A 239,992-nucleotide genomic window follows, 5' to 3' on the forward strand; every position below is an offset into this window, starting at 1 on the left:
GTGGATAATCAGGTTGGATACAGCCCCTCCCCCACATGAGGCTCACTGTCTAAGTAGGAGGAAGGTGGGTTTAATCCCTGCTTTACAGATGAGGAAATGGAGACACAGAGGAAGTGAAATGACTTGCCCGAGGTCACACAGCAGACATGTGACAAAGCTGGGATTAGAACCTAGTTCCTCTGACTCCCAGGCCTGTCTTTTTCTATTAGGTCATAATTATTCTCAGATCACAAGTTTACTGTGAGTTTCCTGTGCTGTTCAAATACTCTACTCCTCTTGCCATCCCTTAGATACCTCCAAACCGATATATTCAGGAGGTGGAAATTCTTAGAAATTCTTAAAGTGTCCAGCCAACCTGAGTTCCTGGAATAAAGGGGAGCAGGAAAACAACACCCAGTGAGTGTCCTTTTCTTTGAGTTTTATTGGGCTGAATCTGAAACGTGTGTCTTGATGGTGAATAGAGCAACACAGCTTACCTTGAAGATGCCAAGCGGCATCCAGCCTGCTCCCTGCTTCCAGCTGAGGCGTCAAGCCCATCCCAGCCCCTTTCTGGACATGCATCTCTCATTTTTTAATTTTGTATGGCATTCGTTAAGTGCTTACTACATGCTGGGCACTGTACTAAGCTCCAGACACCGTACTAAGTGCTGGCTTTGAATCTCCTAAAAATTTTGCAGCTAGGGCAAATTGTGAATCGCACAGCCCTGCACAGCTCCTGTGCGTTACTTCCTCTGTAAAATGGGTTTTATGACTGGGCCCCATGTGTCCAAACTAATTAGCTTATATCTACCCCAGCTCATAGAACAGTGCTTGACACATAGTAAGCACTTAATAAATACCATTATCATTATTAGTTTTATTATTATCTCACAACCCAATCATCCAGGATGGATGCTTCTTTTTAACATTGCTGAAAATCATGACTCGTTTTTCCCTAGGAGAGCACTCTGGGTGTTGCCTCTACATTCAGGAGGAAAGGAGCTTTATATTTTATTTATCTATTTTAAGATAAAGGTTTTTATTTTGTACGTCCCAGGTGGCTTCTGGGACATGGGTCATCTTCACCCCAGTCTCACATGTGTCAAAAGTGAAACACAGTATTGCTTCCTGGACCTTGCTTTAAGAAATATGGGGCTAGATACAGGTATAGAGATATAAGTATAGCTTTTATTTTTTAATTTTTTTAATCAACCCAACATTTCAAATAGCAACCGCTGATGTAGCTTATGACGTAAAACCCTTTTCTTTTTTTCTTAAAAAATGCATTTAAAATTAAGTGGGTGCTTTGATTTCTTTCTTTTTTTTTAATGTACTTACGTCAATGTGGAAAGCCTGAAGTTTGGTGGTGGTTTTATGGTGGCGATCTTGCAAAGATCTTCTCTCACATTCTTGCCAAGCCAGGACCTCCGGGGAATTGGGGAGGCAGAGGAGGGACGCAGCTGGAAATGGGATAAAGCTCCCACAGACTTGGGTTCCCTGCAGGATGTAGGGAGTTGGGTGACTCTGGGAAATCCAAGCACACCTGGCCTAGATGTGGACAAGGTCACCAGAGAGAGACACATCCCTTTAGCGGTGCAGAAAAACTAAACCGGAGGAAAGAGATGGGAGGCAAGAGGGAGATAAAGGGGCTTTCTTGTGGACCCTCAAGCCTGTAGGGCTGGTGGCCAAGAAATACAAGGATGTTTCTTTTGATAAGAGTCCCTCAAATAAGCATGGCAGAGAAGGCATGTTCCTTTGGAGCACCAAGCAGTGAGAACACCAAATTACTGGTATGGACTTGTCTTCCCTTGAAAAAATAGATATCCATATGCCATGAACATTAAGTAATTGACACACAGAACAATGACATATTGAAAATGTACAGGCTAGGTAATCTTTTCAAAGTGGTTTTTTGTTTGGTTTTCTTTTTTTTGGCTTAGGCAGGTGAAGAGAAGAAGATTGCTTTCCAGGAATCTTCCGAAGTTTATTTTCCGGGTCTGTGTGAGAGTGCATTTGTATTTGGGTATGTGTTTTGTGTCTGCCTGAAACATGATCCTCTCTGTACTGGGCTCAGACAGAAAGGAAACGGGGAAAAGAGCCAATGGGCGGATACGATTCTGTTTCCGTGCAAGTACAGGTGACAACTCAAACCTTGCTTTGCTGTCAACCCAGCTTTAGTTTCTCCACTTCTGGGTGATTTCAAAAGAAAAAAAAGGGGGGGTGGGGGGGAAGAGGCCAACTCCTCAAAAGAAAAGAAAAAGAACAAAAAACAGGAAGAAGACTTTATAATAATGATTAAAACACCTCTGCAAGCCAACCGCCCCTAAAGTTAACTCATTTCCCCACTATGCCAGCTGGGTCTGAACCAGTCAAGGCCCATGAGCTCCCCTGAACCCAGAGGGAGAAGGGGCCAGGCCGAAAGGGCCGGGAGTTGGGTGTCGATGAGGGGGCTGTGCTGGCTGTGTGGGAGGAGGGCCTGGAGATCGAGTCCGTCGCTACGGTCGGTTTATTTTTAAATATGTTTAGACCGTGGAGTCGTCATGGTCCCCGTTTCACCGACCACGTCCTTGACTTCCAGCCCCCAAGCAGGCCTGATGGCTGGGCCGGCCCAAGCTCTGAGCCGAAGCCGGGCCCCTGGGAGTCGGAAGTTTGATGTCCTCTCCGGTGGGACCCCAGGAGAGCACACTCCGGAAGCATCACCGGTGGGCTCACCGGCCCCTGGCCCTCTCCGCCCGCCCTGCCCCTGATGCTCAGAAGCCTTTGATGTAGCAATAGGCCTCCAGGGTGGCAAAGAGAATGTACAGGAGCCACAGGCTGATGAAGAGGGCGGTTGTGGCCAGCCGGCAGCCCCGGGGGCCACCCAGCTCCCCACCCAGCTGGGGCCTCCGCCGATACAGGAGCACGCTGATGCAGACGAATGCGAAGATGGTGAACAGGGTGACCGAGAAGGCCAGGGTCCCGGCTGAGACGCGGAACTCCTGCCCCCGGAGGGCCCAGTAGATGGCGGCCACGGACCAGGCCAGCCCGATGCCCAGGAAGACGTTGACCGCGTTGCTGCCCGTCACGTTGCCTATGGAAGCGTCCGCATAGATGTCTTGGATGGCCGCTGCCTTGCTGGCGAACGTATCTGCAAGGGAGAGACAGAGGTCGCAGCTGCAGGGGAGGACCGACCGAGCAGCAGGGCCTACTGGAAAGAGCACTGCATTGGGAGACAGGAAACCTGGGTCCTCCGTCCGCCACTGCCACCACTCTCTTTTTTTTATGGTATTTGTTCAGAGCTTACTATGTACCACATCTTGTACTAAGGGGTAGATACAAGCTAATCAGGTTGGACATGGGTCCATGTCCCACGTGGGGCTCACACTCTTCACCCCCATTTTACAGATGAGGAAGTGAAATAACTTGCCTAAGTTCACCCAGCAGACAAGTGGTGGAGCCGGGATTAGAACCCAGGTCCTTCTGACTCCCACCCTATCCACTAGGCATTGCTGCTTCTCTGTTTGACCTTGGTCGAGTCCCATAACATCTCTGGCCTCAGTTTCCACATCTACCAAATGTGGAAGATCAAGTGTACCTCTCTTTTCAGTTGTACTTGGTAAGTGCTTACTATGTGCAGAGCACCATACTAAGCCCTGGGGTAGTTACAAGACAATCTGATCGGAGCCAGCCCCTATCGCATAAATTCGCACAGTCTAAATTGGAGGGGGTAGGATTTAATCTCCATTTTACAGATAAGGGAACTGAGACCCAAAGAAGTGAAGTGACCTACCCAAGGTCACACAGCAGACAATTGGCAGAGCCACTTCTAGGCCCAGACTCTTTCCAATATGTCACACTGCTTCTCCCCTTTAGACGATGAGCCCTAGGTAGGACAGGAACTGTATCTGTTTGTTAATGATATGTATCTAGCTTTATTTTTATTTATTCTGGTGACTTGACACCTGTCCACATGTTTTGTTTTGTTGTCTGTCTCCCCCTTCTAGACTGTGAGCCCGTTGCTGGGTAGGGACCGTCTCTATATGTTGCCAACTTGCACTTCCCAAGCGCTTAGTACGGTGCTCTGCACACAGTAAGCGCTCAATAAATACGATTGAATGAATGAATGAATTGCATCACATCCACCCCAATGCTTAGCCCAGTGCAGGGCCCAACATTAAGTGCCTAACAGAGACCACAGTGATTATTCTTAAGGGGAGGAGTTGAAGGAATTAGAAAGATGCCCGAGGAGGTAGGAAAACCCTTCTCCACTCAGGTTGTTCCTGTGAAATGAAGAGTTCAATCAATGGCATTTACTGAACACTTACTGTGTGTAGAGCACCGGACTAAGCGCTTTGGAGAGTGCAATATAGAGCTGTTAGCTACTGAAGTTGGGGCTTGAGAACCCAAAGGAACCCCATTGCCTCATATGAAGACGAGGGTTTGGGGAGCTGGAGGGAGATATGGGTGCAATTCTCTGGAAGGCAGGACAAGGCTACAAGGCAAGACTGAGAAGCAGTGTGGCCAATGGAAACAGCCTGGGCCTGGGAGTCAGAGGACCTGGGTTCTAATCCCGGCTCTACCCCTTGCCTACCGAGTGACTTCGGGCAGGTCAATTCACTTCTCTGGGCCTCAGTTACCACACCTGTAAAACGAGGATTAAGACTGTGGGTCCCTTGTGGGACATGGACTGTGTTCAACCTGATTAGCTTGTCTCTACCCCAGTGCTTAAGTGCTTTAGAAATGCCATTAAAAAATAAGTTAGTTACTCGGTGCCTCATTTGTAAAATGGGGATTCAATACTTGTTTTCTCCCTTATTAAAACTGCGAACCCCATGTGGGACAGGAATTGTATCCAGCCTGATTAACCTGAATCTACTCCACCACTAAGAACGAGGTTTGACACACAGTAAGCACTGAAGAAACATCATCAGAAAACACCAAAACAAAGGACATTAAAAGTTGCACTTCTCTAGCTCCCAGCCCATTCCCCCATAATAATTATTTTCATGTTAAGCACTTATCATGTGCCAGGCCCTGTACTAAGTGCTGCGCTGGAAGCAAGCAAATCAAGTTGGACACAGTCCCTGTCACACGGGGGGGGACTCGCAGTCTCAGTCCTCATTTTACAGATGAGTTAACTGAGGCCCTTAGAAGTGGCGTGACTCGCTCAAGGTCACAAAGCAGACAGGTGACAGAGGGGGGATTAGAACCTTTGACCTCCTGACTCCCAGGCCCATGCTCTATCCACGACCCCATCTGGCCCCAGGCCCTCTTAAAGGCCACAAAGACAACGGTTGCGTGACCGAATCCCTGCCTTCCAGCCTATCCCCCACCTGCCCCCAGAACCTCTCACCGGGTACGGAGGTGCCGAAGGCCACGAAGACAACGGCCGTGACTGAATCTTTGAGGCCGATGGTGCAGCCGAAGTGGGAGGCCAGGTCGCCGATGATGGCAGTGAGCATGCCGATGATGAGGATGGAGACGACGAAGCAGGCCCAGCCGTGGCAGTATTCGGTGGGTGGCACACAGGCAAACAGCACCTTCCAGAAGACCGTCAGGAAGTGCATGACATAGTCAAAACAGGACGGGAGCCTCTCCTCCCCTGACTCATCTTCATCCTCGTCGCCTGCTGACAGAGAGAAGCACAGGGGTGGGAGGGCTCGAACAGTGCTTTGCACATAGTAAGCGCTTAACAAATGCCATCATTATTATTATTAAATGTTCAACAATAGATCGGAGTAGATTTTTCAGTGTGAGTCCCATGTGGGACAAGGACTGTGTCCAACCTAATTAACTTGTCTCTACCCCAGTGCTTAAGTGCTTCATAAATGTCATTAAAATATGTTACATATTCTGTGCCTCATTTGTAAAAAGGGGATTCAATACTTGTTTTCTCCCCTATTAAAACTGCGAACCCCATTGGGACAGGAATTGTATCCCGCCTGATGAACTTATATCTCCCCTAGCACTAAGAATGAGGTTTGACACATAGACACACAGTCCAACCTGATTGACTTCATAATAATAAGAGGTTTGACACAGAGACCAACCTAACTGACTTCATCATAATAATAATTATGGTATTTGTTAAGCGCTTACTATGTGCCATGTTCTAAGGGCTGGGGTAAATACAAGGTCATCAGGGTGTCCCACTTGGGGCTCACAGTCTTAATCCCCATTTTACAGATGAAGGAACTGAGGCCCAGAGAAGTGAAGTGACTTGCCCTAGGTCACACAGCAGACAAGTGGTGGAGCCAGGATTAGAACCCATGACCTTCTGACTCCCAGGCCCGTGCTCTATCCATTAGGCCATGCTGCTTCTCATGTATCAGTGCCTCAAATCTATGCCAGTGCTTAGAACAGTGCTTGGCACACAGTAAGCACTTAGCAAGTACCATAATAATATCCACTCTTTGCACCTTCACATTCAGGTCTGTCTCCCCCTCTAGACTGTCAGCTTGTTGTGGGCAGGGAACGCATCTACCAACTCTGTTGTAGTGTACTCTTCCAAGCACTCAGTATGGTGCTCTGCACATAGTAAGCACTCAAAAAATCAATCAACCCATGGTATTTACTGAGCCCTTACTATGTGTAGAGTACTGTAGTAAGTGTTTTTTGGACTGTAAGGTCACTTAAGCTCTTTGGGGGCAGAGAATGTTTCTGTTATATTGTTGTGTTGTACTCTCCCAAGTGCTTAGTAAAGTGCCCTGCACAACACAACATGTCTAAGACGGAGCTCCTTATCTTTCCCCCCAAAACCCGTCCTCAGCCTGACTTTCCTGTCACTGTGGATGGCACGACCATCCTTTCCCATCTCAAAAGCCCGCAATTTTGGTGTCATCATTCATTCACTCAATTGTATTTATTGAGTGCTTACAGTGTGCAGAGCTCTGTACTAAGTGCTAGGGACGTACAAGTCGGCAACATATAGAGATGGTCCCTACCCAACAAAGGGCTCACAGTCTAGAAGGGGGAAGGAGACAGACAACAAAACAAAAGACCATCCTTGACTCCGCTCTCATTCACCCCAAACATCCAATCTGTCACCAAAAACCGCCGGTCTTCCCTTCAGAACATCGCCAAGATCTGCCCTTTCCTCTCCATTCAAACTGCTACCTTGTTAGTACAATCACTCATCCTATCCCGACTGGATGACTGCTTCAGCCTCCTTTCTGATCTCCCAAGCTCCTGTCTCTCCCCACTTCAGTACACACCTCACTCTGCTGCCTAGATTATCTTTCTACAGAAATGCTCTGGGCATGTTACTCCCCTCCTCAAAAATCTCCAGTGGTTGCCTATCAACCTTCGTATGAAGCAAAAAATCCTCACTATTGGCTTCAAAGATCTCCATCCCCTTGCCCCCTCCTACCTCACCTCACTTCTCTCCTTCTCCAGCCCAACCCACACACTCTGCTCCTATGCCCAACCTCCTCATTGTGCCTTGTTCTCGCCTGTCCCACCGTCAACCCTCGGCCCATGTCCTCCCTCTGACCTGGAATGCCCTCCCTCCCCACATCTGCCAAACTAGCTCACTGCCCCCCTTCAAAGCCCTGCTGGAAGCTCACCTCCTCCAGGAGGCCTTCTCAGACTGAGGCCCCCCACTTTTCTTCTGCTCCTCCTCCCCCTCTCCATCGCCCCTACTCCCTCCCTCTGCTCCACCCTCCTCCCCACTACACAGCATTTGTGTATATATGTACATATTCATTATTCTATTTTATTAATGATGTGCATATATTTATAATTCTGTTAATCTATTTTGATGCTATGGATGCCTCTTTACTTGTTTTGTTGTCTGTCTAGACTCCCTTCTAGACTGGGAGCCTGTTGTTGGGTAGGGACTGTCTCTATCTGTGGCCAACTTGTATTTCCCAAGCGCTTAGTACAGTGCTCTGCACACAGTAAGCGCTCAATAAATATGATTGAATGAATGAATAAATAAGATCAAATGAATGAATGACTGAATGAATCTTTCCCTACTCTTGCAATAACCATACTCCAGCAGGCCTGGGGGCAGGCTACATCACAGCAGCATAGTGGTCCTGATAACCAATCAATCAATCAATCAATCATATTTACCGAGAATTTACTCTGGGTGCTGAGCACTGCACTTAGCGCTTGAGAGAATACAATCAAACCACAAGACTTCAAGATGCCACTGGGGAAGGTCACGGGGAGAATGCCCTCTTCCAGACTGGAAGCTGGTCCTCTGGATTGTAAGCTTGTTGTGGGCAGGGGATGTGTCTACCAATTCTGTTATATTGTACTCCCCCAAGTGCTTAGTTCAGTTATCTGCACATAGTAAGTGCTCAATAAATACCATTGATTGATTAACTGATTATTTGATGGAGAGGGGAGAGAATGGTGAGAGAGACAGAGAGGTTGAGAGAGAAAGAGAAAGAGACAGAAAAAACACAGGATGAAAGAGTGGAATGCCCTCCTTCCTCTTATCCCACAGACAGTTATTCTCCCCACCTTCAAAACCTTACTGAGGGCACATTTCTTCCAGGTGGCCTTCCCTGACTAATCCCTCTTTTCCTTTTCTTCAACTCCCTTCTGCATCACCCTGACTTGCTCCATTTATTCATTACCCCCTCCCACCCCTACAGCACTTTGTATATATCTGTAATTTATTTATATTAATGTCTGTCTCCCCATCTACACTATAAGCTCATTGTGCGCTGGGAACATGTCTGTTATATTGTTATATTGTACTCTAAATGCCTAGTACAGTGCTCTGCACACAGTAAGTGCTCAATAAATATGATTGATTGACTATTTACCCACTCTAGGCTCAGCTCTGAGATCCAGGAGACCTGTGTTCTAATCCCAGCTCTGCAACACAGAGACTACCTCCTGGTGTTCTGCCATTAGTGGGTTTTTATGGTATTTGGTAAGTGCTTGTCTTGTCTTATTCCATCGAGTTGTCTCCGACCCATAGCAATGCCATGAACCCAGAACGCCCCATCTCCAAGCATGCTCCCATCCCACTGGCGGGAGCGTAAATCCACTTGCTTCAAAAGTGCCTGCTGCGATCTCTGATGTTCAGGAGTTTCACGAACTCCAGTATTCTCCCAGGAAGATCTCTTCTTCTGCTCATCCATTCATTCATTCATTTAATCGATTGTATTTACTGAGTGCTTACTGTAAGCAAAGCACTGTACTAAATGCTTAGGAGAGTGCAATATAACAGACACATTCCCTGTCCACAAAGAGCTTGCATCCCTGGTCATCCCCTGTTTTGTCGAAGAGTAAAGGGGTCAAATCTATCAGCAGGGGGAGAGTTCGAGCACTGAGGTGTGAGAAAGTGGGCCAGCACAGCAGTCCTGTCTCTCTCCATAACTTTCCTTTTTTATGGTATTTGTTATTAATATTAATAATTATAATGATGGTATTTGTTAAGGGCTTACTATGTGCCAAGCACTGTTCTAAGCGCTGGGGGGGATACAAGGTAATCAGGTTTTCCAACGAAGGACTCACAGTCTTAATCCCCATTTTCCAGATGAGGTAACTGAGGCACAGAAAAGTTAAGTGACTTGACTAAAGTCACACTGCTGACAAGTGGTGGATCCAGGATTAGAACCCATTACCTCTAACTCCCAAGCCTGTGCTGCTTCTTGAAGTTAAGAAGCACTTGCTGTAAGTGCTTGAAGTTAAGCACTTACTGTGTTGTCAAACACTGTTCCAAGTGCTGGAATAGTTACAAGTTAATTAGGTCAGACACAGTCCCTGCCCTTCATGGGGTTCACAGCCTAAGTAGGAGGGAGAATAGATATTTAAGCCCCATTTTACAGTTGAGGAAACTGAGGTCCAGGGAAGTCAAGTCGCATGCCCAAGGTCCCCGGCAAGCAATTGGCAGAGCCGGTATTAGAACTCTAACTCCCAGGCCTGTGTTCTTTCCACTAGGCCATGCTGCTTCTAACTTAGTTAATAATAATAATAATAATGATGGCATTTATTAAGCAATCACTATGTGCGAAGCACTGTTCTAAGCGCTGGGACGATATAAGGTGATCAAGTTGTCCCACATGGGGCTCACAGTCTTAATCCCCATTTTACAGATGGGTAACTGAGGCTCAGAGAAGTTAAGTAACTTGCCCAAAGTCACACAGCTGACAAGTGGCAGAGCTGGGATTAAAACCCATTACCTCTGACTCCCAAGCCCGGGCTCTTTCCACAGAGCCATGTTGCTTCTCTAGTTCTAGTGCTAGTCCTTGGGGGCCATGACTGGCTGGGTTGCTATAGCAATGAAGTATCACAATGTTTGCTGAGCGGCATCATCCTCGCTGCTGTTGAGCACAAGTGTTGTGCTTCTTCCTCTTTTAAGCCCTGCATTTCTCTAAGCCATAGCGTTTGTTGCTTGGAAGCAGGGTAGCAACAAGAGGGTTGGCTCTGTCACCTTTATCGAGGAAGAATGTGTACAAGGGGCTTGAGTGAGTCGGTGGTTGAACCCAGAATTCCTTACGCCCCGCTCGTCCCACAAATAGCACATCTCCCACTTGTCCTCCCCACTCTCTAAGGTGATCAGACATCCAGCTTTCTGTGAGATCATCTTGCTTTTGTGCTGGAGGGCCTTCTGACCCCCGCCCCACCACCCCCAATAAAAAGTTAATGGCTTCAAAAATATCCTGCTTTCCAAAATAGTGAACAGACATGTCTTGAATTTTCAATTACACTATCTATGGTGAGTCCACAGTCACCCATTTCCAGACGCATAGCAGGGTGCTTAAAGCTCAGGGTTCAAAAACCCAACTCAAGCCACTCTGATTTGCTCGGTCACCAGTGCATAATATAGTTTTAGTTTTCAAATGAAGGGGAGTTGACCAGTAATCAAATAGAGGACTGTCCTGCTTTGAACTCCAGAAAATCCAATCATCTTCTTTTTGTTGCCTTTTTTTTTTTTTGGTTTCCAAGCTTCTCCCTGCTTCTGTCCAGCTCTGCCCCTTTCCTCCCCCCCCCCTAGAAATTGTTCCCCACCTCCTTACCTGCACTGACGGTAATGGCTTCCATGAACTGGTCTCGCCAAGAATGGGTCCCTACCACCAGAGCCAAGTTTGTCTTCTTAATCAACTTGTCAACTGTACTCTGTTAAAGACGAAGAAACATGAACCCATGGTGAGGGGTTGGATAGTGGGGGAGGACGAACCAACTCCCAAGGGCCTGCTGGGTAATCTCTGTGTTTGACCCATGGAACCCAGGGGTATTGAGGTGGACATTCCTGAATTTCCAGGGCTTGGATCAAATGTCCATTGAAGGTCTTGAGGTGGCACATCTGGGTTGCTCTAAGCCTGGGAGTCTAGGGAAAAACCTACCCTAAACTTCCCACTGGTCTACTCAGCCTCAACCACCACCAGGGAGTGCCAAGTCACAAATCACTGAAAATGAAGCTCAAAGTTCGGAAGTCAACCAATTCTGATCAACCAAGTGAAAAATAACTTTTCAGTACTTGGCAAGCTCACATTGGTAGGACCCTGCCCTAGCCTTCTAATCAAACCCACCCTCCACTTCTGGTCTCTCTGGCATAGACCCAAATCACTGGAGTCTCCTCTCAGTGATCAGAGTCTTTCTGCAATCATGGATATTGGAGACACATCCCTTTTCTTCACTGCACCAGGGCCCACCATGGGTGTGCAGAACCAGGATTTCTGCCTGATCAAATTTCATCTCTTATTTGCCCTGCAGGGCATAAAGCCCTTCACCCTCAAACGTTGGGAGCCTGGGCAAGACCCAGTACCCAGCCCTCCTGACTCCCCTCCTGTGATCCACCCTCTAGACCCTGATGATGCCCTGACCTTGAACTCATAGGACTCTTCAATGATAACTTCTAGCTTGGGGTGCTCGCCCAGCACTGGCTTCCCCATCTCTGCTATCCTCTTCGCCTCCTCCTCTTCTGTGGTCAGCTTCCTGTCGGCCATGTCTGCAACAAAACAAAGCCAGGCTGAGCCTCAAGACCCTGCAGCCCGACATGCTAAGGGAGGGGAGAGGGATTTGAGAGGAGAGTCGAACCCCGCACATAAGATGATAGCTTGCAGTTACGTGGCAACTCTCTCCAAAGGTCACGATGATCACAATGTGACAATAGGCTAAGGGGCATCACAGACGTGGAATACTGTCTCCATTTTACTAGTGGGGAAACTAAGTAATTTAGAGGTTAAGTGATCTGCCCCAAATCCCTCAGTGAATCAGGGAGAAAATGAGAAACAAATCTCCAAATCTCTTGACTACTGGTCCTTGTAGTCATCTGGCCTCCTCGTTTAGGGTTTTTTACAGCTTCCAAGTTTCAGAGCATCCTGGGATATTCAGCACTTTCCAGGTAGAAGAGTGCAGTGCTCTGCACACAGTGAGTGTTTAATAAATGCAATTACCAGTATTACTACTACTACTACCAGCAAGAAATAATGGTTCAAAACCTCTAAAATATTACAATTCTTCCTCGAGTAACACTCTTGCAAAAAAAAGACCTCTAGAAGCTGTGTGGGATTCCCATGAGAAACAAGCAAAAATTCCTGGAAGCACTTTTGGTAGTCAAATGCAAACCTGGCCCTTTCATCCACCCTGGATCTGTCCCCAGTACTCTGCCTCTGGGGTCTCTACTGCCTTCCTGAGGTTCAACTGTATTATTTGCATTTTAGCTGAAGAGTCCTTTATCATGGAATTTGTTAAGCACTTACTATATACCAGGCACTGTACTAATTGCTGGGGTAGATATTAGGTAATCAGGTTAATACAGTGCTCTGCACACAGTAAGCGCTCAATAAACACGATTGAATGATTGAATATGGGGTTTACAGTCTTCATCCCCATTTTACAGATGAGGCAACTGATTCACAGAGAAGTTAAGAGACTTGTCCGAGGTCACAGCAGAAAAGAGGTCCTGTTAAAGGTTCCATCATGTTTTCAGACTTGAAGTGAAATAGATAAGGAATTGTTTTATTCCTCTTTGATTACCTTATATCCCCCCAGTGCTTAGAACAGTGTTTGGCACATAGTAAGCGCTAAACAAATACCATTATTATTATTATCATCATTAATAATTGCTCTCAGCAGCCTGCTCTTTCAGAGCTAGTTTAACTCTTACACACACACACACACACACACACACACACACACACACACACACACACACACACACACAACTCCCTCAGAACCTTAACTATTTCCATACTGGATGCCGAGCTTCCTAAGGAATTTCTATTCCTGGAGTAATAGCAAGGAGAGAAATGGGTCAGAAGTCACGAAGATTTTCATTTTATCTTAGCTTTATGATGTGTTGAGGGAGGCAGGAAAAATGGTTCTCCTTGGAGTGGTGAGGTGTCAGAACCCTCTACCGAAAGGATCAGAGAGTCAGTTCCCCTTCATGCTTCTGATGCTGGCGGCAGGGGGAAAAGGGAGTGAAACCAGACTCAAAGTAGGATTGAGAAGCCGTGTGGCCTAGTGAAAAAAGCATGGGTCTGGGAGTCAGAAGAATCTGGGTTCTAATCCTGGCTCCACCATATGTCTGTGACTGAGCCCCCTTTTTCCTCTCCTCCTCCCCATCCCACAGCCCTACCTCCTTCCCCTCCCCACAGCACCTGTATATATGTTTGTACAGATTTATCACTCTATTTTACTTGTACATATTTACTATTCTATTTATTTTGTTAATGATGTGCATTTAGCTTTAATTCTATTTGTTTTGACGACTTGACACCTGTCCACATGTTTTGTTTTGTTGTCTGTCTCCCCCTTCTAGACTGTGAGCCCGTTGTTGGGTAGGGACTGTCTCTATATGTTGCCAACTTGTACTTCCCAAGGTCTTAGTACAGTGCTCTGCACACAGTAAGTACTAAATAAATACGATTGAATGAATGAATGAATGAATGAATGACCATAGGCAAGTCGCTTAAATTCTCTGTGCCTCAGTTCCCTCATTTGTAAAATGGGGATTAAGACTGTGAGTCCCAAGTGAGACAGGGACTATGTCCAATGTGGTTAACTTGAATCTACCCAAGGGCTCAGTACAGAGCCTGGTACATAGTAAGCACTTAATAAATACTATTTAAAATAATAATCCTGTGGGAGTTAACGGTTAGACTGTCCCCGGAGAATTGAAAGTGAGGTGGGTCAGAGGTAAGTCTGAGTCCTGACCACCTCAGTCCTGGGGTGCGGCCATCCCTGGCAGCGAGGAGCTGTTTGTGGTGCTGGGCGTCCTGGCTCTACCCACAATCCATTGGTCTTAGTAAATTGTATTTATTGAGCACTTACTGGGGGCAGTACACTGTACTAAGCGCTTGGGAAAATACAGTATAACAACATTACAACACATTCCCTGCCCACAATGAGCAGGGAGTCTACAGAGAAAGACAGACTTTAATATAAATAACTGAATTACAGATAGGTATGTAAGTGCTGTGGGGCTGGGATAATAATAATAATGGCATTTGTTAAAGTGCTTACTATGTGCAAAGACTGTTCTAAGTGCTGGGGGGATACAAGGCGATCAGGCTGTCCCATGTGGGGCTCACAGTTTTAATTCCCATTTTACAGATGAGGTAACTGAGGCCCAGAGAAGTTAAGTGACTTGCCCAAAGTCACACAGCTGACAAGTGGTGGAGTGGGGATTAGAACCCATGACCTCTGGCTCCCGAGCCCTTGCTCTCTCCACTGAGCCATGCTGCTTCTCTGGTGGGATGAATAAAGGGAGCAAGTCAGGGAGACGCAGAAGGGAGTTGAAGAAAAGGAAAAGAGAGCTTAGTCAGGGCAGGCCTCTTGGAGGAGATGTGCCTTCAGTAAAGTTATGAAGGGGGTCTTCTGGTCGAGTGGAAGTACATCTCCATTACTGAGAAAGGGGAGAAGGGATGGGCTTTGCTCATGGGAAGTGCTTTTCTGTGTTTCCAAGCTAGCTGACCAACTCCAGCTGACCATTTCATGATGTATGAATTGGAAGTAGAAATCAGGTCTGCCCTAGCAGTGGGATGGGGCAGGAGGCAAGTGACCCTAAAGGTTGGCCCTCCAGACTCCCTGCCCCTCCAATCCTGGATAAGGAGCAACTGACAGTAACAACAGAGATGGCAGGCTCTGGGTTAATCTTTGAGTTGTACCTTTTCCTGGCGGCCTCATCCCTCTCGGTCACTAATATAATTTGTTCCTTTGTGTCCTATCAATAACCATCACTTGGGCCCCTCACGAATCTACTACTATAGATTTTGGTCTAACCCTGACTTATCGATCCATTCAACTCTCCTAACCATCTCTTGCCCCCTCCTCCCCTCCCCAGCCTCACACCAATCTATTATACATTTTGGTCTAACACTGGTCTATTGACCCATTCAACTCTCCATTTGGAAGGCCATCAATACTTCAGTCCCTCATTTACTTTAGAATCCATGTCTCTCCATGGCTACCTAAGCCCATTGATCTAAAAAAGCTCCTTCTATCACGTGTCTTTAGTTTCTGATGTACCAAGACCAAATTTAATTGCACCCAGAGGAGGGAAAACTGGCTAAGTTTTAGAGTGTGTTTTCAGGAAGATCATTTGTATGTGATTCCTCAAGGATTCGGGAATTGCTGGAATCCCAGGTCCCTGGACCAATCTGAAAGTACTTCTACTACTATTATTACTACTACTAGTATTGTTACTACCATTACTACTAGTAGTAGTATTGCTACTACTACTACTACTTCTACTACTACTAGCATTACTACTACTACTACTACTACAACTATGAATCTTCATCCAGCCCCACAGAACTAATGTCCCATATCCATAATTTATTTATTTATATTAATTCCCATCTCCCCCTTTAGACTGTAAGCTCATTGTAGGCAAGGAATGAGTCTGCCAACTCAGTACAGTGTTCTGCACAACTTAGCACTCAATAAATACAATTACTTGATTGATTGATCCAGACATGCAGTGATCTCCAGGGAATTTCACTGGCAGGTCATTCATTCATTCATTCAATTGCATTTATTGAGCACTGTGTGCAGAGCACTGTACTAAGGGCTTGGGAAGTACAAGTTTGCAACATATAGAGACGGTCCCTACCCAACAGCGGACTTACAGTCTAGAAATAGACGGACACCAGAACCCAGGGAAATTTTTCCAAATGTTCAATTTCTCTAGGTCTCAGCTTGTGACAATGATAGACTGTGAGCCCACTGCTGGGTAGGGACTGTCTCTATAAGTTGCCAATTTGTACTTCCCAAGTGCTTAGTACAGTGCTCTGCACATAGTAAGCGCTCAATAAATACAATTGATGATGATAGAAGGCCACAGAATCACCAAAGGCTCTGGAAGCTTCCAGACATTGATTTTTAAAAAATGGTATTTGTTAAGTGCTTACCATATGCCAAGCACTGGACTAAGCACTGGGATAGATTCAAACTAATCAGGTTGGACACAGTCCATGTTCCACATGGGACTCACAGTTTGAATCCCCGTTTTACAGATTGAAAGAACTGAGGCACAGAGAAGTTATGTGACTTGCCTAAGGTCACCCAGCAGACAAGTGGCAGAGATGGGATCAGAAACTACATTCTTCGGCCTCTCAGGCATGTGCTATATCCACTAGGCAACACTGCTTCTCCCACCTATTTCCCACCTATTTCTATATCTGGACAAGACTAGTCACACCAACCTCTTTTGAGGATCTGTATGCAGACGCACAACATAAGGTTGGACTTCATTAGGTGTCTCTAAACTTCCATCCCATCAGGGTAATTGTTTTTTCGCTCCTGATCCTGAAGGTTCCACAAACCCTAAAAACTATGCAATGTGTAGGTTTTAACCTGGACTGTGAAGGGTTGAGAGCATCTTCATTTGGGGAAATGAATCGCCATCCCAGAGAGAGCACTTGACTGATATAACTGAGGACAAAAAAAAACTAGTCTGGATGGGCCTAGTGGATCTGACTCAGCAAGGGTCTTGTTCAAAGTCTTAGGGAATATTGTTGACCAGGGTCCCAACCCCTGACTTCCAAACACCATATAAAGAATCGATTCACTTTTTCCACAGTGCATGGCTTCACTAAATGCTCTGACTGGAACATTACTGGGGAAATACGGAATGGTCTTCTGAAAACATGCATCTGTCTGGATAGAATATAATTATGTCAAAAGAAATGGATGGACACATGGTCAACTATCTGTGAAGGCCCATTTATTATAACATGAGTTTTCCATTTCTTTTTAATGGTATTGGTTCAGCACTTACTATGTGCCAGGCACTATTCTAAGCACTGGGGTAGGTACTCAGGTTGGGCATAGTCCATGTCCCACATGGGGATCGCAGTCTAAATCCCCACTTTATAGGCAAGGTAACTGAAGCATATAGAGATGAAGTGACTTGCCCAAGGTCACACAGCAGACAAGCGGTGGAGCCAGGATTAGAACCCAGGTCCTTCTGATTGCCAGACCTGTGTTCTGCCCACTAGGTCACGGAGTTTCTCTAAGAACATGATTCCTGTGGTAGCAGAGAATCAACTGTAACTACCCCAGAATCATCAAGAACCCAAGGGCAAGTAGCCTTGACTGGCCATTGCCTGAAACCACGAAGGACACCTGGCAAGGAGGAGAGGGGAAGGAAAGGGAATCAGCCTCTTACCTGGAGACAACAGGAGCGCTGTTTGCAAATGGAAATAGAACCAGGGGGAGAGAAAAAGGTAGAAAATTAATGTCCCATCTGGAAAGGTTTCCCCAGGCTCTTAGCAGGGGACAGCGTCTGGAAAGTCATGAGCTAGGTTCTAATGCAGTAGGAGGCAACAATGCAGTCACATGCAAAATGCAGGGGCTTGAATGTGCTCAGTAGCAGCAGGATGAGCATGTGCCGAGGAAGGGTTGGTGTAAACACACACCCCCGGGGGCTTGGAGTTCACGGATGTACCCCTCTCCTCTTTTCTTGATCTTTTATATGCAGAGATAGGAGGGCAGAGCTGGACTTGAAGGAAGAGAGCTGGGCTATGTGGAATGATAAGGCTTGACTTTAAGGGAGCTGGAGGAAGGAGGAAAGGAGGAAGTGGGGTTTGGATGTGAGTACAAGACCAAAGCTAGTGGAAGGATACTAGAAACTATGCCATAGATGGCTTATCCACCTTTCAAGGATAGCAATCAATCAATGGTATTTATTGAGCACTCACTGAGGGTGGTACAACCCAACAGAATTGGAAGACACATCCTGTGTCCAATTCTCTCGTTGACCCCCTCCTATCTGGCTTCTGTCCCCGTCACTCCACAGAAACTGCCCTCTCAAATGATCTCCTTCTTGCCAAATCCAATGGCCTCTACTACATCCTAATCTTCCTCGACCTTTCAGCTGTCTTCGATTCCGTGGACCACCTCCTACTCCTGGAAATGTTATCCGACTTTGGCTTCACTGATTCTGTCCTCTCCTGGTTCTCCTCTTGTCTCTCTGGCCATTCGTTCTCAGTATCCTTCATGAGCTCCTCCTCTGCCACCCACACCCTAACTGAGGGGGGTCTTCTATTCTCCATAACACCCAGTTCACCCCCATCCTTCCCATCTCACAAGCTCGTAACCTTGGCGCTACCCTTGACTCCTCTCATTCAACCCACATAACCAATCCATCCCTAAATCCTGTCAGTCCCACCTTCACAAAATTGCTAAAATCCCCCCTTTCCTCTCCATTCAAACTGCTACCACATTAATTCAAGCACTCATCCTATCCTGCCTGGATTACTGCATCAGCCTCCTTGCTGAGCTACCAGCCTCTTGCTTCTCCCCATTCCAGTCTATACTTCACTCTGCTGCCTGGATTATTTTTCTACAAAAACGTTCAGGACACATCATCTCACTCCTCAAAAAGCTCCAGTAGTTGCCCGTCCACCCCCACATCAGACAAAAACTCCTCACGATTGGCTTTAAAGCATTCCATCACCTTGCCCCCTCCTAGGTCACCTTGCTACTCTCCTACTACGAGCAAATCTTCACACTTTGCTCCTCTAATGCTAACCTTCTCACTGTGCCTCCTGTCCTGCCTCGCCACTCACTCCTCGCCCACATCCTCCCTCCTCAAATCCGACAGACAATGACTCTCCCCAGCTTCAAAGCCTTATTGAAGGCACATCTCCTCCAGGATGCCTTCCCTAACTAAGCCCCCACCCCCACCCCATTTCCTCTTCTCCTACTTCCTTCTGCATCACTTTGACTAGCTCCCTTTTGTTCTTCCCCCCTCCTAGCCCCACAGCATTTATGTACATATCTGTAATGTATCTATTTACATTAATATCTGTCTCCCCCTCTTTAATAATAATAATAATGATGGCATTTATTAAGCACTATGTGCAAAGCACTGTTCTAAGCGCTGGGGAGGTTACAAGGTGATCAGGTTGTCCCACAGGGGGCTCACAGTCTTAATCCCCATTTTAGAGATGAGGTAACTGAGGCCAGAGAAGTTAAGTGACTTGCCCAAAGTCACACAGCTGACAATTGGCAGAGCCAGGATTTGAACCCATGACCTCTGACTCCAAAGCCCGTGCACTTGCCACTGAGCCACTGCTGCTTCTCTTTAGACTGTAAGCTCATTGTGGGTAGGGAATGTGTCTGTTTTTTGTTGTATTGTACTCTCCAAAGTGCTTAGTACAGTGCTCTGCACACAGTAAGTGTTCAGTAAATGTGAATGAATGAATGAATGAAAGACCTTACAGTCTGGAGCAGAGATTATAGTCCAGGAACCCCAACCTTCCCATCTTCTAGTCTCAACTCTAAAGGTAAAATACAGGTCTCCCAGGCAGAGTCAGTCTGCAGAGTGCTTAGGAAAGGACAAATAGCCACAAAAGATTACATAGCTTCTGGGTGGCCCAGACCCTGGAGACATCACTAACAGAGAGGTTTATGGGGAGGGAAAAATCAAGCTAGGCAGGTGGTCTCTGAAGCCCCAGATCCCACTATGAAAAGTCAGTACAATTGACACCCTCTCTTGACCCCACTTCAACTTCTAGTTATTGCCCCATCTCCCTCCTACCATTCCTTTCCAAACTCCTTGAACGAGTCGACTACACACGCTGCCTCGAATTCCTCAACACCAACTCTCTCCTCGACCCCCTCCAGTCTGGCTACTGTCCCCTACATTCCACGGAAACTGCCCTCTCAAAGGTCACCAATGACCTCCTGCTTGCCAAATCCAACGGCTCATACTCTATCCTAATCCTCCTTGACCGCTCAGCTGCCTTCGACACTGTGGACCACCCCCTTCTCCTCAATACACTATCCAACCTTGGCTTCACAGACTCTGTCCTCTCCTGGTTCTCCTCTTAACTCTCCGGTCGTTCATTCTCAGTCTCTTTTGCAGGCTCCTCCTCCCCCTCCCATCCCCTTACTGTGGGGGCTCCTCAAGGTTCAATTCTTGGTCCCCTTCTGTTCTCTATCTACACTCACTCCGTTGGTGACCTCATTCGCTCCCACGGCTTCAATTATCATCTCCATGCTGATGACACCCAAATCTACATCTCTGCCCCTCCTCTCTCCCCTTCCCTCCAGGCTTGCATCTCCTCCTGCCTTCAGGACATCTCCATCTGGATGTCTGCCTGCCACCTAAAACTCAACATGTCCAAGACTGAACTCCTTGTCTTCCCTCCCAAACCCTGCCCTCTCCCTGACTTTCCCATCACTGTTGACGGCACTACCATCCTTCCCGTCTCACAAGCCCGCAACCTTGGTGTCATCCTCTACTCCGCTCTCTCGTTCACCCCTCACATCCAAGCCGTCACCAAAACCTGCCGGTCTCAAATCTGCAACATTGCCAAGATCTGGCCTTTCCTCTCCATCCAAACCGTTACCCTGCTCGTTCAAGCTCTCATCCTATCCCGTCTGGACTACCGCACCAGCCTTCTCTCTGATCTTCCATCCTCATGTCTCTCCCCACTTCAATCCATACTTCATGCCGCTGCCCGGACTGTCTCTGTCCAGAAACGCTCTGGGCGTGTTACTCCCCTCCTCAAAAATCTCCAGTGGCTACCAATCAATCTGCACATCAGGTAGAAACTCCTCACCCTCGGCTTCAAGGCTCTCCATCACCTCGCCCCCTCCTACCTCACCTCCCTTCTCTCCTTCTACAGCCCAGCCTGCACTCTCCGCTCCTCTGCTGCTAATCTCCTCACCGTGCCTCGTTCTCACCTGTCCCGCCATCGACCCCCGGCCCACGTCATCCCCCGGGCCTGGAATGCCTTCCCTCTGCCCATCCGCCAAGCTAGCTCTCTTCCTCCCTTCAAGGCCCTACTGAGAGCTCACCTACTCCAGGAGTCGTTCCCAGACTGAGCCCCCTCCTTCCTCTCCCCCTCCTCCCCCTCTCCATCCCCCTGCCTTACCTCCTTCCCTACCCCACAGCACCTGTATATATGTATATATGTTTGTACATATTTATTACTCTATTTATTTATTTATTTTACTTGTACATATCTATTCTATTTATCTTATTTTGTTAATATGTTTTGTTCTCTGTCTCATCCTTCTAGACTGTGAGCCCACTGTTGGGTAGGGACCATCTCTATATGTTGTCAACTTGTACTTCCCAAGCACTTAGTACAGTGCTCTGCACACAGTAAGCGCTCAATAAATATGATTGATTGATCTTTGACCATTGACCATGGAAGCAGTATGGCTTAGTGGCAAGAACATGGGCTTGGGAGTCAGAGGTAGTGAATTCTAATCCCAGCTCTGCCACTTGTCTGCTGTGTGACCTTGGGCATGTCACTTCACTTCTCTGGGTATCAGTTACCTCATCTGTAAAATGGGGATTAAGACTGTGAGACCCATGTTGGGCCGGGACTATGTCTGACCTGCTTCTACCCTAGGGCTCAGTACAGTGCTTGGTACATAGTAAGCACTTAACTAAGGCACAGAGAAATTGGGTGACTTGTCCAAGGTCACTCAGCACTCCCAGGCCTGTGCACTTTCTACTAGGCCAAGCTACTTCTCCTGTAGGGCACACGCCCCAACTGAAGGTGGGCAGTTTTGAGGAGACACCAATAAGGCAGGCTTGAATAATAATAACAATGATAATGATGGCATTTGTTAAGCACTTACTATGTGCAAAGCACTGTTCTAAGCCCTAGGGGGGATAAAAGGTGATCAGGTTGTCCCACGTGGGGCTCACAGTCTTAATCCCCATTTTACAGTTACCTAACTGAGGCTCAGAGAAGTTAAGTGACTTGCCCAAGGTCACACAGCAGACATGTGGTGGAGCCAGGATTAGAACCCATGACCTCTGACTACCAAGCCCATGTTCTTTCCACTGAGCCATGCTGCTTTGTAATTAAAGAGGAATTAATTTTGATTCTGCATGAAAATTGAAGTGGGCTTTGCCCAGTGCATGCCATTAGCTTGGCCCAAAGCTTTTTTTTGTGTTTTGTGTATGGTTTTTGTTAAGGGCTTACTTTGTTCCAGGCATGCACTAAGTGCTGGGGTACATAAGAGCCAATCAGATTGGATACAGTCCATGTCCCACATGGGGCTCACAGTCTGAGTTCCCATTTTACAGATGAGGGAACTGAGGCCCAGAAAAGTTAAGTGATTTGCCCAAGGTCACACAGCAGACAAGGGACAGATTCAGGATTAGAATCCAGGTCCTCCTGACTCTCAGTTCCATGCTCATTTCATGGCCAGGCCACACCGCTTCCATCCTGTCCTGGCTTCTGACAGTTCTGGCTGCTGTTTCTCTTCTGAATCCCAGGAGCAAGTTGCCTACCTCTCCCCCTCCAGGCCATTGCAGCCCTAGTTTCCTTCCCTACTTCTCCTTCTCAGAAGCTTTTTTAATCCTTCTCTGAAACCCTGTTCTGCTGTCCGCCTTCCAGGTATGATAGAACATCTTCCTCCAGGTGCGATTGTTGTCGTCTTTGCTGGGTGGGAAAACAGCATTCAGAACTGATGAACTGCCAGGAGGAATGTTTGAGCCTCCTGATGTGACTCCGGTAGTGAAAAATGACTTCTCTTGTTTGGGCCAAAACTCCTGAAGCAGCAGAGCACTTAGGAAATTGGACTATGTTGTTCTTATTTCCTTCTTTGCCTAAAATGTAGTATTTTTATTTACCCCCCTTTTACTGATTGGATGAGCAAGGATTTCAAAAATCCAGAAAAGGTGGAAATAAAACATTGAGACAATGGAACCTGGACTGAGGTATCTGCCCGATTGAAACACTGTGGCCTAGTGGACAGAACACTGTTGTGTGACTCTGGACAAGTCTCTGTGCCCCACTTTCCTCATCTGTAAAATGTGGATTCAATATCCTGTTCTCCCCAGTACTTAGAATGTGAACCCTAGTTGGGGTAGGGACTGTGTCAGACCTGAATACTTTGCATCTACCCAATGCTTAGTGCAGTGCTTGCCACATTGTAAGGGCTGAACAAATACCACAATTATTATTATTATCAATCAATCAATAGCATTTATTGAGTGCTTACTATGTGCAGAGCACTGTACTAAGCACTCGGGAGAGTAGAATACAACAGAATTAGTGGACATGATCCCTGCCCATAATGAGTGACATGGGCCTGGGAGTCAGAAGGATCTGGGTTCTAATCCCAGCTCTGCCACATGTCTGCTGTTGTGTCCAACCCAATTTGCTTATATCCACCTCAGGGCTTTGGACTGGCACATAGTAATTGCTTAATAAATACCACAATTATTGCTATTATTATTATTACTAGTAGTAGTAATAGTAGTACTTCCTGTGCTCCTCCTGATTAAAGGGAAACCATCTTAACAACAGAGAAAGAGCCAGGACTGATCAGATGATCAAGGACAGTCCTCAGGTACAATGAGAACAGGCCCAAACCAAACACAGACATGCAGCCTAACAATATGGAACGTCAGATGGTTCAAGAACAGAACGTTGTGGGTATTTGGAGTACTTTAGTCACCTTCACCAGGAATTGGGTTTCCATCCCTCCACCATCTGACTTGTCTTACCCGTAACCCACTGCAGGAGTCCCTTGAGGAATCCATCCCCACGGGCAGCCAGTACTGGACATCCAAATGGAGCCCTGGGTCTGGTACATGCCCACCTTGGGGGATCAAGGGCCAGGAATGTCATGGGCATTCCCAAGCAAACCAACCGATTGGGTCTACCTATCAGAGACCCAGATCCCAAGGACAGTCCAGGATTGATGCTCTTGGGGTTCTTTGTCCCGGGCATCTTCCCAAACCAGTCTGGACTTCAACATGGAGGGACATGTTGAATCATTAACTTCCTGACTTGCTGCTTCCAATTCCCTGTGAGACAAGCAAATAAGAGACTCCCCTGCCCAACCAAACAATGGTTGGTCCCAACACAAAGCTCTGGCCAACCATTCACATGCCATTTCTTCTTCCATCAAGATGGCACATTGCAGCAGAGCATCGTTCTTCAGGAAAGGTTCATTTTCCTGAGGGCTCACTGGAGAAGGCAAGCTGCAGAACTGGATTCTTGGTAGGGAAACCCCATTTATGAGAGAGGAAAATCCATCCCTGTGACTCTCAAGGACCCAAAAGGGAGAAAATGAATCAACATGACTTTTTCTTAGTTGGCGAGGGGCAGGAGAGCCAAAGATTGAAGCTCCGATGGAGACATCCCAAGAGCTTAGTACAGTGTTCTGCACATAGTATAAATGCTCAATAAATACAACTGAATGAATGAATGACAGGTTTAAAAGGGCTGACTTGATTCCTAAGTGATATGCTCTAATTTCACTACAATAAATCTCTCTGGTATCCCAGTCCCATTACCTCTGCCATGACAATCCTATGGAAAAGTCCACCAACTCAAAGGCCGGGCAAACTCAGTGGGCAATTGACTCAAACTTTGTTGGAAGTCTGGCAGAAGAACTGGGCATTGGGTCATTACAATTTCTTTGGTATTCTTGGGCCCTGATTTTTAGGACTCCTAACAACAATACCCCTCAAATCCCTTTTCTCTCTTCTCCCTTCACTCCTTCCCAGCACTTGCTTCTCCTCCCAAGCCAAATGTCCATCTTTCCCTCCTTTGTGACTCTACTCTCTAACTCATGACACACCATTTCCCTTACAGAAAACTCCCTTACCCCTACAATTTGCCAAATTCTGCCATTCCTCCTTTTTTTTAAACTTTTCTTCTCAGGTTTTTTTTTTTCTCATTTTTCTTTTTCACTGCCTCCAGAAGGCATTACCCAACAAATTTTCACCTTCCTGGTCATCTCACCTCATCAGACACTCTTAGCAATCATGTTTATACTGCTCTAGCCATCTATCTACCTATGTACTTCCTTTTTATCATTAATATCTCTGTCTTTCTCTTTTACCTATTGTCTGTCTAGTACTTTGGATCATTTTTCATCCCTAGTGGATTTGAAACTGCTTGAGAGCACTAGGCCTTTTACTTTGACTTTTCCCCAGTGCAGTGCTTGGCACATAGTAGAGTCCAAATAAATGCTGTGAATGAAGATGGTCTTCAACTCACTGTGACAAACTGAACATTTTTCATTCACCGCTAACAGGAAAGGGATGGGGAGATACAGGGCTCAGCCACCAACCTGCGCAGTGATCTTTACGCAGGGCGGGTGACCGCTCTGTGCCTCAGTTTCCCCAAGGGTGAAACAGGGAGGAAGAATGACACTTACCTCCAGGAAGGGCCCAGGGGCAAGTGGGCAGCTTGGCCAGTGAACCCCTTAACAGAATGTTACGAACCTCAAATGAACGAGTGAAATGCGGCATCAAACCAGAGGTGGGGAGACCAAGGCCAGGCATTTTGTGCAAGAGGAACTCAAGAATTTCATTCAATCCAGGCTGAGGGAGAGGGGAGGGAGGGAGGAGAATGGTGAGAGAGAAATAACTGGAACGAGCAAGGAAGGAGGGAATACAGCCATGCAAAACATTCTTCTCTTTTCCCTTCCCATTCCACCCATCAAGGGTTTGCACCAGGGAGGAAAAGGGGGTGGGAACCCAAGGAATCATCCCAAAGAAACAAGGAAAGAAAACTGGAGAGGATATCAAGATAAGTGCAGGGATGGAGTGCTACCCCCAAGGTGGGTAAGGAGGATCAGAAATCAGCTAAGGCTACAAAGGCAGAGATGACACCGAAACAGGGTGAGAGCGAGAATACAGGAGGGAAAAGAATAAAAAAGTTCATTGCTCGGAAGGAGGAAAGAGGAGGCGGAGGAGGAGGGAGGAGGAGAAAAGGTGGGGGGGTGGAATCGAGTAACTTTCTCTTTTCTCTTTTTGATTTTGTTTCTTTTCAGTTCTTTTTAGTTTTTTTCTTTTTCGAAAGCATCTCACACCTGATATTCCACGTTCCATCCATTTCGGTTCACCAAGGGCAATGAAGAAATTCTCTTGCCTTTCGTATTCCTCCTCATCTACTATTTTAACCCTTACGGTCTTCCTGTAGGGACAATAAGAGAGACAGTGTGTACAGTAGGTTGGCAAGAGGTTTCTGGAGGGCATAATTTCTACACACCAATCCCTCTTGCCGCCCGCAGCTAAGCCCCACCCCCGCTGCCTTGGGCAGAGCCGTCCTGGAGAGGTGGAGCACTGGAAACTGGCTTTAGCTGTTCGTGGTACCCTGGTTCGTCGTGGAGAGCGGGAGGAGATGGGGACAGGGAGAGAAGAGGGATGGGAGTGGGAACAGGGGATTAGATTTAGAGCTTGCTCAGGGTTAGTGGAATGACTTCTGCAGCACATTCCATGGGCTGTCACATGGTATTCATGGCATCCTCTCAGCTGACTAAAGGCTGGTCAATAAAGAATAACTCAGATGAGCACAGAGCCGTAGGACGGTCAAACATATGGAAGGCACACATATATTCCTTCCTTGTGCCATTTTCCCCCTCTCTGATGTAATTGTAGGTGAGGACAGGTCTGAGAGAAAGAGGGAACCCAGAAAGAGAGAGAGAGATGGGAGACTGAATGGGGGTAGAGGCTTCCTATTTGGCATTTTTTCGTTGTTGATGGGATCTGTTAAATGTTTACTATGTGCCAGGCACTGTACTAGGTGCTGGAATAGATACAAACTAATCAGTTTGGCCACAGTCCCTGTCCCACAGGGGGCTCACAGTCTTAATCCCCATTTTACAGATGAGGAAACTGAGGCCCAGATAATTTAAATGACTTGCGCAAGGTGACACAGCAGACAAGTGACAGAGCCGAGATTTGAACCCAGGTCCTTCTGACACTCAGGCCCTCGCTCTATCCACTAGGCAACACTGGTATTTGTTAAGCCCTTACTCCACGTCAAGAGCTGGGGGAAGATACAGGGTAATTCTATTGGATGCAGCCCCTGTTGTACATGGGGCTCATACTCTATGGGGGAGAGAGAATAATCACTGAATACCCATTTTATAGATGAGGAAACTGAGGCACAGAGAAGTTAAGTGAATTTCCCAAGGTCACCCAGAAGATGAGTGGCAGAGCTGAGATTAGAACCCAGGTCCTCTGATTCCCAGGGCTGGGCTCTTTCTACTAGGCCACACTGCTTCTCAATAAAATTGAGATTTTGTGGGATTATAAGGTGGACACTGGACCACCATTATGTCTCACAGGAAAATCAATCAATCAATCAATCAATCAATTGTATTTATTGAGCGCTTACTGTGTGCAGAGCACTGTACTAAGCGCTTGGGAAGTACAAGTTGGCAACATATAGAGACAGTCCCTACCCAACAGTGGGCTCACAGTCTAAAAGGAAAATACCATAACTCTATTGCATTGTACTCTCCCAAGAGTTCAATAAAGTGTGGCTTAGTGGAAAGAGCACAGGTTTGGGAGTCAGAGGTCATGGGTCCTAATCCCGGCTCTGCCACTCGTCTGCTATGTGACTTTGGGCAAGTCACTTAACTTCTCTGGGCCTCAGTTACCTCATCTGTAAAATGGGGATGAAGCCTGGAAGTCCCACATGGGACACCCTCACTACCTTGTATCTACCGCAGTGCTTAGAACAGTGTACGTGCTTAACAAATACCATTATTATTATTATTATTACAATAAGTGCTCAATAAATACATAAGCATTCACTACAGTGCCCTGCACACAATAAGTGAGTCGCCTAATGGATAGAGTTAGAAGGTCCTAGATTCCAATTCCAGCTCTTCCATGTGTCTGCTGAGTGATATTGGGCAAGTCACTTAACTTCTCTGGTCCTCAATTACCTCATCAGTAAATTGGGGATTAAGATTGTGAGCCCCGTGTGGGGGACAGACTGTATTCAACCTGATTATCCTGTATCTACCCCAGGGCTTAGTTCAGTGCCCAGCAAATAGTATGAGCTTAACAAATACCATTTAAAAAAGTGCTCAATAAATATGATTGATTAACTTTGAATGATTGACTGATTGTTCTGATAGGTCACAGGGAAGCTTTTCCCAGCCCTTCTTGGGCTCACTGAGAAATGGAAAAAAATGCATGTGCCTGGGACCCTACTCAATTGGGACCTTTTTTGTCTCTTCTCTCCATCACTTCCTATGACCACTTACAACCGCATGAGCAAGGGAAGATTAGCCACTGTGGAGCTGGCCTCCCTGAGGAGAGAGGCAACTCAGTCAAAGAAGGGCCTCTCAGACCCTTCCCAAAGCCAGGCAGACAAAGAGAGGGCTAGTGAAGGGAAATGACCAATTGACAGAAGGGACCACTTTAGAGAGGCAGTATTTGCTAATGGATAGAGTACAGGCCCAGGAGTCAGAAGAATCTGGATTCTAATCCCGGCTCTGCCATATGTTTGCTCTGTGACCTTGGGTAAGTCACTTCACTTCTCTATGCCTCAGTTACATCATCTATAAAATAGGGATTAAGACCATGAGTCCCATGTGGGACAGGGACTGTGTTCAAATTGATTAGCTTGTACCAGCACTTAGTAGAGTGCCTGGCACATAGTTAAGCATTTACCAAACACTGAGACGGACCTTGTCAAGGTGAAAAATTGTTGACCTACACCATGGAGGCAGGAGATTCCCTCACATCTGCCTCAAATCAAAAAGATATGGAGGGCCCTGAGAGAGACATGATTCCCGAGTTTGGAAGGGACTGACATTCTTTTAAATTTTTTTAGATCCTCCAGGAGAAAGCCCTGGATACTGTCTACAGACCTGCCTCTCCTGTCCCCTCCCCGCCCGCCGGTATACATGGATTTGGAAAGGTCCTATCTCTAGGTCTAATCACCTGATCATCCTCCTCTTCTTCCATGACCTCCAGGGTCCTATCTCCTGAGGGGGAAAGGCAGCCTACAGGGGCTGTTCCACTTGGCCTTTCCACTCCAGCTACAGGGTATGGTTCTGGAGGCTGGACGGATGTAATCCAGACCATGGCTAATGGCAGGGTAAATCCACAATTGATTAATCAATCAATGGTATTTATTGAGCGCTTACCATGTGCAGAGCACTGTACTAAGCACTCAGGAGAGCACAATACAACAGATTGGTAGGCCTATTCTCTGCCATGAGGAGCTTGCATTCCAGATGGAGAGGTAGACATTAAAATAAATTATGGTTATGGGGCAAAAATGCAAAAATGCATCTCTCTCAGGGCTGGGTGAAGTGCTGAATGGGTCCCTCTTCACAAAGGAACTGAAAGGGAAGAGGAGCCATTTCAGCCTTGGGGTTGATGACTGGTGAGGAGAGAAAGGCATGGGGGAATATTTTCATGCCAACACACCGTGAGGGTTTAAATGTTCCATTAGTGTTGCAAAACTCATGTGATTCTATCGGGAAGGACTTCAGGCTCTCAGAGATACCTTTACTTTCCACTTCTCTCCTTATCCCCTGCCTCATTTCCTGAGAGGAGGAGAAGCATGGCTTAGTGGAGTTAGTGGAGTTACAATATAACTCTGTCTTATTGTACTCTCCCAAGCACTTAGTATGGTGCTCTGCACACCGTAAGCATTCAATACATACCATTGATTGATCAATTGATTGAAAGAGCCCGGGTCTGGAAGTCAGAGCACATGGGTTCTAATCCTGGTTCTGCCACTGGCCTGCTGTGTGACTTTGGGTAAGTCACTTCACTTTTCCGTGCCTCAATTAGTTTTTTCATTTGTAAAACAGGGATTCAATATCTGTACTCTCCCTCCTTTAGACTGTAAGTCCCTTCTGGGACAGGGACTGGGTGTAACCTGATTATCTTATATCTACCCCAGCATTTAGTATAGTGCTTGGCATGGAGTAAGTACTTAACAAATACCCTTATTATCAACCTGAGTGAAAACAGTATTTCATGTGTAGTAGCCAAAGAAGAAGAAAGCTGATATACAAGGCCCAATGGGAAAGCTCTAAGACACCACTATAATAATAATGGCATTTATTAAGCACTTACTATGTGCAAAGCACTGTTCTAAGCACTGGGGAGGTTACAAGGTGATCAGGTTGTCCCACGTGGGGCTCACAGTCTTAATCCCCATTTTACAGATGAGGTAACTGAGGCACAGAGAAGTGATTTGCCCAAAGTCACACAGCTGACAATTGGCAGAGCCGGGATTTGAACTCATTCATTTCATTCATTCAAATGTATTTATTGAGCACTTACTATGTGCAGAGCACTGTACTAAGCGCTTGGGAAGTCCAAGTCAGCAACAGAGACGGTCCCTACCCAGCAACGGGCTCACAGGCTAGAAGGGGAAAATAATAATGATGTTTTTTGTTCATTCATTCATTCAATCGCATTTATTGAGCGCTTCCTGTGTGCAAGAGCAGTGTACTAAGCGCTTGGGAAGTACAAGTAGGCAACATATAGAGATGGTCCCTACCCAACAACGGGCTGACAGGCTAGAAGGGGGAAATAATAATGATGGTATTTGTTCATTCCTGACCTCTGTCTCCAAAGCCCGTGCTTTTTCCAGTGAGCCACGCTGCTTCTCCTATGAGTTTAGACTCCTTTCCCAAGCTCTTTGTTGACCAGGATGTGAGAATGAAACAATCAATCAATCAGTGCTATGTACTGAGCACTTTCTATGTGCAGAGCACTGTCCTAAGCACTAGGGAGAGCACAACATAACAGAGAAGAAGCAGGGTTTAGTGTCAGGATCACGGGCCTGGGAGTCAGAGGATGTGGGTTCTAATCCCAGCTCTGCCACGTGTCTGCTCTGTGACCTTGGACAAGTCACTTAACTTCTCGGTGCCTCAGTTACCTCATTTGTAAAATGGGGATTAATCTTACTCCCTCTTACTTTGACTGTGAGCCCTTGTGGGACAGGGACCGTGTCCAACCTGATTAACTTGTATTTATCCTAGCACTTAGAACAGTGTTTGGCACAGAGTAAGTGCTTTAAAAGTACGGAATTATTATTATTATTATTAGGGTTGTCCACAATGAGCTTCCATTCTGGAGGCTTCAAGAAGAACCCCCAAACAAGGCATTTAGACTGTTCTCTCTCTCTTTCTTCCCACCAATTTCCCTAATCTTCCCCTCAACTCCACCCTCCAGGATTTGTAAACATGAATACTTCCTTCTCACCTTCTCTTGTATACCATGTGACAGTCATGTTTGTGTACAGCACTGTTAAGGCCAGAGCAGGGAGGGATGAAAGACAGACAGAAGAGAGAGAGTGAGAGAGAGAAGAGAGAGGAGGGAGAGAATGATTATAACAAAGGTAAAGGGGAGAAGGGAAAGGGGGGGAGAAGGAGGGGATGAGGAGGAAGAAAGAAGAAAGGAAAGAAGAGTGTTAAGGTTAGTGAGGAGGACAGGGTACTACACCTTTCTGTAAACTCATATCCACCATGCGTGGGCCCATCAGCTCAATGAAGTAATTCTTGTTTTTCTCATACTCCTCATCATCAATTACCTGGATGTGAATTGTTTTGCTGTGGACGGAAACATAATAAGTATCATAAGCAGGGAGCAAGGGGCGAAGAGCCAGCAGAGGAGAAAGCCAGAGGAAAAATCACAAGCTCAGAAGGTCAAAGTTTACTCAACCCATTAGGGGGGCATTGAATACACTGCTGCATACCTTGAACAAGCATTGCTGTGCCTAAACTTTAGGTATCATTAGGCACTTTGGGAGGAGCTTAGAACATTGTTTACAAATGGCTGCATACTTTGCCCACCCACTGGAGTGACACCCAATCAATGGTATTTATTGAGCGCTTTCTGTGTGCACAGCACCGTACTAAGTGCTTGAGAGATTCCACTGTAACAGAGTTGGCAGACACGTTCCCTGCCCACAGTGAGCTTACAGTCTAGAGGTGGTGGCGGACATTAATATAAATAAATAAATACGGCTTATGGACACAAGGGGCTGTCGATAGGTTGCAAATCCAAGCGCAAGAGTGACACAGAAGGGAGTGGGAGAAGAGGAAAGGTCAGAAGAGATCCAGAATGGTCCCTTAATAATTCGAAAGAGTTAGAGCCACACCAAAAGTACCTTACTGACACAATAATAATCATCATCATCGTCGTCATTGTAGAATTTGTTAAGTGCTTACTATATGTCAGACACCACACTAAACACTCAGACAATCAGATTGGACACAGTCCCTGAATCACACAGGACTCATGGTCTAAGAGGACGGGAGAACAGGGATTTTAGCCACACATTTCACAGATGAGGAAACTGAGGCCCAGAGAAGTTAAGTGCCTTGCCCATGGTCATGCAGTAGGTAAGTGGCCGAGCCAGGATTAGAACCAGGGTTTCCAGACACAGTCAAACTGCTTCTCTACTGTTCTGCTGAACTTTATCAAGTAATTTGCTGCATATTGATACTGATCTATGGAATGATGATGAGGTGCGCTCTTAGTCTAACACTGAAGCAGTGATCTCGGCCATTCAAAATTCAAAAGCCAGTGGCAGTTTCTTCATAATTTGGTTTCTGAGACCAAACTTACGTACACCTGCCAACTACCAAATAATGAACTGAATAGAGTGTAAGCTCTCTAGACTGTAAGCTCGTTGTGGGCAGGAAATGCATCTACCAATTCTGTAATAGTGTACTCTCCCCAGCACTTAGTACAGTGCTTGGCACATAGTAGGAGATGCGGCGTGTCCTAGTGGGTAGAGCATGGGCCTGGGTGTCAGAAGGACCTGTGTTCTAATCCCTGTTCTGCCACTTTTCTATTGTGTGACCTTGGGCAAGTCACTTTGCTTCTCTGGGCCTCAATTACCTCATCTGTAAAATGGGGATTGTAACTGGAGCCCTGTGTGGGACATGGACTGTGTCCAACCTAATTAGCTTATACAATGCCTGGCACATAGTAAGTGCTTAACAAATACAGTAGGTGCTCAATAAATTCTATTGATTGATCGACTGACTGAATATGAGTACTTGTATCTCAATATGGAGGGGTATGCCAGCAGAAAATAATAATAATAATGATAGCATTTATTAAGCACTATGTGCAAAGCACCATTCAAAGTACTGGAGAGGTTACAGAGTGATGAGGTTGTCACATGGGGAGTTCACAGTCTTCCTCCCCATTTTACAGATGAGGGAACTGAGGTCCAGAGAAGTTAAGTAACTTGCCCAAAGTCACACAGCTGACCAGTGGTGGAGTCGGGATTTGAACCATGACCTCTGACTCCAAAGCCCGGGCTCTTTCCACTGAGCCACGCTGCTGGCAAGAGACCCATCATAGACCATGTCAACTTGATTGGCAACACCCACAGCTCAGCTTCGAGTCCAATAGCCGGTGATTTTCTCTCCACCTCCCTTCTCTTCCTTTCTTCCTCCCTTCTTCCCTCCTTCATTTCTCTCTGCTTTCCTTCTTCATAGCCGTTGGATCTCTCAACCTCTTTTGGTTAGGCTGGTTAGGAAGTTTTACAGGAAATCCACTAACAGCTGTAGCACTGAGAGCAGGAGCCTTTCACACCGCTGGTGGCAGATGAAGAGAAACAACGAGAAATATTTATGCTAGATGGCAGGAAGCTCCCGAGAGACCCTGGAAATGGATTCATCTGGAAGAACAGAGACTCTTTAACTAGCTCAGGGGTAGGTAGCCATCTGGCTGGTGTGACTCAGGGGTGAAACTGTCCAGGGTTCAGTTGGCTACTTCCCTTCTAACTTTCGAACTCTACAGCTGGTTTCGGCTTCTTCCAGACAGTGATAAAATCAGCAAGGTCTCCCTGAGTCTGGACGGGAAGTCACTGGAAAATTCTGGAGCTTTGGGTTCTTCACTGGAGTTCAGAGGGACCCGGCCTGGGTCTTAGGAGAATCAGGGTCAGAAATCAATAAGGGCCAGGATACAAAATAACTGGATGGGCCCCACAGAAACTCTCTCAATCAATGAATGGTATTTACTGAGTACTTGGCGTATACAGAGCACTACTGAATTACTGCACACTGAGCACTGTACTCAGTGCTTGGAAGAGTACAGTACAAATTGGTAGGTATAATCCCTGCTGTTAACAGAGCACCAGTTAGAGCAGGTATGAACAAAACAAAAATGGAGTGGGAGACATTATCAGGATTTTATGCCCTCTCCACCTGGGAGGGCTTAACGTGAATATTACAAACCACATTTAACTGGATTTTTGAAAAAGAAACAATAGTGCAGGGTTTTTTTTTAATTAGAAAAAAACCTAACCCAAATGCTAGGCCCAGTGGATAGAGCACAGGCCTGGGAGTCAGAAGGACATGGGTTCTAATCCCAGCTTTTTGACTTTGCTGTGTGAACTTCAGCAAATCACTTAACTTTTCTGTGCCTCAGTTACCTCATCTGTAAAATGGGAAATTAAGGCTATGGGTCTATGTGGGACATGGACTGTGTCCAACCTGATGGGCTTGTATCTACTCCAGTGCTTATAACAGTGCGTGGTGCATAGTAAGCACTTAATAGCAATAAAACAAAACAAAACAAAAAAACCCTCTAGAATGGGAAAGTAGGGAACCTGCACTAGTGGATCTCTTTAAGGATAAGATAGGTGTACGCTGCCTGAAACATTTAAGGTGTGTTTCAGCTCTATCTTTAAATTATACATTACAAATTACAAACTTATATTAATGTCTGTCTCTCCCTCTAGACTGTAAGCTCACTGTGGGCAGGAAATTTGTGTTTACATTTTACATTGTTATATTCTAATCTTCCAAGTGCTTACTCTGCACACAGTAAGCCCTCAATAAATACGATTGACTGACTTACCGACTGTAAGCTTGTTATGGGCAGGGAAAATATCTGCTCATTCTGTTGTATTGTACTCTTCCCTGCGCTTAGTGAAGTCCTCTGCATATAGTAAGCACTCAATAAATTCTATGGATTGATTGATTGACAGTGTCTTCTGGATCTTTGCTTCCCCTCTGAGCCAGTGCCCAAACTGTACAGTGCAGTTCAGGGCCTCCACTGGCTGTTCCAGAACTAAATCTGGTGGGTTCGATCTATGACCTTCTCAATCCCCTCCCTCTCCTTCCACCCTTTGTGGGCCTTAGATTGGAGTTCCCTGAGGTCGAAAAATGATGGAAATAAGAACGATGGTATTCGTGAAGTCCTTACTAGGTTCCAAGTCGGGGTACATACAATTAGATCGGACGCAGTGGTCCCTGACCCACACTGGGCTCAGAGTTCCTTGAGAGGGAGGGGCTTCCTTCTGCTCCACTGGAACTAGCTCCTTCAGGCTCAAGGTGGTGAATCATACTAAAGGTGGGTGAGAGATTAATAGGGAAGCAGCTTGGTCTAGTGGAAAGAGCACGGGCCCGGGAATCAGAGGACCTGGGCTCTAGTCTCGGCTCTGCCACTTGCCAGCTGGGTGACCTTGGGAAAGTCACTTCACTTCTCTGTGAACCAGTTTCCTCATCTGTAGAGTAGGGATGAAATAACTGTTGTCTCTGCCCCTGAGACTGTGAGCCACATGTGGGACAGGGACTGTGTCCAACATGATTCTATTGCATCAACTGGTGCTTAGTATTCATTCAATCATATTTATTGAGTGCTTACTGTGTGCAGAGCACTGTACTAAGAGCTTGGGAAGTACAAGTTGGCAACATATAGAGATGGCCCCTACCCAACAGTGGGCTCACAGTCACGGTGCCTGGGACATAGTAAATATGGGACACATATCATTACTAGTAATCAATCAATCAATCAATCAATCATATTTATTGAGTGTTTACTGTGTGCAGAGCACTTAATAAGCTCTTGGTAGAGTCCAGTAGAGCAGAACCAGTGTGGCTTAGTGGAAAGAGCAAGGGCCTGGAAGTCAGAAGACATGGGTTCTAAACCCGTTCCACCACAGGTCTGCTGTGTGATCTTGAGCAAGTCACCTCACTTCTCTGGGCCTCAGCTGGCTCATCTGTAAAATGGGGATTAAGACTGTGAGCCCCATGTGCGAAAGGGACTGTGTCCAACCTGATTACCTTGTATCTACTCCAGTGCTTCAGCTTAGAACAGTGCTTGGCACATAGTAAGCACTTAACAAATGCCATATAAAAATAAAAAAATAAAATACAGAGTTGGTAGACATGCTCCCTGCCCACCAGGAGCTTCCAGTCTAGAGGAATGGTATTTTTGAGCACATTCCTGACTGACCCATTTCTGTCAGTCAGGAATGTGCTCAAAAATACCAACCCTCTAGACTGGAAGCTCCTGGTGGGCAGGGAGCATGTTTACCAACTCTGTATTTTATTTTATTTTATTTTTATGACACTCATTTTCCTGGGGATCAGAACAAGTCAACCAGCTTCTCAACTTGGGGGAGCCAAACACCAGAATCCCTGCCACCCTGTGGTCTGGAAATAGACGTCAAAGACAGTCCCGCCTCTTGCCTCGGTGACCTCGGCCCTCCTGCTGATCCCCCTCCGTCTGACTCGGCGGGATCTGGAAATGTTTCCTTTCAGCGGCTCTAAATTTATCGCTCTGTCCCTGCCAGCCAGTCTTCTTGCCCTGGCTGTACATGCTGAGTAAGGAGAGTGAGCCATTCAGCTTTTCCCTGGGCATTTCTGAACCCCTGCCTCCTCCTCTTTCCTGTTCTGGATGGAGACCAGGCCCCCTCAAGCCACCCCCAACACAGCACACCTCGAGGTTTGCTCCCTTTCTTGGGGATCTGGAGGGTCTGGGATGAAAACCAGCACCTCTCTGACAGAACCGCTGATGGAGAAAGACAGGGCGGGGGGGGGCCTCCAAGCTTCTGCAGATTGAGTGATCTCTGCCTCCCCATCTCTTTCCCTTGCCTGAGGAAAAGTTGGCAACTTGGGGAAGACTTAGGCAGGAAACATCTCTCAGGGACCCCTTGCCCCCTCTGAAGACAATCTGATGGTCAGCCAGAAGTGAGTATCCTAATAAACATTGTGGTATTTGTTCAGCACTTATTATGTGCCAAGCGCTGGGGCAGATTTACCCTACAATCAGATTGGGCACAGTCCCCGGACCAAATGGGGCTCACAGTCTAAGGGGGAGGGAAGACAGGTGTTCCAATGAAGAAAGGGAGGCATAGACAAGTTAAGTGACTTGCCCAAGGTCACCCAGCAGGCTAGTGGAGGAACAGGGATTAGAACCCAGGTCCTTGGACTCCCAGGCCCCTACTCTTTCCACTAGACCACACTACTATGAGAAGTAGCACGGTTCAGTGGAAAGATCACGGGCTTTGGAGTCAGAGCCCGAAGGGCTCAAATCCCGGCTCCGCCAATTGTCAGCTGTGTGACTTTGGGCAAGTCACTTAACTTCTCTGGGCCTCAGTTACCTCATCTGTAAAATGGGGATTAAGACTGTGAGCCCCCCCATAGGACAACCTGATCACCTTGTAACCTTCCCAGCGCTTAGAACAGTGCTTTGCACATAGTAAGCGCTTAATACATGCCATTATTATTATTATTATTACTTCCTTGTATGGTGAAGCTTTGACCCTCCACCTCTCTACTTATCTAGTCTAACCTTGGCTCCTGTTGCCCTCTGATCACACTCTTCTGCCCAGGGGAAAGAGGCAATCCTATATTCGGGGCAACTGCTTGGATGAATTGGCAGGATGGTGGGATAGGGACTGTGTCTGACCTGATTATCTTACAGTGCTGGGCACTTAACACACACCTCTTATTATTATGTAGCAATAGCCTCATCCCCTTCCCCCTCCTGCATCTCTGACCCACTCATTTTTTAGAACTCCCTTTCCCAAATCCAATAGCTCCCATCCCTTTCTCCAAACAGCCCATCATTTCTTCCTCTTTCTCAGACTGGCCTGTCAGTGGAGTCTTTGGGTTACAGGCTCATGGTTTAAGTAAGCTCTTTACTCTCTGGAAGGAGGTACCTTTCCCTAAAGATTTGAGCACGCAGCAGGTAGAGCTTATAGTGAGGAGATTTTAGATCCTTTGAACTGATTGTAACCCTCTTCTCATCTCCCTTCTAATCCTCACTGCCTGATTGACAGAAAACCAGAACCTTTCTCTACAAGGATGATGACTCTTCAGAGAGGTCAGCCTTCTGGATAATAATAATAATAATAATAATGGCATTTATTAAGCGCTTACTATGTACAAAGCACTGTTCTAAGTGCTGGGGAGGTTACAAGGTGATCAGGTTGTCCCACGTGGGGCTCACAGTCTTCATCCCCATTTTCCAGATGAGGTAACCGAGGCACTGAGAAGTTAAGTGACTTGCCCAAAGTCACACAGCTGACATTAGGTGGGGCCGGGATTTAAACCCATGACCACTGACTCCAAAGCCCGGGCTCTTTTCACTGAGCCACGCTCCTTCTCCTGCTTCTCTGGATACCGGAGCCAACTGGATTTGGTGACATGTCCAGCCATCATTGAACCCTCAGGCCCTTCAGTTGGGAATAATGATGGCATTTGTTAAATGCTTACTATATGCAAAACACTGTTCTAAGCACTGGGGAGGATATAAGGTGATCAGGTTGTCCCACGTGGGGCTCACAGTCTTAATCCCCATTTAACAGATGAGGTAACTGAGGCCCAGAGAAGTTAAGTGACTTGCCCAAAGTCACACAGCTAAAAGTGGCAGAGCAGGGATTCGAACCCATGACCTCTGACTCCCAAGTCCATGCCCTGTCCCGCCCCACCCACGCTGTCAATCAATCAATCAATCAGTGGTATTTATTGAGTACTTACTTTGTGCAGAACACTTGCCGCCTCTCCAAAAACGAAGAAAAACATCTATTTCATTTGTAACAAGTCCCATTTATGGACTCTGCAGAGAAGAACTTAAGTGAGCACTTAGTACAGTACAAAGTAAGCGCTCAATAAATATGACTGATTGAATGCAATTGATTGAAGGCACTTCAAATTAAGTTCTGAAGTTAAAGGCTTTCGACTACTGAGACAAATTCCATGGTGATCGTGACCCAGGGGTGATGGTCTTCAGAGGATGACTTTCAGAGGCCTGAAACTGGAGAAATCTAATTGCCCAGGGATGAACAATCCTGGAATGTGGTTGCACCCAATCCTGAAAGCTCTGGTAGAAATCTATTATTACTCTGATTATTGTTATTAGGAAATGGAGATACAGAGAAGTGATTTGTCTAAGGTCACACAGCAGGCAACTGGTGGATACAGGATTAGAGCACAGGTCCTCTAACGCCCAGGTCTGGGCTCTTCCCACTAGGCCACTCTGCTCCTGACTGAAGGCATCCAAGGATCGAGGATCAGACAAGACTTCAGAGGCCTGAGCCCCAACATTAAAGGCGCACTGTTGCTTGCTGCGTTGAGCCCTGGGGTTGCCCCTACTACCAGCCCCACAGAATCTGCCAGTGTCCAAGGAGAAATCCATAATGGCCAGGCCTGTAGAAGCCCCTGGCTCTCCATGATAATCTTACATGGAGCTTAGTGGCTTCACTCCAGTGATTCTAAAATGGCTGCCACCACAAGGAGTTTGGCGACTAGGTTTGAGGACCTTGCCACATTCCTTGTCTCGGCTTCTCAATGACCACTCTCCATCTTCTTGGGTTTTGGAAACACTTGGAAGGGGTGTGGCCTCCTGGAAGGAGCCTAGGTCTGAGAGACAAGAGACCCAGCTACTAGCCTTGGCTCCACTACTTGTCTGCTGTGTAATCTTGGGCAAGACGCACTGTGTGAGCTTGCGTAAGACTCATTTTCCTCATCTGTAAAATGGGGATTCAATACCTGTCCTCCCTCCTATTTAGACTATTAGCCCCATGTGGAACAGGGATTGTGCCCAATCTAACATGTAGCAACCCCAGTGCTTAGAACAGTGCTTAACATAGAGTAAATGATCATAGTAATACCATCATAATAATAATTAAATACCTATTCTCCCTCCCCCTTAGACTATGAAACAGTGACTGCCCGATTCTATTGTGCTTGGCACATATTGAGAGCTTAACAAAGACCACAATTATTATTACTATTCCTGCCACAAGCTTGATACGTGCAGAATCCTTTGGTTCATAAAAGCTGAATTTTTTTATTGTGTTTGTTAAATGCTTACTATGTAATAATAATAATAATGGCACTTATTAAGCACTTACTATGTGCAAAGCACTGTTCTTAGGCCCTGGGTGCCAGGCATTGAGCTAAGAGCTGGGCCAGGCACAAGATAATCAGGTTGGACACAGTTCCTGTCCCACATGGAGCTCCCAGAGGAGGAAACTGAGGCACAGAGAAGTTAACTTGCCCAGGGTCACACGGCAGTAAGCGGCAGAGTCAGGATTAGAACCCAGTGCTATTGTCTCCCTGGGCAGATCTGAACAAATGGCAGCCTCTAGCCTAATCAGTTTAGACCTGTAGAGGCAGTGACCCCAAGATGAAAAGACAGAGTTACAAACTGTAGCAGGCTCTACAGCTGCAGAATTAGATGCCAGAAAAAGAAGACTTCAGTGTCAACGGGACTCCTGACCTTTCTTTCATCTGCCTGCCTGGGTCTATCCAAAGGGCAGGGAGGGCCCAAGGTCATCATCATCATCCATGGTATTTACTGAGTGCTACCGGGTGCACAGCACTGTACTAAGCACTTGGGAAAGGACAATACAACAGAGTTGGTAGACACGGTCCCTACCCCCAACGAGCTTACAGTCTAGTGGGTGGAGACAGATATTGCTAGATATATGTGCCTAAGTGCTGTGGGGGGGTGGGGAATATCAAATGCCCAAAGGTTACAGATCCAAGTGAATAGATGACACAGAAGGTAGGGGGGCAGGAGAAAAGAGAGATTAATCAAGGAAGGCCTCTTGGAGGAGATGGGATGTTATAAAGAGGTTTTCTTTCAGACGTGCAGTTTGTAAACACCCTGAAGCAAAAAGCTTGGATTTAGGCTAGTGAAAGCCAGTTTGAACAAGTTAAGCCGTTGGCTATCCTTCTGCTTATGCTTAGAGTTCATTTGCTGGTGTCATGAAGTAAGGCTTAGTATTCATTATGCAACTCGCAACTGAGCACCAAAAATAGAAGAGTTGTTCTTCATCTTGGACTACCCTCCTCCTGGAAAAGCACACTGTCAGGTCAGACAATCAGTGATATTTTCTGATCACTTATTATGTACTATGTGCTTCGGAGAGTTCACTACAACAGAATTAGTAGACACTTTCCCTGCCCAGGACAAGCTTACATTTTTGAGGGAAAGACACTAATATATATAATTTATAATATAGAATTTAAAAGTATGTACATAAGCACTGTGGGGTTGAGGGTGGGGTGAATGTCAAATGACCAAAGTTCACAGATCCAAGTCCATAAATGTCATTTTGTATTTGGTGCTTTTTATTGCCAAATCACGTTACGTTAGTTATTTTTGAAGCAAGATGGCCTAATGGATAGAGACTGGCCTGGGAGCCAGAAGGACCTCAGTTCTAATTGCAGATCTGCCACTTGTCTGCTGTGTGATCTTGGACAAGTCACTTAAATTCTTTTTGCCTCAGTTATTTCATCTGGAAAAATGGGGATTAAGACAGTGAGCCCTAAGGGGCACAAGGACTGTGTCCAACTCAATTTGCTTGTATCCTCTATGGTGTTTAGTACAGTGCTTGGCACAAAGTAAGCACTCAACAAATGCCATTATTATCATTATTTAATTTGCTTCCCACAACACCTCTGAGAGGTAGGGTTCAGGTATTATTCTCCTCATTTTACTGATGGGGAAACTGAGGCATGGGGCATTTAAGTGATTTGCCCAAAGCCACACTGTAGACGGATGTTCTTGGTACTGTTGCTGCTTGAAAAGAGCAGGGATTTCCATTGCAAGTGACACCTTCACCCTTTGGCACATTATAAATCAAGGATCAAATAGAATAGCACTTGCTCTTATTTATACTGAACTCAGTTGGCTAATTCGGATTGAGCACCTGTTGGGCTTCAAATTCCACCGCTCTCGCCTCAATTAAAGATTGTGTGACACTGGAGCATCAGGTTATCTTCCCTGGATTAGGAGTCTGTTCTCAGATTGGATCTATGACCTCTCAGGTATGAACCAATGACCTTGAAAAATTCATCAGCAAATCCCAGCCTCCCTGGAGATGCTGACACTTTGATACAGTAAATAGAAGGGGCTAAGGATTTCAAAGCAGTTTACACGCCTGATCCGTCAGTGAGCCCCATCGTTCCCTTTTGGCAGGAGACTAATAATTGTGAAATTTGTTAAGTGCTTACTATATGCCACACACTGTTCTAAATGCTGGGGTGATAAAAGTCAATCAGGTTGGACACAGTCCCTGTTCCACATGGAGCTCACAGTCCCAATCCTCATTTTACAGATGAGGTAACTGAAGCCCAGAGAAGTGAAGTGATTTGCCCAAGGTCACTCAGCAGACATACGACAGAGCTGGGATTAGAACCCAGGTCCTCTGACTCCCAGGCCTGTGCTCTATCTACTAGGCCAGGCTGCTTCTTTTGGAAGTGGTTCGGCCTTATGGGCAGGGAACGCTAATTCTGTGGCACTGTACTCTCCCAAGTGCTTAGTATCGTGCTCTGCATATAGTAAGCACTCAATAAATACCACTGATTGATTGATTGATGAAATAGCAATCGGCAGAGGACTCTTGGTTCCAGATCCTAGACTGAATCCATGAGCGTGACTATGGCTATTTCAGGCTCATGCTCCCTCACCTGAATAGGTGATGCAGAAGGGAAGGCAAATAGGTAGAATGACAGCTTAATCGAAGAAGGCCTCTAGTAGGAGATTGACTGATTGACAGATGTGATTTTCCTTCTACCAGTAAAGTGTTTTACTGATTTAGTGTGTAAACTCCCTGACTTTAGGAACCAGATCTACTTATTGTATTGTATTCTTGCTTAGTAGAGTGCTCTGGACACAGTAGGTGCTCAATGAATACTCCTGGCTGATTAACAAATGGAGCCCTCTAGTTCAAACCTCTAAGCCTGGATTTGACTCATGGCATCTGTCTCTTGTTCCCACTCAGTTCATCCCAGGGGTTGTCTGGTAGACCACACCAAGAAGTGACACTATGAGCTTTGGGATTAGATGGTGGCCAGATCCACAAAGTCAATAAATGTCCTCATGGAAAGATTTGTATGGCTAATCTGTAAAACTGAACAATCTAGCATCTCCCCTTCTTCTAGTACAGAACAAACAATTTGCCAGAGGCAAACACTGGCCAATAGAAATTGGCACTCCAAGGGTCTGGACAACCTCCCCACCCCGACTTGATACCAGTCGGGGTGGGGATGGGGCGAAAGAAAGCCCCCGCTCTCAGAGTAAAAGGTGGGCATTTAGTGGGGACCACTCCCATTCAGAATCAAAGACTGCTTGCAGAGGTGAGGGGTCTGACTCAATCAATTAGTGGTATGTATCAAGCACATACTGACACCTAGCCCATATCCTGCCTCTGGTCTGGAATGCCCTTCCTCCTCAAATCCTACAGACAATTACTCTCCTCCCCTTCAAAGTATCATTGAAGGCATACCTCCTCCAAAAGGTCTTCTGAGACTAAGCCACACTTTTCCTAACCTCCCACTCCCTTCTGCAACACCCTGATTTGCTCCCTTTTTTCTTCTCCCCTCCCAGCCCCACAGCACTTATGAACATATCTGTAATTTTATTTATTTGTATTGATGTCTGTCCTCCAATACCCCCAGATGGTAACCTTGTCGTGGGCAGGGAATGTCACTGTTTATTGTAGTATTGTACTTTCCCAAGTGTTTAGTATAGTGCTCTGCACACACGAAGTGCTCAATAAATACAATTGAACGAGTGAATGAATATGCGCAGAGCACTGAACTAAGTGCTTGGGAGAGGACGACAGAGCAGGTAGACACAATCCCAGCCCTCAAGGAGCTAACAATTTAGCGAAGGCTAACCGGAACTATGCCCCTTCCAAATACTGTTTCAGCTACTGATTTTCACATGCTAATTTTTGACAGTCGAAGTCTACATCTGTTCCAGTTGTTTGTAATTTGTTTTGGGTTGCGATTCCTAATGTCTATGCATCTGATCTCCCTTACTTAGAATGTGAGCCCTCTAAGGGACAAAGATTGAGTCTGATTTGATGATTTAGTATTTACCCCAGTTCCTTACACAGGACTCTGCATAAAGTAAGGCCCATATAAACAATAACAACAAAGATAATAATAATGATCTGTGCTCTGGTCAGTGTTTCGGGAGATGTTGGGTGTCTCTGACTCGCTTTCTATCTCTCTACAGGAGCTCATGTTGTGGAATAATTTGGCCACTCCTGGGCAGGAGGAAGGAAAAGCAGTGTGGCATAGTGGCAAGAAGACAGGAGGACAAGAGCAAGAGGACGTGTCACTTGCTTGCTTGTGTGACCTTGGGTAAGTCACAAGCAGAAAGGGCTGGAGGGGTAATACCAGGTCATTAACCCAACAACCTATAACACCTGTCCCATCCATCCCCAAAATACGATACAGGTTAATAATGTGATAACTGTGGTATTTGTAAAGTGCTTACTATGTGTCAAGTACTATATGAAGCACTGGGCTAGATACAAGATAATCAGGCTGGACACAATCCATGGCTCCCAAGCTAAGGAGGAAATATTTATTGAGAGCTTACTATGTGCAGAGCACTGTACTAAGCTCTTGGGACAGTACAATACAAAAGAATTGGCAAATACATTCCCTGCCCACAATGAACTTACAGTCTAGAGGACAAGCTTACAGTCTAGAGGTACAAGTACTGAATGCCCCTTTTAAATGAGGATACTGAGGCACAGAAAATTTAAGTGAGTTGCTCAGGGTCAAATAGCAAGAGGAATAGCTGGGATTAGAACCCAGATCCTCTGACTCCAAGGTCTGTGCTTTATTTCAGGATGAAAGGACTGAGAGGGTCATAAAACATAAAAGCCAAGAATGCGTTTTGCTCTGTGAGGGGGAACAAACAGAAATTATCTGGGATGAAGGAACCAGCTAGAGTTAACTTGAAAAAAATGAAAGTTGTCCTTTCAACTTTTAACTGAGCAGCATGGCTCAGTGGAAAGAGCTCGGGCTTTGGAGTCAGAGGTCATGGGTTCAAATCCCAGCTCCACCAATTGTCAGCTGTGTGACTTTGGGCAAGTCACTTCACTTCTCTGTGCCTCAGTTACCTCATCTGTAAAATGGGGATGAAGACTGTGAGCCCCCCATGGGACAACTTGATCACCTTGTAACCTCCCCAGTGCTTAGAACAGGGCTTTGCACATAGTAAGTGCTTAATAAATGCCATAATAATAATAATAATAATAATAATTATTATTATTATTATTATTACCAGAACCTCTTTCCAGACATGAGACAAGAAATGGTGACATATAAAATACATTTTATGTAAATTAAAAAAAAAGAAGCAGTGTGGCCTAATGGAAAAGAACCCAGGACTGGAAATCAAGAGATACTAATCTAATTCCAATCTAAAATGGGGATTAAATATCTGTACAGCCTCTCTTTTAGACTGTGAACCCCATGTAAAGCAGAGACTGTGTCTGACCTGATTATCATTATCTACCCCAGGGTTTTTACAGTGTTTGATTAGAGAAAGTGCTTAACAAATAATAAAGTGATTATAATAAAATAGATATCAATAAGTCAAACTGATGTCACCAGAAATCACGGTTTGGTTAAGCAATAACTACTATGTGCCCCTTATTCAAGGGGAACTTTAGCTATGTGCCAGGCACTGTACTAAGTGCTGGGGTAGACACAAGTTAACCAGTTTGGACATAGTACATGTCTCACAAGAGGCTCACATCGTAATTCCCATTTTACAGATGGGGGAATGAGCGCCAGAGAAATGAAGTGACTTGCCAAAGGCCACATTCCCACCTCAGAGCAGCCTATACATCAGATGGGCCAGATGGAATTATCAACAAGCAGCCCACCAGTCCAAGCATGGAAGTCACTTATGCTGGGCTGAAATCAGCTCCTCTGCCTGGAGCCTGGATTTCTGATGTTTAACCTATACCAGTCACCTCTCCAGGTGGTCACACTCTCTCCCAGTGGCAGCCTCAGACTGTGCCAACACAGCGAAGCAGCATGGCTTAATGGTTAGAGCTTGGGCCTGGGAGTCAGAAAGACCTGGGTTTTAATCCTGGCTCCGCCACTTGTCTGCTGTGTGACCTTGGTAAAGTCACTTCTCTTCCCCTGTGCCTCAGTTACCTCATCTGTAAAATGGGGATTAAAATTGTGAGCCCCATGTGGAACATGGACTGTATTCAGTCTCATTATCTTGTATCTACCCCAAAGCTTAAAACAGTGCCTGGCACTCAGTCAGTGTTTTAACAAATACCATCGATTGATTGATTAAAAAAAAGAGAGATATCATCTAGACTGTAAGCTCCTTTTGGGCAGGGTTCATGCCTTCCAGCTCTATCTTATTGTAGGATGCTTAATAAATACCATTGATTTATGGACTGATTGATTGCTCTGCCCAAGTACTCAAGAAACACCACTGATTGCTTGACATTGATTCCCTACCCACTCAATCCTACGCTAGCGTACTCTTGTCTTCAGGTTTTCTCCCTCTCTCCAAAAGTAGAATCCCAATTTCCTTTTCAGTGGTCATCTCCCAACTGCTTTATCTTCTCTTCCTCCTAGAGTACCCAGGTGTTTCTCCTGAACCTCAAACTTCTTCCGATCAGCCTCAAAAATGGACCTGTTTATGCTGCCCATTTGGACGTTTCCAAATGACACTAGGTTAAGAGAGAAGATCATGGAGGAGCCACGTACTACAAATTCGCTAGTGTGATATGGCGTAGAAATCTAACAGCAGATCACAATAAAGTACAGTTAAACCCCAAATAACCCACTACAGCCTATGCACACAGTAAGCAGTTAATTAAAACTATCATTACTATTACTACTACTATTATTTCCTTTTCTTCATTTTTGAGTATATTTTAAAATAATGGTATTTGTCAAGCACTTACTATGTGCCAGCCACTGTACTAAGCACTGGGGTAGATACAGGTTAATCAGCTTGTACACAGTCCATGTCCCTCATGGGGCTCACAGTCTTAATCCCAATTGTACAGATAAAGGAACTGAATCCTAGAGAAGTGAAGTGACTTGCCCAATGTCACACAGCAGACGAGTGGCAGAGCTGGGATTAGAACCCAGGTCCTTCTGACTCCCAGGCTTCTGCTCTATCCAATGGGCCCAGCTGCTTCTCAATGAGTCAATGAGAAGAGGTTTGGCCTAGTGGAAAGAGCACAGGCCTGGGAGTCAGATGGCCTGTGCTCTAATCCTAGGCTCAGCCACTTGCCTTCTTTGTGACCTTAGATGAGTCACTTAATTCCTCTGCATCTTTGTCTTCTTTTCTGTAAACCGGGAATGAACTATCTTTTAAATCTCCTACTTAGACTATAAGATAGATTATCTTGTAACTACTCAAGTGCTTAGCACAGTACATGTCACAAAGCAAGCTCTTTAGTAGTAGTAGTAGTAGTACTACTACTAATATTTGGTAAGTACTTACTATATGCCAAGTACTGTACTAAGTGCTAGGGCAGATACAAGATAATCAGGTCCCACATGGGGCTCACAGTCTATTTTGGAGGGAGAACAGGTATTGAATCCCCATTTTGTAGATAAGGTAACTGAGGCACAGAGAAATTAAGTAACTTGTCCAAGGCCAAACAGCAGGCATGTAGTGGAGCCAGAATTATCTATAATTCTAATTATAATAGCTACAATTCTATTTATATAGCTATAATTCTATTTATTCTAACGGTTTTGACACCTGTCTACATGTTTTGTTCTGTTCATTGTCTCCCCCTTCTAGACTGTGAGCCCGTTGTTGGGTAGGGACTGTCTCTATATGTTGCCAACTTGTACTTCCCAAGCACGCAGTACAGTGCTCTGCACACAGTAAGCGTTCAATAAATACGATTGAATGAATGAATGAATGAATGAATTAGAACCCAGGCCCTCTGACTCCCAGGCCTAGGCTCTTTCCACTAGGCCATGCTGCTTCCCAAATGCCACTATGACTAGTATCATGGACATATCATTTGCTTATTACAATTTTAAAGAAATATTTGAAGACTGAAACCGAAACAAAACTGAAGGTAGAAAAGAAGAGCTTCTTCTCTTTCCCAATAACTGTTTCTTATTCCTGTATCCTTTCTGCCATGATTTATCCCAATCTTCTTCCCCTGATTCCCTGATTCCTGCCCACCCTTCCCAATCCTTCTGTTGCTGCTGGGATGTTCCTAAAGTTGTGCGGCCTGGGAAAGACCCTGCTCCTCATTTCCAAGTCTCCGGTTGAAGGTGGTGTTCCCAACCTGATCAATCTTTACCCACCCCAATGCGTAGAACAATGTTTTACACAGAAGAAGTGCTTAACAATTACATGGGGAAGAAGCATGGCCTTGTGGATAGAGCACAGGCCCGGGAGTCAGAAGGACCTGGTTTCTAATCACATCTCCTCCACTTGCCAACTCTGTGACCTTGGGCAAGTCACTTCACTTTCTCTGGGCCTCAGTTACCTCATCTGTAAAATGTGAATTAAGACTGTGAGCTCCATGTGGTACAGGGGCTGGGTCCAACCTAATTTGCTTGTATATATCCTAGTGCTTAGAGCAGTGCTTGACACATAGTAAGCACTTAACAAATACCATCATTATTATTAATAATAATGGGTAAAAGTTTCCCAGCACCTCCCTACACCTCCAAGAGCTGGAGGAAAATTGTTTCAAGGGATAGCATAGCAAGGGAAAATGCAATAGTCAAGCTCCAGGACACAGAACACTGGAAGCCCCTGGTCAAATTTTTATTTTATTTTTTAATGGTATTCAGATTATGATTATGTGCCAATCACTGTACTAACTGCTGATAAGCTAATCAAGTTGGACAAAATCCATGTGCCACATAAGGCTCACGGTCTTAATCCCCATTTTACAGATCAGGTAATTGAGGCCCAGAGAAGTGAAGTGACTTGCCTAAGGTCACATAGTAGACGAGCGGCAGAGCAGGGATTAGAACCCAGGTCTTCTGACTCCCAGGCTCATGCTCTATCCACTACGCCATGCCATTCTTATGATCCTTTGATGACAGAATCGGTCCCTATAAACAAAATAATCTTCCGCCACTCCCCTCACTTCCAGATTTTTCTCAAATTTTAAAAAATATTTGTTAAGCGCTTACCTTATGCCAATCACTGTACTAAGTGCTGGGGTAGATACAAGCTAATCAAGTTTGACAAAGTCTGTGTCCCACGTGGGGTTCACAGTTTAATCCCCATTTTACAGATGAGGTAGCTGAGGAACAGAGAAGTTAAGTGACTTGTCCAAGGTCGCACAACAGACAATTGGAGGTGTAGGGATTAGAACCCAGGTCTAACCTGAGGTGTTATAGCCCATGGCAACTTGACTATTACAGAAGCTCTTTCCCATTAAAGCTTTCAAACTCCTGAAAAGGGATCTAGTTCTTGATTTCCATCATCATCATCATCATCAATTGTATTGAGTGCTCACTATGTGCAGAGCACTGTACTAAGCGCTTGGGAAGTACAAATTGGCAACATATAGAGACAGTCCCTACCCAACAGTGGGCTCACAGTTTAAAAGGGAGAGACAGAGAACAAAACCAAACATACCAACAAAATAAAATAAATAGAATAGCTATGTACAAGTAAAATAAATAAATAAATAAATAAATAAATAAATAAATAAATAAATAAATAAATAAATAAATAAATAGAGTAATAAATATGTACAAACATATATACATATATACAGGTGCTGTGGGGAAGGGAAGGAGGTAAGATGGGGGGGGATGGAGTGGGGACGAGGGGGAGAGGAAGGAAGGGGCTCAGTCTGGGAAGGCCTCCTGGAGGAGGTGAGCTCTCAGTAGGGCCTTGAAGGGAGGAAGAGAGCTAGCTTGGCGGATGGGCAGAGGGATGGTATTCCAGGCCCGGGGGATGACGTGGGCCGGGGGTCGATGGCGGGACAGGCGAGAACAAGGTACGGTGAGGAGATTAGCGGCGGAGGAGCGGAGGGTGCGGGCTGGGCTGTAGAAGGAGAGAAGGGAGGTGAGGTAGGAGGGGGCGAGGTGATGGAGAGCCTTGAAGCCCAGGGTGAGGAGTTTCTGCCTGATGCACATCTGTGCCTTTTGCTCAAATTAACCTCATGCTGAGTCTGGTTTAAATTTGGGTTGTCAAACTGTGTCTTATTGAGTCAGATCGACTTGTCTCCTGGGGCTTTAGCTGTATGAGAGCCCCATTTATTGGTAAACTGTGTCTTCTGAAGTCACAGAGTCTATATATAGAATGGCTAATGGTCCTTTTCACTTAGGATCTCAGAGGTTTGTCCCACCTTAGAATATTCTCAGAATATCCCTTTATATGAGCAGACAGGCATGTTGCATGGGTATAAAGAGTCTCACATTACCATCAGAAAATGCAGACACCTTATAATGATGATATTTGTATCTAGTGACATGGTCACTAGACTATAAACCCATAGTGGGCAGGGAATGTTTCCACTAATTCTGTTTTATTGGGCTCTCCAGAGTGCTTAGTACAGTGCTCTGCACACAGTCAATGCTCAATAAATGTCACTGATGATGATGATGATATTAGCTAAGCATTGACTGTGTGCCAAATACTGTGCTGTCCTCTGGGGTAGAGGGAAGGTAATCAGATTGGACAGAATCTCTGTCCTAAATGGGGATTGGAACTAGTTCCTGTCCCAAATGGGGCTCACAATCTGAGGGTAGGAAGAATGGGTTTTTATCAGTAGTAGTAGTAGTAATAATAGCAATAATAATAACTGTGGTATTTGTTTAAGAGCTTAATGGTAATGCCAACCTACTCACTGACCTTCTTCTCATCTCTCTCACCGCCAACCTCTCGCCCACATCCCCCCTCTTCATATCTGAGAGAATATCACTCTCCCTACATCTCCTCCATGAGGTCTGTCATCCTAAACCTTCGTTTCCTCTTCTTCCACACCCTTCTGTGTCATCCTGATTTGCACCCTTTATTCACTCCTCCCTCAGCCCCATAGCACTTATGGACATAGCTATAATTTATTTATAGTAATGCCTGGTTCCCCCTGTAGACTGTAAGCTTCTTGTGGGCAGAAAATATGCCTACCAATCCTGTTCTAGTGTACTCTCCCGAGCGCTAAGTTCAGTGCTCTATAGACATCAAGGTCCAAGGTGCCACATCATGCTGACTTGTACTTCCCAAGCGCTTCGTACAGTGCTCTGCACACAGTAAGTGCTCAATAAATATGATTGAATGAATGAATGAACATCAAGTAAAATGCAAGAGCCAGGATTAGAATCTAGTTCTCCTGATTCCTCATCCTGTGTTCTATCCATTAGGCCATGCTGTTCTTTACATGTTCACAGAAGTTCCTTTTACCAATCTCTCCATGGCCTTGCAAACAGATACATACAGCTTCAGCCCAGATTTTGAACTGCCCCATCAATTGACACCCTTCCCATTCTTATTCTCCCTCCTCTTTTGAACCCTGGATGGAATAGAATCCGTGACCGATCTGATTACCTTGTCACTACCCCAGCGCTTAGTACAGTGCTTGGCACATAGTAAGCTCTCAGGAACTACCACAGATATAATTATTATTACGGCTCACCCCTTCTTCTGTACCCCATTCTTCTCATCTAACAGAACTCAAGTATCTGTCTGCAGTAGACACTCCCTCCTCTTGCCTTCACCATTAGGGCTAGGATGTAGATAGATCTAATTTGCCATCAGGATTCAATTTGTTCTGATGACTCGACACCTGTCCAGATGTTTTGTTTTGTTGTCTGTCTCCCCCTTCTAGACTGTGAGCCCGCTGTTGGGTAGGGACCATCTGTAGATGTTGCCAACCTGTACTTCCCAAGCACTCAGTACACTACTCTGCACACAGTAAGCGCTCAATAAATATGACTGACTGAATGAATGAATGGAAGTCAGTTGGTCAATTGTTTACTAAGCACTTACCGTCTGCAGGTACTAAGTGCTTGGGGGAGCACAATATAACAATATAACAGACACATTCCTTGCCCACAATGAGCTTACAGTCCAGAGAGGGAAACAGACATTACTGACCATAAATGACAGGTATGCACATAATCCTTGGGGACTTGAATATTCATATAGATGTTCCTGATGACCCTTCTGCTGCCCACCTTCTGTCACTCCTCAACTCTGCCAACCTCCTGCTCCACCCCACCTCGCCCACTCACCAACCTGGACACACACTCAGTCTCTTCATCTCTAACCACTGCACATCTCTACTCTCACCAACTCTGAAATCCTTCTATTAATTCCACAACCTCCTCACTTGCTTCCTCTCCCACATACCTCCTTCCCGTAAATCGGTACAAATCTGCCACAGAGACCTCCAATCCCCGGACCTCATCCTGTTTTCTCAACTCATCACGCCCCACTTAGCCTCCGTACCCAAACTACCCACTCTGGATGACCAAATAGACGTTCTCAACACTGCCCTCTCTACTGAACTTAACTCCCTTGCTCCCCTATCCCTTCACCGATCTCATACACGGCCCCGGATCACCTGCCCGGTCCACCTCCTTTCCACTTGCACTTGAGCCGCAGAGCACTGCTGGTGGAAATCTAAATATCAGGCCGACTTTGTCCACTTCAAGTTTATCTTTGCATGCTTTAACTCTGCCCTCTCCTCTGCCCGGGAAAACTATTTCTCTACCCTTATTGACAACTATGCCCATCACCCTCGCCAGTTGTTCCAGATGTTTAACTCCCTCCTCAGGCCTCCTGCCCCCCAGCCTCCCCCATCCCTTGTCCCCAGTGAACTAGCCACCTATTTTATGAAGAAAATTGACACCATCAGGTGGGAGCGCCCTAAAATCCCCAGTCCCTCCAGCTTCTGGTCCCCTCTTCAACGCTCCCATTCTTCTCAGCAATATCTCTAGAGTAGATTTCCTGCCTCCTCTCAAAAGCCACCCTTTCCGCATGTGCATCAGACCCCATTCCTTTGTACCTTTTCAAAACTCTCTTCCCCTTTCTTATTCCCTCCCTACAACTATCTTCAACTGTTCACTCTCCAATGGCTTCTTCCCCACTGTTTTCAAAAATGCCCATGACCTCCCTTGATCCCACAGCCCACTCCAGTTATTGCTCCATTTTCCTCCTACCATTCCTCTACAAACTCCTTGAGCGAGTTGTTTACACCCGCTGTCTCAAATTCCTCTCCTCCAATTCTCTCCATGACCCCATCCAATCTGGCTTCCATCCCCTTCACTCCCCAGAAACCATGCTCTCAAAGGTCACCGATCACCTTCTCACCAAATCCAATGGCCTCTATGCCATCCTAATCCTCCTCGACCTCTCAGCTGCCTTCGACACTGTGGGCCACCCCCTACTACTGGAAACGTTATCCAACCTTGGCTTCACTGCTTCCGTCTTCTGGTTCATTTCATCTCTGCCATTCATTCTCAATCTCCTTTGTAAGCTCCTTCTCTGCCTCTCACTCCAAAACTGTTGGGGGTGGGTGTCCCTCAAAGTTCAGTTTTGAGTCCCTTTCTATTCTCCACCAACTCCTTTGAAGAACTCATTCACTCCCATGGCTCCAATTACCATTTTTATGCAGATGATACCCAAATCTATATCTCCAGGGCTGATCGCTCTCCCTCTCTCCAGTCTTGCCTCTCCTCCTGCCTTTAAGACATCTCTACTTGGCTGTCCCCCGATTACCCCAAACTTAACATGTCCAAAACAGAGCTCTTATCTTCCCACCCAAACCCTGTCCTCCCCGACTTTCCCATCACTGTAAATGGCACCAGCATCCTTCCTAACAAGCCCATAACGTTGGTGTTATTCTTGACTCCTCTCTCTCATTCAACCCACATATTCAATCTATCACCAAATCCTGTCGATCCTCCTTCACAACATCACTAAAATCCACCCTTTCCCCTCCATCCAAACTGCTACCACGTTTAATACCATCACTCATCCTATCCCACCTGGATTACTGCATCAGCCTCCTCGCTGACCTCCCAGCCTCCTGTCTCCCCCGACTCCAGTCCATACTTCACTCTGCTGACCGGGTCATTTTCCTACAAAAACATTCAGGACATATCACCCCCTCCTCAAAAAATTCCAGTGGCTGCCAATCCATCTCCATATCAAACAAAAACTCCTAAGCATTGGCTTGAAAGCACTCCATCACCTTGCCCCCTCCTATCTCACCTTGCTTTTCTCCTTCTATAACCCAGCCTGCACATTTCACTTCTCTAGTGCTACCCTTCTCACTGTGCCTCCATCTCGCCTGTCTCGCTGCCGACCCATAGCCCACATCCCGCCTCTGGCCTGGAGTGCCCTCCCTCCTCAAATCCAACAGACAATGACTCTCCCCTCCTTCAAAGACTTACTGAAGGTACATCTCTTCCAAGAGGTCTTCCCAGACTAAGCCCCACTTTTCCCCTTCTCCCATTCCCTTCTGCTTCACCCTTTCTCCCTCTGCTCTTCCCCTTACAGCACTTACATACATATCTGTAACTTTATTTGTACTGATGTCCGTCTCCCCATCTCTAGACTATAAGCTCATTGTAGGCAGGGAATGTCACTGTTAATTGTAGCACTTTCCCAAGTGCTTAGTACAGTGCTGTTTACACAGTAAGTGCTCAATAAATATGACTGAATAATGAATGAAAGTACTCTGGGGCTTGGTGGGACGGGGTGGATGAATAAAGGGAGAAAGTCAGGAAGATGCAGAAAGGAGTGGGAGAAGAGGAAAGGAGGGCTTAGTTAGGCAAGGCCCCTTGGAGGAGATGTGCCTTCAATAAGGCTCTGAAAGAACAGAGAGTCATTGTCTGTTGGATTTGAGGAGGGAGGGCATTCCAGGAGCAGGACATGGGCGAGGGGTTAGCCAAGAGACAGGAGACTGAGGGTTCCAGCAGGGATCTAGCAGGGTGGCCAGCCCGGAAGCACCCGTGATGTCACAATCTCACTACAGTGACGTGATGGAGCCATATGGTCTCCACTGTTGCAGAAATCATCTTCCCTCATTGGCTGCCCGTCCTTCCACCTCTGAAGAGCTTCTGACCTCTCCTACCTGCTGCCTGACTGATTTTAGGCTGGGTACTCGAGGCCCAGAGACTTGGCTATATTTGGATGCTTTGCCTTTTCTTGCGGGGGTGGAGGGGGAGGGGGTTAGCACTGTTAGCACACATAGCACTGTGTTGCTATGGCGATGCCAGCATGGGGAAGAGGAGATGGGAAGGGACTAGGGAACTGAGCCATAATCATCTGTCTGCCTCGCTGGTTGACACCAGGCCATTTCAGTTTCCACACCCTATCTCACTGACTCACCAGGCAGAGAGGAGACAGAGTGTGATAGCACATGGAGATGGAAGAGTCTCACACTTAGCATCCCACTTCAGCAAGGGGATAGGAGCTACTAGCATCTTAACCTCCTTCTTCCCCGCCTCCTGGAGAGTCTTTATTTTACTTCTACTATTATTACAGAAAAGCAGTATGGCATAGTGGGTAGAGCAGGGACCTGAGAGTCAGAAGGACCTGATTTCTAATCCCGAATCTGCCACTTGTCTGCTGTGTGACCTTGGACAAGTCACTTCACTTCTCTGGACCTCAGTTCCCTCATCTGGAAAATCAATCAATCATATTTATTGAGCACTTACTGTGTGCAGAGCACTGTGCTAATGGGGATTAAGACTGCGAGCTCCATGTGGGACACGGACTGTGACCAACCTGATTAGCTAGTGTCTACCCCAACACTTAGTACAGGGCCCGGCACATAGTAAGTGCTTAATCAAACACCACAACTATTATTATGATTATTATTCCAAGAACAGTTTTTCCTTTAGGAGCTTGGTTCAAATAGCATTAGGGCCACAGTGTCACACCAGGAGTTTCGATGGTTGAAGGAGGCGCTGAATCTGACCACCATGGAAGTTAAGAGGGAGCTCGCCCAGCTTCCTATTGGGCTTTGGAGACAGAGACCTTGCTCAGGTAGAAGCTTTGGAATTATCTCAGTGCCTGAACTCTGAATAGCAGCTCTGGGATCTAGAGCCCAGCGCCCTCTAGCTCTGCTAAAAACAAGAGACAGATGGAGCTAGGAACTGACAGAGGAACACCAATACTTGTGTCAACACTTCCATGTCACCTGAACAGTTGAGGTCTCACTGCCCCTCCCCAGCTAGACTGTAAGCTTGGAACTCTCCCAAGTGCTTAGTATGGTGCTCTGCACGCAGTACACATGCAATAAATAGTACCGGCTTAATAGAAATAGGGATCTAATGTAGCCAAAAGGTTTAAAACTCAGACCATCAATAACCAGCTTGAACTGCCGTGGGGCAATGAATTGGAAAGGTTTTAGTATTTGCTATGGAACTTGGGAGCATCAAATCTAGGCTGATTGAAGCTGCTAAGGTAATCAATCAATACGTTTTATTGAGCAACTACTGGGAGAGCACACTAAAATCAGTAGACATGATTCCTGCACTGAAGGAGTTTATAATTTAGTGGGGGGGGGGGGGGGGGGGGGGGGGGGGACAGACAAGAATATAATTTACCAATAGGAGGAAATACTACACTGAAAAGATATGTGAGTATTTAACTACTTAGGTGGAACGGAAATTGGAGGTATATGATTGTAGTTTTTGTTAAGCGCTCACTATGTACCTCTACAAAGTGCTGGAGTAGATAAAAGATTATCAGGTCCCATATAGTACTCACAGTCCAAATACGAGGGAGAACAGGTACTGAATCCCTATTTTGCACATAAAGGAAATGAGGCAGAGAAGTGAAGTTTCTTGCCCAAAGTCACACAACAGGCCTGTGCTCTTTCCACTAAGCCACACTGCTTCTGTGTAAAGTGGGGAGATTAGAAATTGATCAGGGAGGGCTTCCTGGAGGAAATGTTATTTCAGAAAGGCTTTGAACATGGGGAGGGCAATGGTCTGCTTGGATGTGAAGGGGTAGAAAATTTCTGGCTGAAGGGAGGATGTGGCAGTGGGAGAGGTGAGAATGAGGCACAGTGAGTAAGTTGGCTAGAGAGAACCTACTCTCAAAGAGTGTGTATCCGAAAATTATAATTATAAATTATATCCATCTGTCTTTCCCTCTAGATTGTAAGCTCGTTGTGGGCAGAGAATGTGTCTACCAACTCCACTGTATCGTAAGCTCTCCCAAGCACTTAGTACAGTGCTCTGCACACAGTAAGTGCTCAATAAATACTATTGATTGCTTGCTTGATTGATTGTGAGCTGGGGTACAGTGAGAAAAGAGCTTTGATTGATTGATTGGATAAGAAGGGGGAGTGCTGATTGAGTGCCTTAAACCAATACTCAGGAATTTCTGCTTGATGTGACGAGAAATAGGTAACAACTGGAGATTCTTGAGGAGTGGGGAAACATACAGAAGGAGATTATAGAAAAACGATCCTCTCAGTACAGTGAAGTCTGGCCTGAAGAGGAGAAAACCTGGAGGCAGGGAAGTCTGGGAGAAGGCTGCTACGTTAGCAAGTCGGCATATGGAAACCATGCTGACACAGTGTGGAGACTCTTTGGATGGAGAGGAAGAAGAGGATTCTGAAAACTTTGTGGAGAAAATCCATACTTTGTTCTGAAGTCTGCAGGTTTGCATCTCCAGTTCTAGGACACAAACAGTTTCTGAGATAAATAGAATAAGTCAGGGCTTTCCTTTGACCCAGAAGAAAAAGGCTCTGGGATAAGAGAATGATGCTCTTTAAATTCTGGACTGGCTCTGACAAGACCAATGAAGAGCTGTTGCCTTCCATATTCTGAGGAGACAAAAAAAGATGGAATGGAAACATTTCCGTCTTTCAGCGTGATTGATGACTGCCCTGGGTGGTTTAAAAACACTCCCTTGTCAGGAGGCATACTGGCTCTCCATCAAGGTCCTTTCCAACTCCCAAGCCTCTCATCTCCAAGGAAACCATTCTGTGACCTGAGTGCAAACTGTTCTGTAGCACACAGGTAATTTTTTAGCCACAGTCGGGGTTTTCAGGACAAACTCTTTCTCTAGCCATCGTTAATTATCACCCCAAAATGATTTCTTGATTTCTCCTTTCTGAAGGAGGCATGTTACCTGGTAGAAGGAACTTGAGGCAGGGACTCAGGACTCCTTGTCTTAAATCTGCCACTGGTTTCTGTGTGACCTTGGATAAATCACCTAACTTCTCTGGGATTCAGTTTCTTCATCTGTGAAACGGGGATTAGATTCATCCTTTCCTTACCTCCTAGGTTGTGAGACAGGGACTGGGTCACCTCTGATTAGAGAAGCAGTATGGTTTTGTGGATAGAGCACGTGCCTGGGAGTCAGAAGGTCATGGATTCTAATCCCGGCTCCACCACTTATCTTCTGTGACCTTGGGCAAGTCACTTCACTTCTCCAAGCCTCAGTTCCCTCATCTGTAAAATGGGGATTGAGAATGGGAGCCCCATGTGGGACAGGGACTGGGTCCAACTTAATTGGCTGGTATCCACCCCGGGGCTTAGTACAGTGCCTTGCACATAGTAAGTGCCTAACAAATACCATTATTATTATTATTATATTATTATTATTGTTATTATTATCTTTTATCTGATCCAGGGCTTGGAACATACTTTCTTTTTTGTTTGTTTGTTTTTATGGTATTTGTTAAGTGCTTAATATGTGCCAAACTCATATTAAGGGCCAAGGTAGATACAAGTTGATCAGGATGGACCCATAGGGGGCTCATAGTCTAGAGGAGTATTGAATCCCCATTTGACAGACTGTGAGCTTGTTGTGGGCAGGGATTGTCACTCTTTATTGCTGTATTGTAATAATAATGATGGCATTTGTAAAGTGCTATGTGCCAAGCACTGTTCTAAGCGCTGGGGGGATACAAGGTAACCAGGTTGTCCCATATGGGGCTCACAGTCTTAATCCCCATTTTACAGATGAGGTCACTGAGGCACAGAGAAGTTGTGTGACTTGCCCAAAGTCACACAGCTGACAAGTGGAAGAGTTGGGATTAGAACCTCTGACTCCCAAGCCCGTGCTCTTTCCACTGAGCCACGCACTTAGTACAGTGCTCTGCACACAGTAAGTGCTTAATAAATACGATTAAATGAATGAATGAATGAAGATGAGGAAAGTGAGCCAAAGAGAAGGGAAGTACTTTCCCAAGGTCAAGCAGCAGACAATGGCAGAGTCAGGATTAGAACCCAGATCCTTCGACTCCCAGGTCCCTGCTCTTTCTACAGGCCACATTGCTTCTCATTATTTCCAGTGAATACTTTCATTTTGGGTTATTTTTGCCAAAGTGCTGGAGAAAAGTACGCCCCACCTCACTACTGTCATTGGGCAATTCTCCTGCAGCCAGATTCCCCCCATTCATGGGATCTTCCTTAAACTAAATGAGGAGCCAATGGAACCAGCCTGAGATCAGAAACTGAACAGTGACTTGAGAAGTTTGCAGGAGGAGGGGGTGGGGGGAACTCGATAATTGGCTCTGAGGGTGGTCTCAGAACCAACTCACCAGCACAGTACCTGTGAACCCTGGACTGCTTCAGATCTTCTCTTCTGGGGGAGACAGAACATCCAAAATGTGGGCTTCTTGCAAAAGAAAGACATTCTCTAATCCCTACCCTCCCAGCTCCAGATGTCTTGGACAAAGTCCAGAGTAGAAAATTGCAAGGATAATTGATTTTAGAATGGAAAAGGAGTCCAGGAAGATAGCCCTACCTCCTTCTCCCCTAATAATAATATTAATAATAACAATGATAATACTAACAAGTACTTACTATGTCCCAGGAACTGTACTAACAGCTGGGGTGGATACAAGCAAATCAGACTGGACACAGTCCCTGTCCCACATGGGACTCAGAGTCTTAATCCCCATTTTACTGATGAGGCAACCGAGGCCCAGAGAAGTGACTTGCCCAAGGTCACACAGCAGAAAAGTGGCAAAGCCGGGATTAGAAAGCAGGTCCTTCTGGCTCCCAGGCTTGTGCTCTACCCAATAGGCCAAACTGTTTATCATCATCATTATCATCATCAACAGTGTCTATTGTGCACTTACTGTGTGCAGAGCACTGTACTAAGCACTTGGGAGATTATAACACAACAGAGTTGACAGACACGGTCCCTAGCCACAGTGATCTTAGAGTGTATCCTGTTAAACTAGCAGGGATCAGGACTGGCCTCTGTAAGCAAACCTCAGCTAAGCAGCAGTAACACTCTGCAGGTAGGGAATGTGTCTGTTTATTGTTATACAAACTTTCCCAAGCACTTAGTACAGTGCTCTGCACACAGTAAGCACTCAATAAATATGACTGAATGGCTGAATGAACCAGCTCCTCTCCACCCCCAACCTTGGCTCTATCTCTACATGTACCATTGGGACGGGTGAGGAGGAAGGACAGAGCCGGAGAGCAGAGCCAGAGGAGTTGGGGGCGGAGGCTTGATGGGGAAGAGACAGCCAATGAGGAGAGGGGCAGGGATGGAGAGGGGGATGAGGACCAAGAGGAGGATGGGGCAGGAGGAAGGGGACAATGGCCAAAGCCCCCAGGGTGTAATGATTAGCACTCTGGATTCTAAATCCAGCAATCCCAGTTCCAGTCCTGGTGGGACCTCATTTTGAAACAGGGCTGGGAAACTGGGGATCTGGCTTCCAAGCCTGTTTCTACCCCTGGCCTGCTGGGGGAATAGGGGCATGTCGCTTAACTGCTCTGTGCCTCAGTTTCCTCACCTGTAAAATGGGGATTCAATCTCTGTTCTCTCCCCCCTTAGACTGTGGGCCCTGTGTGGAACAGGGACTGCATCTGGATTGATTTCCTAAATGGGAAACAGTATGGCTTAGTGGAAAGAGCATAGTCTGGAAGGTAATAATAATAATAATGATGGCATTTATTAAGCACTTACTATGTGCAAAACACTGTTTTAAGCGCTGGATGACCTGCTTTCTCTTTTTAAAAAATAGTACTGAATGTTTGTTAAATGCTTACTATATGTTAAGCACAGTATTAACACAGGGGTAGATACAAGACAATCAGGTTAGGCACAGCTCCTGTCTGACATAGGGCTCACACTCATAATCCCCATTTTACTAATGAGGTAATTGAGACACAGAAAAGTTAAGTGACTCAGCCAAGGTCACCCAGCAGACAAGTGGCAGAGCTGGGATTAGAACCTAAGTCCTTCGACTCGCAGACCCGTTCTCTTTCCTTTAGACTCTGCCACGGACCTGCTGTGTGACCTTGGGTAAGTCACTTAACTGCTCTGTGCCTCAGTTACCCCAACTGTAAAATGGGGATTCAATATCTGTTCACTCTCTTACTTACACTAAGTGCCCCACATGGGACCTGCCGATTTTGCCTCTACCCCAGTGCTCAGTACAGTGCTTGGCTCACAGGAAGCACTTAAAAAAAGCTACAATGATTACTGTTACCCCAAGACTTAGCAAAGTGCTTGGAACAAAATAATACCACTACTACTACCAGGAGTTGTAGTAGTTGTAGTAGAGAAGTAGTGTGGCTCAGGGGTAAGAGCACAGGCTTCGGAGTCAGAGGTCATGGTTTCAAATTCCGGCTCTGCCAATTGTCAGCTGTGTGACTTTGGGCAAGTCACTTAACTTCTCTGTGCCTCAGTTCCCTCATGTGTAAAATGGGGATAAAAACTGTGAGCCCCATGTGGGACAACCTGATCACCATGTATCCTCCCAGCGCTTAGAACAGTGCTTTGCACATAGTAAGTGCTTAACAAATACCATCATTAGTAGTAGTAGTAGTAGCAGCAGTCATTACCTGGGGTTGGACAGCAAGGGAGACAAGCTAAGGCCAGGAAGAACCCCTGCAGTGGGGCCCATTTTTGCTGGCCAGAGGCATCAAGGTCCAAAGGCAGGCTGAGCTCCAGGACTGCAGGCAAAGTGAAACCATTGTGGGTTGGGCAGAGGAAATATTTGGGAAAGCCAAATACTGAGAGGGAAACTGTGAATCTGTAACTGACAGAATGGAGAAATTCACTGCTTTTTCATGGCATTTGTTGAACACTTGCTATGGGCAGGGCACTGGGGTAGAGACAAGATAATCAAGTAGGATCCAGTTCCTGTGTGGGTTTGACCTTAACAACATTACTAAAATCTGCCTTTTCTTCTCCATCCAAACTGCTACCATGTTAATCAAGCACTTATCCTATCTCTCCTGGATTATCAGCCTCCTTGGAGGCCTCCCAGCCTCCTGTCTCTCTCCACTTCAGTCCATACTTCACTCTGCTGCCTGGATCGCTTTTCTACAACAATGTTCAGGACATGCTTCCTCCCTCCTCAAGAACCTCCCGTGGTTGCCCATCCACCTCTGCATCAAACAGAAACTCTTCACCAATGGCTTTAAAGCAGTCCATCACCTTACCCCCTCTTACCTCACATCTACTTTCCTACTAAAACCCAGCCTGCAAACTCTGCTCCTTTGACGCTAAGCTTCTCACTGAACTTTGATCTTGTCTATCTCACTACTGACCTCTCACCCAGGTCCTGCCTCTGGCCTGGAATGCCCTCCCCATCATATCTAACAGGCAACTACTCTCCCCCGCTTCAAACCCTTAATGAAGGCACGTCACATTTCTAGACTGTGAGCCCACTGTTGGGTAGGGACTGTCTCTATATGTTGCCAACTTGTACTTCCCAAGCGCTTAGTACAGTGCTCTGCACACAGTAAGCGCTCAATAAATACGTTTGATTGATTGATCTCTTCCAAGTGACCTTCCCTGAATAGGCCCTCCTTTTCTCTTCTCCCACTCCCTTTTGCGTCACCCTGATTTGCTCCCTTTATTCATCCCCCTTCCCAGCCCCACAGCACTTATGTACATATCTGTTATTCTTTTCTATTAATGTCTGTCTTCCCCTCTAGACTGTAAGCTTGCTGTGGGCAGGGAGTATGTCTGTTCATTGTTCTACTGTACCTAGTACCAAGTGCCTAGTACAGTGCACTGCATACAGTAAGTGCTCAATAGATCTGATTGACTGACTGACTCCCACATGGGGCTAACAGTCTTAATCCCCATTTTACAGATGAGGGAACTGAGGCATAGAGAAGTTAAGTGACTGGCTCAGGGTTGCACAGCAGACAAGTGGTGGAGCCGGGATTAGAACTTAGATCCTTCTGACCCCCAACCCAAGCTCTAGTCACTATGCCATGCTGGTTCTTAGCAGAGCAAAGTAGTAGTAGTAGTAACAGCAGTAGTAGCAACAGCAGCCTTATACTACTTTCCCAGCCCCAGTACTTATGTGCATACTCATCTGCAATATATTTTAATGTCTGTATCCCCCTCAAGTCTGTAATCTCCTTGTGGGTAGAGGTAATCTATATCCACTGTGGTATGGTACTTTCCCAAGTGCTTAGTATAATGCTCTGCACTCAGTAAGCACTTAAAATATACCACTGGATGACTGATTGATTGATCAGTTGAATAGTATTTCTTCAGCACCTTGCAACCATCAGGAAGGGCAGCTACTGCATCCAAGCTAAGACACCATGACCAACTTGCTTCTCCCTGATGTGAAATTCGCCACTGTTGTGGAACAAATCACTTAATCCATCAATTGCTTATACTGTGCTGAGAACTGAGCTCAGCTCTTGGGAGAGCACAAGAGAATTCCGGAAAGGATTCTTGCCCTCCAGGAGCTTACAATCTAGCAGGAGAGACAATCACTAATATAAATTGCTTAAAGGAGGAAGCAATAGAGCTTGAAGATATTGATAGAGGGGCTAATAGTGCCGGGGGCAGGGGGGGCAAGGGGCAGAGGTGAGTCACCAAGTGTTTAGGTGACCAGAAATTCTGAAGTGGTAGTTCATCATCATCATCATCAATCGTATTTATTGAGCGCTTACTGTGTGCAGAGCACTGTACTAAGCGCTTGGGAAGTACAAGTTGGCAACATATAGTAGTTGAAGGGTAGTTGAAGGGGAAAGAATATAGGGTAATGAAAAGTTAATCAGGGAAGGCCTCCTGTTGGATTTTTGGTTTTAGAAGGAGCTAGGGATTACTGTCTGCTCAGCTCCTCTGTGGATAAGTCAACCACAAATTTTCTTTTGGTGTTTTTTTGGTGTTTTTTTTAATGGTATTTGTTAAGTCCGTACTATGTGCCAAACACTATTCTCAGTGCTGGGGTAGATACAAGTTAAACAGGACAGATAGATAGAATCCCTTTTCCACATGGAACTCACAGTCTAAGTAGGAGGAAGGATGGGGCAGAATCCCCATTTTGCAGCTGAGGAAACGGAGGCACAGAGAAGTTAAGTGACTTGCCCTAGGTCACCCAGCAGGCCAGTGGTGGAGCCATGATTAGAACCTAGGCTTTCTCTGGCTACCACTGTTCCCTGGTCATCACCCAATCTACAGTCTTTCTGGAGAACCCCAGCCACAACCAATCAATCAATAATATTTATTGAGCCCCTAATATCTGTTACAGCATTATTCTAAGTTCTTAAAAGAGTACCATAAAATCAGTAGACATGATTGCTGCCTGCTTGGCACATAGTAAGTGCTTAACAAATACCATTATTATTATTATTATTATTCAAGGAACTTACTATCTAATGGGAGACAGACACTAAAATAATACTACCTTCTCTATCAAAAGCCACTGGTTCCCATGCTCTTTTCTTTTAGAAACTTAGGTTGGATTTCTCTTATGGTTCAAGAGAGATTCTTCAGCCACCTAACTAGCCCCACCTCCTTGCCCAAATCCTCATCTGCAATTGTCTATGCTTCAGCAGGAATCGGTGATTGACAAACAACATATACAAAACAAGTTTTCCTCAGAGAAGAAGACCAGAGGAATGATCAGTTCTTTGCTCTAGAAACTCCTGGGACATTCCCACTTACTTATGCATTCAGTTGTATTTATTGAGTACTTACTGTGTGCAAAACACTGTACTAAGGGCTTAGGAGAGTACCATAGAACACTATACAGATATATTATGTAGACTAACGGATCCTTTTCCAGGTGACCATACACTAAGTTCTGAGGAATCCTACCGTGACCCCTTCTTCTCGCATTCCATTCATAGAAGCTATGCTGAGGTGAATGTGAGATGCCCAGGATTTCTTCAAAGCCCACCACCAGGCCACCAACCAAAGCAGCGTGGCTCAGTGGAAAAGAGCCTGGGCTTTAGAGTCAGAGGTCATTGGTTCAAATCCCAGCTCTGCCAATTGTCAGCTGTGTGACTTTGGGAAAGTCACTTAACTTCTCTGGGCCTCAGTTCCCTCATCTGTAAAGTGGGGATGAAGACTGTGAACCCCCGTGGAACAACCTGATCACCTTGTAACCTCCCCAGCACTTAGAACAGTGCTTTGCACATAGTAAGCACTTAATAAATGCCAGTATTATTATTATATGTCCATTAATTGTCCCTTTCCAGAATCCAAACTAGGTGACCAGCCAGGACCCATTGTTTGTGATCCTATTCCTCCTTGACTATTGCATCAGCCTCCGCGCTGACATCCCTGCCTCCTGTCTCTCCTCACTCCAGTCTACTTCACTCTGCCGCCTGGATCATTTTTCTAAAAAAATGTTCAGTCCATGTTTCCCCACTGTTCAAGAACCTCCATCTTGCCCATCCACCTCTGCATCAAAAAGAAACTCATCACCGCCAGCTTTAAATCACTCAATCACCTCACCCTCTCCTATCTTACCTTGCTGATTTCCTACTACACTCCAGCACGTTCCCTTCTCTCTTCTAACACCAACTACTCTCTGTAGCTCAATTTTACCTATCTCATCCACGACCCCTTGCCCACATCCTGCCTCTGGTTGGGAATTTCTGGTCATGGGTTCAAATCCCAGCTCTTCCAAATGTCAGCTGCATGACCTTGGGCAAGTCACTTAACTTCTCTGGGCCTCAGTTACCTCATCTGTAAAATGGGGATTAAAACTGTGAGCCCCACATGGGACATCCTGATCACCTCGTATCCTCCCCAGAGCTGAAAACAGTGCTTTGCACATTGTAATTGCTTAACAAATGCCATTATTATTATTATTTCCCCTCCTTTCTATATCTGACAGAGGATCACTCTCCCCACCTTCAAAGACTTATTCAAATCACATCTCCTTCAAGAAGCCTTCCCCAACTCAGCCCTCGATTCCCCTACTTCCTCTCCCTTCTGAGACACCCTTGCACTTGGTTTGGAGCTTTTATTAAACCCCACCCCCCCTCAGCCCCAGACCACTCCTGTACTAATCAGTAATTGAAGAAGCAGCGTGGTGTAGTGGAAAGAGCATGGTACTAGGAGTCAGAAGGATCTGGGTTCTCATCCCAGCTCTGCCACGTGTCTGCTGTGTGACTGGGGCAAGTCACTTCACTTCTCTGGGCCTCAGTTACCTCATCTGTAAAATGGGGACTGGGATCATAAGCCCCATATAGGACATGGACTGAATTCAACCTCATTACCTTGTATCTACCCCAGCACTTAGAACAGTGCCTGACCGATAGTAAGCACTTAACAAATATCATCATCATTATTATTTATTTTCATGACTGTCTCCCCTGCAGACTGTAAAACTCATTGTGGGCAGGGGGTGTTTATAGCAACTCTGTTGTACTCTCCCAAGAGCTTCGTGCAGTGCTCTGCACACAGTAAGTATTCAATACTCATCCACTTGTCTGCTTTGTGACCTTGAGCAAGCCACTTAATTTCTATGCCTCAGTTCCCTCTTCAGTAAAATGGGGATTCAGACTGTGAGCCCCATGTGGGATGTGGATTGTGCCCAACCTGATTATCTTGTGCTTACCCCAGAACTTCATACAGTGCCTGGCACATAGTAAGCACTTAACAAAGACCATTAAAAAAGTGATAGATTGATTGATAGATCCTGTCCTGCCATTTGATGTTGAGTATGGTCTTCGACAGTGGTGGGACTGCTCAAGAAAGAACAGTACTACAGAAAGCACTGTAGACATTCATTTTGGCTCAGTATCCGTTAGACTCCCAAGAGTTATAGAGGCCTTCTGAACTTATTTTTATTGCATTATTGGCCAAAGTGTTGCCTAGGTAACAAGAATTTTGCCAACTGCTCCCAACATGTTCCTACAGCTCTCAGACTCCTCCATCCCCATTGAGATTTTGAGCCAACTCTATGTATTTGTTTGTGTTGTGTTGTAATGTTTCATCACTCCTAAAGTGTCCGTCTCCAAACCCTTCTCCCCATTTGAACTCTTAGATTGTTAGTTCCCCAAGGGACAGGGACCGTGTCTAATTCCCACCTGCATATTCTCTCCCAGCACTCAGTACAGTGTTCTGAATAGAGTACGCGCTTATTAAATGCTAGCGCTACTACTGGATCTTTTGTTCTGTGTAAGGTTTCCCCGGTGCAGCCGATAGATCACTTCCCTTCCTTCAGAGGAATCATCAGTCAGAGCACCTGGCTGATTCAGCAATCTCGATGAACTTATCAAGTCAGTCAAATCCCCTTTGTGGTTTCCAGAGTACGAATCTCATGATGATCAATCAATCAATCATATTTATGGAGCACTTACTGGGCACAAAGCACTGTACTAAGCACTTAATAACGATGATGATGATTCCTTTTAAACACTTTCTATATTGTCAAGTACTGTTTAAGCATTGGGGGAGGGACCAGTTATTCAGGTCGAATACACAGTCAAAGTTGGAGGGAAAACAGGCACTGATTCCCCATTTTACAGATGAGGAAACCGAGGCCCAGAGAACAATAATAATGATTACGGTACTTGCTAAGTGCTTACTATGTGCCAAGCACTGTTCTAAGCCCTGGAGTGGATACAAGGTAATCAGGTTGGACACAGTGACTTGTCCAAGGTCATTCAGCAGGCAACTGGCAGAGCCAGGATTAAAACCAAGGTCACCTGGCTCTCAGGCCCATCCTCTTTTCATGAAACCATGCTGCTACTGATGCTGTTAAATACTTTTGTAATCAATCAACGGTATTCATTAAGTATTCACTGTGTGCAGAGCACTTGCTAAGCATTTTGGAGAGTACAACAGAGTTAAAAAGAAAACACATTCCAAGCCCACGAGGGGATAAGAAAACTTCCAAAGACTTGGAACCACTTCCTGAACTTCTCCAGTGTCTGACTCTCCACAGAGATTATTTTCTCAGGGCAAGCTGCGGTCCAGTGCTATGCTGGGATTCTGGGAACATGTGGCTCTTATTACTATCATCATTATGATTATACTTATTATTCACTTACTTTGTGCTGGGCACTGGGTAGATATAAGTTAATCAGGTTGGACACAGACCCTATTCCCCCTGGGGCTCACAGTCTAAGGAAGAGGGAGTAGGATTTAATTCCATTTTTCAGATGAGGTAAATGGGCAGCAGTGGCACGGGAGAGAGTCGAGGGCGAAGACTCGAGTTTACTGCACGGAAGGCGGCAATGGTAAACCACTTCTATATTTTTACCAAGAAAACTCTATGTATCCCCTACCGGAACGACTGCAGATGGAGAGTGAGGCATTCTGGGAGAGATGTGTCCGTGGTGTCGTTATGGGTCAGAAACGACTTGACGGCATAAGACAAGACAACTGGGGCCCGGAGAAGTCAAATGACTTGACCAAAGACACACAGAAGGCAAGGGGCAGGGAACCCAAATCCTCTGACTCCCAGACCCGTGTTCTTTCACTAAGCCATGCAGCTTCTCATGTGGCCAATGATCCTCCTTAGTAATAAGTCTTTCTTGCTACTCTGACAAGATCCTAGACTTTGGCTAGGATCTTGCCAGCAATTGAAAGTAATGTGATGCATGCCTCAAAAGTTACTCCACTTTAATCCTCCTTTCTTCTTGAAGATGATGATGAGGGTAACATCTTTGAGACCCCACCATTTCTCCTCAGTGTTCTGCATGGTGACAGGAAACATCTGGGTATGGAATGTGCCTACCAACTGTTACGTTGTTATACTGTCCTCTCCCAAGAGCTTAGTATAATGCTCTGCACACAGTAAGCTCTCAATTAATATGATTGACTAACTGATTTAGGAAATGCTTGCCCTCCATTTGCAGATCTCAGCAGGCATATACCACTGGAGTCCATGTGTTGTGACTCTGATCAGGATACTGACTGCTGTGGTGGCTTACTCGGTAGTTGGGATAAGTGGTGATGCCTTTATGTGTTGATAACTTTTCTGTTTTGACAATCTTCTTTTGAATACTGTGTTGAGGAGATCATTTGTGCCATTGCTTCAGAATTCCATCCCTATCTGTGCAGAGACTGGAGGCAGCCTCGCTGTTCTCAGTTGCTCTGATAATGTCCAAATGGGCCACTTAACTACTTTAGCAGTTGCAGAAATTAACCATTCCTTTGCTTCATTGATTTCCACCAGAAACTTCTGGTTGTAAGCCTCTTTCTTGCAACTCTCGTTAGTTTTCATAAGAACATTCTTCGTGAGTTATGAGTCCATGAGGACTGGCCCTCCAGCTTCACAGCAGTGGGGATAGCAAGTATCACCTGGAAAGGACCTGTCCATTTTGGCTCTAAATCTGCCTTCACCCACATCTGCCAAGTTTTCAAGAGAACAAGTAAGCCTGGTGTTATGGTGGTGCCCACTGGAGCACTCTCCCACTCTCCCCCTTTTAGACTGTGAGCCCACTGTTGGGTAGGGACTGTCTCTATATGTTGCCAACTTGTACTTCCCAAGCGCTTAGTACAGTGCTCTGCACACAGTAAGCGCTCAATAAATACGATTGATGATGATGATGCTGACTCATCCTCAGCCTGATCTCACACTTCTTGGGGAGTTAATAAGAACATAAGAAATGCCCTACTGAGGCAGACCAGAGGTCAGATCATCCCAGATTTCTGTCTGTGCCCGGGGCATGAAAGGATACTGGAGTAGTAATGGGATTTAATCCATCCTTGTGATTCAAGAGGGACCTTCTAATATCCAGATTTTTTCCCCCAGCAACCCGTTACAGACCAATATTCTCCAACCTATCTACCAATCTTCCCTGGATTTTAAAATTCTATAGGATTCCTTAAATTTAACTCCTTAAATTCAATTCTCTTGAATTTTATTCCATAATTTTAATTTGATATGTCAAAGATCTTTCTATCAATCAATGGTATTTACTGAACACTTTGTGCAGAACACTGGCACATAGTAAGCACTTAACAAATGCCATCATTATTATTAACAGCTTGTGGGAGGGTACAATACAACAGAATTGGTAGACAGTTCCTGCTCACAGTCTAGCAAGGAGCTTACAGTCTAGAGAGAATTTTTTCCTTCCCATCTCCCATCTTAATCTCATAAATCCATGTCAACTCCTTTTCTTAATCTTCCTCATATTATCCTCCTGCAACAATTTCCTCTGTTGAGTAAAAACATCCCAGGAGCTTTCTCCCAATTGTTTATTTCCTGGAATTTATGAAAACTGAACAAAAAAGTAACATCCCTTCCTTCTCTGAGGCTCTCACGGGCCTTTGAGTCATCCATAGTATTCTTCCTTATTATTCTGTTTAACATGAATGCCAAGATTGCCTTTTCATATCATTTATTTGAAAATAAGTTGATAAAAGTGATTTGATAGTGCAGTCATTCCTGCAGTGGTTCTTTAACTAAAGATACATTATTTGCTACTCTTTTGTAGCTCTTGGTTTTACCAGTAGATCTGTCTCTTTTTCTTATTACTACTGTGGTATTTGTTAAGTGCTTAACTATATGCCACTAGGTACTGGGGTAGATACAGGAAAATCAGGTCCCACATGGGCTCACTGTCCAAGTAGGAGAGGGAACAGCTATTCAATTCCCATTCTGCAGGGGATGGAACTGAGGCAGAGAGAAGGGAAGTGACTTTCCCAAGGGCACATGGCAGACAAGTTACAGAGCCAGGATTAGAACCCAGGTCCTTCTGATTCCCAGACCAGTGCTCTATCCATTAGGCCACACTGCTTTTCTTCTCATGTTGCTTTTCTTCTTCAGATAATTGGATTTAAAGGGCACCCCCCGCACACACACCCTCCATCACATTCTACTTTCTTCCCTTTATAGTGTTAAAAAAGAAGGAAATAGTTCTGGCAGTGTGTATGGGTTGAGAGTGAGTCCTTTCTTCTTATCCACCAGTTTCGAGAAGAAGCCTGGCTTAATGGAAAGTACACGGGCCCAGGAATCAGAAGGACCTGGGTTCTAATCCCGGTTCTGTCACTTTCATACTGGGTGATCTTGACCAAATCACTTTTCAGTGTCGCCAAATCCTCATCTGCTAAAATGGGGATTAAATACCTGTCTTTATTTACTATTATTATTTATTATGATATTTATTAAGCATTTATTATGCACCAAGCATTGTACCAAGTGCTGGAGTAGAAACAAGATAATTAGGTTGGACTTTGTCCCTGTTCCACATAGAGTTCATGGTCGAAATAGAAGGGAGTGTTAAGTTAACTAAGTCCCAGATGGGGCTTACAGCCTAAGAAGGAGGGGAAACAGCTATTTAATCCCCATTTTGCATATGAGGGAACTGAGGTACAGGAAAGTGAAGTGGCTTGCCCAAGGTCAAACAGCAGACATGTGGCAGAGCCAGGATTAGAACCCAAGTCCTCTGCCTCCCAGACCCATGCTCTTTCCATTAGATCACACTGCTTCTCTGTCTTCCCTTCTGCTTAGGCTGTGAACCCCATGTGGAACAGAGGCTGTGTCTGACCTGTGTACACCAATGTTTAGCACACAACAAGTGCTTAACAAACACAATACTCAGTATTATTTTTGCTATAATTCTGCCTTCCTTCTCCCATCTCAGACATCTTTACTAAATATAATCATTAGGCTGCCCTGGCTTCTCTTCCTTTTTTTCTCACCAAATTCTGGTTCTTTTTGAAAACATCTACTCCCCTAATTCTTACACATTTCAGACAACTCCTTACCTGCTACCTTTCCTTACCTGGGGCAACTACAGTTCTGTACTTTTAAAGGGAGGAGGAGGAGGAGAAGGGGGAGGGGAAGGGGGAGGGGGAGGGGGAGGAGGAGGAGGAGAAGGAGGCGGAGATGATAAAGGAAGAGTAGGATGAAGAAGAGGAGGAGGAGGAGAAAAAAAATAGTATTGGTTAACTGCTTACCATGTGCCTAGCACTGTACTAAGCACTTGGGTAGATACAACAGCTTGGCCTAGTGAAAAGAACTCAGGCTTGGGAGTCAGAAGGACCCGTGTTCTAATTCTGACTCTGCCACTTGTCTGCTGACTTTGGGCAAGTGACTTCACTTCTCTGAGCCTCAGTTCCCTCATCTGTAAAATAGTGATTAACACATGGGGATTAAGAGCCCCATGTGGGACTGGGATTGTGTCCAACCCAGTTTGCTTGTATCCACCCCAGACCTTGGCACACAGTAAGCACTTAACAAATGCCACAATTATTATTACAAGATCATCAGGTCCCATGTGGGGCTCCCAGTCTAAGTAGGAGAGTGAACAGGTATTGAACCCTCATTTTCCAGATGTCACAGAAAAGTGAAGTGATTTGCCCAAGGTCACACAGCAGACAAGTGACAGAGCCATGGTTAGAACCCAGGTCCTCTGACTCCCAGAACCGTGCTCTTTCCAACAGATCACAACTTGTACTTCCCAAGTGCTTAGTACAGTGCTCTGCACACAGTAAGCACTCAATAAATGTGACTGACTGAATGAATGAAATCACACTGCCTCTCAGTCACCTTGCCCCCTCCTACCTCACCTCGCTACTCTTCTACTACATCCCAGCCTGCGTGCTTTACTCCTCTAATGCCAATCTACTCACTGGACCTTGATCTCGTCTATTTGTCACCGACCTCTAGCCCACATTCTGCCTCTGGCCTGGAATGCCCTCCCTCTTCATATTAGACAGGCAATTACTCTCCTCACCTTCAAGGTCTTATTATAATAATAATAATAATAATAATGGCATTTATTAAGTGCTTACTATGTGCAAAGCACTGTTCTAAGCACTGGGAAGGTTACAAGGTGATCAGGTTGTCCCACAGGGGTCTCACAGTCTTAATCCCCATTTTACAGATGAGGTAACTGAGGCCCAGAGAAGTTAAGTGACTTGCCCCAAGTCACACAGCTGACAAGTGGCAGAGCCGGAATTTGAACCCACAACCTCTGACTCCAAAGCCTGGGCTCTTTCCACTGAGCCACGCTGCTTCTCTGAATTGAAGGCCCATCTCTTCCAAGAGGTCTTCCCTGACTAAGCCCCCCTTTCCTCTTCTCCCACTCCCTTCTGTGTTTCTTTGACTTGCATCCTTCAGTCATTTCCCCCTTCTAGACTGTGAGCCCATTGTTGGGTAGGGACTGTCTCTATATGTTGCCAACTTGTACTTCCCAAGCGCTTAGTACAGTGCTTTGCACACAGTAAGCCCTCAATAAATACGATTGAATGAATGAATGAATCCACCCGCCCACCCCCAGCCCCACAGCACTTACGTAAATATCTGCAATTTCACGTGTTTCTATTAATGTCTGTCTCCCGCTCTAGGCTGTAAGCTCATTGTGGGCAGGGAATGAGTCTATTATATTGTCATTTTGTAGTCTCCCAAGCACTTAGTATAGTGCTCTACACATGGTGAGTGCTCAATGAATTCACTGGGCAGGGACTGTCTCTATATGTTGCCAATTTGTACTTCCCAAGCGCTTAGTACAGTGCTCTGCACACAGTAAGCGCTCAATAGATACGATTGATGATGATGATGATTCATTCAATCATATTTATTGAGTGCTTACTGTGTGCAGGGCACTGTACTAAGCGCTTGGGAAGGAGAAGTTGGGACAACAACTGACTGACTGACAAAAACCCCCGATATAGGTCTGATGTTCCAAATGTCTTCCATTTCCCTACTGCACATGCTCTCCACATGTCTGATTTTCAGTCCTCTCCCCAACTCTCTGTGCAGCTATCTCTGTGGTCAATTTAGACCACCTCCTCTATCAATCAGTCAATCAACTGTATTTATTGAGTGCTTACTGAGAGCAGAGGACTGTATTAAACACTTGGTAGAGTACAATATAACAGAGTTGGTAAACACATTCCCTGCCCACAGGGATCTGAGGTCCCTTCATGCTTGAGCAAAAAAACCTTCCTAGTCTAAACCCTTCCCAGACTTAGTTGACCTTAAAGATAATCAAAGCCATTTGAAATACGATAATCCAGAAGACTCCTTAGAAAATGGATGAGAAACTAAAGATTCATGATTCCCAATCTCCAGGCTACCCTTATTACTGAACCAAGACTGAATGAATATTCTGACAGACCTCAGTTCTTTCCTTCCAAAGATAACAAGACAAATCCATTCTATGGTATTAGTGGAGTGATCCAGTCGACAGAAATGGCCTCATTTTTTCTATGGTATTTGTTAGGTGCTTAACTATGTGCCAGACACTAAACTAAACACTGAGGGTAGATACAAGCTAATCAGGGTGGACACAGTCTCTGTAAGGCTCACAGTCTTATTCACCATTTTACAATGGAGGAAACTGAGGTATGGAGAAGTGAGGTGACTTGCCCAAGGTCACACAGCATACGAGGGCCAGAGCTGGGACTGGCTCCCAGGCCTGTGCTCTATTACTAAGCCAGGCTGTTTCTCAGTAGCAAAACAAGGGGTTCCTGCCAAAACAGTGACACATGGTATCACTTTCTCTTCCTTTCAGACCAGGTGTAATGACTGGAAAGTCTGAATGTTTCCTGAACTTCTAAACAAAGAAAAAGAATATCCAGACATATCTACGTTCATTATTCAGGTTGTCAGCTTTCACAGCCCCAGTCCTTGAATTTCCAACTCTCCCCTACACATTGAGCATTCAGGTTTTTCACCCATTCCCCAGGATTTAATCCTGATTTTACAGATGAGGAAACTGAGGCCCAGAGAAGTGAAATGACTTGCCCAAAGTCACACAGCACATAAGTGGCAGAGCTGGGTTTAGAACCCAGGTCCTCTGACTCCCAGGTCCATGTTCTTGCCATTAGGCCATGCTGCTGCCCTAGTAAGCACTTAACTAATACCATAATTATTACCGATTGATAGATTACATGCCTGTCACCCTGGCTAGATTGTAAATTTCTTGAAGGCAGGAATCTATCTACCTATCCTAGTGTACACTCCCAAGTGTTTAGCCTGTGTTTTGCACAAGGAGCTCAGTATTGACTGATTGATGGGTTGGTTGTGGGCAGCACTGAGGCCCAGTGAACAGATTTCTAGCCCATAAGAGCTTTTACTGCTCAATCTCTGGGCTTCCTTCCAACAGGCTGCCCAGCCTGGGCCTGGCTAATGAAAATAATAATGATGGTATTTGTTAAGTGCTTACTACGTGTCAAGCACTGTTCTAGGCACCGGGTAGATGCAAGATAATCAGGTTGGACACAGTCCCTATCCCACATGGGGAACCCAGTCTTAATCCCCATTTTACAGGTGAGGAAACTGAGGCCCAGAGAAGTGAAGTGACTTTCCCAAGGTCACACAGCGGACAAGTGTCAAAGCTGGGATTAGAACCCAGGTCCTTCTGACTTCCTAGTCCATGCTCTATCTGCTAGGCCACACTGCTTTCCACTGACGCTCCACTGAGCTCTGCGCTCTCTTTCTGGGGTCACCCCAGAGCCCTTCCCACTCGAGACTACCACAGTGGAAAGTGGACGGACTGCCATCATCCCGCCCCACCCCCCACTCTTTGGGCTACCACTGGCAGGAGGCCACGGATGGTGACATGTGGAGGGGATAGGCAGCTGGTATTCTATGGGTAGGAGTTCTGAGGACTGCCAGCCCATCAAAGGTCACCCTAGGGGGCATGTGGGGAGGCATTAGAGGAACATCAATGGCCTCCTGGACAGAGCATGGGCTTGGGAGTCAGAAGACCTGGGTTCTAATCCCAGACCTACCCCTTAATAGTAATAATAAGGATGGTATTTTCTATGTGACAAGCACTGCTGTAAGCGCTGAGGTAGATACAAGGTAATCAGGTTGTCCCACGTGGGGCTCACAGTCTTAATCCCCATTTTACAGATGAGGTAACTGAGGTACAGAGAAGTTAAGTGACTTGCCCAAGGACACACATCTGATAAGTGGCAGAGCCAGGATTAGCACCAACTACCTCTGACTTCCAGGCCCATGTGGCTACTGTGGGACCTTGGGCAAGTTACTTCACTTCTCCAGGCCTCAGGTTCCTCAACTGCAAAATGGGGGTTAAATACTCATCCTCCCACCTACCTGGATTGTGAACCCCATGTGGGACTGTATCTGATTAAATTGTATCAACCCCAGTGCTTAGAACAGTACTTGACATACAGTAAGCACTTAACAAATACAATAATAATAATAGTAATGATAATCAACCAAAGGTATTTATTGAATGCTTAGCACTGTACTACTACTATTAATAATTATTATTACTAATAATTATTATTGTTCTCACAGGGCTCCCTTGGCCCATGAGCAACCATTCACATGCTCTCCCTCTCCCTTCTTCTCCCCCTCCCCATCCTTCCTCTCTCTCTCTCTCTTCTGTCTCTGTCTCTCTCTCTGTCTCTCTCTCTCTCCCTTTCCCCATCCCCTCTATCCCCATCTCCTTATATAACGGCCATGAGCTAAAAATACAACTGGCAGCAGTGATAAAGCCCAGGCTGAGCAAGATGCAGATTTAATGATGCTACCATGGTAACGAGGTTCCCTATGCCAGGCAGAAGAGATTGTGATTGTGTGTGGGGGGGGGCGGGGGGGGCACACGCGTGCGCCTGGGGGCTGGGGTGGGGGACATTGGAAGGGAAGACTCGACAGGGGAGGAGGAGGGAGATGAATGGGGAGTGAAGAGAAGGAAGGAGGGAGGAGTTGTTTCTGGGGCAGGAAACAGGGAAGGAAGCCTTGTCTCTGGTGAAAGCAGCATTCGTGGAAAATCTCTAGATCCGAAAGCCATTGCTCATGTCAGGCTGGACCATTCCGAGCTCCCGGAAGCGGAGGCTGAGCAGCCTCGCTGTGTGGGCTCAGCGCCGGAAAAAGCCTCAGTCCTTTTCAGGCCCCGGGAGAAATATTTACTAGGCAGCGCCGCTCAGACACTCAAACACAGGGCGTGGGTGCGGAGGGAGGCGGGGAGGCGGATGCTGATCTGGGGATTGGGTTCCGGCGTGGTTCTAGCCTGCCTCAGCTGCTCCGGCTCAGGGGGACCGGTAGTTCCTCGCAGGGGTTGGGGGGAAAGGGCAGGTCGAGTGGGCAGGGCCCTGGTTCTGCTCGGGCCTGACACTGATTCTGAGGCAGCATCCCCCCTACCCACATCCCCTGTGGATGCCAGTGTTGCATCCTTCTCCCTTGGACATGCCACTATCAGCCTAAATGACAGATACCCAGGTTTTCTCTAACCCAAACTCATATACGGTTTGTTCATATTCGAAGACTACACCTCTGATGGGTAGTCACAGGACCAGGGTTCTAATCCCTCTCGGCCACTCATCTGTTCTGTGGCCTTGGGCAACTTTTTTCATTTGATTAAGAGTGCGAGCCCATTGTGGGACAAGGAATCTGTCCAACCTAATAAACTTGTATCTACCCTAGTGCTTAGAACAGTGTTTGACACATAGTAAGCACCTAAAAAGTAATAATAATAATGGCATTTATTAAGTGCTTACTATGTGCAAAGCACTGTTCTAAGCACTGCGGAGGTTATAAGGTGATGAGGTTGTCCCGCGGGGGGCTCACAGTCTTAATCCCCATTTTACAGGTGAGGTAACTGAGGCACAGAGAAGTGAAGTGACATGCCCAAAGTCACACAGCTGACAATTGGTGGAGCCAGGATTGGAACCCATGACCTCTGACTCCAAAGCCCGTGCTCTTTCCACTGAGCCACACTGCTTCTCTAGTACCGTAATTATTATTATTATTCTCCATGCCTCGGTTCCCTCATCTCCCTCCTACTTAGACTGTGAGCCCCATGTGGGATCTGATTACCTTGTGACTACCCCAGCGCTTGACACACAGAAGGTGCTTAACAAATACCACAACTATTTATTACTGTTATTCAACCCTAAGTGCATGTGTGGCTAAAAAGGTCAATGAATGAACTGTAGTCCCGGCCACATTGGACACACAAAAGGACCGTTCCTTGTCGTGTTGTTGTGGTCAATATTTGTAGTGTTGGGCTCAGTATTATTCTGTTTTGTCTCCTTGACTCTCTTCCTAGTGAAGCTTTTGATCAAAGAGCTACTTTCTTGATGACAGGAGGCCATGCTGGTCTGTCCTTAGCAACTGACTCTCAGTTTTCAGCCAGAATGCAGTACCATCTAAGGCTTTGTTTACTGTATCTGTAAAACAATTCTTTTGCCCTCCTCATTTTGGTTTCCTGGTTTCAGCTCTCCATACATTCATTGTTTGGGGTTTCCTCCTGTTACTCAGTTTCTTCGCGTTCTACCCAGCATAGCTGTGTTAAAGTAAGTGTGGCTTCGACATTAGGTGGTGGACTATGTTCTGGATTTCATTATTCTCCCGAGCACTTGGCGCAGTGCTCTGCACACACTAAGCACTCAATAAATACGATTGATTGATTCATCCATTCAGTCATTGATCAAGATCTTGACATTTGATAAAGAACGTGGCCTGTAAGTGAGGCTGGCAGAACGGATCGAGGAGACCTCAACCCGTAGTTGGGACGAGGGAAATGAAACTTGGGGTCTCGCCTTAAGTGCTTCTGTCTGGGACACGAGGGGGGACCCCAGGCAACAACCACAACTTGTACCCACCTCAGCACTTAGTACAGTGCCTGGTGCATAGTAAGTGCTTAACAAAAACCATAATTATTATTATCATTACCACAGCCACTGACACCTGTATAGCCCTCCTTCAGTGTTGTAAGGTCAGCTCCCTTCCTCCCTCATCCCAGCTGGGGCTCCACACAGCTACTAGTGGACACTGTGACGAGGTGGGAGGAGGGAGGAACTCTGCCAATACTGTCCAACCAGAGCAGTGTGAAGGAAAAGGGGGCTCTGTGACCTTGGGCAAATCGCTTAAGTTCACCATGTCTCAGTTTCCTCACCTGAGAAGCAGCATGACTTAGTGGAAGGAGTGTGGAGAACAGAGAACATGTCTATCAACTCTCCCAAGCACTTAATACAGTGCTCAATAAGGATTAAGGGTGAGGGAAAGATAAGAGGATCAAGTCTAAGCAGGGCTGAGTTTAAAATCGTAGCAGGACATCGATGGGGAGGTACCCCAGAGGAAATGGGAGGATGGAATTAATGAGGTAAGTGTGGGAGCCACCTACAGAGACCTGGTATTTGAAGCCAAGTTAAACGGTCAATCGTATTTATTGAGGGCATACTGTGTGCAAAGCACTGGACTAAGCACTTGGGAGAGTAAAATATAACAACATAACAGACACATTCCCTGTCCACAGTGAGCTTACAGTCTAGACCCTAGGGTGTACCAGGAAACCCACAGTTAGGGAATTCATTCATTCATTCAATAGTATTTATTGAGCGCTTACTGTGTGCAGAGCACTGTAGTAAACACTGGAAAGTACAATTGGGCAACAGATAGAGACAATCCCTACCCAACAACAGGCTCACAGTCTAGAAGGGGGAGACAGACAACAAAGCAAACCAAGTCGACAGGCATCACTAGCATCAAAATGGTCAGTCAGAGATGGGAAGTTCGGCTTCTACTTTGGATTCTTCAAACACAATGAGATGGGCAAGCCATTGAACAGGGCCAGGGAGGCAGGGGAACCATCTGAAACTAAGATCCAGGAGCACAGACTATAAGCTCATTGTAGGCAGAGAATGTGTCTGTTTATTGTTGTAATTGTACTCTCCGAAGTGCTTTGTACAGTGTTCTGCACACAATAAGCACCCAATAAATACAACGGAATGAATGAATTTCCAGGGGAAGGGCGAGGTCAACAGATGCGATCAGGGAGGGGTAGAGCCCGTTGACCCTCGCTATAAGGATGTTATTGGCGGCTTTGGAGAGGGTGGAGTCAGGAAGATGTAATATCCCCTTCTGTTCTCGATCTACACTCACTCCCTTGGTGACCTCATTCGCTCCCACGGCTTCAACTATCATCTCTACGCTGATGACACCCAGGTCTACATCTCCACCCCTGCTCTCTCCCCCTCTCTCCAGGCTCGCATCTCCTCCTGCCTTCAGGACAGCTCCATCTGGATGTCTGCCCGCCACCTAAAACTCAACATGTCCAAGACTGAACTCCTTGTCTTCCCTCCCAAACCCTGCCCTCACCCTGACTTTCCCATCTCTGTTGACGGCACTACCATCCTTCCCCTCTCACAAGCCCGCAAACTTGGTGTCATCCTCGACTCCGCTCTCTCATTCACCACTCACATCCAAGCCGTCACCAAAACTTGCCGGTCTCAGCTCCGCAACATTGCCAAGATCCGCCCTTTCCTCTCCATCCAAACCGCTACCCTGCTCGTTCAAGCTCTCATCCTATCCCGTCTGGACTACTGTACCAGCCTTCTCTCTGATCTCCCATCCTCATGTCTCTCCCCACTTCAATCCATACTTCATGCTGCTGCCCAGATTGTCTTTGTCCAGAAACGCTCTGGGCATGTTACTCTCCTTCTCAAAAATCTCCAGTGGCTACCAATCAATCTGCGCATCAGGCAGAAACTCCTCACCCTCGGCTTCAAGGCTCTCCATCACCTCGCCCCCTCCTACCTCACCTCCCTTCTCTCCTTCTACAGCCAACCCCGCACCCTCCACTTCTCTGCCGCTAATCTCCTCACCGTGCCTCGTTCTTGCCTGTCCCACCATCGACCCCCGGCCCACGTCATTCCCCGGGCCTGGAATGCCCTCCCTCTGCCCATCCGCCAAGCTAGCTCTCTTCCTCCCTTCAAGGCCCTACTGAGAGCTCACCTCCTCCAGGAGGCCTTCCCAGACTGAGCCCCTTCCTTCCTCTCCCTCTCGTCCCCCTTTCCATCCCCCCATCTTACCTCCCTCCCTTCCCCACAGCACCTGTATATATGCATATATGTCTGTACATATTTATTACTCTATTTATTTATTTATTTTACTTGTACATATCTATTCTATTTATTTTATTTTGTTAGTATGTTTGGTTTTGTTCTCTGTCTCCCCCTTTTGGACTGTAAGCCCACTGTTGGGTAGGGACTGTCTCTATATGTTGCCATCTTGTACTTCCCAAGCGCTTAGTAAAGTGCTCTGCAAATAGTAAGCGCTCAATAATACGATTGATTGATTGATTGAATAAATACGATTGATTGATTGAATAAATACGATTGATTGATTGATTGATTGATTGATTCTCTGCAGCGGTTCCTCCAGGACCATTAATGAGCCACAATCCCTTGGGAGAGGCAATATTGCAGCCCAGTACGTTTAACCATCTGAGCGTGAATCGAATTCTCACCCCAAATTCCTTCCCTACCCTGACCCAAACGTAGACTCTCCTTCCCTTTTTCCACCTGCTGTTTGAAGACTAACATTCCACCCGATGAGCGGTGCTGAAAGATTTTTTTCTTGGAGGGCCTCTCACCAAACAAAGCAGAGGGAGGCCATGTGCAAAGAGCGTGAGACTGGGAATCTCTTCCTGACCTGCTGCGTGACCTTGGACAAGTCACTTAACCTCTCTGAGCCTCAGTTTCCTCCTCTACTAAGAGTCTTGTTCTCCTCAGCCCCCTTAGATTGGGAGCCCCATGTTTGACAAGGGCTGAGTCGGTTCTGATCATTTCATATCTAACCCAGAACTAGAGCCTAACACCATTATTGATAACTGATTGCAAGACAAAGTAAGGTCGGATAATTGGAAGCAGTTCACCAGGATTGATGGCAAAGGGGCTCAATTCAACCTTTAGTTGAAGCGGTGTGGCCCAGTGGAAAGAGCACAGGCCTGGGAGTCAGAAGGGTCTGGGTTCTAATGCCGGCACTGCCACTTAGCTGCTGTGTGACTTTGGACAAGTCACTTCACTTCTCAGGGCCTCACTCTCCTGCAAGATGTGGATTTAATAATAATAATAATAATAATGGTACTTGTTAAGTGCTTACTATGTGCAAAGCACTGCTCTAAGTGCTGGGGGGATACAAGGTGATCAGGTTGTCCCACGTGGGGCTTACAGTCTTAATCCTCATTTTACAGATGAGGTAGCTGAGGCACAAAGAAGTTAAGTGACTTGCCCAAAGTCACACAGCTGGCAAATGGCGGAGCCAGAGTTAAAACCCAGGACCTCTGACTCCCAAGCCCAGGCTCTTTCCACTGAGCCACGCTGCTTCTATAATAAATAGAATTATAGTTATATATGCATCATTAATAAGACTTGCCCAAAGTCACAAAGATCAGTGGCAGAGCAGGGATTAGAACCCATGACCTCTGACTCCCAAGCCCGTGCTCTTTCCACTACTTGCTATCAATCAATCGACCAATCAATTGCATTTATTGAGCAGTTACTGTGTGCAGAGCACTATACTTAGTCCTTGGGTGAATATAACAGAGTTGGTAGACAGGTTCCCTTGGGACTACTTATTCTCCCTCCTGCTTAGACTGTGAACTCCACGTGGGACTTGATGATTGTGTATCTTCCCCAGTTCTTAGTGTGCTTACTGCAATGCTTGGTTTAATATATAAAACCACCACCATCATCATCATCAATGTTGATGCACCTACTGTGTGTAGAAAACTATACCAGGCACGTACTGCGGGCAGAAAGCTAAACAGAGTGTCTTATGAGCCCAAAGCACTGTACTGAGCACTGTACTGCTACTTGGGAGAGTACAATAAAAGTAAACACTCTTAGTCCCCGACCTTGAGGTGTTTGCACTCTATGAGAAGCAGCATGGTGTGGTGGATAGGGCCCGGGCCTGGGAGTCAGAAGGTCATGGGTTCTAATTCCCACTCTGCCACTTTGGGCAAGTCACTTAACTTCTCTGTGCCTCAGTTACCTCATCTGAAAGATGGGGATCAAAACTGTGAGCCCCATGTGGGACAGGGACTGTGTCCAACCCGATTTGCTTGTATCCACCCCAGCGCTTAGTACAGTGCCTGGCACACAGTAAGCACTTAACAAATACCATAATTATTAACCTTCTAGATTGTACAATGCAACTGAATTAGCAGACACATTTCCTGCCATAACGAGCTTACAGACTAGAGGATTAGTCAGTCAGTTGTATTTATTGAGCACTCACGGTGTGCAGAGGACTGAACTAAGCGCTTGGGAGAGAGCAATCTAACAGAGTTGGTAGACATGTTTCTAACCACCAAGAGTCCAGAGGAAGGGGGACATCAGCTTAGAACAGTGCTTGGCACATAGTAAGTGCTTAACAAATACCATCATTTTTATTATCAGGAACAGAGAGCCTGGAGTCCAGCCACTCTGAGGCCTAGCTCCAGTCTCTATACCAACCAAGGACCGACCCCCAGCCTAACATGTATCTAACATGTATGTCCTCAGCTGAATGTAGGAGAAGGAGCACGTCTTAGTGTCTTAGCAGGGCTGATTAGTGGCAACATAGTCTAGTGGCAAGAGTGAAAGCCCTAGAGTCAGAAGACTTGGGTTCTAATCCCAGCTCTGCCACTTGTCTGCTGTGCGACCTTGGGCATCTCTGTGCCTCGGTTACCTCAGTAGTAAAATGGGGATGGAGACTGTGAGTCTCATGTGGGACATGGACTGGGTCCAACCTGATTAACTTGTTTATAACCCAGCACCTAGCACAGTGACTGGCGCAGAGTAAATACTTAACAAATACCATTAAAAAACAACCCCTGAGGCGAAAATTGCCTTTCAATCAATCAGTGGTATTTACTGAGTGCTTACTGTGTGCAGACTACTATATCCATCCATCAATCAATCAGTGGTATTTACTGAGCGTTTACTGTATGCAGAGAACTGTACTAAGTATGTGGGAGTGTACAATATTACAATATAACAGCAGTTCCCTGCCCACAACAAGCTTTCAGTCTAGAGGGGGAGCCTGGAGATACCACAGTTCTTGGAGAGAGTCACCTAAATGATCTGGAGTTGGCTAGAAGAGACACTCCTCAAGGAGCAAGGGTGATGCCGGAATCCAGGAGGGTGTTTCCTGCTTGGGCTTTCTGTACAGAAAAAGGGTGGTCTCATGGAAAGAGCCTGGGGCCTGGGAGCCATAGGACCTAAATTCTAATCCCGGCCCTTCCACTTGCCTGCTAAATCAACATGGTCTACTGGAAAGAGCAAGGGCCTGCGAGTCAGAGGATCTGGGTTCTAGTCTCAACTCCATCACTCACCTACTCTGTGTCCTTCGGCCAGTCACTTAACTTCTCTGTGCCTCAGTTCCCTCATCTGTAAAATGGGGATTAAGACTGTGAGCCCCATGTGGGACAACCTGATCACCTTGTATCCCCCCAGTGCTTAGAACAATGCTTTGCACATAGTAAGCGCTTAACAAATACCATCATTATTGTTCTGTGTGGCTCAGTTTCCTCATCCATACAATGGGGATTAACTGTTTTCCCAGCCCTTAGACTGTGAGCTCCATGTAGGATAAAGTCTGTGTCTGATCTGCATATACTGTATTTACACCAGTGCTTAGAACATGTGACACATAGTAAGTGCTTAATAAATACCACAATTATTCTTCTTATTAATATAATGATATATAATACAGTAACAATAATAATAATGAGAAACATCAAGGCCTACTGGATAGGTCATGGTTCCTGGGAGTCAGAAGGACCTGGGTTCTAATCCTCGTTCTACTAATGGCTTGCTGTGTGACCTTGGCCAAGTCACTTAACTTCTCTGTGCCTCAGTTTTCCCAGCTGTAAAATGAGGATTAAATATCAGTTCTCCCCCCTACTTAGACTGTAAAATCCATGCAGGACTGTGACTGTGTCTGTACCCCAGTCCTTAGAGCAGTGTTTGACACATAGTAAGCACTTTACAAATATTATAAAAAAATGAAAGGCCTGGGTTCTAATACTGACCTGTTGGCTGTGTGACCTTGGTCAAGTCACTTAACTTTTTTTTTTACGGTATTTGTCAAGTACTTACTATATGCCAGGGACTACACTAAACACTCGGGTAGATACAAGGTAGTCAGGTTGGACTCAGTCCAGGTCCTACATGGGCTCACAATATTAATCCCCATTTTACAGATGAGAAGCTGCCTTGCCTAGTGGATAGAACATGGACCTGAGTGTCAGAAGAACCTGGGTTCTAGTCCTGGCACTGTCGCTTGTCTGCTGTGTGGCCTTGGGTAAATCACTTAACTTCTCTGGGCCTCAGTTGCCTCATCTGTAAAATGGGGATTAAGGCTGTGAGCCCCATGTGGGACATAGAATGTGTCCAACCTGATTAACTGGTATCTACCCCATGCCTAGTACAGTACCTGGCTCATAGTAAGTGCTTAACCAATACCATAACAGATATCATATTATTAATGTGAGTCTATCACTGAGGTGGGCAACTCCTGGGTGACCACAATACTCAGTACATATTCCTGGGTCAGCAGGAGCACTCTCATTTCATCAACCACTCATTCAGGGATGATAATGGGAAATTTGGATTATCATATTATTATTATTCTATTTGTAAGCAATTACTATGTGCTAGACAAAGTTCTTCGCACTGGAGTAGATATAAGTTAATCAGTTTGGATTCATTCGTTCATTCATTCAATCGTATTTACTGAGCGCTTACTTTGTGCAGAGCACTGTACTAAGCGCTTGGGAAGTACAAGTCGGCAACATATAGCGACAGTCCCTACCCAACAACGGGCTCACAGTCTAGAAGGGGGAGATGTGCTCCCTGTCCCACTAAGGGCTCACAGTCTAAAGAGGAGGGAGGAGGATTGAATCCCCATTTCAGAGTTGAGGAAACTGAGGCCCAGAGAAGTGAAGTGACTTGCTCAAGGTAACCCAGTAGACAGATGACGGAGCTGGGATTAGAACCCAGGTCCTCTGACTCCCTGGCTTGTGCTCCTTCCGCTAGGCTATGCTGCCACTAACCAGACCGCCTAAGACTCAACAAACTACCTTTATCTCAAGTTTACAAGTGGGCGTGCTATCTATTGAGGACTCTAACAGCTACCAGAGTCCTGGGAGCTCAAGCCAAGCTTAAAGTGGATTCCCCAGGCTGCTCACCCTTCCCGCCAAAAAGGACAGTGACACAACGATTCCACTAATATCCCTCCCCGACCCTCCGTCCCAGGGCCACAGGGAATCTATTGGAAATCTTGGGAGAACCTCTGTCATTGCCAAGCCTTTTCCGACGGGCAGGGACCCAAACCCATGGTTTTCCATTGACGTTTTAATCAGCTAGCATGTTCCCCCTCACTTCCCTCTGACAGCATGGATTTCAGTCTAGACTCTTTGGTCTCCTGAATTCTGCCAGTAATTAGCGGCCTAGATCAACTCTGCTCTCCCCAAAGAGGGAGAGAAGCAAACTCACAGTCTGCCAAAATGTTTATACAGAATCTGGGCCAGGAGGTGGGAGACAAACTGCTTCAATCGTGGATCAGCTGCAGAAGAATTGGATACCAGTGGGTTCTGAGAGGTGTGAAGTCAGGAACGTCTCTGATTATAATAATAATGATAATAATAATACTTGTTAAGCACTTTCTATGTGCCAAGCAAAGTGCTGAGGTAGATACAAGTTAATCAGGCTGGAGACAGTCCCTATCCCACACTGGGCTCATACTCTTTATCTTTATTTTACAGAAGGGGGAACTGAGGCCCAATGAAGTGAAGTCAGCCAAGGTCAGCCAGAAGACAAGTGGTGGAGCCGGGATTAGAACCCAGGTCCTTCTGACTTCCAGGCCCATGCTCTATCCACTAAGCCACGTTGCTTATCCCTCTCAGCCTCAGTTTGCCCATAAACAAAATGGAGAGACCGAGAAGGTCCTTGAGGATAAGGGGCTCTAGGGGCTGCAGTAATCGCAATGTTTGTAAAACCCCTTTCTTCTAAAGGCTGTAGGCTTTAGATGGTAAGTGCCTCTAGACTGCAATCTCACTGTGGGCAGGGCAGGTCTGCCAAGACAGTTATACTGTACTCTCCCAAGCACTTAATATACACGGTAAACACTCAATAAATGCCACTGATGGACTTATTAAAGGCACAGAAACGTAGTTAACCTTCACAATAACCCTGCAGGCCCACAGGCCCACAAAATAACATTATTCTCTTTTTAAATGGGTGAAAGGGAATTCTGGAATGCTCAGGGATGACTCCGATAATGAATCCAAAGTAAGGTAGAGGAACAACTTGGATCTTGGCTTTCAATTCAGTGCTTTCTCCTATTTTGCTAATCCAAATCTTTCCCAGGGTTCTTTCCTGCCATTCCTAGCAGGTCCTGCTGCTAGGCTGGTCAGACAGGGCCACTGAGACAATCTTGGGCCTGAAAGACCATTATTTGAGCCCCTTTCCTCCTGGGAGCTTCGGTCCTCACTCAATGGCCAGTCCCTCTTGGTCACTCATCCTTGCAGCATGCCACTTGTCTGCCGTGTGAGCTTGGGCAAGTCATTTCACTTCTCTGGGCTTCAGTTCTCCTATCTATAAAATGGGGATTAAGACTAGGAGCCCCCTGTGGGACAGGGATTGTGTCCAACCTGATTACCTTGTATCTATCCATACTTCATGCTGCTGTCTGGATTATCTTTGTCCAGAAACGCTCTGGGCATATTACTCCCCTCCTCAAAAATCTCCAGTGGCTACCAATCAATCTGCGCATCAGGCAGAAACTCCTCACCCTCAGCTTCAAGGCTCTCCATCACCTCGCCCCCTCCTACCTCACCTCCCTTCTCTCCTTCTACTGCCCAGCCCGCACCCTCCGCTCCTCCACCGCTAATCTCCTCACTGTACCTCGTTCTCGCCTGTCCCACCATCGACCCCCGGCCCACGTCATCCCCCGGGCCTGGAATGCCCTCCCTCTGCCCATCCGCCAAGCTAGCTCTCTTCCTCCCTTCAAGGCCCTGCTGAGAGCTCACCTCCTACAGGAGGCCTTCCCAGACTGAGCCCCTTCCTTCCTCTCCCCCTCGTCCCCCTCTCCGTCCCCCCATCTTACCTCCTTCCCTTCCCCACTGCACCTGTATATATGTATATATGGTTGTACATATTTATTACTCTATTTATTTATTTATTTATTTCACTTGTACATTTCTATCCTATTTTATTTTGTTGGTATGTTTGGTTCTGTTCTCTGTCTCCCCCTTTTAGACTGTGAGCCCATTGTTGGGTAGGGACTGTCTCTATGTGTTGCCAATTTGTACTTCCCAAGCGCTTAGTACAGTGCTCTGCACATAGTAAGCGCTCAATAAATACGATTGATTGATTACCCCAGCGCTTAGCACAGTGCCTGGCATACAGTAAGCCCTTAACAGATATCACAGAAATGAAAGATAACTATGTCATTTGTTTATAGATTTTCCCCATTGTAACATAACCTAGTGGTCCAATGGGGAAGAAAAGCCAACAGCCACCTTCTGGTTAAAACGATTCAGCTTTCTGAGCAAAAAACACTTGGTTACCATGGGAATGGCTCAGCTGATATCACTATGGTCCTCTGCCTGGGATCAGCCTGGAGCAGGGCCCAGAAGACAACTTTCTCCCAGGAGGCAGGCAGGCAGGCAACATCCTTCTTGCTTGCTGCAGGTCTGGGGAAGGGTTTGCCAGGCTTAAATCAATCAGTCGCATTTATCGAGCACTTACTGTGTGCAGAGCAATCAATCAATCAATCGTATTTATTGAGCGCTTACTGTGTGCAGAGCACTATACTAAGCACTTGGGAAGTACAAGTTGGCAATATATAGAGACAGTCCCTACCCAACAGTGGGCTCACAGTCTAAAAGGGGGAGACAGAGAACAAAACCAAACATACTAACAAAATAAAATAAATAGAATAGATATGTACAAGTAAAATAAATAAATAAATAGAGTAATAAATATGTACAGACATATATGCATATATACAGGTGCTGTGGGGAAGGGAAGGAGGTAAGATGGGGGGATGGAAAGGGGGACGAGGGGGAGAGGAAGGAAGGGGCTCAGTCTGGGAAGGCCTCCTGGAGGAGGTGAGCTCTCAGTAGGGCCTTGAAGGGAGGAAGAGAGCTAGCTTGGCGGATGGGCAGAGGGAGGGCATTCCAGGCCCAGGGGATGACGTGGGCCGGGGGTCGATGACGGAACAGGCGAGAACGAGGTACGGTGAGGAGATTAGCGGTGGAGGAGCGGAGGGTGCGGGCTGGGCTGTAGAAGGAGAGAAGGGAGGTGAGGTAGGAGGGGGCGAGGTGATGGAGTGCCTTGAAGCTGAGGGTGAGGAGTTTCTGCCTGATGCGCAGATTGATTGGTAGCCACTGGAGATTTTTGAGGAGGGGAGTAACATGGCCAGAGCGTTTCTGGACAAAGACAATCCGGGCAGCAGCATGAAGGATGGATTGAAGTGGGGAGAGATACGAGGATGGGAGATCAGAGAGAAGGCTGATGCAGTAGTCCAGACGGGATAGGATGCGAGCTTGAACGAGCAGGGTAGCGGTTTGGATGGAGAGGGAAGGGCGGATCTTGGCAATGTTGCGGAGCTGAGACCGGCAGGTTTTGGTGACGGCTTGGATGTGAGGGGTGAATGAGAGAGAGGAGTCGAGGATGACACCAAGGTTGCGGGCTTCTGAGACGGGAAGGATGGTAGTGCTGTCAACAGAGATGGGAAAGTCAGGGAGAGGGCAGGGTTTGGGAGGGAAGACAAGAAGTTCAGTCTCGGACATGTTGAGTTTTAGGTGGCGGGCAGACATCTAGATGGAGCTGTCCTGAAGGCAGGAGGAGACGCGAGCCTGGAGAGAGGGGGAGAGAGCAGGGGCAGAGATGTAGATCTGGGTGTCATCAGCGTAGAGATGATAGTTGAAGCCGTGGGAGCGAATGAGGTCACCAAGGGAGTGTGTATAGATCGAGAACTGAAGGGGACCAAGCACTGAACCTTGAGGAACCCCCACAGTAAGGGGATGGGAGGGGGAGGAGAAGCCTGCAAAACAGACTGAGAATGAACGACCGGAGAGATAAGAGGAGAACCAGGAGAGGACGGAGTCTGTGAAGCCAAGGTCGGAAAGCGTGTTGAGGAGAAGGGGGTGGTCCACCATGTCGAAGGCAGCTGAGAGGTCGAGGAGGATTAGGATGGAAAGAGCTCAGAGCACTGTTCTGAGCTCTTGAGAGAGTACAATATAATCAAGTTACTAGATGCGTTCCCTGCTCACAGCGAACTTACAGTCTAGAGGGGGAAACAGACATTAATATAAATGAATAAATTATGGAAATGGACAAAAGTGCTATAGGTTTGAGGGAGGGGTAAATAAAGGATGCAAATCCAAGAGCAAGGGTGACCTGGAAGAGAGTGGGAGAAAAGGAAATGACAGCCTTGTCTGGGAAGGCCTCTTGGAGAGATGTGTCTCCCATAACACTTTCAGCCCCTGAGCAAATCTGCTTTTCAGAGGCCTCTGAACCAGTTGAAGCCCAGCCCAGAATTCCTATCAGATAGGTCCCAAGGCCAGTAGCCAAACAATGAAGACGGAGTTCCTGCAAGCCCAGCAGGCTGCAGGCTGTGACAGACGATGTCCACGATCAAGAGTCCCATTATCACACGACACTTCCCGGGACTGAGAGACAGATAACGGCCTCCAGTCTTGGCGAGGGCTGTGGATTTCATTCCATCCACACCACTAACCCCTTCTCACATTCGTGTGCCCTCACACACATAATGGTGGCATTTATTAAGCGCTTAATATGTGCGAAGCACTCTTCTAAGCGCTGGGGAGGTTACAAGGTGATCAGGTTGTCCCACGTGGGGCTCACAGTCTTAATCCCCATTTTACAGATGAGGTAACTGAGGCACAGAGAAGTTAAGTGACTTGCCCAAAGTCACACAGCTGACAATCAGTGGAGCCAGGATTTGAACCCCTGACCTCTGACTCTAAAGCCTGTGCTCTTTCCACTGAGCCACGCTCGAGAACCTTGAAAATATCCATTTTCTCCTGCCTTGAATGATTTTTTTCCCATTCTTCTAAAGACTCATTTCCCCCACCCACCTGTCCCCTGCTGTTTCTCAGTTGTACCCAGGCATCAACGTTCCACCTCCGAGTCTGGGTGACCCGGATGGGGGCTGGGGAGGGAGTGTGATCTCATCTAATGGGGGTGGGGCAGGGAGGAAGCTTGACTATTTCTAAGGCAGAGACTGTGGGGGTATTTGTCTCCCTTGATAGATTCTCAGCTCTTTGAGGGCAGAGATACCCTACTGACTTCTCTCCAGGGCTTAGCACACATGATGGAACAACTCAGAGTTTTCCAAGTACAGGCTGTCCATAACTTCGGGTTTCTGGAGATTAATTGTTGGTCCAGAGCACTGGCCAATTCTAGAAAGCAACTCAAAAAAATGTACTTGTCGTCTTGTGAAAGGGACGAGAGCACTGTATAAAGCAGGCCCTGAACAATGGTCACAAACCTCTTTTATAATGCTCACAGCCTACTGACCTGACCAGAGACTTCTGGTGGTGTAGATTCCAGTTTCCAGATCTCCCATCACATCCACAAGGACGGCAACAATCAGTGGTATTTATTGAGCACTTACTGCATGCAGAACCCTGTACTAAGCACTTGGGAATGTACAATTCAACAGAGCGATAGAAAAGTTCCCTGCTCTAGTCACCCTCTTCCAATGAGGAGAGGGGAACATCCAAAGCAATTTATTTCCACTTACTGAGAGTTTCTCCTCATGAAGCCTAGCCTTTCCTGGAAGTCAGCAAGAGGCCAGGAAGTGCAAACAACACTTCCCCAACTCATTGAAAGACCTCCAGGCTTACCTTCAGAGATAAGACACACAGTCATTTTCATGGAAGATCACACTCAGGAGGAGATTCAGAGAAGCTGGGGTGAGGTTTGATGCTGCCACTTCCCCAGTGATGTCTTGTTCTCCCCCCTGCCACCCCCTCCCCCCCCCCCACCCCGACTGCCCCACTTCTGAAACATGACTCTTTAGGACTGTATCTTTTCCTGACTTATCTCAGCCTGAAGGAGAGTTGGAGGGTCAGAGGTGTCGGGCAATGGTGAAAGGAAATTGGTGCTGTGGAAAGGGTCATGCTGTGGGAAGGGTCAGTTTGAGCTGTTTGAACCATTCAGGGTCCAGAAATCATTCTTTCTCATGGGTCCTGGAGGAACAGTAAGGCTCTACCACTTGTCTTCTGTGTGACCTTAGGCAAGTCACTTCACTTCTCTGGGCCTCAGTTCCCTCGTCTGCAAAATGGGGATTCAATACCTGTTCCCCCTCCTACTTAGACTAAAAGCCTCATGTAGAACCTGATTATCTTGTATTTACCCCAGTGCTTAGTATAGTATAGACAGGCTTGGGAGTCAGAGGTTGTGGGTTCTAATCTCTGCTCCGCCACTTATCAGATGCATGACTTTGGGCAAGTCACCTAACTTCTCTGTGCCTCAGTTACCTCATCTGTAAAATGGGGACTAAGACTGTGAGCCCCACGTGGGACAACCTGATTACCTTGTATCTACCCCAGTGCTTAGAACAGTGCTTGGCACATGGTAAGCACTTAACAAATACCATAATTATTATTACTATTATAATTATTATAGTGCTGTGTACCATAGTAAGCATTTAACAAATACAATTACAATTATTATATTTATTACTTGAAGCAATTAAAAAGTTTTTCCCTGAGACAGATCTACTTGTAATCAAACTGACTCTCTACCCAGTTAATTAATTAAGTATAGAATTTGTTAAGCACTTACTGTATGTCAAGCACAGTTCTAAGTGCTGAGGTAGATTTAACATTTAGATACCAAAGTTAGATAAAAAGACTAAAACTACTTCTTAGTCTTTTCCACTGGTTCTTTCTCCACCTCTCATTCCCTAATGGTGGGGGCCATGAAGGGTGCTTTCTGGGTCCCCTTCTCTTCTCTAGACTGTAAGCTCATTATGGACAGAATGTATGTCTGCTCGTTCCGTTATATTGTACTTTCCCAAGTGCTCAGTACAGTGCTCTGCACATGGTAAGCGCTCAATAAATACCATTGATTGATTGACTGATTGATTCTTGCTTTAAATTGCTTCCTTTGAAGGGGAGGAAGAGGCATGTAAACAAGCCCTGGTGATCTCCCACAAGGATCCATTGATAATCAGCTGCCAAACCTGAAGTGGACAGGAACGAACTGAGTTGGAGGAGCATGCCAGGGCTATCGTGGGGCACTAGAACTGAACAGTATCAGGAGAGGGGACTTGTGAGGCAGGGGGACTTTGAATCAGCCACCCTGGACTGCAGCAGCTGGGGATTAAGCCTCTCACAATCCCCAGGCCAGACTGAAGAGTCTAGATCTCAGCTGGTAATGCCCTGTGTGAATAATAATAATGATGATGATGGTATTTGTTAAGTGGTTACTATGTGCCAGGCACTGTACTAAGTACTGGGGTGGATACAAGCAAATCGGGTTGAACACAATCTGTCCCATTTGGGGCTCACAGTCTCAAATGAGGTAACTGAGGCCCAGAGAACTGAAGTGACCAGCCCAAGGTCACTCAGCGGGCAAGTGGTGGAGTTGGGATTAGAACCCATGACTTTCTGACTCCCAGGCTCATGTTCTATCCACTACTCCATGCTGCTTCTCTATTGCTAGGCCCGGTTCAGCCAGACGGCAGGGAAAGCTAGGAGCAGGGGAGAAGCTTGTGAGGTGGCTGCTTCCCTGAGCCCACCCACCATCTTGGGCATGCTCAGGAACCACCTGGATGTAGTCTATTTGGGGTAGCGGCGGCGGCCATGCCAGTAGCATCACGAGGAGCACTCCTCACCCTGGGCTTCAAGGCTCTCCATCACCTCGCCCCCTCCTACCTCACCTCCCTTCTCTCCTTCTACAGCCCAGCCCGCACCCTCCGCTCCTCCGCCGCTAATCTCCTCACCGTACCTCGCTCTCACCTGTCCCTCCATCGACCCCCGGCCCACGTCATCCCCCGGGCCTGGAATGCCCTCCCTCTGCCCATCCGCCAAGCTAGCTCTCTTCCTCCCTTCAAGGCCCTGCTGAGAGCTCACCTCCTCCAGGAGGCCTTCCCAGACTGAGCCCCTTCCTTCCTCTCCCCCTCGTCCCCCTCTCCATCCCCCACTTCTTACCTCCTTCCCTTCCCCACAGCACCTGTATATATGTATATATGTTTGTACATATTTATTACTCTATTTATTTATTTTATTTGTACATATCTATTCTATTTATTTTATTTTGTTAGTATGTTTGGTTTTGTTCTCTGTCTCCCCCTTTTAGACTGTGAGCCCACTGTTGGGTAGGGACTGTATCTATATGTTGCCAATTTGTACTTCCCAAGCGCTTAGTACAGTGCTCTGCACATAGTAAGCGCTCAATAAATACCATTGATGATGATGATGATGATTGCCTTCCTGGGGTCAAGGGGGACCTCCGTAGCTAAGTCAAGGGGCTCCTGCTGTCATGGGGTGGCCTTGCTTTTGTTATCTCATGGTCCCTGCACGTAGTGTGGGGGATTCTCCAGGGATGCGGTGGGGGGGGGGGGGGGGGGGAGGAGGAAAGGGTCACAGGTCACTGCAGCAGCCTCAACTTCGTTGGGGCCTGGGGGAAGGGGATGCATCCGTGCGCACTTCATCACCTTGCAGCCCAGCAAGCAGCAATGGATTGTGGGGATTGCTACAGACCACACAGCTTAGCTGCCTGGTGATCCAAACCCCGACTCATCCCCTAGGACCCCTGGGCCCCCTGGGGGCATGTGAGCTTGTGATTCATTCTCACGGCTCTGGGCCTCTGACCCCACCCCAGAATCTAAGGAGAACAAGAAAAACAGTTGGAAAAGTGAGGGGGGTGAGAGAGGGGTGAATGAGGGGCAGAGAGGGAGAAAACTTTTTTCCACCCTATCCTTTCATTCTCTTCTCCCTCTCCCTCTCCTCCTTCCCCTCTTTCTTCTCCTTCCTCCATATGGCCAACTTGTACTTCCCAAGTGCTTAGTACAGTGCTCTGCACACAGTAAATAAATAATAAATACGATTGAATGATTGAATGAATCTCTCCTACCCCTCTCTTTTCCTCCCTCATTCCCTTTCCCTGTCCTGTTTCATCATTGCCCAGTCCCCTGTTTGTTCCCCTGTTCAAAATGAAATAATAATAATGATCATACCCATCATATTTGTGAGATGCATACTATGTGCCGAGCACTTTACTAAGCCCTGGGGTAGATACAAGTAATCAGGGCAGACACAATCCCTGTCCCACTTGGGGCTCACAGTCTAAGTATGAGGGAGGCCAGGTAACAAATCCCTATTTTACCTCTACAGAAACTGAGGCACACAGAAGTGAAATGACATGCACAAGGTCACCCAGCAGACCAGCAGGGGAGCCAGGGTGAGAACCCAGGTCCTCAGACTCCCAGGGGCCTGCTCTATCCATAGAGTCTCTGCAGAAGGTTTCTTTTCACCGGTTCTAAAAGCAGTGGCGTTCAGCCTGTGGCCCTGCAGAGAGTCATGCGGACGCCCGAGAATGAGCCCTGTGGGACAATAGCTCATATCTGCCTTTTCCTCTCATTCCATACTGCTATGACATTAATACAATCACTCATCCTATCCAGCCTGGATTAATGTATCAGTCTCCATTTTTAACCTCCCAGCCTCCTGCCTCTCCCCACTCCAGTCCTTACATCACTCTGCTGCCTGGGACATTTTCTTACAAAAATATTCAGGACATATCACCTCAAAAACCTCCAGTTGTTGTCCATCCATCTCCATATCAAACAAAAACTCCTCAGCATTGGCTTTAAAGCCCTCCATCACCTTGCCCCTTCCTTCCTCACCTTGCTTCTCTCCTTCTACAACCCAGCCCGCACACTTCACTCCTCTAGTGCTAACCTCCTCATTATGCCCCGATCTCGCCTGTCTCACTGCCGACCCTTCACCTACATCCTGCCTCTGGCCTGGAACGCCCTCCCTCCCCTAATCCAATGGACAACCACTCTCCCCCACTTCAAAACCTTACTGAAGGCCCATCTCCTTCAGGAAGCCTTACCAGACTAAGCCCAAATTTTCCTCATCTCCCACTCTGCTCTGCGTCACTCTGACTTGCTCCCTTTGATCTTTCGTCCCTCAGTCCCAAAGCACTTGTATTCATATCTGTCATTTTATTTATTTGTATTCATGTCTATCTACCCAACTCTAGACTGTGAGCTCGTTGGGGGCAGGGAACGACACCGTTTATTGTTGTATTGTACTCCTCCAAGTGCTCTGCACACAGTAAGCGCTCATTAAATACAATTGAATGAATGAATGAATTAAGAGTATTTGACACATACAGAGATTCTTCAAGGGTTTGTTCCCTTTGCTGCAGAAAAGTTCCCATTTGCACTGTACCAAGCACGGGGGTAGATACAAGATCGTTGGGTTGAACACACTCAATACCCCACATGGGGCTCACAGCCTTAATCCCCATTTTACAGATGAGGTCCAGAGAAGTGAAGTGACTTGCCCAAGGCCACACAGCAGACAAGTGGCACAGCCAGGGATTAGAACCCAAGGCCTCCCCCTGGCCTGGAATGCCCTCTCTCCGCACATCAATCAATCAATCGTGTTTATTGAGCGCTTACTGTGTGCAGAGCACTGTACTGAGCACTTGGGAAGTACAAGTCGGCAACACATAGAGACAGTCCCTACCCGACAGCGGGCTCACAGTCTAGAAGGGGGAGACGGAGAACAAAACCAAACATACTAACAAAATAAAATAAGTAGAATAGATATGTACAAGATAAATAGAGTAATAAATATGTACAAACATATATACATATAAACAGGTGCTGTGGGGAAGGGAAGGAGGAAAGATTGGGGAGATGGAGAGGGGGACGAGGGGGAGAGGAAGGAAGGGGTTCAGTCTGGAAAGGCCTCCTAGAGGAGGTGAGCTCTCAGTAGGGCCTTGAAGGGAGGAAGAGAGCTAGCTTGGCGGATGGGCAGAGGGAGGGCATTCCAGGCCCGGGGGATGACGTGGGCCAGGGGTCGATGGCGGGACAGGCGAGAGTGAGGTACGGTGAGGAGATCAGCGGTGGAGGAGCGGAGGGTGCGGACTGGGCTGTAGAAGGAGAGAAGGGAGGTGAGGTAGGAGGGGGCGAGGTGATGGAGAGCCTTGAAGCCAAGGGTGAGGAGTTTCTGCCTGATGCGCAGATTGATTGGTAGCCACTGGAGATTTTGCTCCTTTGCTCTACCCCGCCACCCCACATCACTTGTGTATATCTGTACATATCTATAATTCTATTTATATTGATGCCTGCTTAGTTGTCAGCTGTGTGACTTTGGGCAAGTCACTTAACTTCTCTGTGCCTCAGTTACCTCATCTGGAAAATGGGGATTAAGACTGTGAGCCCCATGTGGGACAACCTGATTACCTTGTATCTACCCCAGCACTTAGAACAGTGCCTGGCATGTAGTAAGCGCTTAACAAATACCAAAATTATTATTATTATTACTGTTTTGATGTGTATACAACTATAATTCTATTTATATTAATGCCTTCTAGACTGTAAGCCCGACGTGGGCAAGGATCGTCTCTCTTTATTGCTGAATTGGATTTTCCAAGTGCGTACTACAGTGTTCTGCACACAGTAAGTGCTCAATAAATACGATTGAATGAATGAATGAATGATCATAGGGGAGGTCACTGTCCCAGGGTTCAAGGACTGAGGGCCGAAGAATGGTACCGAAGCCATTATGAGGGTGAAGGGGAGAGCTGGAACCTTAGCTCCAACCTTATGGTTTTTTAGAATCCTAAAAAAAGGATGCTTTTTTATGGTATTCATTAAGTGCTTACTAAGTGTCAAGCATTGTTCAAGGAGGGACAGCAAGTACTGAATCCCCATTTTACAGTTGGGGAAACTGAGGCACCAAGAAATTAAGTGGCTTGGCCAAGGTCACACAGCAAGCAAGCGGCAGAGCCCGGATTAGAATCTGAGTCTTCTGAAGCAGCAGAGAAGCAGTGTGGCTCAGTGGAAAGAGCATGGGCTTTGGAGTCAGAGGTCATGGGTTCAAATTCCGGCTCCGCCAATTTTCAGCTGTGTGACTTTGGGCAAGTTACTTAACTTCTCTGTGCCTCAGTTACCTCATCTGTAAAATGGGGATTAATACTGTGAGCCCTACGTGGGACAACCTGATCACCTTGTAACCTCCCCAGCGCTTAGAACAGTGCTTTGCACATAGTAAGCGCTTAATAAATGCCATTATTATTTATTTATTATTCTGACTCTCGGGCCCTTCCTGTTTCCACTAGGCCATGCTGCTTCCCCAACTTACGGCTTTAGACCAACCCACTCTTTGTGTCCATCCCAAGGAAAACCGGGGGCTGGGGTTTTCACCAATTGCATTCCCATCCCCGTTTATCACAGCCTGAATAGGCCCAGATCTGTGACCAGCTGAGCTAGGGATTTTGGAGGAGACCATGCACTCAGCAGGCTGGGATGTGGAACTGACTAGAAAAACATGGCTTACAGTTTGTGTAGAGACATGTCACATCCTCTCTGGAACCTGGACTGTAATTACAGCCCCCAGAGTCCCACTGGTGACTGATTTCACATGCAATTATCTGTGGGAAGACAGACCTGTGCCTCACCCCCTTCGGGCCCCTCTCCCTCACCTTCTTTCCTCTCCTTCTTCCCCCTTCCCAGCAGGATAGGATCCACACTGGGATTCACCCAAGGACTCCCCATTGTCCTTGGGGAGTTGGGGGGTCCTCCCCAGGATTTAGCTTCCCCTGCTCCTTGGCCCTCTGAGGGGACAGAGCAGGGTTGCAGCCAAGAATAAAGATGAAGTTCCTTGACTCCTAATTTGAGAAGCACTCCCTGGGGAAAAGGGAAGAGGGTAAGTGTTGACTGTTCAAGGAAGGAATGGGAGGGCCAAGGAAGAAAATCAGATATAAATTATTCTGTGGAATTGAAAGTTTGAACATTTGTGCCCAGTCCCATACTGGCACACATATACATTTATACAGACACACACATATATTTCCACACATTTACACATTTACACAGGTGCACATACACATTTACACACACATTTACACAGACATAAATGTATACATTTACACTCACACATTAAGATCTTTTGATCTTATAGTTTTTCCACAAACCTTCAACCTTAAAATGTGTGAATGAGATTCCTTCTTCTGTGGCTCTATTTCCTCAGTACGGGTGATTCCCAAATCTACTTCTCTAGTCCCCACCATCCTATTAAACAGGGAGTCAATTTGGCCCAAACGATCATCTTGGCAGCTGCATTAACTATGTAGACTGATATATCAGTTTGTCAGGAGGCTCCTCAGCGGGACGTTGACGCTGAACAACAGCCGGTGTTTGTTCAAAGAATTCACTCCAGTAAATTAACAGTGAACAGAAATGATGTCAAGAATTCTGCTAGGGATGGCCAGGATGATAATATAGAAATTTGTACTGAAACACTTCTGTCCTGGTGGCCTCTTTGAGGCATCGGTCCTCTTTGCCCATTGATATTTTTCTCTGAGTTGAAGGCTACTGTAATAAGATTTTCCCATAGCATCAGGCTCTTCAAGAATACAAATTTGGCGTGATAGTAGAAATGATGATATTCTCATTATTTATCCTCAGCCCTTATGCACAACAATGTCACATAATAGCGCTCTTCTTTTATCACTTTATCAAAACAGCACTATTGAATTTTCACACCAGGATTCCTCATGGCACTCTCCCACTTCCAACAGACATTTCCCCTCCCACCCTTCAAAGCCTTATTGAAAGTACAATTCCTCCAAGAGGCCTTCCTTGACTAAGCCCTCTTTTCCCTTTCTTCCTTTCCACTCTGCGTCACCCTGACTTGGTCCTTTTACTCATCCCCCTTCCCAGCCCCACAGCACTTATGTCCATATTTGTAATTTTATTTATTTATACTAATGTACACCTCCCCCTCTAGACTTGTAAACCTATTGTGGGCAGGGAATATGCCTGCTATATTGTTATATTGTCCTCTCCCAAGTGCTTAGTATAATATTCTCCATGCACTGGTCCTCAATAAATACAATTGATTTTGCTCTGGTTTTTCTGTGTGGGCACTGGGAGCAAAATATGGACATAGTGTGTGTTGGGCACTGCAATGTACCACACCGCGGCCAGATTTTATATTAAAGTGAGTTACCCTACAAGTTTATTCAACCCACATAATCAAGCCATCACTGAATCCTGTCAGTTCTACCTTCACAACATCGCTAAAATCCAATCTTTCCTCTCCATCCAAACTGCTACCAAGTTAATACAATCATCCTATCCTGCCTGGATTAATGCATCAGCCTCCTAGCTGACCTCCCAGCATCCTGTCTCTCCTCACTCCAGTCCATACTTCACTCTGCTGCCCGGATCATGTTTCTACAGAAACATTCAGGCCATGTCATCCCCTGTTGCTCCTCCATCTCCTTATCAAACAAAAACTCCTCACCACTGGCTTTAAAGCATTCCATCACTTTGCCCCCTCCGACCTCACCTCGCTTCTCTCCTCCTTCAACCCAGCCCTCACATTTTGCTCCTGTAGTGCTAACCTTCTCACTTTGCCTCAGTCTTGCCTGTCTCACTGCTGACCTCTCACCCATGTCCTGCCTCTGGCCTGGAACGCCCTCCCTCCTCTAATCCAACTGATAACACTCTCCCCCACTTCAAACCCTTATTGAAGGCCCATCTCCTCCAAGAGGCCTTTCCAGACTAAGCACCACTTTTCCTCATCTCCCGCTCCCTTCTGCATTGCCCTGACTTGCTCCCTTTGCTCTTCCCCTCTCCCAGCCCTACAGCACTTATGTACAGATCTGTAATTTTATTTATTTGTATTGATGTCTGTCTCCACCCATCTAGACTATAAGCTCATTCTGGGAAGGGAATTTCACTGTTTATTGCTGTACAGTATTTTCCCACGACCTTAGTGTAGTGCTTTGCACTACAGTAACCTCTCAATAAACACGACTGAATGAATTAATTAATGAATAAAATCTACCCCTTCCTCCCCATCCAAGATGCTACCACATTAATGCCAGCAATTATTCTATTCCGCCTTGATTACTGTATCAGCCTCCTTGCTAACCTCCCTGCCTCCTGCCTCTCCTTACTCCAGTCCATACTTCCTTCTGCTGCCCAAATCATTTTCCTTAAAAAATGTTCAGACCACGTTTCTCCATTGCTCAAGAAAGTCCAGTGGTTGCCCATCCACCCCTGCATCAAACAAAAACTCCTCATCACTGGCTTTAAAGCACTCCATCATCTTGCCCACTGCTACCTCACCTCGCTACTCTCCTACTACAACCCAGTCCACACGTTTCATTCCTCTAATGCTAACCTTCTCACTGTACCTCTATCTCGTCTACCTTGGCCACTGACCTCTCGCCCACATCCTGCCTCTGTCTCGGGACACCCTCCCTCCTCATATCAGACAAATAACTTCTCTACCCACCTTTAAAGCCTTATTGAAGGCACATTTCCTCCAAGAAGCCTTCCCTAAGCCTTCTTCTTCTCATCTCCTGCTCCCTTCCGCATCACCCTGACTTGCTCCCTTCATTCATCCTCCCTCCCAGCCCCACAGCACATATGTATATATCTGTTATTTATCTATTTATCTATTTATGTATATTAATGTCTGTCTCACCCTCTAGACTGTGAGTTCATTGTGGGCAGGGAATATGTGTTTGTTATTGTACTGTACTCTCCCAAGTGCTTAGTACAGTGCTTTGCGCAGAGTAAGTGCTCAACAAATACAACTGCATACGAATATGAATAAATTAGGTTCATTAGGATACTTCATGACAATCAGTCAATCAATTGTATTTATTGAGAGCTTACTGTGTGCACAGCACTGTACTAAGCACTTGGGAAGTACAAGTTGGCAACATATAGAGACGGTCCCTACCCAACAGTGGGCTCACAGTCTAGAAGGGGAAGACAGTACACCAGAGAAAGCCTCCTATAATGCCAGCGGTGTGTGTCAGAAATGGCCCTTGCACATACAGAGAAGCAGCATGGCTCAGCGGAAACAGCAAGGCTTTGGAGTCAAAGGTCATGGGTTCAAATCTCGGCTCCTCCAACTGTCAGCTGTGTGACTTTAGGCAAGTCACTTCACTTCTCTGTGCCTCTGCTATCTCAACTGTAAAATGGGGATTAAAACTGTGAGCCCCCTGTGGGACAACCTGATCACCTTGTAACCTCCCCAGAGCTTAGAACAGTGCTTTGCACATAGTAAGCGCTTAACAAATACCATTATTATTATTATATAGGACAGGCAATTGAGCCTGATACCCCACGTCTCAGACCCCATTCGGTGGAAGGCAGCCCAGGGATATCCCAACCTACAAAGCTTTACCGGGGGTGCGGCAGCAGAGGGAGGGAGGGGGGGAGGGGGATGGGGACAGTTGTCCCCATTACTTGGTCCACAACCAGTGTGTTCCCTTACAAGGACTCCTCTTCTAAGGTCTCTAGACTGTAAACTCATTTTTTTTTTATGATATTTGTTTAGCGTATAATATGTGACAGGAACTGTACTAAGCACTGGGGCAGATATAAACTAATCAGGTTGGACGCAGTCAAGGTCCCATAAGCAGCTCACAGTCTTAATCCCCATTTTGCAGATTAGATGAACGAGACACAGAGAAAAGGTTTTTTTTTTGTTTTGGTTTGGTTTTTTATGGTATTTGTGAAGCACTTACTACTTGTCAGACACTGTACTAAGCTCTGGGGTAGATACAAGCTAATCAGGTGGGATGTTGTCCACATCCCACAGGGGGCTCACAGTCTTAATCTCCATTTTACAGATGAGGTTATGAGGCACAGTTTGCCCAAGATCACAAAGCAGACGAGTGGCAGAGCCAGGATCTGAGCAGCAGAGCCATTGTGGGCAGGGAACATTTCTACCAACTCTGTTGTATCGTACATTCCCAAGCGCTGAGTGTTCAATAAGTAACATTGACTGACTGATTCCAAGTCATGGAACCTGGTGGCAGGTGGGAGCCTGGGACCTGAAGAGTAAAATACCAGGTGTGAAGGAGCCTGGGGCCTTATATAGATAGGCTGAAAACAGGAGCCTTCCTATTCCATGTGACAATAGCTCTCTCCTCGGGGAAGTCACAGGATTACAGAGTCTGGCTTTGACCAATCAGATGCCACTTTGAGCAGAGGGCCTACACCAATAATAATTGTGATATCTGTTAAGCACTTACTTTGTGTCAAGTATTATACTAAGTGCTGGAATAGATACAATTCAATGAGGTCAGACCCAATCCCTGTCCTATACAGGGCTCACGGTCTAAGGAAGTGGGAGACCAGGTACTGAATCCCCCATTTTGCAGATGAGGGAACTGAGACACAGAGAAGTTAAGTGACTTCCTTAAGGTCACACAGCAGGCAGAGGTGGAATTAGAACCCAGGTCCTCTTAATCCCAGGCCCATGCTCCTTCCATTAGGCCATTCTGCTTCTTCAGTGAGCATTAAATCAATGCATGGAAAGTTTTTCTAGAAGATGTTTTTGTGCTGACACATGTCAGCATTTAATTGTTCAAATAAATTGTGTTTTATTTGGGGGCCATATTTATATCACAATTTAATCATGCAGACTAATAATATTTATTGTATTTTTATTCAGTATAAAACATTTTTATTATTTGGGAACATTTTTTGGATCTCAGGTACACATGGATGTATTTTATATTTTTTATGGGAAACTATACCTGGTTTACCGCTCTTGGGATTAATGCTCTAATACTACTGTGACTTGACACCTGTCCACATGTTTTGTTTTGTTGTCTGTCTCCCCATTCTAGACTGTGAGCCCGTTGCTGGGTAAGGACCACCTCTATATGCTGCCAACTTGTACTTCCAAGGTGCTTAGTACAGTGCTCTGCACACAGTAAGTGCTCAATAAATATGATTGAATGAATGAATGAATAGTAACAGTAGTAGTAGTAGTAGTAGTAGAAATATTTATTAAGTGCTTCTTGTGTGCAGACCACTGTACTAAGTGCTGGGAAAGAATACACAGTTAGAAATTAAATATGGTCCCTGTCCCTCAGGGGATTCACAATCTAAAAATCTATTGTCATGGAACTAAATAATAGCAAAAACCAGGAGAGAGAGGTATAGATGTAAATTCAGCTGGACATTCAATTATTTATGCAGCTGTTTCATCCTAACTTAGGCTGCTACCTGCTTTTATTTCTTCTTTCCTTCGCTGTTTAAAAATAATCATAGTAATTGTATTTATTATAGGGCCTCCCATATGATAAGCATTGGGAGCAGATACGAGATAATCAAATCGGACATAATACTTTTCCCACATGCGGCTCAATTTATGGCTTCCTGCTCTCATGTGGAAGCTCCTTGAGGGTAGGGATCGTGACCATTGTAATTGGTGTTCTCTGCCAAGTGTTTAGTATAGTAGGCTCTCAGGAAGGTCCGTCATTTGATTAAGGTTTCTTATACACCATTCAGTGGTATTTATTGAGAGACTACTATGTGCTTACACTTGGGAGAGTATGATATAAAGAAAGTGGTAGGTACACTCCCTGCCCGCAGCAAGCTTACAGTCTAGAGGGGGAGACAGGCAGTAGTAGGCATAAATTCCAGATATGTAAATACGTGCTGTGGGCATGAGGATGGGGTGAATAAAGGGTCCAAATCCAAGTGTAAGGGCAACACAGAAAGGAGTAGGAGAAGTGGAAATGAGGGCCTAGTCAGGGAAGGCCTCCTGGAGGAGATGAGCCTTCGATAAGGCTTTGAAGAAGGGGAGAGTGATCATCTGTCGGATAAGATGAGAGAGGACGATCCAGGCCAGAGGCAGGACGTGGGCGAGTGGTTGGTGGGGAGACAGTCGAGATAGAGGTGCAGTGAGTTGGTTGCCATTAGAAGAGTGATGTGTGGGGGCTGGATCGGAGTAGGAGAGCAGTAAGGTGAGGTAGGAGAAAGGAGGTGATTGACTACTTAAAAGTCGATAGTAAGGAGTTTCTTTTTGATGATGATGATGCAGAGGTGGACAGGCAAATACAATGGAGGTTCTTGAGGACTGGGGAGACGTGAAGTGAACATTTTTGTTGATAAATGATCAGGGCAACAGAGTGAAGTATGCACTGGAGTGGGGAAAGGCAGGAGGCTAGGAAGTCAGCAAGTTGGCCGATGCAGTAATCAAGGCAGGATAGTATAAGTGTTCAGATTAACGTAGCAGCAGTTTGGATGAAGAGGAAAGGGTGGATTTTAGCGATGTTGTGAAGGTTGAACTGACAGGAGTCAGTGATAGATTGAATATGTGGGTGGAATGAGAGAGATGAGTCACGGATAATGCCAAGTAGGGACTTGTGAGATGCAGGAAGGGTGGTAGTGCTGTCTACAGTGACAGGAAAGGTAACGGGAGGACAGGGTTTGGATGGGAAGACAAGGAGTTTTCTTTTGGATATGTTAAGCTTGAGGTGTCAGCGAGCCATCCAAGTAGAGATTATCCTAAAGGCAGGAGGAATTGTGAGACTGTAGAGAGGGAGAGAGGTCAGAGATAGCTTTGGGAATCCTCCTTTATAAAAGATGGTAGTTGAAGCCATGGGAGTGAGTGAGTTCTTCAAGGGAGTGAGTGTACGTGGAGACTAAAAGAGGACTCAGAACTGATTCTTGAGGGACCCCCATAGTTATGGGGTGGGAGGTGAGGAGGAGCCCATGAAAGAGTCTGAGAATAAGCGGCCAGAGAGATGGGGGGAGAACCAGGAGAGGACAGTGTCAGTAAAGCCAAGGTTGGATAATGTTTCCAGAAGGGGGTGGTCACTGGTGTCAAAGGCACCTGAGAGGTCAAGGAAGATTAGGATGGAGTAGAGGTTGTTGGATTTAGCAAGAATGAGATCATCTATGACCTTTGAGAAGGCAGTTTCTATGAAGTGAAGGGGGCGGAAGACAGACTAGAGGGGGTCAAGGAGAGAAATTCTGGAGAGGAACTTGAGACTGAGTGTAGACAATTTGCTCAAGGAGTTTGGAGAGGAACGGTAGACGGGGTGATAATTGGAGGGAGCTGTGGGTTCAAGGGAAGGGCTTTTTTAGGATAAGGGAGACTTGACCATGTTTGAAAACAGTGGGGGAAAGGGCACTGGAGAGTAAACAGCCGCAGATAGTAGTCAGTGAGGGAAGAAGGGAGGCGGCAAGTGCTTAGTTAAGATGTGAAGGAATGGGGTTGAAGATGTGGGTGGATTTTGAGAGAAGGCAGGAAATTTCCTCTGGGGATACTACTTGGAAAAATGGAAGAGTTGATGAAGGGGCAAGAGGAAGGAGGGACTAGAGAGGTATAAGATCACACCCAGTGTTTTCTGTGCAGCCCTTTCTTATTGTATTTGTTAAGTACTACAGGGTGTCAAGCACTGTACTAACCACTGGGGTAAATACAATTTCATCAGGTCAGACACAGTTTCTGTCCCAAATGGAACTCACAGTCTCAGCAGGAGAGGGAACCGGCATTGGCTCCCCATTTTACAGTTGAGGAAACTGAGGCAAAGAGAAGTTAAGTGACTTGCCTAAGGTCATACAGCAGGCAAGTGGCAGAGCCGGGATTAGAACCCAGGTCTGTGCTCTTTCCACTAGGCCATGCTCTTCACCAGCAATCAGTCAGTGGTATATATTGAGCATTTATTATATGAAGAGCACTGTTCTAAGCACTTGGGAGAGTACTGTACAATAGAGTAAATAGAGAAGATCCCTGCCCATATGGAAACCAGAAGAAGGAGACTGCCAGATTCTCTTTTCTACCCAATACTCAACACTTCCTGGGTACCAGTCTCCACAAACAGAGCCTGGTAAAGATTTGAAGCAATTATCTCCACAATTCAGGGAAACATAAACTTTTTATACTACATATTCAAATAATTTCAGTTTCCTCATCTGCAAAATGGGAATAATAATCCTTGCCTTTCTCTACTTCACGGGGATGTTGAGAGGGCAAAAATAAACTAAGTGATGTAAAAATAAACGAACTACATAAAAATCCAGGTAGCAGTGTGGCTTACTGGATAAAGCATAGACCCAAGAGTCAAAAACAGCTGGATTCAAATCCCCACTCAGCCACTTGTCTGCTGTGTGACCTTGGACAGGTCCTTTCCCTTCTCTGGGCCTCAGTTACCTCATCTGTAAGCTAGGGATTGAGACTGTGAACCCCAGAGGGGGACAGGTACTGGGTCCAACCTGATTTGCCTGAATCCACCCCAGCGCCTAATACGGTGTCTGACACACGGTAAGTGCTTAACAAATACCACAATTACTATCATTATTATTATTAGAGGGATCTTGATCCCTGAGGGGTCAGGCAACCCTGACCCCCCAAGGGCAACTGAGGGGACTGTTGCAGGTCCAGCCCCACCGGGGTTCAAGATGGAGTTCTCAATATAGCCAGAAATCCACTATGGACACAGATGTATCCAGTTCTGAGGCCAGAGCCAGGCTGGATCTCTTCTCAGGACCACCGCTCCTCTGCGTAGGAGCAGAGAAGTTCAGGTCAGTCAGACTCCAGGCCCAGGAGGCTCAGCAAAACACAACCGGCGATTGTAGGGGGATGGGTGAGGGATCCCGGCTTCTCCGGTAAGGGCCGCCTGACCGCATGTCATCTGATGGACCACCTCATGGTGAGAATCCCCTGGCTTCCCCCGCCATTCCTAGAAAGTCATCAGGTTACAACTCCCCGGGGAAGAGAGGGGGTGCCTGCCTGCCTGCCAACCCCAGCTCCACCCCCACCCCAGTAAACAGTTGTCCCGCAGGGGAGGGGCAGAGGGAGGCCAGGGGGACATTCCATCATGGCTTTGGCACAGTCAGAGGGAGAGTTTCTGCTTTGCTATGGGAGCGCAGCCCGGACACAGACTTTCCAAAGGAGATGGGACCATGGCAGGCTACGTGAGTACGGAGGCAGCTGTCTTTTCTGATCTCAGTCTCCCATTACAGGGGGGACGCGGAAGCCAAAGTGGGGCAGCCCCCGGGAGCTCTTTCCGCCCACCCAAGCGGAGGCTGACCTGACCCTGGCCCAGAGTTGACCCTGATCTGGGCACGTTCTTCCAGAGCTAGAAGGGTCACTTTGTTTTCCCCACTTTCTAAAGGTAAGGAATCCCCAAAGGTGCTAGGGATCCTAAACAACCCTTAAACATCCAGCAGTTTAGGGGCTCCTCTCAGATCCCTGGAACTCACTTCACTAATCCATTTGATTTTGAGCTCCACTGGGAGTGGGAGCATTTACTGAGTGCCCACTTGGTAGTGTGCACTGTACTACTCACCTGAGAAGTTTCAGAATAAAGTGATCTGTTCCCTGTCCATGAGAAGCTTACAATCTAAAATCTTGTATGCCAGTCCTCTGCATAAATGTCAATAATCAAGCAAGCCTCTAGAAGAGGAAAAGATAAGGGAGACTTTATGAAGCGCCTCCCTGTCAGTCCCCACCCCAACAGCTGATCAAAATCCACCTGATCTAATCTTCAGAAATATTTTTGTTATGGTATTTATTATGGTATTTATTAAGCACTTACTACGTGCCATGCACCACACTAAGAGCTGGGGTGGATACAAGCAAATCAGGTTGGACACAGTCCCTCCCCAACGTGGGGCTCACAGCCTCAATCCCCATTTTACAGATGAGGGAAGTGAAGTGACTTGCCCGAGGTCACACAGCAGACAAGTGGCAGAGCCAGGCTTAGAACACATGACCTGACCTTCTGAATCCCAGGCCCAGGCTCTATCCACTATGCCATACAGTTTCTCTATCTTTGTTATGGTATTTTTAAGGGCTTATGATAAAAATAATAATAATAGTAATTAGGGTATTTATTAAGCACTTACTATGTGCCAGGCACTGTACTGAGTATACTGAGTGTACTGAGTGTTGGGGTAGATTGAAGCTTATCAGGCTGGACACAGTCCTCTTTCCACACAGCGCTCATAGACTTCATCCTTGTCTCACAGATGAGTGAACTGAGGCCCAGAAAAGTGAAGTGACTTGTTCAAGGTCACACAGAAAGCAAGTGGCAGAGCCAGGATTAGAGCCCAGGTCCTTCTGAATCCCAGGCCTGTGCCTTATCCATTAGGAGAGCCCTCTTCCAGACGAATCAATCAGTCAATCAACGGTACTTACTGACCACTTACTATGTGCAGGACACTGTACTAAGCACTTGGACAACTGCAATATCACAAAATTAGCAGATACACTTCCTCCTGGTATTTCATTCCCAGGCTAAGGTCCAAATTTCAACAGTTTTTTGGTTTATTAATGGTATTTATTAAGCACTTCCTATGGGCCAGGCACTGCGGTAGATACAAGCTAATCAGGATGAACATCCCCTGTCCCACACGGGGGTCACAGTTTTAATCCCCATTTTACCGATGAGGAAACTGAGGCCCACAGAAGTGAAGTGCCTTGCCCAAGATAACTCAGCAGACAAGTCACAGAGTCAGCATTAGAACCCAGGTCCTTCTGATTCAAGGCCCATCCTCTATCCACTACGCCACACTGCTTCTCTGGGATCTATTTTGATTGACAAAAAGGCCAGTGGAATTATTCAAATTGCTAACAAAGAGGGCTCGGTTCTCAGTAATCCCTGTCCTAAAGATGGGATCACACCACGTGATATTACCGTGGTGTAATGGATAGAGCACGGGCCTGGGAGTCAGAAGGTCATGGGTTATAATTCAGGCTCCTCCATGTGTAGCTGTGTGACCTTGGGCAAGTAAGTGACTTCACTTCTTTGGATCTCACTTACCTCATCTGTAAATTGGGGACTGAGACTGTGAGTCTCACGTGGGACAGGGATTGTGTCCAACCCGATTTGCTTGTATATACCTCAACACTTAGTTCAGTGCCTGGCACACAGTAAGCGCTTAACAAATACTACAATAATAATAATATTATTATTACCATTAGTCTTCAACAAAGCTCAACAGATGTGGCACCTTCCATCCCCACAGAGTGTTGCCCTATAATTGGGTTGCACCAGGATTTACAGGGGCCAAACTCTTTATCTCCACAAGGTAGGTATTGACCCAGATGCTCTTTCTGAGTGGTTTCTAGGCCTCCAAAACTCTTTATGGGCATGAAATGTGTCTACCAACTCTGTTATATCATACTCACCCAAACGGTTAGTACAGTGTTGTGCACATAGTAAGTGCTCAATAAGTACAATTGATTGATTGAACAAAGATGCCTTCAATGAATGCAACACACACAATGGATCCAGAAATCGCGAAAGATTTTTCCCAAAAAAACAATTTTCTAAATTTAATAATGATAATCAATCAATCAATCGTACTTACTGAGCGCTTATTGTGTGCAGAACACTGTACTAAGTGCTTGGGAAGTACAAGTTGGCAACATATAGAGATGGTCCCTACCCAACAGTGGGCTCACAGTCTAGAAGGCTCACAGTCTAGAAGATAATAATAATAGTTACAATAATTTTGGTATGTATTAGGAACTCACTTTATGCAAAACACTGGGGCAGATGCAAGATGATCAGATTGGACACAGTCCCTGTCCCACTTGGGGCTCACATTACAGGAAGGAGGGAGGATGGGTGTTTAATTCCCATTTTACAGAGGAAGAAACAAGGCCCAGTGAAGTGAAGTGACTTGCCCAAGGTCACACAGCAGGCAGGTGCATGCTGAGGAGAAGCTGAACCTGGTGGAAAGAGCATGGGGCTGGGAGTCTGAGGACCTGAGTTCTAATCTTGTCTGCCATGTGACCTGGAGCAAGTCACTTCACTTCTCCATGCCTCAGTTACCTCATTTGGAAAATGGGGATTCCATCCTACTCCCTCCTACATTGTACATTGCTCTTGAAGTGATCCAAGTCCTGTTGTAAATGGGCAGGCACTTTCAGACTCTTCCTAGGGCGCATCCCGTCTTATGCCTTTTTACCTCCATCACCAGCTGACCGCCCTGGTCAAGATCTCTGCAGGATGATTCACAACTCGGATCTGGTCAGGCCCGACTCCCTTTTTTCAGAGCTAACCCTGAGTCCCTTCCCCCTTCCCTCCCTGCTCCCCATGCTTTGTTCTCCAGTTGCAGTTGGGACGAATCCAGAGAGGGAAGGGGGAGGGAGGAAGTGGTCCCTGGCCATGCCAGCCTACAGGAGCCCCCACCCATCTCCCCCACCTACTCATCAACCCTGGTCTCCCCAGAGCCTCACCCTAATTCTCAAGCAAGGAAACTTTGACCTCAGGAGCCAAGAGAGGAAACCATCCAAAATGAAGAAGCTCCACGGCAGGGTCTCTCTCAGCAACTCAGTAGGAGGGGCGGTTTCTAGCATCCCCTCAGGATCTCCAGAGATAGGGAAAAAACGTTTTCGCCTCGACTCCCCTTTGAACCCCAAACTCTTCATTAGGTGAAGAGGCAGCAGCAATGAGAATTTTCTGGCTCTCTCATGTCATCTGGTTTCGTTTTCCGGGACTCAGGCCATGAGCAACCGACTCCAAGCACAGTGCTTCCATCTCCTAGGGGCTCAATCTCAGCAGTCTGTTGGGATGACCTGCCTTTCTCTCTGACCAGGGCTCCCTGCCACCCCACAGAAGCCTACAGCTTCCGGACCCAGCCGGCAGGGACCCTAGAAGGCCTCGATAGACAGGGTGGGTCTCTTTTTTCTGGAGCTTTGTGGGTGATCCTGCTTGGGGGAAAGAGACTAAACAAGATGGTGCCTCAGATCACTGGACTGAGGGGCTCTCTGAAGGGCGTGATACAGGTGTCCCCAGAATCCCCCTGGGTTTTGGGTGTCTGTTCTTGCCCATGTGACTGCAGACCCGGGTAGCGGCATCGCAGACTAATAATAGCAATGATAGTACTTGTTAAGCACTTACTATGTACCAAGCATTGGTCTCAATGCTGGGGTAGATACAAGTTAATCAGATTGGACACGGTCCCTGTCCCACATGGAGCTCCCAGTCTTAACCCCCATTTTACAGGTGAGGGACCCGCGGCCCAGAGGAGTTAAGTGACTCACCTAAGGTCACACAGCAAACACGTAGAGGAGCTGCAATTAGAACCCACGTCCTTCTGACTCCCAGGTCCATGCTCTATCCACTAAGCCACGTGGCAACCAACACTTGGACTGGACCCTGGCCAATTAGGTCTGGGGAGTTGATAGTCCTGTTTCTAATCTGCCCTCTGGGGAAACCGTGGTATTCAGAGTTCATCCTTTTTACTAAAACACAAAGGCTCTAACCTCCTGTCAGGCTCAGATGGGAGTGAGCTGGTCGGGGAGTAAAGCCTACCAGCTCAGGGATCAGGGAACAAGCTCAGGGCTACTGCTTTTTCTAGTAATAATAATGATTATTATTATAATGGTAGCCAAGCACTGCGTTAAGTGCTGAGATAGATGGAATACGACTGGACCCAGTCCCTGAACCAAATAGGGCTCGTATTCCAGAAGGGAGGGAGAACAGGTATTCCCCATTGTACAGATGAGGAAACTGAAGGCCAGAGCAGGTAAGTGACTTGCCCAAGGTAATACGGCAGGCAGTGACAAAGCCACTCCTGACTCTCAGTGTTTTGCTCTTTCCAATCAATTAATCAATGGTATTTTTTGAGCACTTTCTGTATGGAGAGCACCATACTGAGTGCTTAACACTGTACTACATGTGTCCAATTGGACCAAAATTCAGGCAAAATCTGGATTCTTTTTTTTTTGGTGTTTATTAAGCGCTTACTATGTGCCAGGCACTGAACTAAGCAGTGGGGTAGATACTTGGACACAGTCCATGTTCCACATGGGGCTCAAAGTCAGTCCCCATTTTACACCTGAGCTTCACTTCACTTCAAGTGGCAAGTGGAAGACAAGTGGAGGAGCCAGAATTAGAACCCAGGTCCTTCTGACTCTCAGACCCTTGCTCTCTCCACTGGGCCACAAAATTCCCTGAGGCAAATGAAAGGACAGGGAGGCATGGGCTGTCATGGGAGCACATAAGGACATTTGAGCATTCTTCTCCCCCAAGGCAGAGGGATGAGGGAAGAGTAAAGTTACCTAGTGGCAGTTCGTGTCCCAACTCTGACCCTGACCTGCTATGAGATTGGGGGACAGTCCTTAAATCTCTTTGCACCTCAGTTGCCTCATCTGTAAAATGGAGAGATCGGTAATACTCCTGGTATTTGCAAAGTGCTTACTCGGTGCCAAGCACAGAATTAAGCAATGAGGTAGATACAATATAAGCAGATTGGATAGAGTCCCACATGAAGCTCACCCTCTTAAGGGGGAGTGAGATGAGGTATTTCACCCCCATTTCCCAGGTGGGGAAACTGAGGCCCAGACAAGTTAAGTAAGTGACTTGCCCACGGTCACCCAGTGGGCAAGCAGGAGAGGACCCAGGCCTCCTGACTCCCAGGACTGTAATCTTTCCACTAGGCCACACTTCACAGGAATATCGTGATGCTGGAAATGGGTAATTAATTGGAAGGCACTCTGGGAAAACAATGGGGAGATCCAGCATGGCCTAATGGATACAGAACAAGCCTAGGAGTCAGAGGACCTGGGTTCTAATCCTGACTGTGCCACTTGTCTGCTGGGTGAACTTGGGAAAGTCATTTCACTTCTCTGAGCCTCAGTTACCTCATCTGTAAAATGAGGACTAAGACTGAGAGCCCCATGTGGAACATGGACTGTGTCCAACCTGATTAGCTCGTAACTACCCCAGTGCTTAGTACAGTTTCCTGGCACATAGTAAGCACTTAACAAATACCTTAAAAAAAACTGTCTGACAAAACTGGGATTAATCAAGGAAAATGTCAAGTCATGCTGGGAAAACATAGCTTTTCTCTTTTTTCTCTTGGTGGCCGCTGCCGAAAAGAGGGGAGAGTACACAGGCCTGATGGGCAAGTTGCGTGAAGCAGTGTTGAGGTTCTCTCTGTCACTACCAGGGAAGCTAGGTCTATCAAGGACACCTTGACAAGCCACCATTAAAGTTGGCTTTACTACGGGAGGATGAGGGGTAACATCTGCTTCAGTCAACCTGCCGGGTCCCTAAAATGTCATTGTTTAGGAGAGTTTGTTTCCTGGTTCTCTCTCTTGGCTCATTCTGTTCTTTAGGTCTACCATCTATTCCTTTCAACACTTCTCATTGGTCTTCCCCACCCACTTGTGATGGAACGAGGCCAGGGGCCTGAGGGTGGAAAGCTCAGAGCAAAGTTTGGAAGGCATCAAGAGAAGCAGTGTGGCCTGGCGGAGAGGGCCCGGGCCGGGGAGTCAGAAGCACCGGGGTTCTGATCCCAGCTCCACCACTTGTCTCTTGTGTGACCCTGGGCAAGTCACTTCACTTCTCGGGGCCTCAGTTATCTCATCTGTAAAATGGGGATGAAGACCGTGAGTCCCATGAGGGACACGGATGGGCTTGTATCTGACCCAGCCGCTTAGTACGATGTCTGGCACATGGTAAGCGCTTAGCAAAATACCATGAAAAAAGAACAAAAATCAAGTCCTCTTTCCCAGGGGTGTTTTGCCTGGAGGAAAGGCCCTGAGGGAAAGGTGACTTTAAAGGGAGGACTCTTGGACTGTGGGAGGAGATGGTCTCAATAGAAGAAGGCCGATCCTGGGATTTCTCAGAAGCCTCTCCGGAGCCAAGACCAGAGTCCCTGAGAGGTATACTCAAGCAGTGCCTACCCTGAGCCCTGAACTCCACGCCCCTAGGCCCGCTGTGCCAGACACAAAACAAAGGGGCCCGGTGGCAACCGGAAAGACCTGGAACTAGCCTGGGTCTCCTCTGGTCACTGTCCTGGCGGGGGCCTCAATCTACAACGGAGCCCCCCACTCTTACAGGGGCGCTTGAACTCGGCTGTCTCTGGGGCGTCCTTCCATTTGGCCTGAGGGCACTCCCAAAGTCTGCCTCTCTCCCACCCCGACACACCCTTCCCCTCTTCCGCCCCCTGAATTTGGCCTGGGCTGGAGATGCTGACTCCGGTAGACCCTGCTGTGGGGTTTCCTGCTTAGGAGGAGGCTTAGATGGGGGAGACGGACAGACAGACAGACGGATAGACAGACGGAAAGTGAGCCGGGAGGCGGAACCGGGAGGCGGAATTGGCCCAGAGCTGGTGGACCACTCCCCACGGAATGTCGGAAGTCCACTGGGGCCCGGGGAATGGGCGGAGGAGAGGGGAAAGGTCACTTACACGGTTTCATCATTCTTGAACTCCAGCTCTCCATAGGTGTCTTCGAAGTCCTGGCCGCCGCCCTTGGCCGAGCCCTCCAGCGTCCTAAAGGGGACTAGGACCGTTCCCCGGGCACCTGAGGTGCGGAGGACCTGGACGTCCATGATGCCGACGCTCTCGCTGACGCGGACTAGGTCGCGCTCGAAGGTGAAGATGCCGGCATGGTCATCATCCAGGATGGTGACGGTGGCCATGCAGGGGGAGGCCAGGGCGGCCCGCGGAGCCGGGGGTGGGCCATCCCCCAGGGGCTCCTCGGCCAGGCGGACGTTGCTGAGCCTGACGAAGAAGTGCTCATCCTCCTCGAAGATGTCGTCGTCGATGATGCCCACAGAGAACTCCTTGCGCGTCTCCCCGGGCTTCAGGACCACTGTGCCTTCGGTGAACTCGTAGTCGGCCCCGGCATTGGCCGAGCCATCCTCGGTCTTGTAGTCCACGTACAGGGTCTCAGAGGGGTCGCCCCCGCGCCGGACGACAGTCAGGAGCACGGCTCCGCAGTTCTCCAGGCACTGGTAGGAGCACGGGTCGAAGAAGACCTTGGAGACCTTGGGGTCCTCGGGCTCCTCGGGGCGCACCTCACTCAGCCCGGAGGCCTTCTTGGCCTGCTCGGCTGCGTGCTTCTTCAGGACGTTCCCAGCCCCGGTCATCAGCCGGGTGGCCTGGATGCGGTAGAAGGCCCGGCTCTTCTGCTGGTGGGACAAGGCATGGTAGTTGGCCAGCTCCACCAGCTGGTCTAGGTCCTTGTCCGGGTGCTTCTGCTTCAGGTCCTTGAGGATGTGGATCATCTCCCGGCGAGACCGGTCCGCCTCCCGGCCGTCAATGGGGCCCGGGCTCCCGCCCGGGAAGTGAGCATCATTGGCCACCTTGCCGTCCATCTCGATACCCTTGGGGGGGCCGCCCTCCGTCTCAATGACGATGCCCCGGTGCTTGTCCGCCCGGTACCTCTTGGGTGCGTACTTGGGGAAGAGGAGCCGGCGGTCGGCCGCCCAGGCCAGCAGGACGCAGACAGGGAAGAAGAACAGGGTGAGCAGGCCCTCCCACACCTGGACCACCCCCGGCGAGAAGACGGCCAGGATCATGTAGAGCCACACGTAGGCGAAGACGCTCCAGGCGGCCGTAACAAAGAAGACCCGCAGGTGCTTGATCCTCCGGGCCTCCCCCTCAGGGATCACGTAGACGCAGATGCCCACGATGACGAACATGTTGAAGGCGGCGCTGCCCACGATGGTGGACGGGCCCAGGTCACCGGCCGCGAACCCGTGGCCGCACACCTCGATCAGGGAAAGGAGGATCTCTGGGGCCGAGGAACCCAGGGCCATCAGGGTCAGGTTGGAGACCGTCTCGTTCCACACGCGGATGGTGGCCGTGCCGGTCTCCCCGTTGGGCTTCCGGACGGTCACCTCCCTCTCCTGGGATGTGATGACCTCGATGGAGGCCATGAAGCGGTCCGCAATGATGGAGACCCCAAGGAACATGTAGATCAGGGCCACGAAGTACACGATGACCCGGGCGATTTTGTCGCCCAGGGACGGGTTCTCCGGGTACCAGATGGGCAGGATGACGCCCTCCTTGCAGTCCGAGGTCCCCGAGCAGGACTCATTGGCTGGCCCCGGGCGGGCCCCAGCCGCGGGGGCCCCGGCCTCCGCCCACAGCCCGTCCGAGAAGAGCGCCGCCGTGAGCAGGCCGCAGCGGAGCAGGGCGGAGGCGAGGGGCCGCAGCCCGGACCGCGCCATGCACGAAGCTGAGCGGCCGGCTCCCGCCGTGCCTGGGGCGGGTCCTCCAGCCGGCCAGGCACCTGCAACAGATGGGACACGAATAAGACAGGGAGACGGGTCAGACGGGCCAGGGAATGCCCCGCCCCACCGACCAAGCGCGCGAACCCACGGGGGGACCGCCTCCCTCGGACGCTGGGAGCGATGGCCAGTTGGGGGGGTGGGGAGCGATGGCAGTCGCCCCGCGGCTGGGAGAGGGCCCCAAGTCTTCCCTGGCAGTGAAGTTCCACCCCCAACTTCCCTCAGGACCCTCACCACCGCCCCAACCCCCCCAACCCGGTCCTGCCCCCAACTCCATGTTAGGCCAGGCCTGTCTTCCAGTACCCTCTGCTCTCGGACCCTTGGGAATCCTGAGAAGCAGCCAGAGCAGAGGCCCGGCCCATCCACGCCCACTCCGGAGTGGCCGGTGGAAAGAGCACAGGGCAGGATGGCAGGTCTAGAGAAGCAGCATAGCCTAATGGACAGAGCACGGGCCTGGGAGTCAGAAGGACCTGGGTTCCTATCCAGGCTCTGCTACTTGCCTCCTGTAAGATCCAGTGCTTAGAACAATGCTTGGCACATAGTAAGCGCTTAACAAGTACCATCATTATTATCATTATCATTGAGGACAAGGAATGTGTCTGTTATATTGTTATACTATATTCTCCCAAGCGCATAGTACAGTGCTCTGCACACAGTAAGCGCTCAATAAAAATGATTCAATAAATGAATGAAGTGGGACCTTGGACAAGTTACTTCACTTCACTGAGCCTCAGTTCCTCATCTGTAAAATGGGGGGACAAAGACTGTGAGCCCCATGTGGAAAAGGGACTATGCGGCACATAGTAAGCACTTAATACCAATAAATAAATAAATAAATAAATATTATATATATATGTATGTATGTATATATATATATATATGTATATATATGTATATATGTAAATATATGTGGGATTATGACCTGTGAGCCCTATGTGCGACCGGGACTATGTTCAACCCAATTATGTTGTATCTACCCCAGCGCTTAGAACAGTGTCTGACACATAATGAGTGCTTAACAAATATTATTATTAGTACTATTACGGCAGAGGACCTGGCTTCTAATCCCTGCTCAGTTGCTTCCCTGCTGTGTGACCTGGGGTCAGTCACCTTGCTTCTTTGTGCCATAGATTCATCACCTGTAAAATGGGGATTCTATACTTGATCTCCCCCACTACTCCTCAGACTATGAGCCCTTTTTCTTTTATCGACCCTAGTCCATGACAAATGGTAAGCTTTTAATATTTTCCATTATTATTATACGATGAGACGGGACCTCTTTCTGACCTGATTCAGAAGCAGCAAGCTCTAAACAATTTCCATGATCATTATAGTAATAATTGTGGTATTTGTTGAGCACTTATTATAGGCCAAGCACCTTACTAAGTGCTAGGGTCCATATAATAATAATAATAATAATAATAATGGTATTTGTTAAGCGCTTACTACGTGCCAAGCACTGTTCTATGACCTGGGGTAGATACAAGGTAATCAGATTGTTCCATTTGGGGCTCACAATCTTAATCCCCATTTTACAGATGAAGTAAATGAGGCACAGGGAAGTTAAGTGACTTGCCCAAAGTCATACTGCTGACAAGTGGCGAAGCCAGGATTAGAACCTACGATCTCTGACTCCCAAGCCTGTGCTCTTTCCACTAAGCCACAAAGGTCTCATCCGGGACTTACAAGTAGGAGGGAGAACAGTTACTGAATCTCCATTTTGCAGATGAGGTAACTGAGGCACAGAGGAGTGAAGTGACTTACCCAAGGTCACAAAGAAGTAAGTGGCAGAGCCAACATTAGAACCCAGGTCCTCCTAACTCCTAGGCCCATGCTCTTTCCACTGAACCAAACTGCTTTCTACATATAGCAGGGAAGCAGCACGGTCTAGTGGCTCAAACATGGGTCTGGGAGCTAGAATGATGGTGATGATGATGTTGATGATGATGATGATGATGGTATTTGTTAAGCACTTACTATGTGCCAAGCACTGCTCTAAGGACTGGGGGAGATGCAAGGTAATCAGGTTGTCCCATGTAGGGCTCACAGTCTTTAATCCCCATTTTACAAATGAGGTAACTGAGGCACAGAGAAGTTAAGTAATTTGCCCAGAGTCACACAGCTGAGAAGTGGTGGAGCCGGGATTAGAACTCACAACCTCTGACCCCTATGCCTGTGCTCTTTCTACTGAGCCACGCTGCTTCTCAAAGGACATGGGTTCTAATTCCGGCTCCACCTCACCTCATGTCTGTTGTGTGAACTTGGGCAAGCCACTTAACTTCTCTGGGCCTCAATTAGTTCATCTGTAAAATGGGGATTAAGAGTGTGAGCCCTGTGTGGGAAAGGGGCTGTGTCCCACATGATCAGCTTGATCTACCCCAGCACTTGGATCAGTACTTGGCACATACAAATTCCATAATTATTCATTATTATTATTATTGCCGCAGGGGCCCTGGTTTTAGTATCCCACCGCCCTCCCTCTCTGTTTAGTTCTCCAGGTTTCCTGGGGCTCAGCAGCTGAAAATCCACCTCTGCCATCCCCTCCCTGCCTCCACTCTTGCCCGCTGACCACCAGGGAAGCAATAAGCTAAGTCAATCGTCTCTGGTGTCCCGAACTTCTTCGGCTGGCCAGCCGGGCTTCCCAGACACCCCATTTCATGGATGGGCAAACTGTGGCCTCAAAAGAGATGGAAGAGTCATGGGTCAAAGCAGCTGGAAAAGCTGGGATTCCAAGTCTCCAGCCCCAACCTCTCTTCCCACTGCCCAGCTTGCTCTGCTTCTCCCAACTGGAGCCTGGCTTAGTGGCAGATCAGACATTTTAGCCAGCAAATTCCCAGGAAGAAATGACTCTAGTAGCCAAATACTCAATAGCTCTTGGCCTCCTGGATCCCCAAACCCTCATTAAATACCTAAGGCAGCAATCAACAAACAATAAAACCTTCCTAACATATTTCTCGTTATCACATCTCAGAGAAGCAGCATGGCTCAGTGGCTAGAGCCCAGGCTTCGGACTCAGAGGTCATGGGTTCTAATCCCGGCTCTTCCACTTGTCTGCTGTGTGACCTTGGGCAAGCCACTTCATTTCTCTGTGTCTCAGTTACCTCATCTGTAAAATGGGGGTGAAGCCTGTGAGCCCCACATGAGACACCCTGATTACCTTGTATCAACCCAAGCACTTAGAACAGTGCTTGACACATAGTAAGCACTTAACAAATGCCATCATCACTGTTATTATTATCTCCCCAAGTGCCAGAGTTCTATTCTCTTAGCTGTCTGAAAGATAGGATAATGTGGGGCGCCCTGATGTGTCCCAAGCACAGAAACTGAGGTTCCTTTTTCTTCTCTTTTCTTTTCTTTCTTTCTATGGTATCGGTTAAGAGGTTTCTTGGGACTAAGCATTGCACCAAGAATCTGGGTAGACACAGTCCCTGTCGCCCCGTGGGGCTCGCTGTCTAAGTAGGAGGAGGGAGAACAGGTACTGAATCCCCATTTTACAGATGCGGTAACTGAGGCCTGGGTCCTCAGTGTTCAGACCCGAACCCCCTCCCCCAAGGAGCTCAAACTGCCCTGCTCTCTGTATTTCCTATCCTTCTGCCCCCGCTCCCCTACAATAATAATGATAATAATGATGGTATTTGTTAAGCGCTTACTATGTGCAAAGCACTGTTCTAAGCGCTGGGAGGATACAAGGTGATCAGGTTGTCCCATGTGGGGCTCACAGTCTTAATCCCCATTTTACAGATGAGGGAACTGAGGCCCAGAAAAGTTAACTGACTTGCCCAAAGTCACACAGCTGACAATTTGCAGAGCGGGGATTTGAACCCATGACCTCTGACTCCAAAGCCCGGGCTCTTTCCACTGAGCCACGCTGCTTTTCTAAAACTGTCCAGTGGCCCAATGTACCTCCCTAAGGAAAGCTAAGGTGTCTCAAAAGGGGACCAACCTCTCATCTGCCCCCACCCAAAGGCAAATTGAGCTGATGGGGCCAGTTTCTCCTCAGCTCAGCTGGCACCCAGAGGCCTGTGCTCATTCCGGGATCACTGGAGACCAGAGCACAGCCTTCCATGCCCCCAGGGTTAAGGCTTAGGAGGGTTCTGCCTCCGGCCAAGCTTCTGTGCCTGGCTCAGCACCCTGCTGGGACTAAAAATAGTAATCATGAGGATTATGGTACTTGTTAAGTGCTTACTATATGCCAAGCACTGTTCTAAGCACTGGGGTAGATACAAGTTAAGCAGGTTGGACCCAGTCCCTGTCCCACATGGAGCTCCCACTGTTATCCCCATTTTACAGACGAAGTAACTGAGGCACAGTTTAGTGAAGTGACTTGCCCAAGGTCACATGGAAGGCATGTGGCAGAGTCAAGATTAGAACACAGGTCCTTCTGATTCCTGAACCCGTGGTCTATCCACTAAGCCGTGCTACTTCTCCATACTATTGCTTCTGCTTCTCAGATTAGCTCTGAGCAGGTCACCTCACCCAATGTCTGGGTCTTCTTCCTCTCCTATACACTTACTGACTGCAGAACACTGCACTGGCTGCATATAACGTGCAGAGCACTGTACTGGACACTTACTGAGTATAGAACATTGCACTGGCTGCATACTAGGTGCAGAGTACTACACTGAACACCTATTGGGTGCAGAATATTTCATTGGCTGTGTACTAGGTGCAGAGCACTGTACTGGACATCTATTAATAATAATACTAATGGCATTTATTAAGTGTTTACTATGTGCAAAGCACTGTTCTAAGCGCTGGGGAGGTTACAAGGTGATCAGGTTGTCCCACAGGGGGCTCACAGTCTTAATCCTTATTTTACAGATGAGGTAACTGAGGCACAGAGAAGTTATGTGACTTGCCCAAAGTAATACAGCTGACAATTGGCAGAGCCAGGATTTGAACCCATGACCTCTGACTCCAAAGCCCGTGCTCTTTCCACTGGGCCACACTACTTCTCTAATTTATTGGATGCAGATTCTTTCACTGGCTGCATATTAGGTGCAGGGCACTATACTGGACACCTACTGGGTGTAAGGCATTGTGCTGGCTGCAGACTAGGTGCAGACCACTGTATTGGACACCTACTGGGTGCAGAACATTGCACTGGCTGCATATTAAGGGCAGAGCACTGTATTGTGCAACCTCAGAGAACTGTTTCAGGTGCTTGGGAATGTCCAATAGACACAAAAGTCCCTGCCCTCAAGGAGCTGAACAATCAATCATATTTATTGAGGGCTTACTGGGTGCAGAGCACTGTACTTGGAAGAGTAATAATAATAATAATGGCATTTGTTAAGCACTTACAATGTGCAAAGCACTGTTTTAAGTGCTGGGGAGGATACAAGGTGATCAGGTTGTCCCATGTGGGGCTCACAGTCTTAATCCCCATTTTACAGATGAGGTAACTGAGGCACAGAGAAGTTAAGTGACTTGCCCAAGGTCACACAGCTGACAGTTGGCAGAGCCGGGATTTGAACCCATGACCAGTACAGAGTACAACAGAACAGCCTTGGTAGACATGTTTCCTGCCCACAACAAACTTACACTCTAGAGGGGGAGACAGATATTAACATATATAAATAATTGTAGATATATAGCTTATGATCTAAAGCAGGACAGACAGATATAAATTGTAGGCATGAGACAGGAGGAGGCAGATAAAACAACTCAAACTGGAAAAAGCAAGAGTATGAAGAAAAGAACAAAGGAATGAAAGAAGTGCATAAATTCTTCTTATATTTATAAATTATTATATATAGGTTAAATGCAAAGGGTGGCTTTTGGGCTGTCTGACCTAGGATGATGGAGATTAGCAGGGTAGTGTCTCCTGGGGGAAGGTTTTCAGTATGGCTTTCAAGATTGTTAAGTAATGTGACCTGGCAGATCTAAACAGGGAGGGAGCGCCAGGGTAAAGGCAAGGGGTTGGCAGTCAGGGTGTGGAGAGCCAAGGGCAGTGAGTAGGCTTTTGTCAGAGGAGCAAAGTGTGTGGGCTGGGTTTTTGTGGGAGACAAGTGAAGTTGGGGAGGAGGAGGAGAGCTGAAATGGACACAAAACACAATCCAGGAGGCCCAGGCTAGGGAATAGGTTCATTCATTCATTCAACTGTATTTATTGAGCGCTTACTGTGTGCAGAGCACTGTACTAAGTGCTTGGGAAGTACAAGTTGGCAATAAATAGAGATGGCCCCTACCCAACAAAGGACTCACAGTCTAGAAGGGGGAGACAGACAACAAAACAGAACATGTGGACAGGTGTCATCAGAATAAATAGAAGTAAAGCTAGATGCACATCATTAACAAAGATAGAATAATAAATATGTACAAGGTTGATGAGTAGCCCACATTTGTAGCAAAATCCTTATTAATAATAATAATAATAATAAGTTAACCACTTCCTCTGCATCAAGCCCTACACTAAGCATTCTTGTAAACTCCTTGTGGGCAGAGAATGTATTTATCAACTCTGTTGCATCATACTCTCCCAAGCACTTAGTACAGTACTATGCTCACAGTTAGCACTCAATACCATTGATGGATTATCAGGTCAGATTCAGTCCCTGTCCCACAAGGGGCACACAGTCTAATGGGGAGGAAGAACTGGTATTCTATTTACATTTTACAGAAGAGGAAACTGAGGCACAATGAAGTGACTTGTCCAAGGTCACACAGCAGGGAAGTGGTGTATTCGAACCCAGGTCCCCTGACACCTAGGTCTGTGTACAAAAGGCCGGGAAGAGAAGGAGGCCCCTCCCTGGCTTGGAGATCTGTGGGTCGGATAGAGAAAGATTTCTTCTGACCAGTTCTCAAAAAGACACACAGAAAGAGATACGGCTTCTCCTCCTGATCACCCTCCCGTTGCCTAAATCCAGTTAGTAAACTGTTGTTGAGTGAGAATCTCACTACTGATAACTAACATGTTGGCCCTGGGAAGGAATTCAGTAATTAGAGGTGCTTAGATGCAGAGAAGAAAAGAGTGGGAAACAATTAAAATCTGTACTGTCAGCACACACCATAGAACATGGAACTTCACTCTTTTTTTTTATAGCGTTGATTAAACACTTACTGTGTGCCAGATACTGTATTCTGGGACAGATACAAAATAATCAGTTTGGACATACTCCTTATCCCAGGAAGGGCTCACAACCTGAATCCCCATTTTACAGTTGAGGTGCCTGAAGCACAAAGAATCTAAGTGACTTGCCCACAGTCACACAGAAGATATGATTCATGTTCGTCAGGGGGCAGAGATGCATCCCCCAACACCCAAGTCCCCTTTTCTGGGCTGAGACAGTGGATGGACTTGGTGGTTTTGGGTCACAAAAGTGTGGCCAAGCGTGGAAAAAGCACACACATGCCTGGAAATCAAGAGGACCAGTATTCTAATCCCAGCTCTGACATCTTCCCGCTGTGGGGCCTTCCCACTTGCTATGTGCCAAGCATGGTTGTAAACACTGGGGTAGATTATAATAATAACAATAATAATAATAATAGTATTTGTTAAGTGCTTACTATGTGCCAAGCACTGTTCTTAGAGCTGGGGTTGATACAAGGTAATCAGGTTGTCCCAAGTTGGGTTCACAGTCTTAATCCCCATTTTGGAGATGAGGTAACTGAGGCAAAGAGAAGTTAAGTGACTTGCCCAAAGTCACATAGCTGACAAGCGGCAGAGCCGGGATTAGATCCCATGATCTCTGACTCCCAAATCTATACTCTTTCCACTAAGCCACACAGCTTCTTAAGCTCTTACTATGCTCCAAGCACTGGGATAGATAATAATAATAATTATGGTATTCATTAAGTGCTTATTATGTGCCAAGTACAGTTCTAAGCTATGGAGTAGATAAAAGGCAATCAGGTTGTCCCACGTAGGACTCACAGTCTTAATCCCCATTTTACCGGTGAGGTAGCTGAAGCACAGAGAAGTTAAGTGGCTTGCCCAAGGTCACACAGCAGACTAGTGGTGGAGCTGGGATTAGAACCCATATCTTCTGACTTCCAAGCCCATGCTCTTTCCACTAAGCCAACACAGATACAAGTTAAGCAGGGAGGACACAGTCCCTGTCCTACATGGGGCTCACAGTTTTAAACCCTGTTTTACAGATGAAGGAACTGAGGTCCACAGAAGTGAGGTGACTTGCCCAAGGTCACATGGCAGACTAGTGGCAGAGTTGAGATTAGAATCCAGGTCCTTCTGACTCCTAGGCCCATGCTCTATCCACTCAGCCATGCTGTTAAAATATAATATCAGAGTGCACAGATGTCTGCGCCGACTGATCCTCACCCTGTTCCCATGGTCCCTCCTGTACCTCCCCAGGGTCCCATGGTCCCATCTTTTATTTTAGTCTCGTCACTCTTGGGTTGTGCTTGTCCCGGATGCTGCAGTGGATTTTGTGCCCTCCTAGTGGCATTAGACACGCCCACCTGACAGGCCTCTGGCACCACCCCATCAGTGTTTCTCTGAGGGGGAAACATTTGATAATTTTGCAAGATGCTCCGAGTACCAAACTTGGATTTTCACATCCCGCTCCTGATTCCAGCTCCTGTCACAGCCACAGGGGCTACTTTCCATGCTTACCAGGAAGGCTAGAATGCATAAAAGCCTAGATATGCGCTCCATGGGGGTGACAGGGGTAATCGTCCCCAGAGTTTTCTGAGCTGGAGTACTAGATTTGTAAATCCTAGATCTCTGACAAGACTTGAGAGAGTTTCCAGTCAGGGTTGAAAAAGAGCTCAAAATGGTGGCTTTCTGGCTTTTCAGTCCATCCCCTCCAGTCCCCACTACAATCTCTGCCCCCTCTTTCCCCGTGCTCAATATAAAATATGGATACCTGTGCATTGAACCTCTGCCCAAGGCTGGGAAACTTAGCAGTATCGGGCATTGGACACACACACAATCGTTTGTTCCATCATCAAATCCTATTTAGTGTTTACAGCAGTGCCTGACACCACATTTATCCAAGCTTTCATCCTACCCTGCCTTGATCATTTTATAGGCCTCCTTGCTGACCTCCCTGCCTCCTGTTTCTCCCCACTTCACTCTGCTGCCCAGATCGTTTTTCTCCAAAAATGTTTAGGCCATGTTTCCCCTCTTCTCAAGAACCTCCAGTGGTTGCCCATCCACCTCCACATCAAACAGAAACTCCTCTCCATTGGCTTTAAAGCAGTCCATCACCTTGCCACCCACATCCTGCCTCTGCCCTGAAATGCCCTCCCTCCTCATATCCAACTATTTTTCTCCCCCTCTTCAAAGCCTTATTGAAGGCACACCTCTTCCAAGAGGCCTACCCTGACTAAGCCCTCCTTTCCTCTTATTCCACTCCCCTCTGTGCCACCTTGACTTGCTCCCTTTATTCATCTCCCTTCCCAGCCTCATAGCATTTATGTACATATCTGTAATTTTATTTATTTGTATTAATGTCTGTCTCCCCTTCTAGACTGTAAGCTCATTGTGGGCAGGGAATGTACCTATTATATTGTTATATTGTACTCTCCTAAGCACTTAGTACAGTGCTGTGCACCCAGAAAGTATTCAATAAATATGACTGACTTAGTAAATGCTTAACAAACACCATAATTATCAATTATTACCTAATCTACCTGTATCAGCTTGTGATCTGCATTTGACACATAAATGACTGTCTAGGTTTTCAGGAGGATGCCCCCTCGCTCTCCCAAATAACATCCTGAAAGTACACTGACTAAACACCCTTGGGGAGGAAACAGCCAGGACTGCTAGTGAAACATGAGGCTGAAGGCAGGGAAGAAAGAAAAGGGGCAAAGATCTCAGTTTTCCTAAGTGTGTGCTGGTCCAAAGACTACTCGAGAAAAATGGAATTGAGAAGTACCATGGCCTAGTGCCTAACGTAGGGGCCTGGGTGTCAGAAGGACCTGGGTTCTCATCCCAGCTCTGACACTTGCCTGCTGTGTGACTTTGGGCAAGTCACATCACTTCTCTGGACCTCATTTACCTCATCTGTAAAATGGGGATTAATACTGTGAGACACGGACTGTCTGACCTGATTGGCTTGCATCTACCCCACATTTAGTTCAGTGGACAAAGTAAGCCCTTAACAAATACCATTTAAAAAAAGGACTGTATGTAGGAAATATTGATGGAGTTTAAGAAGCTTTGAGGGGTAGTTAATAATTGATATTAATTAATCAATTAATCCATTGCATTTATAGAGTGGGTACTCTGTGCAGAGCACTAGGAGACTACTTAGGAGTGTTTGGGAGAATACAATAAGCAGCGAGAAGCAGCGTGGCTCAATGGAAAGAGCACGGGCTTGGGAGTCAGAGGTCATGGGTTCAAATCCCGCCTCTGCCAATTGTCAGCTGTATGACTGAGCAAGTCACTTAACTTCTCTGTGCCTCAGTTACCTCATCTGTAATATGGGGATTAAGACTGCAAGCCCCATGTGGGACAACCTGATCACCTTGTATCCTCCCCGGTGCTTAGAACAATGCTTTGCACATAGTAAGCACTCAACAAATGCCATCATTATTATTATTTCCCCCTTCTAGACTGTAAGCCCATTGTTGGGTAGGGACCGTCTCTATATGTTGTCAACTTGTACTTCCCAAGCGCTTAGCACAGTGCTCTGCACACAGTAAGCGCTCAATAAATACGATTGAATGAATGAATACAGTAAGTAGGCACTCTCCCTGCCTTCAAAGAACTGCTTCGGCAGGCATTAAAATAAATTACAGGGAGGGGAAGCAATGGAGTATAAAGCTATGTATAGAAGTTCTGTGAGTCTATATGCTACTATTTCCCTTATGCTAGTTCCCCTAAATCTGTGACTGATTTTAATGCCTGTCACCTTCTGGAGACTGTAAGCTCCTTGTAGGAAGAGATCACATCTACTGACTGACTCTGTTGTTTTGTACTAACTTCTCTGTGTTTCAGGTCCTTCAGCTGAAAAATGGGGATTAAGACTGTGAACTCATGGGGGACAGGGACTGTGTCCAACAAGACTGACTCGTATCTAGCCCAGTGTTTGGAACAGCACTTGGCACATAGTAAGCGCTTAACAAGTACCATTATAATGATTATCAACGGGCAGTTCGGCCTCCTTTGGAGGCACAAAGGACATCACCCAGGTACCAAGCTGCCAGCCCACCCACCCTCTTTGTTCTTCCCCGCTTCCAGTCCCCATAGCACTTAAGTCCATATCTGTTATTTATTTATTTGTATTAATGTCTGTCTCCCTGCCTTTAGGCTGTAGGCTCATTGTGGGCAGGGACTGTGTCTATTTATTGTTGTATTGTCCTCTCCCAAACACTTAGTACGGTGCTCTGCACATGGTAAGTGCTCAATAAGAACAATTGAATGAATGAATGAATGAATGAATATTGTACTGTACTTTCCCAACCACTTAAGTGCTCAATAAATACCACTAATTGATTTTGTGGGGTGGGGGGCGGGATAAGTAGCAGGGAGGGAAGTTAGAGTTGGGGGATGAGACCCTTAATTAGGGAAGGCTTCCTGGAGGAGACTTGATTTTAGTAGGACTTTGAAGATGAGGGGGAGTTGTGAGGAGGGAGGGCATGAGAGAGGGGTCGGCAATAAGAGACGTGAGATGGAGGGATAATAAACAAGGTTCCAATCACCTCTCGTTAAACCAGACCTTTTACAGGTAGAGAAGCGGAAGGAATTTCCTCCGTAGTTCACATCGCGGGATAAAACCCAAGCATCCTGACCCTGGATTCTCCCTGTGTGGAATGAACTCAGAGATCCGTCACTCTTATATTCCGTTGCTCATTTTTGGGGTGAGCAAGAAAAGAGAAAACCCCTTCATAAGAGTTCGCTTTGAAAGGGACTTTGGGCACTTGCATTTCTCTTTTCCTGTTAAAGCATGCGCACCCCTGACTTGGAAAGAAGCCCTCAGCACATGTGTTCCTTGGAGGTGTGGTGCTCTGAATTATGGGACTGCTCGGGAGGCCACTGAAACTATTCATTCATTCAATCACATTTATTGAGCACTTACTGTGTGTAGAGCACTGTACTAAGTGCTTGGGAAGTACAAATTGGCAACATATAGAAACGGTCCCTACCAACAACGGGATGACAGTCTAGAAGGAGGAGACAGACAACAAAACAAAACAAGTAGACAAGTGTCAATACCATCAAATAGAATTGTAGCTATATACACATCATTAATAAAATAGAGTAATACATATGTACAAATATACACAAGTGCTGCGGGAAGGCCAGAGTTATGCAACACGGCTTGCCTGAGCTGCAGTTAAACTGCCTGAAGCTCAACTGTGTTTCAGATTAAGGCAGGCACTGGGATCCAACCTGACACAGCTGTGTGATTAAAAAAATAAAAACGAAAACCTGCACATCATACTTTTCTATCCAGGGGTCACAATTTTGTGATACAAACGGCTTTCACATGCTGGGCTTGGAATTTAGAAATGTTAGCAATTAAATTATTGGTTTGAGTCGGTTTGCTTGACTGAAGACACAAAACCCATGGAAAATGTAACCGGGAAACTCAATCGATCATCCACAGATAATTTTTTATAGTATTTGTTAAGTGCTTACTATGTGCCAGACACAGTTCTCAGTGCCAGAGTAGATACAAAGTAATCAGGTTGAACACAGTCCATCTCACGCATGGGGCTCACCATCTTAAGGACTCCACTGGAATTTCGTATTAATGTCTGTCACCCCCCTCTAGACTGTAAACTCTTAGAACAGAGCCCGTTGTTGGGTAGGAATTGTCTCTATTTGTTGCTGAATTGTACTTTCCAAGCACTTAGTACAGTGCTCTGTACACAGTAAGCACTCAATAACTACGACTGAATTAATGAATGAATTATGGGCAGGGAACATGTCTCCTAATTTCTCTTAAACTGTACTCTCCCAAACACTTAAAACAGCATTCAGCACATAGCAAGTGCTTAATAAATGCCACCGATTGGTTGATTACCAATCTACATCTCTGCCCCTGCTCTCTCCCCATCTCTCCAGGCTCACATCTCCTCCTGCCTTCAGGACATCTCCATCTGGATGTCTGCCCGCCACCTAAAACTCAACACGTCCTAGACTGAACTCCTTGTCTTCCCTCTCAAACCCTGCCCTCTCCCTGACTTTCCCATCTCTGTTTACGGCACTACCATCTTTCCCGTCTCACAAGCCCGCAACCTTGGTGTCATCCTCGACTCCGCTCTCTCATTCACCCCTCACATCCAAGCCGTCACCAAAACCTGCCGGTCTCAGCTCCGAAACATTGCCAAGATCTGCCCTTTCCTCTCCATCCAAACCGCTACCCTGCTCGTTCAAGCTCTCATCCTATCCCGTCTGGACTACTGTATCAGCCTTCTCTCTGATCTCCCATCCTCATGTCTCTCCCCACTTCAATCCATACTTCATGCTGCTGCCCGGATTGTCTTTGTCCAGAAATGCTCTGGGCATGTTATTCCCCTTCTCAAAAATCTCCAGTGGCTACCAATCAATCTGCGCATCAGGCAGAAACTCCTCACTCTCGGCTTCAAGGCTCTCCATCACCTCGCCCCCTCCTACCTCACCTCCCTTCTCTCCTTCTACAGCCCACCCTGCACCCTCTGCTGCTAATCTCCTCACCGTGCCTCGTTCTCACCTGTCCCGCCATCGACCCCCGGCCCACGTCATCCCCCGGGCCTGGAATGCCCTCCCTCTGCCCATCCGCCAAGTTAGCTCTCTTCCTCCCTTCAAGGCCCTACTGAGAGCTCACCTCCTCCAGGAGGCCTTCCCAGACTGAGCCCCTTCCTTCCTCTCCCCCTCGTCCCCCTCTCCATCCCCCCCATCTTACCTCCTTCCCTTCCCCACAGCACCTGTATATACGTATGTTTGTACATATTTATTACTCTATTTATTTATTTTACTTGTACATATCTATTCTGTTTATTTTATTGTGTTAGTATGTTTGGTTTTGTTCTCTGTCTCCTCCTTTTAGACTGTGAGCCCACTGTTGGGTAGGGACTGTCTCTATATGTTGCCAACTTGTACTTCCCAAGCGCTTAGTACAGTGCTCTGCACACAGTAAGCGCTCAATAAATACGATTGATTGATTTATTGATTAATCCCCATTTTACAGATGAGTACCTGAGGCCCAGACAAGCAAAGTGACTTGCCCAAGGTCACCTAGCTGACAAGTGTCAGAGCTGTGGCTAGAACCTCCTGATTCCCAGGCCTATAATAATAATAATGGCATTTGTTAAGTGCTTACTATGTGCAAAGCACTGTTCTAAGCACTGGGGAGATTACAAGGTGATCAGATTGTCCCACAGGGGGCTCACAGTCTTAATCCCCATTTTACAGATGAGGTAACTGAGGCCCAGAGAAGTTAAGTGACTTGTCCAAAGCCACACAGCTGACAATTGGCAGAGCCGGGATTTGAACCCATGACCTCTGACTCCCAAGCCCATGCTCTTTCCACTGAGCCATGCTGCTTCTCTATCGATTAGGGCAGGCTGCCTCCTGGTCTGCTTTCCAAGACCCAGGAAGCAAAATGCTGCATTAGCAACTGAACACTTTGGGGCCTGTGGACAGTTAGCAGTTAGCAGACACCATGTTTAATTCCCACCTGTATATTCTGTCCCTCAGAAAAGTGCTCTGAGCAGTGTAAGGGCTTAATAAATACTATTACTACTGTCACTCAAGTAGGCATTATGTCACTTTGGGCAGGCTCTCTGTGCCTCAATTTCTTCATCTGCAAGATGGGGATGCAATATCCATTCGCCCTCTGCCTTAGACTGTGAACCCCATGAAGGATAGGGACTGTGTCCCACCTAACTACCTTGTATCTACTTCAGCACTGAGTACGGTGCTCGGCCCAAAACAAGTGTTTAACAAATACCACACACACTCACATAAACACGCAAACATGGAACAGTTAATGTGTTCCTTCCCACTAGATGCAGCCAAGAATACAGAACACAGCATCAACTACATAAACGATAATTACAAATATTGGGAGAGCTCCAGTGCTACCCATTAGCGTGATTTCAGGTCGGATGAAGGTTCAGGAAACATTGAAAACCCAATTGTTTCCTCAGTTGCTGGAGAGGAACAGAGAAGATAAGTTCCTGGGCTACTTCTGATAGCAATCCAATTATCCAAATGTTGGTCACTGGACTGGTGAGGTAACTGAACCACAGCCAACTGTGATAATGAAAAGAAAGTTTAGATAACTGTCCCAAATTGGGCGAGGGCCCTGCCCAGAACCTTTGATTATCTGGGCAAATCCAGCTTTAATGCTTGCAGGTAATTGGCTTTTCCCTGTAATCTTGAGGAAAACAGACATGAGTTTTGGGAGTTTAGGCTGCCTCTGGAGGGGTTTGAAAACTGAGAGCAAGCATCAGCCTAAATCACTGGACTCTGCAGAGCAGCAGGAGCTATATTTAATAATAATAATAATAGTATTTGTTAAGCACTTACTATGTGCCAAGCACTGTTCTAAGCACTGGGATGGATACAAGGTTATCAGGTTGTCCCATGTGGGGCTCACAGTCTTAATCCCCATTTTACAGATAAGGTAACTGAAGCACAGAGAATTGTTAAGTGAATTGCCCAAGGAAACACAGCTGACAAGTGGCGGAGCCAGAATTAGAACCCATGACCTCTGACTCCCAAGCCCATGTTCTTTCCCACTAAGCCACACTGCTTCTCGAGTAAGTCCAACAGCCCCTGGACTCACTATGCCCTAGGCTGGCCCAGTCTTGGTCAAACCTCAGGCTTTACAAGCAGACCATCTTTTTTTTTTTTCTTTTTTGCTTGGTATTTGTTAAGCTCTTACTGTGTGCCCAGCAATGTACTGATTGCTAGGGTAGATACAAGTTCATCAGGTCCCACATGGGGCTCACAGTTTTATGTAGGAGGGAGAACAGGGATTAAATCTCTATTTTTCAGATGAGGGAACTGACATACAGAGAAGGTGGAGGCTCACAGAGGATCTGAGTTCTAATCCCAGCTCCACTACTTGTCTTCTGTGTGACCTTGGGCAAATCACTTACCTTCACCGGGCCTTGGTGTCCTCAAATGAAAAATGGGGATTCAATGCCTGTTTTCTCTTCTACTTGGACACTCCCACATATGGGACAGGGACTGTGTCTGACCTGGTTATTTTGTATCTACCTCAGTACTTAGTACAGTGCCTGGCACATAGTAAGCACTTAACAAATATGATTACACTATTATTATTATTATTATTATTATTATTATTATTATTATTATTGCCTCTCTTGAGCCCTTATTAGAGTGTGTGGCACAGAGTAGGTGTCCAATAAATACTACTTCTATTACTAATATTGGGCTTTTCAAATATGCCCAGAGATATAATTGACCATCTGATGTTCCTCTGCCTGCCTCTGAAGCAAAAGTACAATCTTCCTGACTGCATAAACTCCCACAATGACATACGGAAATGAACGAAAAAGAATGTTTCAACAAACATTTAGACAAACTCATCACACTGCACATAGTAAGCTCTCAATCAATCAATCAATAAAAATTATTGATGTATCAATCAATAAAAATTGATTGGTTCTCCGCTCTTTGACCTCAGGCAAGTCATTTCATGTCTCTGGGCTTCAGTTCCCTCATCTGTAAAATGGGGACTAAGACTGTGAGCCCCATGTGGGACACAGACTGTGTCCAACCCGATTAGCTTGGATTTACCCCAGTGGTTAGGACAGTGCCCGGCATTTAGTATGCGCTTAACAGCATTGAATAAATGAGGGAAGTAGTGTTGCCTAGTGAAAAGAGCAAGGGCCTGGGTGCCAGAGGACCTGGGTCCTAATCCCAGCTCCACCACTTATCCGCTATGTGAATCTGGGCAAGTCACTTCACTTCTCTGTTGCCTCAGATACTTCATCTGTAAAATGGGGATTAAGACTGAGCACCATGTAGGACAGGGACTTTGTCCAACCTGATTTCCTTGTATCCGCCCCAGGGCTTAGTACACTGCCTGGCACATAGTAAGCGCTTAACAAATATCATAAGAAAATGAGTCACATTAGGCAGATTAAACCCTAGAGTTGATAGTGATGCCTGTGCATGGAAGAAAGTCATTGGGTTGGATGGGAATGGGAGACTCACAGGAAAAGTGTAAACCTGATGAGTGATATCTCATACTCACCCAAGCCATTTTCTCCTGCCAGAACAAGGAAAAATATCCTTGATGCCTTCATGATCAAAACATGGGTATCTCAATCAATTGTGAGATTCCCAAGCACTTAGTACAGTGTTCTGCATACAGTAAGTGCTCAACACCTATGACTGATTTACTGCCTGGCTGCTGGAAGAACCTCTACTACTTTCCAGAAAAGCAGCATGGCCTAGTTGGGAGAGCCCGGGCCTGGGAGTCAAAGGACCTAGGTTCTAATCCTGGCTGCGCCACTTGTCTGCTGTGACCCTGAGCGAGTCACTTCTCAGCACCTCAGTTCCCTCAACCGCAAAATGGGGATTCAATATCTGCTCTCCCTTCAACTTGGATTGTGAACCCCATGTACAACCTGATTATCTTGTATCTACCCTAGAGCACGGTACATAGTAAGTACCTGTCAAATTCCATAATTACTATTATTGTTCGGCTCACAGTGACTATTCATTCATTCATTCATTCAATCGTATTTATTGAGTGCTTACTGTGTGCACAGCACTGTACTAAGCACTTGGGCAGTACAAGTTGGCAACATATAGAGACGGTCCCTACTCAACAGTGGGCTCACAGTCTAGATGGAGAACAAAACAAAACATATTAACAAAATAAAATAGAATAAATATGTACAAATAAAATAAATAAATAGAGTAATAAATACGTAAAAACATATATACATATATACAGGTGCTGTGAGGAGGGGAAGGAGGTAAGGGGGTGGGGGTGGGGAGAGGATGCAGTCACAGACTCAAAATGTGGTCTCCCTCCTGACCCAACAACTAAGTGCTAAGTTCCTGGAGAACAAAGTCATTTACAAGGATGCCTGACTCAGTAATACTGTAGACCAGTTGGGAAAGGAAATATAAACAAAAATGGGAATTCCTCTATTGACTATCAGGTAGCCATCTAGATGAGAGATAAGGGCAGGGAAGTGGCTGAGATTGGTTTGATGTAAATTCTTCAGTCTTTAGATCCTTTGAGTGTCCATTTGCATCCCAATGGTTAGTACAACAAACAAATCGTTATGGGCAGGGAATGTGTCTGCTGATTCTATTGTATTATACTCTCCCAAGTGCTTAGTACAGTGCTCTGCACATAGTAAGTGCTCAAATAAATACCGCTGATTGATTAATTGAAATCATGGTGAGAGAGCTAAGGCCATGCAGACCACCACTAAATCAAGAACTTCTCTGTATTATTATTATTATTATTATTATTATTGTTATTGTTATTATTATATTTAAGAGCTTACTCTGATTCAAGCACTGCTCTAAGCTTAATCGGATTGGACTCAGTCCAGGGCTCACAGTCCAAGTCGACATTATTAATAGACATAAGTGACCCCTGTCACCATCATGACCTTACTAAGCAGGAACCTGGTACAGTGTTCTGCTCATAGTAAGCGCTCAATAAATACGATTGAATGAATGAGTGAATGAATGAATGAATGAATGAATCATGGCACCTCCAAAGACAGAAGTTGGCTCCAACCTCATCAGCAATCATGATAGTAGTGGAATTTGTCAAGCACTTAGTATGTGCCAAGCTCTCTACTAAGGACTAAGGTAGAAACAATGATAATGATGGCATAAGTTAAGTGCTAACTATGTGTCACTGTACTAAGTGCTGGGGTGCATACAAGCAAATAGAATTGGACACAGTCCCTGTCTCGTGTGGGGCTCACAGTCTCAATTCCCATTTTATCAATGAGGTTACTGAGGCACAGAGAAATGAAGTGATGTACCCAAGGTCACACAGCAGACGAGTGGTGGAGCCGGGAGTAGAACCCATAACCTTCTGACTCCCGAAGGAGTCTGAAGAGTTGGCCAGGGCATTTCAATATTCTCAACACATCTTTTACTACACAAGATTTCAACTCACAGAAAGCCAGCATGCCAAGGCAAGGCCCTCATTTTGACTAAGGGAGTCACCAAAGCACTCAGAGTCATGAAAAATGGACAAACAAGTGGACTCTTTGGCAGATCTGCTGAATCATTGGACTCTCAAGTGCTTAGCACAGTGTTCCTCACACAGTAAGTTGTCAATAAATATCACTGATCAATTCATTGATTAATGGGCACCCTGCTTGAACCCTGAAGAGATGACCCAGGATTTCAAAGATACCCCATCCACACCATCTTCCAAAAGGTGAAAGATCAGATTAGGGTAATTCCTGAGGCATCTCATTCCCCTTAGCCAAAGTACTCCTGGATTGGCTACTGGGTAGGGATTGTCTCTATATGTTGCCAACTTGTACTTCCCAAGCGCTTAGTACAGTGCTCTGCACACAGTAAGCGCTCAATAAATACGATTGATTGATTGATTACTGAATAAGATGACTGGCCACATGCTCCCAGAATTACAATATGGCTTCAGAGGACACAATCTTTGCAGCATGTCAGATATGGGAAAGATGTGGTGAACATCACCAAGACCTCTATCTCGTTTTCATAGATCTTGAGAAGCAGCATGACCTAGTGGAAAGAGCACTGGCCTGGGCATCAGAGGACCGAGTTCTAATTCTACCTCTGCTATTTGCCTAGTGCGTGTCCTTGGACAAGTCACTTCGCTTCTCTGTACCTCAATTCCCTTATCTGTAAAATGGGGATTTAATATCTGTTCTCCCTCCTACTTGCAATGGGTGTCCAATGTGGGACACGATAACCTTATATCTACTCCAGCGCATAGAACAGTGCTTGGTACAGAGTAAGTGCTTAGCACAGTAACTACTATTGAAAATGCATTTCAATTAGAGAAGCAGTGTGGCTCAACGCAAAGAGCACAGGCTTTGGAGTCAGAGGTCATGGGTTCAAATTTTGGCTCCACCAACTGTCAGTTGTGACTTTGGGCAAGTCACTTGACTTCTCTGGGCCTCAGTTACCTCATCTGTAAACTGGGGATTAAGACTGTGAGCCCCCTGCGGGACAACCTGATCACCTTGTAACCTCCCCAGCACTTAGAACAGTGCTTTGCATATAGTAAGCGCTTAATAAATGCCATCATTATTATTATTATGATTATTATGATTATTTGGCATTATCAATAAATCTGGATTCTGGAAACTAATCCATCAATTTGCCTGCCCTGAATAGGTCATTAAGATTCTGAGCCGTCTTATTCATTGAGCACTTACTGTGTGCAGAACATTGTACTAACTGCTTTGGAGCGTAAAATATACTAGAAGATCCTTGCCCACAAGGGGGGCACTCAAGCAGTTCCATCAGGATCCCTCACAGACTACAAGTCTACACCAAATGTCAAGACAGGATGTCGGACAATGACACTCTGGAATAAAGTCATTCTAGCATTGAAATTATGCCCTCCTCAACATTGAGTGGGCTATGGTTTTTTTCTAACTTTTTAAAGGTATTTCTGAAGAGTTTACTATGTGCTAAGCACTGTATTAAGCACTGGGGGTAGATACAAGCTAATCAGGATGGATACAGTCCATGTCCCACATGGGGCTCACAATCATTATCCCCATTTTAAAAATGAGGTAACCGAGGCATAGAGAAGATAAGTGTCTTACCCAAGGTCACAAAGCAGACAAGAAGCGGAGTCAGGATTAGAACCCATGTCCTTTGGAATCCCAGGCCTGTGCTTTATTCACTAGGCCACGCTGCTTCTCACTAGGCCACAATACTTCTCGTGAGGAAAATGAACAGCAAGATACCCAAACAGTCTATGTATGGTGAGCTGAAATTGGGAAAGAAAGCAAGGACAGAGGAAATATTTTAAGGATACAATAATATAAACCCGTAAATAATGTTGCAGCTCAGCTGAAAACTAACAGTCAATCCATCAATGGTATTTATTGGGCACTTACTGTGTACAGGGCACTGTACTGAGTGCTTGGGAGAGTACAATACTAAACTAGGAGAAATGTCACATAAACAGGAGCAGAAAGATGGAGTGGAAAGTTCCCAGGCCTGGGAGTCAGAGGATGTGGGTTCTGTCTCCACTTGTCTGCTGTGTGACCTTGAGCAAGTCACTTAATTTCTCTATGCCTTGATTTCCTCAACTGTAAAGTGGGGATTCAATACTTGTTCTCCCTCCTACTTAGACTGTGAGCCTCATGTGGGACAGGGACTGTGTCTGACCTAATTAATTTGTATCTACCTAGCACTTAGAACTGTGCTTGACACATGATAAGCGCTTAAAACGTAATAATAAATAATGATGATGATGATGATGATGATCAAACATGGTGCACTGGAGATCAAAACTGGAATGAATCCTTCCAACCAAAAACTTTGTGAGGATCACGCAGAGGTAGCAAAACTGAAAGCAGAGCCAGGCATCCTGACTGAGAAACATGACAGTTCGGCAAGGACTAATGTTGGCAAGGGTATTCAGGGCTGTGGATCTGAAAGTCCACAGAATCCCTCATCTTTTACTTGTACATATTTACTATTCTATTTATTTTGTCAATGATGTGCATCTAGCTTTACTTCTATTTATTCTGATGACGACACCTGACCACATGTTTTGTTTTGTTGTCTGTCTCCCCCTTCTAGACTGTGAACCCGTTGTTGGGTAGGGACCATCTCTATATGTTGCCAACTTGTACTTCCCAAGCGCTTAGTACAGTGCTCTGCACACAGTAAGCACTCAATAAATACGATTGAATGAATGAATGAATCTTCCCACCCAAACCCTGTCCTCCCCCCTTACTTTCCCATCACTGTAGATGGCACTGCCATCCACCCTGTTTTACGAGCCCATAACTTTGGCATTACCTTCGACTCATCTCTCTCATTCAACCCACATATTTAATCTGTTACTAAATCCTGTTGGTTCCACCTTCACAACATCGCTAAAACCCACCCTTTCATCTCCATCCAAACTGCTACCACTTTAATAATAATAATAACAACGGCATTTATAAAGCACTTACTATGTACAAAGCACTGTTCTAAGCGCTGGGGAGGTTACAAGGTGATCAGGTTGTCCCATGGGGGGCTCACAGTCTTAATCCCCATTTTACAGATGAGGTAACTGAGGCACAGAGACGTTAAGTGACTTGCCCAAAGTCACACAGCTGACAATTGGCGGAGCCGGGATTTGAACCCATGACCTCCGACTCCAAGGCCTGTGCTCTTTCCACTAAGCCACACTGCTTCTCTTAATCCAAGCACTTTTCCTATCCCTCCTTGACTAACATCAGACTCCTTGCTAACCTCCCAGCCTCCTGTCTCTCCCCACTTCGGTCCATACTTCACTCTGCTGCCTGGATCATTTTTCCACAAAGGTACTCAGTCTATGGTTTTGGACTGAACTTTCCAACTCCTCAAGAACCTCCAGTGGTTGCCCATCTACCTCCGTATTAAACAGAAACCTCTTCCCATTGGCTTCCCATCACCTTGCCCCCTTTTTCCCTACCTCCCTGATTACCTACTATGACCCAGCCTGCACACTCCTCCTCTAACACCAATTTACCCACTGTATCTCGATTTCGTCTATCTCACCTCTGATCCCTCTCGCACATCCTGGAACACCCTCCCCCTTCATATCCGACAGACGATACCTCTCCCCACCTTCAATGTTTTATTAAAAGCACATTTCCTTTAAGAGGCCTTCCCTAACTAAACCCTCATTTCCTCTTCTCCCACTCCCTCATGTATTACCTTTGTGCTTGGATTTTCACCCTTTATTCACCCTTCCCTCAGACCCACAGCACTTACGTACATATCCATGATTAATTTATTTCTATTAATGTCCATCTTCCCCTCTAGACTGTAACTTCCTTGTGGGCAGGGATTGCTTCTACCAACTTTGTTGTAATGTACTCTTCTAAACTCTTAGTACAGTGTTCTGGACACATAAGCACTCAATAAATGTGATTGATTGATAGAGCCAGCACATGCCCACTAGTGAATTTCACAGTTATTAACAATAATAGTAGTAATGGTATTAAGCATTTACTATGTGCCAGGCACTGTTCAATAATAGCAATTATAGTATTTGTTAAGTGCTCGCTATGTGCCAAGCACTTTACTAAGCACTGGGATAAATAAGATAAATGAGGCTGGACACAGTCCCTGTTGCTGCATGAGACTCAAAGTTTGGAGCTGAATTGTACTTTCCAAGTGCTTAGTACAGTGCTCTGCACACAGTAAACGTTCAATATGAATGAATGAATAAACGAATGAATGAGAAGGCAGAGTTTCTACAAGTATGAAGGACAACTCTGCCTCTCTCTCCCCCATCCCTTTTTTCTTTTTCTCTCCCTTCTGTCTCTCTCTCCCTCTCTTCCCCCTCCCTATTTCTCCTTCTCCCTCTCTCCCTTTTTCTCTCTCTACTCTTTCTCACTCTCTCTCCTACTTTCTCTACCCCCTTCACTCTTCCTCCTCTACCTATTTCTCTCCCTCTCTCTTTCTTTCTTTCTCAATCTATATATCTGTACAGTTACATATGATCTGAGGTTCAGCATTTCTGATCATGGCCAAGGTGAGCAGTGGAGAAGGAAGGGTGTAGAGGGGAACTGCCAGCAGATATTCTCAGTTGCAAAACATTTATTTTCACAGCACTCCACTGGTCAGGAGGAGCCATCAGGGTTCCGCTGTCAGGTTTGGGGCCGTGACGATGTGTTGCTCTCCCAAACCAATTCAGACCAATCGTGTTACCATCTCACGGTTCATAAGCAGCTTTAATCCTGCTCTGATAACGCAAATATTGCCATGGTAATCTTCTTGTTTGTCATCCAGCTGAGATGAAGAAATAGATTGGTCATGGCAACCTGAACAGTTTTGACGGAAAGAGCCCTAACCTTGGCTCTTCACCATTTCGGGATGAGAAGTGATCTTACTTCAGGTGAATATACGTAGTGGCACTTGAGAGATTTGGGTACCAAATATCTTTGCCACTGTTTGATGTCTGTTTATTGTCATATTGCACTCTCCCAAGCAATTGGTACAGTGTTCTGCACACAGTAAGTGCTCAATAAATGATTGATTGAATGAATGAATGAACGGAGTCTCAGGACTTTGGGACTGAAAACCAGGGCTAAGAAGTTGATTGTAGTGATAGCGGTTTGTTCATGATAGCCCATCTCTCTAGAGGAGCAGCATGGCCTAGTGGAAAGAGCCCAGGACTGGGAATCAGAGGACCTGGGTTCCAATCTTAGCTCTGCCACTTGTCTGCTGTGTAACCCTGGATAAGTCATTTGGCTTTTCTGTGCCTCAGTTTCCTCATCTGTAAATTGGGGATTCAATCTCTGTTCTCCCTCCCTCTTAGACTGTGAGCCCTGGGTGGGAAAGGGACTATGTCTGCTGTGATTATCTCATATCTTCCATAGCCTTTGGCAGATGGTAAGCACTTAACCAATACCACCCCACAGCTAAAACTGCTTTGCCTTCTCTAGCCAAATAGCATCTGACTCCTTGAGAGCCACAGTTCTGTACATTTCCAACAATCCTCTCTCTTCTTCCAATCCCTGTAGTTGGATATTCTCTATAGCTCATTGTGGGCATGGACCGTGTCAGCCAACTCTGTTGTACTGTACTCATCCTAACGCTTAGTACAGTGCTCTGAACATAGTAAGCACTCAATCAATAACCTTGATATAGATGATTTCCCTTGGTGATCCTCTGCTAAATGGAATTTCCCCATGTTGGACCCTCTCTTATTTCCTGCCTTTGTTCCTAGCCTCTCAGGACCATTTTCGAGCCAAGTCTGCCCCCTCCTCTATGGTGTTCCTAACACTTCCATTTGCAAATTTAATAAAAACTCATAGTTCCTCCACCACATTCTGAAATCATAACTAGACTGTAAGCCCCCCATGGGCAGGGACCGTATCTATCAACTCTGTTGTATCGTACTCTCCCAAGAGGTCTGAACATTGCTCTACATACAGTAAGCACTCAGCGAATATTGACTGATATTTGCCCTATCTGTAATTTATTATAATGCTTGTCTCCCACTCTAGACTGTAAGCTCCTAATGGGGAGGTATCTTTTCATTCAGTCGTACTTATTGAGCGCTTACTCTGTGCAGAGCACTGTACTAAGCGATTGGAAAGTACAATTCAGCAACTACAATTCTTTTCAACTATCTCTATTGCATTGTGCTCTCCCAAGCACTTAGTACAATGCTTTGCACACCGTAAGCACTCAATAAATAGGACTGATTGATGGACAAAATTTTCAAGTTACCGTACGGAGGGAACCCTGGAGATGGTGACACATCTAAGCCAGCATTTCACCCAGTCAAACCTCCTAAAAATTCAGCGCACTTTTGGGTGAGACAAAATTGTGAGTATTTTGGCTTTCAAACCTGCTAGGTGGTGGAGATTGGGATCAGTTTTACCTAACCAGTCAATCGATAACTGGTTAGTAGCCTTCTCTCTTAACCTTCGGTTTGCAAGGACTCCTGCTGGAATCACCAGTCACAATGGTTTGGCCCAGAACAAAAACATCTTTGCTGAAAGTAGGCTGCCTTTACTCTGGCATCTACAATGGCAGGAGGAGGCACAAACCATCTGAGGTCAGACCTGAACTGGGAGTTGCAATATTCCTCATTCCCAAATGCTCTCTCAGAGGGATGCTCCCTATCACAGCATGAGCTTGGGAGTCAGAGGTCATGAGTTCTAATTCCAGCTTCCCCACGTCTGCTGTGTGATCTTGGGCAAGTCACTTAACTTCTCTGAGCCTCAGTTACCTCATCTGTAAAATGGGTATTAAGACTGTGAGCCCCATGCGGGACAACGTCATCACCTTATATCCCCCCAGCACTTAGAACAGTGCTTTGCACATAGTAAGCACTTAACAAATGCCATTACTATTATTATTATCAGAGCTTGTGTCTAGATGGCTGGTATTCCACTGTCTGGCTAATTCCCCATTTTACAGATGAGGAAACTGAGGCAAGGAGAAGTAAAATGTTCTTTATGGGCAGAGAACATGTCTACTAATTCCAATGCATCGTACGAGTGCTTAGCACTGTGCCCTGCACATAGTAAGCACTTAATAAATATCACTGATTGATTAAGTGACTTTAGGTGCTTACTATTACATGCCAAGCACTGGAGTGGATACAATCCAATCTAATCATTCATTCATTCATTCAATTGTATTTATTGAGCGCTTACTGTGTGCAGAGCACTGTACTAAGCGCTTGGGAAGTACAAGTTGGCAACACATAGAGACGGTCCCTACCCAACAGCAGGCTCACAGTCTAGGAGTGGGAGACAGTCAACAAAACAGAACATATTAACAAAATAAAATAAATAGAATAGTAAATATGTACAAGTAAAATAGAGTAACAAATATGTACAAACATATATACAGGTGCTGTGGGGAGGGGAAAGAGGTAAGGCGGGGGGGATGGGGAGGGGGAGGAAGGGGAGAGGAAGGAGGGGGCTCAGTCTGGGAAGGCATCTTGGAGGAGGTGAGCTCTCAGTAGGGCTTTGAAAGGAGGAAGAGAGGTAGCTTGGCGGATGTGCGGAGGGAGGGCATTCCAGGCCAGGGGTAGGACGTGGGCCGGGGGTCGACGGCGGGACAGGCGATAACGAGGCACAGTGAGGAGACACAGTCCCTCTGTCTCTTGGGACTCGCAGGCTGAGGGGGAGGGAGAACAAGGTCTTTTACCCCCACTTTACAGATGAGGAAACTGGAACTCAGAGAAGTTAAGCAACTTGCCCAACATCACACAGCAGGCAAGAGTTGGAGCTGAGATTAGAAGCAGAATTAGAGCAGAGGATGGTAGCCAGCACGAGGAGAAGCAGTGTGGCCTACTGGTTAGAGCATGGGTCTGGGAGTCAGAAGGACCTAATTCTAAGGACCTAAGTTTCATTCAGTCAGTCAGTCATATTTACTGAGCGCTTACTGTGTGCAGAGCACTGTACTAAGTGCTTGAGAAGTACCAGTCAGCAACATATAGAGACGGTCCCTACCCAACAATGGGCTTACAGTCTAGAAGGGAGAGACAGACAACAAGAAAATTATAGGGCTAGGTTCCTGTCTTCCCAAGATGGATCCTGGTTCTCTTACAGGAATCCCCTTCAGCCCTCAGACCTCCAGGTTGCATGATGGAAACATGACCCGAAGGGCCCAGACTCTGAACTTTGTGCTCTTTGTGGCAGGGAACATGTCTACCAACTCTGGTGTGGTGTATTCTTCCAAGTGTGCTCTGCACCCAAAATACACTCAATACCATTGATTGATTGATTGATTGATTGATTGAACTTCACTGGAAAAATGGCTGATGGGAACATGTCTGGTGCAGGAGTCTGGGCTTGTAGTAATAATAATAATAATAATGGCATTTATTAAGCACTTACTATGTGCAAAGCACTATTCTAAGTGCTGGGGAGGTTACAGGGTGATCAGGTTGTCCCAAGGGGGGACTCACAGTCTTAATCCCCATTTTACAGGTGAGGTAACTGAGGCACAGAGAAGTTAAGTGACTTGTTCTAATTCCAGCTCTACCACTTGTCTATTGTGTGACCTTAGATAGGTCACTTCACTTCTCTGTGCCTCAGGTGCCTCATCTATAAAATGGGAATTGAGACTGTGAGCTCCACATGGGACAGAGACTGTCTGATCAGATTTGCTTGTATTCACCCCACTGTTTAGTACAGTGCTTGGCACAAAGTAAGCACTTAACAAATGCCCTAAGAATTAAATACCACAATTAGAGAAGCAGCATGGCCTGGTGGAAACAGCACAGGCCTGGGAGTCGGAGGACTTGAGTTCTAATCCTAGCTCTACCACTTACATACCGTATCACCTTAGGCATACCAGTTTCCTCCTACAGAATGGTGATTAAATACTTGTTCTCCCTCCTAATTAGACTGTGAGGCAGGAACTGTGTCTGCCCTGATTATCTTGCAACTACCTCAATGCTTCTTACATAGTAACACTGAAGAAATACCACAGTTACGATTACATCTTGGAAGATTCTTCTTCAACTGGGGCCACCTCAGAGCTCAGACTCCATCTGGCCACTAAACACCCATTCCCCACTCCCGAACCCCCTTCTCTCCAGAGCTCCTCCCCTGCTGGAGGCTTCAACTGGTTTATCAATCAACCAACCAATCAATCAATCAATGGTAGTCACTGAGCACTTCCTGTGTGCAGAGCACTGGATTAAGCGCCTGGGAGAGTACAGTACAACTGAGTTGGTAAGGACATTCCCTGCCCACAGTGCCCTACAGTCTAGAAGGGGGAAACAATTCTCCTGCCTGCCTCTCTCCCTCCTCCCCCTGCTTCAATCAATCAATCAATCAATCAATGGCATTTTTTATGGTATTTGTTAAGCACTTACTATATGCCAGGCACTGTTTAAGTACTGGGGTAGAAACAACAGAATAAGATTGAACACAGTCCCTGTCCCACATAAGCCTCACAGTCTTAATCCCCATTTTCCAGATAAGGTAACCGAGGCCCAGAGAAATGAAGTGACTTGCCCAAGGACACACAGCAGACAAGTGGTGGATCCCGGATTAGAACCCAGGTCCTTCTGACTCCCAAGCCCATGCTGTAAACACTAGCCCATACTGAGTGCTTTCTTTGTGCAAAGCATACGCTTGGGAGAGTAGAGAACAATAGAGTTGGCAGACACATTCCCTGCCCACAAGGAGTTTACAGTCTCTTTTCCTCCTGTCACTCACCAACCTTCCCGGCCTTTAGGGAGCCAGAACCTCAGCTGTGCTATCTGTGCTTTCAGCCCCCCCTTATCTTTATGCCCCACTATTTTCCCTGTCTGTAATTTATTCTAATGACCATCTCCCCTACAGACCATAAGTTTCTTGTAGGCAAGGATCGTATCTACCAACTGTATTGTATTGTACTTTCCCAAGCCCTTAGTAATCGATCAATTGATCTAATCAATCAATAATATTTTTCGATACTTATTTTGTGAAGAGTGCTGAATTAAGCACTTGGAAGAGTTCAATACAACAATATAACAGAATCGGAGATACATTCTCTGCCCACGAACTTACAGCCTGGATGGGGAGATAGGCATTAATAGAAATAAATAAATAGTACAGTGCTTTGCACACAGTAAGCACTTAATGAATAGCATTGATGGATTGACTGATTGATTGATGCATCATCGCTGATTTCCTTGTTCATTGGTGAAGGATTCTACATTTCTATTTCTCCACTCCTGCTCTTTTCCCTTTCTTTCCTTTTACCCTTACAGTGGAGAAGGTAAAAAAAAAAATATGTTTTTGAAAGAGTTGCTTCCAGCTTGTCTGACCCCCCCCTCCAATAAAAGTAATCATGTCATTTATTAAGCATCTACTGTATGCCAAGCACTGGGATACATACAAGATCATCAGATCTGACACAATCCTTTTTTTTTAAATGGTATTTCATTCACTCATTCAATCGTATTCATTGAGCGCGTACTGTGTGCAGAGCACTGTTACTAGGCACTTAGGAGAGAACAGTACAACAATAGACAGACATATTACCTGCCCACAAGGAGCACATTTGTTAAGCACTTACTATGCGTCCAGCACTGCTGTAAGCACTGGAGTAGACACAAGTTAATCAGGCTCACGGTCTAAGTGGGGAACAGGTATTTAATCTCCATTTTACAGTTAAGGAAACTGAGACAGAGGAAAGTTAAGTGACTTCCCCAGATTACAGAGTAGGTACGTGGTGGAGCTGGGATTAGAACCCAGGTCTTCTGTCTCCCAGACCCATGCTTTATCCCCTAGGCCACGGTGCTTCCCTGTCACTGACGAGGCTCACAATCCGTCCCCTTCGCTCCACTGAAACTGCCCTCTCAAAGGTCACCAATGATCTCCTTCTTGCCAAATCCAAAGGCTCCTACTCCATCCTAATGCTCCTCAACCTCTCGGCTGCCTTTGACACTGTGGACCACCCCCTTCTCCTGGAAATGTTTTCCGACCTTGGCTTCACTGACTGTCTTCTCCTGGTTCTCCTCATCTCTCTGGTCATTCATTCTCAGTCTCCTTCATGGGCTCCTCCTCTGTCTCCCACCCCTTAACTGTGTGGTTCCCTCAAGGTTCAGTTCTCTGTCCCCTTCTATTCTCCATCTACACTCATTCTCTTGGAGAATTCATTCACTCCCAAGGCTTCAGCTACCATCTCTATGCAAGTGATACCCAAATCTACCTCTCAACCCCTGATTGCTCTCCCTCTCTCCAGGCTCGAATCTCCTCCAGTCTTCAAGACAACTCTACTTGGATGTCCTCCCATCACCTCAAACTTAACACGTCCAAAACAGAACTTAACATGTCCAAAACAGAGCTCCTTATCTTCCCACCCAAACTCTGTCCTCTCCCAGACTTTCCCGTCACTGTAGATGGCGCCATCATCCTTCCTGCTTCACAAGCCCATAAACTTGGCGTTATCCTTGGCTCCTCTCTCTCATTCAACCCACATATTCAATCCATCACCAAATTCCGTCAGTCCCACCTTCACAACATTGCTAAAATCTGCCCTTCCCTCTCCATCCAAACTATCATGTTAATACTCATTCTATCCCACCTAGATTACTGCATCAGCCTCCTTGCTGACCTCCAAACCTTCTGCCTCTCCCCACTCCAATTCACATTTCACTCCGCTACCTGGATCATCTTTCTACAGAAACGTTCAGGACATGTCACCTCCCTCCTCAAAAATCTCCAGTGGTTGTCCATCCACCTCTGCATTAAACAAAAATGACTATTGGCTTTAAAGCACTCCATCAACTCGTACCCTCCTACCTCACCTCGCTTCTCTCCTTCTACGACCCAGCCTGCATACTTTGCTCCTCTGGTGCTAACCTTCTCACTGTGTCTCGATCTCACCTGTCTTGCCGCTGACCCTTGGCCCACATCCTACCTCTGGCCTGGAATGTCCTTCCTCCTCAAATCTGCCCTACAATTATTCTCCCCCACTTCAAAGCCTTACTGAAGGCCCATCCCCTCCAAGAGACCTTCCCAGATTAAACCCCATTTTTCCTCATCTCCCACTTCCTTCTGTATCACCCTGACTCTCTTTGCTCTTCCCCCTCCTTCCCAGCCCCACAGCAGTTATGTATATATCTGTAATTTTATTTATTTATATTGCTGTCTATTTGTGTCGATGTCTGCCCCCCCCCACCCCCGTCTAGACTGTGAGCTCATTGTGGGCAGGGATAGTTACTCTTTATTACTGTATCATCCTTTCCCAAGTACAGTACAGTGTTCTGGACACAGTAAATGCTTAATAAATATGACTGAATGAATTAGTACAAGAGGGAGGGAGAGCAGGTACTCAATCCCCATTTTGCAGATGAGGAAACGGAGGCCCAGAAAGTGATTTGCCCCAGGCCACGCAGCTGGCCAACAGCAGAGACAGGATTGGAACTCAGGTCCTCCAACTCCAGTTCCGTGCTCTTTCCACCATGTCACAATGCTCCTCCCAGGAGCTCCTTTAATAGTAACAATTATGGTATTTGTTAAGCACCTACTAAGAAGCAGTGTGGCTCAGAGGAAAAAGCCCAGGCTTGGGAGTCAGAGGTCATGGGTTCTCCGCCACTTCTCAGCTGTGTGACTTTGGGCAAGTCACTGAACTTCTCTGTGCCTCAGTTACCTCATCTGTAAAATGGGGATGAAGACTGTGAGCCCCACGTGGGACAACCTGATCACCTTGTATACCCCCACCAGAGCTTAGAAAGTGCCTTGCACATAGTAAGTGCTTACCAAATGCCATCATTATTATTATTATTAGGTGCCAAGAACTGTACTAAGTAGTGGGGTGGATAAAGCAATCATAAAACAAATCTCTACCTTGCTACAGGGCTGTTATTGAACAGCTGCCCTAGTCCATCCAGGAGATGGCTGCAACTCAGCAGGGCAGGGCAGGGCAGGGAGACTCCATTTCCCTGAGCTGAGGCCTCTGGGATTGAGCATGCTAGCTATGTGAGCCGATGCTGTGTGATTATTTATGACAGCTCTGATCTCACTCCCCAGCCATGCCCTGGCTTGGCCCACACACTAAATCCCTGCATGCCAGCCACAAGGGAGGGGGCAGGCCTGGCTCTGATGCCCCCCTACCTCCAGGCCCCGATCGACAGGTGGGAAGCAGAGGGAGCCCCTCTATTAAACGGCCTGCCCGAGATTTCAGCCTCCAGGAATCCCCTGGGCACAGCAGAGGTGTTGGAACATTCCCGGGAGGTGACAGGGTAGAGGCGGAGGCTGGGACTCCTGACCTGGGGAGCCAGGGCGGACTAGAAACTCATCACAGGAGACTTACCACTTATCTGCTGTGTGACCTTGGGCAAGTGGATTTACTTCTCTGGGCCTGAGTTACCTCTGTAAAATGGAGATTGAGAATGTGAGTCCCACTTGGGACAGGGACTGTGTCCAACCCAATTTGCCTGTATACACCCCAGCACTTAGTACAGTGCCCGGCGCATAGTAAACGTTGAACAAATACCATCATTATTAATTATTATTATTAAAGCCACCGAGGCCCAGGGATTGAGGGCTGGGTGGGGGAGAAAATTGGCCCCGAAGCAGGAGGTTGGATAATAATAATAATAATAATGATAATAATAATAATAATAATAATAGCATTTATTAAGCACTTACTATGTGCAAAGCACTGTTCTAAGTGCTGTGGATGGGCCCCAGCTTCCAGACAAGTGGCCAAAGAGCCTTTATCAGGCCTCCAGACAGGGAGCTGATGTCCATCTTGACCTTGGTGGCTGTGGGGAACTAGGACTAGCCCACGGGAGAGGCCTGGGGGCATTTTGTTGCTATGAGAGCGGGGATCAGAGAAGAGAGGCCCTGGGTTTTAATTCCAGCTACCCCATTTGCTGCGTGACCCTGGGCAAGTCACTAAAATTTCCAAGTCTCATCAGTAAAATGAGGATTAAGTAATTGCTCTCCCTCTCAGACTGTGAGCTCTCTGTAGGCCAGGAACTGTGTCTGATCTGATTCTCTTGCATCTACCACAGTGTTTGGCATATAATAAGTATTAAGAAAGACCACAGATATCATTATTAACACTATTACTTAAACACAGGCTTTTCTGATAGTAACAATCCAACTTCCAGCTTGCTGTTCCTCCTCTGGGAGCATGATGTCATCTCCCTCTATCCCCATCCGGATAAATAGTAATTGTAATTGTGGTATTCGTTAAGTACTTACTATGTGCCAAGTACAGTACTAAGCCCTGGGGTGGATATAAGGAAATCAGGTTGAACAGAGTCCCTGTCCCACACAGCGCTCAAAGTCATAATCCCCATTTTACAGATGAGGTAACTGAGGCACAGATAAGCTAAGTGACCTGTCCAGAGTCACACAACAGACCTTCACAATCCATCCACCAGTGATATTTAATAAGCATTTACTCTGGGCAGAGGTGTGAGCCCGTTGTTGGGTAGGGACCATCTCTATATGTTGCCAACTTGTACTTCCCAAGCGCTTAGTACAGTGCTCTGTACACAGTAAGCACTCAATAAATATGATTGATTGAATGAATGAATGAACTGTACTAAGCACTTGAGAGAATTTAATACAGTTGGGAGACAAGACCCCGGTCCTTGAGGAGCATGCAATCCAAAGGAGGAACTTCCAATCATCAGCCTAGACTCCCCTCTCCCCAATCCGACCTCTCTCTCCCACCTTCCTGGCCATGTCCAAATGCCCTCTTGCACACTGGGGAAAATCACCTCATTCTGTTCATCATCCATATTCTCCACTTAATCAATCAATCGATAGCATTTACTGAGTGCTAGTGGTTGCAGAGCATTGTACTAAGTGCTTCATTCATTCAATCGTATTTATTAAGCGCTTACCGTGAGAAGAGCACTGTACTAAGCGGTTGGGAGAGCACAATACAACAGCACTGGTAGATCTATTCCCTGCCCACAATTGAGCTTACAGTCTAGAGGGGAGACAGGGAAGGGTTCTTGGAGGAAATGTGAACTTTATAATGTTTTGAAGGGAGAAGAATTGTGGTCTGGTGTGTAGGGAGGGAAGGGCTTTCCAGGGCAGAGGGAGGATGTGGGGAGGGGGTCGGAGGTGACATAAATGAGATGGAGCCAGAGAAAACAAGCAATCCACCCTCTTAAACTGCAGCTCTATGCCTCCTTCCCCAGTAACTCACCCATTCTACCACCCACTTCAATCATCGTGTTCCCATCTAACAGACTCTTAGAATTCCAAGCTGTCTATAGAGGCAGATTTCAATCAATCAATCAAATCGTACTTATTGAGCGCTTACTGTGTGCGGAGCACTGTACTAAGCGCTTGGGAAGTACAAGTTGGCAACATACAGAGACAGTCCCTACCCACAATTGTACTTATTGAGTGCTTACTATGTGCAGAGCACTGCATTAAGCACTTGGGAGAGAACAATATAACAGAGTTGGTAGACCCAATCCCTGCCCACCACATGCTGATAGTCTAGGACTACGAGATTAATTGTTCATTAATTTCTGCCTTATTTAATTTCTGCCTCCTCTCTCTCTAGCCGAAAGTTTCTCTGTTTTCTGTCTGAACTCCCTCCACTTCACATCTGGCCAACCCGCTGCTCTTCCCTTCTTCAAAGCCCTGCAGAAAGCACAGTTCCTCCAGGAGGCCTTCCTTGATTCCTTCCTTTCTCTCATGTCTCTTCCATATTTCCCCACCTAGTGAGCCTGAGCACTTCCCAATTACCTAACCACTTGGGGACTCACGCCCATCACTCCACGTCCAAGCATGCTTCCCTTCCCCTGCCAATGACCTTATCATCGGGGTATTTGTTAAGCACTTAGTTTGTGCCAGACACTGTACTAAGTACCGGGGTAGATCCAAGCTAACCAGTTTGGACACAGTCCCTGTCCCACCTGGGGCTCAAAGTCTCAATCCCCGTTTTACGAATGATGTCACTGAGGCCCAGAGAAGTTGTGGCTCAGTGGAAAGAGCATGGGCTTTGGAGTCAGGGGTCATGGGTTCAAATCCCGGCTCCGCCAACTGTCAGCTGTGTAACTTTGGGCAAGTCACTTCACTTCTCTGTGCCTCAGTTACCTCATCTGTAAAATGGAGATTAAGACTGTGAGCCCCACATGGGACAACCTGATCACCTTGTAACCTCCCCAGCGCTTAAAACAGTCCTTTGCACATAGTGAGCACTTAATAAATGCCATCATCATCATCATCATCATCATCAAGTGAAGTGACTTGGCCAAGGTCACACAACAGACAAGTGGTGGAGCTGGGATTAAAGCCCAGGTCCCTCTGACTCCCAGGCCGGGGTTCTGTCCCCTAGACCATGCTGCTTCTCACGTCTTATGTACATTCCACTGTTTTCCCCTACCCGCAGTTGACTTTTAATGTCTTTCTTCCCCACTAGAATGTAAGCTCCTTGACGGCAAGGCTAATGTCTACTAATTCTACTGCATTCTCCCAAGCACTTGATATGGTTTTCGGTACACGGTAGCACTCAACAAATACACAACTGATTGATTGATGGAGACCACAGCTAGCTTTTAAAGTGACCTCTGGCATCCAGAACAGTCATATATTCCATGATGGTGCTCAATTAATTCATCAATCACTTTAAATTTATCCTTTCCTACCTTAACTCTGCCCTCTCCTCTGCCAGGCAAAATTATTTTGCCTTCCTTATTGACACCCATGCCCATCATCCCCGTCAGCAGTTCCATACATTTAACTCCCTCCTCAGGCCCCCTGTTCCTCCCCAACCTCCATCCCTCACCCCCAACAATCTGGCCTCCTACTTCATGAGTAAAATTAACCCCATCAGGTCTGAGCTCCCCAAAGTCACCCCTCCCGCTTCCCCATCCCCCTGGCTCTCAACCTTCTCTATTACTCTCCCATCCTTCCTGGCAGTATCTTCAGATGAGATCTCCTTCCTCTTCTCAAATGCTACTCCATCCACCTGGGCTTCGGACCCCATTCCCTCTCATCTTATGAAAACTCTCGCCCCTTCCCTCCTCCCCTCCTTAACTTCCATCTTCAACCGCTCACTCTCCATGGGTTCCTTCCCCTCTGCCTTCAAACAGGCCCACGTCTTCCCCATCCTAAAAAAACCCTCTCTTGACCCCACTGCCCCTTCTAGTGATCACCCTGTCTCCCTCCTACCATTCCTTTCCAAACTCCTAGAACGAGTCATCTATACGCGCTGCCTCAAATGCCTCAACTCCAACTCTCTCCTAGACCCTCTCCAATCTGTCCCCTCCACTCCACCAAAACTGCCCTCTCAAAGGTGACCCATGACCTCCTTCTGGCCAAATCCAATAACTTCTACTCTATCCTAATCCTCCTTGACCTCTCCAGCTGCCTTCGACACTGTGGACCCCCCCACTCCCTTCTCCTCAACACGCTATCCAACCTTGGCTTCACAGACTCCGTCCTCTCCCGGTTCTCCTCTTATCTCTCCAGCCATTCATTCTCAATCTCCTTTGCGGGCTCCTCCTCCCCCTCCCATCTCCTTACTGTAGGGGTTCCTCAACGGTCAGTTCTTGGTCCCCTTCTGTTCTCTATCTACACTCACGCCCTTGGTGAACTCATTCACTCCCATGGCTTCAGCTATCATCTCTATGCTGATGACACTCAAATCTACATTTCCGCCCCTGCTCTCTCTCCCTCCCTCCAGGCTCATATCTCCTCCTGCCTTCGGGACATCTCCATCTGGATGTCTGCCCATCATCTAAAGCTCAATATGTCCAAGACTGAGCTCCTTATCTTCCCTCCCAAATGCAGTCCTCTCCCTGACTTTCCCGTCACTGTAGACAACACTACCATCCTTCCCATCTCACAAGCCCGCAACCCTGGTGTCATCCTCAACTCCCCTTTCTCATTCACCCCACACATCCAATCCGTCACCAAAACCTGCTGGTCTCACCTCCACAACATTGCCAAGATCCAACCTTTCCTCTCCATCCAAACTGCTACCTTGCTGGTTCAATCTCTCATCCTATCCCGACTGGATTACTGTATTAGCCTCCTTTCTGAACGCCCAACCTCCTGTCTCCCCCCGATTCAGTCTATACTTCACTCTGCTGCCCGGATTATCTTTGTACAGAAACGCTCTGGGCATGTCCCTCCCCTCCTCAAAAATCTCCAGTGATTGCCTGTCAACCTAGGAATCAAGCAAAAACTCCTTGCTCTCAGCTTCAAGGCTCTCCATTGCCTCGCCCCTCCTACCTCACCTCCCTTCTCTCCTTCTACAGCCCAGCCCGCACCCTCCGCTCCTCTGCTGCTAACCTACTCACTGTGCCTCGTTCACACCTGTCCCACTGTCAACCTCTGGCCCATGTCCTTCCCCTGGCCTGGAATGCCCTCCCTCCACACATTCGCCAAGCTAGCTCTCTTCCTCCCTTCAAAGCCCTACTGAGAGCTCACCTCCTCCAGGAGGCCTTCCCAAACTGAGCCCCCTTTTTCCTCTCCTCCTCCCCATCCCACCCCCCTCTGCCCTACCTCCTTCCCTTTCCCAAAGCACTTGTATATATTTGTACAGATTTATTACTCTATTTTACTTGTATATATTTACTATTCTATTTATTTTGTTAATGATGTGCATATAGCTATAATTAATTATGATGATAATGATGGCATTTGTTAAGCGCTTACTATGTGCAAAGCACTGTTCTAAGCACTGGGGAGGTTACAAGGTGATCAGGTTGTCTCACGGGGGGCTCACAGTTTTAATCCCCATTTTACAGTTAAGGTAACTGAGGCCCAGAGAAATTAAGTGACTTGCTCAAAGTCACACAGCTGACAGTCGGAGGAGCCAGGATTTGAACCCATGACCTCTGACTCCAAAGCCCAGGCTCTTTCCACTGAGCCACACTGCTTCTCCAATTCTTCTCCAATTCTTCTCCTTTCTATAATTCTATTCATTCTGAGGTTTTGACATCTGTCAACATGTTTTGTTTTGTTGTCTGACTCCCTCTTCTAGACTGTAAGCCCATTGTTGGGTAGGGACTGTCTCTATGTTACCGACCTGTACTTCCCAAGCGCTTAGTACAGTGCTTAGTAAGCGCTCAATAAATACAATTGAATGAATCAATCAATCAGTGGTATTTATTAAGCATTAACTGCGTGCAGAGCACTGAATTAAGTGCTTGGGAGAGTACAGTACAATTCATTCAATCATATTTATTGAGCGCTTACTGTGTGCAGAGTACTGTACACAATCACTGCGAATACAATCACAATACAATCACTTCTTGTTGACTGATTGCTGATCCTCCCACCTGCAGGATCAGACACAGCATGGCCTAGTAGCAAGAGCACGGGCTTGGGAGTCAGAGGACATGGGTTCAAATCCTGCCTCCACAACTTGTCTGCTGTGTGACCTTGGGCAAATCACTTAACTTCTCTTTGCCTCAGTTCCCTCATCTGTATAAGGGGAATAAGACTCTGACCCCTACATGGGAGAGGGACTGTGTCCAACCTGATTCCCCTGTCTGTACCCTGGCACTTAGAACAGTGCTTGGCACATAGTAATGCTTAATGAATACCATAATCATCATCATCCCCTGCAGGATCTACCAGGCACAGTTGGAAACCCAATCCTTGAGGTTTATTTGGAAAACGCATAATAATATTAATAATGATTATGGTACTCATTAAGATCTTACTCTATGCCAAGCACTGTACTAAGCACAGGGGTAGAAACGAGATAATCAGGGTGGACACACTCCCTGTCCCACATGGAACTCCCAATCTAAGTATGAGGGAGTAGGATTTAATCCCTATTTTAATCCCCTTAAACTCTCATGATTCCTTTTGGTACCTAAGCACTTAGTACAGTGCTCAGTTCTCAGTAAGCCCCCAGTAAATACCCTTGATTGATGAGACACAGCCTCACGCTCAACCCAATAACAGGGTTGAATTTGTTCTTTCCATCATATTTTTGGGGGATTGGCAGAAAATTGTCTGTTTGAGGCCCCACGATAATGGACATTTTGGGTAACTGAAAGTTTGGCTCCAATTCTGCAGGTTGACTGCAATTTTCCAGGAGACCCTCCGGTTTGGGTCTTGGACACTATCTCAAGGTGTCCAAGAGGCAAGGGGACAAGGCAGAAAAATAATTTTCAAATAGGTAAATGGAATGATGTCATATCTCCTGCAGTGGGCACTGGAGTGGATCGATCAATCAGTCAGTCAATGGTATTTATTTTTTTGGTATTTGACAAGCACTTACTATGCGCTAGGCACTGAACTAAGCACTGGGGTAGATCTAAGCTCATCAGGTTGGACACATGGGGCTCTGTCCCATCTCTGCCCCACATGGGGCTCACCGTCTTAATCTCCCCAGGCCAGAAGACTAGGAAGACCAGACCGGTGTGAAAATCTAACAGAAGCAGAAGGAAAGAAGTGTCCTTTTATCAAAATGGGTTTGGTATCAGAAGCCATCTGTGAAAGGTATGAGGTTGAGTCAGACCCAGCCTGTAGCTGCCAGGGTGAAGGTGGGTGTTGGGGGGCAATAGTGTGGGTGAGACTGGCAAGAGGCTTTGATTGGGGCATTTATCCTCTCCTGCCTCGACTAAGGTTTCAGCCGCCTTGCTCAACTCCTTGCCTCCTGTCTCTCCCCACTCGAGTCCATACTTCACTCGGCTGCCTGGATCACTTGTCTTAAAAGACGTTCAGTTCATGTTTCCCTGCTCCTCAAGAACGTCCAGTGGTTGCCTACCCACCTCGGCATCAAACAGAAACTCCTCACCATTGGCTTTAAAGCACTCAACCACTTTGCCCCTCCCTGATGTCTTACTACAACCCAGCCCACATACCTCACTCCTCTAACACCAACCTTCTCACTGAACCTCAATCTCATCTATCTCCCTGTCCTTCCCCACATCCTGCCTCTGGCCTGGTTTGCCCTCCACCTTCATATTCGACAGTCCGCCACTCTCCCCACCTTCAATGCCTTATTGAAGGCACATCTCCTCCAGAAGCCTTCCCTGACTAAGCCCTCGTTTCCTCTTCTCCCATTCCCTTCCGTGGCACCTTTGTACTTAAAACAGTGCCTGGAACTTAGAACAGTGCTTGGCAAATAGTAAGTGCTTAACAAGTACCATAAATATCACTATTATTATTACCCTTTCTTCACCCCACTGTCAGCCCCACAGCACTTAAGTACATATCCTCAATTTATTTATATTATTTGTACATTCCCTGCCTACAAAGAGCATACAGTATAAGGGGGGAGGCAAACATTAGGATAAATAATTACGAATTCTTGGCGCTCGAATCACAAATTCATAAGTATATGCCCAAAAGGGGCAACTGACATGCTCAGTGTCTTCACCCAAGTGTTTTCCTTCGTTAGTGAAACTGGAGCCGGGCACCGCTAAGGCTCTGAACACACTCTTCACGGAACCAGGGGAGAAGGGGGAGTCGCCCTTGATCTATGTGGGCAGGGAACGTGTCCGTTAATTCTATAGTACTGTACTCTCCCAAGGGCTTAGTACAGTGTTCTGCACACAGTAAGCGCTCCATCAATCTATTGACAGATGTCAGTAGAGAGCAGCATGGCCTTGTGGATAGAGTACAGGCCTGGGAGTCAGAAGGATCTGGGCTCTGTCACCTGTCTGTCTTGTGACCCTGGACAAGTCACTTAACTTCTCTTTGCCTCAGTTACCTCATCTGTAAAAGGAGGATGAAGACTCTGAGTCCCATATGGGACAGGAACTGTGTCCAACTTGATTATCTAGTATCTACTCCAGCGCTTAGAACAGTGTTTGACATAGAGTAAGTGCTTAACAAATACCATCATCATTATTATTATTATTCTGTCACTGAAGCTGCTTGGACCTTGGCTGAGAATCCAGTTTGGATTCCCCACTTTCCCCATGGCACTCTAGGGTATCCTTCCCTATCCTCTGCTACTCAGCTCCCAAAAAAACAGACCACATCTGATTGAGAAGCAGCGTGGCTCAGTGGAAAGAGCACGGGCTTTGGAGTCAGAGGTCATGGGTTCAAATCCCGGCTCCACCAATTGTCCGCTGTGTGACTTCGGGCAAGTCACTTCACTTCTCTGTGCCCCAGTTACCTCATCTGTAAAATGGGGATGAAGACTGTGAGCCCCACGTGGGACTACCTGATCACCTTGTAACCTCCCCAGCGCTTAGAACAGTGCTTTGCACATAGTAAGTGCTTAATAAATGCCATTATTGCCCTTGATCTGAGACCAGTTTATCTACCCCTGCATATGTGTGTGTGTGTGTGTTTTAATGGCATTTGTTAAGTGATTATTATGTGCCACGCACTGTACTGAGTGCTGAGGAGGATACAAGTTACCAGTTGGACACAGTCCATGTCCCACATGGGGCTCACAGCCTTAATCCCCGTTTTCCAGATGAGAGAACTGAGGCCCCTGAGCAGTAAAGTGACTTGCCTAAAGGCACAGAGCAGAAGAGTGTGATTAGAACCAGGTCTTTCTGACTCCCAGACCTGGGCTTTATCCACTAGACTAATTCCAACTTCTCACTACTTCCTTCACTTCTCTGCTCCTGCCGAGATACAAACCGGAGTTAGATTAGTGCTGGGCTGTAGGGAACAACAGGCAACCTCTCACCCAAGTAAATGCATAATTATACTCCTGGAAAATAGAGATACGCATGGTTTGGGGTAGAACAAATTTATTTTTCCAGCATATCTTATTAAAACAACTTCCTGATCGTAATTATCATAAGGAAGCAGCAAGGCCTATTGGTGAAAAGAGCACCGGGAATCAGAAGACCTGGGTTCTAATCCTGCTCCACCACATATCTGTTCCTTGACCTTAGGCAAGCTACTTCACTTCTCTATATCTCAGTTAACTCACTATAAAATGGGGATTAAGACTGTAAACCCCAGGAGGGCTATAGACTGTGTCCAACCTGATTAGTTTGGATCTATTCCAGGGCTTAGTACAGTTGTGGCACTTAGTAAGCGCTTGTCAAGTATCATAAAAAAATGATTAAATCCAATCTCATGACATTTCTTATCACTTCCATTGGGTCTGTGGCTTAGTCTAGGCTGCACTGAATTAAAATTATATTCTTCTTGTTGTAAGACTGAAATGGAACCACAGAATGTTCTTATATTAATTTAAAGGCATAGCGTTAATAGTCTTGAGACAAAACTGTGATCGTTTGCTTTAGATTAGAAAGACAATAACTGTGGTATTTGTTCAGCTCTTATTATGTGCCAAGCACTGTACTAAGTACTGGATAGACAGAAGATAATCAAACTGGTCACGAGCCATGTTCCACAAAAGGCTAACAGTAAAAGGGAAAAGGAGACTAGGAACTGAAACCCCCATTTTACAGATGAGAAAACTGAGGCCCAGAGAATGAAGTGATTTGCCCAAGGTTTCACAGCAGGTCTGTGGAGGAGCCGGGATTATAGAACCCAGGTCTCCAGGCTCCAAGGCCTGGGCTCTTTGCACTAGGCCACGCTGCTGGGTCATACAGCAGACAAGCGGTGGAGCCGGGATTAGAACCCAGGTCCTCAGACTCCCAGGCCTGGGATCATTCCCCTAGGACAGGCTGCTTCTCAACAAAGACTTGAATACAGGTGGATCCCAAAAAAATCTACCGGGCCAACAGGAGGGTGTTCATCTGACTTCCTGGCACAAATTCCCTCATCTCGGCGGGAAGGAAAGGAATTAGGCAAGGCTGTTCTGGCTGTTCTAAACCACTCTCCCTGTGAGTGACACTGCCAGGCTCCCGGTCTACCAGCAGCCCAGATTGGAGGCTCCATGCCAGATCTTGGGTCCAGCTTGGGAATACAGAGCAGCGTGTAGGCCCAGGAGACTCAGAGCAACGTAGCCTAGTGGAAAGAGCCTAGGCCTGGGAGTCGGAAGGACCTGGGTTCTCATCCCAGCTCCATCACTTGCCTGCTGTGTGACCTTGGGCAAGCCACTTCACTTCTCAGGGCCTCAGTTTCCTAACTGTAAAATGGGGTATCCGTTCTCCCTCCTGCTTAGACTGAGAGCCCCATGTGGGATAGGGCCTGTGTCCGACCTAACTTGTATCTACCCCAGAGTTTAGAACGGTATTTGACACATAGCAAGCACGAACCAAATACCACATTAAAGGTGATGTGAACAGGTTTGGCCTTTGGGGAAAAAAGGGGGTCTTTGAGGCTGGGACAAGAACCGGTGTCAGTTCATGGTTTTATGTCCCAGTATGAGGTGAAGTGTGTAGAGAGTCGAGATCAGAACAGCAGGTATCCCTGGAAGACTCTGGGCCTTTCCCGGCATTGTCAAGTGCTTAGTACAGTGCTCTAGACACAAATACTCCAAAAATGCCATTGATTAACTGAATGATTGATTTGCCAAGAATTGGGAAGTCCGCCCAAATCAGGGAGAGCATTCAGGCAGTGGGGTTTAGTGGAAAGAGCACAGGACTGGGAAACAGGAGGCCTGGGGTCTAATCCCAACTCCATGATGTGCCTGCTGGGTGACCTTGGACGAGTCACTTAACTTCTCTGTGCTTCAGTTTTCACATCTGTAAAATGGGGACTAAATACCTGTCCAATCAATCAGTAGTATTTATTGAGCGCTTACTATTTGAGCACGGTACTGTTTGGGAGAGTACAGTACAACAGAATTAGCGGAAACGTTCCCTACCCGTAACAAGTTTACAGTCTACGGGGGGGGTCGGGGGGAGAGACGGACATTAATATAAATAAATAATTCATCAAATATAATTTAGTGATATATACAGCGCTTAGCACAGTGCTTTGCACACAGTAAGCGCTCAATATGATTGAATATGCAGATAAGTGGGAAAGGGAAGCAGCGTGGCTCAGTGGAAAGAGCATGGGCTTTGGAGTCAGAGGTCAGGGGTTCAAATCCCAGCTCCGCCAATTGTCAGCTGTGTGACTTTGGGCAAGTCACTTAACTTCTCTGGGCCTCAGTTACCTCATATGTAAAATGGGGATTAAGACTGTAAGCCCCCCATGGGACAACCTGATCACCTTGTAACCTCCCCTGTGCTTAGAACAGTGCTTTGAACATAGTAAGCACTTAATAAATGCCATCATTATTACTATTATTATAAGTGCTGTGGGGTAGGGGTCAGGGCGAATATCAAATGTCCAAAGGCCATAGATCCAAGGGCATAGATGATAGAGAAGAGACAGCGACCTGGGAAAAAAAGAGGGCATCAACGGGAAAGGCTTCTTGGAGGAGATGCATTCATTCATTTACTCATTCATTCATTCATTCATTCATTCAATCAGTCGTATTTATTTAGCGCTTACTGTGGGCAGAGCACTGCACTAAGCACTTGGAAAGTGCAATTCAGCAACAAAGAGAGACAATTCCTACCCAACAACGGACTCTGTTCTTTCCCCTTAGGCCGTGAGCCCAGTATGGGACAAGGACTGTGTCTGATCTGATTTTATCGTGTCAACCCCAATGCTTAGCACCTAGTAAGTCCTTAACAATTACTTCATTGATGATTATTATCGTGGAAGGTGGAAGGTGACAGTCCTGACTGAGACTAAGCCGAGTTTATTCCTCATTCTCGTAGCCAGGATGAGCTCCCCAAACCAATTAGGGCCTCTCTCTCTCCCTGAAGGCCACCAGAGAACAGATGTCTGGTCCCAAGGGCTCTATGCTTTCCCCGACAATGAAGCTGAATTACTTTAATGTACTTTAATTTCCTTTCATTTTCTTAAGGTTGAACCGTGGAATCGGATCAGTTCGTGTCGCCTGAGGAGCAACTGACATCTGGCAAGGCACTGGGGCCTCCCAAGGCCTCCTCCCCACCCAGTTCAGTCCTTTATTAATTTTTTTGGTACCTGCTACAGGCTTACTGTATGCCAAGCACTGTTCTAAGCGCTGGGGTAGATACAAGCTAATCATGTTGGATACAGTCCATGTCCCACATGGGGCTTACAGACAATCCATTTTACAGATGAGTAACTGAGTAACAGAGAATCAATCACCAGTATTTACTGAGTGCTTACTCTGGGTAGAGCACTTTACTGAGTGCTTGGAAGAGTACAATACAACAAAATTAGCAGACATGTTCCCTGCCATACAGTCTAGAGGACGAGTTTACAGTCTAGAGAAGTGAAGTGACTTGCTCAAGGTCACATAGCCGATCAGCGACGGAGCCGGGATTAGAACCCTGGTCCTCTGACTCCCAGGCCCGGGCTCTTTCCATTTGGTCATGCTGCTTCTGAAGTCCCCCTCTAGACTGTATGCTCATCGTGGGCAGGGCAGTTACATTGTTATATTGTACTCTCCCAAGATTAAGACTCCCAAGATTTAGATTAGCATATTTTGGACACATCAACAGGAGGACTAATTCTCTGGAGAAGACACTAATGCTAGGAAAAGTCCAGGGAAAACATGGAAGAGGCAGACCGGAAGCCAGAAGGACAGAGACCATAACAACGATAACGGAAGAACTGTTAGGTTGCGGATTATGGCAGAGGACAGGACCTTCTGCAGAAACAGTCCATCCATGGAGACACTATGAATCGGAAATGACTCGATGGCACTTAATAATAAATTCTCCCAAGTGTTTAGTACAGTGTTCTGAACACAGTAAGTGCTCAATAAATACGATTGACTGATTGACAGAGTGAGACCTTGAGCCCCATTTTCAGGGAGGCGGACGTGAAATGGGCTCTCAGTCTTCCCCGTCAAAAGCCAACTGAACCTACTTGTGGATCCAATCTTTTCCCAGGGAATTTCCAAAGCAAATCTCCCCCACTTGGCAAAGGTCCAAGCTGGCTCCCCTCACCATGCTGAGGGACTCTCTGAAGCGGGGTCTTTCATTCATTCATTCAATCATATTTATTGAGCGCTTACTATGTGCAGAGCACTGTACTAAGCACTTGGGAAGTACAAGTTGGCAACATATAGAGATGGTCCCTACCCAACAGCGGGCTCACAGTCTAGAAGGGGGAGACAGACAACAAAACAAAACATATTAACAAAATAAATAGAATAAATATGTACAAATAAAATAAAGAGTAATAAATACGTACAAACATATATACATATATACAGGTGCTGTGGGAGGGGAAGGAGGTAAGGCGGGGGGATGGGGAGGGGGAGGAAGGGGAGGAGGGGGACAAGAAGGATCAATCAATCAATCAATCAATTGTATTTATTGAGTGCTTACTGTGTGCAGAGCACTGCACTAAGCACTTGGGAAGTACAAGTTGGCAACATATAGAGACAGTCCCTACCCAACAGTGGGCTCATAGTCTAGAAGGGGGAGACAAAGAACAAAACCAAACATACTAACAAAATAAAATAAATAGAATAGATATGTACAAGTAAAATAAATAAATAAAGAGAGTAATAAATATGTACAAACATATATACATATATACAGGTGCTGTGGGGAAGGGAAGGAGGTAAGATGGGGGTGATGGAGAGGGGGACGAGGGGGAGAGGAAGGAAGGGGCTCAGTCTGGGTAGGCCTCCTGGAGGAGGTGAGCTCTCAGTAGGGCCTTGAAGGGAGGAAGAGAGCTAGCTTGGCGGATGGGCAGAGGGAGGGCATTCCAGGCCCGGAGGATGACGTGGGCCGGGGGTCGATGGCGGGACAGGCGAGAACGAGGCACGGTGAGGAGATTAGCGGCAGAGGAGCGGAGGGTGCAGGGTGGGCTGTAGAAGGAGAGAAGGGAGGTGAGGTAGGAGGGGGCGAGGTGATGCAGAGCCTTGAAGCCGAGGGTGAGGAGTTTCTGCCTGATGCGCAGATTGATTGGTAGCCACTGGAGATTTTTGAGGAGCCACACCTATGACATGGCATTCTCCCAAGTGCTCAGTACAGTGCTCTGCACACAGTAAGCACTCAATAAATACCACTAATCAGTTGACTGAGGCACAGACTAAGCTGAGTTCCTCAGCAAGCAAGAGAAGGGAAAGGGGACCAACAAGGTAGGGCCTGGACAAGCATTGGGAACCCCAAACTCAGCAACACCCCAATCAGTGTAATCTTGTGGATAGAGCCCCGGCCTGGAGATCACAGGACCTGGATTCTAATCCCAGCTCCTCCACTTGTCTGCTGCTGTGCGACCTCGGGTGTCACGTAACTTTTCTAGGCCTCGGTTAACTCATCTGTAAAGTGGGGAGTGACGCTGTGAGCCTCATGTGGGAGAAGGGACCGTGACTGACTTGATTAGCTTGTATCTACCCCAGCACTTAGTACAGTGCCTGGCACCTAGTAAGTGGTTAACAAACATCATCAAAACAAATATCATCAAGCAGCTCTCCTCGACTCTGGAGAACAGAAGAGGAAGCAGCCCCGTTCTAGTCCCAGGGACAGCAGAGATGTTGCTCTAACTTGTGGCATTTCGTGGCCAAGTAGGACGGGGCAGTAGTAGTAATAGGGTTATTTTCCTTATACACTACAATTTCCCCTACCTATAAGCAATTTTAATGTCTGTCTCCCCTTCTAGTCTGCAATCTTCTTGCAGGCAGAAATCGCTTCTATCAACTTTATTACATTGTACTTTTCTCACTGCTAAATACAGTACTCTGCACAGAATAAGTGCTTGATAAATAATCATCGATTGATGGTAGTAGTAGCTGAGTAATGGTAGTAGTTAGTAGTAGAATAATAATAATAACGTTGGTATTTGTTAAGCGCTTACTATGTGCCAAGCACTGTTCTAAGCACTGGGGTAGATACAAGGGAATCAGGTTGTCCCACGTGGGGCTCACAGTCTTCATCCCCATTTTTCAGATGAGGTAACTGAAGCACAGAGAAGTTAGGTGACATTTCCAAGGTCACACAGCTGACAAGTGGCAGAGCCAGGATTAGGACCCATGACCTCTGACTCCCAAGCCTGTGATCTTTCCACCAAGCCACGCTGCTTCTCAATCAAACTATCAATCGTATTTGTTATGCAGGCCACTGAACAGTACGTGGCACATAGTAAGTGCTTAACAAATGCCATCATCATCATTATTATTATTATTCTTAAGCACTTGAGAGAGTAAAGTTGGTAGACACATTCCCTGCCCACAAAGAGCTGACAGTCTAGAGGGTGAGGCAGACATTAATATAAATAATTGAATTACAGATATAATAATAATAATTATGGTATTTTTTAAGCACTTACTACGTGTCAGGGGCTGTACTAAGCACTGGGGTGGACACAAGTAAATCGGGTTGGACACAGTCCCTGTCCCACATGGGGCTCACAGTTTCAATCCCCATTTTACAGATGAAGTAACTGAGGCTCAGAGAAGTGAAGTGATTTGCCCAAGGACAAACAGCAGACAAGTGGTGGACCCAGGATTCAGACCCATGACCTTCAGACTCCCAGGCCCGAGCTCTACCCATTATGCCATGCTGCTCCTGTGGGTCTGAGGGAGGGGTGAATAAAGGGTCCAAATCCAAGCAGTTGTAGTAATGGCATTTATTTAGCACCTACTCTGTGCAAAGCAGTGTGGTAAACAGTGGGAAAGAAATACTCAGGTGAGATAGACATGGTCCCTGGCTCCAATCTGAGGTTAATACAGAACTCTACTTCTGCCTGTGGTAACTGGAGTGATTTGGGCACCTGGAGCCTGGAATTCTGTTCCTGCCTCAGCCCTTATGGCTCTCCCAGGGAGGGACAAATGGCTTCCCTCTTTGTGACGACCTCATGCAGGACTGGAAATCGAAAGGGCCACCTCCCCAAGACTACTATGGCAATTTCCCCCTACCCCCCTCAATCGCCCCAGGAGCACCCCAGGTGTGAACAAATGACAAATGGCTCCCGATCTGAGCCCTGAACCAGGGCGAGGGGAATCTTCATCAGCCTCCTGAGAGCCACGGAGAGTAGAACGCCACGAGTCCGGCCCGAGGTGTGCCCATCCTCAGCCCCCTGATTCTTAGGACACAGCAGGGTGGGCTGGAAATAGCTGCTCTTCTTGTTCCCACTTCTGAATGCCACTTGGCTCTCTCTGCCCTCCCACTGGCATGAGTAAAATGTTGGTATTGCAGGCAGGTAGTACAAAATGTTTATATTACCAGCAGCTGCAGAGTAAGTGGAATGGAGTTTGTGCACGTATGTGTGCATGTGTGCGTGTTTGTGTGTGCGTGTGTGTGCATGTGTGCGTGTGTGAGACCACCATGACCTAGTAGAAGGCACCCAGACCTGGGAGTCAGAAGGACTTGGGCTCTAATCCCAGCTCCACCTCTTGGCAGCTGTGTGACCTTGGGCAAGTCACTTAATGTTTCTGTGTCTCAGTTCTCTCATCTGCAAAACGGGGATTCAATCCCTGTTAACCCTCTTACTTGGACTCTGAGCCCCATGTGGGTCTCACACAGCGCTTAACAAATACTACACTCATTATTATGAATAATAATAACAATGATATGATGATTAGTGATAATCATCTCATCACCTCATTGTTATCGTTATTATTATTACAGGGAGCTGGAACTACCTGGTGCCAAGAGGACCTCCAGAGCTAACAGCTGTTCTCCCAGTGCTGCTCTGCGTCTCTTCAGAGCTTCAACAGGCTCTAGGGACAGACACTTCAGCCAGGCTGGGCTGGGGGGGTTCCTCCCTCTTCTGCCATCCCTCAGCCATGTGGCACGGTGGTACAACCATCTACGCAGCAGAAGGAGCAGGGATGCCCAGCTGCTGGGGGAAAGGGGAGGGGGAAGGGGCGATCCCTGCCAGGCAGGAGGACACCAACACAACCAGAGCAGGACCTGGGAACAAGGCACATCGCAGTTATGAGAACACACGATACCGGCCATTGTGTGTGGAGGCGGGGAGCCGTACGAGCCTCAGTCAGACACACGGGCACGTCCTTAGGGATAATAATAATAATGGCATTTGTTAAGCGCTTACTATGTGCCAAGCATTGTTCTAAGCGCTGGGCAAAGAGGCCTCGCCGACACCCTGAGTGCAAGCAGACTCTTTATTTTACAGTATTTGTTAAGCAGGTACTATGTGCTGGGTACTGTACTAAGCGCTGTACTGTATTAAGCTAATCAGGTTGGACATAGTCCATGGCGTAGTGGATAGAGTAATGGCCTGGGAGTCAAAAGGTCATGAGTTCGAATGTGACCTCCGCCACTTGTCTGCTATGTGGCCTTGGGCAAATCACTTCACTTCTCTGTGCCTCAGTTCCCTCATCTGTACAATGGGGATTAAGACTTTGAGCCCCACGTGGGACAACCCAATTCCCTCGTATCTACCCCACCCCTAGAACAGTGCTTGGCACATAGTAAGTGCTTCACAAATGCCATCATTATTATTATTATTATTATAAGGGGGCAGAGACAGGCCGGGGAAGGGAGCAGAGCTGGGGGGGAGGAGGGAGCTGGGCCGGGGGAAGGAGGAGTAGCTGAGAGGGGAAAGGGGGCGAAGCTAGGAGGGGGGAAAGGGTGAAGCTAATAATAATAATGGCATTTGTTAAGCGCTTACTATGTGTGAAGTACTGTTCTAAGCGCTGGGAGGATACAAGGTGATCAGGTTGTCCCTCTTGGGGCTCACAGTCTTAATCCCCATTCAACAGATGAGGTAACTGAGGCCCAGAGAAGTGAAGTGACTTGCCCAAGGTCACACAGCAGACATGTGAAGGTGTCGGAATTAGAACCCATGACCTCTGACTCCCAAGCCCGTGCTCTTTCCACTAAGCCATGCTGCTTCTCTAAAGGAGGGGGGAAAGGGGAGAAGCTGGTAGGGGAGAAGCTGGTAGGGGAGAAGCTGGTAGGGGCGAAGGGGAAGGAGCTGGGAGGGGGGAAGGAGATGAGCTGGGAGAGGTAAAGAGGAGGAGCTGGGGGAAGGGAAAGGGGCAGAGCTGGGAAGGGGGCAGGGGGCGGAGCGTGGGGTTTGGGTCCCAGGCGGGTCCGTGGGCATCCCCGTGCGGGCTGCGGGGCCCCGGCTCGCTCCTCTGGAGGAAGGCCTCCTGCCGTGGTTCGGGCCGAGCGTGTCGCAGTGGGTTCAAACGCACTCCTCTTCCGATCGCCCGGACCCTCCGGCGACCCCGGCCCTGGGAGAGGACACCGGGCGGGGGGGAGGGGACTTGGGAGTCCCCCGGCCCTGCGCCCACCCCTGTCCTCACCGCCCACCCCTTACACCCCCGACCCCTTCCAGGGAGAGGGAGGGGGGGAGAGGGAGAGAGAGAGAGAGTGTTTGTGTGTGTGCCTATCGGTGCGGGGAGAGAGGAAGGGTTCAGCACTGCACTGTCAATCTATCCAGCCATCAATCAATGGCATTTATTGAACCCTTACTGTGTGCAGAGCACCGTACCCAGCGCCTGGGAGACGACGGTGCCACGGGATGAGCAGACCCGTCCCCTGCCCCTAACGAGCTTACAGTCTAGAGGTGGCGACGGACATGGCGACGGACATGGATGGTACTTCTGTACCTCATAATATAGCAAATATAAGTGCCGTGAGGTTGAGGACGGGGCGAATGTCACACGTCGGAAGGTCCGAGATCCAAGTGCATGGACGACGCAGAAGGGAGAGGGCACAGGGGGAAAGAGGGCTTCCTAGGCCCGCTGACCCCCGGGGGAAAAACAGAAAATAAAAGAAGCAGCGACCAAAGACCGGAAGGGGCCCAACTGGACCTGGGGTGACTTTACACCATCAGGCAGGCCCGGTGCCACACTCTCAGCTCCCTTTGCAGCGCCTGGGCGGTGGGGCGTGGGGTTACTGGTGGTAGTAAATGGTGGTGACGGTGGTAGTAGTAGTGGTGGTGGCAGTGTCTGCGGTGATGGCGGGGGAGGGGAAAGGCACGGAGCCGGAGAAGCGGGGCCGGGGACGCTTTCGCCTCCCTCGGGGCCCTCCCGGGCGGCTCTTCTCTCCCGGACAGCCCGCCTGCCTCCCGCCCCGTCCCCATCCCCATCACTCAGGCTCCGGGAGCCGGGCTTGGTGGGGGCCCCCGGGCGGGCGGCCCTCCTTCCTCGGATCGTGCGCGCCCGCCGCCCGGCAGACACACAGACCGCAAAAACGCGGCCCGGAAACGCACTCGAGCTTCAGCCCGAGAGCAAACGCGAGACCCAGGCGACCAGCCACGGGAGACCCCCGACTCCCCTCCCGAACACACACACACACACGCACGCACGCACAGCTACACAAACTCTCCGGGGACCAGGGCGAGAACGACCCGCTCAGGCCCGCCCCGGACCTACCGAAAGGCGCCCATGCAGCCCGCGGTGGCCGCGGTGGCCGCAGGGGCCGGCTTGCCGACAGGCGCAGGTTGCTGCCCAGGGAGCGCCCCGGGGCTGCTCAGCCGCCCGGCCAAGGCGCCCAGAAGCGGCCCGCCGCACGCGCGCGCGCGCGCGCCCCCAGGCACACGCCACCACACGCGGACACACGCGGACACACACACACGTACACACACACCACACACACACACCCCCACACCCATGCGTCCCCCAGACCCCGCTCCCTCCAGGATGGCTGTGCCCCGGGCCCACCCGGGCCCGCCGCTCCCCCCGGAGCCGGTCCCGGGCGGAGAGGGGGGGCACAGGAGGGTCCCCGTTCCTTACCTGTCGGGCCACCGCTCTCTCTCTCTCTGTGTCTGCCTCTCCGGGGCGGGTAAAGGGCGGGGCAGGGGAGGGGAGGGGAGGGGAGGGGCCCCCGACCCACCGACCTCCGGGGGTGAGGAGGGGGCGGGGGGGGTCCTGGAGCCCCCCCCCCCGCCTGGGAGCCGCCTGGGCCGGGGCCGCCGACCCCTCCTCCTGACCCTCCGTCCGTCCGTCGGTCCGTCCCCCCGCCCGCCCGGCGACCCCCTCCTCCTGTCCGCCCGCTCTCCGCTCCCGATCTCCGCTCGACCCTCCGAGCCCCCCGACCCCCGATGGGCGGCCCGCCTCGGCCTGCGCCGGACCCCGGCCGGACCCGTCGCAACACCCGGGACACACACACACACACACACACACACCCCTCCTCCCGCCCCCTTCGAAAAAGGGGAGAAAAAAAAACCCAACCAAAGCAGGACAATCCAGCCCTGACCGCCCCCCCCCCCCCCCCCAGCCGCCGCCCCCGGGCGCCCCCCGCCCGGGCCCGAGTGTGTGTGTCCTGACCTGGATTTTGCCTTGGGCTTTTTGGAAAGCGGGGCTGGCCGGCGGGCAGGGGGAGGGCCCGAGGGGAGGACGGAGGAGGAGGAAGGAGGATGAGGAGGGAGGAGGGCGAGGGGAGACCGGGAGCGCTGAAGAGGCTTCCCTCTGTCATCAGAAGATGCCGGCCGACGATCTGAAATTAAAGGCTCTGCCATCCACATCTGCGGGTTGAAATCGAGCGAGCAGCAATTACTCAGAGACAGACCGCCCTGCTTAGGGAACTGCGGTTTCTTCTCTCCTCCTCCTCCTATTCCTCCTCCTCCTCCCCTTGCTCCTCTTTTTCCTCCTCCTCCTCCTCCTCCTCCTGTTCCTCCTCTTCTTCCTCGTCCTTCTCCTCCTCCTGTTCCTCCTCTTCTTCCTCGTCCTTCTCCTCTTGTTCCTCCTCTGCTTCCTCCTCCTGTTCCTCCACCTCCTTTTCCTCCTCTTCCTCCTCCTTCTCCTACTCCCCGTTCCTCTTCCTCCTCCTCCTCCTGCTCTTCCTCTTCCTCCCTTGCTCTTCTTCCTCCTCCTCTTCCTTTACTTCCTCTCCTCCCCAGCTCCTCTTCCTCCTCCTCCTCCTTTTCCTCCTCTTCTTCTTCATCCTCCTCTCCTTTTCCTGCAGCTTCTTCTTTTTTCTCCTTTTCCTCCTCTTGTTCCTTCTCTTCCTCCTCTTTTTTCTCTTTCTCCTTCTCCTCCTCCTCCTCTCCACATTCTTCCTTTCCTCCTTAGTTGGCAAACTTTACTCTGTCATCTTCTCAATCAAAGGCAAATAACAAGCCATGAGTTGGTGGTGAGTCCAAGTCTAAAAATAAGGGGAAACCTCACAAGTTGCTGTTTGGTCTGGTGCGGTGCGGGGGAGGGGGAGAAGAGGGATGGAGGTTCTTTGAAGAGTTTGTAGAGCTTAGGCAACGGGGTTGGGGCTTGGTTTCAGACACAAAATGTCTCCACAGAAGCCACATGGTAACCCAGGGCAGTGAAATTTTCTCTGAATTGGCCAAGCCTGGCAGGACGGGGGAGGGTTGGGTGGAACTGGATGGATAAAAAGGCAGATGGTTTGGGCTGTCTTTTTTTTTTACCGTGGTACTTAAGTGCTTACTATGTGCCAGTCACTGGTACCAACCAAACGCTGGGGATAGGTACAAGGTAATCAGATTGGACACAGTCCGTGTCCCACGTGGGCCACACAGTCTCAATCCCCATTTTTACAGATGAGGGAAGATGAGGCCCAGAGAAATGAAGTGACTTATCCGAAGTCACACAGCAGGTGGAGCCGGGATTCCATTAGATACTCCAATCCTGTTGTTGGAAAAGAATGGAAGAGCCAAGACTTGCCCTTGTCGAGAGATCTTGATTTGGGAATCTCAAGAAGCAGCGTGCCCTAGTGAATAGAGTCACGGGCCCAGGAGCTGGAGGCACCTGGGTTCTAATCCTGGCTCTGCTGCTTGTCTGCAGCGTGATCTTGGGCAAGTTATTTCACTTCTCTGGGCCTCAGTTCCTTCATCTGTAAAATGGGGGTGGAGATTGTGAGCCCCGTGCGGAACATGGACTGTGCCCAATCTGATTAGCTTGTGTGTACCCCAGCGCTTAGTACAGTGTCTAATACTTAGTAAGCGCTTAACAAATACCACTCAAAAAAAAATCTGGATGTCAGAACTGAGCGGACCATTGATTTTGAACTGGGTTTGGCCTTAGTGCACTCAAGCCAGCCTGGAATCTATGGCCTGGACCATGTCTCACTTTGAACTCACTAGGGGCTGAGGGATTAGCCTCTTCAATCCATCCTGCTTTGGTTTTGCTTTGGCCCTTGGAAAATGGCCACACTTGCATTTTCGTGGCACCAGACTGATGATCTAGGATGCTGAGGGAGAGGATTTATCTATAAATGATTTTGGGATCTCTGTTGTCGTGGTTGTGATGGTGGACTCAAAGTCATGAGTAGCCCAAAACTTTGCTCCTTGAGCCACAGTGCCCTAATGCTTCTTTGACATTGTGTTGTGTTTTTGTCCTTGTCTTTTAGGCTCTTTTTTTGTGTTTTCATTGTTCCATCTCTCCTCGAGTATCTATTGCCAATCCCCTCTCCTTCACTTTATTCTTAGATTGTGAGTCCCTTGAGGGTAGAGGATATATCTAATTCTCACCCTTGTATTCTCTTCTAACACTTTTGAGTGTTTTGCCTTTGGAGGTGCTTTATAAATACTATTGCCTCTATTATTACTAACCAGTGAATTGTCCCATGGGTTCTAGCCTAGCTGGGAGGAGCTAGACACTTTTGAGGGGTTTTGCTTTTTTGTTTGTTTGCTTTTAAGGTATTCATTAAACACTTACTATGTGCCAGGCACTGTTCTAAGCACTGGGAGAGATTCAAACTAATCAGTCCCTGCTCCACATTGTGGATGGAGTGGGGGGTGGGGGGCAGGTGTGTGTGTCACAGTCTGAATCCCCATTTTACAGCTGAGGTAACTGAGGCACAGAGAAGTGAAGTGACTTGCCCAGGTTCAAACAGCAGACAAGTGGCACCACCGGGCAAGAACTTGGAGCTGAAGGAAGTAGACCCTGCCTTATCCCAACCCCTTTCCCAGGGGTCTGAGCCCCTTGCTCACCATTTAGAACAGTGCTTTGCACATAGTAAGCGCTTAATAAATGCCATCATTATTTAGAGCAGTGCCCCGTAATAAGCACTTAACAAATGCCATCAGCCTTCATTTGCCCCCAGGGCCCAAATGTTGACCCAGGCTTAGCCTCTGAAATGGTAGGAATCCTTCTCTCTCATTCATTTATTCATTCAATCGTATTTATTGAGCACTTACTGTGTGCAGAGCACTGTACTAATTGCTTGGGAAGTACAAGTTGGCAACATATAGAGACGGTCCCTACCCAACAGCGGGCTCACAGTCTAGAAGGGGGAGACAGAGAACAGAACAAAACATATTAACAAAATAAAATAAATAGAATAAATATGTAAAAATAAATAAATAAATAGTGTAATAAATACATACAAACATATATACAGGTGGGGAGGGGAAGGAGGTAAGGCAGGGGGATGGAGGGGGAGAAAGGGGGGGCTCAGTCTGGGAAGGCCTCCTGGAGGAGGTGAGCGCTCAGTAGGGCTTTGAAGGGAGGAAGAGAGCTAGCTTGGTGGATGTGCGGAGGGAGGACATTCCAGGCCAGGGGTAGGACGTGGGTCAGGGGGTCGACGGCGGGACAGGCGAGAATGAGGCACAGTGAGGAGATTAGCGGAAGAGGAGCAGAGGGTGCGGGCTGGGCTGTAGAAGAAGAGAAGGGAGGTGAGGTAGGAGGGAGCGAGGTGATGGAGAGCCTTGAAGCCTCAGTCAGTCAGCCAGTCAGTTGTACTTATTGAGCACTTACTGTTGTGCACAGCACTATACTAAGTGCTCGAGAGAATGCAGTATAACCAACTCAAACCAGAATCCACAGGATCATGCTGTCTTCCCTCCCAGCTGTGATGAAATATTCAAATCACATCTCCTCCGAGAGGCCTTCCCTGTCTAAGCCCTCATTTTCCCTTCCGCCTCTCCCTTCTGCATTACCCTTGAACTTGGATTTTTATGGTGATGGTATTTGTTAAGCGCTTACTATGTGTCTGGCACTGTTCTAAATGGTGAGCAAGGGACTCAGAGAAACAGCATGGTGTAATGAGTAGAGCATGGGCCTAGAAGTCAGAAGGTCATGGGTTCTAATCCCGGTTCCATCACGTTTCTGCTGTGTAGCCTTGGGCAAGTCACTTCACTTCTCTGGGCCTCAGTTCCCTCATCTGTAAAATGAGGTTGAAACTGTGAGCCTCACGTGAGAAAGGAATTGTGTTAACCCGATTTGCTTATATCCACCCCAGCGTTTAGTACAGTGCCTGGCACACAATAAGCCCTTGAAGAATACCACAATTATTATTCTTATTATTACCCTTCCTTCACCCCGCCATAGCAGTTACATACATATCCATAATCTATTTTAATTTCTGCCTCCCCCCACCAACCCCAGACTGTAAGCTCCTTGTGGGCAGGAACTCTGTCGTAGTGCTAAGCACTCAGTAAACACAATTAATTGATGCTTTGTTACCTTAAATTCTCTGTATTTACATGGAACTCTCCTGTGGAAAGCTAAACACACTTTTTCCGAATTCAACCACCAATAGGCATCAGCCCTGCCATCCCTAATGAACGGCTAGAGAAACTGAGGCAGAGGGAGGTTAAGGGAATTGCCCAGGTTTACACTGTAAGGTGGAGAAAGACTTGGGCATGGATTACAGGAGTTCTGACTGCCAACAGAGCAGTGTTCTTACCACGATCCTGTGTTTCACCAACTAAAATTTCCTTGAGGGCAGGGATCAGTTATTGATATTATTGATAATAGCGGTTGTATTGGTGAAGCACTTTCCATATACCAAGCACTGTACTAAGTGCTAGAGTAGATACAAGATAATCAGATCAGACACAGTCCCTGTCCCACATGGTTTTCATAATCTAAGAGGGAGGGAAAACTGGTCTTTAATGACTGTTTTACGGATGAGGAACCTGAGGCACAGGGGTGTGCAGTGACTTAATAATCACGGTATTTGTTGAGCACTTACTATGTACCAAGCATTGTACTAAACGTTGACCTTTGCCCAAGGTCACACAGCAGACCAATGGCTGAGCTGTGATTATTCATTCATTCATTTATTCATTCAACTGTATTTATTTATTGAGTGCTTACTGTGTGCACAGCACTGTACTAAGTGCTTGGGAAGTACAAGTTGGCAACATATAGAGACGGTCCCTACCCAACAATGGGCTCATAGTCTAGAAGGGGGAGACAGACAACAAAAATTAGAATTAGAAAAATTTGATTAGAATCCACATGGTTAGAATTCCGTAGGTAGAATTAGGGAAGCAGTGTGGCCTAGTGGATAAAGCCCGAGCCTGGGAGCCAGAGGACCTGGGTTCTAATCCCAGCTCTGCCACTTGTTGTTGTGTGATCTTGGGCAAGTCAATTAACTTCTCTGGGCCTCAGTTTCCTCCACTGCCAAATCGGGATTCCGTGCTTCTGCTTAGATTGTGAGTCCCATAAGGGGCAGAGACTATATCCATCCTGATTACCCTGTGTCTACCCCAGGGCTTAGAACAGTGAGCCCGTTGTTGGGTAGGGACCGGCCCTGTATGTTGCCGATTTGTACTTCCCAAGCACTTATTACAGTGCTCTGCACACAGTAAGCGCTTAATAAATACAATTGAATGAATGAATTCCTGACACAGAATAAGCACTGAAAAAATACTGTAAAAGAAAAATTCAGGTCTCCTGGTTCCCAAGTTCCTACTCTTTCCATTAGGCCAACCGTAATAGAGTGCTCTGCTCAGTATAGGTGCTCAATAAGTATGATTGATTAATATTGATTGATTCTCCAGCCCTGAATCCTGCCTGGCCTTCAACCTGTTCACCCACATCTTCACCCTTGCTGCACCTCTTGAGTTGATTCCATGTAATGGACACGGATGGAGGTTTTCAGTAAGGGTGCCCAGGGGTCAATCAAACAATCAATCGTATTTATGGAGCACTTCCTGTGTGCAGAGCACTGTACTAAGCAGTTAGGAGAGAACAACAGAGTTGGCAGACACGTCCCTCCCCAAAGCGAGTTCATAGTCTGGAGGGGGAGAAAGACATTAATCAATTATGGATATGCACACAAGGGCTGTGGGGCGGAAGGAGGGGTGAATAAAAGAAGCAAATACTAGTGCAAGGGCAACATGGAAGGAATCCATCAAAGGATTTCAGGGGGTGATAATAATAATAATCATGATTATAGTATTTGTTAAACATTTCCTATGTGCCAAGCCCTGTCTCAAGCACTGGGGTGGATACAATTGCTTCTACTGAGAAGGAGCATAGCTTAATGGAAAGAGCACGGGCTTGGGAGTCAGAGGTCAATCAATCAATCAATTGTATTTATTGAGCACTTACTGTGTGCAGAGCAGTGTACTAAGCGCTTGGGAAATACAAGTTGGCAACATATAGAGACGGTCCCTACCCAACAGTGGGCTCACAGTCTAGAAGGGGGAGACAGAGAACACAACAAAACATATTAACAAAATAAAATAAATAGAATATATATGTATAAGTAAAATAAATAAATAGAGTAATAAATATGTACAAACATATATACAAGTGCTGTGGGGAAGGGAAGGAGGTAAGGTGGGAGGGATGGAGAGGGGGAGGAGGGGGAGAGGAAGGAGGGGGCTCAGTCTGGGAAGGCCTCCAGGAGGAGGTGAGCTCTCAGTAGGGCCTTGAAGGGAGGAAGAGAGCTAGCTTGGCAGATGTGCGGAGGGAGGGCATTCCAGGCCCGGGGGATGATGTGGGCCGGGGGTCGATGGCGGGAAAGGCGAGAACGAGGTACGGTGAGGAGATTAGTGGCAGAGGAGCGGAGGGTGCGGGGTGGGCTGTAGAAGGAGAGAAGGGAGGTGAGGTAGGAGGGGGCGAGGTGATGGATAGCCTTGAAGCCCAGGGTGAGGAGTTTCTGCCTGATGCGCAGATTGATTGGTAGCCATCGGAGATTTTTGAGGAGGGGAGTAATATGCCCAGAACGTTTCTGGATAAAGACAATCCGGGCTGCAGCATGAAGTATGGATTGAAGTGGGGAGCGACACAAGAATAGGAGATCACAGAGAAGGCTGATGCAGTAGTCCAGACGGGATAGGATGAGAGCTTGAATGAGCAGGGTAGCGGTTTGGATGGAGAGGAAAGGGCGGATCTTGGCAATGTTTCGGAGCTGAGACCGGCAGGTTTTGGTGACGGCTTGGATGTGAGGGGTGAATGAGAGAGCGGAGTCGAGGATGACACCAAGGTTGCGGGCTTGTGAGACAGGAAGGATGGTAGTGCCGTCAACAGTGATGGGAAAGTCAGGGAGAGGACAAGGTTTGGGAGGGAAGACAAGGAGTTCAGTCTTGGACATGTTGAGTTTTAGGTGGCGGGCAGACATCCAGATGGAGATGTCCTGAAGGCAGGAGGATATGCGAGCCTAGAGGGAGGGGGAGAGAGCAGGGGCAGAGATGTAGATTTGGGTGTCATCAGCGTAGAGATGATAGTTGAAGCTGTGGAAGTGAATGAGGTCACCAAGGGAGTGAGTGTAGATCAAGAACAGAAGGGGACCAAGAATTGAACCTTGGGGAACCCCCACAGTAAGGGGATGGGAGGGGGAGGAGGAGCCTGCAAAACAGACTGAGAATGAACTACTGGAGAGATAAGAGGAGAACCAGGGGAGGATGGAGTCTGTGAAGCCAAGGTTGGATAGCGTGTTGAGGAGAAGGGGGTGGTCCAGAGTGTCAAAGGAGAGTGAGAGGTCGAGGAGGATTAGGATAGAGTATGAGCTGTTGGATTTGGCAAGCAGGAGGTCATTGATGACCTTTAAGAGGGCAGTTTCCGTGGAATGTAGGGGATGGAAGCCAGATTGGAGGGGGTCGAAGAGAGAGTTGCTGTTGAGGAATTCAAGGCAGCGCATGTAGACGACTTGTTCAAGGAGTTTGGAAAGGAATGGTAGGAGGGAGGTGGGGCGATAACTAGAAGGTGAGGTGGGGTCAAGAGAGGGTTTTTTTAGGATAGGACAAACATGGGCATGTTTGAAGGCAGACCCTGCTCTGCCACTTGTCTGCTATGTGACCTTGGGCAAGTCACTTTACTTCTTTGTGCTTCAGTTCCCTCATCTGTAAAATGGGGATTAAGACTGTGAACCCCCACGTGGGACAACCTGATTACCTTGTATCTTACCCCAGTGCTTGGCAAATAGTAAGTGCTTAACAAATACCATTATTATTATTATTATTATTATTATTATACAAGCAAATTGGGTTGGACAATCCCTGTCCCATGTGGTCTCAGTCCCCATTTTATGGATGAGGGAACTGAGGCCCAGAGAAGTGAAGTGACTTGCCCAAGATCACACAGCAGATAGACAAGACATCCCCGGGCACAGGGGTCACTGTGTCCGGGCCTTCTGTCTGGACTTTCCAAGACTCTGCTGGAAGCCTAGGAAAATGGCTTCAGAAGCTGCAGGAGCAGGAATGTCTGAAACGATCATCACTGGTTCAACTCTAGTATATACGTCTTCTCTGTATGTAGAGGGGCAAGGCTGACGGGGACAGAGTCCTCCAGACTGTAAGCTCATTGTGGGCCAGGAACATGTCTGTATGTGGTCGTATTGTACTTTCGTGTGCGCTTAGTAGCTTTAATTCTATTTGTTCTGACGACTTGACACCTGTCCACGTGTTTCGTATTGTTGTCTGTCTCCCACCTCTAGACTGTGAGCCTGTTGTTGGGTAGGGACCGTCTCTATAGGTTGCCAACTTGTACTTCTCAAGTGCTTAGTACAGTGCTCTGCACACAGTAAGCACTCAATAAATATGATTGAATGAATGAATGAATGCTCTGCACACAGTAAGTGTTCAATAAATACGATTGAATGAATGAGTGAACAGAGGGAGGAAGAGTAGTCTTCTTTAGATGAAACCTTAATCCCATGAGGCTCTAGGTGCTAAAAGTCAGTCAGTCAATCCGAAGCACTTAGTACAGTGCTCTGCACTTAGGAAGTGCTCAATAAATGTGATTGAATGGATGAATGAATAAATATCTACTGAGCACTTACTGTGTGCAGAGCACTGTACTAAGCGCTTGGGAGAGTACAATATAACAGCCACATTCCCTGCCCTCAATGAGTTTAGAATCTAGAAGGGGAGAAAGCATTAATAGAAATAAATATATGACATATGCCCATAACTGCTGTGGGGCTGGGAGTGGGGAGCGCTGATATTTATTGAGTACTTACTGTGTGGAGAGCACTGTAATAAGTGCTTGGGAAGTACAAGTTGGCAACATATAAAGATGGTCCCTACCCAACAACGGGCTCATAGTCTAGAAGGGGGAGACAGACGGAATGAGTCAGGGCACCACAGAAGGGAATTGAAGAAAAAGAAAAGAAGGCTTAGTCAGAGAAGGCCTCTTGGAAGAGATGTGCCCTCAATAAGGCTTTGAACTAAGGTAAGGTAATTATCTGTCAGGTACGAGGAGGGAGGGCATTTCAAGCCAGAGACAGGACGTGGGCAATAGGTCGGTGGGAGGGGCAGCGAGAAGGTTAGCATTAGAGGAGTGAAGTGTGTGGGCTGGATTGTAGTAGAAGGGTAGCAAGGTGAGGTAGGAGGGAGCAAGGTAAAATGATTGGAAAGCTCCCTCTAGACTGTAAGTTCCTTGCAGACGGGGAGTCAATCAACTCTATTGTTTTGTACTCTCCCAGCCATTCAGTAGTGTGCTCTGCACACAGTAAGCACACCCCTTCCTCTCCATCCAAAATGCTACCACGCTGATCTAAGCACTTATCTCACCTTGATTACTGCTTCAACCTCCTTGCTGACCTCCCTGCCTCCTGTCTCTCCCCACTCTAGTCCATACTTCATTCTGCTGCCTGGGTCATTTTTCTCCAGAAACATTCAATCCATGTTTCCCCATTCCTCAAAAACCTCCACCTCCTCATCAGACTGAAACCCTTCCCATTGGCTTTAAAGCACTAAATGACTTTGCCCCCTTAATAATAATGATGGCACTTGTTAAGTGCCTACTATGTGCAAAGCACTGTTCTAAGTGCTGGGGAGGATACGAGGTGATCAGGTTGTCCCACAGGGGGCTCACAGTCTTAATCCCCATTTTACAGATGAGGGAACTGAGGCCCAGAGAAGTTAAGTGACTTGCCCAAAGTCACACAGCTGACAAGTGGCGGAGTCAGGATTTGAACCCATGATCTCTGACTCCAAAGCCTGGGCTCTTTCCACTGAGCCACGCTGCTTCCCTTCTACCTTACATCCCTGATTTCCTACTACAATTCAGCCCACTCACTTTGCTCCTCTAATGCCAACCTAGCCACTGTACCTCAGTCTCATCTATCCAACTGCCGACCCCTCACCCACATCCTGCCTCTGCTCTGGAACTCCCTCCTCGCTTCATAACTAACGGACGATCGTTCTCCCCACCTTCAGAGCCTTATTAAACACTGACCTCCTCCAAGGTTAAGCCCTCCTTCTTCTTCTCCCACTCCCATCTACGCCACTTGGATTCATACGCTTTATTTGCATCTGCGATCAGCCTCACAGCACTTATGTCCATATCCATCATTTGTTTATTTACATTAATGTCTGTTTTCTCCTCTAGACTGTAAGCTCATTCATTCATTCATTCATTCAATCGTATTTATTGAGCGCTTACTGTGTGCAGAGCACTGTACTAAGAGCTTGGGAAGTACAAGTTGGCAACATATAGAGATGGTCCCTACCCAACAGTGTGCTCACAGTCTAGAAGGGGGAGACAGACAAAACAAAACATATTAACAAAATAAAATAAATAGAATAAATATGTACAAGTAAAATAAATAGAGTAATAAATATGTACAAACATTTATACATATATACAGCTCACAGGGATTGTGTCTACCAACTCTGATATATTGTACTCTCGCTAGTGTTTAGTACAGTACCCTGCACTTGATTGATTGATTGATTGCAAGGGTGGGAGGGTGGTTTTCCCACTCACCCCCTTCCCCAGTCCCCCAATTTCAAGCTATCAGCTCCCCTGGAACTGGTCTGTGTACTTCAGTGGCTGTCTCCCCCTCTGGACTGTAAGGTCCTTGTGGGTAGGAATCACATAGACCTCTGTGGCTCTGTGGCACAATGGATAGCACATTGGACTTCTAACGTGTGGAAGGCATTCAAGGTTGTGGGTTCAAGTCCCACCAGATTCGGGTTTCTATTTCTTCTAGACTGTGAGCTGTTGTTGGGTAGGGACTGTGTCTACATGTTGCCAACTTGTACTTCCCAAGTGCTTAGTACAGTGCTGTGCACACAGTAAGCGCTCAATAAATGCGACAATGAATGAATGAATCTATCTCTTGTCTTAGCCGTCGAGTCGTTTCCTACCCCATAGCGACTCCATGGACCCATCTCTCCTTGAACTTCTCTTTCTCTGTCATTCCCCTTCCTCCCCACCCCACACTGAGAAGAAGAACAGATATCAAATCCCCATTTTAAAGATGCAAACACTGAGGCATAGAGAAATGAAGTGACTTGCTCAAGGTCACACCGAAGGCCAGGGGCAGAACGAGGATTAGAACCCAGGTTCTCTGACTCCCAGCCCCGGGTTCTACCCACTAGGCTACACTGCTTGTTGACTGTTCAAATCATTGGCCCAATCTGCAATGGAGGGCCAAAGAGGTCAGACAAAAGTTGGGCACCAACTGGAAGGGGAGAGAAGTAAAATAGAAGTCATGACTCTGCTACTTCACTAGAACACAGAAACACTTGCACTGGGAATAATGCATGCAGTTCAATAACGATACCTGAGGTATTTGTCAAGGGCTTACTAAATGCCAAGCATTGCACCAAGTGCTGGGTTCTCTACAGCAAAGTCAGATGAGGCGCAATCCCTGTCCCATGTGGGGCTCACAGTCTAAGGGGGAGGGAGCACAGATACATCATCCCCTTTTTACAGATGAGGAAACTGAGGCACAGGAAAGTTGTGACTCACCCAAGTTGAGCTGGGATTAGAATTTAGGTCTCCAAGATCTACAGATTTAAATCAGCTTTACAGATGGTACTACAGTTGAGACAGTGAAAGAGATGGTGGTGTCAGCTTTGCTTCACATTCACAGTCAATAAGTGGCACGAACTGAGTACTTACTGTGTGTGGAGCACGTGGGAGGGAGCAGTAACAACAGAGATGGTAGACAAGTCCCTTGCCCATAACGAGCAGACAGTCATATAACTATGTCATTTCACTTTCTCTCTCAGTACCCAAGGTTCCTATGGACAGAATTGAGTTTCCACCTCTGCAGCGGAACCCAGAGGCCTTTATGGAAAAAATAAAATATCCTTCCCAGGAAAATGCTGTTAAAATCAATCCACAAAAATCAATTAAGCGAGGCTCCTTTTAAGCTCCCAAATTCTTTTTGTCCTGCAATCTGGCAGGGACTTTTCCTGCACTGCATCCATTGCATTTCAAAGTGCTTTGCTTTTGCTGCTGGGTTTCGATCTGCCAAGAGAACAACCCAGGCCAGAACTCATTTTTATGTTGGGAGGAAGCTGCTCATAGCACTTAGCCTGAAACAAAGATGGGTCCAAGTGTGAACTCCCTAACCTTCACAATGGTTCTCTGATTTACTATCCGTCCTTTTGTGTCTCTGGATTTTGCCGGCCCGTGAGTTATATTCTTATTTTGGACCAGTTCGTATTGTCCATGGCTAACCTGACCCACTTAACCAGAACTCTGGTCTCTGAGATCTACGGATTAAAATCAGCTTTAACAATAATGATGATGATGATAATAATAATAACTATGGAGTTTGTGAAATGCTTACTATGTGCCAGGCACTGTACTAAGTGCTGGGGTGGATACAAGCTTTAAAGATGGTACTACCATTTAGACAGTGGAAGTACAATGCGAGCGCTTAGTACAGTGCTCTGCACATCAATCAATCGTATTTATTGAGCGCTTACTGTGTGCAGAGCACTGTACTAAGCGCTTGGGAAGTACAAGTTGGCAACATATAAACACATATATGTGTTTATATATGTGCTCAAAACATATTGAGCACATGGTATGTGCTCAATAAATACCATTCATTACTTGAAATAACCTGGTCAGCTTTGCTTTCCACTGTTTCTTCTTGGCAGAGACTGTGGCTTTAATTGACTTTCCTGAATGTAGCACAGGATTTAGCACAGTGCTGCATACGTTGTCAGTGCTTAATAAATGCAAGTGACAGTCATCACATCATCATGGTTCTGCAGATTTTCCTTATCACTCAGTAGTAATAATTGTGATGGTATTTGTTAAGGACTTTGAATGTAGCATGACCTAGTGGATAGAACACGGGCCTGGGAGTCAGAAGGTCATGGGTTCTAATCTCGGCTCCACCCCTTGTCTGCTGGGTGACCTTGGGCAAGTCACTTCACTTCTCTGTGCCTCAGTTCTCTCATCTGGAAAATGGGGATTAAGAGTGAAAGCCCTATGTGGAACAGGGACTGTGTCCAACTGCTTATCTTGTATCTTAGGAGAGAGAACAGGATTTTTTCCCCATTTTACAGATGAGGAAACTGAGACCCGGTGCAGCTAAGGAACTTGCCCTAGGTCACACAGCAGGCCAGTGCAGGAGCCAAGATTAGAACCCAGTTCCCATGACTCCTAATTCCTTGCTCCCTCTACTCTGCTCGTCTGAGTGCCACTTGTATCCATCAATCAATGGTATTTATTGAGTGCTTACTATGTGCAAAGCACTGTACTAAGCACTTGGGAAGGTCCACTACAACAGAATTAGCAGACTCATTCCCTGGCCACAATGAGCATTTGTTGGCCAAGTATTCCAAACTGGCACTTGATGTTTTTGTTCGGTGGTCTCCTCCCAGCCTTTCCCACCTGGCCTCTTACAATGTAAGGGGCTGTAACTGCTGAGAGACTCCAGAAGTTACACGACAGAATCCAGGGTGTTGACTTGGCGGTAGCCAACTGGGCTACCCAGAGTGATCTGGGACAATGACTGTATTACCTGGAGTGAACAAATTCCATCTGTCAATTGCTGGATTTCTTTTTTTTTCCCTTCTAAACCATGCCCATCTGCATTGCGTTTTCCCTTATTCTGGTTTTCTCTTTCCTGTAGTGCTTGCCCCCCTCCTAACCCGCCCTCTTCCAATACAGTTGGCCCCCCTAATCTGGAGTTGACTTGCCTAGACAGTCAACTTCCCCAAGATGCAGAAGTTCCTTTTTTTTAATGGTATTTGTTAAGCACTCACTATGTGCCAGGCACTGAGGTAGACACAAACTAACCAGGTTAGACACAGTCCCTGTCCCACCTAGGGCTCATGGTCTTTGCCCCCATTTTACAGATGAGGTAACTGAGGCCCAACGTAGTGACTTACCCAAAGTCACACAGCAGAGAAGTGAACAGCAAGTCTTGGGTCCATGGACATAAAAGTTCAAGTCAACCTTCTCCCTCCCCTTTGGGAATGGCAGATTTGACTGTCACATAGTTGCTCTCCCTCCCTGCCAGGATGTGCCTCTGGCTAGTGGCACAGTGGCCAAACTCTTGAGTTACTAGCCCTGGCTCCTTCATTAGAGCCTAATTCCCCCTCTCCAGACACCAGTGGGCCCTCTTAATAATAGTAACAATAATAACAATAATAGTGGTATTTTGTTAAATGCTTACAACATGCCAAGCAGTGTACTAAGTGCTGGGGTAGATACAAGAATAATCAGGTTCCAGTCTAAGTAGGAGGGAGAACAGATATTGATCAAATCCCCAATTACAGTTGAGGAAACAGGCACAATGACAGTAAGTGACTTGCCCAAGGTCACACAGCAGGCAAGCAGCAGAAGCGGGATTAGAACCCAGGTTCTCTAGCTCCCAGGCCTTGTGCTTTACCCACTAGGCCACACTCTTCCAACCCTTTACCTTACTGGGAAGTTCTAAAAATCCAAACGTTCTCATTCTGTTGTTCACAGAAGAGCTGTTTATCTGAAGATCACAGAGCTTCCATCCCAGTTCCTGGGGTAAACCCTATGCCCGCTTTTTCATTTCGAAAGTCCTCTTATCACCCAGATAAGATAAGTATCTGTAATGATGTTGGGTGTTTTTTTCCTAAAGAGTCAACTAGAAGCAATGTGTGAAAGATGGGATATGGGCATATCACTGAAGCTGTTCCGTGACACTGACTTCCTTGGCAGAATCCAGTTTGGGCTTTCACCTAAGCCGAGCAGAGAAATGGGCAGAGCGAAACTCTCAGCTAACATTCATCTATGCCCCATGAAATTGGCAAGGGAAAATGCAGAGAAGCAGCGGGGTCTGGTGGAAAGAGCACGGGCTTGGGACTCAAGAGGCCTGGATTTTAATCCTGGCTCCACCACTTGCCTGTGGGCCTCAGTTTCCTCATCCGTACAGTGGGGACAAAATTCCTCTACTCTCCCTCCCCCTTAGCCTGTGAGCCCTATGTCAGACAGGGACTCTGTGCAATCGACTCTTATCTATGCTGGTGCTTAGAACCGTCATTGGCTCATAATAATCACTTAACAAATACTACGATCATCCTCACTATTAGAGCAGTGAGAAATTTTCTTTGTTCTCTGAAAGCAGTAGGAATAGGACACTGGCTGGGCATTGACAGCATATGGGCTCTGTGTTTCCAATCTCCCATATGGCTATACACATCCAGTTTCTAGAACAATTTCACCCGAATCATCTACCAGTTATGCTCAGTATCAGATGGCAGGAGGAGGTTACCAACAGTGTGGTCTTGGAATACATTCAGCTTCTATATCATCCTTTGAATTTGAAGAAGAAGTCACTGATGGTGAAGCTAAAGTGTGAACGCGCATGTGGCTGAACAGGTCAGAGTGAGATCCACAGTCCCAGCCACAGTGGGCACACAATCAGGTTGTCCCTTGTTGTGCTGAGTTTAGTGTTTGTAGCACCTGGTGCTGTTTTCTCTTTTGCCTCCTTGACTCTTTCCGTCCGAAGCCTTCGCTCAGAGAGCCATGTTCTCCCTGATGACTGTGCGCCGTGAAGATTTATCCTCAGCAAATGATCAATCAGTCAATCAATGGTATTTATTGAACATTCACTGTGTGCAGAGCACTGTACTGAGAGCACAGAAAGAGAAAAATGCAACAAAATTGATAGACAGGCTCCCTGCCCACAAAGGAGCTTACAGCGTTGTCTAAGGCTTTGTTTTAACATGTCCTTAAAATGCTTCTCATGCCCCTCCTTGCTTTCTACTTCTCAATTTCAGTTCTCCTTAGAATACCAGTATGGGGGCCCTTCTGTCCCTAATTTTCCTCCCATGATTACCTAGGGAAGCATAACTACTCCAACCCAGCCCGCACACTTCCCTCCTCTAACGCTAACCTTCTCACTGTCTATTGCTTCTATTTTGCCCACAACCTCCCTCTGGCCTGGATTGCCCTTCCTCCTCAAAACCGACAGACAATGACTCTCCCTTTGCTTCAAAGTCTTATTGAAAGCACATCTCCTCCAAGACGCCTTTCCTGACTAAGCCCCACCTTTCTCTTCTCCCATTCCTCTGTGTGTCACCCTGACTTACTCCCTTAATGCATCCCTTCCACAGCCTCCCAGCACTTAAGTACATTTCTGTCATTAATGTCTGTCTCCCCCCAGACTGTAAGCTCGTTGTGGGCAAGGAACGTATCTGCTTATTGTTATATTGTACTCTCCCAAGCGCTTAATACAGTAAGTGCTCAATAAATACAACTGAATGAAGGAATAGATGATTTGCAAAAAAAAAGGTCAGGCCATGTCTCCCCACTCTTCAAGAACCTCCAGGGGTTGTCCATCCACTTCCACATCACAAAAACTCCTCACCATGGGCTTTAAAGCAGTCAATCAGCTGTCCCCCTCCTACCTCACCTAGCTGCTCTCCTACTCCAGGCCAGCCCGCATGCTCCGCTCCTCTAGTACCAGCTTATTCACTGGGTCCTGATCTCATCTCTCTCGCCACCGACCCCTTCCCCACATCCCCTCTGACCCGGAACTCCCTTCCTCTTCGTTTATGCCAGGCCATCACCCTCCTCACCTTCAAAGTCTTAAAATCTCCTCCAACAGGCCTTCCCCGACGAAGCCCCCTTTCCCCAACTACTTCTCCCATCTGTGTCGTTCATGCACTTAGATCTATACCCTTTGGGAGCTTGGTTCTCACCTATCCCTCAGCCCCACTGTACTTACATACATTCTGTAATTTATTTATATTAATGGCTGTAGCATGGCCTAGTGGATAGAGCATAGGCTTGGGAATCAGAAGGACCTGAGTTCTAATCCCGGCTCTGCCACTTATCTGATGCGTGACCTTCCTTGTGATGCTTCACTTCCCTGGGCCTCAGTTACACCTCTAAAATGGGGATTAAGGCTGTGAGCTCTATGTGGGACAAGGTCTGTGTCCAACCCAATTACCTTGTCTCTGCCTCAGCGCTTAGTACAGTGCCTGGCACATAATAAGTGCTTAACAAATAACACTATTATTATTATTATTATTATTATTATTATTATTAATTAGATCCTCATGGACAGGGATGTCTACCAACTCTGTTGTACTGTATTCTCCTAAGCACTTAGTACATTGCTCTGAACACAGTAAGAGCTGATTGATTGATTGATTGATTGAAAATCTACAGCTTCAGTCTTTGGAAAGAAAGGAGACCTCTCTTAAAAGGTTTACTGTTGGTCAGAGTTTAGTGGTACGGTGAGCTTCTCTCCCTGTGATGCCAGCCAAGATGCTGTCCCAACCTTATAATAGTAATTGTGGTTTTTGTTAAGCGCTTAACTACCTGTCGAGCACTGGTCTAAATGCTTGGGTAGATACAAGTGATTCAGGTCAGACAGAGTACACTATCCCACACAAGGCTCACGGGCTAAGTAGGAGGGAGAACAGGTATCAAATCCCCATTTTACAGATAAAGAAACTGAAGCCCAGTGAAGTGAAATGACTTGCCCAAGGTCACACAGCACAACAAGCGGCAGAGGCAGGATTAGAACCCAGGTCCTCTGATTCCCAGGCCCATGCTCTTACCACTAGGCCACATTGTTCCCTCATCTCACCTCTGTGGGCCTTATCTTACCTCAACTGCCCCTAGGTCTTCAAATACTCCCTTTTGGGCTGACCCCCAGAGAGAACCAGTCATGGAGAATCTGCACCTCAGATTTATCCAACATCTTTCTATTTCTAAGACAGTCATTCATACATTCATTCAATCGTATTTATTGAGCACTCACTGTGTGCAGAGCACTGTACTAAGCACTTGGGAAGTACAAGTCGGCAACATATAGAGACGGTCCCTACTCAACAATGGGCTCACAGGGGAGACGGACAACCAAACAAAGCATGGAGACAGATGTCAAAATCATCAGAACAAATAGAATTTTAGCTCTATGCACATCATTAACAAAATAAATAGAATAGTAAATATGTACAAGTAAAATAAATAGAGTAATAAATCTGTACAAATATATACAAGTGCTGTGGGGAGGGGAAGGAGGTAGGGCAGATGGGGGGATGGGGAGGAGGAGAGGGAAAAGGGGGTTGGTCCAGTCTGTGTCCCATCGATGCTTAATTCTTTTTTTCATATTAGTTTTATAGGGTAAGGAGGCACCAAATTTTTTATGGTATCTGTTAAGTCCTGTTATGTCAGGAACTGTAATAAACACTGAGATACTTATGAGCTAATCAGGGTGGACACAGTCCCTGTCCCACATGGGGCTCACAAGCCTTATCCCTATTTTACAGATGAGGCAACTGGGGCGCAGAGACGTGAAGTAAATTGCTCAAGGTCCCAGAGCAGACAAGTGGCGGAGGCAGGATTAGAACCCAGGTCCTTCTGACTCCCAGGCCCGGGTTCTATCCACTAGGCCATGCTGCGTCTAGAAGGGGGAGACAGACAACAAAACAAAACATGTAGACAGGTGTCAAAATCGTCAGAACAAATAGAATTATAGCTATATGCACATCATTAACAAAATAAATAGAATAGTAAATATGTGCAAGTAAAATAAAGTAGAGAAGCAGCGTGGCTCAGTGGAAAGAGCACGGGCTTTGGAGTCAGAGGTCATGGGTTTGAATCCCAGATCCGCCACATGTCTGCTGTGTGACACTGGGCAAGTCACTTCACTTCTCTGAGCCTCATTGACCTCATCTGTAAAATGGGGATGAAGACTGTGAGCCCCATGGGGACAACCTGATCACCTTGTATCTCCCCCAGCACTTAGAACAGTGCTTTGCACATAGTAAGCACTTAACAAATGCCATTATTATTATTATTATTGTTATCTATTTTGCATATGGGCAGACTGAAGGCCAGAAAGGTGGAGAGAAAAACTAAGCTTGATTTTGGAACTTAAAGCCACCGTCCGCCTTAGGCAGCTGTGATGCAGAGGCACTGCACCAGAAGGAACTCTCTCATCCTTCTTTCTCTGCAGGCAGCAAACCGAGGTGCCATTCCCTTCTCTATCTCTCTTTTTTTATTTATTTATGGTATTTGTTAAGTGCTTACTATGTGCTGAGTGCTGGGATAGACACAAGTTGGACATAGTCCCTGTCCTCCACGGGACTCACAGTCTTAATCCACCATTTTACAGATGAGGGAACTGAGGCCCAGAGAAGTGAAGGGACTTGCACAAGGTCACACAGCAAAGTGGTGGGGCTGGAATTAGAACCCAGGTCCTTTGACTCTCATACCCGTGCTGTATCAAATAGGCTGTGCTGCGTCTCATAATAACAATGAAAATAATAATAACGGTGATTGTGGTATTTGTTAAGCACTTACTATGTGCCAAACACTGTACTAAGCACTGAGGTGGATACAAGGTAATCAGGTTGAACACAGTCCCTGTCCTTCATGGGGATCACAGTCTTAATCCACCATTTTACAGATGAGGGAACTAAGGCCCAGAGAAGTGAAGTGACTTGCACAAGGTCGCACAGCAAAGTGGTGGGGCTGGAATTAGAACCCAGGTCCTTTGACTCTCATGCCCATGCTGTATCAACTAGGCTGTGCTGCTTCTCATAATAACAATGAAAATAATAATGACGATGATTGTGGTATTTGTTAAACACTTACTATGTGCCAAACACTGTACTGAGCACTGAGGTGGATACAAGGTAATCAGGTTGGACGCGGTTCCTGTCCAACATGGGGCTCACAGTCTTAATCCCTGTTTTACGGATGAGGGAACTGAGGCCTAGAGAAGTGAAGTGACTTGCCCAAGGTCATTCAGAAGACAAGTGGTGTAACCAGCTTGGGCCAGCCAGAAGATTCTACCTCCTCAGTCCCAGTACCCCGGTACCCCAAAGACATGGTTGGACCAATTCTGATGGTATTGACACCTGTCTACTTGTTCTGTTTTGTTGTCTGTCTCCGCCTTCTACACTGTGAGCCTGTTGTTGGGTAGGGACCGTCTCTATATGATGCTGATTTGTACTTCACAAGCATTTAGTACAGTGCTCTGCACCCAGTAAGCACTCAATAAATACGATTGAATAATAATAATAATAATAATAATGGCATTTATTAAGCACTTACTATGTGCAAAGCACTGTTCTAAGTGCTGGGGAGGTTACAAGGTGATCAGGTTGTCCCACGAGGGGCTCACAGTCTTAATCCCCATTTTACAGATGAAGTAACTAAGGCACAGAGAAGTTAAGTGACTTGCCCAAAGTCACACAGCTGACAATTGGCAGAGCCAGGATTTGAACCCATGACCTCTGACTCCAAAGCCCATGCTCTTTCCACTGAGCCATGCTGCTCTCATCAGAATGAATGAATGAACCAAAACCTACATTTCTATGCCCGGGACAGTCCTCATCAATGGTACTTGAACACTTACTGTGTGCAGAGCACTGAACTAAACGATTACAGTCTTGGAATAAGGAAACCAGGCTGACCTCAGGATTTTCCTGCATGACCAACTCTACTGTACTGTACTTAGTACAGTGCTCTGAACTCGGTAAGTGCTCAATAAATACCAGGGATGGATCGCTTGATTTGTCTTCTAAGAAGGGGCTCTATCCTAAAGAGCCAGGGGACCTGCAGTAGAGATGGCAGCAGCACAAGGCCCACTCTATCTTGGCCCAGGCCTCACTGCCTGCTGTGTGGATGAGCCGCCATCACCTGACAATGGACGGCCCCCTTGGGGGCAACACACTGATATGCATTAAGTCAACTCCTCTCCCCTCCCTCAAAGACTTACTAAAGACACATCTCCAAGAAGCCTTCCCTGACTAAGTCCTCCTTCCCTCTTCTCCCACTCCCTTCTGCATCACCCTGTCTTGCTCCCCTTATTCATCCCCCTTTCCCAGCCCCACAACATTTATATACATAACTATAATTTACTTATTTAAATTAGTATCTGTCTCCCCCTCTAGACTGTAAGCTCATTTTGGGCTGGGTATGTGTCCTTTTATTCTTGTAGTGTACTCTTCCAAGTGTCTAGTACAGTGTTCTGCACACAGTAAGCAATCGATATGATTGAATGAATTGAACAGGATGAGGAAATCAGGGCCCCGATTTCAGGCACAGGGGATTCAGAACTACCCAGGTGGGAAAATCCTGCCAAGTGTCTTAGCCACACAGGACTGGGTAGAAGGTAATCAGGTTGGACACAGTTCCTGTCCTCCCAATCAATCAATCTCCGTGGCCTAGTGGATAGAGTCCCAGCTTGGGAGTCAGATGGTCTGTATATATCTGTAATTAATCAATTTCTATTAATGTCTGTCTCCCCTTCTAGACTTTGAGCTTGTTTTGGGCAGGGAATGTGTCTGTTCGTTATTTTAGCATACTCTCCTAAGCACTCAGTACAGTACTTTTCACACAGTAAGTGCTCAGTAAATGTGATTAAATGAATGAATGAATGGGTTGTAATCCCAGCTCCACCACTTGTCTGCTGTGCGACTTTGGGCAAGTCGCTTTACTTCTCTGGGCCTCAGTTATCTCCTCTGCAAAATGAGGATTAAGTCTGTGAGACCCATGTGGACCAGGGATGCTGTCCAACTTGATTTGCTTATATCTACTCCAGTGCTTAGTAATAATAATAATAATTATGGTATTTGTTAAGCACTATGTGTCCAGCACTGTTCTAAGTGCTGGAGTAGATACAAAGTAATCAGGCTGGACTCAGTCCCTGTCCCTGACTGGGGCTCACATTCTTAATCCCCTTTTTAAAGATGAGGAAACTGAGGCACAAAGAAGTGAAGTAACTTGCCCAAGGTCACACGGCAGACAAATGGCGGAGCTGGGATTAGAACCCAGGTCCTTCTGATTCCCAGGCCCATACTCTATCCACTTGGCCATGCTCCTTCTCCAGTACAGTGCCCGGCACATAGTAAGCCCTTAACAAATATCACAATTTTTATTAATTAATTAATAAGAAGAATCAAAGGTATTTTTTGAACACTTATTGGGTGCCAGGGTGGGCATGGCATATAATTCCCACCATCTCTCGAGATTAAAACTGTGAGCCCTTCTCAGGAGCATGTAGGATTTAGGTGATGCCTAAATTTTTTCCTCAAAAATCTCCAGTGGCTACCAATCAACCTATGCATCATGCAGAAACTCCTCACCCTTGGCTTCAAGGCTCTCCATCACCTCGCCCCCTCCTACCTCATCTCCCTTCTCTCCTTCTACAGCCCTGCCCGCACCCTCTGCTCCTCTGCCACTAATCTCCTCACCGTGCCTCGTTCTCGCCTGTCCCGCCATCGACCCCCGGCCCACGTCATCCCCCTGGCCTGGAATGCCCTCCCTCTGCCCATTCACCAAGCTAGCTCTCTTCCTCCCTTCAAGGCCCTACTGAGCGCTCACCTCCTCCTGGAGGCCTTCCCAGACTGAGCCCCCTCCTTCTTCTCCCCCTCCTCCTCCTCTCCATCCCCCCGCCTTACCTCCTTCCTTTCCCCACAGCACCTGTATATATGTATATATTTGTACGTATTTATTACTCTATTTATTTATTTTACTTGTACATATCCTATTTATTTTATTTTGTTAATATGTTTTGTTTTGTTCTCTGTCTCCCCCTGCTAGACTGTGAGCCCACTGTTTGGTAGGGACCGTCTCTATATGTTGCCAACTTGTACTTCCCAAGCACTTAGTACAGTGCTCTGCACACAGTAAGCACTCAATAAATACAATTGATTGATTGATTGATTGATGCCAAGAGACTTGTCATTTGACCTTAGCGCCTTCTGCCCTTTGGGCCTGAAAGAACCTTTCTGGACCTTACCTGGTTCCAAGAGGGCAACTGGAACCAACTGAGAGGAAAACCAGTGTTGTGTTTGTTTGTTTGTTTGATGGTACTTGTTAAGCACTTACTCTTTGTCAAACACAGTTCTAAGTGCTGGAATAGGTATAAGTTATAATTATTATAATTTTGGTATTTGTTAAGTGCTTACTATGTGCCAAGCACTGTTCTAAGCCCTGGGATGGATACAAGCAAGTCAGGTGGGACACAGTCCCTGTTCCCCTTGGGGTTCACACTCTCAATCCCCATTTTATAGATGAGATAACTGAGGCACAGAGAAGTGAAGTGACTTGCTCAAAGTAACACGGCAGGCAAGTAGCAGAGCAGGATTAGAACCCAGGACCTTCTGACTCCCAGGCCCATTATCTATCCACTATGCCATGCTGCTTCTCTAGGTCGCTACACTGGGCACAGTCCCTGTCCTGCAGGTGAGATCCCAGTCTTAAATTAGAGGGAGTTCAGGTACTGAATTCCCTTTTTACAGCTGAGAAAACTGAGGCAAAGGGAAATGAAATGACTTGCCCAAGATCATACAGCAAGCAATTGTCAGAGCCTGTCTCTCCCCACTTCACTCTATACTTCATGCTGCTGCCCGGATCATCTTTGTGCAGAAATGCTCTGGGCATGTTACTCCCCTCCTCAAAAATCTCCAGTGGCTACCTTTCAACCTACGCATCAAGCAAAAACTCCTCACTCTCAGCTTCAAGGCTCTCCATCACCTCGCCCCCTCCTACCTCACCTCCCTTCTCTCCTTCTCCAGCCCAGCCGGCACCCTCCGCTCCCCTGCCACCGCTAACCTCCTCACTGTGCCTCGTTCTCGCCTGTCCCGCCGCCGACCCCTGTCCCACATCTTCACCCTGGCCTGGAATGCCCTCCCTCCACACATCCGCCAAGCTAGCTCTCTTCCTCCCTTCAAAGCCCTACTGAGAGCTCACCTCCTCCAGGAGGCCTTCCCAGACTGAGCCCCATTTTTCCTCTCCTCCTTCCCCTCTCCACAGCACCTATATACATGTTTGTACAGATTTATTACTCTATTTATTTTACTTGTATATATTTAGTAATAAATAATAATAATGGCATTTATTAAGCACTTACTATTTTACTATTCTATTTATTTTGTTAATGATGTGCATCTAGCTTTACATCTATTTATTCTGATGACTTGACACTAGTCCACATGTTTTGTTTTGTTGTCTGTCTCCCCCTTCCAGAACCCGTTGTTGGGTAGGGACCATCTCTATATGTTGCCAACTTGTTCTTCCCAAGCGCTTAGTACAGTGCTCTGCACACAGTAAGCACTCAATAAATATGATTGAACGAATGAATGAACCCAGGCCCTCTGACTCCCAGGCCCCGGATCGCCTGCACAGTCCACCTCCTTCGCTATTGTGCACGAGCCGCAGAGCGCTGTTGGGTGCAAATCAGCTATCAGCCAATTTTGTCCTCTCCAAGTTCATCCTTGCATGCTTTAACTCTGCCCTTTCCTCTGTCCGGCAAAATTATTTCTCCATCATTCATTCAATCATATTTATTGAGCACTTAGCACTTGAAAAGTACAATTCGGCAACAGAGACAATCCCTACCCGACAACGGGCTCAGTCTTATTGACACCCATGCCCATCGCCCTCAGCAGTTCTTCCAGACATTTAACTCCCTCCTCAGGCCCCCTGTCCACCGCCCCGTCCCCCATCCCTTGCCCCCAGTGAGCTGGACACCTACTTTAAGAAAACTGACACCATCAGGCATGAGCTCCCTAAAATCTCCCCTCCCCCTCCTCAGTCCCTCCCCACCTCCTGCCCCCTCTTCAACTCTCCCATCTTTCCCAGCAGTATCTCTAGAGGAAATTTCCTGCCTTCTCTCAAAATCCACACCCTCCACTTGCATATCCGACCCCATTCCTTCACACCTTATCAAAACACTTGCCTTCCCTAACAGCCATCTTCAACTGTTTGCTCTCCAACGGCTTCTTTCCCACGCTTTCAAACATGCCCATGTCTCCCCTATCATAAAAAACCCTCCCTGGGCCCCCCAGGTCCCTTCACCTCTCGCCCCATCTCTGTCCTACCATTCCTCTCCGGACTCCATGAGCGAGTTGTCTCCACCCACAGTCTCAAATTTCCCTCCTCCAATTCTCTCCTTGACCCCCTTCAATCTGGCTTCCATCCCCTTCACTCCACAGAAACCACCTTCTCAATGGTCAACGATGATCTCCTTCTTGCCAAATCCAATGGCCTCTATTCCATCCTGATCCTCCTTGACCTCTCAGGTGCCTTCGACACTATGGGCCACCTACCTCTCCTGGAAACGTCATCCAACCTTGGCTTCACTGACTCTGTCCTCTCGTGGTTCTCCTCTTATCTTGCTGGCTGCTCATTCTCTGTCTCCTTCGCGGGCTCCTCCTCTGCCTCCCACCCCCTAACTGTGGGGATCCCTCAAGGTTCAGTTCTGGATCCCCTTCTATTCTCCATCTACAACCACTCCCTTGGAGAACTCATTCACTCCCATGGCTTCAACTCCCACCTCTATGTAGATGATACCAAATCTACATCTCCAGCCCTGATCGCTCTCTCCCTCTCTTCAGTCTCACATTTCCTCCTGCCTTCAAGATATCTCTACTCAGATGTCCTCCCGTCACCTCAAGCTTAACTTGTCTAAAACAAAACTCTTTATCTTCCCACCCAAAACCCTGTCCTCCCCATGACATTCCCATCACTGTAGACGGCACCACCATTCTTCCTGTCTCACAAGCCTGTAACCTTGGCATTATCCTGTATTCCGATCTCTCATCCATCCCAAATATTCAATCCATCACTAAATCCTGTTAATTCCATCTTCACCACATCGCTAAAATCCACCCCCTCCTACCTCCGCTCTCTACTCTCCTACTACAACCCAGCCCTCAAACTTCGCTCCTCTGATGTTAACCTTCTCACTGTGCATCGATCTCATCTTTCTCGCTGCTGACCCTTCACCCACATCCTCCCTGTGGCCTGGAATGCCCTCCCTCCTCAAATCCGACAGACAGTGACTCTCCCCTGCTTCAAAGCCTTATCGAAGGCCCATCTCCTCCAAGAAGCCTTCTCTGACTAAGCCCCCCTTTCCTCTTCTCCCACTCCCTTCTGTGTTGCCCTTACATGCTCCCTTTATTCATCCCCCCTCCCAGTCCCACGGCACTTATGTTCATATCTGTAATGTATTCATTTATATTCATGTCCGTCTCCCCCTCTAGACTCTGAGCTTACTGTGAGCAAGGAAGGTGTCTGTTTATTGTCATATTGTACTCTCCCAAGTGCTTAGTACAGCAATCTGAATGATTGAAAGAATGAATGAGTGAGTTTCCAGTAGGCCATGCTTCTCTCAAGTGTCTGGTGGAGTTAACCTGACACTTGCTGTCAGGATATGTGAATCCTTTTTATTTTTGTATTTATTTTAATGGTATTTGCTAAGCACTGTACTAAGCACTGTACTAAACTCATCAGGGTGGGTATAGTCCTTGTCCACATAGGGCTCACAGTCTTAACCCCCATTTTACAGATGAAATAACCTGAGACCCAGAGAAGTTAGGTCACTAGCTTCTGAGAAGCAGCATGGCTCAGTGGAAAGAGCTTGGGCTTGGGAGTCAGAGGTCATGGGTTCTAATCCCGGCTCCGCCACTTGTCGGCTGTGTGACCTTGGGCAAGTCACTTAACTTCTCTATGCCTCAGTTACCTCATCTGTAAAATGGGGATTAAGACTGTGAGCCCCACGTGGGACAACCTAATTTCCTTGTATCTACCCCAGCGCTTAGAACAGTGCTTTGCCTCCCACCCCCACTTTGTTAAGTAAGTGCTTAACAAATGCCATCATTATTATTATTACTAAACCAAGGTCACACAATAGACAAATGGCAGTGCTGGGATTAGAACCCAGGTCTCTTGACTCCCAGGTTTTTGCTTTATCCAGTAAACCACACTGCTTCCCCTAGAATCATCTGGATGGTGGTCCTTTCTGGGGATCACAGGGGCAGTGTGATCAAGGGGAAAGAGTACAGTGTGAGGATTCAGGGGCCCTGAGTTCTAGCGCCAGCCCTATCACTGGCCTGCTGCGTGGTCTTTGGAAAGTCACATAATAATGATAATAATAATGGTATTTATTAAGCGCTTACTATGGGCCAGGCACCGTACTAAGCGCTGGGGTAGATGCAAGCTAATTAGTAGGACACAGTCCCCTTCCCACGTGGGGCTCACAGTCTCAATCCCCATTTTACAATGAGGGAACTGAGGCACAGAGTTGGAAAGTGACTTCCCCAAGGTCACACAGCAGACAAGTGGTGGAGCTCAGATTAGACCACTTAACCCCTCAATGTCCCTGTTTACTTAACAGGAAAAGGGGATAATGTGTAGTGCTACTGAGTGGAAAGGGCATTGGGACCCAGGCTCTAATCCCACCTCGCCTCTGGTGTAAACTTGGATGAGTCACTGCCTCAGTTACCATATCTATACAATGGGGATAAAATATGTGCTCTCCCTCCCTTTGTGCCCATCCCTGTGTTTAGCATAGTGCTTGGCATACAGTAATCACTTACTGCACACCATAAGTAATTCACTCAGAATTACTTTCAGTCCTATTTTCGGGGGGGAACTATGAGCCTTGAGGCTTTCTGTATTGGGGTCATTACCTTCTTGGAAGACATCCATGGTCAGTTGAACGGAACCATCTGCCGGCCTATGACTCCCCTTGTTGTATTTTAAGTTTCTCATCCACCAGCTTCCTATATGAATCTAGACCCCCCTAAAAATCAGTCGATCAATTGATGATATTTGTGGCATGCTTACTATGTGAAGAGTGCTGTACTAAGCACTTGGGAGAGTACAGTATAACAGAGTTAGTAGACACATTCCCTGCCTACAGTGAGCTTACAGTCTAGAGAGGGAGACAAGCATTAATATAAATAAATACATGACAGAGATAATAATAATAATAATTTTGGTATTTGTTAAGTGCTTACTATGTGCTGCTTACTAGTAAGTGCTTACTAAGTGCTTACTAAGCGCTTACTAGGGTGGCGGAGAAGTGAGTGGGAGAAGAGGAAATGAGGGTTTAGTTGGGGAAGACCTGTACTCTCTCAAGTGCTTAGTACAGTGCTCTTTAAACAGTATATGCTCAATAAATATGATTGATTACTCTATCAATTAATTGATTGAATTTGCAGACACGTGTCTGCTGTGTGACCTTGGGTACGTCATTACCAAGTCATTCTCTGTGTCTCAGTTACCTCATCTGCAAAATGGTGATTCAGAGTGTGAGTTCCATATGGGACAGGGATTCTGTCCAACCTGATGAACTTGTATCTACAGCAGCGCTTAGAACAGTGTATGTCACACAGTAAGCACTTAACAAGTACCATAATTATTGTTATAATTATTATCCCTCTCCCATGCCTGAGCCTCCACAGACTTTTTTCATCCTCAGATCTGGACTACCTGGCTTTGGATTTAACTGTACCAATATAAATCCCTTGAATTTGCCATGCACGTTTACATTATTCATTTCATTTGTCTTCACAACGTCCCTGTGAGTTGGGGAGAGGCAGGTATAGTAATCCCAAAATTACAGTTGAGGAAAAAATATCAATTAATAATGGCTATATTTGTTAGGACCTGACTTTGTGCCTCACACAGAGCTAAGCGCTAGGGTAGATGAGATACAAACCCTGTCCAATATGGGGCTTACAGGCCAAGAAGGAGGGAGAATGGATATTTATTCCCCATTTTACAGATGCAGAAACTGAGATGCAGAGAAGATAAGTGATTTTCCTGTGGTCACACAGCAGACCAGTGGAAAATCAGAATTAGAACCCGGATCCCCAGACTCCCTGATCTGTGCGTTTTCTACTGGATTTTGCTGTCTTCACTGATAGTCTCATCACTCACAGTTTTAATTAATCGATCAATCACTTCCCTCTCAAGACTGTAGGCTAGAATGTTCGTTATATTGTACTCTCTCAAGCTCTTAGTAGAGTGCTCTGCACATAGAAAACACAATAAAAATGATCAAATGAACAATCGTAGTTATTGAGCGCTTACTATGTGCAGAGCAGTGTACTAAGTGCTTTGGAGAGTACAATTCAACAGAATTACCAGACACATTCCCTGCCCAAAACGAGCTTACGTGAAAAGCATGAGGGAGACTTTGGGATATGAAGGTAACATCAAACATGAATCCTGATTTGAGAATCTTGTCAGCCAAAGTGATAATAGCACAAGTAGGGTGACAGTGAAAAACACATGGTCCTGGAAGTTATGAGACCTGGGTTTTAATCGTGCCTCTGCCATTTGTCTACTGTGTGACCTAGGGCAAGTGGCTTCACCTTTTTGTACCTCAGTTTCCTCAAATGTAAAAATGTGGATTTAATAGCTGTTCTAGACTGTGAGCCCACTGTTGGGTAGGGACTGTCTCTATATGTTGCAAACTTGTACTTTCCAAGAGCTTAGTACAGTGCTCTGCACACAGTAAGCGCTCAATAAATACGATTGATTGATTGATTGATTGATTGATTCTACCATCTTCCAGGCTGTGAATCCCATATAGGACAGGGGCTTGTGTGTAACCTGATTATGTACGCAGTTCTTGGCACATAGTAAGCATTTAAAAAATACCACCATTATCACTATTGCTATAACTTTTATCATCTTGGCCCAGTTGGGTTATTGCTGTGATATTATTATTATTGTTATTATTTGTTCATTCAACTGTATTTACTGAGAGTTTACTTTGCACAAAGAACTGTACTAAACACATGGGAGAGTACAATATAACAGTGAACAGACACATTTGCTGTTATTATGATATTTATTAAGTTCTCATTATGTGTCAAACACTGGTGTAGCTACATGCTAATCAGGTCAGACACAGTCCCTGTCCCACATGGGATTCACAGTCTAAGTAGGAGGGAGAACAGACACTGATAGTGTGTTCTTGAGAGACTAAGTTCATTTGAGTGCACTTAGAGATCATCAGAGACTCAGATGATTAAAATAATAATAATAATAATAATGGCATTTATTAAGCACTTACTATGTGCAAAGCACTGTTCTAAGCACTGGGGAGGTTACAAAGTGATCAGGTTGCAGTCTTAATCCCCATTTTAAAGATGAGGGAACTGAGGCCCAGAGAAGTTAAGTGACTTGCCCAAAGTCACACAGCTGACAATTGGTGGAGCCGGAATTTGAACCCATGACCCCTGACTCCAAAGCCCACACTCTTTCCACTGAGCCATGCTGCTTCTCATGGGAAGGTCACCTTTCCCAAGAAGAACTACTTCTGCATGCTCCCAGTAAAAATCACCACCCTGCCTTGTGATGTGCTTAACCTTCAGATGCTGGTTCATCTCCTATCATGCCTGAGAGCTGGGTGGGGCAGAGGGGAAGAGGATGATTCGTCCTCATGGTCAGCTGACAGGCTTCCTGCCACCGAGGCTGCCTTTTGTACCCAGAACCTTCTCTGCCACAGATATGAGCATCATCTCTCCAGAGGTCACGTTGGTCAGGGCTTCCAGAGATAATGTTTGTCGATGGATGGAGCTCTAGGAAGCTGGGGCAGTTGTTCCTGAGGGAGGTGGCAAATCAGTGGCAATGTGCCCTTCCTACAGGAGAGGAAAGTTCAAAATTCTTCAAAAATTGTATTTACTGAGCTCCTCTTAGTAATTTATAGCCGTGATTAAACTCTGGCTAAATACAATGTTCTCAAGGCCTGACAACAGTGCTTGTCTCATTCAGGACTTATGGTCCATCTTAACCCCATTTTACAGTTAAAAAAATGGAGGCCCAGAGCATGCCAGTGTCAGAGGCAGGACTATTTTTATTAATGTCTCTCTCCCACTCTAGACTGTAAATTCACGGTGGGCAGGGAATGTGTCTATTGTTATAGTGTACTCTCCCAAGCACTTTGTACAGTGCTCAGCACACAGTAAGCACTCAATAAATGCTATTGACAGACTGACTAGGATCCAGGTCTCCTGACTTCCAATCCCTTATTGTTTCCATGAAATTTCAGTGTTCTTGTGTGCAGAACATTTTTTCTGAGCAGTTACCCTGTACAGGGCATCTATAGTGCTCAGCACAGCGCAGTGCTGGACAAATGCCGTCATTATTATTATTATTATCTACTACGTCCAGCTTTGAGTAAACCCTATGTTTACCAGGCTGTCTAAGCACTTGGGAAAGAACAGAGCTTATAGTCTAATGGAAAAATACGGAGGACTCAACCTGTTTCTCTTGTATCAACCCCAGTTCTTAGAACAGTGTTTGATACAGAGTAAGTGCTTAATACCATAAAAAATGGTTTATCTACTGAAGACTGCTCCCTCTACTTTTCAGATAATTGATAATTGTGAATTCCTTCTCTTTACCCTTTCCCTCTTTAAGGTACCATCCTGGAGGAAGAGATGTGGGACAAACAGCAAGGCAGAGACAGTGTCCGGAACACGAAGATCAAATTGCTAAATTCTGTGAAAAATAGAAATTTTCTTCTCTTCCACAAGAGGGATGGAGCATTAACATCAAAACAGAGTTGGTTATTGAAGCCTGGGGAGTGAGAAAGATGAACATTACTTGGTATGTTAAAGCTGTCCTGGGGTTATGTGCTTTTTTTGTGATGTTATTTGTTAAGTGCTTACTGTGTGCCAAGCACTGGGGTAGATACAAGTTAACCAGGTTGGACACAGTCTCTTGTCCCACATGGGCTCACAGTCTTAAACCTCATTTTACAGATGAGGTAACTGAGGCCCAGAGAAAAAGTGACTTGCCCTAGGTCACACAGCAGACAAGTGGCAGAGCTGGGATTAGAACCCAGATCCTTCTGGCTCCCAAGCCCATGCTCTATCCATTAGGCCGTATCTTTTCTCTGTGGATACAATGGGGAATAGATGAGACCAAATAGAATGATTTTCATTTCAGTCTTGGTGGGAGAAAGAACTCCTTTCAGACTGTCTCCTTCCAATAGGAACTCTAGCCCAGTACTCCCTTTTATTGTACTCTTTATGCACTATGGACACATCTGTAATTTATTTCTATTAATATATATCTCCCCCTCCAGACTGTAAGCTCACTGTTGGCAGGGAACATGTCTACCCACTCCGTTATATTGTAGTCTCCCAAGAACTCAGTTCAGTGCTCTGTATACAGTTAGTTCTCAGTAAATATCGCTGATGGATATAGACAAGCTACTTAATCACACAGAGTTGTCCTTTTTATTCAAAGACCCCACCAGTGATGATCCGCATGTGAGTGGCTGTGTGTGGCTGACAAGGCCAAAGGGGACTTAGAATATCAGATGCACAAAAAACCTGCCTCTTGTGTTGTCTTAATGTTTGCATTAAGAGAAGCAGCGTGGCTCAGTGGAAAGAGCACGGGCTTGGGAGCTAGAGGTCATGGGTTCTAATCCCAGCTCCGCCACTTGTCAGCTGTGTGACTTTGGGCAAGTCATTTAACTTCTCTGTGCCTCAGTTACCTCATCTGTAAAATGGAGATTAAGACTGTGAGCCCCACGTCAGACAACTGGATCACCTTGTATCCCCCCCGCCCCCGGCGCTTAGAACAGTGCTTCACACATAGTAAGCGCTTAACAAATGCCATCATTATTATTATTATTTGCAGCACCTGGTGCTGTTTTCTCTTTTGCCTCCTTGTCTCTCGTTCCTTATAAAGCTTTTTGGGGAAGAGACCATTCCATTCTTGACAGCAGTGAGGTTTGCCGGTCCGTCCTCAGTGACTGACTCCCGGTTTTCAGCTGGAATCCAGTATTGATTGAGCCTTTATTTTACTGGGTCCTTAGAATGTTTCCTCTACCCTCCCAGCTTTCGGTCTCTTGATTCCAGCACTCCATCTGGGAGCTGTTTGGGTCTCCTGCTGTTGCTTTTTCCTCTTCACATGTCCCATTCAGAGTAGCTAATCAGTAATAAAAAAGTAATAATCAAATAGAAACACGGGGAGGGGAAAGGAGGAGCTCTTCTCCCAGTTCCCATGTGCATCTCTATGCATCTTGATAATTTCTGTCACTGAGTTCACTCATTCATTCATTCATTCAATCATATTTATCGAGCAGAGCACTGTGTGCAGAGCACTGTACTAAGTGCTTGGGAAGTACAAGTTGGGAACATATAGAGAAGGTCCCTTCCCAACAACGGGCTCACAGGCTAGAAGGGGGAGACAGACAACAAAACAAAACATGTGGACAGGTTTCAAGTCGTCAGAACAAATAGAATTAAAGCTAAATGCACATCATTAACAAAATAGAATAGTAAATATGTACAAGTAAAATAAATATGGTAATAAATCTGTACATACATACATACAGGTGCTGTTGGGAGGGGAAGAGGTAGGGCGGGGGGATGGTGAGGAGGAGAGGAAAAAGGGGGCTCAATCTGGGAAGGCCTCCTGGAGGAGGTGAGCTCTCAATAGGGCTTTGAAGGGAGGAAGAGAGCTAGCTTGGTGGATGTGTGGAGGGAGGGCATTCCAGGCCAGTGGGAGGACGTGGGCCGGGGGTCAACGGTGGGACAGGCGAGATCAAGGTACAGTGAGGAGAACGAGGTACAGTGGGTACAGTGAGTTCCTGAGCAATCCTCCACATACGTGTTAGAAGCCCCCAGTTTCTTAGGCAGTAATTCCCTGTCTCAACCTCTACTTTCTTGAAACAAGTACAGACCAATAAAAATGTCGATGAATGCTATCACCACTTCTGAACGGTGACCCAGTGGAAAGAGCACAGAACTGGGAGTGAGGAAACTTGGGTCCTAATCCCACCTCCATTACTTGCCTGCTGTATGACCTTGGGTAAGTCATTTCACTTTTCTTCAGTTTCCTCATCTGTAAAATGGAGATAAAATCACTGTTCTCCGGTCTGTATCTCACCAGCTTGTCGACCCCAGTGCTTGGCAAATAGTAAGCCCTTTGCAAGTTCCAAAAAGAAAGAACCATTTAGAATGTGTTTCCTTTCCCTTGCCTTTAATGTTCCACTGTTGTTTGGTAGCATTGGCTGTGCTTTTGAACTGGTCATGTCTTGACTACATCTCCACTAGCTTCTAAGCTCCTTGAGGGCAGAGATAAGGTCTACAAACTCTATCATAGAGTGTTTTCCCAAGGACTGAGTACAGTCCTTGCCACACAGCAAGCCCTCAGTAAATACCACTGATGGATTGATTGGTTTCTCAATTTCTAGCCAAGCTTTCAAAACCCTCATTTTTCCTGGGGCCCCATGATAGCTAGAGCAGGAAGTCTTCCTTATGGGATGATTTACCCCCTCCCCAATGCCCCCACTCCCTCCCTCAGCTCTACCCCCCCTCCCTGCCCCACAGCACTTGTGTGTATACATGTACATATTTATAATTCTATTTATTTTATTAATGAGGTGTATATATCTATAATTTTTATTTATAATGATGCTACTGATGCCTGTTTACTTGTTTTGATGTCTGCCTCCCCCCTTCTAGACTGTGAGCCTGTTGTGGGCAGGGATTGTCTCTGTTGATGAATTGTACTTTCTAAGCACTTAGTACAGTGCTCTGCACACAGTAAGCACTCAATAAATATGATTGAATGAATGAATGGTTTAAAGCAATCTTCAAAGCCCCTGGAAAATGATTAATAAATACCACAATCACTGGTATGGTATCACTGGTATCACTGAATGAATGAATGAATGAATGGTCTTTACTGATTGCCCTCTGAGTATTAAGCACTATACTAAGCACTTGGGGGAGTGCATAAAGAGAGAGTTCCTCCCCTCAAAGAGCTGACATTCTCCTGAGGGAAACAGACAAAAATGATTAACAAATAATGGGACAAGAAGTGGTGCAAATAAATTTGTATGAAACCTCCAAAGGTCATAGCATTCAATGGCTATGAACAGTCATCTGACCCACAGACATATCCACAGGCCTGTAAGATTTCCCTTGGTTAGTAATAGTTGCATTTGCTAATGACTTCTGGCTTTCTTGCCTTGTCTCCCATTCTGGAATCTAGGTTAGGAGAAACGAACATCTGCTTCCAGCCATCATACTGAACGTAGAAAGTTGTTTGGATTTTTCTGTTTGTTTTTTTTCAAAATGGTATTTGTCCTGTTTGTTGTTCTTTTTATTAATTGTAGTAATAATAACACTACTACCCCTCTCCCCACCCCACAGTACTTGCATTGCTACTACTACCAATAATGATATTTGTTAAGTGCTTACTATGTGCCAGGCACTGTACTGGTTGGACACAGTCCCTGTCCCATGGGATTTGCAATTAACATAACCTGGGAGTCAGAAGGTCATGGGTTCTAAACCGAGCTCTGCCACTTGCCTGCTCTGTGACCTTGCACAAGTCACTTCCCTTCTCTGGCCCTCAGCCTCTTCATCTGTGAAATGTCGCTTTCGCACTATCCCTCCTCCCCCTTCCCTTTCCTTCCCTTCCTTTGAAGCCCACATTATTTGCCTCTACCACCCCCTCCGGATTCTTGTAGCCGTCATCTACCGCCTCCCCCCCCCCCCCCCCCCGCCCCACCTCCAACTTCTTTAACGATTTTGACCCCTTCCTCACCTTCCTTCTCTCCTTTTCGGAGAAGCAGCGTGGCTTAGTAGGAAAGAGCACGGGCTTTGGAGTCAGAGGTCATGGGTTCAAATTCCGACTCTGCCAATTGTCAGCTGTGTGACTTTGGGCAAGTCACTTCACTTCTCTGGGCCTCAGTTCCCTCAACTGTAAAATGGGGATTAAGACTGTGAGCCCCCCGTGGGACAACCTGATCACCTTGTAACCTCCCCAGCGCTTAGAACAGTGCTTTGCACATAGTAAGTGCTTAATAAATGCCATTATTATTATTATTATTATTATTATTATTATTTTCCATGCCCACTCTGATCCTCGGAGACTTCAACATCCACATGGATATCCCTGATGACTCCTCTGCCGCCCGCCTTCTATCTTTCCTTGATGCTGCCAACCTCTTGCTCCACCCCACCTCACCCACTCACCAACTTGGTCATACCCTCGACCTCATCATCTCCTACCGCTGCACTGTGTCCACCCTCACCAACTCTGAAATTCCTCTCTCTGATCATAATCTTCTCACCTGCCTCCTCACTCACACTCCTTTCCCCTGTAAATCCATATTACTCCCTCAAAGAGATTTCCGCTCTCTTGACCCCATCCATCTTTCTGAGCGCCTCACACCCCGCCTCGCCTTCCTCTCCTCTCTACCCAGTCTTGATGATCAGATTACTGCTCTCAACTCTACCCTTTCTACTCAGCTAGACTCACTCGCTCCCCTTTCCCTTCGCTGCTCTCATACCACAAACCTACAGCCCTGGATCACTGCCACTGTCCGCCTCCTTCGCTCTTATGCTCGAGCTGCCGAACGCTGCTGGCGAAAGTCTAAACACCATGCCAACTTCGTTCACTTCAAGTTTATCCTTTCCTGCCTTAACTCAGCCTTCTCCTCTGCCAGACAAAACTACTTCTCCTCCCTTATTGACACCCATGCACATAATCCCCATCAGCTCTTCCGTACATTCAACTCCCTTCTCAGGCCCCCGGTTCCTCCCCCTCGTCCTTCCCTCACCCCCAACGATCTGGCCTCCTACTTCATTAACAAAATTAAATCCATCAGGTCCGACCTCCCCAAAGTCACTCCCCCCACTTCTCCAACCCCCCGGCTCTCAACACTCTCTGCTACTCTCCCATCCTTCCCAGCAGTATCCTCAGAGGAGCTCTCCTCCCTCCTCTCAAGTGCTACTCCGGCCACCTGTGCTTCTGACCCCATTCCCTCTCATCTCATGAAATCTCTCACTCCGTCCTTTCTCCCCTCCTTAACTCCCATAGTCAACCATTCACTCTCCACTGGTTCCTTCCCCTCTGCCTTCAAACATGCCCATGTCTCTCCCATCCTAAAAAAACCCTCTCTTGACCCCACCTCACCTTCTAGTTATCACCCCATATCCCTCCTACCATTCCTTTCCAAACTCCTTGAACGAGTTGTCTACACGCGCTGCCTCAAATTCCTCAACACCAACTCTCTCCTCGACCCCCTCCAGTCTGGCTTCCATCCCCTACATGCCACAGAAACTGCCCTCTCAAAGGTCACCAATGACCTCCTGCTTGCCAAATCCAATGGCTTATACTCTATCCTAATCCTCCTCGACCACTCAGCTGCCTTCGACACTGTGGACCACCCCCTTCTCCTCAACACGCTATCCAACCTTGGCTTCACAGACTCCATCCTCTCCTGGTTCTCCTCTTATCTCTCCGGTCATTCATTCTCAGTCTCTTTTGCAGGCTCCTCCTCCCCCTCCCATCCCCTTACTGTGGGGGTTCCCCAAGGTTCAGTTCTTGGTCCCCTTCTGTTCTCGATCGACACTCACTCCCTTGGTGACCTCATTCACTCCCACGGCTTCAACTATCATCTCTACGCTGATGACACCCAAATCTACTTCTCTGCCCCTGCTCTCTCCCCCTCCCTCTAGGCTCGCATCTCCTCCTGCCTTCAGGACATCTCCATCTGGATGTCTGCCTGCCACCTAAAACTCAAAGACTGAACTCCTTGTCTTCCCTCCCAAACCCTGCCCTCTCCCTGACTTTCCCATCACTGTTGACGGCCCTACCATCCTTCCTGTCTCACAAGCCCACAATCTTGGTGTCATCCTCGACTCCGCTCTCTCATTCACCCCTCACATCCAAGCCGCCACCAAAACCTGCCAGTCTCAGCTCCACAACATTGCCAAGATCTCCATCCAAACCGCTACCCTGCTCATTCAAGCTCTCATCCTATCCCGTCTGGACTACTGCATCAGCCTTCTCTGTGATCTCCTATTCTTGTGTCTCTTCCCACTTCAATCCATACTTCATGCTGCTGCCTGGATTGTCTTTATCCAGAAATGTTCTGGGCATATTACTCCCCTCCTCAAAAATCTCCAGTGGCTACCACTCAATCTGTGCATCAGGCAGAAACTCCTCACCCTCGGCTTCAAGGCTTTCTATCACCTTACCCCCTCCTACCTCACCTCTCTTCTCTCCTTCTACAGCCCAGCCCACACCCTCCACTCCTCTGCCGCTAATCTCCTCACCGTGCCTCGTTCTCGCCTGTCCCGCCGTCGACCCCCCGGCCCACGTCATCCCCCTGGCCTGTACTTCCCAAGTGCTTAGTTGTACTTCCCAAGTGCTTAGTACAGTGCTCTGCACATAGTAAGCACTCAATAAATACGATTGATGATGATGATGATGGAATGCCCTCCCTCTGCCCATCCGCCAAGCTAGCTCTCTTCCTCCCTCCAAGGCCCTACTGAGAGCTCACCTCCTCCAGGAGGCCTTCCCAGACTGAGCCCCCTCCTTCCTCTCCCCCTCGTCACCCTCTCCATCCCCCCGTCTTACCTCCTTCCCTTCCCCACAGCACCTGTATATATATATATATATATATATATATATATGTTTGTACATATTTATTACTCTATTTATTTATTTTACTTGTACATATCCATTCTATTTATTTCATTTTGTTAATATGTTTTGTTTTGTTCTCTGTCTTCCCCTTCTAGACTGTAAGCCCACTGTTGGGTAGGGACTGTCTCTATATGTTGCCAACCTGTACTTCCCAAGTGCTTAGTACAGTGCTCTGCACACAGTTAGTGCTCAATAAATACGATTGATTGATTGATTGATTGATTGAAATGGAGATCCAATATCTACCTGTTCTTCCTCCTACTTTGACTGTGAGTCCCTTGTGGGACAGGGATCATGTTTGACCTGATTATCTTGAATGTACCCCAGAGTTTAGTTTAGTACTTTGCACATAGTAAATATTTAACAAATATTATTATTAATATAATAATGATAATAAGAACCAATAGGAGAGGCAAAGTTTGGGAAAACTGCTTAGAGCCAATTTCTCTTAGGATTTGGACAGAGAGTCTTGGATCTCTAATGATGCAAAGGAAAATAGCTTCCCTTTTGAAATATCACACATGCTTTTTCCTGATGAGAGCATCATGATAATAATAATAATAATAATAATAATGACATTTATTAGCCATTACTATGTGCAAAGCACTATTCTAAGTGCTGGGGAGGATACAAGATTATCAGGTTGTCCCACGTGGGGCTCACAGTCTTACTTCCCATTTTACAGATGAGGTAACTGAGGCACAGAGAAGTCAAGTGACTTGCCCAAGGTCACATAGCTGACAAGCGGTGGAGCCGGGATTAGAACCCATGACCTCTGACTCCCAAGCCCAGGCTCATCACCATCAATATTATTTATTGAGAGCTGACTGCGTGTAGAGCGCTGAACTAAGCACTTGGGAGAGAACTATAGAGTTAGTTGACAAGATCCCTGCCCTTGAGGAGCTTACAGTATAGCAGAGAAGAGACAGGCACTAAAATTAATTGTGGGCTTATGAAAACCTGCATAATCAATCAATCAATGGTATTTATTGAGCACTTGTGTGTAGGAAACACTACAAAGCACTGGGGAAAGTATAAGTGAGATTATTTGCTTCAAGGCAGTTTCACATCTGTGCTTAGTTTGTCCACAAGATTTTCACTGATACCCACAAATGTCTACATGTTTTTGCCTTCCTAGAGATTCTGAAAAGAAGCCTAGATGTCATCAATGGTATTGATTGAGAGCTTACTGTGTTCAGAGAACTGTACTAAGTGCTTGGGAGAGTATAGTACAACAGAGCTGGTAGACACCTTCCCCACCCACAATGAGCTTACAGTCCAGAGGACTATATGTGACGGTCTTCCATTCTTAAATTCCTAGTGGGGAGAACTGGTAATATTATACACTGAATCATGCACAAAATAACTAAGCATTTTCCAGGGAGTTAAACTTTAGAGTGGAATGTGGTAGATACATAGTTGAATGCTATAAGTATCAGTATTATTATTGTATTTAAGTGCTTATTAGGTGTCCAGCACTGTACTAAGTGCTAGGGTAGATAGGAGTTAATCAAGTTGGACACAGTCCCTGTTCCACATGGGGCTTATTAGGATCTCTCAGAGATAATGCTGCCAAGTTCACTCATTTATTCAATCATATTTATTGAGTGCTGGGTCCAAAGCGCTGTGCTAAGCACTTGGGGGAGTATAATGTAGATTTATTTATATTGATGCTATTGATGCCTGTATACTTGTTTTGATGTCTGACTCCCCCCTTCTAGACTGTGAGCCCATTGTGGGCAGGGATTGGCTCTCTTTGTTGCTGAATTTGACTTCTCAAGCACTTAGTACAGTGCTCTGCACACAGTAAGCACTCAATAAACATGATTGAATGAATGAATACAATATAACAGACATATTCCTGCCCACAACGAAGTTGATCTTTCACTGCCTTTACAGTATTTTTAATGACTTTGAGTGACTAAAACCCATTTCAATTTAGCAATTTAGCAGTGTGGTTCAGTGGAAAGAGCATGGGCTTTGGAGTCAGAGTTCATGGGTTCAAATCCCGGCTCCGCCAATTGTCAGCTGTGTGACTTTGGGCAAGTCACTTAACTTCTCTGGGCCTCAGTTACCTCATCTGTAAAATGGGGATTAAGACTGTGAGCCCCCACCATGGGACAATCTGATCACCTTGTAGCCTCCCCAGTGCTTAGAACAGTGCTTTGCACATGGTAAGCATTTAATAAATTCATTCATTCATTCATGCAATCGTATTTATTGAGCGCTTACTGTGTGCAGAGCACTTTACTAAGCCCTTGGGAAGTACAACTTGGCAATGTATAGAGATGGTCCCTACCCAACAATGGGCTCACAGTCTAGAAGGGGGAGACAGACAACAGAACAAAACATATTAACAAAATAAAATAAATAGAACAGTAAATGTGTACAAGTAAAATAGAGTAAAAAATCTGTACAAACATATATACAGGTGCTGTGGGTAGGGGAAGGAGGTAGGGCGGGGGGGATAGAGCGAGGGAGAGGAAGGTGGGGGCTCAGTCTGGGAAGGCCTCCTGGAGGAGGTGAGCTCTCATCAGGGCTTTGAAGGGAGGAAGAGAGCTAGCTTGGCAGATGTGCAGAGGGAGGGCATTCCAGGCCAGGGGGAGGACGTGGGCCGGGGGTCGACGGTGGGACAGGCGTGAACGAGGCCCAGTGAGGAGGTTAGCGGCAGAGGAGCGGAGGGTGTGGGCTGGGCTGTAGAAGGAAAGAAGGAAGGTGAGGTAGGAGGGGGCGAGGTGATGGAGAGCCTTGAAGCTGAGATTGAGGAGATTTTGCCTGATGTGTAGGTTGACTGGTAGCCACTGGAGATTTCTGAGGAGGGGAGTAGCATGCCCAGAGCATTTCTGCACAAAGATGATCCGGGCAGCAGTGTGAAGTATAGATTGAAGTGGGGAGAGACAGGAGGATGGGAGATCAGAGAGGAGGCTGATGCAGTAATCCAGTCGGGATAGGATGAGAGACTGACCCAGCAGGGTAGCGGTTTGGATGGAGAGGTAAGGGCGGATCTTGGCGATGTTGCGGAAGTGAGACCCGCAGGTTTTGGTGACGGATTGGATGTGAGGGGTGAACGAGAGAGCAGAATCGAGGATGACACCAAGGTTGCAAGCTTGTGAGACGGGAAGGATAGTAGTGCTGTCTACAGTGATGGGAAAGTCAGGGAGAGGGCAGGGTTTGGGAGGGAAGATAAGGAGTTCAGTCTTGAACATATTGAGCTTTAGATGGCAGGCAGACATCCAGATTGAGATGTCTTGAAGGCAGGAGGAGACCTGAGCCTTAAGGGAGGGAGAGAGAGCAGGGGCAGAGTTGTAGATTTGGGTGTCATCCGCGTAGAGATGATAGTTGAAGCCATGGGAGCAAATGAGTTCACCAAGGGAGTGAGTGTAGAAAGAGAACAGAAGGGGACCAAGAACTGACCCTTGAGGAACCCCTACAGTAAGGGGATCAGTCAATCAATCAATCGTATTTATTGAGCGCTTACTGTGTGCAGAGCACTGTACTAAGCGCTTGGGAAGTACAAGTTGGCAACATATAGAGATGGTCCCTACCCAACAGTGGGCTCACAGTCTAGAAGGGATGGGAGGGGGAGGAGAAGCCCACAAAAGAGACTGAGAATGAATGGCCGGAGAGATGAGAAGAGAACCGGGAGAGGACAGAGTCTGTGAAGCCAAGGTTGGATAGCGTGTCGAGGAGAAGGGGGTGGTCCACAGTGTTGAAGGCAGCCGAGTGGTCGAGGAGGATTAGGACAGAGTAGGAGCCGCTGGATTTGGCAAGCAGGAGGTCATGGGTGACCTTAGAGAGGGCATTTTCAGTGGAATGTAGAGGATGGAATCCAGATTAGAGGGGGTCGAGGAGAGAGTCGGCGTTGAGGAATTCGAGGTGGCGGTGTAGATGACGCGTTCGAGGAGTTTGGAAAGGAATGGTAGGAGGGAGATAGGGCGATAACTAGAAGGTGAGGTGGGGTCAAGAGAGGGTTTTATTAGGATGGGGCAGACGTGGGCTTGTTTGAAGGCAGAGGGGAAGGAACCCATGGAATGTGAGCAGTTGAAGATGGAATTTAAGGAGGAGAGGAGGGACGGGGTGAGAGATTTCATAAGATGAGAGGGAAAGGGGTTGGAAGCCCAGGTGGCTGGAGTAGCACTTGAAAGGAGGGAGGAGATCTCACCTGAGGATACTGCCGGGAAGGATGGTAGAGCAGCGGAGAGGGTTGAGAGCCGGGGGTCAGAGAAGGGGGAGGAGTGACTTTGGGGAGCTCAGACCTGATGGAGTTAATTTTACTAATGAAGTAGGAGGCCAGATCATTGGGGGTGAGGGAAGGAGGAGGGGGAGGAACAGGGGTCTGAGAAGGGAGTTAAATGTATGGAAGAGCTGATGGGGATGAGGGGCAGGGGTGTCAATAAGGGAGGAGAAATAGTTTTGCCTGGCAGAGGAGAGGACAGAGTCAAGGCAGTTTAGACTGTGAGCCCACTGTTGGGTAGGGACTGTCTCTACATGTTGCCAACTTGTACTTCCCAAGCGCTTAGTACAGTGCTCTGCACACAGTAAGCGCTCAATAAATACGATTGATGATGATGAAGGCAGGAAAGGATAAACTTGAATGCCATCATTATTATTATTATTATTATTAGATATTGACATCTGCTTGGCAAAGATATGAAAGACCTGTTAGCACAGGATGTCTTTTTGTGGACATGGATGTCAAAAGATTAGACTTTCCAAAGTAAGTACTGTATGTACTATATATTCAGTCAGTCAGTCAGTCAGTCATTCAATCTTATTTATTTTCTCTCTTTTTCTTTCAATTGTATTTATTGAGCACTTACTGTGTGCAGAGCACTGTACTAAGCACTTGGGAAGTACAAGTTGGCAACATATAGAGATGGTCCATACCCAACAATGGGCTCACAGTCTAGAAGGGGGAGACAGACAACAAAACAAAACATATTAACAAAATAAAATAAATAAAATAGTAAATATGTACAAGTAAAATAAATAGAGTAATAAATCTGTACAAACGTATATACAGGTGCTGTGGGGAGGGGAAGGAGGTAGGGCGGGGGGGATAGAGCGAGGGAGAGGAAGGTGGGGGCTCAGTCTGGGAAGGCCTCCTGGAGGAGGTGAGCTCTCAGTAGGGCTTTGAAGGCAGGAAGAGAGCTAGCTTGGCAGATGTGCGGAGGGAGGGCATTCCAGGCCAGGGGGAGGATGTGGGCTGGGGGTCGACGGCGGGACAGGCGTGAACGAGGCCCAGTGAGGAGGTTAGCGGCAGAGGAGCGGAGGGTGTGGGCTGGGCTGTAGAAGGAAAGAAGGAAGGTGAGGTAGGAGGGGGCGAGGTGATGGAGAGCCTTGAAGCCGAGAGTGAGGAGTTTTTGCCTCATGCATATAGGTTGACTGGTAGCCACTGGAGATTTTTGAGGAGGGGAGTAACATGCCCAGAGCATTTCTGCACAGAGATGATCCGGGCAGCAGCTTGAAGTATAGATTGAAGTGGGGAGAGACAGGAGGATGGGAGATCAGAGAGGAGGCTGATGCAATAATCCAGTCAGGATAGGATGAGAAATTGAACCAACAGGGTAGCGGTTTGGATGGAGAGGAAAGGGCGGATCTTGGCGTTGTTGTGGATGTGAGACCGGCAGGTTTTGGTGACGGATTGGATATGAGGGGTGAACGAGAGAGCAGAGTCGAGGATGACACCAAGTTTGCAGGCTTGTGAGACGGGAAGGATGGTAGTGCCGTCTACAGTGATGGGAAAGTCAGGGAGAGGGCAGGGTTTGGGAGGGAAGATAAGGAGTTCAGTCTTGGACATATTGAGTTTTAGATGGCAGGCAGACATCCAGATGGAGATGTCTTGAAGGCAGGAGGAGACACGAGCCTGAAGTGAGGGAGAGAGAGCAGTGGCAGAGATGTAGATTTGGGTATATATACACCCCTTCTCAAAATCTACTAAGTATATATGTTTGTACAGATTTATTACTCTATTTATTTTACTTGTACATATTTACTATTCTATTTATTTAGTTAATGATGTGCATCTAGCTTTATTTTTATTTGTTCTGGTGACTTGACACCTGTCCACATGTTTTGTTTTGTTGTCTGTGTTTTGTTTTTGTTCTAGTCTGTGAGCCCGTTGCTGGGTAGGGACCATCTCTATATGTTGCCAACTTGTACTTCTCTAGCTCTTAATACAGTGCTCTGCACACAGTAAGCACCCAATAAATATGATTGAATGAATGAATACTAAGCACTGGGGTAGATACAAGCTAATCACATTGTACACTGTCCTTGTCCCATGTGGGGCTCAGAGCTTAATCTCTATTTTTACAGATGAGGGAACTGAGGCCCAGAGATGTTAAGTGACTTGTCCAAGGTCACACAGTGGTCAAGTGGCAGAGCCAGGGTTAGAACCCAGGTCCTTCTGACTCCCAGACCTGTGCTCTATCCATTAGGCCACTCCTCTAATTTTGTGGATTTTAGAAATGCATTAATGAACTCTTTTGGAAAACTATTGTTTGCCTCACCCTTTTTTTTCCCCACGAAACCAGTTATGCTAAGGTAGTGGAGTACTTAGTTGAAGATGCAGTAACTGCCTTGGTTATGAATGAAGCTACACATCAGGTGCTTGGTGTTGAATGAAAACCAAATATACAAGCTGATGAGTGAGAAAATATTCCTATTTTGATACAGAACAGCCAAAGTTTCTTTAGGTTATGGAACTGACTGTAAACGTTGATCATGATGGGAAGGGTTTTTTTTTTAAATCCAGGGTATGACTTGTTCCTGTGTGCAAAGGAGCTAAATTTAAAAGACAATCCACAAAAGGAGGCAACATTTCTAAATTTGGCAGAGGGAGGAGCTGTCTTGTTTAACAGCTTTAATCTATCAGAGCCTGGAAAGAGGAATTCTCCTCTGGAATTCAAGAGATTTTCAGAACTACTGTCACCAAGGAACAATGAGATAATAATAACTGTGGAATCTAGTCAGTCAGGTTAGGGATTGTCTCTATCTGTTGCCAAATTGTACTTTCCAAGCACTTAGAATAGTGCTCTGCACACAGTAAGTGCTCAGTAAATATGATTGAATGAACTGAATGAATGAATAATATTTATTGAACGCTTAATTTGTGCTGAGCACTGTACTGAGCGCTTGGGGGAAAATAATATAAGAATATAACAGACACATTCCCTGCCCACAGTGAACTTACAGTCTAGAGGGGGAGACAGACAATAATACAAATAAATAAAATTACAGATATGTCCTTAAGTGCTGAAGGGCTGGGAGGGGCGTGAATAAAGGAAGCAAGTCAAGGTGACCCAGAAGAGAGTGGGAGAAAAGGAAAGGAGGACTTAATCTGGGAAGGCCTCTTGGAGAAGATATGCCTTAAATAAAGCTTTGAAGTGAATTGTCTGTTGGATTTGAGGAAGGAGGGCCTTCAAGCCAAAGGGAGGATGCGGGCGAGGGTCAGCGATGAGATAGATGGGATTGACGTACAGTGAGAGGTTAGCATTAGAGGAGTAAAGTGTATGGACTGGGCTGCAGTAAGTGTGTAGCCAAATGAGATTAGAAGGAGGTGAGGTGATTGAGTGCTTTAAAGCCAAAGGTAAGGAGTTTCTGTTTGATGCGGAGGTGGATGGGCAACTACTGGAGGTTCTTAAGGAGCAGGGAGGTGTGGCTTGAATGTTTTTGTAGAAAAATGATCCGGGCAGCAGAGTGAAATATGGACTGGAAGGGGGAGAGACAGGAGGCAGGGAGGTCAGCAAGGAGGCTGATATAGTAATCGAGCCAGGATAGTATATAAGTGTTTGGATTAACATGGTGGCAGTTTGGACGGAGAGGAAAGGACTGTGGGGCAAGCACTGGGGTAGATACACTATAATCAGATCAGATGCAGACCTCGTCCCACTGGGACTCAGTCTGAGGAAGGGGGAGAATAGTTATAATAATAATAATGATAGCATTTATTAAGCACTTACTATGTGCAAAGCACTGTTCTAAGTGCTGAGGAGGTTACAAGGTGATCAGGTTGTCCCATGGGGGGCTCATAGTCTTAACCCCCATTTCACAGATGAGGTAACTGAGGCACAAAGAAGTTAAGTGACTTGCCCAAAGTCACACAGCTGACAAGTGGGGGAGCCGGGTTTTGAACCCATGACCTCTGACTCCAGAGCCAGGGCTCTTTCCCCTGAGCCACGCTGCTTCTCCACTTAATTATTTAATCCCTATTACACAGTTGAGGAAACCAAGGCACCCAGAAGTAAAAGGGTTTGTTGAAAGTCACACACAGTCCTCAGACTCCCAAGCCCACACTCTTTCCACTATGCCATGGTGAGATAGGTAAAAATAAAGTCAAATTTTGGGTATAATCTCAAGCAGAAAATGAACATTTTGCAGCCTGCCTAATAGAACTAAAGCTTTTAATTATTGCTGAAATTTCAGAGCTCTAGTAGATCCCTTCATTAGAAATCAAATAGTGTTTCAAATCAGAGTTACAAACCTGAAAAAACTACCAGAAGTGAAGTAAGTGGATTCAAACAAATTCATTATAATGTATCTGGCTAAAGCTACATCTTTAGGTATAAAATTGATCAACAGAAAACGTTACCTGGCAGAGAGTAACTAGAATGTGGTTGAAAATGGTTCAGATGAAAAAAAGAATGATACTGCAAATGAAAGTGGAACTGTCAAAAATGTGGTGGTATCTTTTTCCCCCAAAATGTCTTGGACTTGGAAATATATTACAGGTGAGAAAGGATGAAATTAACAGGAAAAGAATACCGAAAACATAAAAAAGAGTTGTATGCACACTGGATTAAAACTGGCAATGGTTTACTTGGACAATTTACCGGGGAAAAGAAATGAGAAGCTGTTGCTTTGTAAAGACAGAACTGATGATGGGAAATAGAGCCGACTGGAGAAAGAGCTAATATTGAATGGAATTGAAGTCATTTTCAACATGCACAGTTGCCATTGTAAATTCTATGCCATGAATTAAAAATGCAGTTAGAAATATATGTGAATGTTTAATGGTAAAACTAAGATTGTACACAGAAAATAATATTCTAACCATGAGTTTTATGGAGTCAGTACACTGATGACAAAGAGGAAATTCTGCAATTTACTGGGAAAGTTTTGTTGGATTTTTTTCCTAATAATATTTGTCAAGTGCTTACTATGTGCCAGGTACTGTACTAAGCACTGGGGCAGACACATGACAAACAGGCCAGAGATACCGTCCAGATCCAGTCTTAATCCTTATTTTACAGATGAGACAACTGTTAAGGAGAATAGCATAGCAATCACTTAGTACTTAGACTAATGAAGAAAATGTAATGCTTGCCACAAAAAACTGATGTAAATATTCAAAATAGGTATCAAGACATTTGAAGGTATTGGGCAAGTCACAAATTGAGCTAAAGAAAGACTACATTCTAGTGATAGAAGATTAAAGGAATGTACCAGTAATTTTCAAGGATAATCTAAGTGACCTTTTGCAAAATCAAAAAATCAATGACAAGATCTAGTTGGCATTATTAAGTTACTAAACACACCCAGGGAGTTTATCATCTGAGAAGCAAGTCAGAACTGGATTCAGAAAGTTTGTGACTTGCTCAAGGTAACATAACAAGGTGATAATAATAATAATTATGGTATTTTTAAGCACTTACTATGTGCCAGGCACAGTACTAAGTGCTGGGGTGGACAAAGCAAATAGGGTTGAACACAGTCCCTGTCCCACATGGGGCTATCAGTCTCAATTCTCATTTTACAGGTAACTGAGGCCCAGAGAAGTGAGGTGACTTGCCCAAGGTCACACAGCAGACATGTGGCAGAGCCAGGATTAGAACCCATGACCTTCTGACTCCCAGGCCCATGTTCTATCCATACGCCATTGCTATTTCTCAAAGTCCTTGAACAAGGTCATCTAAACAGTAAGCTCGTCCGCTAGACTGTAAATTTGTTGTGGGCTGGGGTGGTGCTTAACAACTCGGTTACACTGTACTCTCCCGAGAGCTTAGTACAGTGATCTGCTCACAAAAAGTGCTCAATAAATACCATTGAGGATGATGACGAATCATCGGCATCATGGCCTAATGGAAAATGTGCAGGCCTGGATTCTAATCCTGGCAATGCCAAATGCTTTCTGTGTGACCTGGAGCAAATCACTTAACTTCTCTGTGCCTCAGTTTTCCTGTTCTCCCTTCTACCTCACAGAAATCCCACACCAGTGGCCCCCTCTTACCTCATCTCCAACCCAGCCCACACACTTCACTCCTCACTGTTACCTCAATCTCGTCTATTTTACCATTAACCTCTGCCTCTGGCCTGGAAAGCCCTTCTTCTTCATATCCAACAGACAACTACTCTCCCCCCTTCAAAGCCTTACTGAAGACACATCTCCTCCAAGAGGCCTTCCCTGACTTAACTCCTCCTTTCCTCTTTTCTCACTCCCTCCTACTTCGGCCTGACTTGTTCCTTTTCATCCCCCTTCCCAGCCCCACAGCACTTCTGTACATAACTGTAATTTATTTATTTATAGTCATGTCTGTCTCCTCTTCTAGACTGTGAGCTCACTGTGGGCAGGGAATGTGTTTGTTATATTGTTATACTGTACTCTCCCAAGCACTTAGCACAGTTCTCTGCACAAGGCAAGTGCTCAATATACGGTTGACTGTGAGCCCCATGCGGGACAGAGACTGTGTCCAATTTCTATGTACCCCAGCGCGTAGAATAGTGCTTGACACACAGTAAGCGCTCAGTAAATACCATCAATGATGAGAACAAAACAGGCCAGTGGCAAAGTCGTGAGTAGGAATCAGGCCTTCTGAGTCTAGTCTCAGCCGCTGCCATCCCACCGCACCCCAGCACTCCAACTCCAGAGGCCTGTAGATACCAAGACTCAAGACCTTCAAACCATGGGCCTTAGACAGCCAGAATATGTACGAGGCTGTAGGGAAGCACACGACCTAGTGGATAGAGCTGAGGCCTGGGAGTCAGAGAATCTGGGTTCTAATCCTGACTCCACCACTTGTCTGCTGCTCTGTGACCTTGGGCAAGCAACTTCCCTTCTTTGTGCCTCAGTTCAATCATCTGTCAAATGGGGATTAAGCCTGAATCCCATGTAGAACATAAACTAATTAGCTTGTATCTACCCCAGCACTTAGAACAGTGTCTGGCACAGAGTAAATGCTGAACAAATACCATAAAAAAGAGGTGGTGGGCATGAGCTGCAATGGAATTCTTGAGAGGGGCTGCCAGAAATTCCAGCTTCCCTTCCCTGATTACTGACTGTGTTTGTACAAAGATGGGACAGAGGTTTCTTAGGGCTATTTGAAGAATGTCCCTGATGACACAAAGCTCATGAACCTGACAAAAGGACAGATGGGGAGGGTTATTAATTAATTAATTAATTAATTAATTATGGTACCTGTTAAGTGCTTACTCTGTGCCAAGCACTGTTCTAAGCCTAGGGGTGGATTATGTTAGTGACATAGACCACTTCCTCAACCTGTTTTACCACCAGAAGATGATGATGATGATGGTATTTGTTAAGCACTTACTATGTCTCGCACACCATTTTCAGCGCTGGAGTAGAGTCATACTAATCAGGTTAGGCACAGTGAGGCTTAATGGAAAGAGTATGGGCTTTGGAGTCAGAGGACATGGGTTCCAATCCCAGCTCTGCCACTTGTCTGCTGTGTGACCTTGGACAAGCCATGTACCTTCCTTGTGCCTCAGTTCCCTCATCTGTAAAATGGGGATTAAGACTGTGAGCCCCACGTGGGACAACCTTTTACCTATCCCAGTGCTTAGAACAGTGCTTGGCATGTAGTAAGCACTTAACACATACCATCATTATTATTATTATTATGGGGCTCACAGTCTTAATCCCCTTTCGACATATGAGGGAACTGAGGCCCAGTGAAGTGACTTGCCCAAGGTCACACAGCAGGCAAATTGGGGAGCTGGGATTAGAACCCAGGTCTTTCTGACCCCCACTCCCAGGCTGTAGCCACTAGCCCAACATCATAGCTGCATGGAAGTTGCTTTCGGATGAGTGAGCTCTCCCCTGAGCTGAAAATTCCTGGTGGATCTCTTTCAGAATGTCAGCAAGAATATCTCAGCTGAAAGCAGGGAAGAGAATGGAAAGTAGAAGTCACTTAACTTCTCTGTGCCTCAGTTACCTCATCTGTAAAATGGGGATTGAGACTGTGAGCCCCACGTGGGACAACCTGATCACCTTGTAACCTCCCCAGCGCTTCGAACAGTGCTTTGCACATAGTAAGCGCTTAATAAATGCCATCATTATTATTATTATTAGAAGGTTTAGAGTCTCGATTTCAGAATAAATCTGACTATATGAGGCACAGTTGTAGGAGCAAAGTCCAGAGTTATATGATAAAGTTAACACTTTCTCTTAAGTGCTGTTGGTCCCAAGGCTTGGGCAGAATACCTGATTAATTTGCTTTAATTCAGTGCTTACGATGTTACTTGAAACATAGTATTTGTTAAGTGCTTACTATGTGCCAAGCACTGAGTAGATACAAGATCATCAGATCCCACATGGGGCTCACAGTCCAAGTAGGAGGGAGAACAGGAATTGAACCCACAGTTTCCAGATGAGGGAACTGAGGCACAGAGCAGTTAAGTGACTTGTCCAAGATCACACAAAAGAAAAGTGGAAGAGCCGGGATAAGAACCTAGTTCCTCTGACTCCAAAGTCTACCGACTTTCCAGTAGGGCCATGCTGCTTCTCATAGTAAGTGCTTAACATAGACTATGATAATAATTCCACCCCCCTGCTGTTTCCACTAGACTCCATGAAAGAGGCAGATTCCCCCTGGCTGTGCCTAGGAAGGGAAACAGATATCATCAAACTTGGTCTTGGCCTTTTATATTTCCCAGTTCCTTTCCATAATTAATTTCTATTTGAATTTCCAGTGATGAAACAGAAAACAGAATTGAGAATTCAGAAGCAGCCTGGCCTAGTGGATAGAGCACGAGCCTGGGAGTCAAAGGACCTGGGTTCTAATTTCTGCTCTGCCACTTGTCTGCTGTGGGTAACCTTGGGCAAGTTATATACCTTCTCTGTGCCTCAGTTTCCTCATAATAATAATAATGATGGTATTTATTAAGCGCTTACTATGTGCAAAGCACTGTTCTAAGCACTGGGGAGGTTACAAGGTGATCAGGTTGTCCCACAGGGGGCTCACAGTCTTAATCCCCATTTTATAGATGAGGTAACTGAGGCACAGAGAAGTTAAGTGATTTGCCCAAAGTCACACAGTTGACAAGTGGGGGACCCAGGATTTGAACCCATGACCTCTGACTCCAAAGCCCGTGCTTTTTCCACTGAGCCACGCTGCTTCTCTAGGGGTCATCGGTAAAGTAATTTGAGCCCCATGTGGGACAGGGACTGTGTCCAACCTGATTAGCTTATAAATACTGCAGCAGTTAGTATGGTGTTTGAAAAATAGTAAGCTCTTAAGAAGACCATAAAAAAAGACACAGGGAATAAAGTGTACAAGCTGAGGTGTAGTGGGAGAGGAGGCTAAGGATTTAGACTCACTGTGAGTCCCATGTGTCCAACCTGGTAAATCTGTATCTCTCCCAGTGCTTAGAACAGTGCTTGACACCTATTAAGTGCTTAACAAATGTGATAAAAATAATAATATACTTTACAAATGCCACAACAAAGAGAAACCAGTTTTCAGAGACACTAAAAATGTAGGAGTTGCTTCCAGGAATCATATTTATTGTACAACATGCATTTGAGTCTCCTTCCAGGCATGGATCTTAATCTATTAATACATAATAATCCATAATAATGCCTTTGGTAGTCATTATGTACTTTCTATGTACCAAGCAGTGTACTGGGTAGATAAAAGATAATCAGATCAGACATAGTTCCTGTTCCTCACAGGGTTCACAGTCCAAATAGGAGGAAGAGCAGGTATTTTATCCCCACATTTACAGTTGAGGAAACTGACGAGTGAAGTGACTTGCCCACGGTCACCCAGCAAACAGGCTGAAAACAAAAAAATGGGTAGACTAGGTGGTTCCTAAACATGGTGATTGCAAATAGGGGGAAAAAAAGGCTTGGTCTCTTCACTGAAGAGTTCTGGACTGAGAACTTGGCTTGAGGAATTGAGGAATGGTGATTTCTCACAATTGTGCGGGCTGTGTCTCCATGCCTGCTGGGGTACAGAGCGCAACAAAGATGTAGACGGGCAGGGATGCAGCACTTTGAAATGCTCTCAGAGGCCTTCTGCATACAGCACCCATTCCTGTCTACTAACTCTGTTGTTTCATCCTTTTCCAGGAGCTTTAATACAGTGCTCTGCACACAGCAAGCACTCCATATATACCACTGATGACTATTTACTGTTAAGTCAATCAGTAGGATTTATTGAGCACTTTCCCACCTGCCCAAGGAATCTTTCAACCCTGGAGTCTTGCTTTTTTAAAAAAAAAAATGGTATTTGTTAAGTGCTTACTAAGTGCCAGGCACTGTTCTAAGCACTGGGACTTAGCACTAGCTAAGCACAAGCTAATCAGGTTGGACACAGTCCCTGTCCCCCACTGAGGCTCACACTCTTAATCCCCATTTTACAGATAGGATAACTGAGGCACAGAGACTTGCCCAAAGTTACACAGCAGGCAAGTGGTGGAGTCAGAATTAGAACCCAGGTCCTCCGACTCCGGGGCTTGTGCTCTTTCCACTTGACCACACTGCTTTCTGCCAGAAAGTACTTCTTCATGCCCAGATGAAATACCTTGTGCGATTTGATATTCTCAACCAAAATCATGAACCCTCACTACCAGCAAATATTTGGTACTCCCACGATTCTCCAAAACTGCATCAACGATGATGCATCTAGTCTCTAAACTCTTTGTGGGCAGGGAACGTGTCTCCCAACTGTGTTAATAGTATGCTCTCCCAAGTCCTTAGTACAGTGCTCTGCATACAGAAACTGCTCAGTAAACACCATTGAAGGATTGACTGGAGTTGGAGATCAGAGCCCCTGAGTAGGAGGAAGTATGATAAAGAGGAAGAGATGATGGAGGAAAGAGAGTTGCTGTCATCATTGGCAGCCAAATGGTAATAATAATAATCGTGGTATTTGTTAAGCATTTAATATATGTCAAGAACTGTACTAAGCTCTGGGGCAGTTACAAGATAATCAGGTCCCACATTGGAGCTCACATTCTAAGTAGGAGGGAGAACTGGCACTACCATCTCTATGCAGATGATACCCAAATCTGTATCTCCAGCCCTGATCTCTCTTCCTCTCTGCAGTCTCTCATTACCTCCTGCCTTCCTCTTCTCCCTCCTACTTAGACTATGAGCCCCATGTGGGACAGGGACTGTGTCCAACCTGATTATCTGGCATCTAGCCTAGCGCTTAGTGCAGGGCCAGAGAAGCACTTAACAAGCACCATGATTTACTATTATTATTAATAACAGTATGAAGTATAATTAGAGGAAAATCAAGGGTGAAAGCAACAATAGGTGAGGTTGACAAAGATAATGGAGAATAGGATGGGAGGAAATGGAATCAATCAATCAAGTGCTGACTAAGCTCTGTACTATGTGCTAGGGAGAGTAAGTATCATGTAACAGAGTTGGAGACCTGTTCCCTCCCCACAATGAGCTTATGATCTAGAGGAAAAGCAAAGGACCAAAGCCACTGGTAAAGGAGGCCTGGAGCCTAGCAGGAAGGCAAGGGAGGGAAGGAGGTTGGAAAGAAACTGAAGAGAGAAAGGAAGAAATCAAAGCAGGTGAAGGGAGGGACAGAAATGCCTGAAAAGGGTGTAATTTGGGTTAAAAGTTGGAATTACAGCTGTCAGTGTTTAAGGTCTGAGCAAGCACAGGGTGTCTTTTAGGTTGAGATGAGATGGAGTTTTTAGAATATAGTGAAAGACCATAGTGTGTTTTCCAAGGCAAGAACTATGAATTACAGTCAAATTACAGAGAAAATTTGTTCTGCATTTTAATGCTCGATGGAAAAGCAGGAATGTAACATTGTGAAGGGATATGGGGGTTCTGAAAAAGTCAGTGGCAGAGAGTATGTATCAGAATTAAGGTTAAAGCAGTTGATATTTTAGCCAATAGTGTATTTGTATGATGACCAGTAACCCCACTACTGAAAGCTTCAATAAGACCACCCCTAAGCCTCTTCAAGTTCACTAGATTATAAGATCCTTGTGGGCAAGGATTGTGGGCAACTACAATCTACTCTCCCAAGCACTTAGTACAGGGCTCTGCACATAATAAATTATCAGTCAATCATATTTACTGAATGCTTACTGTGTTCAGAACACTTGAGAGAATACAACACAACAATATAACAGACACAGGCCCAGCCCACAGTGAACTTATAGTTTAGAGTGGGGGACAGACATTAATATAAATAAATTATGGATATGTACATAAGTGCTGTGGGAGTGGGGTGAATAAAGGGAGCAAGTCAAGGTGAAACAGAAGGGAGTGGGAAAAGAGGAAATGAGGGCATTGTCGAAGAGGGTGGCCATTCCAGGTGGAGGCAGGTTGGCAGCAAAACAGATGAAATAGATGTACAGTGAATAGGTTGGCTGATGCGAAGTGTGCAGGTTGTTTAGTAGAAGAGCAGTGAGGTGAAGTAAGAGGGGGCAAGCTGATTGAGTGCTTTAAAGCTACAGGTAAGGAGTTTCTGTTTGATGTGGAAGAGGATGGGCAACCACTGGCAGTCGTTGAGGAGTAGGGAAACATGGACTGAAACCACGGGCAGCAGAGTGAAGTATGATTTGGAATGGAGAGAGACAGGAGGCAAAGAGGTCAGCAAGGAAGCTGATGCTGTAATAAAAGCTGAATAGGATAAGTGCTTGGATTAAAGTGGTAGCCATTTGGAAGGAAAGGAAAAGGTGGATTTGAGGAATGTCGTGAAGGTTGAACCGACATGTGGGTTGAATGAGAGAGAGAGGTCAAGGATAAGGCCCAGGTTACAGGCTTGAGAGACAGGAACGATGGTGGTGCCAACTACAGTGATGGGAAAGTCAAGGGGAGGACAGGGTTTGGTTGGGAAGATAAGGAGTTCTGTTTTATACATGATAAGTTTGAGATGATGTCAGGACATCTGAGTAGAGATGTCTTGAAGGCAGGAGGAGATGTGAGACTGAAGAGAGGGAGAGAGATCAGGGCTGGAGATGGAGATTTGGGAATCATCTGCATAGAGATGGTAGTGGGAGCCAGTGGAGTGAATCATTTCTCCAAGGGAGTGGGTGTAGATGGAGAGTAGAAGGGGACCCAGAACCCCTTGAGAGACCCCCACAGTTAGGGGGTGGGAGCCAGAGGAGGAACCCATGAAAAAAAAACAGAATGAGCAGCCAGAGAGATAGGAGGTGAACCAAGAAAGGACAGTATCAGTGAAGATGAAGTTGGATAATGTTTCTTGGAGAAAGGGATGGTTGACAGTGTTGAAGGCAACTGAGAGGTTGAGGAGGATTAAGATGGAGTAGAAGCTTTTGGATTTGGCAGGATGGAGATCATTTGTGACCTTTGAGAGGGTGGGTTCTGGAGTTAAGGGGACGGAAGCCAGATTGGAGGGGGTCAAGGAGAGAATTGGAGGAGGGGAACTTGAGACAGCAGGTGTAGACAACTCAAGGAGTTTGGAGAGGAATCGTAAGAGGGAGATGGGGTTTTCACTGGAAGGGAGCCTTGGAATCAAGGGAGGGTTTTTGTAGGATAGGGAATCCGTGGACATGTTTGAAAGCAGTATGGTAGAAGCCGTTGGAGAGCGAAGAGTTGAAGCTGGCAGTTAGGGAGGGAAGAAGAGAGAGGGCAGTGGTTTTATAAGGTGTGAAAGAATGGGGTCAGATGTGCAGGTGGAGGGGGTGGATTTTGAGAGAAGGCAGGAAATCTCTAGAGATAGTGCTGGGAAAGATGGGAAAGGTGAAGGGGCAGGAGTGGGGAGGGACTGAAAGGAGCAGGGGAGATTTTTCCTCTCCATCCAAACCACTACCCTGCTCATTCAAGCTCTCATCCTATCCCGTCTGGACTACTGCATCAGCCTTCTCTCTGATCTCCCATCCTCGTGTCTCTCCCCATTTCAATCCATACTTCATATGCTGCTGCCCAGATTGTCTTTGTCCAGAAACGCTCTAGGCATGTTACTCCCCTCCTCAAAAATCTCCAGTGGCTACCAATCAATCTGCACATCAGGCAGAAACTCCTCACCCTCAGCTTCAAGGCTCTCCATCACCTCGCCCCCCCCTACCTCACCTCCCTTCTCTCCTTCTACAGCCCACCCCGCACCCTCCGCTCCTCTGCCGCTAATCTCCTCACCATGCCTCGTTCTCGCCTGTCCCGCCGTCGACCCCCAGCCCACGTCATCCCCCTGACCTGGAATGCCCTCCCTCTGTCCAACTGCCAAGCTAGCTCTCTTCTTCCCTTCAAGGCCCTACTGAGAGCTCACCTCCTCCAGGAGGCCTTCCCAGACTGAGCCCCCTCCTTCCTCTCCCCCTCGTCGCCCTCTCCATCCCCCCATCTTACCTCCTTCCCTTCCCCACAGCACCTGTATATATGTATATATATTTATTACTCTATTTATTTATTTATTTTACTTGTACATATCTATTCTATTTATTTTATTTTGTTAATATGTTTGGTTTTGTTCTCTGTCTCCCCCTTCTAGACTGTGAGCCCACTGTTGGGTAGGGACTGTCTCTATATGTTGCCAACTTGTACTTCCCAAGCGCTTAGTACAGTGCTCTGCACACAGTAAGTGCTCAATAAATACAATTGATTAATTGATTTTAGGGAGAGCACGCCTGACAGTTTCAATAAATTCCATTTTTTGCTTGAATTCTACTGAGGGTGAGGTTTTAATTGGTGTGCGGAACTGTGACCAGTAAGATCAATGAGTGACTGGCCGTACTGTCCACATCGTGTTCCTTGTCTCCCTGTTGGATTTATTCTTCACAGTACCTTACTTTGTCTTTCTCAGTGTCATGATCTTCTCAGAGAGACCGTAACTCATGACCTGCTCACTTTGTTCCTCTCACTGTACCTTGATCTCATCTATCCCACTACAGACCCCTTGCCCGCATCTTCTCTCTGGCCTGGAATTCCCTGCCACCCTTTTGAATCCTACAGACCACCATATCCCCCTTCTGTCCCACCCTTGCATTTGGATATTTATCCTTAATTCACCCTACTCTCAGCCCCACAGCACTTATGTACATATCCGTAATGTATTCTAATGTCTGTCTCCCCCACTGGACTTTAAGCTCCTTGTGGACAGGGAATATGGCTTCCAACTCTGTTGCACCATATTCTCCTAAGCACTTAGTACAGTCCTCTGCATTTGTTAAGCACTTAGTAAATACTACTGATTGATTGACTGCCCATCCTTCACTCATCTATGAATATGTTTCTTTGAATTATGGCATGGGCCTGAGAGTCAAAAGGTCATAGGTTCTAATTCTGGCTCTGTCTGCTGTGTGACCTTGGCCAAATCACTTCACTTTTCTGTGTTTGAGTTATTTCATCATGGGGATTGAGACTGGGAGCCTGTGTCCAACCTGATTTGTTTATAACCACTCAGCACTTAGTACAGTGTCTGGCACACAGTAAGTGCTTAATAATAATAATAATAATAATAAAGTCTTCGCACGTCTCTGTGTGTTATTGGGGTGTTTTTAGTATACCCGTCTGACTCCACTTCCCCTCTAGACTTTCAGCTCCTTGGGAACAACAGCCAACAACAGAACTAGCTAGCTCTCTTCCTCCCTTCAAAGCCCTACTGAGAGCTCACCTCCTTCAGGAAGCCTTCCCAGACTGAGCCCTCCTTTTTCCTCTCCTCCTCCTCCCCTCCCCATTGCCCCCCCCCCCCCGCCCTCCCTCTGCCCTACCCCCTTTCCTGCCCTACGGTACTTGTATATATTTGTACATATTTATTACTCTATTAATTTTATTAATGATGTGTATATAGCTATAATATTGACGCCTGTCTACTTGTTTAGTTTTGTTGTCTCCCCCTTCTAGACTGTGAGCCCATTGTTGGGTAGGGACCATCCCTATATGTTGCCGATTTGTACTTCCCAAGTGCTTAGTACAGTGCTCTGCACACAGTAAGTCCTCAATAAATACAATTGAATGAATGAATGAACTAGTTCTGTACCGTACAGCCAGTGTGAGAGCTGAATAAATGATCGTTCCTTATGCGGAGGATGAAAATAGCTCGATTACCTCTGGAGGCCAAACAGGGAGAAAGAGTTGGTTACAGCAGGGATTTCTGTCTCCACACAGGTCAGGAGGAGAGGTGTGAGAGCCAGCTCTGAAGCCTCTGGGACCTTGGGCTAAACCACCACATTCCCAACACACCCAGACAAGGCAGCCGCCACGTACAGTGGCAGAAACCACGGAATGAAAGAGTACCACCCATCTGGGAATGTGGTCCCTGTCTCACTTCACGTTTGGCCTGCCAAGAATCCCGCTTTCCAGCGTGGCACAACTCAACCAGTTCAGGTCTCCGTTTCTGATTTTTGCAATGACTTCTGGGCTCGGGAACTTTCTTTTTTTTTATGGTTAGGCACTTACTATGTGTCAAGCACTGTTCCAAGTGCGGGGGTAGATACAAGTTCATTCATTCATTCATATTTATTGAGCGCTTACTGTGTGCAGAGCACTGTAGTAAGCACTTGGGAAGTACAAGTCGGCAACACAGAGAAACAGTCCCTACCCAACAACGGGCTCACAGTCTGTCCCTGTTCCACATGGGACTAGCAGTCTTAATCCCCATTTTACAGATGAGGTCACTGAGGCACAGAGAAATGAAATGACTTGCCCCAGTTTCTAAGGCTTGCCTGACTACGGGTTCCCCCAGTTCTGATTCGGGACGGCCTCCCCAACCCCTCCTGTCTGCCTGCAGAATAGCCCACTCCCATGGAATGCGGGAGAGGGAGAGTTAATAATAATAATAATTCTGGTATTTATTAAGCAAGTATTAAGTGCCAGGCACTGTACTAAGCACTGGGGTAGATACAAGCAAATCAAATTGGACACAGTCTGTGTCCCACGTGGGGTTCACAGTCTTCATCCCCATTTTACAGATGAGGTCACTGAGGCCCAGAGAAGTGAAGTGACTTGCCCAAGGTCACACAGAAGACAAGTGGTGGAGCCGGGATTAAAACCCATGACTTTCTGACTCCCAGGCCCAGGCCCTATCCACTACACTGTCAACATCAAATCTCATCCCCGTGCATTGTCATTGATACTTAGGTTCAAGGGTTCAAGCGACCCGGTCAGCCAGTCAATCCATCAATCAATGCTATTTATTGAACACTTACTGTATGCGGAGCACTGAACTAAGCACTTGGGGGAATCCAGTGCAACAGAGTTGGTAGACATTTTCCCTGCCCTCAGTGAACTTACAGTCATGAGTATTGAACACTCCCTGTGTGCAGAGCATTGTACTAAGCACTTGGAAGAGAGCAGTACAGCTGGGAGACAAGATCCTTGCCCTGAGTGAGCTTACAGTCTAATGGGAGAGACACCTTACAATAAATTTCAGGTAAAGGGGAGCATCTGAGTATAAAGATGTGTCCATAAGGGCTGTGGGGGTGGGGATGGGGGAAATTATATGAATTTCCTGGGACCCTAGTTGCTAGGTGATGCATAAATCAGTCAATGGTATTTATTGCGTGACTTAGTGGAAAGAGCATGGTCCTGGGAATCAGAGGACTTGGGTTCTAATCCCGGCTCCACCACTTATGTGACTTTGGGCAAGTCACTTCACTTCTCTTTGCCTCAGTTTCCTCAACTGTAAAATGGGGGATTAAGACTGTGAGCCCCATGTGGGACAAGGACCGTGTCCAACCCCACTATCTTGGATCTACCCCAGAGCTTAGTACAGTGCCTGGTACATAGTAAGTGCTTAACAAGAACCACAATTATTGTTGTTATTATTATTATTATTAAGGGCTTACTATGTGCAGAACACTGAACTAAATGCTTAGGACAGTAAAATACAATAGAGCTGGTAGACACAATCCCTGGGCAAATGGAGCTGACAGTCTACAGGGAAAAAGGGGTTGTGCGGGGGGAGTTGAGTAGTTATGGAAGGCTTCCTGGAGGAGGTGGACTTTTCACAGGGCTATGAAGATGGAGAGGGCAGTGGTCTGTCAGACTATTATGTGGACAGGAGTTCCAGGCCTTCTTGGAAGAAATCTCAGGCCTCTCCCAGGGCTCTGAGCACAGTGGCTTCCTACCCTACCAGCCCCTCTTGCAGAGAATCATGCCTACCTTCTTCAGGATACTCTCTGAAGTGCTTAGTACACTGCTCTGTACACAGTAAGCATTCAATAAGTCCCACTGATCGATTGATTTGGCTAAGATCTCCCATGTCTGGCTTGGTTGCCAGAAAAGGAAGAGGGTCACGATGGGCATCTGCTAGCCCAAGGTAAAGTATGCCCACTCTGCCAGCTTAGGGACTACTGTGGCTTGAGAATAGGCCTGAGAGCACTTGCATTCCAGCCCTGGAAGGAAATGTTGGCATCCTCATTAGCAACATTGCCCATTCTCCTGAGAGGTGTTCAGTAAATTTTAGATCATCAAACTCTTAGACTGGAAGCTCCCGGAGGGCAGGAATTAGGTTTTTTTACTTTTTTGAACTCTACTTCGCACCCAGTACAGTGTTCTGCAAACCACAAGTGCTCAGAACGGTGATCCGGAGGTGGTAGTGGTACTTGTTAAGCGCTTACTATGTGCCAGGCACTGTACTAAGTGCTGGGGTAGATACAAACAAATCAGGTTTGTCACAGTCCCTGTCTCCCATGGAGCTCACAGTTTTAATCCCCATTTGACAGATGAGGTAACTGAGGCCCAGAGTAGTGAAGTGACTTGCCCAAGGACCACAGCAAAGTGACGGAATGGGGATTAGAACCCATAATCTCTGACTCTCAGGCCCGTGCTCTATCCACTATGCCATGCCGTGTGTACAGATTTATTACTCTATTTGTTTTACTTGTACATATTTACTATTCTATTTATTTTGTTAATGATGTGCATCTAGCTTTATTTCTATTTATTCCGATGACTTGACACCTGTCCACATGTTTCATTTTGTTGCCTGTCTCCCCCTTCTAGACTGTGAGCCCGTTGTTGGGTAGGGACCGTCTCTATAGGTTGCCAACTTGTACTTCCCAAGTGCTTAGTACAGTGCTATGCACACAGTAAGCGCTCAATAAATACGATTGAATGAATGAATGAATGAATACTAAGGACTTGGAAGAGAACAATACAGCAGAGTTGGCTGACACATTACCTGCTCACAAGGAGCTTACAGCCTAGAGGGGCCGACTATAGTCAATTGATCAGTGGTATTTATTGGACGCTTACTGTCTGCTGAGCACTGTACTAGGCAGTTGGGAGAGTACCAGTAGAGTCGGTAGGCATGATCCCTGCCCATGAGGAGCTTACAGTCTAGGCAAGGAGGGAGATGGAGAGGTAAATAACAAAGAGGGGAAATGGAAATTCCTCCAAAGCTCGAGGAAGTGACACCTGCAAAATTCCTTTGGAATCTTTCAGTGGGAGGTTTTCCTCTTAAAAATGTCCCGAACAGGCTTTTGATATTGGGTCATAGCAGTAACAACACATTATTCCTTCACAGTTATTATTATCATTTGTTAAGTGCTTACTATGTTCCAAGCACTCTACGAAGCGCTAGGGTAGCTACAAGGTAATCAGGTTGGATATAGTCCCTGTCCCACATGGGCCTCACAGTCTTCATCCCCATTTTACAGATGAGGTAACTGAGGCACAGAGAAGTAAAGTGACTTACCCAAGGTCACACAGAAGACAAGTGATGGAGCCGGGATTTTAGAACCCACATCCTCTGACTCCCAAGCCTGTGCTCTTGCCATGAGGCCAGGCTCACTTGAATTACAGTGGTTCACAAAACTCTGCCTTTCGGGGGAACACACTAGAGCTACTTTTCTCAGGGTGCATTTGCAGTTGCGATTTAAAGAAGGAGCAGGTTGTCCATTTCATTTTGTTGTGGGTCCTGCATACCGGATACAAGGCTATGAGGTTTGTCAGGGACTACCCTGGATAAATGAATCCCTAAAGGTCAACAGCATTGCATGTTAATGCATTTGTAAGAACTCTGTGGATTTCGGGCTGGGGTTTTCCTTTCATGCTCAAGCGTAGTTCAAAATAACTGCACGTAACAGGGATCAAGGACCATGCTCTGCTCTCCGAAGCTGCTCAGTTCGGTGCTCTACACATACTAGGGATCCAAAACAATGCCTGAATGTGTCTGTTTATTGTTATATTGTACTCTCCTAAGCGCTTTGTACAGTGCTTTGCACACAGTAAGAGCTCAGTACATTCTGTTGAATGAATGAATGAAACATGAGTGTCGATGAAAGAGACTAGTCGAAAGAAAGACAGAAGTGAAGACTGGACTGGAAGCTTGTTGTGGGCAGGAAATGTATCAACCCACTCTGTTATACTGCACTCTCCCACCTGCTTAGTACAGTTCTCTGTACACAGTAGTTGCTCAATAAATACAATTGATCAATTGATTGTAGAAAAGCAGCATGACCTAGAGAAGCCATATAGCCTAGTAGAAAGAGCACATGCCTGGGAGTCAGATGATCTGAGTTCTAATCCCAGCTCTACCCCTCTTCTGCCCCCTCTCTGCTGTGTGACCTTGGGTAAGTCATTTCCCTCCTCTGTGCCTCAGTTATCTCCTCTGTAAAATTGGGGATGAAGTCCATATGGGACATGGACTGCATCCAATGTGATTGTCTTGTATCTACCTCACTGCTTAGTACAGTAAGCACTTAATGAATACCATTTTTTTAAAAAGGGATGGGAGCTCAGAAATGATGAGTTGATCTGGCGTTTCACTCTGCCGGAGTTAGCTGAGGTGCTGATGATAATTGCTGCAAATTTACAGGCCATTTTATGTAGCACTTTCAAAAGTTGAGAGTGGGAAGGGTCTTTTTCAAATTCAAACCAATAGAAAGCAGAAATCATCCTTTACCAACTTAGTCTTACCCATGTAGTCTGTTGGGAAGGAAGAGGGTTAATAATGGGGTAGGCAGGGGAGTGGCTAGCAGCCTTGGGTCACCTCGGCTTACTATCAATCAATCGATGGTATTTATTGAGCTCTTACTTTGTGCCGAGCACTCCACTAAGTGATTTGGAGAATACAGTACGATTGGGTAGACATGTTCCCTACTCACTACAGAGCTACAAGGATTAACAGCCCAAAAATCAACTTGCCCCCCTCTCACTGCAGAACACAGCCCTGAAGGTGACCCACTATTACAGAGAAGCAGCATGGCTCAGTGGAAAGAACCCGGGCTTGGAGTCAGAGGTCATAGGTTCTAATCCCGGCTTTGCCACTTGTCAGCTGTGTGACTTTGGGCAAGTGACTTAACTTCTCTGAGGCTCAGTTACCTCATCTGTAAAATGGGGATTAAGACTGTGAGCCCCACGTGGGACAACCTGATTACCTTGTATCCATCCCCCCCTCAGCACTTAGAACAGTGCTTGGCACATATTAATCGCTTAACAAATACCATTATTATTATTATTACAGTATAAACTTGGCATATCCTCGCCTTAGCAGCAGTAACAGGGAATGAAAATCAATAGGTTTTCATGAATGCTCTTTCCTTCCTCAGTTGCCAAATCTGTAAAATGGGGACAACGAAGCTCCACTACATCAGAACAGTGGGATGATTTAAAATTGTACAATTTTGGATAATATAATATCCAATAATAATAATGAAAGCAGTGATAATGGTGATGATATTTGTTAAGTGCTTACTATGTGCCAGGTACTGTACTAAACCCTGGGGAGGGTACAAGCAAATGGAGTTGGACACAGTTCCTGTCCCGCATGGGGCTCACAGTCTCAAACCCCACTTTACAGATGAGGTAACCGAGACACAACGAAGAGAAGTGACTTACCCAAGGTCACACAGCAGACAAGTGACGGAACTGGGCTTAGAACCCGTGACCTTCTCACTCCCAGGCCCCTGCTGTATCCACTACGCCATGCTGCTTCTAAAAGCACATTGCAAAGATTCATTCATTCAGTCAGTCAGTTGTATTTATTGAGGACTTACTGTGTGCAGAGCACTGTACTAAGCGCTTGGGAAGTACAAGTTGGCAAAAAGATGAATAATTTGACCCAAAAATAATCATTTATTAAACTGCTCTAGAGACATAAAGTACTCCAGGAACACAGCACATACAGGCAATGAACATGTATGACAGGGGAGGTCAACTGAGGTTTCTAGAGTGAGAGGGCATCATTTAGTGCACTCTCTTGCTTGGGCCCCTAAAGACTACATTAGCCAAGGGCTCCACATGAAGTCTTCTCTAGTTCCCTGTCTGAGGAGTGATGTGACAGCCGGAGAAGTTTGTTATGTGAACAGGGAGTGATGTGACAGCCGGAGAAGTTTGTTATGTGAACAGGGCTGATTTTATTTGCCCAGATTTATTTTTAACCATATTTGTTAAGCGCCTACTATGTGTCAAATGCTGTTCTAAGCACTGGGGAAGATACAAGCAAATTAGGTTGGACACAGTCCCTGTCCCACATGGGGTTCACAGTCTAAGTAGGAGGGAGAAAAGGAGAACTGAGATTCGAAGTTAAGTGACTTGCCCAAGGTCACACAGCAAGTGTTTGGCAGAGCTGGGATTAGCATCCAGGTCCTCGGACTCCCAGGCCCGTGCTCTTTCCATTAGGCTAGGCTGCTTCCCCAGAGACCTCTGACCCCCAGCGATGCAGCCCTCTCTGCTTACAGACCCAAAGTCCAAGAGTCCCAGGTCCCCAGCCCCCCAACTCTAGAGCCCAGACCCATAGCAATCCAGACTCTGAGCCCAATAAAACAAGAAGAAGCCATGTTGTCTAATGGCTAGCACACAGGCCAGAATTATTATTATTATTGGCATTATCCACCCCAGTACTTGTTACAGTGCCTGGAACCTAGTAAGTGCTTAACAAATACCACTAAATAAAAAAGAAGACAGCCTGGCCATGAGAGACAAGGGCATTTGTCCCACACTTGGGTTCACATTTTACCTTGTGCTGTTCACTTGAATACCACCTAGAGAGCGAAGCCATGTCGGTTACTTCCTTGTCTACTCGCACTGCCCTCTGTTTTTTTTTTTAAACGGTATTTGTTAAGCACTTACTATGTGCCAGGCACTGTACTAAGCACTGAGATAGATTCAAGGTAATCAGGTTGGATCCAGTCCATGTCCCACATGGGGCTCACAGTCTTCATCCCTGATTTACAGTCCTTTAGACTGTAAGGTTATCATGGATAGGAAACGTGACTACCAACTGTACTATATTGTTCTATTGCGATAATAATGATGGTATTTGTTAAGTGCTTTCTGTGTGCCAAGCGTTGTTCTAAATGTTAGGGGAAATACGTGGTTATTAGGTTGTCTCAGGTGGGGCTCACAGTTTTAATCCCCATTTTACAGATGAGGTAACTGAGGCACAGAGAAGTTAAGTGACTTGCCCAAAGTCACACAGCTGACAGGTGGCAGAGCTGGGATTACAACCCTCGAACTCTGACTACCAAGCCCTCGGGACACTTTCCACTAAGCCACGTTGCATTGTACTCTCCCAAGCACTTAAAACAGTGCTCTGCACACAGTCAGCACTCAATAAATATGATTGATTGATTTGCTAATGATGTGACTGAGGTCCAGAGAAGTGAAGTGACTTGCCCAAGGTCAAAAAGCAGACAAGTGGTGGAGCCAGGATTACAAATAATAATAATAATAATTCTGGAGTTGGCTAAGTGCTTTCTACTGTACTAAATACTAGGAAAATTCAAGATCATTGGGTCAGACACAGTCCCTGTCCCACGTGGGGCTTAGTAGACCATTCGAATGAGTTTCTCCCTATGTAAAAATCACCATCTTTGTCAGTGCAGCTGACCTGTTCCTATGGTAGGGGCCGGGATAGCTCCTAGGCGTAGGGAATCCAAGCAATTTGGGTTGGACACAGTCCCTGTCCCACTTGGGGCTCACAGTCTCAATCCCCATTGAGGTGAGGTAACTGAGACACAGAGAAGAGAAGTGACTTCCCCAGGGCCACACAGCAGACAAGTGGTGGAGCTGGGATTAGAACCCATGACCTTCCAACTCCCAGGCCCGGGCTCTACCCACTAGGCCAGGCTGCTTCCCTCAAAACTTAGCCTGCAGGGGTGGCCACAAGGGTGGAGAAAAAGAGGGAAACCCGGGAAATACTGTCCAGTAAAAGCAGGCAAGATTTAGCGGCAGCCTGAACGTAGGTGATCAATGACAGAGCGGAGTCAATGATGACGCCAAGATTATTAGTTTTTGGAATGGGGACGATAATGGGGCTGTCAGCTGTGATGGAAAAGTTTTGAGGAAGAGTCGGTTTAAGGAGGGAAGATGAAGAGTTCAGGTTTTGACATATTGTGGAAATGTCCTGGAGGCAAGAGGAGCTATGAGGTTATAATGCAGAGAAGAAGTTGGGATTGCAGATGTAAATTTGGGACTTGTCACATAGACACCAGAGCTGAAGCCACAAGGAAATTCAGTGCTCCCCAAGAGAATGAGCATAGAACAGGAGTAGAAGCAGTCTTAGGAGTCTACTAGAAGGAGCCTGGGTGTGGGAATCAGAAGACCTGGGTTCGATTCTGAGCTCCGCTACTTGCCAGCTTTGTGACCTTGGACAAGTCCCAGCAACATGGCCTAGTGAGAGGAGACCTTGGTTCTAAACCCTGGCTCAGTCACGCGTCTGCTGTGTGACCTTGGGCAAATCCCAGCTTTGTGGCTGAGTGGAAAGGGCATGGGCCTGGGAATCATAGAACCCAGGTTCCATTCCTGGCTCTGCCTCCTGCCTGCAGTATGACTTTGGACAAGTCACTTGACATCTCTTGAGCCTCAGTGTCCTCATCTGTAAAATGAGAATTCAATACCTGTTCTCCTCCTACTTAGACTCTGATCCCCATGTGGCTTCTATACAATGATCTCCTATCTACCCCAGGGCTTAGTACAGTGCTTGGCATATAATAAGCACTTAACAAATACCACAATTATCATTATTACTCTCACTGTCTCAGTTCCTTCAACTGGAAAACAGAGATTAAATGCCTGTTCTCCCTACCCATTAGAATGTGACTGGGATTGTGTCCAAATTAGTTAGCTTGTAATAATAATAATTATAATAATAATTTTGGTGTTTGTTAAGTGCTTACTATGTACAAAGCACTGTTCTAAGTGCTGGGGAGGATACAAGGTGATCAGATTGTCCCATGTGGGGCTCACAATCTTAATCCCCATTTTACAGGTGAGGTAACTGAGGCACAGAGAAGTTAAGTGACTTGCCCAAAGTCACATAGCTGACAAGCGGCGGAGCTGGAATTTGAACCCATGACTTCTGACTCCCAAGCCCGTGCTCTTTCCACTGAGCCACGCTGCTTCTACTTGTACTGCTTGTACTTACCACAGTGCTTAGAACAGTGTTTGACACATAAAGTGCTTAACAAAAATCATAAAAAAGTGCCAACAAAGCAGACTGAACTGGATTCCATTATAGTGAAGCCAAGAGTTTTTTGATGGAAGGAATAGTTCCCTTATTGATTTATTATTTATTGATCGATCAAACAGTGGTATTTATTGAGCACCTACAGTGTGCTTTCCTCTCCATTCAAACTGCTATCACGTTAGTCCAAGCACTTATCCTATCCTTCCTGGATTACTGCATCAGCCTCCTTGCTGACCTCCCAGCCTCCTGTTTCTCCCAACTCCAGTCCACACTTCACTCTGCTGACCGGATCCTTTTTCTACAAAAACGTTCAGTCCACATTTTCACACTGCTCAAGAACCTGAAGTGGTTGCCCATCTACCTCCACGTCTAACAGAAACTCCTTCCCATCGGCTTTAAAGCACGTCATCATTCACCTTGTCCCCTCCCACCTCGCCTCGCTGCTCTCCTACTACGACCCAGCCTACACACTTCCCTTCTCTAACACTGATCTACTCACAGGACCTCAATCTCGACTATCTCACTGCAGATCTCTCACCGACGTCCTGCCTCTGGCCTGGAACATCCTCGCTCTTCATATCCGATAGATGATCACTCTCCCCACCTTCGAAGACTTATTGAAGGCACATCTCCTCCAAGAGGCCTTCCCAGACTAAGCCCCCCTTTCCTCTTCTCCCACTCCCTTCTGCATCACCCGTGCACTTGAATTTGCACTTTTATTTACCACTCCCTCATCCCCACAGCACTTATGTACCTATCCATAATTTATTTATATTAATGTCTTTATCCCCTTCTAAAATGTAAGTTCATTGTGGGCAGGGAGCATGTCCACCAACTCTGCTGTACTGTACTCTCCCAAGTGCTTAACACAATGCTCTGCACACAATAAGTACTCAATAAAAACAATTCATTCATTCATTCAATTGTATTTATTGAGCGCTTACTGTGTGCAGAGCACTGCACTAAGTGCTTGGGAAGTACAAATCGGCAACATATAGAGACGGTCCCTACCCAACAACGGGCTCACAGTCTAGAAGAGGGAGACAGACAACAAAACAAAACATGTGGACAGGTGTCAAGTCATCAGAACAAAGAGAATTAGAGCTAAATGCACATCATTAACAAAATAAATAGAATAGTAAATATTTACAAGTAAAATAAATAGAGTAATAAATCTGTACAAACATATATACAGGTGGTGCTGTGGGAAGGGGAAGGAGGTAGGGTAGGGGAGATGGGGAGGAGGAGAGGAAAAAGGGGGTTCACTGGTCGCAGAGCACTGTACTAAGTGCTTGGGAGAGTTCAACCTATCAGAGTTGATGGACATATTCCTCGCCCACGATGATCTTACAGTCTAGAGGGTGAGACAGACATTAATATAAATAAGTAAAAATTTGTAGATATGTCCATAACTGCTATAGGGCTTAAGGTGGGTTAGGAACAGCATGTCTTAGTGGAAAGAGCATGGGCTTTGGAGTCAGAGGTTGTGGGCTCTAATCCTGGCTCTGCCACTTGTCAGCTGTGTGACTTTGGGCAACTCACTCAACTTCTCTGTGCTTCAGTTCCTTCATCTGAAAAATGGGGATTAAGACTGTGAGCCCCAGATGGGACAACCTAATGTCCTTGTATCTATCCCAGCACTTAGAACAGTGCTTGGCACATAGTAAGCACTTAACAAATACCATCATCGTTATTATACCAAATGTCCGAAGAGTCCAGATCCAAATGCAGAGGGAGAGGGAGGCGGGGAAAAGAGGGCTTAATTGGGGATAGCCTCTTGGAGGAGTTGTGATCTCAGTAAGGCTTTGAAGGTAGGGAGAGTGGTGGTCTGGTGTATATGGATGGGAAGGGAGCTCCACGCCAGAGGAAGGAGGTGGGAAAGGGGCCGGCAGTGAGCTAGACAAGATCAGGGCACAGTGAGCATCATTGTGAACATCCTTCAGTCTCTCCATCAGCTGATGATATAACCCACAAGGTGTCCCTGCTTCATCTTGAACATATCCCACATACCTTTCTCTAAGTCGATATGTGATACCTTGTGTTGGTTTCAGGCTTGTGTCGGAGAAGGTGATCTGGTCCGATGATTTTTCTCCACATTTAACCTCACCGAACACCTGTAACCGAAACCCTCCCCAGAGAA

The 239,992-nt window shown here is 46.6% G+C and overlaps 1 protein-coding gene across 7 annotated transcripts; it reads right to left on the reverse strand.

The window, feature by feature from the left end:
- Positions 1 to 1,147: 1,147 nt before the first annotated feature.
- Positions 1,148 to 170,202, reverse strand: SLC8A3 (solute carrier family 8 member A3). Of its 7 annotated transcripts, none has more exons than XM_038765876.1 (8): positions 170,057 to 170,202; positions 115,182 to 117,012; positions 26,179 to 26,282; positions 17,540 to 17,557; positions 11,748 to 11,872; positions 10,941 to 11,040; positions 5,312 to 5,587; positions 1,148 to 3,106 (listed from the first exon to the last, which is right to left on the reverse strand). In XM_038765876.1, the coding sequence occupies exons 2-8, from the start codon at positions 116,948 to 116,950 to the stop codon at positions 2,730 to 2,732; spliced, it is 2,769 nt and encodes a 922-aa protein (XP_038621804.1). In that variant the 5' UTR covers positions 116,951 to 117,012; positions 170,057 to 170,202; the 3' UTR covers positions 1,148 to 2,729. The 7 variants fall into 7 exon arrangements, with proteins under 7 accessions (XP_038621804.1, XP_038621802.1, XP_038621801.1 ...); XM_038765874.1 differs by lacking the exon at positions 170,057 to 170,202 and adding an exon at positions 137,689 to 137,711 and having other exon boundaries at positions 5,312 to 5,584; XM_038765873.1 differs by lacking the exon at positions 170,057 to 170,202 and adding an exon at positions 137,689 to 137,711.
- Positions 170,203 to 239,992: the final 69,790 nt, after the last annotated feature.

Source organism: Tachyglossus aculeatus, chromosome 23 (assembly GCF_015852505.1).
Source record: "Tachyglossus aculeatus isolate mTacAcu1 chromosome 23, mTacAcu1.pri, whole genome shotgun sequence".
Classification (NCBI taxonomy): Eukaryota; Metazoa; Chordata; class Mammalia; order Monotremata; family Tachyglossidae; genus Tachyglossus; species Tachyglossus aculeatus.

Coding starts and splice junctions, on each gene's coding strand:
- SLC8A3 (XM_038765876.1), bottom strand. CDS start 116,950: ATGGCGCGGTCCGGGCTGCGGCCCCTCGCCTCCGCCCTGCTCCGCTGC. Junction 11,041..11,747: donor AAGAGTCCTATGAGTTCAAG/GTCAGGGCATCA, acceptor CGTCTTTAACAG/AGTACAGTTGACAAGTTGAT. Junction 3,107..5,311: donor CTTCGGCACCTCCGTACCCG/GTGAGAGGTTCT, acceptor TCTCCCTTGCAG/ATACGTTCGCCAGCAAGGCA.